Raw genomic sequence first — 288,358 nt, 5'->3', positions numbered from 1 at the left:
AAAGTGATTGAGATGGAGAAGATGAGGCTTACGACCTCAGACTGTATATAAAGAGATGGACGGAGCCTCCGTGATGCGACCCGTAGGTTTCTGAAGAGCTGAAGTGAAGCTCAGTGGGCGGTTCCTATCATTGCCATCTTGGCAGGGGCATGCGTGTTGCCTCGACCGAAAAATACAAATATGGGCAAAGAGGTGGAGCTAAGAGGGGGGCTGTGAGCGTCATGGTGGATGATTGACATCGAGCAAACTCCAACTTGCCTGCAGCTAAGAAGCTACGAGCTAACTGAGCTAACCTGGAGCTAACACGAGCTACCCAGCTAACAAAAGCAAGCGGGCTAAAGCTAAGTCACGTTGTTAACCGGCTAAAAACCGCGGTTATTCTGTGTGCTTCTTACTTGAACCGGGAGATCGGGTACCCGTCAATCAAAAGGACACACACCTAAATATGCTAAATTTCAAGATTAAATTACTTTTAAACAGGCAAGTTAGAAAATAATTCACAAAAAAAAAAGAAAAAGAAAATAATTCACTCCCCCCACAGTTTTCATGAATTTAAACCTGACCTATTAAACCGAAAATGGATTTTTGTACCAGGCTGTAAATATGTTTATTTCTGCTGTGAAGTTGGCCTTTTTAACATGGGAGTCTATGGGGATTTGCTGTGTTGGAGCCTCTAGCGGATGAGGGGGGAACTGCAGTTTTTTGCATTTCTGCATAGGCTTCACTCTTTACCGCTGGAGGTTGCCGCTTGGTCACGAACCCCGGCAAGTTGGGAAATCTGTTCAATTCTCATTTACAAAGATGCAGGAGCAGCAACAAAGCCGTTTTTACCATCACCACATCACCATGAAAGTGAAAAGGGCAGCAAAAAGGTAACAGGACCAGAGCATCCAAAAAAGTAGGATTATCATCATGGAAGGAGCTCAAAGGTAGAAGGAGTTCCTCTACAAGTCAGTTCGCTGTACTGCCAAAATTTGCCCAATAACTTTCTCAGCTTCTAAAGCATTTTCATGACTACGAAAGCTACTGAAACCACATAAACATACAGTTCCAACAGAGGAGACTAACTGGATTTCACTGTGTGCATAGTGCCATATGTGTTGTTATATGTGTACTTATTGAATAGCAGAGGTTCGAATTGTGTTTTTAACAAATCATGTCTTTGAAATTAATTTGTTTTACTAAAGCAGCTGATTCCAATTAGCACCGTGACTTAACTTGCTTCAGTGGCTGAACAGAACAAAAAAACAGCATGGAGATGACTTGTTGAGGTGTTGTTGAGGCTTTTTGACACACGGAGGCTACAGTTGTTGCAACAGGTGCTAGAATACATTATTCCTCTGAATGCGATACATGATTTTAGCTTTAGATGGGAGTAATTCATACACAATGTGTCGCTAAAGCATGCAACAGATGATGGACTCATAACATGAAGGGAAAAAAAACCTAAATATCATTGTTTAAGCCTGAACTGAAACAGCTGAAAAGGAAAGTAGTAATACAATGAAATCTACTTATGGAACAAGTGGAGCCAAACTTGTCAGCAGGTTGAAACACAAACTGTCTTCAGCAGAAACAGCAACAAATTTCCTGTGCAAACACAGCAGGTTGACGGTTAGCCGCTGCCATGCTGTCCAAGCCCCTCTGAGCGTGGAGACAACTTCTGCAGATGGTCAACTAATTTGCAATGATGCAAGACATTCTTTATTTGATTCAACAGTGAAGGCGGTATTCTTATCCTTGTGTGCTCAGATTATGCTCATGCAAACACAGATACACACGTGTACTGTACAAAAACTGTTGCATTTCACATGCGATGCCAAGTCCCACACTGCTATATCGTATATGGTGAAGTTAATTTATAGAGGCGGATCATCTTATGGATCAACTAATGAAATAGGCTAGAAGTTCTAAAGATAACATTATGTTTCCAAGATAATTTATTGTCACAACAGCAGGAGGAAGATATAACTGCTTGTTTGCTGGATTTTTTCCTGAATTATCATCTGTCATAGACCAAATGTGCAAACTTCAGGAGGCCAGTCAAACTTTTGATTCCAGTATATTTGGACCTCAAATAAAAGGCTGTTGGGTTACTTTATTAGTTCCCAAAGGTATCTTAATTCATAAATATACCTTATGTAAAAATGTAATTTACCCCTGGTATTGATAAAATATAATTTCATTTTATTATTTTGCAGCCAAACATAATATTTAATGGCACTGTAACAAAACGTTTTCGTCCTGTTTCAATCTGATTTTGATTTTTTGGGTGCCGATTTGATTTAAATTGTGATTTTCACGATTCCCCAACATTGCTGATTTTTGTAGCCAAAAAACAACAAAAAAAATGTACAAATTTTTTTTTTTTACTTGTCTTGATTTAAATTAGAAAAAAACAACACAGTAACCAGACCATTCTGCTGCTATAATTACCAAGAAGACCAGTAAAAAGATCAATAAAAATGACAAAAATTTCATGATGGATTATTTTTATTTATTAAAAAAAGTCAATTTTTTTTAACAAAAAAAAAAAATCGATTTTAAAATTGTGAAGCAAAAAATCCAGATATTAGATTTTTTTTTATTTTTTTATTAGATTTCCCCAACCCTCGTATTTATTATCTATCATGGTAACAGTCTACATAAAACAACTGCTGTTTAGACAAAAATAAATTGATAAAATGAAAAAAAAAGCTATAAAAAATCTGCCAATAATGTCAATGAAGCTTTCAATGTATGCTTTATCATTAAACTAGCATAAACCAGAACTAGGGAAATAAAATCATGAATAAAATACAAAGAGATGGCCGCTCCTCTTGACCTGCCACCCACTTTCCTCACACACCCTGATCTGCTGCATAAAAATGTGATTTTCTGGTGTTTTGGCAGATTCCTGCCATGTTTGCTCCTAATGAGTAAGATTTCTCACAGACAGAACCCAAGCAATAAATACTGCTTAAATATTTATTTGTGCTGAATCCCTCACAACGTTAAATAATTTCATGATGAAGCCTGCATCTGCCATGTCAAAAAGTAGGAGAAAGTTATGGAGAGGAAGCCGCCCCCCAAGCCTATTTAGCTATTTCTGTTATTTTTGTATCATATTCAATTTTTCAGTTACAATGAACCAACTACATTTAGTGGAGTAGAAAGGATAAAAAGAATTCATTCCGCAGTCTAATGTGAAGTGACTCACAATGTTTATTTACTAAGCTCCAGCTGTCATTAATGCCAGGATACAGGCCTGTGATTTTTATTCGTGGTGGGGAACGAGGAGACAAACAGCTTTGCGGTTTTCAGGCTTAATTTAATTGACACATATGCACAGTTATAGTTAATCTACTGCCTTTAAAAGGAAGCAGGAGCGGAAACAGGAAGAGCTGGAATCTGTCAGCCTTTAATTATAAATGGAGAAGTTTGTTTATGTCTGGGAGGAAAAGTTTCGGTAAAACCAGAACAAACTATCACCTGATAGTCTGAAAATCCCACATTGTCTAAAAGCTGAAACCACAGCATGTCTGTATAATGACAACAGCTGGCTGATGGAGAATAAAGGTAAAATATTTACAGAGAGGAGTCAGAATATTTATTTATTTATTTATTTGCTGCACGTTGTTGTTTTCTTCAGCAAATCCTCTTTCTTTTACACGTCAAAATGTTGAAGCCAGATTCTAATTAGGCTGTTTGTGGCCTTGCCCTGCCTCTGATGCTTGTGTAACTGTAAGCTGTAGATGGCAGAGAATATACCACACCGGGCTTAATGAACAAAATGAGATGTCTCTGTAGAATAAAACTACAGCAGTCAGGGTCAGAGTTCAGCTGCAGCCTTTCAGCTGCTAATTGGCTGAGCTTGTGATCTCTCCCAGAAGGTCTCGTCATCAGAGCCTTCCACGTCTTCTTGCTTTTAGCCCTTTCCTCGTGACAGCCCAGAGCCAGCAACTGACCCACATCTACAGTAATGTACTGCTGGTAACAGAAGGAATCTGCTATGTTGTGTATTTCTGTTAAAGCCTTACATCTGGAGTCACAGCGAGAACCTCGAAGAGGAGCAATTACAAGTGGACATTTACCGTCTAGAAGAATGTTCTGTATCATCCAGAGTAAAGTTTCCTCCCACTTTCTGGCTGTGTAAAAGTAACTGGTTCAACTTAACAGGATTTTTCTTTCCAAAAATCCCCACAGCTCCAGAAACGCAGAGAAAACGCTCCTATAGCACCATAGTAGAAAATCAATCTTATTTTGGGTTTTTTCTGTCTTCACCAAAAGAAAAATCAGGAGTGACGAGGTGAGGAGCTAATCTTTCTACAGTCAGGTTGCAGGGACAAGTTGAAGATAAGACGGGGCTGCGGATAAGGTTGGAGAACCCTGCAGCACAACAAGGAGCTTTATGGGGCAAGATCATTGGACCTGATATGACAGGAAAGGAAGAAGCTCACAGAAAATGAATTATACTGCTGCCCTTATGCAACCACATGATGACACTGTGCTCTCCTTCGCTCAGCACTTTGGTAGAAGACCGCAACACGCCCAGGTGAAAGTTTGTGTGTAGACAGGATGGAAACTTAGTGTGACTGCACATCGGTGAGTTTCTGTCATGTTTGTCTCCTACAGATGGGAGATTGAGTTGGACTCAACTCAATCTGTTGGTTTCCTTATATGGGCTATTATGAATTGGCCTTCATTATGTTTTCCCCTCTGTCTGTAAAGCGTCTTGAGATGGCATTGCCGTGATTTGACGCTATATAAATAAAGTTGAATTGAATTGAATTGAATACAGATGTCAGAACACCTTCAGTTCCCTTATTGTTTGACACCGACACGTCTTTCATTGACATTTCTTCAAAGGAAAATATATTAGTTGCATCCTAAACTAAATGTTTTTACTATTTTGCAGCTCAGGAGCACGACAAGATTCAGATGTTGATATAAACTCTGAAAAAGCATCTTTTTCTACCAAGAAAATGAATAACCTTTGCACAAAAAGGGTACACCCTGGACAGCTCGCCAGTCCATCGCAGGGCAATTTGAAATTAATTATTTCAAATTAAATAATTCCAAATGAAAGTATTCTTCTTTGAATTTACTTGGAAATAGTAATTCTAAATTGAGGTTTACATGAAAAACACGTTTATTCGTCTTTACTTAATTCCTCTTTAGATCTGAGGGTTGAAAAGGGCTCTGATTGGACAGATTTCAGGCTGGACATACTTACTGGACATACTGGAAATAAAGAAACTCCACTTCTTGGTTTTCATCTTTTTAGCTACAACCTGGAAAGCAACATAATAAGTAATGTTTTCACTTAAATTTTGATTATATTTTGGAAGTACCAGCTCAAAGCGAGTATACTATACTTTTTTCAGCAGCCGAGGAGGAAAAGGAAGATAAATTACCAGAGACGGGAGGCAGACAACTGCACATGTGGGTCGTCGGTCACGAGCACACGAAGAATGACGAGAAGGAACCTTTGCATGATAAAGGAATTATAAACTAGCCACTTACTAGCAAATTAAATTTAGTTCCGAATTATCATTCTCATTAGGAAATAGGTGTTTACATGGACGTTTGTTTTTTTTTAAAAATCTCTTTAAGGTGGATTTAACTTTTATTCGGAAACAAGGAGGAATTAAAACTCATGTAAACGTGGCCAATTTCACTCCAATATGTCTGTTGGTCAAATGCCAATCAGGTGCCAGCTGTGACCCTCACACACCTGGTAGGAATTTAATCTCTAAAGTGTGAATACCAACAGGACACTACTGCATGGGACTTTGGCACTGCATGGCACATTTTAAGGGGGATCACTGGCGACGGTTGCACAATGTTTTTTAATTCAGAATTAATAATTCAGAATCAATTAATTTCAAATTAGCAGTGTTCTCATACGAGTTCACATGAAAATAATAATTCTGAATGGAGGTTTACGTGGATAAACGTCCTTACTTATTTTCTCTTTAGATTGGCGGGTCAGGAAGGGTTGTGATTGGACAGGGGGCGGACGTGACGTACTGATGTTTACAAGAAGAAAACAAAGTTCGCTTCCTGCTTCTCGTCTTTCGGTCGTAACATGGAAAACTATATAAAAAAAGTACCAGTTTTGCTGCTATTTTTATTATAATTTTGAAGTACCAGCTTGTACCATACTATAATTTTTCCAGCAACTGAGAAAGAGAAGGAAGATAGATACTGAAGATGGACAAAACGAAGGCAAAACAACGCGTGGAATATGCGCGTCAATGAGACGGGACAAGGTAACGAGCATGCACGGAAAGATCGGAATTAACTTAGAGCAGAGTTAACATTTACATGACAGAGGAATAAAACAACTCAGATTTAAAATGTGAAGAAATAATCTTTTTTTGGAATTAAGATTATTTCTGAATTGACTTTTTCATTTGGAATTAGGTGATTGATGGTTGTTTTTCACCAGTTTTAAGTGGAATTAACTTTCATTCGGAATCAAAACTCCCATGTAAAAGTGGCCATTGTGTTGTTAATTCCACAGAAGTCGTTACAAGTCATCGCTAAATCAGGTATTCCCCCGATGACTGGTCTTAAAGGAAGAAATGATCAACTTAACAGAAATTTCCTTACTTTTTGGGCTTCATTGTGTTCTGTTCATTGTGACATCTTTATACCTACATGTCAACCTGGTTTCATCCAACATCACTTTTTCTGTGCCTACATTTAAACCTTGTTAATTTGCTTCTTATCCATCTTGTGAAATGTAACCTAAAGCGTAACATGTAAAAATGACATTTGAAATATGGCTGCAGTGGTGTGCTATATATACACATTGCCATAAGATCACATTATGTTGAATTAAAACCTATGTAGTCCAACTTTCCTGCAGAAAAAAAAATGCTGCTCTGACTGCTGAACCATCATTGAATCTGACATCTTACTGTAACCCCACTGTGTTTGCCGATAACCTGTCGCAGAGCAGAGCGCTATATTAGGTCATTATTCCATAACTGTGAATGTTCATACTTCCCTCGCTAAGCGTCCTCCACCCCCTTAAAAGTAGCTGCTGTTCTCACTTCTCAGACGGCTTGCATGTAGTTGCAGCTGTGCTCATGTAGGTCCCACAGGGGCTTATTAGAGAGAAGGGCTTCACAAAACCTCCGCACACGCTTGCTGCTTCTCCTCACTGCAGCCATCCGAAAGGGGGGAGAAAGGTTCACAATTACCAGGCTCACATCACCCCAGACTTCAGATATATTCTTACTGCAGTAGCTCTGTAGCACTGAGCAGAAGGGTCATCGGGATGTTTGAAATTCTGTTTTCTTAACATCTTTATAATGAAGTGGGCAGTGTAATTCACATTTGTGGTTTCCATATACTGCCTGTGCAAGGCCAAATGAAAAGAACCTGTTAGCCTCTTACCGGCTACGTATTACATTAACTGCAAAAATGTGTGGATGTTTGTCACTGCTGACAGAATAAGTCAATGAAACAACAAATTATGAAACAAGATTTCAATGAATTGTTACATAAAAAACAGAAAAAGATTGCCAGGAAAGGATTAAATTCAGGTGAAAAGGTGGAAATACAACATGATGTAGGAGATTGTATGGTTTACACTGTATATAGCAGGCATGTGCAGAGTTCTAGGGTTTGATAGGCAGACAGTCACAAACTGGACACACAAATCATCATTTAAATGTATCGGCAGGTAAATTCCTGCTTAATCTGACGCAATCAAGATCAGAAGACAACATTAAAATCTTGCAAAGCTAGCGGTCCCCAGACTATTTAACTTTGTTTGCCATAACAAGTAGCATATGTTGACGTTTTACCTAAAAATAAAGACATTAAAACATGCTTTAGCCTGTCTAGCAGGGTCATCCCTCCAATGAGAAGGTCAAAGAACTTTAAGAGCGAACCGTCAGTTCACTAATTCTCTGTGAACGTCCGTAAACCATTAGCATAGTGCAGTAACAAAAAAAGGCAGCGTAACGATTTTCCTTTTTACGTTTATGATTTTATATAACGGACTGTGCATGTATGAACATAACGTTGTGACAATATGAGAGGAAAAGGCAGCGCAGAACCAACGGCCTCAACTGTACAGCGCAAGGGTGAGTTGTGCAGCTTATCTGACTGGCCAGCAGGAGGTGCTGTTATGTCATTTTTATTCAGCCATTAAATTGTCATCAGTTTCAAAATTATACAGAAAAATTATCATATTCATCATCATCATCATATTATATTACAATAACAATTATAAAAGAAAGTGAAAATGCATTAACTAATTATTAAAATGGAAAGATTCCATATATTTCTTTCTGTCTTGGATAGGCACTGCCTTCCCTGACTAAGTGCACATCACTGGTATATACTGTCGAGCAGTGGTACATTAAAAAAAAAAAAAGGCTTTCTATTTTCTTTATCTACAACTAATGCAATAACTACACCTGAAACCAGCTAACTGTGTTCCTCACATACTACAACTTTCTCTTCCACGTAAACTGTGAATAAATTAGGTAATATCATTTGAATATTTTTGATAGACTGGCTTGTACCTTGTCTGTTCATTAAAAAAAAAAAAAAAGGGATAAGATACTGTGCAGCCAGAATTGATGATTGGTACTATTTATGCAAATATGACTGCTAGCAATATTTTGCCTCCTCACCATTGTCCCTCCCTTATCTCTACTTTATGTCTGGAAATAGCTGGCTTCATTGGAGATGCAGATCATGGGCATTTTGACAGAAAACTCTGAGGTAGCTGTGAGCGTTTTCCTTGTCTGGATAATGGGGTTTAAACGGGATACTCAGCTGTGTGCATTCTGGTTAATTGGACATCAAACACTGCGTGTACGTGAGAGATTAGACTTCTGAGGATATGTCAGAATAGAGGAGACAAGGTATTTGCTCTCTATCAGATACTTTTGTTCTAAATCTGTATTATTGGACAAGAAAAGCTTCTTATTCAATTTCTCACTTTAATTTACTAGAGGGAGGGGATTAAAAGAGCTTCTGAAAGATGTTGCAGGATTATGTTATGGCACTTCCTGCTGGTGGGTTTTTACTTGATAATGGACCATGTTCATGGAGCTTATAGATGGACGAAGGTGTAGACAAGACATGGAATATTAACATTTATGCTGTAGAATTTCAAAAAGAATTTAATCAAACAAGCAATGCTTTTCATTAGAAATTAGAACTTTGCATGATCCAGATAATTCATGCTTCACACATACAGCTACAATGATGTTGCATTCAATGTTCCATTATGTGCAGCTGGTTTGCAAGTTACCAAGAGGAAGACATAGACCAGGAATGTATAAATCCAGTTTTCTACTGTACAAGCCCAGTGGGACCAGTCTGTGGTCTGGGTTTGTGGCTATTGGTCAGGTCTAGGTTTAGCAACTGTATGTGTCCAAAAAAATTAGGTCAGCTGACTAAATGTACTGAATGAGCTGGTCGTTCCAGGATATTTTCTTCCCTGATGGCACAGATGTATTCCAAGATGACAATGATGGGATTCATGGGGCTCAGATTGTGAAAGAGAGGTTCAGGGAGCATGAGGCATTATTGTCACTCATGGAGGGGCCACCACAGAGTCCAGACCGGAACCCCATTGAGAATCTTTGTGCTGGAGAAGAATTTGCACAGCGGTCGGACTCTCCTGTCATCAATACCAGACCTTGTGACATTGCAGAAGCTTATTGAGACAATGCCACAGCGAGTTCTACTGTAATGAAAGCTAGAAGTGGACCAACGAAATATTTAAGTGTTTCTTGTCAAAACTTTTATTTTGGCCAGGAAGTGAAGATGTGTTTGAAGAACCAGACTGGGAGCGCTCATGAAGACAGCTGCCAACAAAGAAAAAGAAGTAAGTCAATAATTAAACAACCATCTGAAAAGCTGATCATTCATTTTTCATATCAGCTGTCTTCAGAGACTGGAGCACATCGCAGATGCTATCAGGCGATGGGTACACACTGGACAAGTTGCTCGTCCAATGCAAGGCCAAAACATTAACATACATGACAAACAACCATGCACACTCACTCCTTAAGTCAATTTACAATCAACCAGACATGTACGCTCTTCGAGTGTGAGGAGATGCTGGAGAACCTGGAGAGAACCCAAGCATGCATGAAGAAAACACGCAAACTCCATTTGGAAAGATGGAAGATGAGATTTGGACTCGAAAACCCTTTTCGCTGTGAGACAGTTGCGAAACATTACATCTCTGTGTAGACACATATTATCACACACACATATAATATGTATACCCATTCACAGAGCAAGAAACAGATGGTTAATGCAACATAAATGACACCATCTTAAAACTCTTACAGCTAATTCGGCGTCTTTCAATGCTCAAGTCTGCCAAATCTACATTTGAAAATGAACAAAATCATAAAAACAAGGTTTTTGAAAAGCTGTTGTCTGAGTTAAACAATATAAAACTTCATATTAATCTTTCTTTTTAAAGAAGCTTTACTCTAGTGAGGCACATACACATTTCATTACCACCACAATGTGTTGCCATTACAGTTAAACGCAAGAAATGTGTGCACAGACACACACTGATCCTTTCTCCAAAAGTATCTAAACTTTTCCCATTCCCATTTCCACAGGGCCTCAGATCTCTCAGTGGGAAGGGAGGGAAATAAGCAGCAGCGTGCCGTTTCTGCCAGCCGGGTGGATTTGAACTTTATTAAGTATTTCAAACCAAGGCCGGCCCCCTCAGGGAACATTCGCTATCCAAAGCTCCCCTCACTCTTGCTTGCATCACCATCAAGCTCTCACAAACACTCCACTTAATTTGCAAAGCAGTGCACCAAAGGGGGAGAATAAGAAAATATGAAATGGTTGTCGTTTTCTACAATGTATATGCAGATCATTTGCATCAGAATGAATGCAATGAAAGATGGTAGTTTTGCTGTTGGGGAGAGGTGATGCATGAAGTTATCAAGCATTGCAGGGTTTTACTGTTTATGGAGTAACCAGTAGAACTACTTACTTCTGAATAGTTATACGTTGTGTATTTAAAAATAAAATGCACAATTCATTGTTCAGTTATTCTGTATAACAACTTTACACATATCAGTCTCAGATTAAAATCTGCTCCTATTTGTGCCTCAAAACCAATCTGGCTTGGACCTGTAACTGCTGGGAATGTCCTGTTGTCTCCTGGGGCATCAGCAATACATTACTTGAATTTTGTTGATTTTTAAGTGGTCTTACTTGGATTATGCTTGTTCCAACATATCTCCACTGATGCCTTAAAAAGATTATGATTTTTATGGATGGCATGTGAACACCTCAAACTTCCCACGCTGCTTTAACTTTGTACATTGAAACATGTATTTAATGGTGTTTATGGCGACACATTTGTGGTCATTTTCAGAAATAATTGATTATTTTTAACGTGCAGACTATTAAATGTCCCTGGCTTTGTTAAGATCTTCTTTATAATAAAGTTAAACTAAATGTTTAAGAGCATCACTGAACTTTGGCTAATTTTCTCAGTCAGGTAATTCAACACCCATCTTGGACTCTACCTTTTGTTGGAGCTCTCTCCAATCGGCTAAAGTCAGCTGGATGTCTTATTTTGTTCTTTTGCTTTGTCCCTCTCTCCCATTCTTTTTCTCTCTTCCTCTGATAATGTCTTCTTGCATTTCTTGCATGTTAAAGAAGGCCTATAAATGACACCATAAATTCAGAGACATAGCTTAAGATCAGGGCAATACCACTTATTAAGAGTAGAGGGCTCTCCCATGTCACTAGATGTATATGCATATATTTATCCTTTTCTTTCCATTTTGTTACTTTGTTGATAATGTCATTTCAACAAGACATTGTATTGTTGTTGTGATGACTGTACATATATTACTACAAAATACTCAAGTAAATAAAAACTCAAGTGACAAATAATAAGGGCTATACGCTGAGATCTAGCTGCTGGCAGGAGATGCAGTGCATAGAGAGAAACTCCTCTAAAGAAATGCTGCATCCCAGAAGAAAAAGTTGTGAAGTGTGGTTTCTCAGCCTCTGGATGCTGCTAGACAGTTGCAGCTCCAGGAATGAACATAATGTACCATCAAAACAACTCAAAAACACCTATTTTTAATACATAATACCAGTTTAAAACATTTGTCAACTTTGTGTCACTGCTCAGCCTTATGTCTCCTTTCTCTGAGTTTTGTTCTTTTTTGTTGACTGCCTCCAGCCTTACACTAACTTTTACTCCGTATTCAACCTACTTAACATCATTTTGTAGGGGTTATATCATGTTAGTCATTTGGATAGTAGTACACAAATCCACCTGCATTAGCTTATGTTGGTAGACTATAATTTAAGAGCCCTATAGTTTAACCCTTCCTGTGCAGTGTCCTGCTGAAGCGGGCCTCTGCAGTTGAGGAGTATTATTGTCAACAAAGCACACCCTTCAGTGGTTAAAGACAAAAAATGCTGGAAAAACATTGTTTTGCAACAAGATAAAAAATGTAATTTGCTACACCTGTCAGTGGTTTCATTGTCTTGCCAAATGTGTGTACAGTAATATTTGTTACCAGCACTGCCAAGGGTGGATTTCACTCCTCATACTGCGACATACAGACTTATTGATTTTGAGCAGCTTAAGGTCAACGAAGCAAATACTAGCTGCAAGTGAATCAGTGAATTTTCAGCTGACACTTCCACAGTCACCAGCAGGAGGATCCCCATCATCCTACACACTCACCAGCTGAGTGGCTCTCAACTCAAAAAACCGACGGACCATCCCTGCTCCACACACCCAGACCAGATATGGAATTTATCAGCTGGGAAACATGCAGCAGGGCTAAAGATGGAAGCACCTCCTGTCTGGTCTCTCTACACAAGCCACTGCTCAGTATGCTCTGCCTGGGCTCATTTCACCCTCCAGCAGACAGCAGAGTCTATATGGCCCCCTCGGTAAGAGACCTGTCCTTCCACCTGTGCCCCCGCCTTGCCTGAGGGGGAAATCTGACAGACAGGGCCAACAGGACGTGGAGTTATGATGCACCTGGCTTGTGTGTATGTGCACATGATCCTGTGAGTGTTATTACCACTGTGTGTTCATGTGTTAAAGCGGGATTTGTCCATCATTTTGGGTGCTACAAACACAATGTTCAACCAGAAATATCAGGTCTCAGAGAGGATGTGTTATGGTGAGATGTTGGAACTTAGCAGGAAAAGGGATTACTCCTGCTCCAGAATTAAACTATTCATCGCCACCATTCTTTTTATAGCTACAGACTAATTACATTAGCCACGACGGTTGTGTCATAAGTCTGTCGGGGTGCTTGCATAGTGCGAATGAATGAACTCTCAAGCGAAGGTTTGAGTCACTTCTAAATGGGTTTTGGGAACCTATAAGGCAAATGTGTAAGTCTAAGGAGCATAAGTTATCCTATGGCTTGAGGTTACAGCTCTGACATAATGCAGACTGGTTCCACAATAAAGATATTAGTTACATGAACAAATGAACACCTGACAGGCTCATTTTTGGTGTCTTTTATCAAATGCTAATTCAGCCTTTCTCCCACTTTTCTGCTATGCTCACATTAAGCTATTCTCTTTAGTGAGCTTCACCCACAGATAATCTGTTACAGCCTTCATCTTCAAGAGGCTCTAAAACACAGAACTATTCCTTTCCTCTCTTTTTTTGTTCTTTTGCAGAGCACATGCATGTGCTTTGTGGATAAGCAGCTTGCCATGTACACGCTCCTGACAGTTAAACAATGAAAGCAGTAAGGCAACTACTGTTGAAAATAACACGATCATTCCAAAAATCCTGCCACAGATCTATTGAAAAACTCTGGACTGTCTTAAGAAGTGATTTAAAACTGGACAGTGATGAAGCTTGTCTGACCTGCAAAGGTCCACAGAGCTGGTCCCGCCACAGAAATGTCCCCTCTGAGCTTCCTTCCCATTCTCGGGACCTCCAGGAACAGCTGATCTGCTGACCGGAGTGTCCATGTGTAGCAATAATTATCAGCCTCAATTACCTTTAACTTGGCATAAATGCTAACATTTGTAAAGGCTAAACTAATGTGATCAACATGTCTGGAGGAGTGAGAAAATGCTGCTACTAAAAAGGTGATCAATAATCGTTTTTCATTGTGTTTGATGCTGGATGTCTGTCTCCCACATGTTCATTCTGATGTTAGTGTACAGTCGCCTGTGTGAAAGCTGGAGGACTTGTATGCTAAAGGATGTGTTGTATCTGAGTTTTTTATGGATTGATGATGGGAAAATGACAAAATAACCCCAGACAGAGTATCACATGGCACTGGTTTGGTATAACTGGGCATGTTGTTATTTACAGGGCAGATCCAATCTTGTTGTCAGGAGTTGTTGTCAACTCTCAGGTCGTGTTACCAACCAGATAGGTATATTATTCTCCAGAGCTTATCTCCATTTGCAGATCTGTTGTCATGAGCCACTGGCTATTTGTACTTATACAGACTCTTCATGTTATTCAAAGACAACATTTGGAATATGATGTTTACACAAATCGCAGATGAGATATTTCACTCATTCTGGTAGTTTACTGGTAATGTATAAAACAGAAAGGTTTAGTTAATGAGTCAGACCAAGTCATGTCCTCATTTCTCAACTGCAATATTTACTCTAATTCTATACATATATCACATTTAAATCCGTTGCCTTTCTGTGAGGAGTTTGCATATTCTCCTAATGTACATGTGGGATTTGTCTGGGTACTCCAGCCCCTCCCAACATGCTAAGTTAATTAATCACTCCAGATGTTACTGTGAATGGCTGTTTTTCTGTCTGTGCTGGACTGGTGGCCGATAGTCTCAAGATTCCCCACGACCCTGAATTGGACTAATGCAGTTTAGAAAAATGAATGTACATATGTGTGCATAATACAGGTAAGATCAGCATTATCTACATAAACTAATTAAAGATGTTGCAGACGGTAAAAGGGTGAAATATAACTGGCAGTTACTGGTGTAAATAAAAAGCTTCTGACTAAGTGTGTGTGTGTGTGTGTGTGTGATGATTTTGGAATGATAATGTACTGATATTAATATGTCATGTCAGCATAAATAAGCCATTTAATAAAAAATGGACTCACAAACAAATCCTTCATATCCGAACTAAAGCTTACTCTCCCCAGCGTGAATAAGTCAGTGTTAGCTGGTTTCACCTGGACAGAGTTTCTATTAAGGCAAGAGGGAACCAAGTGGTAGATAACACACTTAGAAATGAATAGGAAAACTTCTGGGATCCTGTAAATAATTCCAACGTCTTTGAACTTTTTCCTTACACCTGCAAAACATGAAATTTCCCACAAAGCTCAAAGTGGCGGTCAGGAGACCAAAAGCAAAGAGATGTAAAAATTCACATTGACACGTCTCTCTTTGATCTCTCAATAACACGAGCGTATTCGCCTTGTCTCACGATGTCAGACCTTTACCCAGGTTGTGTAAAACACACAACAAATTCACTCACACACACACAGAACTTGTCTTAGAGGGAAAAGTGAAATTCTCATAGGTGCAATAAGGAGTAATTGTGCCTTAAAGGTGGAGTATGTAAGATTTTTATTCATTCATTCATTTTCTGAACCGCTTAATCCAATTCAGGGTTGCGGGGAAGCTGGAGCCTATCCCAGCTAGCTTTGGGCGACAGGCAAGGTACACCCTGGACAGCTCGCCAGTCCATCGCAGGGCTGTATTCAATATTTTCAAAATAAATGAACTAATAAAATAACTACAATCATAATTAGATTTTTAACATGTAGGTTCCAGTCTGTCCATATTTGATGCGTTATTAAATTACAATTTTAATTAATGACAAATGACAAAAAGCACTTTTTTTTTTTACTGGTAGGCAAACATTTAAGAAGGGTCTTTGTCACTAATTAAACTTGTAATTTAATAATGCATCAAATATGTAGAGACTGGAACCTACATGTTTAAAAAAAAAACTAATTTTGATTGTAGTTATTTTTTTAGTTAATTTATTTTGAAAATATTGAAAATCTTACATACTCCACCTTTAAGCCACAACCAACTGAAGTGCAAAAAAACTGGAAACCCTTGATTTTATTGGATTTTTCTTTAGTTTCTATTATTTGTAAATAAGTTAAATGAAGCAGCATAATGTGAAAAATCTGTTAATGTATAAAAGCAGCTCTTTGTAAATGCATCGGAACCGAAATAAGGTGGCTTTTCGGTTAGTTTAGCAGGAGCATTTCTTTTTGCTTCAAAAGCATAATTTTGAGGTAATCAGACATGATGTAAACATTGATATGCATGTTATTACTTAAAGCCTGGGTATTGTGAAAGAACAGCAAATTCAGTGTGCACTATGTAGACAAAAGTGACATTAATTATGCATTTCTTATATAATGTGATGTACATGTTGAACACATTTTGAATTCATATATTGACTCTGTTTTAGTTGATCTTCACAGCAACATGAGAGGAGCTGTTTGCACAAGGCAAAATCTGTGCACAGCATTCATGCATACGTAAGTGCAGGCACAGACGATTGCTTTTCTTTTAGTTAGCAACCCAAGGCGAATCAACACCAGCAAGCTTAGGTATGCAGGCGAATACTAATGCCTTTGAATCGAAATTATGCATTGCCTCAAAATGTTAACACCTACAAAATATATGGAGTGCTGCAACATGTGCTGGAGTGTTGATTGTGGAGCCCCATGGTTCAAGGATAGATTTTACAGAGCTGGAGGTGGCGGAGGTTAATTAAGCTCCAGTAAATAACATCCACTTTGACACACTTTTGTTTTTATGTTTCTCACAGCAGTTAAAAATACATGAGTTGCTCATTCATTTACATAAAAAAAGCTGCATATTTCACCAAAGGTCTCACTAACTTAGTAGCAAGTAACATATAATCAGATCATATGATGCATATATGTAGAAATGTGATCACTGCAGCCTATAGGAGCATAAAACTAAACGTTGTTTTTCTACTATTTGACTTACGTTACTCATAAAGCGTAGTTGGTATGTGATTATGTAAGTGATTAAGATTTACAGAGTAAGAATAATGTAATATTATGTAACAAATAAAATATTTCATCTAATTTGGACATTTTTAACAAACAAAATGATGGCAGCAGGTAGAGGTGACAGGAGAGCAATCCTAACAAGATGTCGCTCTTTTCCCAGCATTAAACACGGCATGGCATACTTCCACATTCTCTTTAATCACATTTCCTCAAATGAAGACCTTCATTTAGTTCAACTTATTAATATCCTATGCCTTCATTATCAGCAGGTTCTATTTATAATACTTACTGTTGTTATTATAGTGTGCCAATTGTTCCATGATGTGTTGTTCAAATGTCTCAAAATAAGATCTGAGCAGGATATGTGTCAACACATACATCTTGTTTTCACACATCTGTGGGTTTTTGTAGATAATTTAACTGACAGTTTGTTGCTATGAAGCCCTTTTAATCTTTGATAGGTCTGTAAAATAACAGTGTAGCTTTCCCTGCTGGAACTGGCCGATACGTTGACAAACGGTAACATCTGTGGTAGATATCTGATGGAGATGCACTGCAAGGCAGGATGCTGGCCATTATAAATCTGTTGCTGTAGATTCCCTGTATTTAGAGCTTGAAGTACATGACTCTTAGTTTCTTCTCTGAGAGGATTTTTAAGCTCTTACTAGTTTGTCATTAGGTTAACTAACACCTTTTTAATAACTCAGATGACAGTTAGAGCCATAGACTGTAAAGAGATGGATGGAGCCTCCGTGACGTCACCTGTAAGTTTCAGAAGAGCTGAATTGAAGCTCATTAAGTGGTTTCCACTATCGTGCATGCCATCTTCATGCACGCCATCTCCACCGGAAAATACAAAAATGGACAGTGGTAGAGCTGAGAGGAGGGCTGTGAGCGTGGGGGTGGATGATTGACATCTATAAAACTCCAACCTGCCTGTAGCTAAGAGCTAAGTGAACTAAACCAAATCTAACCAGCTAATGGAGTTAGGTAGGCTAAAGCTAAATCATGCTGTTAGCTGGTTACAAACAGCAGTTGAGCTACACTCTGCCTTCTTGCAGCAGCATATTGTGTACCTGTCAATCAAAAGGACACGTCCCTAATTATGCTGAATTAACCTGACCTATTAAACCTAAAATGTTTTTTGTACCAGGTTGTAAACATGTTTATTTCTGCTGTGAAGTTGGTCTTTTTAACATGGGAGTCTATGGGGATTCGCTCTATTTTGGAGCCCCTAGTGGATGAAGGGGGAACTGCAGTTTTTGGCACTTCCACATAGGGTTCACTTTTAACTCTGCTTTTGGCTGCTGCTTCGTTAGAACTGAAGAAGCTTTTCAGATGAGATGTCAAAGAGTACAATTCACTACTTTGAAGCTCATAAGATGAAAAGTTGAGCGAACAGGACAGTTTGCAGGCGGAGAAACCAGTTCATCATCAAACCCTGGTTTCTATCTGAGGAACTGCCTCGGAAAGAAAGCATAAAATATACTTGTATAACAAAATAACAATAGTGATGTTATGAAATATCACTTTTCAAAGTTTTATCAAAGTTTACAAATACTTGTTCTAGATATTCTTTAATTAAAATATGAATGTTTCTAGAAGGACGAGGAAAGCAGACATACACAGAAGTATGAGCCAATGGAGATCTTTTCTATAATTGAAAATCTATCTCAGGAAATGACTGTCACTTCCGCAAAGATGTGTTAATAAACTGTAGAAAGAGTAGTTTTGGCTTGTACTGATGTCTGTTGGCGTCTTTATCACCCCATCAGATGCTTGTAACCATGAAAATTCTTGACCACTTTTTAGGCAACAGCAACAAAACAGTATCAAGTGGGGAGATGAGACACTTCTCCCCACTGTGTTGTTTAGAGTGACAAGCCGAGCCAGCTGCTTGAAACGGAGGCTTTGCAGTGGCAACATCACCACTAGTATTAATGCACAACCATTGCTCCCTCCTGCATCTAAATGTTTCATTATAGCCAAAGCGCAGACACAATTTCGCGGCCTGTATGGGGCCGCTCACCAGCAAACACGCTCTCTTAAGGGAAAAGTAAAGCATGACAAATTGAAATAAATGAGAGGGGGGAGAGAGGAGAAGAGATGTGGAGGAGGATGACGACAACCACAAGGCCTTTTTTCTCCATATAGCCTCACAGTGAAGATAAGTTCAGTTTTATATCTCTGTGTTTCTGTCCCATTGCTCTCATATTCATTATATTAGTAGTTCCCCAGCAATTAGTTGTTCTGCTACTAATATACTCATAACTGTGACAAAATCAATGGTCTAAAATGAAAAAAACTTAATTATTTGAGTGTATCAGCAACAATGCAATAATCTTTAGGGTTTTTGCACCATTGCATTAGTTTCCAGCTGTTAGTGTGCATTAATCCAATATAGATAAGTCTTTTACATGTGATTTAATCTCTTACATGGTCCATACAAGATGCTATTTTGCCAGGAAATTGAAAAGTTCACTTTGTAAAAGCCAAACTTACATATCACATCCTAATCAGCTATAAACTCTGCTGGATGTACAGTAGGATAAGTTGTTTTATACATCCCTGATCAGTCCTATCTTTGTTTTTAGCTTTCTCTTATCTGCTAAAAGACTATGACCCTTTGGGCATCAAAGAAATGACAACTCAATTCAGATAATAAAACCAATTATTTAGCAGACTCAAGCCTGTGAAAGGGAAATCTGTTATGCCCTCAGGTCAGGGTTTGGAGATGCTTTGATAAAGTTAACCCTTTGAGCATCTGCCGTGTTTCATGATCATTTTCTACATAAAATACTTTCTTAGATTTAGGCATTTATGAGAAGTTAATACAGAGAGAAAAAAAGTCAGAATATACCACGTAATCTAAAACAAGAAGATTGATGAAATTTATTTACCTACAATCTGAAAAATATAATAAAACTCACACACACAATATCCCGCCAGCTCAAACCCCCATGGCCCAAAACCCCGGAGTCCTTATATCAATGAAGCCATACTCATATTTCACCACAGCAGGTGTGTTGCCATGGCAACAGGGGTCTTTTATCTCCTGATTCCTCATTGGGGATGCATATTCTGTTTGGTATTACATGTCTCCCTCCCTATCCCCTACCCAACACATACACACTCCTATCCCAAATCCCCCCCCCCCCCCCCAAACCATTCTCAACAAACCCCCACCATCATCCAGTTCATCTCCTCTTTCTTCCCTGATTGGCTTGTTCCTCTCATGCCCTCCTCCAAAGTATTGACCTTCATACACGGCTGACTGCAGCATGACAATGAGCAGACAATCACCTGTTCTGCTGTCAGTCCATGAGAAAGACGTGGGGAAGAAGCAGAAGGGCGAGCACACCTGTTGCGTGCCTGAGCACCAAATCACGGAGTTGCAGGCGCAGCTCCAAGTCGGCGCATCTTGGAAATAAATCTACGTTTGAAAACTGGAATCTGAGACAGGAAAGAGGCTTGTCGATTCACTCCTTCCCCAAACTGCTCATATGATATTTTATTTTTGCTAATAAGCCTGTTTAAGTGATATACTTCCACAGTCTGACTAATCATGTATGCATGCCTGCACGTGCCCTGGCAGGTTTCTTAATACTGCTTGCTGTTCCTTTGAAAATCTAAGTGCAGTCAAGAATATTGACTTTTTCCTTTCTCTCTTTCCCACCTGTGAGCTTTGTCTGCCTCACTGAGCTCCAAAGACCAGTTGAAGCAGTGTGGGTGGAGAAATGCAGGAAAACTAAGTCTTCATCGTCTGGTCATTTAGCTTCTCCGATCTTCTCACTCACCTCTTCGCTGCGGATGATCTTCTGCCACGTTCTTTGATGGCAACAAATTACTTTGGCAGACTGGAAAATAGTTCCCAGGTAGTTCGGTAGGTAGTGGTAAAATTTGTAGGTGAAAGTTACAGGACAAATATGCAAATTTTCCCCTTAATGATTGCTAATTCAGCATCCATCTTGCACCCTGCCTCTCCTCTGAGCTCTCTCCAACAAGTAAAAGTCATTCTGATGTTGACTCTTGCCTTATATCTTGCTCTGTTCCTTTCTCTAATCTTTTTAGATGACACAGCCACAGTGAAGTATTAAAACAGCCATTGTCATTTTGATAATGCTGGTGCATGAAGCTCTGCTGGAAACTAATATGCTGTTTTCATTATTTATAGGTTATCATGCAGTTATTTTACTGGCCTGAGAACATGGACACTTAAGTTAAAATGAGCTGGAAAATGATTCTGCAGGTTGTATAATGTGGAAAACAGACTGAGAAGCACTGGTTTAAACCATTTAATTAGAATATCAGAGCATTGTGCATGCTTGTTTTTGGTGCTGACCTGTATTCCAGGCTAATCTGCGGGGAATACAGCTGAAGTGTACGCTTGTTCTCAACACTGTCGCTAACTACCCACAATAGGAGTAATAAAATAATTAAAAGCAATGCAGAATAAACACCTCAGCAGGTCTGCAGTGAGCTAAGGAAGATAAGCTATGTTTATCTGCTTCTTCAATTTGTTTGAGTTAATAAAAATATTTAGCGCTTCCACGTGGTGCAGCAACAGTTTCATTGTATATCTGAACAACTATTCCCATTAATAAAACCTCATGAAGATATAAAAGTGTGTGTTGTGTAAGAACAGAGTGAAAAACCTTTGAACTAATGCAGCCAACAGCTACTCAAACCAGAAAAGTTCAATTTTATGAACTTGTAGAACTTTATGTGAACATTATAAAGTGGATTTTTATTTGATTTTTATTTTTTATTTTTAACTTAACAAGTATTTTCAGTGGCACTAATAAACATTCATTGTACACCTGTATTGCACAGCCTTTGTTTCAGCAATCTTTCAGCACGTTCACATGAAAGTAAATGTATAGGAAAGAAAATAAAAAGATCAAAAGTTGAATTTCAGAGGAAATTTGAACTTCAAACATCCACGAACAAGAGAAAAGACATTTTACATTTCTGTCTGCCCAGGAGGTTGTGGAACGATTGGGTGATGACCTGAAGAAATGCCAAAGCTTGGCCAAGTTCAATGAATTTGAAAAAACTCTATTAAAAAAAAAAAAACAAAAGAAAAAGATCCTCTAAATGGGTGATCACACTAAGTTACCATAGTTCTTTTTTTCTTTTAATTTCTTATTGTTAGCTTCTGGTTTGCACATAGATACCCCACCGTCTATGTCTGGGGTGTCCAGCTCCGGTCTTCGAGGACCACAATCCTGCAGAGTATCGATGTATCCCTCGTCCAACACACCTGAGTCAATTGTGCAGAACTTAATTGGCTACTTGATCCTTTTAATGCGAGTCAGGTGCGTTAAAACAGGGATACATGGAAAACCTGCAGGTTATCAGCCCTCAAGGACCAACTTTGGACACCCCTGGTCTACATGGATATATAGTATCTGTATGTTTGTATTTATGAATATATGTATACAATGTGATTGTAAATGGCACTGGGGATAGATGGTGACTGATTGATAAACTGCCTGTTGAGAAGGAACTAAACAAGCTTCTCGTGCCTTTCCAACATGACTTGTGCGGTTAAATTAGCTTAATTAAACATTTTCAAACAATTATGAATATAAATGAATAAAAGTAGAAGATCAGAAATGTGTTTTAAGAAAAACAAAAACCGGAAATGCATGTGAACATGTCAGTCTGATGGAAATAGTTGAAAACCAGACTCACACTCAGAAAATGTGGCTGCAGCACAAACAACATGTTTACGTAAAAGCTTGGTTTGTCCAGTTTTAGTCATAAAATTCTATTTGTTTGGTGGATGAAGACAAGAAATGATGAAAATAAGGCCACATCTCGGCCTGGTAAACATTGCATCACTGGTGCTTTTTCTACTGAAACAACAAACTCCAACATTACCTGCTTCATGCTTTTTTTTTTTTTTGAATAAACGGCGAAGTGAATGCAGATAAAGAACTAGACTTTGTACGACCGCATAAAGCTGTCCTCCAGATGAAATATAAATAAATTGGGACCTTACTTCATGTGGCTGACTGCGGCTTATGTGCTAAACATCCTTCAAAGAAAACATCAGCAAATTACATGTGTTATTTGTCAAAACTTACAAATATTGCTTTAATTTTGAGGAAAAACTGTTATGGAAACGCAGCGACACACGTGTAGCTGGTTTTGTCCCCCATTCCTGTTTGCACTGATAGGATTAGAATTAACTCTTGACAAAAATAACTAAAGTTTCTGCTAGATGAGAATAATTTCCATAAAATGTAATTTGCTGCAATATTTCTGGGTAGTAACAACATCTGCATACAGTACTTTGTGTTTTATGTTCTTACATGAGAACTTGTCCTGTTACAACGTGATCAGGTCCGGTGACAGATCTACGCTTTCGTAACTTTCCCTGTCAAACATCAACATGAACCAGTGAATAAAAGTCTGCAGAAAAGACAGTAGAAGAGAAACATCTCTGTATTTACACATCATAGAGGCAGCATTTCTGAAAATATATCACCAAAGAGGCTGGAAAATGTAAAAAAACCTTCGTTCCACTCATGATGCACAGCCTACTTCACAAAGTAGGAAACTATGTAAAACACCAGGTGGTCTCAAATTAATTTGAAACCCACCGGGGCTCTGTCAAAAAATACATGTATGTTTATTGAGACTGTGGCTAATTAAACAACAACCCCCATCACCGCGCGATGAAGAGGTTTTAGAGATTACCAAAAGGCTTGAGGCAGTGTCACAGCAAGCAACTCCACCTAAATCACAGAACATATTTATTCTAACAAGAAAGAAAAAGTATAATTAGGGTTATAAAAGACATTGGTTTCAGACTAAAGAAATCATGATATTATGTTTAAATCTTGTCTCATTGTTATTTCATATAATACTTTGCTTAAATTAGAAGCAAATCCCCAAACATCACTTCATGAAATGTTATTTTGTGTATGTGTTTATTGTGTTTATGGATATTTATCCCCCCAAAATAATGAACTGAATAGTTTAATTGAATAATTTCCTTTTTTCTGGGTTATAATATGTTTTTTGCAAGCTTACCACATTTCAACAGAATTCAATTAGTGGGGAAATATTAATCTGGATGCTTGGCTTTCCTTTGATACAGTCGGATCGACTTTGTATTTACATTATGAGTCAACATGCTTTCATTGCTGATGTTTGACTATTTGAATCCTGAATTTTCTCACATCTGTCTTCATAAGCGTTAAAACCAATGCTGTTATCTCGGTCCCCATTCCCTTCATCGTCACCCAATCCATTACTAGAAGAGACTGGAGCCTCATGCACTTCTGCTTCTATCCAGTCCTCCTCTGACTGATCTGTCCACAGATGTGTCTGGGCTGGATCACAAAGGGAAAAAAATGGATTTGTTGGCACATTGGCTCTGGCATTTTGAGACAACAACAGACAAGGATACAACAGAGACAGGAACAAGGGCTTTGTTCCATCTGTCTCTGGTCTGACTAATCTGATCAGAGTGCAAAACACAAATGGAGCCTGTTGGTTCGTTCTCAGATGAGCTAAATTTGAATCATGGCAGGGTTTCTGAGAATTAAAAAAAAAAAAAGACGGATCATTTTGTTGGACTTTTCAGTTGTAGGCATGTAAAAATGACATTTTTAAAGAATTAAATATGTAAATTATTAACATAAGTTCTTCTAAATCCAATTTTTTCCCCATTTTTTTGGTTTCACCTAAAAAAATTCACATTTTGTTGCCTTGTTGTCTTTTGGGTCTTCACCTCACAAATAAATGCAATGGAGGCGCAGGGGTGACCCATTTAAGATGGCGGTGGGATGAGACATCAGCTCATATAGGCAGTGTGATACTATGTGATACTTTTATATGTCTATGGTCACAACGATCTGCAGACTAATTAGAAATAATAGACTTGCTTATCTTTATCCAAATCACTTGTCGTCAAGATCAAAAGGTGTTTGCTGTCATATGTGATCGGCACCAACAAGTAAAATCTCCAGAATTTTTCATCTTGGTTTAAAGGTTTAAAGGAAATTTATTTCCGGGGCCTTGAATTGTGTTTGAATGTAGGCAGAAGGAACAGAGGAAAAACTGTGTACAGGACTTAAAGTAAAATGGAAATAATTAATCCATACATGATACCAAGGCTAGTATTCATATTGATCGATACCAATGAGATGATGTATTATTCTTGCAGAGGGCTTTGCTGTTAAAAAAAAGCCAAATAACACACGTTAGTTCTGGGGTATTTAGAATGATAGACATCACATTTCAGTAACACCATATGAGATTCTGTCAATACGTTCAAATATGGCCCAAAATCATTCATATTATTTATAGCTAAATATATGACCATACATTTAAAGATCAATTCAAGATCAAGACTTCAATCCTATTTGCTTTAAAAGTAAAAAAAACAAACAAAAAAAAAAAAACTTGCTTTTGTCCTTTCTATTTCTGACACCATTTCTTTCCTTTTTTGCTGCAATTATTGGGAGAGTTATAAAAAGCCTCTAAAAGATAAAGAGAGAAAAAACATTTGCTCATACTGGGTACCATGGTAACAGTTCTGATATAATTAAATGCATCTTTGTTGTTTAGTTGCTGAAAAAAAAAAAAAAAAAGATCACACCCGTGAAACGCTGCTCATTGCATCGTTGGATGAATTCTAATAATCTGTGGTCTTATTATTCTCTATTCTTCATTCTGTATCCCTCACAGCCTCACGCACTTGGCTCCCCCTCGTTCCCGCAGCTTTGTAAAAAAAAAAGGGTCAAAGAGCAGCTTCATCAAAGAGTCATTTGTGAGTCTCGATGGGGAAGCAGGTCGGCTCTTTTCCATAATGGGGTTTGCTGCAACAGAAGTATTTTTGAAGTACTATAGAAATGTTTTGTTCCTAAATGAAGCTTTATGAACTATGAACTATGAAATCAGGGAACTTTGTTTCCTATTGGTTTGCACGATTGTGCATGTAGATGTCACCACAAGAGTGTGCTAAGAGACACTTGGGGGGGGGGGACGGGGGACGTATGTGTAAACAAAGGAAAAACAACAGGGAGGCTTGATTTCACAAGTAGTTTTTGCTACAAATATTTGCAACATATGAAAAATACCATCTGAAAAGCACATTCTGTGGTACTAAAAGCTGGTCGCTTTCAGACAGCGGCGCATGAATAAAAGATAAAATCAGCTACTACACTGACATAGTTTTTGTCTTTATATCATCAGTATAAAGTCATTGACTCATTTCTAAACACAAACGCATACAGACACATCTGCACACGGCAGCAACTCCTCAGGCAACAATAATCAATTAGAAGTTTCTGGCAAACGCTGGTTGCACCATGTAAATGATTTGATACAAATGAGCTTTTCCTAATTAAATGGTCTAATTTGCTAAAAGGGGCGTAAGAGGGAGGCTTGTGCTGGAGCCAGCCGAAATGTGCGACAACAAATTAACACACTGGGTGCTGCTGAAGATGAAATATGTACGGAAGCCGATAGTGGTCGTTTTCCCCTAATTTCTTTTAAAAAAATTTTTCAGTGGTTACCTCGAGATTACGAAGAGTGTTTTATTGTGATCATGGGAGGATTATCTTGTTATCACGGCATAACTAACTTTGTTTTCTTGAGATTGCAGGATAATCTTGTTATTACGGCATAACAAACTTTGTTTTCTCAAGATTACGGGACGGTTATCTCGTTATCACGGCAAAACAAAGTTGGTTATTAAGTGATAACGAGATTTTATTCTATTCATTCTATTCTACAGTCATTTAGCAGACGCTTTTATCCAAAGCGGCTTCCATTTGAGTGAGAACAACACAAGCAGGAAATCAAACAGTAGAGGTAGGAAGATGCTAGTGGACTGTCCAGTTGGAAGCAGGTCCTTCTGGACAGTCCACTAGCACCTTCCTACGATGTCCTCCAAAAGCAAGAGGCAAAAAAGAAGAACTACACATAAATAATCTAAAATGTAAAAATGTTGATCAGTTTATAAAACAAACAATTCATAAAAGCTTTATTAAAATCTACACACCTGCTGAATCACAAAGACAAACTCGGAAAGACACATAAAAACAATTGTTTGGGAACTACTTCTCCAGTTTTACTGCTTGATGATCCGTTTTAAACACTGTTACGGTGTGTTCAGACCAAGCGCGTTTTGAGTGTCAAGAGTGTCAGGTTTACATGTTAAGTCTATGTGGAGGCGCGTCCAGGAGGCGCAAAGCTTTCTCGCAGCGCCTACGATGCGGCTCGTTATGCAGCCACTGGCTTTCTGAAAGTCATAATGATCCTCAACGGTGCAGTTCTCTCCACAAACAAGAGCTGCAGGCTGCTTGCAGAAACTTTGCTGTCCTAACGGCCCTAACTGACCCTGTCAGAGTTGCCAGTTTTGGCTGATTTCAGCTGAACCAAACTCTGCCAAAGAGCTGCTCTGTCGGTAGCTCCGTATATATTGAAAAAGAAACACCCACATTCCGGAGGCATTATTGTATTTTCACCATATACTGTTGCATAAGAATGCCATTACTCGTAACAAGTAATGGCAGGTAACCATTATTTAGGATAACGGTTACTTGCTAAAAAACTGAATGTTTTTGATTTGGCAACGTAGCAGGATACGTAGCATGAGAACGCTTTTTTGGGAGGTGGCGGCTCTCTGCTGAGTGGGGCTCTTGTTGCATTAGCAGTGACTATCACTGCCCTACGACAATGTTCTCTAGTTTTATTTATTAAAAAAAAGCCACGCTGCTGTCTCTACTACATCCCGCCATCATTCAAACTGATGAAAGGAAATCTCCACCCCTCTCTTTTCCGCCGCGTTTGCCGCTTGCTTCCGAAAAGCAGCAAACATGGCAGGAGTGTTAGGAGCGTTTTGGGCGTTGGACACAAAAGTGACAGCTTAATGACCAGCGTCGAGCATTCAGCGTTTTGACGCTCAAAACATGTTTGGTCTGAACACACTGTCAGGTTGATGTTTATTTCTTATTCAGCTGTTAGTCAGACTTAGAGGCCTTCAAGAAATCTTATTTCAAATAATAAATCCATGTGAAATGTCAACAGAAGATGTTAAGCCATTCTTGTACTCTCATTTGGATTTGATGGAAAATAAAGGCCAATATAGACCCTTCTTAAATGTTTACCTACCAGTAAAAAAAAGAAGTGCTTTTTGTCATTTGTCATTAATTAAACTTGTAATTTAATAACGCATCAAATATGGACAGACTGGAACCTACATGTTCAAAAAACTATCTAATTATGATTGTAGTTATTTTATTAGTTAATTTATTTTGAAAATATTGAAAATCTTACATACTCTACCTTTAAAGTGATGAAAAATTACCATGTAAACACTTAATTCCTGATGCAAAAGTCTATTTGGAAATAAACTTAATTCCGATATAAGTGGCTGGTTTATTCGCATTTTAATTCCGAACTATTTAATTTCTCTGTCATGTAAACCTTCATTCCGCTCCAAGTTAATTCTGGTCGTTCTGAGCATGCCCGTTACCTTGTCCTGTCCCGATGACGCGCGTTGTTTTGCCTCCCGTGTTCGGTGGTCTACTTTTCTTCTCCTTCTCAGTCGCTGCAAAAAGTGAAGTAGTATGCTCGTGCCAAGCTGGTCTTTCAAAATTATAATGAAAATAGCGGTGAAACTGGTACCTAATATGCAATTTTTACAAGTTACAACTGACAGGCGAGAAGCAGGGAGCCAACTTTGTTTATTTCCGGTATACGTCATACGACGTGTGGACCCTCTGTCCAATCAGCACCCTTCCCACCTCGCTGATCTAAAGAGGAATTAAGTAAGGACGTGTTTCATGTAAACCTCTATGTGGAATTATTATTTCCATGTAAACTCATAGGATATACGTTATTTCACAATTTTTTAATTCCAAAATATTAATTTGGAATTAAAAAAAATTCTTTTAATTCCAAATTATTATATTATTCATTTGGAATTAAAAAAACATCCTGTAACTGTACCCACTGTGATTTTCAGATATTTTCTTGTGTTTTTAGTCTGACCTGCATGATGGCAGTAATTCTAATTTTTTTTTTTTTTTTTAATGAAATAACAGTTATGTTGTGAGCAATGTTTTTCCATTTTTATCCTATTAAATGACTGTACATGCATATACGGCACATTAATCTTGGTAACATGACAAGATAAATGGATGATGACTCATGTAAATGAACATGAAGTGTGGCAGTAAATAATTCTGAGTCTGTGACCAGAATTCTCTCCTGCATATCTTAGACAATCCTTCACCTCTTTATGTCTTTCCAAATTGCAGCTCAAAAGGGAGGTTTTTAAGTTTTCATCTACGACAGAATACTTATAGAGCAAATTTGGTAATTTCCTATGCTATAAAACATATTTCTGCCTATTCAAGCGTTTGTTGTTCCAGGCCCACATGGCAGCTATGAACAATAACTCATCATGTGTTAAAGTTAATCTGATTTAGAGTATTTAAGTGCAGCTAAATGTGATACACTAAATGCTTAAATGGTGTACTCTTAACAGTCAATCGGCTGAGTATAGATTTTCAAACTCAAAGAGGAGGATAATGTGTTGCTGATGATAGCTAGTTCACTAACAGGAAGATTTTCATCAGGCACTGCTGAAACATTTTATATGAAATTGTTCATGTTTAACTGTTAGATTTACTTCTTTCCCGATGAAGCATTTAGTATTAAGATGTTTGGAAGTTTGACTGATGCTGCAAAGTGAAAGTCTGATAGAAGGTGAGACGATGCGACAGCAGGGTGATGCAAAGCGCTTTCAGACATTAAAACACTAAAAAAACAAGAAGCATAACTTAAAATGAAGAACGAGAGAAAAGAAAAGAGGATTAAAAGAAACAGAAGCAGATTTAGACTTTTACATAAAAACAGGAGAGTCTTCAACCTGGATGTTCCAGCTGATCTGAGGCTTACTGGGAGATTGTTCCAGACATGCGGAGCATAGAAGCTGAATGCAGCTTCTCCATGTCTGCTTCTGACTCTGGGAACTGATAAAAAACCAGATCCAGATGACCTGAGGTGTCTGGTAGCTTCATACTGGGACAGGAGTTGGTCCAGAACCATTCAGAGCTTTATAAACCAGTAACAGAACTTTAAAGTCTATGCTCAGTCCTAAAAAGTATTTTAAAATATTTTTCATTAATTAATAAATTTCATCATTAATTGCCGTATAAATTTGTGTATTTAGCCGATGCATATTTCCAAATTCCTTTTTTTTTTTTTTTTTTTTACTTACTTCTGGGTGACATAATGACTATTTTGGTGTCATCTCTAAAACTGCAGCAAAGGAAAACATGTTTTCTCTTCCCTATATTGTCATAGTAAATATAAAACTTTCCGAATGAACTTATCTGGTGAGATGTCAGCAGTTCAGGGACTCCACTTGCCTCTGATGAATGAGTTTAAAAGCATTTAAAATCTGCATTCTTGGATAATCTTGCTGTGCATCTTGAAAAAGTCAACTTCTCTCTGAACTGAACAGTCTTTCTACTGGAGCAGATATCTCACATCCCACTTGTCACAGAATTTCTGTCTGAAGTGCTATAAAAGCTTGTCACCAGCTCAACACAATAAGGTCACACTTCAGGGTGGCAGGATGATGCCCTGAGAGGTATATGCTCCTGTTGCCTCACTCATCCTCCCACTTCTGCTCCCTTCACCCTGGAAAGCGCACTGACTGATGGGAAACGTATTAGCAGGGAGAACTCATGACAGATCTGGGTTGACTTTTTCTTTTCACCTCCTCAGGAGGTCCCATGTCTCCTGCTGCAAATAGAACAACAAGCAGCCTTAATTATTATACAAGAAGAATACGCAGTATTACATACTTGTAGTATAACATTCAGCTACACACACACTGGTATAGCTGTTTTATAAATCTCCATCCTTAAGTTTCTCAGACATACCTGCTTCCTTCAAACTCTGCATCGTCTACGTCACACTTTCTAACGCAATCCCCAAAGCTTCCCTCAGTGTCAATAAATCATTCTTGGGCAGCTCCGGCAGACTAAATCAGCCACTATGTAAACATGGCTGCTAATCCATGGGCAGTCAGCCTGACTCCCACTCTGTTATATCCTCCTCTTCACTTTATCTGGCGGCACCCACCTGGGAATATCTGATCAGTTGAGCTGCGAGGAGAGCAATCCCTGTGTTTTCAGTGTGTGCAGACTTCAGTAACCTGCTGCCCAGAGAGAGACACGCGAAACACACAGGCAAACACTCAAGATGGATGCTTGTCTCTCAGAGTTACCTCGCATGTGTGAGGACATCTCCGTCTCGGCTTATTAAGGAATAACTTACCTTAATGAAGCAAATACACAACATTAAACTGACACGTGTCTGAAAAGTTACTGATGAAGGTCATTTATGAGACACATATGCAGAAATGTTAAAATAACCTGGAAGATTTATGAGTTTTATGTTTGTTACGTGGCAGCGGCGCTGTCTCTGCACCAGCGCGCTGAGCTGTTGGGATAACAGTGAGCGCTTCATTAGAGGGACTTATTGTGTTTGCGTTAGCTTTCAGCACACATAGTTGGCATTTTCTGACATCACGGAGGAAGATTTCCTGCCTGAGAACATTGTGTACACGTGAAAATGCACAACTTCCCTGATGCATCTGAGTGTGGTTGTGTGTGTGTGGGGCTAATTTTCAAGAGGACTATGTGCAGACAGATCTGATAGAGTTCCAGATATCTTATTTCTGATAAAACATTCACACCAACATCACTGCAAAATGCAGGGTCACTTTATATCAGACACCATGTAAAATCTGTTTTAATGGGTTTGTTTTGTCGTGTTTAATGTTCCAGCATTAAAAGACCACCTCCGTACTTCTTCTGATACATGATGGCAGACTTCCAAACTTCTCACTTATGTGAATGCAGTGTGGAATTTGGCAACAATGCGACATTTCTTCGCTTCACCACAAATGAATTTCTCTCTGATCGCCTGTTTAAATGAACTTTTTAGGTCATCAACCAATGTGGCTGGCAGATTTCTAAAGTTACTAAGCCATCAGAATTACCACATGCTAAATGTATTTAGGGGGAAATAAGTCATTAGTTGTTTTTCCATTACATATTTTGGCAAAATAAAATCGATATTTGTACGTTTCGACAAACAACAATTGCGATTTGTAGGTGTTTCTGTTGAACAATGTTTAGCGCATTAGCCTCAAGTCTCGTAAAATCTCGTTACTCTTGCAATATTTTACGAAAATAATGGTTTTTGCAAAGTAGGCACGTAGCCCTAGTTTGGGGTTTTCCTCTTGACGCGAAGCATTTCCTACGGATTTTTGAAGCTTTTCTCCCACATTTTCTTTTCTAAAACTGTGAAATTTGCTGTTTGTTCTGCATTGCGCCATCTGCACCTGAAATGAAGTGGTCATGACGCCACCACGTCACGTCCGGGGACATGGAAATGCAAAAAGTGTTTCTATTATACTTTTGCGATATAATTCCATATAAAAACGTCTAAAAAAAAAAAAAACCACCTCATGAGAGCGTAAAAACTTTTAAACGATACTTTTTTTTTTTTTTTTTAAATGTAGGTGTTTCCACGAGCGTATTTTTATTGCGATATTTAGTTTTTGTGCAATTCCAGGTGTCATGGAAACGCACATAATTTCTAAGTATATAATCATGAAAATACTAAACAGCTATATTCTTTCAACATATTTTCAAAAATAGTTTAGCAGCTTTTTTAAAAATCTTTTTTCCAACACTACTTATTATTTAATTGACAGTCATAATTTTGGCTGCACAAAATTTTTGAAAAATTATTCAAATTAAAAAAATAAATAATATATAAATAAATAAAAAATAAAAAATATATCAAATTAAATTACCACATAACTAATGAACTAAATAAATCAATCATGGATACAACCATCTTAAGTGAATAGTGCACCCCAAACCCACATGCATTGATAAAAATGAATTGCTGACATTACAGAACGGATGGTTTGAACTGAAATAGATTTCAATATTTGGTTTAACTGGACATCAGTGAGGCATATTTTTTTTTGCCACAAAAGTGTCCACATGAGGCATCTGAATTACTAATATAATTAAATCAGGTTTGCAGCTAATCTTTGACATATCAGAGACTCTAATGTCCCACTAATTACTGTTAAAAATAATTATTTTTTGTGTTTTCTTGTTATTAACTTGAATTATTTAAAAACTTAAACTGGTATTTAAAGGGTTAAACTCCTTAGAATGATTCCATGTTTGGTAGTTTTAGGCAGACCTGATGTTGTTAAAATGATTTATGAAAAAATCAAATATTAATGTATGATGATTTAATAGTAATTTGTATGCATGTGTGTAATGTAGTTTCACACAAATGATCCATCTCCAAGGATCAAGTACTTGATATTTTTAAGAGTTTGGTGAAAAAAAAAAAAAAGAAAAAGATAAATGTTTACAGCTGCTTGGCAGAATTGGTAGGTTAAAGTATGCAAACTGTTCCAATCACATGATGAAAAGTAAGAGAAAAACCTCAGTGCACCTGGTTCATGTTAATACATGCAGTTCTTTTATTTTAAAGTAAATAAAATACATTTCTCTTACATACCACCTAATCCACTTCTGAGATATACTGATTAGCAGGACAAAGTGCAGGCATTGAACAGTTAATATGAAGTTAGTGGTGTACTATAGTCAGTGAGCTTTGTGTAAACACACACCGACCTATCAAATAATTCCTCAGTCTCTCTCTATAATATCCCAAAATGGCGATGCTGTCCCTGTAGGGCTTCCCAAGGCGTGTATTGATTTCTGCAGGCTGCAGCCTTAACCAGGTCCACTGGACAATACCAGAGAACATGACATTAATTTTGAAATGGATGATCTCACAGAAACTGTGCTAACAAGACACTGTGGATTTATCTTAGCTGCACAACTTTCTCCATATCCACAGACGCATCCACATCCACACTAAGCCCATAATGTCACGGTGAATCAAACCTATTAAACTGCATTAGTTACAGTGTGGAAAGGGCAGAATAAAGAGGGGAAAAAGGACATCACTTCTATTCTTTTTACCTCCATTCCACTATGTAATAAGAATGTAAGCACCCAAATTAAAACGAGAGGAGCTGGAAATTGTTAGCAAAAAAAAAAAGAAAAAGAAAAAACCCCCAGAAAATTAAAATACAGCAGCCTAATTTTCAGGAGTTTCATCTTCAACAGCAGCCTTCTCCGGAAACATGTTTTCCTCCAAAGAGAAGTAACATTTGCACAATCTGATTGCACAGTGGGTTCAGCAGAGGGAGATAAAGCGAAAGAACAAAAACGAGAGGGGAGATACATGCTGGGAAACAAAACGGAATTCTATCCACATGACAGCATCCTCCTCTGAAAGATGCAGCACCTTGCAAATGTGGGAACGATACTGTAATATCTTCTGCTCCACCTGCTGTATTCGGTCTTCCATCAGGGTTTGAAATAATATGAGATTGATTTTTTACAATTTTTCATACGACTCAGTTTCACCCCACCTGCAGTTTGTCTGTAATAACTCACTAATAAAGGTAACAGTCACATCATCCATTGCCTGAGAGTGCTTTTGAGTCCTATAGGTGGGTCATTCTTTAGGAGAGGTACATATCTGTCCTCCCTTCATCAAAACCACAAAGCCAACGCAGCGTGAAGGCAGACCTAAAGACAGGCATGTTCCAAATATCTAACAGTACGGAGCCTGTGGAGCCGAGAGGCGGCGATCTAATACTGATACTAAGTGGAAAAAGCCCAAGCCATGACCAACAACAGTGTGTTTCATAAAAGTAGCCCTAAAAGCATGGCCTGATGCTGGTCCATGCTTGCAAGTGATGATCTGTTTGAACACAGCTGATGAACTGCATCAAAGTCTTGCAAACACTGTTTTCATATTTTGCTTCATTGTGCCAAGAGTCACATGACCACACAAACCGAAGCCTTGCTACATCAGACATGTGTCAGACACGTGTTGAGCTGCGTCACAGGGATTCTGAAGCGTTCAGTCTTCTCACTGCCTCACTGCTTTAAAAGGAGTTTTAGTCCCTTACATCACAACTTTATAAATACAGTCACGCCTTTTCCTCTAATGTTTCCTGTTTAGAAACACTTTTAGCTTGAGAAATAAACCTCAGTTACTTTCATTAATGTTATAATGTTTAATCAAACTCATGATCTTTGCAGCCCCAAGTCTCACTACCTGCAGATTTCTGGGATGAAATTAAATGGGTTTAATTTAGCGTAATCCAGCCCTGTAAGGACACAATTCATGAACAAACACAGAGTATTTGTAATATATGGTATTAAAAGGCTCCTGGTTTGAAGCGCATTCCAGAGGCTGATATTTTTTGCGCTGGAAATGACATCATAAAGTTAAATTCAAACAGTTTATTTACAGAAATGCATTTCCCAAGAGGATCCGACATTAAAGTTCTAGCGGCAATAAAACAGAAGTCTGGCTGGAAGGCAAACGCTCGCTGTGTGTGTGTTTGTGTGTGTGTGTGTGTGTGTGTGTGTGAGGAAGAAAGGCAGAAAAGGGTGTTTTTGCTTTATGAAATTCTAACAAGAGGGCATCGGAATATGTTTCCTTTTCATTAACTGTTTTAATGCTCTCACATCTTCTGGATCTGTGCCAGTCCAGGCTCTCCCTCCATCTGCAACTCTAAATAACTAAATGCATTATTCAGTAAGTCCTCGCTGCCTGCTCTTCTCCTGAATATTGAACTTTTAAATATCAAAATGCATCCCAATCTCAAACGTCACTCCTGTGAAAACACCTGATTTCTTAACTGGCTGAATGGGACTCAGGAGAGAAGAGGGGGGTTGAGTCAGGGCATTTCTAAGAACTAAACATTAGATTAGATTAGATTCAACTTTTTTGTTATTACACATGTACAAGTACAATGCAGCAAAACGCAGTTGGCATCTAACCAGAGTGCAATAAGCAACAAGTGCAAAGTATATATTATCTGCAGTATGTACAAGTATTTTACAGCTGTGGCATAAAGTGATTGTCACAGTATACTGACTTGAGTACTATGAGCATTAAATATAGATGGGTATGGGCTTTTTAATACGGAGACCACATTTCAGTGGATGAAAGGTGACAGGTGTCTGAGAAAGAGTCATTGCTGGAGAGGGAACTGAAAATTCTGCATCAGCCCTTCACAATGTGACCGTTCACCGTCACTCCTGCATTACTTCATCATTTCTGCATCACACTGCACCAATAAGGAGGTTGTGCTTTGCACTTTTGCTCAGTAGGTGAACAATTTTACTGCTCCTCCATGTTAGTGATGGCTTCTTTTATCCAGCTGAGGAACATCATGAAACTCAAACCCTCTCTTTCCAAGCTACTACTGGACTGTTACCACTGTAACTACTGGCAGGACTCTGCTCCAAAACCCTCCAGAGGAGTCCTTACAAACACCCTGATATCTCACCACGTCACCCTAGTCCTCCACTTCCTCCACTTCCCAGTTAACCAGCAAATAGGCTTAAAGTTCCTCTTTGCTGGTCTGTAAAGTCATGAACCATTCTGCCACAACCCACCTTCCAGACTCCCCTGCAGTCCACACCACGGCCACTCAGGCATGGCGGCCAGAACTTTCTCATCGTTGCCCACACCAGACTGTGGACCGTGGGTGACCGTGGCTTCTCCTGCCTGGAGCCTCGGCTGTGGAGTCAGCTGCCTGAATCGATCAGGACGTCCGACTCCCTTGCTGTCTACATTATTTTAGGAATTTCTTTCTAGAACTATGGTGTTTAAGTTGTATAAATTAAGTAAAAACAGATACTAATAGTTCTCAGTCATGCATTTTAATGCCGATATTGATATCTATGATATCAGTAGGCTGATAATATCAGACATTTCGAGTTTCAGTCAGTTTCCGGTAACAGCTGCTTCATTTGCTGCAAGTAAAATCTTAGTGTGACAAAAGTTCTTTCTGTCCTGGTGACATCTGTTAAAATGTCTCTGCAGGTGTTGGATAACTCATATCCTAAGATAGTTTCAGTGGTGCAGACATTTGACTTGGTGACACTTAAAGAATTAAAACTGCGTGGCCAAACTGTCAGCAACGATTTCTCACATAACCAGGATGTGTGCTCTCAGCTGCATGGCTGAAACCCCAATAAGAATAATAAAACTTTAAACTGTTTTTAACATCATAAACTTGGATAATCAGATGAATTTGTATTTACATCAGCATGTAGCTCAGTGGATTTCTCCTCTTCATATCCAACATGTAGCAGATAGTCTGTTTTCCTTCTTGTAGTCATGCTAATGACGCAAAGCATAAATCATTTAGAAATGTGTTTTATTCATGTTCTTGGTTTTATTAATTAAAACTATTCATTTTTCTAACATCATTGGTAACGTCCTCTCATCTGTCTGTTGCATAATAACCAGACATCAGTCTTTGTTTAAACCATTTTAAACAAAATGTCCCGAGAGGGCGACTGCCTGTTGGGTGGGCGAGGAAATCATAAAGCGGACTGTCTAATATCTGAGAAAATATTTCTATAAAAGCTGCACAAGCATGTGTGTACTAATTACATAATTTCATAAGTTCAGTCAAGTCAGGGTAAATTTAGAGTAATTTGGACTGTTGAGAGTCTGTGACAACTGCAAATGATCAGTTTTGGTGTAAAGGCTCATTAGATGGATATTCAGATGGACGGACAGTTTCATCATTTGTCTCCGGTGTTCCTTACTTGTGTAATTTGGTCTGTTTTCAAGGAGCTTGATGCAAAAAACGGAGCAATACTGCTGGAAATCGGGGGTTATTGTTGAGTTTTATAGATGACACACCGGCAAAAATTACAAACCAGAGAAGAAGAACAGGAAGAAGCCAATGCACTTCCAAATAAAAAGTACATGAGGACACAGAAGCTGAAAACAGCAAAAAAAAAAAAAAATAAATAAAAAATGGTGGTTTTATTCTTCTACCTATTTGGGTGTTTTTGGACGATTATAAAAGACTTTAAGGTGGTGTATTACCACTACAAGGCCGTGTACAAACATGATACCAAACTCAACACTGCCTACTAGTGGATGAACTGACTTTAAAACTATGGCAAAATAAAAGACGGGAGGAAGTATGAAGGCAGTGGCACATGACAGCCCATTTACGTACGTAAAAAATGTACGTTTCCATTACACCTGGAATTGCACAAAAACTAAATATCGCAACAAAAAAAATGCCAATGGAAACACCTGCAAGCTTCAAATATTGCTAAAAAGTTTTTACACTCTCATAAGGTGTTTTTTCAGACATTTAAAAAATAGAACTAAATCACAAAAGTGTAATGGAAAAACTTTTTTCCCATTTATGTGTCCCCGGATGTGACATTGGGGCAGCGATCCTCACTGTTAATTCAACCAGAGTCACGTCGCACTCAATATATTAAGGCAAGAGGAGAGCCACTTTAAAAAAAAAAAAAAAAAAAAAGTGTTCCCATGCTTCGTATCCTGCTACGTTGCCAAATCAGTAACATCCAGCTTTTTAGCAAGGAATCGTTATCCTAAATATTGCATGGAGTAATGGCATTCTTATGCAACAATATATGGTGAAATTACAATAATGTGGGTGTTTCTTTTTCAACATATATACGGAGCTACCGACGGATCTTTGGCGGAGTTCGGTGCAGCTGAAATCAGCCAAAACTGGCAACTCTGACAGGGTCAGTTAGGGCCGTTAGGACAGCAAAGTTTCTGCAAGCAGCCTGCAGCTCTTGTTTGTGGAGAGAACTGCACCGTTGAAGATCATTATGACTTGTTTAGATCGCATTTTTAGAAAGTTAGTGGCTGCTTTACGAGTTGCAAGAGTCAGTGAGCCGCATGAGGCTCGCGAGCTACGCAATGAGTAACGCTGCATTGGGGGGTCATGACCAGTTCATTTCTGGTAAAGATGGCATGGTGCAGAACAAACAACAGCAAATTTCAGAGTTTTAGAAAAGAAAAGGGAGAGAAACTTCAAAAATTTGTAGCAAATTCTCACCAAGTATAAAACCCCAAAATAACGCTATATAGCTACTTTGCATAAGCCGCAATTTGAGTAAAATCTTGCAAAAGGAACAAGATTTTATGAGAATTTAGGCTTATTTGCTAAACACCGTTCAATGGAAACACATGCAAGTGATCAGTTTTGGTGTAAAGGCTCATTTATGCCCGATGCAGTAGATGGATATTCAGATGGACGGACAGTTTCATCATTTGTCTCCTGTGTTCCTTACTTGTGTAATTTGGTCTGTTTTCAAGGAGCTTCATGCAAAAAATTTGTAGCAAATTCTCACCAAGTATAAAACCCCAAAATAACGCTATATAACTAACATAAGCCGCAATTTTAGTAAAATCTTGCAAAAGGAACAAGATTTTATGAAAATTGAGGCTTATTCGCTAAACACTGTTCAATGGAAACACACGCAAGTCGCAATTGTTTGTCAAAGCGTACAAATATCTGTGTTATGTTGTCAAAAAATGTAATGGAAACGCAGCTAATGACACACAATTATCATGGTGACATTAACTCTAATTATATGGGAGCAAAGAGTATGTTTTTCTGTATTTCTGGTATTTTTCTCATTTATTTGACAATATCAGCAGTTACCTATTTCTATCCCTTTTTTCTGAAATCTGATGGAACAAGTTTTTCATTTCAAATCAGATCATGAAAACTGAGAGCAGACATAAGATATCACCTTACTAAATGAATACAGTCTCGCTAACCAAGCTGCGTTATCAGAATTTGATGAATTAGATGAGACTTCACAAGAAAACAGAGAATCGTAGATCTGAAGTCATTGTCTTGCTATCATCTCCCATTCACAAACTGGAAATGACTGTCATCTCCCAACAGAGACGTAATCATCGCCTCTTGAAAAATTCAGATTCAAATTTTCTTTTGGATTCTCATAAAAGCTGTTTAACTAGAAAAAAATTAAAGTAACACATTTGTTGAGTTTGGTATGAGTTAACAGAAACTGCAGTAATAATGGCCAGAGGCGGTTAATCAGATACTTCATGACTTCATGACTCCTAAAAGCAGCTCTGGTGTTTTTGGTCAAATATTAGATTTTCGGTCCAGCTCAGATAATACTTCTGCTACCTCAGAGAAAAACACAAGATACAGCTAATATGAATATGAAGATTTTACAGACGATATACTGCATTAATTCCATTATCTCCACAGTGAAAGCCACAGCGCTGGGAGAGCATTATGTCTGACATGACAGAGCACAAACAGAAAATGCTGTATTATCTATGACCACTCTACCATGGCAGCATTCATCCCTCTTTATTTGGTCATGGTGTAAATAAAAGCCAAAATACCCACAGTCCTCTTTCTTCATTTCCTCTGTCTGTCTTGCTCTTTTTTTTTCCCCTTTTTATATGATTCAATGCGTTGATGATGATAGCGAGATTAGCTTTTCCTATGTCTGCTTCCTCCCGCAGATAAATGTGCTCATCAGCTTAGACCTTGAGGTCAGGTTCTGTAAGCTGCTATTTATTAAGCACATTGATTCCAGAGCAGCTGATATTAAGAATACTTGATCAAAATGAGAGATTCGCATCCATATTTCTAATGAAATACTTAGTATGAGCTCATCTGTTTGTGTCTTCAGGGGTAAAAGCTGTATGTGTTAGTGAACTTAAGTCAGACTGCAGTCAATACTAACCCCCCTCCCTCCCCTCAGGTAATAACAATGCTGTAATGTAAACCTCAGATGGAGATAGAAGATCTTCACACAACTTTTTAGGAAAAAATTGACAACTGTGTTGTTCATTTTGGAGTTCAACAGCTCAGTTGCAGTTGGCGTGAAATATTTTTCAAGCTTTTGTAGCCCATAAGGACAATGTTAATGATTAAATAGAACCCTTACCAACAAATCTTTTTGTAGAACTTCTCGGGAGTATTTCAGCTCATTATTTTGTTTTACAGCTGCTAGATTCTCTCTTTAGGTTTATTCCAAGCGGCAACCTCCAGCGGTTAAAAGTGAAGCCTATGCGAAAGATCATAAGACTGCAGTTCCCCCTTCATCCACTAGGGGCTGCAAAACAGGGCAAATCCCCATAGACTCCCATGTTAAAAAGGCCAATTTCACAGCAGAAATAAACACGTTTACAGCCTGGTACAAAAATCCGTTTTCGGTTTAATAGATCAGGTTTACCTTCATGACAACTGTAGGGGGGAGTGAATTTTTTTCTAACTCGCCCGTTTTAAAGTAATTTAATCTCGAAGTTCGGCATATTTAGGGGCGTTTCCTTTTGATTGACAGGTACCTGATCTCCGGCTTCAAGCCAGAAGAACGTAAAACACCCGCGATTTTTAGTCGGTTAACAACATCACTTAGCTTTAGCCTGCTTACCTCCGTTAGCTGGGTAGCTCCCGTTAGCTCGGTTAGCTTTTAGCTACAGAAAGCTTGGAGTTTGCTCAATGTCAATCATCCACCATGACGCTCCCAACCCCCCTCTCAGCTCCACTTCTTTGCCCATATTTGTATTTTCCGGGCGGCTGTAGCTCAGGAGGAAGAGCAGTTGTCCTTCAACTGGTAAGTTGGGGGATTGATTCCAGGCTTCCCCTGAAATGCCGAAGTGTCCTAGGGCAAGACACTAAACCCCAAACTGCCCCCCCCGATGTGCCTATCGGGGTATGAGTGTGTTGAATGAGTGTGTGTGTGAATGGGTGAATGTGACAAGTAGTGTAAAGCGCTTTGAGTGGTCTGTATGACTAGAAAAGCACGATAGAAGTACAAATCCATTTACCATTTACCATTTGCAATGATGCTGCCAAGATGGCGACGGTAGGAACCGCCCACCGAGCTTCAATTCAGCTCTTCAGAAACCTACGGGTAATGTCACAAATTCTCCGTCCATCTCTTTATATACAGTCTATGGTTTATTCTTATTGCTCGTGTAATTTGAATTTGCGGTTTGACAAACTTACTCTAAACAATTAGCACATTGCAAAGTAGCAAACAAGCTAGCAGCAGCAGCATGTATCTGTCATCATTCGGTTATTAAACGAGTAAAACTATGACCATTAAGCTTGTATTTGTCACATGAAATGAACACGACTGCTAATGTGGCTAAATGTGTGATCAGTGCATATAGAAACATGCAACTATGTTTGTCTTGTTAACTTTTACACATGAACTCAGGATTTTTACAGAACTTTGTTTATGTTGCTGCAAAGTTAATGATATGAGGTCACAAACGCAGGACACTGACGTGCTGACCACCTGGTTTTAGTTCTGCCTTGGCATGGAGAGGCCCCACGCTGCAATGAAAATGGAGCTATTTTAGCAGTGATGTGGACAGGAGCTCAGGTCAGAAAACAAACGGTAGGTCCTGCAGTAATGTCCTTGACATAGTAACTATCTTAAACCACAGTGCTGTATTCAACACATGAAGCTGACAGGAAGATTGAGCAGGGCGTTCCAGTGGAAATGTGGAGCAAGGTGAAAGTCTGGTTGCTCAAAACCCTTTCGTTGTCCTACATTTTTATTGTTTCTTCTTTTTATGTGTTAATGGGTTGGTTTGTAAATATGTCTTAAGTTAATTTTTTAGTATTTTAGCCTGGATTTACTTTTATTCCTTCAGTCCTCCTTACTGCTTCATCAGTTTGTTTTATTTTTGGCTGTTGATTTCTAGTTGAGGTTTCATGCACAGGTATAAGCAGACATAATCATGTCAGTGGAAACAGTTATGTACCTCACTCTATTACTGCTAAATTTTGTTGCTATAAATAGATGTATACTTGTTGGATGAGTCAGATTAAAGTGCTGTGTTGGGATTTCAAACTTGGTGGGATGGGAAGGCAGTAATGGTCAGAATCCAAAGGAGGCAGGATTAAGGAAACATTAAATGGATTTTTTTTCCTGATAAACCCTTTTTATTAGTTGATGGTGAAAACCACACAGAACAGAAAGAACTTTGTGCTCATCTGACCAAAGTCAAACAAAAGCGCAATGTCTCAAATTTAGAATCTATATCTTTATCTCTCTCTCTTTCTCTCTGTACTAGATGTTTTCGCTGTTTTTTTTCTTATTTTTTTAAGGTCCTCTCTTTGTCCCTTTCTATCCTCTCCAGTCTGGTCCAGCAGTACAAACTCTGTGATATAAACAATTATGCAAAATAAATATAAAAATAAAATAAAAACCAAGAATATCAAAGGGGAGCCTTATATCTATCCAGACCATTATTCTGCTTGCCTAAATGCTGGACAAGACATTTTAAAAAAATTAAATAAAATTTTGGACTATAAGTTTAGATAAAAGTTGTATTACTCCTGCATTTATGGGCTCAGCCAGACTCAATTCAGTCCATATGTTTTGCAACACTATAAAACCAGTAAAAAGCCAGTCTACATAAATACAGCCAAATTCCTACAAAAGCTACTCCAACATATTTGTGTATTTACAAAAAGCGCATAATTTTAAAGTGAAATATCTGTTTTTGTAACTGCACACCAGCTGCAATGCGAAATTGCAAATAATTGATGAAGATTCTAAAACAAACCTGCAAGGTGGTAAAAACAAACATGGATTCCACAACAAGTGACGGCGATATTGTGCTGATGCTGCAAAAGCAAAGAAATAAAGAGGCACTGGGTCCTGTTCTAGAAAAGAGTGGAGAATTTGGGGTGATTGTTTGGTCCAGGAGATGGAGCACGGTTTAGGGCTGGCCGATATGATGAAATATAACGTTTGAACAATTGAAAATGTTTATTGTTTCATATATTGTTTACGCCATGATAAGGTGCTTTACTGCAGTATTTCATGTCAAGATGCACTTTACGGCACGCTGCAATATAAAAACAAACATGGAGGAAGACGGTAGCAGACGTGTTTCTGAGCAGGATAATTCACGAAAAGATGACCAGCCAACCAAAACCAATGAGCTTGTTCATAAAAAAAGGGGAAATTTCTGTTGCATGGATGCAGTTTGGATATAAAAAGGCCGACGTGGAACCGACAACAGACTAGCTCACAGTCCCAACAATGGACTCCGACACTCCGACTAAAGCTTGTTAAGTACTCTATGAGAAGAGAGACCTTTTTTCTTGTTCTCGAGGCTCCGAGAAGAAAATGACATCATTTTGTTTTCGCGGACGCGTCTGAAGACGGTTCTCAACACATCGGGCTGGAAGAACTTTTTCCTTGCGGGGCTTCGAGAAGTACCGTGTGATTGGCCGGACATGTGAGGTGACTCCAAAGGGTACCGAGGATCATCTGGCCATGTTGGCCATCAAATATTACCTGTTAATCTCTCTGTCAAAGTAGACAAAAAAACTTACCTAACTTTGACTTCAGGATGTATCAGAGAAAGTGCTAACACACACACACACACACACACACACACACACACACACACACACACACACACACACACACACACACACACACACACACACACACACACACACACACACACACACACACACACAGGCTGTTTCTGGATCTCTCCAGTAACTCATCTCTCGCAGCACAATTGTATTTTCTCTTTGATAAAAATACCTAAATGATAAATCATACAGCCTTCCAGTTTCTCCCAGTGCCACTCCAACTGACAACACATCAAGCATCCCATCCTGCTTCGTTCCGTCACTGCGCATCTTTTGATTAGCGCACGAAGCCAGACACCTGAGTGCATAAAAGATTTCTACTTTTCCCATGAATTACTCATCAGGGGCTTAGACACCAGTTCACGAGTCACCGTGTCTCTGCAGTGAAGGATTTCAGGTAAAGGTAAATGAGGAATATTTGAAACTACTTTGCGATGCTTTCCATTAGGAAAAGTGTCACAGTCATGCATTCTGGGAAGTGATGCTTATCACAAAAGTCATTAGTGCATTTCAAATCCCTCACCATTCAAGCTGACATGTTTTCATATGAAAGTATGTAATCCTTTAAAAAGTTGGTAACAGAATATGAACCTTATTAAGTTGATTTTTCTTTAGTATTATGATTTATTGTACAGCTTGTTTGTAATATTTTATAAATGCAACATATTGCTGGTCTGAATGATGATCAGACAGATTATCAAAGATATAAAAGTGATCATTTGGTGTGACATGAATTGTAGTGAGTAAGAGCAGCTCTGGTCCTCGAGGGCTATGATCCTGCAGGTTTTCCACGCATACCTGCTCAGTGACCTTCTACAATCTTTGATTAATCTTAGTCTTATTCTTATAATGGAGAATAACATCTTTAATAATAATAATAATGATAATAATAATAATAATAATAATAATACATTTTATTTGTAGAATGTCACAGAACAGATAAAAACATGATAGAAAATAAGTTTAAGAAATAAGCTTATAAACTATACGACTAACAGAAAGATTGTGAAAAGTGAGGGTATCAGGACTGGGTATAAAAGGCACAGTGATTAAATAGTGTGGGGATGGGTTGTGGTTCACCATTTTGTATCAAGCTCAGGCATAGAATAATAGGTTAATAAAGTATTTAAAAAAGATTCACTGTGTTAATCTATTTTGTTTAATCTAAACACCCCTAAACTCTTAAATTGGCCATTTAACACGCTGAAAATCATTTCATTGAAATTGTGTTGTGTAAATTGAGGTTTAAGCTACTTTAATGCATTTTTAAGAACTTTCCAACTTTTCTGGAAGTTATATTTTTTTATAACTAATGGTAGGTATAAAACTTTCTGCAACTTCTTTAATAAAAAAACAAACAACTAACTGTGTGTCCAAACTTAAACATTGATCACAATCATTAAAGACTTCCGGGTCTGTTTTAGGTTTATGTTTCATAACTCAAATATTTCTCAGCATAAAGTGATCCTACGGTCCAGCCTCTTTTTTTATCTGAGTAAAATCCAACTTAAATGAATCGCATGGAGTGTCACTCTGCCAGCATGAAAGACAATAGAAGCTACTGACTTGTATTTGAGTGGACTCTTGCCAGCTTTGGTTTTAGCTACTTTGCTAGCTTACTGAAATGAAAAGAGGTGCTTTGACCCACAAAGTCACAATGAAAGGCCAACCAGCAGGTCTGACCCCAGAAAGCCTCCTCTGATATGCTAAGCACAGCGCCATCATGGTCTTTTAACCTCGCAGCTTTTGAATACTTAGTAGCTTTGCAGTTTTTCACTCATCTCATCTCACACAGGCTTTATATGGAGAACAGACCTCGGTTGCCAAGCTCCTGAGCGTGACAGGACGTTTTCCAGTTGTTGAGCTAAGAAAGATTTCTCACTTAATGTCACTACATATATTGAAATACTGCCACACTAGATAATTTCATTCATTCATTCATTCATTTTCTGAACCGCTTAATCCAATTCAGGGTCGAGGGGAAGCTGGAGCCTATCCCAGCTGGCTTTGGGCGACAGGCAGGGTACACCCTGGACAGCTCGCCAGTCCATCGCAGGACCACACAGAGACGAACAACCACTCACGCACACATTCACTCCTATGGGCAATTTAGAGTGACCAATTAACCTATCATGCATGTCTTTGGATGGTGGGAGGAAGCCGGAGGACCCGGAGAGAACCCACACATACACAGGGAGAACATGCAAACTCCACACAGAAAGACCACTGACCGAACCCCTCCCCAGCCAAGGATTGAACCAGTGACCTACTTGCTGTGAGGCCACTAGATAATTTGTTCACCAAAATAATTATTTATTCAAATTTTCTTTTCATTTTCGATAATTTATTATTATCAGTGTTTGTTTGGATGTAGCCATCATTACGGTACACCAGCAGTGAGCCAATCAATCCCATGTATGTGACATTTGTCATACCATTTATTCCAGTTTTACCCATGTTTTGATTCAGTTGGCTCCTTTTGTCTTTTCTGGAGCAGCAAGCCACAGTGGGCAAACCTGCCTTGTAAAGATGAAGGATCACATGTTGCCTTCATGAAAAACTGAAATCCAGAGAGGGACTTAAATTAAAACCATTAGAAATATCTGATCAAACCTTGTTTGACATCCAACATAAATTTTATTAGCTTCATAGCACAACTGCCTAATTCATATTTTGAGGTTTTACAAATAGCCATGCCAAGTTAATCAGCAATAATAGGAGCTTACAGTTGGACAGATTTCACAATTTAGCCAAAATATGACTTACGCAATTATGCTATCATGATAACAACTTGTCAGAGTGTATGCACACACAGACACACATTAATGCATCACTAACCATGAGGTTTAGCATAGAAAAACAAGCGCAGATTAATTTATTTGCATTTCATCCAACTATACAGTCCACAACATGTTCTGCTGGAGTAAACAGCTGGTATCCTCTATTAACAAAGACATAAATAACAACACAAACATAAATTAATATTAATAGATATCTATTAGCATGAGCTTTATTGTCCAGGTCCCAGTGGGCAGCTCTATTAGTTTAAGCCACACACTGGGATTATGACGCCAGATTGCTCCATGCAGCCGCAGCAGACGCAGGTGAATAACATCTTTTCCTTTGAGAAAACCGCCTTTTCTGTCTGAACAGCTTGGTAGTCTAGGTGGAATAACGTACGTCTGGTTTTGTTTTGTCGTGTATGCGCACTCACTGCCATCTTTAATAAAGACTGCTGATGAGAAAGAACCATCATGAAAGGGATCTTAACTCTTATGTTTATAATTCTGCAGATTGAAAAGAAGATAAAGAACAAAGTTATCGATGTACTGCAGCAAGAACTCCTCTTATATTCCAATACACAAGTTTTCATCAGATAGGATGATAGAGTGCAATCAGGCAGGGGAGACAGAGTTATTGCTTGTTAACTAATCCTGCCAGATTGTTTTGTTTCTATAATTATACCAGCAAAATATTCCTCATAACATCACCAAACCATTCTTCACTCCACTCAATAATTTGTGGTAAGTTTCCTAAATGCCTTGTGATTAATTCAAATCATCATGAGTGCGCTTTATGTACAAAATTTGATTGAAACATGCATTGCATTTGCATAATTACAGCACTGCAGAGTACTGCTTATTGTTACGATCCAATCTGAACCACTCAGACTTGGAGCTTTGTGTATTCAAGGGGGCTAATATGAAATCACACAAATGTATTGTGCACAGTGTTCTCAAATATATACGGTTACAGAATGGCCTTTAACAGACACAAAAGCTTATTTCAGGCCAACATTGTTCAGTGAAAATTGTTTGTGGTTGATTTATGGAGCTAAATGGAAGAATAATGACAACGATACAGAGAACGAAGTGAAACAAATGATTAAAAAAAAGTTTTGCAATATGAAAATATAAGTTTGGTCGACATAATGTTCCTGCATTCTTAAATAATCTTTTAGGAGACTTTTTTTTTTCCAAACCATGACCACAGAGGTTGTTTTCTCATAAGCCCTAAATGACATTTAGTTGTGTTAGAAAATGCAAAACCTGTTTGTTTCTTTCTGCATTTTGATCCACAGGAGAAATAAGGGGTTCCGGTTGTGTTATGTAATTGTTTTATAACACCATTCAAATAAGGTTTCATTTTTAACTCTAGGTAGTGACATAAGCGTTGTCTTACTAGCGGCTTTGAATTCCTGACTGTCCCTAAGCCCGCCATCCGAACCCCATATTCTACAGACGTCCACTTAGAATCTCAAGCACAGGAGCCCAGCTCTGGTGCTGGAGGGCCACAATCCTGCAGGTTTTCCATGTATCCCTGCTCCAACACACCTGACTCAAACTAATCAGACACTATGCAGAACTTCATTGGCTGTTGGATCCATTTTGTGGAAGCCAGGTGTGTTGGAGCAGGGATACATCAAAAACCTGCAGGACAGCAGCCCTCCAGGACCAACTTTGGGCACCCCTGATCTTCAGAATGTGCTGGAGATGAATTTGTACAGCAATCCAACTTTCCCATCATCAATATGAGATTTTTTTTTTCATTCAACTCTGTACAGAAATGAAAGTTGCGATGTTGCATAATCTTATCTGTGCCATGTGAGAGCATGCTGTAGTCAAGTCCAGGAGGGGCTCTAACAAAACCACTGTGTTGGCCCATTGTTCAGGTTTGTGAATCTAGAAAGTTTAGAAATACACAAATTTATTTTTCTGCTTGTGTTTGGCTTCTACACCCTCATCAGTCTGCACCGATCGACAACTGGCAGGTGCAGCGTGTGACGATAACAAGGGTTTGAAGTCCTTATCTAGTTTCCACACCATCAAAGCAGCGTCTGGCTCTTTGTGAGCTGCAGCTCAGGTGAGTCCCAGGTTAGTCAGGGAGCTCCAACCACCCTGCCAAAATACTGCCTATCCCAAACGCTGGAGGGGAGCCCGGTGTTGCGGTCTTGCATGGTAAGATAAAAAAAGCAGGATGTCCAATTTATCATCCACTCTGAGGAAGCATCAGTTCTGCTAGTGTACAACGATTTTTCACCGATGTGGTGAACCAACCCGTTTCCACTCCTGGGTCATAAAATACTGTTGTTTAGTCAACGCTGGCAGCCTATTTAAGATATGCACAGGGATGTCCTTTGGCGTCTTTGCCTTGACATCCCTGCTTTGGTAATATTTGAAGTGAGGAGCAAGGACTCTTGTTTTAATGCAAGTTTTTCAGTTTTGTTCATGCAGTTTGGTTGTTATCCGCCAACAACCGTCGTCTCTGTGAGGACTTAAAGTTTGGGCTGGTTATAGTTTGGCTAAGATTAACTTTAACTCTCCACATTGTACCAATGAAACAGAATAATGTTCCCAATGAGGTGGGAAGTAAAGCCAGTCACAGGGACTGCAGATGGAAACTAGCTAAGGCCAAATCTGGTGTAAGGCATCTTTTGATCACATTTTTACACATGGCCCCTGACAGATATACTCACTCTGACTAAAGTAGAATAAATAGGAGTGTTTATTTTTTATGTGTTTTGTTTAAAAATATTTTATGGTATTTTCCTATTGGTTTTTCCCTGCAATTTAGTAAATAGTTGTTTTCCAAATTATTATGTATGTTCTGTTTTTTTCTTCTACTCTGAGTTATGCTGTGCAATGGCCCAACACGACTGTTATTTAAATGTGTATGTCCATGGATATACTGTACTTTTCTGGTGAATGTATTTTATTTTGCTTGTACCGAGGGTTGGGTTTCTAGGGGCGATTAGAGAGCTTTTGTCAAGTGTGAATGCTGTGGTTATGTCTAAGTAAGGATTGTATTGTTATCTGTATCTGTCTGTCTGTGTTGAGGACCCATCGAAAACGAGATGTATCGTCTGAAGGGGCTATCCTCTCAATAAGTTTCAAATTTCAATTTCTCTTTCTTTCTATAGGAGTGTTGCCGTTATACGACTATTTGGCTTCTACCTCTCCTATGCACATGGTATTCTTATTGAGTTTTCTTTTATTTATATATATATATATATATATATATATATATATATATATATATATATATATATATCCCCCCCCCCCACTTCTACAGTTATTTTGAGTTTCACTGTTATTTATTCATTTTTTCAGTGGAAATATAAAGAATATCAGCTAATAAACATAAACATAAGCTGATTCACTGATCAATGCTAGTGATTGAAAAACAACATAACACAATCTAACAGGAAAAAACAGAGAATGACAATAAATGCCACAGATTCCAAAAGAGTAACTCTACACAAGGTTGCAATTACACATCTGTCGTCTGTCTTTGTCGTTTCTAAGCTCCAAGTAGGAACCAAGATAAGGGCAGCAGGTCTAAAACACAAATTCAATGTTGCCCCCAAGGTAGAGATGCAAAGGTTGATCCAGCAGCAACATTAAATCATCAAGATCAGCATCATGGGAGGATGTCACCCCATCTTATCTTTCATTTAAGACAGGGAGATCAGATGATGCTGAACACACTGTCTTTCCTCATCATACACCCCGTCCCCAGGTCTCTTTTCATGTCTGACATCTATCCTGAGGTCAGAGATAACTACAATCCTCCTGAGACCCATGAAGATTGATAATGGGGTATTTTGTTTGCCTGCAAACTCAAGTAGATGCACATCTAATCCAATCTATTTACCAGACCCTCCAGACCATAAGAAAGATATGCTTTGTATTTTCTGACCGATACTGCTTCCCTTTTATAACTTATTTTGTCCTGGCTTTCCAGTTCACTCTTTGTCTTTGTCTGTCTTGTGCAACTCTTCTGCTCTAATTGGTCGTTCCTTTCTTTTGTTTTTGAAAAGCCAATGGCATCATGTGCCTCCACAGACAGATACTTTCATTATTCTGAAAACAATTTCTAGCATCCAATGTCACGTTAGCATGAGCAGTCTATTCTTTTCCTCCATTTCCTCTGTTATTTCTCATCTGTGTTCCCTCCTCTTTCCCTCTAATGCTGTTGAATAATGGAGAAACTGCATGCAGTACTCGTGCTGTCACTCAGCCAGCGAGAAGCAAGGGGCCTGCGGTGAATACATATGTGCCTGTGTGTGCGTCTGCTGTGTGCTATCCGTCTGCATGCTGAAGATTAGCCTTGAGGGCACAACCCCCAACCCCACAGCCACACATATAGGCATATATAATCCATACACTCACATACATCCACACAAATCACGCAATCAGCTGTAACAAGCGAAACAGTGAATCCTGCCTTTTATATCCTAATTATAAGAATTAGCAAGAGAGACCACTTTATGATGACACCCGTCTCATTTGTTAGCAATATTGCATATGTTATCATTACAAGATATGCGAGTGTCTTCCTATAGTACAAAGATAAAACATCAGGGCCATAGCAGAGGATGGAAAAGAGAGCCCCAAGCAGCAAACAGGATGATGAAATCCAAGGTACTGCAGGGCATGCATGCAATTACTTTGCATCTGATACTCCATCCACCATCCTTGTGGCAAAGCTGCTGGGGCCCCTGCTGCTACAAACAGCTGGTAGGTGGACTTGAGACATCCAATCCCTATCTTTAAATTGACAGACTGGCAGAAATACATGCTGCAATAACCTGTGAAGGCCTCTCCACATGCTCCTCCTATTTAGTTGGCCAGATTGCCTGGTTGTTGATCGTGTCTAGACATCGTTTTTAGCAGAGAGAGCATTTGGGCAAATGCAACATCTGGGGTTGCTACCAGTTGATCCAACAAGAAAAAAAAGTTTTGCATATAGATTAGAGGGAAAGAAAGCAAAGAATACAAAATGGTATTGATCCAACAAGGGTTTATGTAAATGGATACAGGGAAAAAATGATTCTCTGTCTCTTCCTTGCTCTCATCTTTCTTTCTCTGTCTTTCTGTTTTCCCAGTCCACTGGCCGCCACAGCTGGGAAGGGGCTTTTGCTTGCCTTTGGCCCAATTAGCCAGGGCTTAAAGTGCAAAGCATGTTGAGTGGAGGAGGTCCAAGCTTGGTTTAGTCTGGTTCAGCATGGTTTGGTTTGGCTGTGGTCCCTGCTTTGAGCTGCTATGCAATTATAATTAAGGTTGTCCTCCGACACACACACACAAAGGAATTATTCTCTCTTCAAAAAATGTCTGCATCTCACATTTTAGCATAGACCTTCTGCTTCTTGCTTGTATTCCACACACACACACACTTTTTGGGCTCAGTGATCTGGCATTGCTGCACAAAGATACAAAAACTCCCAGAAGGAAAAATGGGAACAATACCATGTCATCCCTCTGTTGAATAGCCCCATCCTCTCTGCTCCCCTAAACCTCCCGGACTCATTTTCTCTCTTTATCTCTCCATTTTTTAATCTCTCCCTCTCTTTTCGTTCCTTCTTCTCTTTCCTTTGCTCTGTAATCTCACTCATCACTTTGTTCTGTGAATTCATTAAGCTCTGTTCTATATCGCCAGAGTCAAGGATCAATGGCTGCCATCGAAAAAGCTCCCAGCATGCACTGCCATGCATGGCCATTTTTAATGAGGCACGCTTCCATCTATTTTGCATAAAGAAAAAGAAAGCAACGTATTCTCGTATCAAAGTCTTGCAGAGGTTCTAATCCTAACCTTAGAAACGCACCGATTTTTATTTAATAGGAAAAAACAAGCGCTTGCTTTAGTTTTACATGACTTTCAGGACCAAACTGCTTGAGGCATATCTATTATCTTTTTATGAAAAGATGGTAAAACCAGAGCTGGTGGACTACTGAAAGAAATAAAGGGGCTGAAAAGATCAGTAAAATCTAAGGGTAACTTTAAGTGCATCACTGTGATAATAAAAAGTATATTTCTGCTTTTAAGTTGACATTGTGGAAGCAGAAGGGCTGCAGCTCAGTCTGGTTTACATCCAGAAGGCAGAAAAATAGAACAATATGTAGAAATGATGATATGACACCTGACAAACCTTTTCTAAACAGGATTTCCACGGTGGGCTCATCACTCCTGACCCAGGAGAGTTGGACAGATTATGGGTCAGTCTGTTGGTGCAATCTATTGTCACCGCTGCACAGCGGGGTCCACATACAGATAGGCCTCTAATGGCTTGTGTAATTTTTGCACACAGGCAGAGATAAACACAGTCTGAGACACACAGAAAGACACATACAGAGACGGATTCAAGCACACGCACCACCAGCAAATAATTGGGCAGGAAACCTTCATCTAGATCAGAAATTCTGTGCCAGCTGAATTCCTGCCTACTACACCAATGAGCCTCCGGATTGTGAACAATGTAGGACAGAAACAAGGAAAAAAGCCACAATGACAAATCACCAATGTTCAGTCCAGAGAGAGAGAGAGATTTCTTGGAGACGCAGCATGATGCATAATGAAAATAGATGCCTGTGCCGAGGCATTCTGGGCACGCTGTTGGTCTCCATTTAAAATCAATCCTGTCAATGCATCATAAGTTATTTTGACAGGGAGCAAGAGGCACTTCAGGAAACACCAGTTTAATGATGTCTTTAACCTGCCGGTAATTGACCCCCGAATTGAAAGGGAGAAACAGTATTAAAAGCCCGGGGCAGGCGATTATAGTTCTCTGCTAGTTCTGCTTGCTATACATCATTTCTGATCAGACCTGGGTCAGCATAAAGCAAAGTGTTTTTTCTTCCCCTTCCAGGACAACAGAGCTACTGAACAACTCTACTGCTGGATGGAGGAGGGGGGTCTGTGTTAGATTGGATTTATGTAGAACACAAACTGCTGCCTCAAGTTTTCACATCAAGGTTGGGTTGTTTTTTTTCCTTTAATACAAAGATAAAAAAAACAAAATAAACATTTCAAACTGTATTTTGTGTTCATTCTTTTAGCATATTTTACAAGTTGCATGAAGAGGAATGAGACACTTGGACGTTTTTAATGTAAAACTGTCTTATTCATTTTGTCAAATGAAAGAACACAGTAAATCAAGCTTACAAGATACCAAGGCAGTAACTTAAACACATACCATCTGGCTGCATTAGGAATCCAAATGACATTTGATTTATGCCTGAGCTCAGGAAGTGAAGCTTTAGCCTGCTGTCAGTTTACTACGAGGTTGTCAAGCCGTTCAAATTTTCACTCTAAATCTAATCATATTCATTCCCATTTGTGTTGTAAATAAGAGCCAGAACTGCGCATACTGTACAGTATTTCATGTTGCCAGTTATCTCAACATCCTGCAGCCCTGCACAGCCGGCATCATGCAGACATCAGCTGCTTGTGTATCCTCACCACAGCCAGCAGCAGCTTGCAGCCACATCAGTGCTAGCTACTGTCCACAGATTACAGAACATGCTCCAATTTAATTAATAGTGGAACAGCCCAACCAGCTATTCTGAGCCACCAACCTCCCTTTCTGGCATCTCCAGTAGCCTTACACCCCACACCCCTGCTCCACTGGCAGCCTGCTTAATGAAAGTAGATCCAGGCGTGTGTGTACATGAGCATGTCGTAGAGAAAGCCAGAGAATGAATGGAGATGTCGGTGTGACTTTGATGCTCAGGCCACAGGGCGATGTGTGACAGAGGAAAGGCCGTGTGCTTGATTGTAATTACAGTCATGCTTAATGCCGTCCTCAGGAGTCAGAGGGTGGCGGGAAGGAATGACGGCGGTTTGATTGAGGATGAAGTAGAATGAGGGATGGCAGAAAAGGTGGAGTGTGAGCATGTGTCCATATGCTGAGGGATGCTGGGAATCTCCAAGAGGAATTTTCACCGGCGCCAAGTCTCCCGAATGCCTCAGAATGAGGTCCAACGTTCAGGAAGGCAACGGAGACACAGAGGAACAGAAGGAGAGGCTTCATAGCTGTCAGTCAGGGAACAAATCAGACATGACGCAGTCCTGAGCAAAAGTGTGAAATCATAATCAACCACCCAAAGATGCAGACAACAGTGGAGTGATGGTGTTAATTCTCATCTCACTTACACAAGGGAAAATGGATTCAATATTTTAATGCATCATCAATCAATAAAGCTAAAATCAATGATGATAGTGGCAGTAATTGTGTAATTACATGTGGATGTCAAGAGTAACAATTTACTCATCCTGACGATGAAAAACACATTTCCTTCATAGTTGCTTTATGTGAACGATCAATACCAAAAGTGGCCAAAAATGATCTTAAAAAGATGGCTAGACGAACACACACAAGTCCAAAAGCCACAGAAACGACTACAGAAGTGTGTGCATAGCACCTAACACACCAGCAAAACAGCCAATTAAAAAAATAGACAATTCCTAAAGCCATGAGACTGTTGCTGTTTTATCACTAATGTCAATGAAACGACATCATTATTACTGTAAAAAGAAGACATATATAATTATACTCATTATGGATGAAAAAAAACCAGCTGGTTCTAAAGTAATCCTGCTTGTTGTCACTGTGACAGCAGCTAAAATAAAATAATGAGTGGATTTGCCATCAGGATGTTTACAAAGACAAACAGAAAAATCAGGTTTTTAAGCACAATGATGGACTTTCTTTCTTTTTTTCTTTCCATTTACTGTCCTTCAAATCACTGATAGCAAACACAAAATCTTTTTGGAACATTTCCTTATAAAAGTAAAACCTTCTTAACTTCTAGTTTAAAAGTTCCTGATTACTGCATTTAGCTTTTTTTGGTTAAATAAAACAGAACTAAGTGACTTTTGTACTTCTCAGTTCTGCTATTTGTTGTATTCCCTCACCAACGTATGTGAAGCTGACATATATATATGTCCCTCCTTATAAAAGGGTCTTACAGGTTGGAACTACAGATGTGACATATCCAGTCCTTATATAACAGCGATAGGAGTCGTGTCCTTCCTAAATGGACAGTAAACACATTCATTCCCAGCTGGTGAGCTTCTATCAGGGTTTGGCTCGCATTCGCGGTTTTCATAGACGAGCTCTTGTAGCCCAGCCAGAAAGCATATTGACTTTATAGATCTTTCAGAGTTGCCGTATTCTTTGTAAATGATGTCATTTTGCTTTTGTAAATGACCTGATTCAGCTGGTCTCAGACTGTGACCTTGCTTGCACCGTGAACGTTCAAAGATGGAAACAGGGGATTTTTATCCTGTCTGTTGGAGCACATTGTTGCCTGAAGTGAAGCACCTATCCTAATACCTAAATCTTGTAAAATGGGGTAAAATGAAGTTCAACATTGACAGTGGAACTGTCATATGCAATATAATGTTGCATATATCCAAGATATAGATACTGGGATCATTTTAGAGATATGAGAAGCTCACTTGTCCCAAAGGAATCAGTTATCTGGTCAAGGAGACTGAGAATTAGCAAGACCAATGGTGTGTCTCTTGTTGTAAGACATGTTGTTTCAAAGGTGTTTAAAAAAAGTAGCTGATATGATATACATACATATACATAATATGAAATTGTTTGTGGCAACAGTGGCAGTGATCTCCTTCCATCTGGGGGAACTATGGCCGTGTGGCGTTCCATAGGTAAATGCCTGTTGCAGCGTTTGCATCTGGAGTTTAATATGAGTGCTTTCGCCTCCATTTGACGCTGCTTTTGCTTGTTGACTCCGTATTCTTTATCCTGATTCTTCTGTGGGTGATAAAACGAGTGGGACTGTGAGCTAGTCTGTTGTCTGTTCCACGTCAGTCTTTACATATCCAAACCGCATCCAGACAGAAATTTCCCCTCTTTTAGGAAGAAGTTCATCAGTTTTGGTTGGCTGATCATCTTTTAGTGAATTATCCTGCTCTGAAACGCGTCTGCTACCGTCTTCCTCCATGTTTGTTTTTATATTGCAGCGTGAAATACTGCAGTAAAGCAGCTAACCGTGCCGTAATAATTAAGCCTAATATTAAATAGACAATTTCAATCGTCCAAAGGATATATATTGTCATGTCGCCCAGCCCTAATTCTGCATCGGAGTTTATCATTTGGGAGCAGGAACAGGATCACTCATCTCTAATGCAACAGGCCAACAGGTTCTTTACTTTGTAAGGATTAAGTTGGACGGAGTCAACATATTGTTTTTCCGCACCTTTCAGAAACTAATTGAGAACCTGGAGTGAAAACACAGCATGCTGACATGTAGATATATCTGAGAGGGCATTTGCATTCTCCACGATAATTAATAGAAGACATTACTGATGACAGGGATATCTGGAAGTACACTCACTCATTCATTCATTCATTCATTCATTCATTCATTTTCTGAACCGCTTAATCCAATTAAGGGTTGCGGGGAAGCTGGAGCCTATCCCAGCTCTGGAAGTACACGTTATGGTTTTTTTTTTTTACAGTGTAAGCTCCAAGTTATACGTTCAATAGACAATGTTGCAGTTGCACATATGTCAAGTGTCCTTATTCTCATTTGTATGACAATTTTTATTTTTCCACAAAAAAAGCTTGTAGCTTAACTCCAGATTTTGTCTCTAAGAACCTCCAGAGAGAGTAAAATGTTTGTTATTGTGAACACGTGTGATGTGCAGATAATCCATTGTTTTTATTTTAAGATCTAATTCTTTTTCCACCAAAAAAGGTTTATAGTTTACAACTTATATCAACTCTAAGAGAGTGAAACAAGAAAGCCGAATAAAGCTACTTTAAGCTGAGTCCAAGTTGTCTATAAGTGTGTGAAATATTGTCTCAGTCTGCGATAAACCAGTGGTCAATTCATGACACTTTCTCATGTCTTATTTATCACAATGTCAATGTTATGTACAGCAATGTTGAAGAATTTTTTTATTTGACGCGGTGATTGGTTATCAGCAATATCAGGATCGGCAGATTTTGCTTTTGGTGATTGGTGATCGGTGATCAGCCCCCAAAATCCTGATTGGTGCATTTCCATCTGGAATTCCTACAAAATGGATGGATGAATAAGAGATAATGGATTATTCTAGTCTATATCCATTAAAGATAGATGTAAAATAGAAAAATATAAAGTCACTACAATTCGGGAGGCGATGTTTCTAAATAAGTGTTGCTTTGGAAGTCTGTGGAAACACGTCAACATCATCTGAGAAGATCCCGAAAAATCCCAGGAGGAGTAAATACAAACAATGTTTTAACGATGGCTGTCCAATCCGTTATTAATTCGTAGCGAAAAGCATTCTAGCCAATACCAACCCAGCTGGCTCGATACTGTACAAACACAGTCATCCTGTCACCAATCCTGAGAGCAACAGAAGGGACAACACAGGACAGGTGGTGCTTACATGTGATTCATTGTTCCTGTAAGAAAGCACAAGTCCCTCTGGTCTCCAAACACTCCTCCCTCTCCTTCGCTCTTCCTCCCTTCTCTCTGCCTCTTCATCAACTCTCATCTGTCCTTCCTCCCTCTCCTTCTCGGATTAGGTGTGAAGAATAATTAGCGGGTACTGAAGAGTCCTTGGTGGACTGGATACTCATGGGAGAATGGTCACTTTCTCCATCACCAAATGTCCCTGGCAACACAGCTGACAGTGGGCCACGCTGCATCGGTAATGAGAAAGCTGGACTGTATGTGTGCGTCTCAGTCACGCGAGTGTTTGTGTGCGGTCACCTCATTGAACAGGTTTTTCAGTCCAGCACAGATCTGTTCATTCCCAGCACTCGCAATCTGCTTTCGTCCGCTTTGCTTCCTCCAACTTTCTGCTGTTTGACTCGATTACTTTTGCTGTGATTGTCATGACAATGTGATGACACACCCATCAGCAGGAAATTGTGATCAGTACAAGAAACTTTACTCAGTTCTAAGCTCAAGGGACTGCTTTTCTTTTATTGATGGGAGCTGCATCTTTGAAACAAACTAAATATAACCTAACAATAATAAAATCTGAGCTAGACACAGCGATACTTCTCTGTTTTCTCTGAAATTACCCAAAGGGAGTTGAAGACCTTCTGGCAGGATTCAGCCCCGTTCCCAAAACACTTTGTTGATTTTTTTTTTTAAAATGCTTTTAGACATTGCAGGGAACAAAATGTTGGTGAATGGGGAGGCCAGTGTCACACAACCTCCTAAAATATGATGTTTTACATGTTGGAATGAAATTTTTAAAAAAGAAAGAAAAGAAGAGGCGTGCCCGTACAAAAATAAGCTGATTAAATACGTCCCTTCTTCCAGACAAAGTATGTTATGAATGCATGCAAATACTGTACAGATACATTTACAAGTCATTCACAGCACAGATGCATGCAGGTGGATTGCAGAGAAGTGAAGGTTCACTGGTGAGCTGCCAGAGTTTCAGGGATGAAATGATTCTTAGTTTGCATCAGTTGTACGCCGACTCTTACCTCTCCAACATCACCAATAACCTATTTCTATTTCTATTTTATGTCCCTTATATAATATATGTGACTTGTACAGAAACTAACTTACTGACATTTCCATAAGTAGTTTTTAGATTACAACTCTATTGTCATTACACATGTACAAGTACAATGCAACGAAACACAGTTGGTATCTAACTAGAGCGACAAGTGCAAGATATATATATTATCTAAGGTATGTAAAAATGTCTATTCTACATCTCTAGCATAAAAGTTATTGTCACAGTACACAGATTTAAGTAGTATGAGCATACAGGACATATGGATATGTGCATTGAATGTACATCCAGGGTTGGCAGAAGCTATGAAGATAATTTACAGATGGGATTTACAAGTCTTACATTGACTTAATCACCAGTGCAATGGAGTGGGAAGCAGTAGCTCGGGTGGTAAAGTCGCTTGTCGTGTCGGTAGTTCGAGTCCTGCTCCCTGCGCTGTAGCAGCCCCAAGGAGGGTTGCGTCACAAAGGACATCCGGTGTTAAACATGTGCCAATTCACCTGAGCGATGATTCGCTGTGGCGACCCCTTCAATAAGGGACAAGCTGAAAGGACGACAACAACAACTAGTGGAATGGACTATGAGTTCTAATACTGAATTAATTTGTTGTAGACAAACATCAGCTGACTATCTAATGCTGCTCGGCTGACAGTGGGACATCAGCTTACCTGCTGGCAGAACAGGTCGAACAAAAAATGGTCCCACAGAATGCAGACATGGATGGACTGTTGTCCCACATGCCATCCTACCCTCCGAAGACTCTTCACCTGTGATCCAATCACACAGAACACGTGATAAAACTGGCAACAACTGAGACTAAACAGGTCTTTTGTCCATTGCTGTCGACTTAGAGTTGCTGTGTGAGACTTTACGGTCCATGAAATAGTTTTGATGAGAAAAAACTTTTCTTTTTCAGTCCTCAGCAGAGGACTAGGGGCATATGCTAATTTTCAGCATGTTCCCCCAAATGTTATGTTCCCAGCAATGCTGACTGGTGGCAAAGATGATAAATACTCAAAATTTTTGCAGAATCACTGGACATTTTACTGAATGCTTTCCTACTACACTCAAACACCACATACTAGTTGGTCTAAGTGGGATTTTGTGTAAAAACAATTAGAATGAGTTATAGGGAAATGCAAGATTTTTTAAAAGGCTATTTTTTTTTAACCCCATTAAGTATTGTCTCAAACACTTATCAGTGTTCATTAGTTTTCCTTATTTGTGTGTCATTTTCTATGATTAGATACATGAGAATTTATTTAGATTTATTGTTTCTCTGCCATGTCTTTACTCTCACCTGCACAAAACTGACAAGCTAAAGGTGTTTCTACCTGTTGAACTGAGGGATCACAGATGTTTTCACTTTTCTCTCCACAAACAACATGGATTTATCTTCAACATTTTATGATAAAAATAACAGGCAGTTGCTGATCAGTCTGGACTGGAAAGACAGGCCTAAATTAATGGTCCTGCATCGCATGAAGACAGTAGTGAAGTCACTTTTTACCACTTAAAGAACATATAGAGGATAAAAGACTGATGACTCAGTAGGATTGAGAAAAACGTCTACAAGAATTTAACTTTAGTAGACTGACCTACTGCAACGCTGTCTTTCCAGGTCTCCCTAAAATATCCTAATTAATTAATTAATTAATGCTTCCTGCACCTTGTTGTAATGCGTTTAATGTTTTATTTAAAGCACTTTAAGTTCTCTTGTACATTAAATGTGCTGTACAAATAAACCTGTTTTGCAGTGTAGATCACTTAAATGATCTGCACTGCATTATCGAGCCCACCTCTGGTGTCCTTTCACAGGGGACCAAACCATTACTATGGTGATCTGTTTAATGATGAATTTGGATTTTCTCGGTGAGGATTAGTCATATTATTACCTCATTTCAGATAATTATCATTTTAGCCTGTCTGTTGAACAAAACACCAACAAACATTGGTTAGCTATGCTAAAGATATGAGGGCAATGACGTCTAATTTCATATCAAGCTGTTGAGAAACACTTGGCCCAGTCTCCAGATGGCAGGGAGAAGCAGAAGAGATGCAGCTTTGCAGTTGCATCCATACAGATGAGTGGAAAGCTGTGAGTCTGTATAATGTTAGTGGGGGGTGTTCCTGACACCCTGGCATGTCCCATAATCGGCTTTCCTCAATGACAGCATGGAGCCCATAGGAGAGTCCTGTCTGTCTCTCTCTCTCACACACACACACACACACACACACAAACAGACAAAGAGACAAACACATATGCACACACACCTGGCTGGGAGTGCAGGGGGTCTTAGACTGCCAGCTGTAGAGCAGAATGCACACTGAGCTGGAGAGGAACTCACACAAACACATGCGCGAGCAGAAATTTGACAGAAGAAGCAGCATCTAATCCGTATGAGAAACAGCAATATTTATGCCAGGCAGGAAACTCAACATCCACAAATACACATACACATGCACAGAAATTCAAAAATCTAACAAAAGAATAATTGGATACACATGTTAGAGAACTAAAGCGATGAAAAACAGTTTCTCTCTGAAAGTCTCATAACTACACCTGCACGCAGATGGCAGCGAGCACCACTCAAAGTTATGAGACAGAAATAACTTGCATTCTTATTCTCCTCACACACTGTCATACACACAGTCATCTGCGCATCACAATGAGGTGATGACTGTTGCAGCAGACAGCAGACCCTGCCATTCAAATTACCAGTGGGAAGAAGACTGGGCAGAGACCTGGAGCCATGTGGGGGAAAGCTATTGAACAAAACAGCATGGTGTGAAAGCTCTCCGACGCCGCCGTAGCCCGTTGACCTTTCGCACCAGCTTACATTGCCAGAGGCTCCCAAACCTGTAATTGCAGGATTAGTTCTACAATGTCAGGATGATATTATTATTATATTAAAACAAACAGAAGTTTTTACTGAGGACTGATGTAAATATATCAAAGTAAGAGAATTTTCTTGTTTTCTCCTTTCTGCTCCGTGAAGACCTTTTCATTTCTCGCGTCAGTGTGTCCGACAGCCCCATGAATAACTGAGTACCGTTATCTGTCCTCACTCACCTGGGGACACAGCAGGAAGGAAACAAATGCGAAGGCTAGTGTGGATCAATAAAGGCCGAAAACGTGAAGGAATTTTGGTGGCAGAGGTGAAAAACTTGTTTCTTTTAACACTTTACTTCAGCATTATAAATTATATTTATAGTCCTCAAAGTAGGACATAGCTTATGATTTTCCATGCTACATTGTGGAAATAATGTGATTATTTAACCCACATTCTGCACAAGCATGCAAGAAAACTCATTTATGCAGTGTTTTTGTATTTTAAGGAAACTGTGAGGTGATTGCATGTTTCCATCTGGTGACTGAGAAGACGATTGTTGCAGCAAAAATGACGGTTTCACACTGAAATGAAAACAATTAACTGATCTGCATTTCTTATTGTGGAGATGGAGACCATGTAGATCCCTGGTACACCGGCGTTTGGTTCTTAAAACATTCAAACATGGATCAATTAGTACAGATTATAATTGATAAATGAAAGAAAATGAGACATTTGTGTCCATAAGGTCACAACAAACAAAGCATCTGGCCTGCTGGAGGGAACACCAACATTTTCAGACCGTCACAGTATGTACAGCAACACTTGAACTGATAAGACACCAAAGACAACCTTTCTAAATGTTCTGGTATCACAGCAGACTAATGAGAATAAATAATAAAATCACATTTCAGATAATGAAAAAAAGGCTTTTTTCCATGTAACTGTTTCTTGAACAAAACTATATTTGCCTATATTTAACCAAACAGCACCTGGAACTCAGAATATATATGTCATGTTTGGCTGTGTAGCTGTTCGGTAAAAATTATTTATTGAGGCTACTAAAAAATGGAAAATGCCCTAAATATTAAAATCATACACCTCCATAAACCAGACATCATTTTGTTGTTGCATTCCCAGAGAGCAAAAAATGTCTGACCCAAATGTGCACTTTTGTTTGGCTAAAATTTAGCCACAGCTTTGACTTAACGTTAGCGTGGCTGCTACACAATCAATACATGTGGCTTAATTGTTATAATCTCTGTCCATGCAGGCTATCATTGTTAGAACCGCTTCTGATCCATGTCCAGGCCAACAACTGACATCTTTAAATATATATATACTTTAAATATACCACACGTTATCATTTCCACACTCTTTCAGTCTTAGAACTCTGATGGTGGAATGAGCAAGATCATTAAGTGTTACTAAGCATACAACCTGCTATTTGCAGCCAAACCAAAGCCTGAACCGACTCAGCAGAAAGATTCAAAGCACTTGTTTTTCATTACAGAATCTCTGTGGACGGGAAGAAAAATTTAAATAAAAAAGCAGCAGTCATGGTGGGTGTGTGAGTTGTCTGTCTGTGTGTAAACAGTGTGAAGTGCGCTCGTGTTAAGCTCATCCATCCTGGATGAGTTCACGCTGACAGGTCTGTATTCTTAATGAACCTGAGGGGGACCGCATGGCAGGCGTTCACTTGCACTCCAGTCACTGCTGTGGAAACGTCCTCTAGCTGCTGCTGTCAATGACTTAAGGCAGAACCGAACCCATACTGACTTGTTCTGCTCTACATGTGTATGTGTCTGTGCATCTGCTAGATGACTGCACAGAAGCAGGAAGAGATGCACGTATACTCTCTCACGCACACAAGAGGTAATTGCCTGCCAGGTGGTGACACTGGTATCCCTCAATCCTGTGGTGATCAATCTTAAAGAAAAAGGTAAACAATGGCGTGTCTTTGTCCTTTAAGCCAGTCTATCTGCCCTTGTTAAGAGACAAATGTTAAAACGGTACGTCTGACAGACAAACAGATTCTTACCGACCAAAAAGAGAGTTTGTCCATGTTTTTATCCACAACGTAATTCTGGATCATACACAAATCCTGTTATGTCAGAGTAAATATTACTGGTTACAGATGTGATGAAGAGTTGCAACATAGCCACATTAATTATGCCCCAATCAGTGACAAACATTGCAGATCTAATCAGACTCTCTGTGTCTGCCTGCCCAATTGCCTATTGGCGCGTATGCATTTGCACACAAGTTATAATATTTAGTCTTGTGTGCATGTCGCAGTCAATATGAGCATTGCATGGACTCATGGCTTTGGTTAACAGTAAATACACCACTGAGGGCTCATTAGAGTAGCTCTTCCCTGTCTACACTGCACTGCTCCAGCTTTTGCTGCCGTCCAGAAACAAGCTAATTAGCGGCTAGCTCTCATTGCAATCAGGCAATCGAGCACATCTTCTTTCCAGCACATCGCCAGTGGACTGTTAGAAGCACAACATGTATGACACATTTACTAACTGACTCATAATGGAAGAGGAAAACATAGTGCTAGCCCATATTTAGTCCTTACATATAGTTTCTATTGTGCTGCATCAAATATTCAATTTGTCTAACAACTTTAGTAGGTCCGGAACTTTCTATATGTTAGTATTATTGTCTGAAAAAACATCAAATTTAGGTTTTATGGTTGCACTAACTTGGAATAGCTATAAGGACACTTTACAGCCACAGTTTGTCTTAATGGGGGAAAATGTTACATCAGTAAAGTTTAGATCAGGTTTTTCACCTGTGGAGAGAGACTGTCCCTTCTAAGATGCAGAGAGCATCTGGAATTTTGTCTATCAGGTGCATAGACTATATATAAAAGATGGGCAGAACCTCCATGACGTCACCAGTAGGTTTCCGAAGAGCTGAATTAAAGCTCGGTGGGCGGTTCCTACCATCACAATCTTACCAGCGTCATGTGTTTCGTTACACTCGGAAAATACAAAAAGGGTTGGGGGTGCTAACAGCAGCTAATTTGCTAACAGAAAGAAGAGGGCTAAAGCTAAGTCATGCTGTTAACCGGCTAAAAACCGCAATTGTTCTACATTACTCTTTCTTCAAGCGAAAGATTGGGTACCTGTAAATCAAAATGATACGCCCCTAAACATGCCGCATTTTGAGATGAAATTATTTTACTCCACCCCACAGTTATAATGAAGGTAAACCTGACCTATTAAATCTAAAATGTTATTTGTACCAGGCTGTAAACATGTTTATTTCCTTTGTGAAGTTGGTCTTTTTAACATGGGAGTCAATGGGGATTTGCACTGTTTTGGAACCCCTAGTGGATAACGGGGGAAACTGCAATGTTTTTGCACTTCCGCATCGGCTTCACTTTTTATCGCCAAAGGCTCCGTTCATATTTCATATACATTTCATATTTCATATTTCACTATACAGTCTATATGACTATATGACTGTATAGTGACATGATGGTGTCAGATGTCCATGATGTCACCCATAGGTTTCTTAAGAGCTGAATTGAAGCTCGGTGGGCAGTTCCCACCATCGCTATCTTGGCAGGGGCATGCGCGACGTCTCGCCCAGAAAACACATATATGGGCAAAGAGGTGGAGCTGAGAGGGGGGCTGTGAGCGTCATTGTGGATGATTGACATCGAGCGAACTCTGGGCTTCCTGTAGCTAACAGCTAACCGAGCTAACCCGGAGATAACGGGAGCTAACCAGCTAACGGAGGTAAGCGTGCTAAAGCTAAGTCATGTTGTTAACCGACTAAAAATCGCGGTTGTTTTACGTTCTCCTGGCTTGAAGCCAGAGATCGGTACCTGTCAATCAAAAGGACACGCCCCTAATTATGCCGAACTTTGAGATTAAATGTCTTTTAAACAGACGAGTTAGAAAAAAGATTCACTCCCCCCACAGTTGTCATGAAGGTAAACCTGACCTATTAAACCGAAAATGGATTTTTGAACCAGGCAGTAAACATGTTTATTTCTGCTGTGAAGTTGGTCTTTTTAACATGAGAGTCTACGGAGATTTGCTCTGTTTTGGAGCCAGCCCCTAGCGGATGATGGGGGAACTGCAGTTTTATCCACTTCCGCATCAGCTTCACTTTTTACCACTGAAGGCTTCATCCAGCTTTAATATACGGTCTATGGTGTGATCCAATTTTTACAGAAAGTTATGTAATAGTTTTCATTCTTTCTCTAACGCTAAAACTAATCTCAAATGATCATTGGTTAGTAGAATTAGGATATTCCCAGATCTCAGCAGGGGGTAAACTGTGTTTCTAGCAAACGATTATGTCTTAGATAAAGTCTCAAGTAAAAATGAGCAATCTCAGCAATATCCAGCGTTAATTTACGTTGTATTTTAATTGTTTAAAATTGCACCAGCTAATGATATTGATGCGTCACCCTTTTCTTTTTTTACTATGAAGTTTACAAGGACTGCTTCAGCAAAATAATAATTTTTCACTGAATAATATCTATTCTGCTTGCATAGTTTATATGCTGTATTTAAAGCTGTGTGTGGATTTTATAGTAGTCTAAAGCCTGGTACATACTCCATGAGAAGATAGTGCTCTTGAGGCCACTAAAACTATTTTCACCATCCAAAGACATGCATGATAGGTTAATTGGTCACTAAATCGCCCATAGGAGTGAGTGTGAGCGTGAGTGGTTGTCTCTGTGTGACCCTGCCTGTCGCCCAAAGCCAGCTGGGATAGGCTCCAGCTTCCCCGCGACCCTGAATTGGATTAAGCGGTTCAGAAAATGAATGAATGAATGAATGAATGGTTCATTCATACTCAATGAGAAGCTTAGTCTGCAGTGGGGAGGGATCACTCTTAACGGCAATGACAGTTTTTATGTAGAATGAACCCGGTTATTTCATATTCAATGAGAATGTTCATCTGCGACAATGCAGGCTTTGCACACGGCTACGTCGGTGTGTTTTAATGCCACATGTTGTAGAAATGTTCAGACTTTCTCACCACCTTAAACAGTTCGTTTTACCTGCATCAGCAAAAATGTGGAAGTGTCAACTGTCTGCCTCATGCTTTTTCACTGTCCTCAATCACGTCCACAGAAACAAAATGATATCATCTTCTTCTCGGGGCCTCGAGGAACAAGAGAAAGTTTTCGCTTCTGGTGGAGGATGTTGAAGGCTTGAGATATTTGTGGTCAAGGAGTGGCCGAGAGCTTGGTTTGTGTTGTTGTGAGTCAGACTAATGTCTGGTACATGTTGGACAACCGAGCTTTTTAATCAATTCTAATAAAGGTCTAATGGACAGAATTTCTAAGCATAGTCAAGCGCTGGAGGGTTTCTATTTTGATACGGCTACGGATTTGATCTTTGCTTTTTGCAGATGACATGGTCCTGTTGGCTTCATTGTGCAGAAATCCCCGAAAGGCTGGTTTCAGTCAAATATGATGAGAACATCCAAGAACCTCCAAGTCCAAGTCTGAGGCTGTGGCTCTCAGTCAGAGAAGCGGTATTCCCAGGACCCATTGGCTTGGGAATGCTTCAGTGTTCCCCTGGAAGAGCTGAAGGAAGTGGCTGGGGAGAGGGAAGTCTCATCCCATTGTTGCTCTGGCCTCAGAAAAGCAGCAGAAAATGAATGAACGGCTCGTTACTCATGTCATTCTGATCAGTCTACTTTGTCTTTTATGATTCCAACAACAAAACACTCGTTTTGTTTGCCTGAACTTACGCTAACAATGCTTGTGTTTCCCATTCATCTTCTGAGACACGTTTAATGAACAGTAATTAATAAAGTTTAACATGCCTTAAAAACAATTAAAATGTGAACAAATATAGTTGAGCTTATGGATAGGAAGACAAACATGAAAAAAACATGTTTGAAGCAGTCTGAGTCACTAAATAATTACCCAACAGGAGAACTCTTGACATCATTACGATGCAGTATAGTTACTGTTTGAAGCTTGAGTGCTGCTGCACACACCAAGCTGTGTCCATATGTTAAACAAAGGAAGCTTGCATCTTTAATCAAAAAGGCTATTCATCACACAGGTTACATCCACCATAATGATGCGCATAGATAAGGAGATAATAAGGTAAATGAGAGGAAGCGTTACGATAATGCCGTAGACAGTATGCTTCATGCACTGCTGCACTGCTGATGAATGATACAGGTCCCAAGTCCCCTTTAACAGATCCTTTCTCTTTCCTTTCTATTCCCTTTTCCCACTGTGGTCCGCTGCCATGTTAGATAATCACAAAATGTGAAACCGGTGCTGTTTAGCAGACTGATCATATAATATATGTAAATAATGATACCAAAGCAGGCAAACTGTTACAGACGAGCATGCGCACCTCAGGACAGATGTAGGCAGATAAACATGAACGTCTTACAACTCACCTGTTGGAGTTGGCAGATGGTTCTGCCCTGGAGAGCTGGTAATAACAGAACAATGGCCAATTAAGGAGTGACAGAGGAGCTGGAGCTGACGAGGACGGTTTACGGAAAGATTCAGTCAATTAGTCAAATTTCCTATTAGGAGAAGGGCCACAGACACCGCTATGATTGTCTTCCATTATCCACATCATAACCGTTGTGATTGCTATCATGTTATTACATGTCAAAAGGTCCAGCAGAATCCATGCTGGAATACTTAAACTGGGAGAAAAACAGTTGTAGACATTTATCTCACATGCAGAAGGTGAAAAGAAGAAGAAATCGTGCGATATCCACAGGGACTTCCGACCTTCTAACCTTGTCTTATTAGACACTGACAGCATGGGTGCATACATACACAAGTCTTCCTGGAGCTTAGAAAAACTCCAGGATGAGCTAGTGTTCCCCCTTTCTCTCTCTCTCTCTCTCTCACACACACACACACACACACACACACACACACAGGAACATAACCCAAAGTTTTTCATGCATTAAACATGCACTAGCATGCATGACAAACCACATAAACACACCCACACACCAGAGCATGCTGACTCTGCCATCTACTGTATCCCATCAACGTACGGCGCACGCAGGTTCATACACACTGCCGCACGTTTGTTGTGTTGAGATCAAAGATACCCTGTCTTCAGATGTGCTCTTCCCTTCTTCATGACCTTAAGCTGTCAGTGTTATCTGCTCCAGACACACAAACACAAAAAGTGCATGCACATAAACGTGCTTTTCCTCAGACACACACACACACACAGATATGAATTCTAACAAATCACATGGAGGCCATTACAGAGCAGAGCCCTTCTTGTAGGTCTGCTATCAAATGCATTCCTCCAGATTGCTCCGTGTTTACAGCGCAACTGATCGAAAGGCACAAACGCAACAATCTGATTGGTTCATTGATGTTGTTGATTAGTGGCTTCAAAGCGATTCTAACAATTTTATACCTGTAAAGTAACCGTAAGTCAGAGTGTTTGATTTATGCATTCATGTGCAGTTGTCTCTCTATCCCTGTCATCCTCATCCCCCTGAAAGCCTCTGAGGAATTGTCTCTTCGGCTCAACACCTTCCAACACTTACACTTTGGCAAAGACAAGAAGTAAGGAAATTTGCCACATTTCGTCACACAACCTGGTAACAGCAGCCATAGCAACCCATCTCAGCCAGCCACTTTGCATACAAATGATTGTGACACAGGAGTATATGCATGTGTGAGCATGCATGACAAGAGATGGTGCCAGTTTGCTGGTGGGTGGCAATACAAATTTAGTGTCAGTGTGTTTGTGTGTGTGTGTGTGTTCTTGCCTGCACACATGCACACACGTATATGTGAAAGAAAAAGAGAAAGGAGCAGAGACAAGAAAAATGTAAGAATGCAGAGACCAATTAAATTTGCACTCACCCTTTGATAACAGTGTGAATACATTGTGAGCACAGGCCAATGCCTGATCTTTGCAACGCAGTTACTTTTGTTTCAGGCTTTCATTTGTGGAACTGCAGAATAAAAGTCTATTCTCTTTGTCCTGTAGTTTTGTTTTTTAGAAACACCTCCTTATCTTGCTTAGCCACATTTAGAAACTCAGGTTGTATACCTAATTTGACCTTCAGCATTTAAAAGGGTGGAAATTTTATTTTCTATGCATCTGTTAATAAGCGCTTTTCAACCAGATGCATCTTTGCTACAAACAGTAGACTCAGAAAACAACATAATCTTGAGCATCTGGATGATTGCAACATAAAGTCTGAATATATTCTGAGAACTTTTCATGATGCCTGAATAATTACACTGTTGGGCAGTTAATGGGGTTTGTAATAGCTCCAAGAAGATAATTCACGGCAGAAAGTGACCCTGAATTGTTGCAGAGCAAAATAGCAAAGGATAATAAAGACACATCTGTGACTCCCTCATCCAGGATGAACCGTGTGAATGCATACGTGCATATACTGCAAGCGTGCGTGTGTGTGTGTGTGTGATTTGCATCTGCCTGTGTGTGTTTGGTTGTGCGTGTAATAGAGCAGGAAGGAGGCAGCATTTGTTAAGCAGTAGGGGAAGATTGTTTGGATCGTCTGTGCCTGGCAGCATGCCCAACATCTGCAGGCCTGTGTTGTAGCTTTACGGTGATATCAGGGTGGCACAGCCCATGATGGATTGCAGTCATTGCACAGGTACCCATGCAAAACTAATGTGTATATAAGCAGGTGTTGACAGCTACAGCACTGTGGATGTTTACATGGGGTGTGTGTGCATTTGGAGGAATTCCCAATTTGCTTACAGGTGGAAGAATGTTGAAAGAATCTGCTAATCGTAAAAATGTACCAAATACAGACATGTGATCTGAGTAAGTGTCGGATCCGGGATGACATTTTCTTTATGATGCAATAATGGAAGTGATTTGTGGATAGTGGATGCATTCTCAACGATAGACAGCAATCTTGTTGTTAAAACACTTCTCTTAATTAGCTGGCAATCATTTGCACATTCTAAACACAAGAAACTGGACATAATGGTCGTCGATATGTGGAAAACACTGAACCTGGTCTGAACTTTTATAATCATTTAATCTTCCAGAAGTGTTTAATTTTACACTCCTGAGTTGCTTGAAAATTTTTTTGGCTTATTAAACGTTTATAAGATACACACACTAAGCCCGTGTCTTCAGACTGGATGAATGGTATTTTACTGCGCAATCCATGTAGCAGACATTATTAGTGTCAAAATGTGTTTATTTGTATATTTTTTAATCTAACTATTGATCATTAACCTACTAGAATTGAGGCTTAACAGACTAGCGTAGCTTCGTTTTGTCCATTGCAGCAGGCCTGAGAATGAAACATCATCACGTGGTAAATCTCTCACAAGTCTGTATGAATGCATGAATACAAATTCTTTTCTAATATGTGAGTTTTAAATAACCAAAATAAAAACAGACTTGTAAAAAAAATCACAATACTTAAATTTTATGTAAAAAGTTACTCAATTAAGCTCACCGGCACAGACGTAATCATAACTTTGTGACACGCCATCATCTGTACTGTATGAGTTAAGTAGCACATTATCTATGACTGCGTGTGGAGAAGCGGGACTTTGCACCAGGTCCAGATGTGGAGGACGAAGGTCAAAGGACCAGAAGTGTACCTGCTTTACGTTTTACAAAAATACTGGTTATGTAATATAATAGATTATCCACTTTAAAACTCTAATCCTGTGGTTTTAAATCTGTTATTGACACAAACATGGAAGTGCTTTTTATCTTTTTTATTTCTCTCTTACTAGTCCAAAATGCAGTTACTATTAGGAGTGTGGCTCTATTAAAAATGAATCTAATTAAATACAGCCTTTGGAATTTTAATTGCAAAACAATATTTTTGAAAGGGTTTTGACTGAATCAATTAATAGTCAGATATTAACATTGCAAAGTCAGGAATAACGCATTTAATATTCTTCATTCATTCATTCATTTTCTGAACCGCTTATTCCAATTCAGGGTCGCGGAGAAGCTGGAGCCTATCCCAGCTGGCTTTGGGCGACAGGCAGGGTACACCCTGGACAGCTCGCCAGTCCATCGCAGGGCCACACAGAGAGACAAACAACCACACTCACGTCACACTCACTCCAAGGGGCAATTTAGAGTAACCAATTAACCTATCATGCATGTCTTTGGATGGTGGGAGGAAGCCGGAGTACCCGGAGAGAACCCACGCATACACGGGGAGAACATGCAAACTCCACACAGAAATGCCACTGACCAAACCAGCCAAGGATCGAACCAGCGACCTTCTTGCTGTGAGGCCACAGTGCTAACCACTGCGCCACCGTGCAGCCCCTCGAAAGCTCCTGGAATGGAACCTGGGCCGCGGCAGTGAGAGTGCCGAATCCTAACCACTAGACCATCAGGGAGGCGCATTTAATATTAAAACAGTAAAAAAGAAAATATTTCTGAACTGAAATATTTTTTCCATTAATTTTTTCCATCTGGGATTATTGAAGTTCTTTTAAAATTTCTTTTCTTATTCATTTTATTTTATGTAATGTATGTGAGTGTATCCATGCATATCTCTAATCCCCATCAGTTGCAACAAACAGCCAAACAGGCCAACTGACAGTTGGAGCTTTTTCTGTCAAATCTCTGCCCATTTGAGTGTTTGGTTTTCCCCTTGGCTCTCCTTTCTCTTGATATCACATGCATTGCCCAACCAGCAATGCCTGTCTATGAAAAATGGATTTTTCCCAGTCCACATTGCCACGGCGATGCACAGCTTACACACCAGTTCTGCTCTTTGAAGGATTTGCATCAAAGTTGCTGCATTGATGGGGAGCTGAAAAGAACTGCATGCAGAGACTGATTTCATCCCATATACTGCATCTATGAAAAAAAAAAAAAAGACCCTTCATTTCATAATTCATAATGATCTGCTTTACTCTAATATTCTGACTGCAGTGAGGTGTGTGTGTGTGTGTGTGTGTGTGTGTGTGTGTGTGTGGGCATGTAAGATCTAATGTGTTTGGAAGAAACAGTGATTACTACATTAAATAATTACCAATGAGCAGTGAAATGAGGCAAAAGAGATTAAGAACAGGTAAACCTGCAGGGATGATTCTGTCCAAAAGAGGGCGCACTCAGCCACCTACAGTCACGCTGTATTTACCTCCAGGTCAAAAGCAGATTTTCCAAAACTGGGGCAACATCAGCCTAAATAATGCAGATTATGGCCCAAGTTTCAAGCCCAAATGGTTCATCTGACATCTATCTCTCAAAAAAGATCTCAGGATTTCTAAATTTGCCACATCCTTGAAAAATGTTGATGTTTGTTGTTCTGCTAGCAAACAAAGAGTGCAATTCTTTGTGGATATCTGTCATTCTATCAGACAAGGCTGTGACATTCATCTTTTTATGAGCGGCACAGGACACGTTGTAAATCACTGTGAAGTGTCTCGCTAGAAGGATTTGGCAAACTCTTATCTTACCTTTGAACACAACTCTGATTAAGACAGAGATTTCAGATGGCTTGGATAAACATCCCGAGATAACGCAGAGTAGGAGCCTCGTAAACAAGCGTATGAACAAAAAAGTGCAAAAACATCAGAAAGTCTGGAATTCTATGGAGAGCTGAGACATCAACTGAGTGTTGAAGATCTCATCAGTGTTTCTGATAATGAAGATGTCACTTTATGAGACTGGAACGGGGCAGGAAAAAAGGAATCCGAAGTTTTTTTGATCAACATTTCAAATGCTTCCAGTCGTGACGGAAATGATTAAGACAGGTGGAAACTATTTTTAGGGTCATGTTTTAATGAGGAGATGGTAAGACGGATGATCAGACGCATTAATTTGCAGCTTTCGGTGATCTTTGAAGTAGAACATCTGCATGTAGCTCCTTAAACTGCAATTTTCCTTGGCGGTGCTGTATCGCTATCTTTTACTGCTAATTGTCTAATCATGCAACCTTCAAAGCTTGTAAGTCAATATGCGGGTAGTCATCTGGAATAACAAGCTGCAACTTAACTAACTTTGAGCTTTACCACAATTTCTGCTTTCATGTGAGAAAGACTTGTAAGGTTTTTCTGCATCAGGACATAACTAGGAGTCTTCCAGCCTTTCCATTGTCTCTAAATGAGGCGAATACAGCTGATAAACAAGAAGGCATGGCTGTGTCATTACTTATTGATCAAAAAATGCTAAAATGCTGAAATTATATGTAAAAAAAAAAAAAAAAAAGAAGAAGAAAAGCGGCATTCCATGATTCAACGCCTTGAGGAACTACTTTTTTTTTTTTTTTTTTTTAAGGCACTTTGAGTTAATCTTTATTTTTTGCAGTGTTGCTTGGATTCAGTGCAGCTTGAGGCCACTTTTTATACTCAGCCCTGTAAGGTCTGGACTTTAAGCCACAGCAGCATCTTGACTTTCTTTCCCATAGATTTGCCGCCGTGGTGGTTATTATGCTGTTGAGTAGCCAAGCTTTATCTGTCAGACAGATGGTCTCACATTATTCGTGAGGAACAGTATTATTTAAGGTAAGGATTAAACAACAAGGAGCCGTGCGTGACACATTTTTAATGCATGACGTGGAGTCTAGACCACCACAATCCACGGTGGAAGTGCATTAAAACCATGTAATGCATGGATCCAAGTGGTCCCACACAGTAAACACTTTGAAACTAATAATTTCTTTTTCTTTTTTTTTTTTTTTTTTTTTTTACAGAACGTGCTAAAATGCTAAAGTATAAGAACTATTTCATGTTGCCCTCGATGTAGTTTTTATGCTAAACAACCGATGTCTATGTACAACGCGTTTCTGTTGTTCACCTGTCCAAAGTCAGTTGATCTGAACCATGCGTTGCTATGGCGATGCCCATAACAGAGTGATATAACAGAGACTTAACTTGCCGAACTTTGTGTGCATATATACAAAAAGAATGCACGCATTAGAATTCTCGCTGAACATAGTAGAAATTAACTAATAGTTTTCAGCATAGTTTTTGTCAACAACTTTGTTTTCCTGACAAATACTACACAATAACTATAAAAACAACTAACAGTCTGGGCACTCGTGCTGAAATCCACGCAAGGCCAAGCGCGCCGACAGTTACATCATGTCGAGAATTATAGGTGCTTTTCAAAAACCTAAAAGATGCCGCAGCTGCCATGTTAACGTGACTGATTTCAGAGATAAATGGACCAATAATCTGTAACACGGAACATTACGGTTTCTGAGCAGAACAGATCAGGTGCTGCCTAAAACAAGTTACGAGATCTTTTATTTGATCTTGAGTTTAATTATTTTTGAAAAATTACAGAATGTTTTACTCGTATATTTTATATTATCGCCGACGATGTCTGATGGCTTTACGCTATAGTTGGTCTTTTTTTTTTAATTTTTTTACTCTGGGTGAAGTGGTTCCTCGTCCTGATAGTAGTCTATACATTTTGTAATCATGAACAATAAAAAATATAGTTAGACCCCTCAGTTTACTGTAAATCTGTGAAAAACTCTGACCGATCTAAACGTTTGGGACTGATTTGAAGTTGTTGATTTCTTATATTTTGTAAGCTTCCTCTCCCTCCTCCCCTCCTGCAGCACATACCTGATAGCCACACCCTGCATATAAACAGGATGAAAATACAAAGTAGTGAAGAAGAAACGCAGAAGGCAAACATGGCTGAGAAAATGCAGGAAGGATTTCCCGACCCGGCTCGGTTTATTTGCCTCCTCCAGCTAAACAGCCGAGAAAGAGAAAATCATTGGTGGAAAAAGCTGCGATTAAAAAAGCCTTGAATCACACAAGGAGCAAAACCAGAGGGGGAAGAGCCAAGACAGGGCACCACTTTCACAATTTGCTCGCTCCCCAACATTACCTACCCCAGCTTTAACTTCAATTTAGTTTGAGCAAAAACTAATTTGCAGTAAAATGTAAAACTGAAGACAAACTTTTAGTAAGTGTACAGCTGTCTCCAGTCCTCGAGGACCAGTACCTGCAGGTTATTGTTGTGTCCATGCAACAAAACACTGGACCAAAAAGGCTGAATAGGTTACCAAGAAGCAGATGGATCCATTTGATTTAAATCAGGTGTGTTTGAAACAAGAAGAACCTGCCGGTTGCTGGCCCTCAAGGACAGAAGTAACCCAATTTCCCAGTTAACACACCTGACTCAAATGGATCATTGGCAGACTTGCAATGTACTTGATAAGCAGTTTAATTAATCTATATCATGTGTGCTGGAGTTGGAAGGACCTAAACCATGCAGGGCAGTGGTCCCTGAGGACAAGGAATGGTAAACTCTGCCCTAAAGCAAAGCCAAACCATCAGCACTCCGCTACTTGCTATGAGGTCACTGTGCAGATATGTCGGTGTTTGATTTTCACCCGATGTGCTGCCGTTCATTCTGACCAAGCATCTTCACTTCTCTTTGTTCTGTGGAACTTTGCAAACCTAAGTTGCTGCATATTTCTTTTCTTTTTGGAAAAAGCCTTTTTGCTGGCAACCGTTCCAAACAAATCATACTTGTTTAGTCTTTTTCCGCTTGTACTTTGTTTAAACCAGAACATTTTACATCGTGAGGTCTGCGGAGTCTGTTGTTTCGATTGGCTTTTCTTTTACTCCTTCATTTTCTCATGAACACTGATGCTCTGAACTTGGGTTGAACTTTCTGGAGCATCCACTCCTGGGGAGATTGCCAACTTTGTTCAATGTTTTCCACGGATGAATAATGTCTCTCAACACAGGATGATGGACTCCTGATGATGGCCTACAAACCCTTCCCAGTTTGATGGGCAGTAAAAACTGCTTCTCTAAGATCATTGCTGATTTCTTTTCTCTTTGACACTGTGTTAAAACACACATGAAAGCTGCTAAAACTTCATAACATACTAACTGGGTGGTCATCAGTTCATCAAACGCATTTGTTTTGCAGCACCATGCACCTGCCCATGAGTAGCTGTTTCTACTCTCTTTCAGCGCTTCACTTTTTGTTAAATAATAAATTGGTGTTATATGTGGTGTTTCATTCTTCTGAGCTTGTGTAAACATCATTTCAAGACATGCCAATTAATATTTATAATGCCACACTAGGTTAAATCTTTATATACGAACAAGAGAAAAGTTTCCCACCGACTGCAACTTTATAAAATAAAGACAGCAGCCTACATCTTACAGACTGATGAGACCGCCAGAGTGCAAACATTCCCCCTCAGCTCAGACCCCTGCAGAACCTCAGGTCTGAGACCATTATTATATTTGGTCTCTTCTCTGAGACCAAATATAAAATATGATCATCATTATGAATGGCTCTTTCCTTCCGCTCCTCCTGCAGATAGTTTCCCCTCTATTATCTGGCTGCTGTGTTTGTCTCTTAATGTAAAGCGTCTTCCTCGCTCCCAACTCTCCCTTCATTTCTCTGTAAGTCTCCGAACGTATTCCTTCTCCCTTCTGCCCCACGTTGCTCTTCCTTTCTGCTGCATCCTCCCTCATCCCGTTCCTTCTTTCTTTCCCCGTTGCATCTGTTTGGTGTATTCCCAGGGGCCTAAGGGGCCAGAAGGGTCCATGAATAAGTCATTAACACTGGCCCCTCAGACTCTGTGATCATCAGCAACCTGTTCAAAAACATGGTTCCCCGCCACCTCTCTTGCTCCCTCTGCACCCTTCTCCCTGCATCTATAAACAATGAAAACATAAATAAATAACGCATTAGGAACTGTGTGTGTTTGTGTGCATTTCTCAGTCAACACAGATTTACACTTCAGTCTTAAATCATTGGACAGTTGATCCTAGCATGGCAATGAAACGAGGAAATAACAGCAGAAATGTTTGATAGTTTAAGTATGAATAGTTGCAGAGTTGTGTTCCTGTAAATAAAACAATTTCTCCATAAATCCACAGCAACGCATATATGACAACAAGGAAAACACTCAGCGAGTGCAGACCTGCACCAAGCAGCTCATTTCCACTCATACTCTGCCGATGTTCTAGTCCAACACTCATGTTATTTGGAAACATATTAAAGTACCTATATTCACTGATAATCAATCTGCTGTGTCTTGGCTATATTGTTGTGTTCAAGAATTTGGTATCAAGAATTTTGCCGGGATTCAGATACAACTTTAATATCTTGTAAAAACCTGTTGGGAACTTCACCTGGATTATTACGACCATTTATTGTGGAGCTATATGCATGTATACTGGAAATGGCCTTATCTCGCAATGATAAAGAATCCTGCAAAATATTCCTGCTGACCTGAATTGCTCCCAACATTTAAAGGAATCAAAGTTACACCAAGACGCCTTCTCATAAAACTAATCTGTTCATTAGCTTTCAAGGTAGGCTCCTCACAAACAGACAGATAAATGCCAGCAAAAACATAACCTCGGTGCACCTCCTTGGTAGGGGTAATTACAGCTCCCTCCTCTTTTGGAAAATAGTTTCAGCATTTTTCTGGCAATGACTTGTTTCTTGCCTTTATACATCACTTGTGAGTGTGAAAAGCAGCCAGATCTGTACATTTCAGTATTTCAGATGTAAAGAAACATGGGCAGAATCAGCGTATCATGCAGGATAGAGACAAGACACACAACATTTGTGTATGCAAGTATAAAAAGAGTAAGAGAGTAAATAGTAAATGAGAAAAGTAAATAAGGTCACACTGTGTACTTAATGCCAAATTTGTTGCCAAATTTAATTTCATTAGACCACCAGCAGAAAAAATCAAAAGATTTATTTCTATCCAGACTTGTCTCAAGTTTTCTTGTCTAATTCAGTAAAAACTAAAGATTCTCAGGAGGGTTCAGGTCTGGACTCCATGGCGGCCAATCCATGCATGAATGCATCCCCTGTTCCCTGAGCCACTCTAACAATCTGAGACCCATAAGCCCTGCCATTGTCATCTTGAAATATTTTAATGTCAATAAGGAAGAAAAAATTTGTTGATAGAATGATCTGCTCGTTGGATACATTCAGGTAGTCAGCTGACATATTGTTGCTGAACAGACCTGAACCTAGACCTGAACAGCAGCATCAACCCCAGATCACAGACTGCACCAGCAGGCTTGTACAGCTGACTCTTTTTACCCTGATGCTCCCATCAAACTGGAACAAAGTAAATCTTCCCTAATCAGACCACATGACCTTCTTCCACTGCACAGAATCGAATCTTTATGCAGCAAACTGAAGGTTATCTATACTGGTTGGTGGTTCCCCACTATCCTTCCAGGTTTTAATAATGCATCTCAACCCAGTCTTATCAGTTTCTGCATCTCCTCCCTCCATCTTTTCCACCACAATGGGATGTCTTTCAACATGTTTGTTTAACAAATGAGAAGCTATTCATTGCATCGGCTGGTTAGCTGATAGGTAATGGGGATAATCCATGTAGTAATTACCTATTTGCTTAGTTAATCTTTTTTTTGTCTAAGCAATGTTTATCTATATTTTGTTCAGCTTGTACCCCGACAGATCATTTTAAAATTGGTTGATATCAAAAAATTCTAAACATAATTAGTTTAAGAACAATGGGCATTGACCAGGTGTGTCCAGCTCTGGTCTCGAGGCGCCACAATCCTGCTGATTTTCTATTTATTCCTGCTCCAACACACTTGACTCAAATTAATCAGTCATTGTGCAGAACATTATTGGCTGTTGGATCCTGTAAGCCAAGCGTGTTGGAGCAGGGATACACCAAAAAGCTGGTGAACACTTGTATAGACCCGTTACAATAGTAAAAATTAGATGCCAAAATTTGAAATATGGTGACATTTCAAACATTTCCTAGGCTCTCTATGCAGTGCCAAAAGACGAAGTGACAGAGGATTTAGAACTGTTAGAACGGTTCCTGTTGCTGTTCCACCACAGAGAATAAACCACATTAGGTTTAAGGATTTTTTTCCACTGATAACTTGCTGTTTCATACTCTGCCTCACTAAAAGAATTACCTGTTATTCATTATAATGCCAAGGAATGTAGTGCTTGAAAAGTATGTAACATCAAACACGTTTCATACACAAAACACCTGCATTCCATATGTATGGGGCAACATACTCATTCAAGCTGGACATAGTGTAAACCTCAACCCTATTTAGGGTCTCAAACTTTATTTTCAGGAGACAGTTGCACACCACACCTTTGGATATCAGCATTTTCCTAATCAAATCAAATTCAGAAATGTTAGTTGTTCGAACAATTCCACGTGTTGCTTTTTAGTTTCCATCACACGTTACACCGCAAATGTTTAGATGCAGCATGTTACTACATGGTTTACACACTTTGTGTTTTCCTTGCCCTCCATAAAGTAACTTGCATTGTTTAAACATTGTAGTAGCTGAGAAAAACAGACTTAAAAACAGAAGGAACTGATTCCTAAAATTACATGTTCATGTAAAGTTGTTGGAAAACGAGTTGCAATCGATTGTTTGGTTTGGCAGGGACGTGTGTATCTCCACCACCCGGACCCCCTGACCTTTATATGTGCTCTTCATCACCCTTTCAGCGTGTTGCAAAAGTTCTTTTATAGGGATTTCATGAAATGTGGAGGCAGTTTTCTTTTTGCAGTGGTTTTCATATCAAGCAAAAAAAAAAAAAACTGCATCTGTGGATGGGAATCAATAGATGAGATTTTTGTAGCTGCGAGACTCTGCTGGCACACACGCCTGACAACCATATGCACGTTCACTCAAATATAGAATTTGTATAAACTTTGTGGGCAGCTGGACACTAAATGAATTTCTATGAGTTTCTCTTACAACAGTTGTGTTTACCAATATTTGATATAGACACATTGCCAAGGTGTAGTACGAAATACTATAAGGAAGGTCAGAAGTAAATGACGCAGTGGAGACTGTTTTTGGACAGTGTGCTTAACCCTTTATAGGGCACTCAATGAAATACCTTGAAATTAGAGATTTTAACCTAATATTGTGGGAATATTAATATTAATATTGTTGGTATGTACCAAGACCTCCATTCTGTTGTTGCATTTTAAAAAAAAAAAACCCAAAAGTTTCATGCTGAATATGAAAGAAAACAAAGTGATCAAAAATAGTCACTTGCCCCATAAAGGGTTAAAGCAAATCTGTGAATCTGATGAATGAAACGGGAAATAAATAAAAGTCGACAGTGTAAGCATAGCAGCGGTGAAGACTAAACATAATTTACAGTTTGAAATTCAATCAAATTTACACTCTACAGTGATTTAGCAGACGCTTTTATCCAAAGCAACTTACATATGAGTGAGAACAACACAAGCACGAAAACAAACAGTCCTTAAACTATTCTACCTGTTCATACCTGTCAAGTTCTGGATTTTAAAATAAGGGAAATCTCTGGCAACCCGCCCAGAGGGTCGTGGTGGGAGTAGGAGAGGTGTCTCGTATCGCTGTATTTTCTCCCTAAATGAAAATACGGGAGAAATAATGGGAAATAAAAATATGGGATGTCGTCGGAAAACAGGGAAAAACACGGTAGTTTCCCGGCCAAAAACGGGATACTTGACGGCTGTGTTGCCGTGTCCTGAGTAGCAAGCGATGTTGCAAACTCCTTAGTAAGAAAAGTAGCTATTGGCCGTCCTAAAAGTTGCTAAATGACGTCATCGCCTAATCTGCATAATCAGACTGGTTCATAGTTGTAACGGATGTTGCCGTGAAGAGGAATAATAAAACCTTATGTCAACATTTTCTTTGCGTAGCATTTTTTTTTTTTATAAGGAGTCTACAACATGTCATATGTTATAGTTGTGTTTTTGTTCACACTCTTCATTAGGAGAGATTAATATCTGACGGTAAGCCTGGACGGGATCAGCCAGTAGCAGCTTTGTGCATTTCTTATTTTTACTCTGGTCATGGAGCAGAGGTGATCGTCTCCTGCTCCGACTGCAGCTGCAGGAGGGCCCAGCCTCAACGGAGTGCTTTTGGATGCATGTGCAGAAATGATGTTTATCGAAAATAAATAAAAGATAGCTGCTTTTTACGTTTCTAGATTTGTCGCTGGTCTCTGTTTGGTGAAAAAGTCACTTGAGTGGTCTGAAAACTGAAAACTCACTAAATATAGCAACAGAGTCACTGTGTTGGCAACACTGAGGATGCAGCAGCTCATACGGCGGTGGAGAACTTTCCCTCCTGCTGGGGTCATGTCAACAGTGAACACCATAAATGATGGATTTCTTATGTATTCGTTGGCCAAATTACTGAACTAAATGAGTATTGTAAGGTAGCAGGACATCACGGGGGGGAGGCAGATGCTGTGGGAATATCCTCATGGGACAGGCTGACATGAAACGGCGGGCTTGTCCTGTCACTTGCCTATAATATGCAGTTAACTGCTTCAGTATCAAGTTCACACCACGGGGATGTTATTCTAAAAGCAAACAAGTATATTTTTAAACAAACTAGTTGTAATTCAAACCCAAAGTGATTTTAGTCTTTTAACCCACCTTCATGCGAGCGCCTCCGCTGCCTTGTGTCACAGCCATAAAGCAGATGGTGAGTCGAGCATCTGACTGGAAGACACTTCGGTATGTGTGTGTGAATAGGATAATGAACTCAGCTCCATGATGGAAGGAACAACCCTGCAAACTACCAGAGGCTCTCCTGCTGTTCCTAGCGGGGTGTTCGTAGCGCGTAAGCCTGCACACAGGAAGTTGCACGAGGTGTATCTCTTCTGCCGACAGAGCTCGACCTGTTTTCATTCACTGCCGCTGCCTTTGTGTCCGCTCATCCATGCATGAAATTGTCCATATTATCAAAGCCTACTTTGTTGTGCATGTTAACAACTTTATCAAAGTGTTCTCATAATCAAAGTGAGATTATGATGACATTGTTGGGTGCACATAACTTGCATTAATAATTCTAATCAAGTCAGGGGACGCGACTATTGAAAAAGCAGAGCTGTTTATTATTGGACATTATACTGCGGTCAGAACACGCCGTCAGGACAGGAGTAAATGTTGGTTTAGCTTTAGCTATTAGTGCACCTGTCAGGCTAACTGAGACGGGAACAAACAGAAAACAAACTCAGTAAATTGAGGTGAGACAACATCAAAAAGGTCTTAAAAATAACTGTGTTCAAAATACAGGACTGGGAACCTTGACACCTGCTGGTGAAACTGTGGCACGGAGATCGGTACCCATACTCATATATTTTGGTCATGTCCCAATATCAAGCTATTTTGGGATGATATTTTTACAGCCATCAACATGGTCTTCCAAGAAACTTTGGACAAGGAACCCTGCTTGGCAATCTTGGGCCTAATCCCTGATGGCTTCAACGGAAAGGACAAAAAATACCTTTTGAGGATATTATTGACTGCTGCGTTAAAATGTATAACTATTAGTGGTTGAAACTGGAGTCACCCACTTATTCCATGTGGATTGAAAAAAGTCAGACAAATATATGTGATGGTAGGCATTACCTTTTCATTAAGAATACAAAGGGAGTTGTTTAAATAAAGGTGAAGTCCTGCAAAAGCCCTGCTATGTCAAAAATAAGTATCATGTATATCTTTTTTTTTGTGTGTGTACTGGCATATATATATATATATATATATATATATATATATATATATATATATATATTTGTGTTTTATTTTCAAGTTTGCCTTGCTTCGCAAACATTTAACTCCAGACATGTGGATGTTGCATATTTGTATTTCTTGAGCATTAAAAAATTTAATAAAAAGTAAGTAAAAAAAAAAAAAGACAGGGTTTTTTTTTTAGTACACGTACGCACGAGAAAAAAAAAAAAAACTGTTGAACCTCGTGCATTAAAAAAACAAAAAACAAATCTTTACTGTTAACGCAGAAAGGAAATGGTGTGGCAGTGCCAAGTATATGCAGACAATGTAGACGGTTGAAGTCTTAGTCTGAAAGTAAAGGAGTCTTGTTTAAATCTTGTGCATTAGCAATAAATCTCAGCAAGATATGAAAAACAAATCTGTGTTGACCTCTTACTCGGAAGTGAAAGAAGTGAGGGAAGCTAATAAAAAAATTGTCCAGCCACTTGGCTTGCCCTTTTTGCATGCAAACTGGAAAAGCCTAATGGTCGCGCTGTTCATGTGAAAACAATGTAAGAGGCAGATCTGAACTAACCAGCCTCTTGGCTGTCCTCTGGACATTGCAGGTAGCAGCCAAATGGCTGGACTGTGGACGTTCTAGTGTTAAAAGGCTCCATTTTGCCAGAAAGGAGTTTTTTGTGAAGCAGCATCAAGACACTTTTGGAAAATGGCGGCGTGTAGTTTTTAGTACAGATAATAATACTTCTGGTTAGTTGTGCACAAGAGGTCCAGATCAAACGTTAGCTGGAAGAGACACCAGCTAACATCTTCTTGGTGACACCACAGCTTATAAAGGAGAAACAGCACACATTTGTGTGACTGTTAAAATGCTGCTTTTTATTTCCACCGTTTTTCATTCCTATATGGCCTCATCTGTTCTGCGCACATGAACTCTTGACTTCTTTGGTGATACTTCTTTTACGTCAGACCTCATTTGACCCACCTTCTGTACTTCCACACTGTCAGGACTCTCCAGTTTTTTTAACGTGTTAAAAAATTTATCTTTGGTGTTGCGCAACAGCAATAAGTAATGTGGCTGCAGAACAACACGCATGCACAGCGGGGAAGATAATTCATGACAGCACTTACTCCTTCGCAACAACTTCCTTAGTGCAGCACTGACAGAGAAGAAAAGGGGTTGAGAAAGTCTCTCTATTGAAGGTGACGTCTGGTATTTAAACAGAAGATCGTCTTACCTTTCTGTTCCCATCAAGGTTGCATATTTCTCTCAGCTGATCTGCATTTACACGCAGCAATCCCATTTAAACCAGAGTCACCACAGCTTCCAGACCAACTCATGCAAGAACTTAGACTGCTGTCAAGCATTTTGCTAGTTTCTGAGCTTATTTCCTTTTAGTTTGTTTTCTCACGTGTAAGTGAATCTCAAGCAGTCATCACTTCTCCAGTCCAGCTTCAGTTTTCTTATCTGAAAACAGCAACCTCTGTATTGAGGGAATTACAGAAACAAAAGCGTGACTTTTGTACATTTTAAGACCCCGCAAGCCTAGTTTGCAATTCTGTAGTCCCAAGTGGCAGCAAGAGATAACAGTTTGGAATTTCTCAAAACTCAGAATAGCTTCATTACTCAGAAAGTATGTAATGTGTTATTGTTAAACTTCCAGACCTAAATTCCTGCGTCTTCAGTGTCTGATAAGGCTGCCTAAGCAATAATCCCCGCGGCAGCATTTCCAGCTGCTCGTAAATCCAGCTCTCTATAGAAAGACTGAAAGGTTTTGTATGTTGCTCTAAAGTCCTGATTATTCACGTCATTGGAACTGAGGCCATTTTTAATCAGTGAGGATCTTTTGTTTTTTTAGAATTACAAGCAGAAAGAAGGCCTAAAAAGATGCCGCTGTGTTACAGACACATTAGAGGAACGTCGTCTCTTTAAAATTACCTGCAGCCAAATGGAAAAAAAAGGCAGGAAGTAAAGAGAAATACTGAAGCTTAAAGTCCTTTAAAATGCATGCCTACTTCTATTAATAGGTTTTCAGTTCTTCACATTGACTTGAATTTTGCAAACTTAGCAAATATGCTGTAAGTTTTAGGACAATATGTTAATTCTGGGTGATAACCAGAGAGAATGAACACCTGACAGCACAGCTTATAAGCTCCACCAGACTTAAAGTTGACTCAGTCTGAATAAATGAGCATCAAATAGACTTCACAGGTGAAATAACTCTTCTCCTGCTTTTAATCTTCCATTGCCTTTTCAGTGTGACTACACCTGCTGTTACTGCATATATCCCATCCAGGGTTAAATGGAACTTTAAAGGAAACTCTAAAGCGAACTCTTCCAGCATCAAGAGTCCACACTTGACATGTTTTTATTTCATAGCTCTCATATTTTGCCATTTCACACTGTGACAAGCTGTGATCTGCTTTTTACTGACATCAACAACTCTGCGTAAAATCCAAATTATTATGCAAATCTCCGTTATACTGTACATGACAAAGATAAGGGCTCTGATGCACTAAAATGGGTTTCAAGAGCCAGCTGTGACAAAAGGACGCCTCGCTTCATCGCAAGCATCGGACAACAAAGCGCAGCTTCTCAACACACCGCCGTGTCCAGCTCTCAGCTAGGACACTTGATGTAAACCTTTATATAAAAAAAATAAATAAATAAGGGAGCATCAGTGGGCTAAACATTGAAAAACTGGAAGACAGTCTTGATAAAATTTTCAGCTAAAGTAACTTTATTAATCATTCAGGTTCTGTTCCAACTCAGGCCTGTTTTAATCTCGTTAGACCAGTCAAAAACCTTTTAAAAAAAAAAAAAAAAAAAAAAAAAAAAATCACTGGATGTGTTTCATTTGTTTGTGTATATTTAAATGATACGGTTAATGACAAAGTTTGACCAATCAGAGTCATCTCTCTCTCACTGATTCCAACATTGTGGGAACCTGAAAGCAGTGAGATACAGTCAAGTAAAGCTGTTAAAACTGCGCAGGACGGTAACGAAGTTATTTGTCGAGGTAGACCAAACGTTGTGACATTGTGGACTGTGTGAGAGAAATCCGAGACGTTTTGTCTGTAGGAGATCAGCAGATGATGGTTATAGTCAGATGATGCTGCAGTCTGACTGGAAAAGCTTCACATGGCTGAACAAACGTCAACATTTCTGTGTTTAGTCCGAGTCAGACTTACACAGTGTTTCTGTTTGTTTGGGTCACACAAACCTTTTCTTGTCTAAATAGTCCAAATTTTTACCGTAACGTTGATACATATAGTTTCTGAGACATAGAGCATCACATCTTGGTGAGATCAATGTTGAAAACCATCTTGTACACAAACTAATGCTTCTTTTCCTGGTGGAGATCTTTTGCATTTTAATTAATTCAGAACACACACAGTAAATAGTTGTTTTGTTTAGTTTACATTTTGTCAAAAGGGATATCTACAGACTTCAAATATAGAAAGTTATGGGGTCATGTGATTGCAGGTCAATCAACTGATAAAATGTTGACTGGATGAGAAAGAACAAGTCCGCCTTCGTTTGCTTTAGCGGCTGTCGGCTTGGTGTGTAAGCGAGCTGTGTGTGTCACCGGGACAACCATCATCACCTCCCATGTTTACATATGCTCCCACCAAGCGGCAACCTCCAGCGATTAAAAGTGAAGCCTATGCGGAAGTGCATAAAACTGCAGTTCCCCCTTCATCCACTAGGGGCTGCACAACAGAGCGAATCCCCTTAGACTCCCATGTTAAAAAGACCAACTTCACAGCAGAAATAAACATGTTTACAGACTGGTTCAAAAATCCATTTTCAGTTTATAGGTCAGGTTTACTTTCATGACAACTGTGGAGGGAGTGAATTTTTTTCCAACTCGCCCGTTTAAAAGTAATTTAATCTCGAAGTTTGGCATATTTAGGGGCGTGTCCTTTTGATTGACAGGTACCAATCTCCGCTTCAAGTAAGAAGAACGCAGAACAACCGCGGTTTTTAGCCAGTTAACAACGTGACTTGGCTTTAGCCCGCTTACCTCCGTTAGCTGGTTAGCTCCTGTTATCTCCAAGTTAGCTCGGTTATCTCTAGGCTACAGAGAGTTCAGAGTTCGCTCAATGTCAATCATCCACTATGACGCTCACAGCATGTCAGCTCCACCTCTTTGCCCATATTTGTATTTTCCGGGTGAGACGACACATGACGCTGCCAACATGGTGATGGTAGGAACCGCCCACCAAGCTTCACTTCAGCTCTTCAGAAACCTACGGGTGACGTCACGGAGACTCCGCCCATCTCTTTATATACAGTCTATGGTTCCCACGAATGTTTCAAAATGTGTCTGTTAGAATTGTTTTATCTGAAAAACATCAAGTGTCTTTACTGCAGGCGATTAAACAAATCCAAAGCAGAGTCAGTTCGCTTCATGCTCAGAATAATCGAAGAGCAATTAAACCCATCGAGTCTCAGAGTAGAGTTACAACATCCACTCCAGTCATTGTTCAGACTTAAACAGCCATGTTGCAGATTTCTGGTGCTCCCTCCCTCTCATCCTACCTGTATACCACCGGCGGACAGACAGACGGATGTAGCTGCACATGGAGAAGAGAGTTCAGCAGATAAGAAGCCAGACATTTCCCTCAGGAGTTTCTGGGGACCAAATAAAGAGCTGAACATCACTCTCTACACATGTCATGAGGACTGAAACATGACACTTTATAATTGCTAATTTATCTGCTGGACATGCACATGGAGGAAACCAACTGTTTGCCAAAGAAATCTGGAAAAGATCCACGTCTTACCAGCGTTTAACGTCCATCTGAATGAAATTAGAGCGAACCGTGTGAATGTGTGGGTCATCACTTCGTTAGGACGGGGGCTGTTGGATCAGCTGCAGCTCCAATTAGTTAGTTAGATTAATAAATTGTGGATTTTCACATGGAGTGCTTTGCCCAGTGCAGTTTTAATTTGCTTTGAGACGAGCGAGTTGCACATTGGCGGACTCTTTGGGGACGTGCTTGTGGCAGATGAGCCTTAATGCGACGGGAGTGGATGTGCAGCTGTGTGGCATGCAGGACAGAAGAGGAGGCTAGCAGGAGGACAGAGGGAGGATAAGGAGGGAAAGCAGGTGGGGCGGACAGGGTGGAGGAGGAGACGTCTGCCAGCAAGGCTGCTTTGGCTCCACATCGGAGGGAACAGAAGGAAGAAAGAAAGTCTCTCAGGCATCCCACACTTCTCTCTACCCGTTTATCAGTCTCTGCCTTTTCCTCTCCCCCTATTTTCACACCGCATCTGGACTCACCATCGCTTTCTCTCCTTTTCAACTCTGTTGGGTTCCTCACATGGCATCGCTTTCTTCTTCCTGACCAGGCTTTAAATGTCCTCTGGCCTTTTCATTATTTCTATTCTTCCACTCTTTTCATAGCTCTCTATCGCTCCTCAGCACCTTCTTTCCCGTCTTTGTGTGCATTTTAACCATCCTCTCATTGCGTTCTCTTTTCACAGGGAAAAGGCTTGGCGTGAGATCTGTGCCAGTGCAGGCAGTGCAGTCTAGATTGTGCCACCCTACCAAGAGAGTGGGTGTTAAAACACAGACATCAGCACAGCTTGCCAGAGAGATGGCACCACACTGAAGCCCGATGGCTGCAGAGAAACATGAATACGTGTCTGCTGCCACCCACTCGCGTGGAACCTGATGTCTTTGCATCACTTTTAACCAGACGAGGAACTTTGGAAGGAAAATTTCAATGCTCTGTCCTGATTTCTGCTGCTGTTTTACAGCTGTTCCTCGACAGCCAAGAACCAAAGGTCTTGCATTAACATCTTTTATAATATACAGAATAAAACAGGAGGGATCACCTTTTAGTAAAGTAGCAGCAAAATTAGATTGTATAAGTGTATGAGTTATGGGGTTTTATGATTTTAAGACTTTTAGACTCATGGTTGGGTTGAGTGTCTCCCACAGACACAATCTGTGCTGAACAACTTATTGTTAACATAAACAATAGTCATAATCATTTACAGTCGTGGCTACTTGGTATATCCATATAAAAGCTTCCAAGCTGCCTAAATTAGGAAAAAAAAAGAGAAAATCAGGCTTAACCCTTTAAGGTCCTGGTCTACCATGTGGTAGAGGTAAATCTGCAGTGACTGATAGATTTCTTTAAAAAAAAAAAAAAAGTTGAACTAAACCTGCCTGAGCATCTCTAGCAACTGGTTTGGATATGTAAGACCTAAACTAAATGTTTGTTATAATCTACTGTTTTAGATTTCATCCATTTCACTGCTGTTACATCATTATTAACTTCTTTTTAAAATCTCAAGCATTTGCTAAAAAAAACCCAAAAACATTTACTCTGTTTATTCTTGTCCAGAACAAACAGAATTCACACAGACAAACATTGTTCTCTTGTCTTTCTGTTGGTGTGAAAGTTAAAGGGTTAATCAGCAGTCGGGCTGCAGGTCTGCGCTGATCAGACTTCACCGCTACGTTTGGTCGTCCAACAGATAACCGGAGAGTTACAGTAGCTCTTACTAATATGGTTTTTTTTGCCATATTGATGTGTGATTATTAAAAACTGATTTAATTATTTCTGTTTAATGCTGGTCAGAAATCTGAATTCAGTTCTTGGGTGGTGTGAGATGATGGAAGCTGTCGTGTCAACGACTGTCTCCTGACTGTTATGTCCGCTGTTGGCTGCTGATATAGATGTATGTACAATACGAGGCGCTGTGTGTGGTCATTTACAGCCACATTAGTATTGGCAAGAGCTTCTGGTGTTGGCTAGCTCGGTTTCCGGCATGTTCTTCCTGTGTCTGCAGACATAATAAAACACCTGCAGGTGCAGCTGCTGGCGCCAAATTAAAGTAGACACAACCACGAAAGGAAGTGATTGAAATTAGCTTCACACTATGAAATTGATTAGCTTCCATAAAAACCTATCTTACGAGATTCACACCAGGCTTTTATGGACCCCATCATCAGCCACTGCTGACATCAGTGCTTATATGTCATGCCTGCTGTAACGCACGTATGTGCCATAAATGTCTCCTAATGCTGCAAATAATTATGATCTTTGCTATTAAACTAAAAAATCTATTTTCTTTCCCTCTACAGTATGTCTCCAATGCAGCTGTACTCAGATATATATATAGTCCTTTTGTACCATTTTTACAAAGTATAACTAATAAAGCCAACAATCAATAAAGACGTGTCCAGCTGCTGCTTTTCTTCAGGGTGTCTGACACAGAGCAGCTGACAGGATGTCACGCTGGGAAGCTGTGAAAGAAAACTGACATCAGAGTATTGCTGTTACAGATGAACCATCCTTGATCCCTTTGTTAAACTTTAATGAAGCTGCGAATGAAAACAACTGTCACAACATATACAGTCCCACTTTGATCAGTTAAAATGATAAACTTGTGTTGACCGCATCGAATCAAACAGCAGTATCAGGCAGACGCGCCCCCACTGCCCGTCTCTGTCCTTTGTTCATCCTGAAAAAGAAAAGTTTTCAACCTTTTCTCTTCTATTATTTATAGTCGGAGCTCGTTTTTAGCTTCTACACTATTTTTATTAATCTAGAATTAAAACATATGCCAAATTATTACTGTATCTTCCCTAAAATAATTTTTCATAGATCTGATTTGATGTGTTGCATTTTCAGCACATCTTTTAGTTAATTTCCATACCATAAGCAGTGTTTCAGAAGTGCAGCAGGCAGAATATCCTTTTATTTGGTCATGTTACTTTATGTGCACTTATATTTTTCCACTGTTTTGATTATAAACATCTATCAGTAAATACTTTTGTGTGCATATCTTATTTTATATAACACGGTGGGACTGAAAGTAAATGTTTGTGTCATTTTGCTGCCCACATTTTCAGCACCATGGACAGTTCTGCAGAGATCTCCTGCATGTTATATTCAAGCCGTCAGTCAGTAGATCCTACCTATAGCAAGCCTCACCGCGTCTGGCAGATTCACATAGTCCACTGAACAAAACTCCACCCCACGAAGGAACGAAGAGGTACGTGCAGGTAAAAATTTGGCATCTCTGCTCAAGTTGCAAATTGTTGATCACTTTGGCTTCATCATTGATACATTATCCAAACCGTTTAGTCTGATTAAGGGTTGCGGGGAAGCTGGAGCCTATCCCAGCAGTCTTTTGGGGGAGAGGTGGGGTACACCCTGGACTCGGGTGGCCAGAAGTCACGCTTTGTGCGGGATTGTCCTGCATTTCTATTACTTTTCACACGTCCCACAAAACGGGGCACTGTCCCGCATTGTTACGACCAGGTTTCACTTTTGTGAAGGAAAAAAACCAAAACAAAACGGGCTTTTAATAATTGTGTGTGGCAAAACATTTGAAGGCTGTCACATCACACTGCCTGTTGATTTGATTGACACTCATGTCAACCAAACTAGGAGATGGGACTTAATGCACATCTAGGAGGCACCAGTGCACCCACTAACGAAAATAAATAAATAGAAACACAACTGATTGATCATGGAGGACAGGGAGACGACCGCAGCGAAGCAGAAAAGAAAGTTTTGTTCAAACAAAGACTGGGAAAACATATATTCCTGGGTTAAACCTGTTTGAGGAGACTGTGAGGGTATTTTGTAATGTTTGTCAGAGTAATTTTTCCGTGTCACATGGCGGAGAATATGACGCGAAACGGCACCAAAAATCCGATAGTCACAAAAAAAAAACCAAAAAGAAAAACCGCGCTACTCAGAGGGAAGCTTCCCAGTCAATGGACATGTTCCTGATAAAGCCTCGACTGCTAATTTTGTTTGATTCTTGATAACATGAAAGGAACAAGGAAATAGTATGCAAGCTTTTACTCTTTCCTTTTGTCAGAGAACTTGAATTTCAATTTTTTTTTTTTTGGTGATAAAATTACTATCCAAACATAACCAAAGAGCAGAATATAAAGGTTGTTTGTTTTTTTTACTTTGTCATGAAAGAGTGTAATCACACATTGTCCCACATTTTCATCATCTTTGTCCCACATTTGGTGAGAGAAGATCTGGTCACCCTACCCTGGACAGCTCGCCGGTCCATTGCAGGGCTCACTTTGGGTTTCACTGCTTTAACTCTGCGAAGTCTAACATGACATATTTGATGCATTTTGCATCACTGTATGGTAAAATTGTTGCTCAAAATCCTGTTGAACTATCCAATAATTGTTTTGTGTCCTCTAATAGATACCAGGAAGCAGCAACACATGATAATAAATGGTAGATACCACCACCATTTTTTTTTTTTTTTTTGTTTTGCTACATTATGTTAAAGGATCAAATGAAGAGCTCCTGTTCAAGACCATTTTCCATTAGTTAGGCTTTAAACTCTCCATGTTGTCACCAGTGTCTTACAACCATGTTCATAACTAACCTTTAATAAAACCAACATGTTTCCTTCCATTGTTTCTGAACCACAAACGAGTTTCCAGCTAATTAAGTGGGTTTTTAATTATTTTGCATGAACAGTTGGTTCATTTTCTCAACCAACACAGCAACACTGTCTTGACAGACTGACTGCTAAATTGAAAGTTCATAAAATTTAATTGAAAAGGAGGCAAGACAGCATGTGAGGCCATTCTACAGGCCAATCACATGGTGCTTATAATACTCCACCTTCTAGAACAACACTAGGCAAGAACAGAAAGAAAAATAAAGTAGATTTACTTCATTATCATTATTCTATCCATTTATTTTATCAAGCAGAAATTGAAACATTGCTTGGCTTTCTGCAGTTATACCAGATGGAGAGTTACATGATACAGGAGAACATTTATCCTGCTTTTACACTTTTTATTTAGCTGTAGGAGATACTGCGTGTGTACATTGTCATAGAATTTTGCAGTTGTTGCCGTGCAAAGCTGGCATCCAAAGCTACTTAGCTCGTGTCCCTAGTTGGGCCTTTCTACACTACAATAAAACATGATAAAGTTATACATTACAAAACCTTTCACCAATATAAGAATCAATACTTAATTCACACACACACACACACACACACACACACACACACACACACACACACACACACACACACACACACACACACTTACAGTGCTATATATTGGGGATGCACCAATACCGATATCAGTATCGGCTCAATACCAAGCGCTCGTACTCGTACTTGGTATTAATAAAAGTGTACCGACACCACACCTGATACCACACTAGTCGAGCCAGCGCAGATGTGTTTGATGACATGCTTCAGACATGTTTTACAAGAAATAAATGTCTTGAATGTTCAAATGAGACATTTTTGTTACACTAAAAACTAGATCTTTGTTTCAAAACCACACATTTATAGTTATAAAATATAATTAGGTAAAATGTGCCAAATCAAAATAAAACTTGTTGACATTGTTAGATCTGTAATATTATATTTGTATTGGTGAGGTAACGTCAGAAAGGATGGGTCATTTATTACAACCTAATGAAATCTTACACAGTTATAACAGCAAAACAACCATAGTCACAATAACGTTCACATAAACAGATTTGGGATCAGCAAATATCGATATCGGCAGATATTAAAGTTTCAGATATCGGATCGGAACTCCCAAAAAGTGGATCAGTGCATCCCATACTACATATAAATGTGTATAGTTTTGGTTTGTCATATGAAAACAAGGGTGCAGATATTGGTAAAGAAAAAAACAAATTAATTATCAATTAAGCTGCATCTTCCTTCTATCTGGGTCGAGGTTGGAACTTCTATCGACTATTCCGTAAAAGAGACAAACAAACTTTTTATAGCAACCTGTTCGAGCTCACAGCATGTAGTTTATAATTGGAAGCCAGATTTAAGTAAAATATTCCTTTAAGACATTTTTACTTCCTCTGCTTGGAGTCTTCCCGCATGCAGCACCGTTGTGAACAGAGGTTTATTATAGCTTCGTCTCTGGTTCCATTTTGAGCCTCAAAGCAACCATGAAGCTGTCTCACACACACACACACACACACACACACACACACACACACACAAACACACACACACAAAGAAAAAAAAACACTTTTTGGTAATTAAAGTCCAAATGTTATAGTTATGTAATTACCAAGCAAAACACACAACATGCCTAAAACAATTAACACATAGGCTGCTTGCCGAGTTTTTACTGTTGTGGTTGAGCAGACGGGGAAGAAATCACGTCTGAAAGGAAGCATAAGAAGAGAGCAGCCGACATGAATGACAAGCAAGATGAGCCAGATTAAGACATAAGATTAGCGAAAAGAGAACAGAGGTAGACACAGACATACGCAGTCAGAAAAACAGCCATGATGGAAGGATGATGCAACACAGACAAAGAAGAAGGTGAAGTTTGAGGTTGTGGTGGATGATGTTCATCATGTGACTGAAGTCACAATAGAGTCCATCAGTACTGGAAGAAGACGTGGTGACTGGAGGTAAAAACAAAAGAATCAACACTATCCCAGCTGAGGCATAAAAGACGTGTAAAGCAAGATATGCTCTTAAAATCCAGGAGGTATTTTTGACAAATAAAACACCTGAATGTGGATTAGGGTTCAAAGACAGATCCCACTGGCTGCAGCTCTTGTATCTTAATTTCCACCTTCAGAGCTTTTCCCCCAGCTCTGAATCAAAGCTCCACAAATTCATGCCACCAACGCACCCTCAGTATGCAACAGATTACACCCCTGCACACCTCCTTACCACTCTCAGCCCGGTGAAAGCACCCTGAGATCGGCAGCATGACCTCGGGGTGGCGAGTGGCCCGGGCCGGCGTGACGACCCCGCTCTGACAGAGTGTCAATACAAAGCAATTTACAAACGCATGAAAAATCGACCCTCGATAACAGGCAATTTCTCTGCTCCGCTGCCTCAAGAGGCATGACCCGCCTCGCAAAAGCGAGCGAGGAGGGAGGAAGAAGAGGAGGAAGGGAAGGAAAAAGGTGATCATGGTTCAGAAGATGTGATTACAGGCTACTGTGCTTTAAAACCGGAACACTGGGAGGCTAAGTTGGGCCGTTATTGGGGTGTGTGTCTGTGTGTGTGTGTGTGTGTGTGTGTGTGTGGGGGGGGGGGGGGGGGGGGGGGGGCTGTTATGAGTTTGATGGTTGGGCACACTTTTTAAGATGATGACTTTGATTCAAAGAGGAAGTTTGAATTCGTCAGGAAATCATCCCACAAGCGATGAGAAAACGAGGTTTGTGGAGGAGCGGGGAGGAGTCTAACAAAGAAAGGAGGTTTGTGGAGGAGCGGGGAGGAGTCTAACAAAGAAAGGAGGTTTGTGGAGGAGCGGGGAGGAGTCTAACAAAGAAAGGAGGTTTGTGGAGGAGCGGGGAGGAGTCTAACAAAGAAAGGAGGTTTGTGGAGGAGCGGGGAGGAGTCTAACAAAGAAAGGAGGTTTGTGGAGGAGCGGGGAGGAGTCTAACAAAGAAAGGAGGTTTGTGGAGGAGCGGGGAGGGGCAGAGGTGCTGCTGTTGTTGATGAAATGTGTGTGTGTCTTTGTGTGTGTGGACTGGAGGCCACAGGTGAGGACAGAGATAATGACCTCATTCCTCTTCTCTTTTGCCAAGACACTTTTCTCCACACAACATCCGTCTCCTCATCCCTCGCTCGGCTCTTCCTTCTGATTCTCTGCCCTCTCTGCTGAAAAGCCAGAGGTCACACCTTCATCTAAACAGACAGGAACACACACAAAGGAACAATAGAGGTGTGTGTCTGTGAAGTGTGTATTTGTTCTTCACAACTACACACAGACACACACACACACACACACAGACACACACACACACACACACACACACACACACACACGAGGGCATGTGGAGGAAGATGTCACAAACTTTTAAAAAAAAAAAAAAAAAAAAAGAAGAAATCCGTCAAGGCTAAATTTCATCACAAGGTTGTCTGGGTTGCTGCGTTCAGAGGATGGAGGCATGCAGCAAGTATCAGCCTCCACACAAGTTATGGACCATCTTTACATTATTGATCTTCCTTAAACACATTCTTTTCTCTTCTGAACGTCAGCTGTTTTATTAACCCTTTAAACACCAAAGTTGCACAACTGCAAAACCACAGGGCCAATTTTATTTCTGTACAAGTCCAGCTTCTGCCATTTTGCACCAGTTGCTCCAACGTGCGACATAGGGCTGGGCGATATGACCAAAAGCTCAAGTCGAGATATAGCTTATTTTATATCCCCATAACAATAGGACGGTTCACAAACTGTTTGTATAATTTTGTGTCAGTCATCAGTTATGTGTCAGATGTTCTTGGCAACGGCAGCAGTGATCTCCTCCGTCTGCACCGCATAGGGTGTTTCATGGATAAATGCCTGTTGCAGCGTTTACGTCTGGAGTTTATTATGAGATTTCGTCTCCACTTGACGCTGCTTTTGCAGCTTTTGCTCGTTGACTTTATTCTTTATTCTGTATTCTTCATCCTGATTCCTGCACAGGTGATAAAATGAGTTTGTTGTGTCGGAGTCCGTTGTCGGGACTGTGAGCTAGTCTGTTGTCGGTTCTACGTCGGTCTTTTTATATCCAAACTGCATCCATGTGACAGAAATTTTTTAGATAAATCAGTGAAAACTCTGACCAATCCGAACGTTCGGACTGAAATGGAGTTGTTCATTTCTTATATTTCAAAAGCTTCTTCTCCCGGCTCCCCTCCTCCCCCTCCAGCAGCACATACCTGAACGCCACACCCTGCATATAAACAGCGTGTTTGGATGAAAATACAAAGTAGAGGAGAAACTCGGAAGGCAAACACGGCTGAGAAATGCAGGAAGGATTTCCCGACCCGGCTCAGTTCATTGCCTCCTCCCGCTAAACAGCCGAGAAAGAGAAAATCATTGGTGGAAAAAGCTGCAAATAAAAAAGTCTTGGATCACGCAAGGAGGCAGAGCAAAACCAGAGGGGGAGGAGCCAAGACAGGGCGCCACTTTCACATCTTGCTAGCGTCCCAACATTACCTACTCCAGCTTTAAGGTAGCTGAAACAAAAAGCCAACAGAGCACAAAAAGAACAGCTTTCAGGCCTTTTACCGCTGACCTCCAGCACATTATATGGGAGTGACATCAACTCCCTACAGGTGCCGTCTTGAGCAGTTTTTGTATCTTGGTGTGTCATGCAGTTTTGCTGAAGCCTTCCCATGCTCTTAAGGAGTGGAGCTGCCATGAGGAGCTATGGGGCTGCTCTACAACACCGTTTAGGTGGACCAAGTTTGTCATAGCAAATCCCACTTAAATCCCAAAACCCAAAAGAAAATGTGGTATCATACCAGGATGATAAATGTTTCTGATGATCTCAGTGGTTTTAATGTTCTGGCTGATAGGTGTAAAAATCAGCCCTGCTTCTCACAGAATGTGGAAACCGAAGCCACCATTTATCTTGACTTCAGAGACGGGTGTGACTGCTGCTCTATGAATTATGTGCAAGCAGAGTACAATCCCTTGTCATTACACAAGGCTATTTTGTTCAATGATTCAAGATGTTCGTGACTCTTGTATATCAAGTGTTGGCTGATCTGACAGCGTGTTCTCTTTCCCTCTTGTCTGCGTCGCCATCCAAAGCATTTTTAGCCCCACATTCCTCATTCAATAGTAATTCTCTTTTTCTGACTCTTCCCCTCCTCCCTACATACTCATCTTTTCACTTGTCACTTTCCCTTTATGTCAATTACCAACTCCCTGCACATTCTCCTCCCCGAGTCTCTTCCTCTGGCACTGCTGGCCCTCTCTTACGCCTTCTCCATTTGTATCCTGCTACCCCTCTTCTGACGGCCTCATCCTTTTCTTTTCATTCTCTGTGCAAAGCTTTGCCTCCTGCAGGACTTGAGACGCTGCTGCCTCCTCAGTCGGTCCCTCTTCTCACTATCCTTCACCTCATCCGGCACAATTTTCTCTCTCCAGTAGGCTGCATCTTCTCCCCTCCTGCTATATTCATCCCAGCAGTGAGTGAGTGACCTGAATCTGTCTCTTTGCATTAGAACTCCTCCCCTCTGCAGTTCAGGAACATCTTGGAAAAAACCAATAGTGTGAATACCACCTTGGCACACATGCCCTCGTTTACATATCTGAGTATGTGTAATTGAACCTTGAACGATAAGGCACCAGTATGGTTTGTGTGGCAGTGCTACAAGGGCTCACTTAGCTTGGCCTCATTTTGTGTTTGTTTATGGAAGCCAGTTTGTGCAGGTGTGTGTGAGTGTGTTCTGTTCTGTGTGTTTATCAGCATGCCAAGCAGAAGGTCTTAAATGGATTTTAGCTGGAATGTATCGGCTTTTCCAAAAAAGAACTCAAGATATCTCACATTGCCAGTGTCTTAAACTGGCATACATATAGTGCTAAGCGTGTGTGTGTGTGTGTGTGTGTCTCTGGTATGTTGTCTGTAATTGCCTGTGCTGTACCATCCATCACAGAGTTGTTTTTCTCACTTATTCTGCCCTCTTCAGTCACAAACTTGTTCACTCTTCTGCCGAAAGAAAAGAAAAAACAACTTTTTTTTTTTCCTGAAATGACTCTGACAAGTGTTCTTTTTAACTTTTCTACTTTTTCCACATTGAATGAAAGCATACATAACAAACTTTCTAGAAAATGATGGCGTGGGGGGCTTGATCTGCCAAACAGGAAAACAATCAAGGCAGATAGCACGGAGCTGTCAAAGTGTGTGACACCGGCAGGTCCCAGCCGGGGAAAATGAAAAACATTGCGCTGACACAGAACACAGCAAACCCAGTTTTCCCCTCATCTTCTCACAATCTGCTTTCATTTGTGCAGCTTTCTCAGACTTCTCTGCTAAATTTCCGTGGCACTTGCAGGCCGTTAATGGCTGCACTTTGCTTGACATTACCATGGCAGGGTTTTACATTCAGATGGTCCAAACGGAGACTTACAACCTACGATCCTGCTTTTAACTCTGAAACGTTCATGTTGGGCTCTAGAAATCCTTAAAAATACTATAAAATAACAGTCACACTGTCAAGTTAAAGAACATGTGTGAGCGTTTTGCTTTCTGAACTCTTTCCTCACAAAGATGAAGCTTAAGTTGTGGTGGACGTGTGGTTCACCAGAGGGTTCAAACTCTGCTTCATTTTAGTCATTCTACTCTTGTGCCTTTTGGTATGACACAACAAAATTTTATTCACTTTAGACAAACCTGAATAAATCTTTGTTGGTGGTCAGTTAGGCCACTGGTTTTATTGGTTTCCATTGGTCTGTGGCAGATGTAGTTTACAACGACCGGTGTGTGAAAATTAATAGAATAAGTGATGGATTCAATGTAAAGCATTATGAAAAGTATCATACAGTTCATCAGTACACTATTATGGATGCCAGCATGTTGACCTTGTATGCATACATACTTGTTCCAACACTAGAGCATTATTCCTCCATATGCATATGAAAGGAAGTGGACTCTAAAGCAGAGGTGCCCAAAGTCGGTCCTCGACTGCAACTTTTTGATGTTTCCTGCTACAGCACGACTGAATCAGACTGATGGGTCAACATGATTGGGCAGAAACTGACAACGGCTATTGAAGCGAGCAATTTAAGTTGAATCAGGTGTGTTGGATCAGACAAACAACTAATACTTTTGGTATTGTGGCCTTTGGGGACCAGAGCTGGACAAACCTGCTCTGAAGTGACAATATGTTTTTGTCCAGATTTGATTCCTATTTTTTGGGTGCCGATTCAATTTTAATTGCAATTCTCATGGTTCCCAGATATTGCTGATTTTTGTAGAGTAAAAACAAACAAACAAAAAAAAAAAAAACTGTACAAAACTTTTTTTACTTGTCATTTTTCTTGATTTAAATTAGGAAAAAACAACACAGTAGCCAGACCATCATTCTGCTCCTATAATGCCCAGGAAGACAAGTAAAAAGACCAATAAAAACAATCAAAATTACAAAAAAAACTTGGATTATTTTTATTTATTTTTAAAAAATTATTTTAATTTAAAAAAAAAAAAAAAAAAAATTTAAAATTGTGAAGCAAAAGATCCTGATTTTGATTTTTCTATTTGAATTTCCCACCCCTACTCTAAAACATAAGACATTTGCTCATCTTTGAATCCTTTCATACCAGACAGAAATACAATCTATCAAACTTTGCCAACAGAAGTAAAGTTTCTTTACTTTGACAGTCACGAATGCAACAATAAAACAATCCATGCAGGTGACCCAAATCCCTCATGTACAGATCAACGTCTCTGAGCCTTTCTGCTAACAGCTAAAGCCGATTTTGACAGAAGAAACTTGGTAAAGATCACAATCCGTTTTTTTCATTTCACCGTCCACCTCATTTTTTTATTGTACATTATGTCACAATTTGTCCTGATTTTTTAACCACAAGAATCAGAGTTAAAAAGTAAAAATATGAGTATGAATCACATGTAAGTGGCAGCAAACCAGATAAATGTAAACCATAGAGGAACGCTTAAAGCCAAAAGAACTGTCCACTGCCAAATACGCCTTTTGAGAGCAATAAAAATATCTCACCTCGATATATAACAGACGACGGTTTAATAAATGTATAAAATAACATCAGCGGGTTGGTTTATTTTGTAAAATAACACACTGACACGCATTGATGTCTTTCTGAGCATGTTGTGTGGGTGTACACCAGTCAAACTATTTTCCTTCCTCTCATCATGAGTGTAGAGCGTTTTATCTATTTTACATTTACCTTTAAGATGTAAACAGTGAACAGCTTGCAGGTCAATTTGCAGGGAGCTTGTTCATATTTCATTTGTAAAGCGCTCAGATGCCATTCTGGAAAAACATCAAGGAAAAAAGACAAACTTAAAAATATCAATTTTAAGTTGGAGGCTTGTGATTATCTGAGGAAGAGAATCCAAAATGCAAGCCTCTTTATTTCAACTGAACTGACAACTACTACAACTGTTACTACTAGTACTACTACTACTACTAGTACTACTACAACGATGACTAATAATAATAATAATAAACCATCCATACATTTTCTAAACCATTTTGTCCAATTCAAGGTTGCAGTAAGCTGGAGTCTTTCCCAGCAATCATTGGACAGGTGACATGGAGGGTTCACCCTGGATAGGTTGCCAGTTTATCACAGGGCAACAAGATAGACAAATATCCATTTACACTCAAACTCACCCCGAGGGGCAATTTAAAGCAACTGATTAACCTCACATGCTCGTCTTTGGACGGTGGGAGGAAAAAAAAAAAAAAAGAGTACCAGAACAAAACCCATGCATATGGGGAGAACATGCAAACTGTACACAGAAAGGTCATGGCCTGAACCCCCCCCCACCCAGCTGAGGATTTAACCAGCAACGTTCTTGTTGTGAGTCCACAGTGCTTACCTACAACTACTACTACTACTACTACCAACAATAATAATATTATTAATTATATTAATGATAATCATCGTCATCACAAAAGTAATAATAATAATACTAATGATACTAACATTAACATAACTTTAGTACTATTTATTACCATTATTACTTTAGAACTACTTCATTTAAAGCTTCAACTGACTGAGTAAACCAGAACAAGGCTGCAGGTCCAGATGATGCCAGCTCGAGGCTCAGAACCACTATGTTGGATTCTTCAGCACATTCTGGTCACCAGTCTGAGTCAGAAAAGAGCTCCAGTAATGAGGAAAATACCCTGCTTGCTCCAGTGCCCATAAAAGCCCAAACCATCTGAACATCTCACATCATGAAAATCCTGCAGACTTGTTTCTTGTCTCACCTCAGTAACCAAGGGAACACCTTTCAGGACCCATTTCAGTTCAGTTCGTATGTTGTAATGGGGTTGATCATCTACCTGCTTCAGAAAGCTCATTCTCACCCGGACATCAGGAAGCACTTTGAGCGTCATATTTCTCTGTGGATGCCCCCACAAGCACCTGGACTTCTTAACAAACTGATCGGTTTGTGAGACTGAAAGGCTGTCCGAGATGGTCGTCAGCTGAACATGAGCTCTACACCGTACACCTCAGACTTCCAGTACAACTCTGAGTCCTGTCATTTGCAGAAATACTCTGATTACTTTGCATTTGTGGGGAGTATGAGTGATGGCAGAAGCTGAGTACAGAGAACTGGTCAGCCGATGAGATGCTGCAGAAACAATCACATCTCCAACACAAACAGAACCAAAGAGATTATTGTTGACTTCAGGAGCAACAGGCATGAACAAAGAGCTGGTAATGTCCTGGGAGAAGAGGTGGAGGAGGAATAAAAGTACTTCAGAGTTCAGCTGGACACACAGATTATTCAGTGTCTGCACAAAGATGTTGCAGATCTTCCATAAGCCTTCTGTGGAAAGTGCAGTCAGCTTTGCAGCATCTGATGGGGCGGCAGCAGCATCAGAGTCAGAAGCCTAAAGCACAACACTTTGACAATGAGCTCTTTTTTTTTTTTTTTTTTAACTTGTCTGATAACCATCTGATTTTGTAGTTATTAGATAAAAGACAAGTTCTGCCTGCTGCCGTCACACCATGAAAAAACTGATTAACAGGAAAAAATTAAACTACAAATGTGCATTTTCTCTCTTAGATAAATAATGTATTCTTTCATTTGCTTTATGGAAAGACTGACTCATAATGCATGTTATAAAAACACCTGACTGATTTTCAAATTGTTGGAAATATTTTTCGTCTGAGCAGTTTTCTCTGCGTTGGGTGATGTGTTAATGTGCATAGTCACACATAACACAGACTGTTTGTGTGTGTGTGTGTGTTTGGCTCCACAGAGGAAATGACCTGGACACGACGGCGGAGTGGGTGCAATTAAATGAACCGTGTCTGAAGCGGTCACTAAATTTTCTCCTTCGGGTAGCAGCATGGAAGCCTCAGCCACATGGATACGCGGAAATCACACAGTCACAGCTCGACATGGCGAATCACGCACACAGCATCGAACGTTGGGATGCGCACCCTGATGAGGAGCACTTCTTTATTACCTGTTTATGGAGAAAAGCATGTCCATCTGCCAATTTGAGACTCCAAATTAATTTCATATATCAGGACACATCAGGTGACGTTACCAGCAGTATTTGAGAAAATAGAAAAACAGCATGTGATCTATCAGACATGCACTCACAGGTCATTTTTTCCATTATTGCTTCAACTTGCACGCAGATATATTTGAATGCTGATATACAACAGACGCATTTAAATATTTATCTGGTAATTTAGTCTGTGTTGAGATTTCTGATGTAGTCTAACCATCACATTTCTTCACGTATATTCAAAGTTCTACTTAATGACACCAATTTATTTCTCACTGTAACATTTGTGGCCAATTATCTTTAAGAAAAATAGGAGCATTTTATTGTGAATAAAAACACAAATATTAACACTGTTTGATGCAAACCTTAAATGGAGCCAACACTGGAATTATTTGTCACACCTGAGGAGCGAAACGATACAGATACAGTAAACCTACAGCAGGATGAACTGGATATACAGGGAATCATATCAAGCGAGGTAATTATCACTAATTCCTCTGAAAACAGCTCGGTGTGGCACTCCGCTGCAGGCTGGAGCTCATCTTTGCTCTGCTGCCGTCTTGTCATCGATCTGGCGGCAGAGCCGGGCTTCAGGTGGAACCCAGGTGGAGGAAAAGATGGAAGTGGAGATGGAGTCAGTGGCTGATAGGATGGCGGCCTCGTCTTGGTGACACTTCCCCAGACTCCTGGATTTGTCACCTACTTCCACCTTACTTTCCTTTTCACTCCCTCTGCCTTCCCCCGTTACGCCCTGTAGCACTCAGTGGAGCGATGTGGGGAAACGGAGCCCCGCCGCCTCCACCTGGTCATTACCAGACACACACCTGCTGCCTCCTGTTCTGCAACTCTCACCTGCTTTAGCTGCTTGTTTTCATTCAATCCTCTCTAATGAGGAAGTCCCTATTTTTCTTACATTTTTTGACTAACAGTGAGCATCCGGACCTGCAAATCCAGATGTGATTGTGTATTTTACATGGTTTGCTTCTGGATGGTGGTCTGTTCACATATAAAAGACCTAACTCAGTTGAAAAAACACAAACAGAGACCAGATGAGTTAAACCAGTTGCTATTGTCACTCTCAACTCTACTATGATGATTTCTGTCAGATGGGTTGCCATGACAACCTGACACAGAGTGCACCGCTTCCCTCCATCTGTGCCGCAGCAGTCCACCTTGCCAAGCGCTAACCTTGCCTCCCAACCATTAATTCAGAGAAGAGAAGATAAGGTTGAGGCTGAAGCTTTTTTGAAAGCACTGGCACCAAAAGAACTGAAGTCAGTTCACAGAGGCAGGAGAGGGAGCGACAAGCAACAGGGGTCATAAATAATTCACTGAAGATAAAAAAAAAGGTCCCCGAGAGGCTTCGATATGCGAACTGTGCACTGAAAACTTTATGTTGTGGCCATTCCACATCGCTGGAAAACTGTTATCCCGAAAAAATATTGCAAAGAAATTCAAGTTTAAAGTCAGACTTATTGACAAATTGGCTTTTAGGATAACAAGTATTACATGTACACATCGTCTTCTTTGTCATCAGGCAAATGCCAAATGCCTTCCGGCTCCCAAGTTCACTCCTTTGTGCTAATTGTGCTGAAGATGAATGACACAGCAAGATATCTTCAGGTCTTTGCAAGTAGATGGAGTCATTTTTATGTGCTCTTAGCACAAGCTGATGTACGAGCTACTGGGAGAGTGCGTGCTGTAATATCCCTGCGACAGCACATAAAAGCATATCTGACCATTTGGCAGCTGGACTTGTTGGTAGAAGAGCAGAAGCAGCAGAATTTTCATATCAGGCTGTAATTCAGGCAGCAGTTTGCAGCAGGCTGAAATGAAGAACATCCCCGTTTGAGGATTTGTGGACTGCTGCGTCATGTGCTTTCACACAAACCTGCAAGAGTCCCTCGCTATCTGTTTAGTTATTCATAAACTAAAATTCAAGGGGGCATTATTGGCAGTTAGCTGTAAATATTGCAAGAGGCAAAATAAGTAAATTCCAGCTGGTGTTCAATTTAAAACCACTTACAGTGTAAAACATGAACATCTTAATTGCCCTGGTGATGAAACCAGAATCCCTCATTAGAACAGGAGGTGATCCATGTTTGACATCTCTTAGCTGAATGAAAAGATGCATTTTGATGACATATGGCTGTGAGTGGTATCGCAGTATTTCCATCTTCAGCGATTCTTTAGAACGATATTACGAGGCTTTGGATTTCAACAGGGAGCATCTTTCCCAAAGTTATTCCTGCATGTGGAGTTTCAGTAGCTGCATTTCCATTACATATTTTTGCAAAATAAAAGCGATATTTGTAAGTTTTGACAAATTTGGGGGCTTTCCATTGTTTTGTTTTCCAGTGTTTAGCGCATTAGTCTCAAGTCTTGTAAAATCTCGCTACGTAGCCATGTGGCGTTATTTTGGGGTTTTCTACTTGCTGTAGAGAATTTTCAACGGTTTTCGAAGCTTTTCTCCCTTCATTTTCTTTTCTTAAACTCTGAAGTTTGCTGTTTGTTTGTTCGGCATTACGCCATCTTCACCACAAATGAAATGGTCATGACCCCTCGCGTCACGTCCAGGGAAACAGAAATGCGAAAAAAGTGTATCCATTCCACTTTTGCGATATGTTTTAACATCAAAACATCTGAGAAACCACCTTGTGAGAGAGTAAAAACTTTTTAGCGATATTTGAGACTTTTTCCAAAATGTAGGTTTTTCCATTAGTGTTTTATTGCAGTATTTAGTTTTTGAGCAATTCTAGTTGTAATGGAAACACATCTATAGAAGCCGTTTATTAGTACACCTCCAAAAATCTTTCATTTGACTAATCTGCACAGAGGAATGCTGGTCCTCAGAAAATGTGCTGGAGCTTCGTAGTAATTCCTTCAGTGCCTTCCTCCGTTTTATAGTGAAGCTCCCACTTCGGATGACATTTCTGCTTTTGTTCCGATGTGCCTGTGATGATCCTGACACAGGGACAGTTCCCACTCTAGACAGGGACAAAAGTTCAACGTGAGGAGGGACTGATGGGTGGCGTTGATGCCCTTTGAGCAAGAGACTGTAGGTTAAAGTCCCGCCCTGCCTTATTTTTTTGGCTTTTCTACTTGATTCCAAGTGGCTGACGGTTAGAAACAGTAGGTAATGTCCATGATTTGGTTTACAGGTTCATAAATACACAATTAAGGGTAGAAAACTATGCACTGACTTATAAAGTTAATGCTTATTGGTCGCAGTTTGTGTCACATAATGCAATCTGACCAAAAACAAGGATCAACCAAAAATCCTCCAGCTCAGATTATGAAACTGTTTTGTCACCAACATTCCCATTTAAGCTACTTCATTGTCAGACTGGGAAACTGTTTGGGTTGATATGTGACATATGATTAACATCATTTACACACACAGAAAACCGTGAAGCTCCTTGGTTGAGACAGCAGTAATGCAACAAGAAAGAACTCTCATGAGGATTGAAACTTATTCCCACACAGCTGAGGTGATCAGTCAGAGCAACAGCACATTGATTTGCAGTGGTGGACACAAACCATACAAGCTACCCCCACAGCAAAGCAGAGCCACATTGTTCCTCGTTACTCGGCAAAACGTTCAGGTTTTTACTTTAAACTGATGAAAATCAACAGGCTTATGTCTTTTTGTTAAAATGTGAGGAACAAAATTCGGGCATCCACATGGAAACGTGTTATTTGTGTTCAAAAAAAGCTGCTTGATGAACGTTTATGTTAACGTGCTTGTAGAGTTGGACTGAAAAAAATAATTTATTTGTTGTTTTTCTCTTCAGGACTTTGAGGTCAGGTTCGAAACCAGAACGCCATGAAGCAGAAAGGAAAGAAAATCCTGCATTTTACACTGGGATTTTTATAAACAGGTATACTGCAACACATCGGCCTCAAACTCCCTAATCATGCCTTCTAGCTCTATTTATGACAGCTAGCTTGCTAACTGACTTTGCAATGATATGTTTCCACTGGATGCTAGAATTTACAGAACTTGGGGTGTCTGCCTACACTGACAAAGACCAATGTTCAAACATGTCTCTGCAGAAGTTTTCTTCTAACAGCTGCGGTCCTGAGATGAGTGCATCTGCACAGACACCTCACAGCATAGCTAGCCAGAAAGTGGTTAGAGATGGAGGCATGATTAAATGAGAAACCTGACTTTATGATGGGTTTAAATTGATTCATCTCTTTGGATATTGAACAGGAAGAAACAAATAGATGAGTAAGTACTTCATCAATGGTAAATGTTTTGTGGTTTCTCTGCAATCTGCTTTGTATCACTGACAGGAGGATTCAACTAAGCAGCTTGGTGCAGTAACGCTGGCACTAAGGGTGCATTCACATCAGGATAGTCCCCTAGACTCGGTCCGGTTGGGGACTCAGATCAGTTGTAGTGTATGGGTGTATCCATGAGGACCAGTGTCGTGTGCACGCTGCACTTTGGTTAAACAAGCCAATATATCCCCATTCCCACCAGAGGGGGCGCTGCACTCGTATTTAGCAAAAGAGAGGACAAGACCCACGTGCAAGTTAAACATGGAGACGAAACTATCGCTGTTCTGGGTTTTTTTTTTTATTTTGTTACATGCAAGCATACTACAGAAGACCTGTAACCAAGGGAACACCTGCGTTTGTTGACAGACCAAGTCAGCTTCTTTGATCCCAATCAGAATTCATTTTGCACATTCACATTTCCAAATGATGTGGACTTTCCAGGCAAACTGACTTGAATTCTAATCAAAAAGACTGATGTGAATGTGCACTTACAGGGTTAAAAAAAAAAAAAAACACATTTGGCATTTGTGGACTAAAAACTAAGATTTTTTCAGATCAATTTATCCTTTTTGAACTTTGTTTGAATTGTTTCTGCAACAGTTGAAAGTTAAATGTCATTAAATATGGTTCACATGTTGACACCTGTGCATCAGCACACCTGTGAAATACTTCCTGGATTACTGGATTTTCTTCAGGAGTTTGGGTGGCTTTGACATCACAGTCGCGTGACTGGAGAGGGAGTCAGAGAGAGTGGGGAATGACGTGCTGGAAAGGGCCACAAACCGGGAATCAAAGCTGGCCCAGCTGTGCCAAGAAGCTGTCATCTCATATGGCGGCTGCTCAACAAGTTAAGATAAAAACAGCCCCGGATCACTCTGCACATACACCTAATCCTTGCCAGAGTACATCTATCACAACACAAGAGTTGTTGATTTAAATTATCCTTCATTCGACTGAATAGGACTATTCTCTTTAATCAAACTTTTCATTGTTTTATGTAGAACCAACAAGAAACAAAGATGTAAAAGCATAAACACAATAAGTTTATGTTAAATGAGCCAATCAAACAGGTGTCTTAGTTGACTATCAGTGTAATTTCATATCAAATGGACTTCTGCAGACGTAGAAAAAAAGAGATGAGGATCAACGCCAACATCTGCCTCATTTTTTAACATGACTTCATGACAAGGTATCCCTAAAAAGACAGCTGAGATTAAAAGATGTACAGCTGCCACACGCGGTCCATGCCATAAATGTACCGACTCCCTTCCGATCCACATGAGACCAGACCTCTGGTGCACTGCAACAGGACATTCCCACAACATGAATGTGTTATCGGTGCCATTTTTTTTAAGCTCTGCTTCAATCGCTGAGTTCTCAGCAGACTCCCACCCCATCTCAGAAAAGAAAGCTCTTCTCATTTTCATGATTTTAAAAACACTGAATATTTTATCTGCATGGATAAATAATTGTTCTGCTATGTGACAACAGATTGAACATTAATTTTTGCTTCACTCTTACACGAGTTAGAACACAAACTTAACTTGACCATAAAACATAAATAATAATAACTGGTAGCTTTTCAAGTGAGATTTTAACCTATAATTTTATTATACTTGTGTAAAAGTTTATTGGCCTCTTTCAAACTTCTTGTTAAGCCAACAGATGTCCGGCTTTAGTATATTACTCAGCACGCTTGAATGATTATAGTTGAAACTGCAGGTATCGATGTGTAATATTTACTGAAACATGTCAAATGTTCATATGATACAACACACACAGGACCTCAAAGTGAATTATTACATCCACAAACCCCCATGGTGTCGTTTATGTGTGGGAGACTGCAATAAAATCACAAGTGGGGTTTGAGGTTTATCCTGACATCATCCCGTGTGGAATCTAAAGTTATTAAACCGAAAGGTCAATAGCAAACCATCATCTGCTGTACACAGAAGGTGATGCTGTGAGATGCTTGCAGCGGCAGGTAACAGTGATGCTGCACACCACTCGCCTCACCGGCTTTAATGAACTTTTTTTCTTCCAATCTTCCTGCCACGCCCTTGTGATTAATTGTGAACACCTCAGTTTCAGCTTAGTTGTCCACCCTGTTTGCACCCACACACACACACACACACACACACACACACACACACACACACACACACACACACACACACACACACACACACACACACACACACACACACACACACACACACACACACACACACACACACACACACACACACACCCCAACCTCACCGCCCGCATCCCCACAGTTAATAAATTGAACTAATTAAGGCTCCTTGTGTTCTTTCCACTGCAGGGAATGTCCATGCCTTATCGCAATCCCACAATGCACTTGATCACAAGCTTCTGAGTTTGAGACATTCCGAAGGACTGATTAATTAATTCATGAGCGGTGCGTCGTTAAGACACACCACGTCCCTCCGATATCAAAGCGGCGGTAGTTAAAGTGCAGGAGGAAGGAGTGAAAAGAAGCATGTTAGGAGTTTCTCCATTGATCACGCCTGTGAGAGCAACAGACACACTGAACGCCAGGGTTAAAGGGCAAAGCTGAAGCTACATCTTCGAGGGCTGTATAAGCATCTGGCCTCCTCTGATACGTCTAATCAGCGTAAATAATTTATTAGAAAATGTAATTTAAGTGAATGCATTACACTCACATGTGTGTCTCCCCTTAATGAAAACATAAAAACATTATTTCCATAACATCTGTTCCATTTTGTTATCTTTGCAGAACATGAAGTACAACTGCATCTCTCCGTGCTGCTCGCGTCGTGCTTAATTACTGAGGGGGAAATTAAAGAAATAGAATTATTCGACTTATTGTCAAAGGAATTGGTCTTTCAAGAGCCATTCATCCTCATAACTGGAGAAAATAGGCAACTGAAAAGTGTATACATATCTATTTGAATTCTTTGTTGTGCCCCCTCAAAGCTTAAAGCCACAACAGACCGAAAAGTGATTCATTCTTCTCTCTGAGGAAAAGCACTGCCTTTTAAGTTTCACTGAAGCTGCAAGACACAGGAAAGAGAAAGGAAAAAAAAACCTGCAGCCAGACGCACATTAGAAAGATGAAATGGGGCTGGATTGTGTGTATGTTTGCATATGAACATGCACGAGGAGACAAAGGATGAGCTGATGTGGACTGAGGCCATTGGAAACCATTCCTTAGCGTTTTATCAATCCGGTGCATGCCGTCAGCTTGTTGAGCCGTGATTAAATGGACTGATGCGGTCTCAAGGGGAAAGTGAGCAGGTAACCTTACTGACCCCCCCCCCGAGACTGCACAGGCAAAAACTCACATAGATGTGCAGGGATGGCTTGATGAAAAGTGCGTGTATGAAAGCGTCTTCGTGCACGTATTTGCTTTTTGAGCGGTGGTTGGGCTAATCGGACATACCCCTTTGGAATCATGAAGAAATCATGCAAACCCCCAACCGTTCATAGCAGGGGCTGGGGGTCTCCTCAGGGATCCAAATATTTTTGAGTGTTTGTGTGCAATTGAGTGTAAGCTCAAAGATGAAGGACGTGACAAGGAAAGCCAAGTTCAGCTCAACGACTTCCAAAAGAAAAATGGTGGAATATATATCAAGCAATTTAAGAGATCTATTAAATCGTAAAGCGCCGTCAGTACCGGGTCATTGGACTGTGTTCAAAAGATTAGGTCCAGAGGATACTATAGACGAGCTCTTTAAGAGGTCTGCACTGCTCTATATAGATTGTTATCCCATGTGTGTTAATCAGACATCAGGAAGCTTTAGGTCAGTGGAGCAGGGAATGGATTTCCACTGGCCCAGACAGGGAGCGACGCTGCATAATGGTTTCTACCTGTGGAGAAATTAACAAGCCAGTCAGAACAGAGAAACATCAGCCAGTGAACCTTCATTCCACCTCCGACACTGATACGAAGAGGGAGTTTAATAAAATGGTCTCGCCGGGGTGGGGTATTGGACATTTGTCAAGTTTTTAATCAAACAACAGAAAGTTTGTAGAGTTTTAACCCTCCAACTGTCTGCTGTGTTTTACACAACTTTGTTTTGTGCACAACTGGTGTGTGTGTGTGTGTAATCAGGAAATCCCCACAGATTCCGGTTGCATAATCTATATGACCAGTATTACCGATCCGATATTTGTGCTATTTTATTAAGAGGTCTATTAAATTTCCAGCTGGACATCTTGGATTTAAAAAGAAACAGAAGGCATCTGTTTTGGGGTTTTTTTTGTTTTGTTTTTTTGTAATTGAAATGATGTAATCCATCCCGTAATGTGAGACAGTCAGCCAGAGACTGAAGTGAACCACCACATTCACATCAACGTCTGTTTTCAACAACAAAAACTTCACAGACTGGAGAAAACATTTGGCCCATATATGGCCCACATCTGGCCTTGACTTTCAGTGTTGACTCCATGTGTGTGGCTGCCAAAACTCAGCCACATGACCAGCACATGTGGTGCACAAGGAAACAGCTGTAATCCATGTCCAGGCTGGCTGCTCACATCTTGCCCATACAGCACCTGCTGTTGCCCACATCCAGACCAACATCTGGACCACATCTGGCCCATACCGCACCTGCGTTTACCCACATCCAGACCAACATCTGGACCACATCTGGCCCATACCGCACCTGCGTTTACCCACATCCAGACCAACATCTGGACCACATCTGGCCCATACCGCACCTGCGTTTACCCACATCCAGACCAACATCTGGACCACATCTGGCCCATACCGCACCTACGTTTACCCACATCCAGACCAACATCTGGACCACATCTGGCCCATACCGCACCTGCGTTTACCCACATCCAGACCAACATCTGGACCACATCTGGCCCATACCGCACCTGCGTTTACCCACATCCAGACCAACATCTGGACCACATCTGGCCCATACCGCACCTGCTGTTACCCACATCCAGACCAACATCTGGACTGCATCTGGCCCATACAGGGCCTGCTGTTACCCACATCCAGACCAACATCTGGACTGCATCTGGCCCATACAGCACCTGCTGTTACCCACATCCAGACCAACATCTGGACCACATCCAGCCCATACAGGGCCTGCTGTTACCCACATCCAGACCAGCAACCAACATCTGGACCACATCTGGCCCATACCGCACTTGCATTTACCCACATCCAGACCTACATCTGGACCACATCTGGCCCATACCGCACCTGCTGTTACCCACATCCAGACCAGCACCCAACATCTGGACCACATCTGGCCCATACAGCACCTGCTGTTGCCCACATCCAGAGCAAGAAACCAACAACTGGACCACATATGGACCACATCTGGGCCACACAGCTCTTACTGTTACACACATTCAGGCCAGCAACTGACATCTGGACCACATCTGGACCACATCTGGCCCACGCAGCACCAGCTGTTACCCACATCCAGGCCAGCAACTGACATCTGGACCACATCCAGCCCACACAACACTGGAAAATGTCGTAACTGAGATGTAAGTGCCAATAGCAGCCCAGATCAGGCCCAAACAGGTCTGCTGTCTGGGTTTCCGTGATGTTGCTGAAGCATGTGAGCCTTAGCTCGCTGAATGTTTCAACAGTTCACTGCTACACCATCCTCACACACGTCAGGAAAAACATTAAACACATTAAAAGCTTGTCTGCAGCAGTGAAGTGATGGTAACTTCTTCAACTATGCAAAGTCAAGGATTACAAACAGAAGTGACATTTTAAAGATGAATCCACGGAGGATGCTGCGGCACCTTGACGGCTCAGGAGTGATACTCACTTTGCCTTTGAGGGATTTAGAAGTCACTGCCACCCAGTACCAACTGGTTTCAGATAACATTTAATATGCCATACCCTCCATTAAGGATGCACCGATCCACTTTTTGAGAGTTCCGATCCGATACAGATATTGGAAATTTGAATATCTGCCGATACCGATATTTGTTGATACCAAATCTGTTTAGGTGAACATTATTGTGCTATTTTTGCTGTTATAACTGTGTAAGATTTCATTACGCTGTAATAAATTACAAATCATTTCTGAAGTTACCTCACAGATATAAATATAATAACATTACAGATTAACAATTTCAACAAGTTTTATTTTGATTTGGCACATTTTACCTAAATACAACTATAAATGTGTTCTAGTTTTTGGTGTAACAAAAAATGTCACATTTTATCACTCAAGGCATTTATTTCTTTTCAAACATGTCCGAAGCATGTCATAAAACACATCTGCGCTAGTTTGATTGACTAGTGTGGTATCGGGTATCGGTACACTTTTACTAATACCAAGTACCAGAACACACGCTTGGTACTGAGCCGATACCAATATTGGTGAATCCCTACCCTCCATGTGAACAGGTGGATGTGGGTAGTTGCGAGAGGGCCTGGACTAATTACACATAGCTACAATAATTTCAGCAGGAATGCAGAATCCACCAAACATCAACATACCTTTCGAGTATGTGAATGTTGCTTTGCTTAAACAGCAACTGCCTTCCTGTTTGCTATTAGGGAGTCACTTTGTGCGTATGGACCCCAAATCCTAAGTTTTGGACATGGCTTCTTCACTAAAACTGTAAGATCTAAACCATTTTTCACTCACTATTAATCAGCAAACTGTATGTAAAAAAAAAAGTAAAACACAAAATAATGAGATTCTCCATGAAAAGATCCACCTAATATTATAATCACATCATTAAATTTACTTAAAACGTGTTTAAATTAAGCAAAAATCATCACTTCCTCAACAGATGTGACTGTTTTAGCCACATAAAACTAGATCTCACCACGCAAGAATACTTGTAAAAAGGAAGTAATGAGAGTTTTTACATGATTGTGCTTCAGTCCCAACATGCAACACATAACAGTTGGAAGGATTGTCTAAGAAAAGGTGGTTGGAGAAACTTAGACGGACTGAAGAAAAGCTGATCTTGCTTCATCCTGTCAGATGAGTGATGATGTAATATCGCGAGAACTCACGAGACTCAGGCATATTCAACATGGCGCACCACTAATCAAACAAACATTTTTTATCCCATTTAAAAAAATATTGTGCCAATATGTTAAATAACTTACTGATTGATTAACAATTTTTACCTTAAAAACATACTGGAGCGAAACAAAGATTTGGATCACCTGAAAGAATATACCAACGAGTGTTTCGAGTGGATTGTCAAGAGGAAGTCCAGAGCAGTGGCATCAGCTCCAAACAAAGCTCCTTTAATGAGGAGATCATGGGAAGAGGACTCACACGGAGCCATTTCGTCATCAAAAGGCAACACCACCGATATCCTTCTGTCCATCGTCAGCGTTTATCCAGCCTTGATGCATGTCTGGCTGTCATTGAGGTCTTACACAAGGAATTCCAAGCGCTGCGAGAGTCTCTGGAATTCAGCCAACACCAGGGGCCTCATTTACGAAGCTGTCGCACGCACAAAACCTGGCGTACGCCAATTATAGTCACTTTTTGGGATTTATCAAAACACGACTTGGCGGTAAAACGCCCCTATCTCCACGCCAACTCTGACCCTGGTGTACGCACAAAATCTGGAGAAACGGCGACACCAAAGGCAGAAAATAAAACCAAAGAAATGGTGTGAAATTTGATACATTTGTACAAAATCAAATATAAACCTTTACGCAGAATGTTGTACATTAACAGCATTTGCAAAAAATAAAAAAACAACAAAAAAAAAAACAACGCACATTTGATATTGTTCCTTCACTGCGTAAAACATCAACCACTAAAATCTGTTCCGAAACGAAGCAGTGCTACGCGTTATAAAAACCATTTCACATGACAAGTCGTACAGAAGCTGCCATAATAGTAAAAGTCTAAATGAATAATTGCATTAAAATGACGTGGTCACCCATCAACCACTAAAATCTGTTCCGAAACGAAGCATCTGCTGGTGTTTTGTATCTGCTGGTGTTTCCCCCACCAGCAGATACAAAACATGAAGTGACGGTTGGATATAAAATGTACCCAAATGCGTAAAGGCACACAGTGGCTTATCTGTCCCTGCAAATTCAATTCAATTCAATTCAACTTTATTTATATAGCGTCAAATCACGGCAATGCCATCTCAAGACGCTTTACAGACAGAGGGGAAAACATAATGAAGGCCAATTCATAATAGCCTATATAAGGAAACCAACAGATTGAGTTGAGTCCAACTCAATCTCCCATCCTGAGCAAGCACACTGGCAACAGTGGGAAGGAAAAAACTCCCTTTTAACAGGAAGGAAACCTCCGGCAGAACCTGGCTCAGGACAGGCAGCCATCTGCCTCTGCTGTGTGGGGGGGAAGAGGACAAAAAGACAACAGACAACAGGAACTGCTACTCCCGGCCAGGGAGACCTGCTGAGACAGGAGACATACATGTTAATGATGCAACACTGTTATGGGGGGGGGGGTAAAAGAAAGAGATAAAGAGAAAAAGAAAGAAGCTCAGTGTATCAGGAAATGTCCCTCAGCAGTCTAAACCTATAGCAGCATAACTAAGGGATGCTAACCATCCCTAGCTATAGGACTTATCAAAAAGATAAGTCTTCAGCCTAGTCTTAAAGGTGGGGAGGGTGTCTGCTTCCCTAACACTAACTGGGAGCTTATTCCATAAGAGAGGGGCCTGATAACCAAAGGCTCTGCCTCCTGCTCGGCTCTTTGAGACTCTAGGAACCACAAGTAAGCCTGCAGTCTGCGAACAAAGTACTCTGCTTGGTATATAAGGAACTATGAGGTCTTTGATATATAGTGGTGCCTGGTTGTGGAGGGCTTTATATGTAAGGAGAAGGATTTTAAATTCTATTCTAGATTCAACAGGCAGCCAATGAAGAGAGGCTAAAACTGGAGAAATATGATCTCTCATGCTGGTTCTGGTCAGGACTCTGGCTGCAGACTTCTGGATCAGCTGAAGGCTTTTCAGGGCATATTTAGGACAGCCCAGTAATAGAGAGTTACAGTAATCTATTCTCGAAGTAACAAAAGCGTGAACCAGTTTTTCTGCATCACTCCGAGACAGAATGTCCCTAATTTTGGCTATATTACGTAAATGAAAGAAGGCTGTTTTAGTAACCTGCTTAATATGTGGGCCAAAGGTCAGGTCAGGGTCAAATATTACTCCAAGGTTTCTCACTGTAGCACTGGAAGCTAAAGTAATGCCATCCAGGTTCATTACAAAACCGGAAAATTTAGCTCTGAGTTTTTCAGATCCAACGAGAATTACTTCAGTCTTATCTGAGTTTAAGAGGAGAAAATTTCTAGACATCCAAGTCTTTATGTCTATGAGACAATTTTGTAGCCTATTGGGCTGATTTGTTTCATCTGGTTTAAAGGATAAGTATAGTTGAGTATCATCTGCATAACAATGAAAGTTTATTCCATGCTGTCTAATAATTTTGCCTAAAGGGAGCATATATAGCGTGAAGAGTATTGGTCCAAGTACAGAACCTTGAGGAACTCCATGACTTACTGTAGTTTGGGAGGAGGACTTGTCATTTACATGAACAAACTGAAGTCTATCAGATAAATATGATTTAAACCAGCTTAACACTGTACCTGTAATTCCAATCACCTGTTCTAATCTTTGTAACAGAATGTTATGATCGACTGTATCAAATGCAGCACTAAGATCAAACAAGATAAGTACGGACACAAGTCCTTTGTCTGAGGCCATAAGAAGGTCATTAGTAACTTTCACCAATGCTGTCTCAGTACTATGATGAGCTCTAAATCCTGACTGAAACTCCTCGCATAAATTATTTCTGCTCAGGTGGGCATGTAGCTGAGCTGAAACTATTTTCTCCAGAATTTTGGACATAAACGGGAGGTTAGATATAGGTCTATAATTTGCTATCACCTCTGGATCCAGAGATTGCTTATTAAGTAAAGGCTTGATTACAGCAGTTTTAAATGATTGTGGTACATATCCTGTCACTAAAGACATATTGATAAGATGTAGTAGTGATGTATTAATTAAAGGGAAAATGTCCTTAAAGAGGCTCGTTGGGAGAGGTTCTAAGATACAGGTGGATGGTTTAGATGAAGCTATTATTTTAGTTAATTCAGAGGGTTGGACAGGACAGAAACTATTTAGACACAAGTCAGATCCTGGTTCTAAGGATGCTTCGGAGACCACAACAGGCTCAACATTATAGGTAGAAGGAAGAGTATTGTGAATTTGATCTCTAATAGTGTCAATTTTATTCCTGAAAAAATACATGAAATCATCACAGCTAAGTGAGAAAGGAATACATGGCTCCACAGCGCTCCGGCTCCTAGTAAGCCTAGCTACAGTGCTGAAAAGAAACCGAGGGTTGTTTTTGTTTTCCTCTATCAATGATGAATAATAAGCTGTTCTTGCCGTACGTAAGGCTTTTTTGTATACAATTAAACTTTCTTTCCAGGTTAAGTGAGACTCCTCTAGTCCTGATGAACGCCATCTGTTTTCCAAACGCCTGTTTTAGAGCTCGAAGCTGGGAATTAAACCAGGGAGCCTTCATAATCTTACCTAATTTCTTCTTCTTTAGGGGAGCAACATTATCCAAGGTTGTACGCATTGAAGCTGTTATAGTATCAGCATGTTGATCAATCTGAGCAGGAGTAAGGCTTAAAGGGGGACTCTCAGTCATGCTAACACATGGTAGATGTGAAAAAATTGATTCAACTGATTGTTTAAATTTTGTAATATTATTGTCTGATAAACATCTACTATAGTAGAATTTATTTTTGGTCAGTGAGTAATCAAATAAAGTGAATTCAAAGGTTAACAAGAAGTGATCGGACAAGACAGGGTTTTGAGGAAATACTTTGAGCTTATCAGTCTCAATACCATATGTTAGAACAAGATCAAGAGTGTGACCATGAGAGTGAGTGGCTCCATTGACATTTTGTGAAAACCCAATTGAGTTTAGAATAGAGCTAAAGGAAATGTTTAAACTATCATTTTCAACGTCAACATGAATATTAAAATCACCTAGTACAATGACCTTATCAGTAGTCAGCACTAACTCAGACAAGAGATCAGAGAATTCGGTCAGAAACTCGGAGTAAGGTCCAGGTGGGCGATACACTAATGCTAAAAGGAGCGGTTTCTCTGAATTCCATTTTGGATGAGATAAATTTAATGTCAGGAATTCAAAGGATTTATAGTTAGTTTTGTGCTTAGGATTAATTAAAAATTCTGACTTAAAAATAGCTGCAACACCTCCTCCTCTGCCTGTAGTTCTAGGAATGTGAAAGTTTAAATAGTTAGCTGGCGTAGCTTCATTAATACTAACATAATCCTCTTGCTGTAACCAGGTTTCCGTAAGACAGAATAAATCAATGTGGTGATCACCTATCAAGTCACTGACTAATAAAGACTTGGAGACTCTGGAGTCAAACCCGGGACCTTCCAAAGGGAAGGGACTGACAGGTGGGGGCAGATCACACCTTTTTCCAACCCAGAGCGCAAAACAGAACTATATGCACCACAGCCAGATGTGGTGTAGCGGCGATCGGGCAGATGGAGGCAGGTGGAGGTGCCTCCATGCCCAGGAGGAAATCTGTTGTACAGCTGCAGATGTGTGCAGATAGTGGAGACGCTACATAACATGGTACTAAATGGCGTCAGCGCTTCAGCTGTGTTCACCTGATCAATCATCAATTTGAATGATTGTGTTGTCAATCATCCTCTCACATTGGAACCAAACGCTGCTGCTTTACGTCTAGAAGTGATGCAACACATCAGAGGTGGAGAATTCTCATTTATTCTCAAATTTATCTTTCTGTCAGGGTGGTGTTTATTTCTCTCCATCTCCTGCACCTCCTCCTTCATGGCAGTTATTGGTTCCTCTACGAGGACACCGCAGCTAGGACACAAGGTGGAACCAAGACATACAACTGATTTTTTGCCATTTTCTCTGCGACGTGCCTTCTACGGATGGCGACTTCAGCATTACACCTCGCATCGTGCCAGATCTCTCCAGCCAGCAAAAGGAGTCTTATCTTGACTCTTGTCTTAGCTCTTGTTCTGTACCATTCCTTCAATGTCTCCTTGCTTTTCTCTAGTGAATCCTCCATGTCGAATTTTTAAAACTGCCATGTTTTTAATGATGTGTAAAGCAAAACTTGGCTGCTACATCACGTGACATCGCGAAAGAAAAAATTGTCTAGTTTGGTTTCTGAGCGTCAAGATGCTACTGGACAGCGACAGCTGCAGAAATAAACTTGATAAATTCCACTGTGCCTTCAAACCAAAACAGAATGAGAAGTTTCATTGTCAGAGTTGTGTACCATGTCATTAAGATACACTACATCCCTTTATTAAAGTCTGTAATGAATAAAGGGAGGGAAAAGTCCCAAGTTGCTCGCGATAACTCCACTGTCCTCATAATTTATCCACATAAATCACGGTTCCACAACTGCATAAAGATGATCAAGCATCGCTTGGGAAGTTGCAGCCACAGGAAATTGTGGGACAGAATTATCTCTTTTCTTTCATAAAGGACAGTCCGGTGTATCCTATGCCATGGAGACAATAAAGGAAAGACTCCTTTTCCTTATATTTGGACAAATCAGAAGCTCTTATCATGGTTGCTGCTTTAATACTTTCTGGTCATTTCACTCTGCTGGGAAGGAACTGGAACTATTAGACTGCAAATCAAATTCAATCTGTCCGACAAATATTTGTGTTGTGCGGTTTAGTTTATGATTCAGATCATGGTTGGTTTGTTTTTTGTTTTTTCTTTTGTTTGATAGTTTGTAAAGTCTTTCCTCTTTGTGAGTTTGGATACTTCCTGTTACCTGCAGCTGGTTCACTGTCACACCTGATTCCTGTTCGTAATTTAGTCCCTCAGCATCTGAGCTCCCGGTTTTGTTTTGCCAGTTCATGATGCGGTCTGAGCCATCTCATGGTATCAGTCTCTGTCCTCACCAGTTCTCTTTTCTCAGGGTTTGCTCTTCTGTTTAGTTACTTTCCCTCTTTGTGCAACAACTTTGTTGATCAACCTTCAGGTCCACCTGCAGACCTCTCACCACATTGAGTCCATCCTCCTCCCTTCCTTGACAGACTGCATAAATCTGAGCTCATTTGCTTTTTGCATGAGAAGCCTAACCCGCAGTCTCTCCATTCAACTTGAATTTACCACTGAGTTTAATTCGGTTAAAATGATCTCAAATACACAACTACACTACTGCTTCATTTAACTATTTGCTGCAGAGATCCAGAAGGCGGATGATCAAAGTCTGATCTTGTTTAAATAATAAAAAATGACCAGAAAGGTTACCAGGGAGCTAAATAAAAGGAGCAAAAAGTGAAATTGTTTCACTGCAAGATTTGTTGTTGAGCATCACTGCCTGTAGACCAGAGGTGTCCAGCTCCGGTCCTCGAGGGCCAGAATCCTGCAGGTTTTCTATGTATCCCTGCTCAGACACACCTGATTCAAATTAATTAGTAGTAGAGCTTAATCAGTTGAGCACGTCATTGGCTGTTTGATCCATTTAGTGGAAGCTAGATGTGTTGGAACAGGAATACATGGGAAACCTGCAGGACAGCGGCCCTCGAGGACCGACTTTGGACACCCCTGCTGTAGACTAAAACAACGTGCGTCACGAGACACACCTCCCACCTGTCTGCAAACACACGTGCAAAATGCAATCATGCTGAGCCAAACAATATTGCCTTACTTTATAGCAAAGTAACTTCCAACGTTTATGCTGTTACTTACAGTGGAAGACGCTCCGTGTCAATCTGCAGCCCCTTCAGCTCTGGCGGGGATCTCCACTTTGGTAAAAACGAGGTGCTAACTTCTTTTGCAGCAGTTTTTCTCTTTCTCTCTCTCTCTCTGGATCCAGGATTCTTCTCCCGAAGTTTCAGAAGATGTGGACACCTATGGCGTTTCTTTAGTCCGAAAAGGAGAGCATTTGCAAATAGAAGAGGTGTCACTCTCTTATTTTAACACTAACCGGTAATTACAAAGATTGTCTATAGAGACAAACATCGCACTCCAACACAAGGCCAATGTTAATCCGGTTCTGTCCCGTTCTTTATCCGACAACTTGTTCGACAACTACAGTTGTTTTAGTGTTAATGTTGGATCCTGATTGTCCTCAGATTTTCTTCCATTTTCTGCCTTTGACAACGCTCAACTTGCTTGAGCGTCTAAGAGAGCGGGAGGTCTGCGAGGAGTGAGGTGTTATGTCAATTTTGGCATACCCATCAGAATAGTACGCAGCAGCTTAATGCGCATGCGTAACACAGAACGCGGTAAAAACTGCTCCTAAAATGTATGACAGTATACCAACAATAGTTTTCTCTTATAATAATGGGGGTTTATAGTTATCGATACAGCTTGGCTTAAGGTTAAATTCTATGCTGTTTTAACAAAGAAGCTGAAACCAACAGTTAAGCCTATAAATGTGAACTTGCAGTATGCTAATGAGGTATGTCCATTTGATGCTGGATCGGCTGGTAAACATGGAGCTCAACACAGAAGATGGTTTTCCATTACCCCCTGAAATGTGCAACCTAAATAATAAAATATAAAGCTGGTGATGGAAACTGTTTAGAAAAACCCCTTTGTGGAAAATCCTCCATAGCAAATTGAAAACCTCAAAACAAATGGCTACAAGACAATAGATGCAATTCTAGTACAATCTCATTGTGTTGTGAAACCTGCAGGACAGTTGTCCTTGAGGACCAGAGTTTAAGATCTCTGATTTACTCCTTTCAGGAAGATGGTCATAAATGTGCACAATGTCATCTGTGGAGTCAGCATTCAGTTTGTCCTGACTGAACTACAGTAGAAATGTGGTGGATGGGTGGATTCCAAGCTGCACCATTTGTAGCTGCAGGCCGGATGTTCAAATATTCCCATTTTCCATGTAATAAAACACCTTCACAAATATAGTCATGGGTATTCCCTTTATGCTACACATTGGCCTTTAAAGAGTCCAGATCATGCTTGATGGTTCAGGTTTTCTTCCATTGGCTCATTGGTGGATTTTCACATCATGACAAATGGGTTAATTCACGCAATATTCATCAAATGGAGAGATTGCAGTTGGCATGTGCACCTCATGAGTTGTGGATTTCAGTTAGCTGTTACAGGCTAACTTTAGCTTGATGCTAACATAACCTGCCTGTGGAAATGAACAGGAAAGCAGCAGTGATATGACCAGATTATATTGGTTGTTTTATATCAGGGTTCTAAAAAGCTGGACTACAAAACAACCCTGCACGTGTTCCTTAGGTTTCAGTTTGCATCTAGATGCATTTTACCATTGAGACATTAGGTTAGCAGCTAACACATTAAGTCCTCAGTGCTTCAGAGGAACCTTGGGGGGTGCTCTCATGTGACTGTTATGTCTGTGGTGGACGCAGGGTTGGAAGCACCTGTATTTAATGCCCACTTCTCCTATCTGATTCAGACATACAGCTCTTTCTGAGCCCCACAAGTTGAGAATGGTGACAGTAATCCAACTCTTAGCATCCCCCAACTAGTCATGGCTGTCACCTTGTCCCTTGCCAAGAGCAACTGAACAGCTCAGAGGATTTAGGCGGGGGGGGGGGCTATAGATACCGCTGCCACTCATGGTGTCCTGGTTCCGCCATGCACTTGATGCAACACACACTGACAATTCACCAACAGACTCCTCAGTTAAAATAGAATTTCAATTTCACCGTGTGATAGAACAGAGTCCTCCGTAATTGTTACTAAAAGAGATTAAAAAGAAAATGGCAAGAGTGGGGGGGCAAATATAGATCATGGCTTTATTAACTATGGCAACCACATTTTGCAAGCGAGAAGAGGTGGTGGTGGGAGGGTAAAGGAATGAGCATCTTGCACTTTGCAAGGAATTTATCATAATGTTAGAGCTGCAAGATCATTTGCCTCTTGACAGGATCATTACGGGATTCAGTGCTCCCACGACCATTACGCAATTTCAGCGTTCTTCCTTGGATGGAATTTTAATTGAATTAGCTTGGCTGGTTACACATGGTGCGAACGATAACATTTTCTGTCTATCTGGGCTTATTGAATCCACTGGGATGAGAGAGGGAAGTGCTGACGGTTCAAGGCAGGCCATTACATGTATAAAAAAAAAAAAACAAACAAAAGGACAAGGTGATGTATTCCAGTGATTTCATCCTGGTGTCTTTCTGCAGCTTCCCATCTCCTTGTTCAGCAGCAATACATGCCATGAAAATCAGTGGTTTAGCCCATTTGAGCTGCTGATGCTCGGCCATGTTCTACACACAGCCACTCTTCCATGCAAGTGCCCATGTAAGCCCAGGGCAGAGTAAGCATGATGTATGGTTAGAAGTGAAATGTTAGTATTAACTCTGCTGGAGAACAAGCCCCCACCAACCACTCAAGTACACTTCTGCAAAAATGATTAATGATGCTGATCATGTTATGAAAGGAAGGGCGACGAGGAGGGAAGCCATCAAGCTGCAGCCCGACAAGAGTTTCCTTTGACTGAACATTTTGAAACTTAATTCTTTGATAGTGAATGACACAGGCCATTAAGCAGCTAGAATTAATGCACAGGCGGACTATCTAGAAGAACATTTCTATACTGCAGCAAATACCTTTTGAACTTCTCAATCAAATCCAAAACTATTGCTTTCATACAGACTTCAGATCTTCAGCACAAAAAAAGCTGAACAGGAAGGAAAAAATAAATGTAGATCAGCAAAAAAATGAATCTATATTCCAAAAAGTAGGTTTTAGTTACCTAGAGTGCCGGCGTTAATCATGAAAATGAGCAACAGATTCAGCTTTTATCAACTAAAACAACATCACTAGACTGGATGGTCATTTTTGGTCTCCCTCTGCAGTAGTCTGACTGAACAGAATCCTAAAATTATTCCAGAAATAAAATTTCCAGATTAAATAAGAGCTTCTAAAGTCTGAGCTGTAGTTAGTTTGCACGGGCAACACGTACTGATCATCACTTTCAACACCACTTCAAAGTTTCCACGTCCATGATCAGCAGGAGAATCTGTCCAAGTTGGTGAAAATAGGAGACTTCAGTGTGGGATTAGAAATCCGCACCAAGCAGGTTGTATATTTATTATCTGGATCGTTCAGTAACACAGATGCTGTTTTACTTCTATACACATAGTGCAAGCTGAACAATGAAAAGCCAGAGACACACACTATTTAGCAAAAAATGTTTAATCTCTCATCGATGCGTGTTTATTTACAAGTAGTAAATCTGCAAAATAGGAAATAACAGAATATTTACATAATGAATGTTAAGCTGCAAACTTGTGAGTCGCTTCAAGTCTGAAACTCTAAAAATGTAATCAGTTATTGTATTAAAATTCTCTTCCTATCTGAAATTCATTAGCTTTGCATCTCCGTGGATCCTATGTAACTTCATTCAGAAAAGAAAGACAAGTTTATTTTTTTCAGGCTGAAAAGGCAGCAGAAAAACAAAAGGAGTGGAAGCAGAGTGACGGCCTCTGAGCCAACGATGGTTTGGAAAGGCAAAAATGTCAGAAGAGGTGAGAATGAAACCTGATTGTGTGCTGAATCCACCCACACTGAAGACAGTGCAGTAAATCTGACGAGCTAATTTGTTTGGATGTGACTCGTACACGGAATAAAAACCCAGCATCACGGACAAACTACGGCCAGCATGTTGTTCATGTGACACATTCTGAGTTAGCAGCTCAGGACTCCAAATGCTTTTAGACAATCAACTTTCTACCACCTCAGTAACAAAGTCTGGAGAAATGCTTCTAATAATGAGTTTGGACTTGCAAAGCAGATTCATCTTAAAGGCAAGAAACCCATGCAAACGGTGAGCGAGCCCGACTCACTCAGCGGTCGTTTCATCTACCAGCATATGATGCAAATGAAGCACAAACCTGAGAATGGATTGAGAATGTTGGAGTGTCTTTAAAAATCCCTCCAGATCACCTGCTGGATGCTGTTTGCTTCAGCAGGGAGCGAGCGGCCGATGTGGACTGCGCTCACACCGAGCCAGAGCAGTCGTCCATCTCCTCTGTGTGATCTGAGCAGTATGAGCACCACGACGTATGAATGCATTAAAAAGTCAGAGGAGGAAATAAAAGGTGTTGTGGGAACACCGTACACTGGTGCAGGTTTTGTTTGGGAATTAATAGTAAACGGATCATTTTCTTTTATTATTGCATGAGCAGAGTGGTCCCTTAAGACTGCTTGTTGGCAAGTACAGGGTGAGCTATCAAGCCCCAACATGTATCCAGCTGAAAAAGGTTCATATGCACAAAGTTGTAAAAGTCATGTCGCTTTGCAGACATGAACGGTAAACAAAGTGATGAGTAGGACAGCGACAGCATTTACGATCAGCACTGAATGACAGCCCTAATGTCTGATAGAAAAACAAGATACAAGAGTTAAAGCAGCAAGTCACATTTCCATCACGACGACACAAATGCTCATCTGATTCCACTATTTCATTCTGAATCTTGAGATCAGGAAAACACAACCTTAAGTTCGGTCAAGTACTTCAACTTCAGGCGAGCTGAAGAGAATTTAGTCTTCTGTGTACCGTTAAATGTACAATTTACATGTTGAAAATAAAAAAAAAGAAAAAAAAAACTAAAAGAAAAGGAAAGAAAAACAGATTACAAAAGTGGCAAACAGCTTAAATTCATCATGAAAAATTGTACAATTTACAAATGAAACATCAACAGAAACATTATACAGACCACAGTTTGGTTTTCGGCAAGCAGAAAAAAAAAAAATCCTATTTCTCAGCACAAGGTCAAAAACCATGACGTCAAGACTTCAAAAGAGAGAAACAAAGAAATCCTCTTAAGAGAGAAGTAATATAAAAAGCTTAAGCCACACATGGCAATAGGCTAGTCTGAAACAAGAGCTGCAGGCTCCTGGAGGATTACTCAGCCTGGTGAAGCTGATGAACAGAGGTGTCTCGCTCTCCTTTCGTCCTCTTCCCTCTGTGTGGATGAGAAGCTAACAGCCACGTCTCCAACATACAGGTCAGATGAGGAGAGGAACTCTGTTTATCTTTGCTTTGCCACTTCATTGGGGTATTAACATTAAGGAAAAAAATGCTAAATAATTGTGGCTTTTGGCTGTAAACGGCTTTTCTGGATTCGTTTCACTTCTACTGGGCTCAGCTTGACGCTACCTCACCTCATTGTAGCTCCTGAAAAAACTCTTAAAAGACTTCGGCTTCGCTCTTGCAGAAGTGTTTAAGAAAAAGAAAGAAATCCTAAAAGGGGAGGCCAACGCAAACAGATGAAATGCGGGGTCTCAGCGGGTACACGTGGAGGCTACGAGGTATCGGGGCAGAAACAGGGAATATCTCAGGTGGTGCAACGTAGCTACTTCATTGTTCAGTCAGCCGTCGCCTCGGCAGCAGCTGTGCAGCCAGACACTCACGTGGCGAATGATAAAGCAACAATCCTGTGATATTTGGCTTCATGAACCAACAGGCTGACTGAGGAACACCAGCATCTTCACGTCTTCACCGTGACACCACGAACTCTCCCTACCTGGAGAAGACGCGGCGCTTCGTCGCGCTCACCGCCGCCGTCCATGAGGATCTCACGGCGGCGGGTCAAACATTTCATTTCAGTCACCAGGCATGTTCATATTAAAAATCAGACTGTAGCACATTCCATCTAACAAAATGTTTTTGCACTAAACAACATTCAAAGAAAACATGGCACAGTACGAATTTTTTGTTTCTTTTTCGTTCATTTTCTGCCGAAATATCAAATTCTATTTTGTTTTATTTTTCCTGTATTTGTTGGTTTAAATGAAATAGAAAACAACAAAAATGTTTTCCGACTAATTTTTCTTTAAAAACGTAGCAGTATTTATATATAATATCTATATAGTCTTGCTTTGTAACGTTTCTGTAAATTGTGCAAATTCAGCAGTAATACAAGTGGAGAGAGATCAGAGAGTGGGCAGTTGATTACATTTATACAAAAAAGAAACAAAAACAAAACAAGAACCTAACATCTTTTAAAAGTGTGACAACTGTTGGGAGTCACATGACCTACAGAGCCTCTCCCCATTGGCTCATGACAGATTGGTCCATTCTGCTAATGACGCCATGTGTGGAGTTCTTTCCAGACCATCATCATCATCACCACCAAAAAAACTCCTTAAATCAAAATCAAGCGAACCACAAACACCAACATCCACGATAATCAAATGCTGTCAGTTGACTTGTTCTCCATGTACTCGTGTGTGAAAATGTCTGGCGTCTCAAGTCTCTCACGCAGACACGCGCCCACACAGCATGGGGCTGCAGACGAACACAAACAGACACATGTAAGCGTACACAGGCGCGCCCATCTCTGCCGAACCCCCCACGTGTTGCACTATACTGCTTCGGTCCTTTTGCAGTCTGTATTGTGGAGGGGGTTGGAGTTTTGTTTGTTGTCTGGGTGAGAAAAGCGAGGGAGAGAGAGACAGATGGAGAGGAGGAGTGAGGAGAAGGAGGAGGTGGATGGTCCTCAGCTGGTCAGGGCCATTGTGTCGATGACCTGCTCAAGCTTGCTCCTCAGTCTCTGTCTCCTTGCCTGCTCGTCTCGCTCCAAAGCCGACAAGATCTGGAAATAAAAAAAGTGCCGGAGGTCAGCTGCGGTTTCAGACACGCTAGCTTTCAAAACAGGGACACATTCTTTGTAAATAAGGCTGAGCAGGAAGAGGAAATCATCTGCCTGGTTGGTGGCGTACGTGATCCGCCAGGTGTCAATAAACCCCTGCTTGAGAAACAACCGGATCATTACAACTAAACATTGTCCAGCATGTTGCAGCATCCAAAAAACCATTAAACCTAAAAGCAAATTAGAAAATCAGCAAAGTTCCAGCATCACCTTGGTGCACCATGCGCCTCAAAAGCAGCAAAGCTGGGGGGGTGGGGGGGTGGGGGGTTCTTCAATATTTCTCAAAGTCAAATTTATGCACTTTTCTAGCATTTAAAAGATTTTCGGAGCCCTGAATAGTTTAAAACCTGTCAAATTAACACCAGCTGCTCGTCCTAAACATACTGTCTGAAAGTCAAGCGTGTTGACTTGAGCTGGTGTTCATGATTTTTGTCAACTTGAAGAGAAAATACAACACAAAATGTACAGAAATGACTTTAGCACCACTTTACTGCAGGTTAATCTCAGGTGAGTGACGTGGACATAACCACAAGCATGACTGCATCAGAGAGCAGATTAATACAAACACAGAGCTGTAATTTCATGAAGTGAATTCCAAAACTAAGGACTGCATTAAAAGTTGGATTTTTAAAGGATTTTCAGCTCCAGCGGTGCTGCATTGTGAAGCATAAATGCAAACTAAACCCAGCGCTGACTGAGTCAGAGCTGGTGGATACGGCGAGGAGCTGATCGGCGATGAGGGGTGTCACAGCAGCACACATTTATTACATTACTTCTGTCAAACTGCAAACAAACAAGCATCAAGAATTCAATTCAGATCTGCTTCATCAGCATGAATGTCACAACACTGCATCGTGGGAATTGCAGTCAGTCGCAGACGCGAGTGCCATTAGCCGAAGCTAGCAATTTCTGTCGACACCTCAACAATTTAATGTAGAAGACGGATGAAGTGGCACCACGGAAGAACTCCAGGGAGAAAACAAAGATGGTTCCAGATAAACTGATCAGTTTTTACTTCGTCAGATCTCTCGGAGCACAGAGAGCTGCTGCATTTGCAGAGTCTCTGCTCCGAGCCGAGCAGATGCAATAAGACGCCCAGTTCAGGGTGAAGCGTGCAAACCTAAGGTCATTTCACTCCACATCACTTCGATAAATCCAGCAGAGAAACCCCAAATCTCACCTCATCCTTGTACTTCACGATGTAGGAGTAGATCTCGTGTAGGGCCGACATGCTGTTGAACTGGTTGGCGTGCAGGCGTGACTGCTCTGCGAGGTAGGCGCTCATGTCCTGGTCGCTGATGGCGGGCATCCTGGAGATGTCGGAGTAGTACCTGCACACACACACACATACTTTCTAAATGCTGAAAAATCATCTCAAAAGCAAAAAGCCAAAAGAATTGTGGATGTTGAGCTACCTTTCTACCCAGTTCTTGTAGTTGGGGATGTCTTTAGCGTACAGCAGCTTGTTGGAAGGAGAGTCCTTCCCCAGTTTATGCTCTGATGTTGAACATGAGTCCATGAAGGTCTGAGCCACCACAGACAAGCAGGCGTCTGTTATGCTGTTCTTGTGAATGTCAAACACAAACTGCGGGTTCTTAATCACGTTCACCCAGAACCTCAGCGGAAGGCTGCGAGAACAGAGGGAGGCAAGGAAGGAAGAGGCAGAGAGTTAGAGTAACCCGGCAAGAATTTCAGAAGCAAAAGCTGCAGTGAGACGCTGGATGAAGAGCAAAGTAGTCTGCTCGGTGCAAAAAATGAAAGCCAGACCGCTGCAACTTCTGCTGCAGGTTCTAATGCAGGTTTTTCAGCTTCAGGTTCTGCTGCAGGTTTTTATGCAGTTTTTTTTGCTGCATGTTCTGCTGCAGGTTTGTATGCAGTTTTTTTTTTTTGCTGCAGGTTCTGCTGCAGGTTTTTATGCAGTTTTTTTTGCTGCATGTTCTGCTGCAGGTTTTTATGCAGTTTTTTTTTTGCTGCAGGTTCTGCTGCAGGTTTGTATGCAGTTTTTTTTTTTGCTGCAGGTTCTGCTGCAGGTTTTTATGCAGTTTTTTTTGCTGCATGTTCTGCTGCAGGTTTGTATGCAGTTTTTTTTTTTTGCTGCAGGTTCTGCTGCAGGTTTTTATGCAGTTTTTTTTGCTGCATGTTCTGCTGCAGGTTTTTATGCAGTTTTTTTTTTGCTGCAGGTTCTGCTGCAGGTTTGTATGCAGTTTTTTTTTTTTGCTGCAGGTTCTGCTGCAGGTTTTTATGCAGTTTTTTTTGCTGCATGTTCTGCTGCAGGTTTGTATGCAGTTTTTTTTTTTGCTGCAGGTTCTGCTGCAGGTTTTTTGCTGCACGGCAATATTTTTTATCCACAGCGAGAAGACACGAAGCATCCACCAAACATTCCCACTGTTCCTCCTTTACATCAGCGTGGACAACTCACCAGTTGCTCTTCCAAGTGTGCCGAACATCAGAGTCTGATATGGAGTGTTTATCCGCCTGCTCATCCAGGAAGTCAAACATGTACTTGATGGCGAGCGGCAGGGCGCTGCCTCTGTGCGCCGTGCTGAAGATGGTCTCGAACAAGTCATCCACAAACTTCTGCAGCGTACCCTGAACATGAGTATCAACAACACATTCGTAGTTGGTGAGAAATATTTATTATCTTGCTGAGTTTGGCTCATTAGTTTACAGAAACAGGGTTGTGTGTGATGCAGTGGTCCGGCTGGAGAGGGTGTGTGTCAGCAGAAGAGAAACGCTGCTTTGCTGTGATGATGCTGCAGAGTGGGAGTTCCGCTTACGGCGGTTCTGCTGTGTTTTTTTCACAGATTCAGAACCGTCACTAAGTCTTCTCAAACCAAAATGATTTGATATTTCCCTTCAAGCACCCAGGCCGCCTCTTCCGAAACTTTATTCAAACCCGCCAGAAGTTGAATCTGCAGTTTTGTACTCGCTCACACATTAGCAAATCAGCTTCCTAAACACACAAAGCTGTGGGGGACGTAATAAGTGGGAGGAAACCGCAGCGCTCCCAGTTCTCCCCATTGTCTTCCTCAGGCGTGCATGTTAATCATTTCCCAATCCAGGCAGCGGCGATGCAGCTAACCTTGCACTTTCCAACCTGGAGCTCAAACAATGAAAATCTGGAGCTAATGAGTGAAGCATCGGGGGAGAGGAAGTGTGAGGGTGTGTGAACCAGAGCACGAGCCGCGTGTTGTTGTTGTTGTTGTTAGCTTGTAAAGCAGGGGGGTGTAAGATGTATTTGTGTGTTTATTTCCTGAAGTGCACGGCTGTGTGGACAGGTGATTTCATGCAGCAGTAAATGGGCAGAAACCAAGAGGGATCCATGCGTGTTTGTCTCATATGAACATGTATGAGCTGCGGTAGAATGATGGAAATAACCAACGAGCTGGTCACTGAGGAGTCTCCCATTTCAACCCCCCCACCCCCCATTTATTTACAATAGTATAGAATCTCTGAACTGTATGAGAAAGTATGAAAAAAATCCGTATAGATGAAAATAACATCATAAAAGGAGTATGTTCCTCATCGGGGTTTGATGCTTTATTGTTGTTTCTTAACAGACGTGTGATGCCAATGCAGAATATTCTGAACATTTTCCTTCTTCTGTCTGTTTGCTTCCTCTCACAAACATAAAATAAATAAAGAAATAATAAAAACTGCTGAAAATGATTCTTCTGAAGATAATTAGCAATATAAGCAGTGATTATTTGTTTTTATTCTAGCTATATGATGACTACAGGCAAATCTAAGGGAAGCAGAACTTTAACTGTTCACAAAAATATGCAAACTGAGCCTTCAGGAAGCTCCCTCAGTTATTCCTGGGAGTCCCAGTAAATCCACCCCTTTCAGCCAGTCTTTCCTTTAAACCAGCTTTTCTTAAAACAATCTGACGGCACTTGTGAGCCGTCCTTGCAGCGCGGTCGGGAGCACATGGAGAAAATGGAGAGTAATGATGGCGGAGCAAAGGCCTGAATCTAAACGCCTGGAGGCCACCAACAGAGGGCCAGTAACAGCAGCCAAACAAGTCAATAGCCAAAGGTCAATCTCCTAATTAAGACTGTGCATATGTGTGTCTTTGTAGAAAAGGTTATGAAAAATGTTAATGAGCCTCCAAACCACCACCAAACAAAGGTCAGCAGAGACTCTGGCTTTAAATGGGCCATGTAACAAGGATGTGGGGGGGTGGAGGGGTTGGCTCAGGTTGTTGTCGGGTGTGTGTGTGTGAATATAGAGTTTCTTGTTACCTTCGTGGCCAGCAGTCTGGTCAGGTAGATCTCAGAGACCATCTTGCTCCCTCGATCCCCTTCCCTCTGGTCCGAGTGGTCGTGATTCTTCACCAGATGCCACAGCTTGGTGCCGCTCTCGAGGTCAGGCGTGATCATGGGTGTTCGGGAGCGCAGGCTGTCTGGACTACTGGCTGTCCTCAGCATGCTCTCTGCACAGACGTGTCGGAGAATTTAGGTGAAACGGCGACACGTGAACTAAGAGTTTAACAAACAATTTGTCATGTTTTCTTTTTTTTAAGCCCTAAAACAAAGATCTATAAAAATCAGACTACTGGTGTTGTAGCGGCTTGTACGTCCTGTGCTCCTTACGGTATATAAAGGAAGCCGTTTTAGGCTGAATAAAGCTTAACCCAGCTGCAGAGAGCACAAAGCTTCGATGAAGTTTTTTTTTTTTTGCTGCAGGTTCTGCTGCAGGTTTTTTGCTGCACGGCAATATTTTTTATCCACAGCGAGAAGACACGAAGCATCCACCAAACATTCCCACTGTTCCTCCTTTACATCAGCGTGGACAACTCACCAGTTGCTCTTCCAAAAGTTAAAAGCTTTTGGAGAGGTGACAACCATGTCACCTTCACTCCAGAATAAATGTGTCTGTCACTCCCACCTGTCCCCCCCACCCCCCCTCTGTTGGACAGTGATCCCATATTTGTGACACGGAGCATTATGCTTCTGGTCTGAATGCTTGTCGCTTGTGTGACAAAGCAGGAAAGGATTGAGAGGTTCAAAATGTCAGGAGCCAGTCTGGCCAGAGGAGTGCGACGGGGAGCATTTTACTACCGCAGCGGGGATTCGTGGTCGTTACTGTACACAGGTAAAGGACTCCAAAGTGCAACACATTTATAAAAAATACTGATAGTCACAATTTTCCTTTGAAAAATACAAATTAAAACGAGCCGGATGGCATCCGGACTCAGCCTGGATCTGATGAAAACAGACGACATTTCCTGGAACATAAAGAACTATTTGATTTCATGTACCAACCTGTGATGCATTTTATAGTCACACATCATCCCCTCATGTTTTCAGAGAGGCACGCCTGTCCTCCAGTCCTACCAGTATACAGATACACTGGTACAGTACGTTTAGCCATTAAAGCACTGACGATAATCCCACCACTATGGGCTACCTACCATTTTAAATATGTTCCCAAAATCAACTACACAATAAAATCAGTAAAATCCAATGCAAAAGAACAGAATCAGAAATAAAGAGCAATAAAATAGATGCTATTAAGGTGAAGCTCAACGATGTTCAAAAGTGTGAAGAGGTGGATCTTCAGCAAGGACAGAAAACCAGAGACACACTGGGCAGCAGACTGGTATTTTAGCTGTAAAAGTGGCGGTAATGTAGTGAAACTGCGTTTATTCTGTTAACCAGAGCAGGGACAGGCTGATATTACTGATATATCAGCTAATGATGCATGATGCTGAAACTTGACCAGTACGCTTCGGCTGAGACTGGAAACCAGTACAATTAAAGCAGAAAAGCAGCAAAACATTCAGATAACTAATAAAAACAAGCAGATGAAACTTCGAACTGGACTTTTTTTTTTTTTTTTTTTGTTAGAAACACTGCAGGCTACGAAAATTAGCATGTGCATACACTTGTACACACAGTCACACACACACACACACACACCTTCTTTCATACCGTATCTGCTGAGGGACTTGCTGAATGTGGAGGAGTTGGAGATGTTGTAGGCTGAGTTCTGTTTAGGCACCAAGGCGATCACTGAGCCGTCTGTCACCTGTAACACCAGTTCCAAGTTGAGTTAAATCACTTCGTCCACCAGCAGGACCATCAAACACGCACATCGCACAGTGATCATGTGGAATTTATTCCACAGTTCTTAGTTTTCAGTTAAAAAGACAGCAGCAGCTGCAGGCGTGGCGAGCTTCATGCTGCACGTTTGCAGCTGCGTACCTGGTAATGTGCCAGGGTGTTGAGCCTCTTCCAGTCATTATCTATCTTTGTGGTGACATCTTCGTCCTGGAGGATGATGCGCGCCATCCTGCCCTGACGCCACTCTGTTGACACACACACACACACACACACACACACGTTTACTGTAAAACAGAAAAACTGGGCATCCGTCTGCATCCAGACTCGCCGTGTCGAAGCTTGGGATTTAGTTTCTGCATTCGGATAATTTTTGAAAAGGAACAGTGGATCATTTCAGCAACTCTGAGACTTCAGAGGAATTTCTTTTCTTGCAGAATCATCTCTCCCGTCTGAAGTGCCCCCTCTAGCTTCTGAGAGCCCTTGAAATGATTCCCTCTTCAGCCCCCTGCTGCAGCACACCTTTGCCTTGTGTGTTTACTTGCCGTGTGTCTGCAGGTTTCCCCCGCTCCTTACCCAGGTCCATATCGGAGGCCTTTGGTCTCTGGGAGTATGGGGTTCCTTTGTACACAGCGTCCAGCAGCTTCTCCTTCACCTGCGTCACCGTGTCACAGTTCAGGCTCTTCACCGTCACCTCCGGAGCGTTTTCATTCTCTGGGTTCACACAGTGCAGCGTCTGCAGATGGCAAGGGGTTAAAACTGGACCAGGAAGTGGAAACAATAACTGTAGCGCTGGGGGAGAACGGCTCTTTTGGTGCTTTTTTGTCCCCTTCATCTGTGATGAAACACTTCATGTGGAAGCTTAGAACCAACATGAGGAACGATGCACATGCAGCTATTTAGGCCTTTATGTGCGACTGAGCCAGCATTCCTTTATGTTTACATACTTGTCATTATTTAGACTCAGATTAGTTTGCTGCTTCTGTAAAGAAAACAGCTAATATAGTAGAATCTGGAGGAAACTGAGCACATCATAAACCTGCAAAGGGTTTTAAGCATTTACATGCATCTGTTTTACATCCGAAAGAGCCTGTCTATGAGCGTGTGTGAGACTCACCAAAGTCTTGTAGTCAATTTGTTGTCTGATGAGTTTATCCTCGCTGAGGGAGTAGCGGGCTTCTCCTGTAATTGCATCTATCGGCCCCTTTTCCATTTGCTGCTTCATGGCACAATACAGCATGAAGAGAGGCTCACCAGCGCATTCCTGGGGAGACGGGGAGAGGTGAAAGGCAGGAGGGGAAGACACAAATGATGGTGAAAGAGACAGAAGGCGTTTGGTTAAAATACAAACTACAACTTAGCAAAATATTGTCCTGCAAAAAAAAAAGTAAACATCAGCAAAAAGTGGCGTTTTTGCTGAGCGACTAATTAACTGTGTGTCTGATCTGTTTCAAAGCAAAGAGCTGGAAAGGACAAGGCCGTGGCCTGTGATGGCAAACAGCACAGAAAAACACACACACACACACACACATTCACACCACCTCTCCCCCGAGTCTCTTCTTCGGGGGGAGAAAAAACTGCCTTGGAAAGTCTCGATTTATGTGTGTGAGCAAGCGAATGAGCAAGAAGGAGAGAAATCAGAGAAAGTGTGAGTGAGTGGCAATTGATGGAGGAGTTAATAGAAGGTTAATGACTGAGGGGTGAAAAACGCTTGGAGAAGCACTTTGGTGTGTGAAACGTGTCAACCAGGCAACAAGCGCTGGGATGTTGGGCTTGCCGTCTATCTTCCCTTCCTCTTCTCTATCTTCCCTTCCTTTCCTCCATCTTCCCTTCCTCTCCTCTATCTTCCCTTCCCTTCCTCCATCTTCCCTTCCTCTCCTCTATCTTCCCTTCCTTTCCTCCATCTTCCCTTCCTCTTCTCTATCTTCCCTTCCTCTTCTCTATCTTCCCTTCCTTTCCTCTATCTTGCCTTCCTTTCCTCTATCTCGCCTTCTTCTTCTCTATCTTCCCTTCCTTTCCTCTATCTTGCCTTCCTTTCCTCTATCTCGCCTTCTTCTTCTCTATCTTCCCTTCCTTTCCTCTATCTTCCCTTCCTCTTCTCTATCTTGCCTTCCTTTCCTCCATCTTCCCTTCCTTTCCTCTATCTTCCCTTCCTCTTCTCTATCTTGCCTTCCTTTCCTCTATCTTCCCTTCCTCTTCTCTATCTTCCCTTCCTTTCCTCTATCGTCCCTTCCTTTCCTCTATCTTCTCTTCCTTTCCTTTATCTTCCCTTCCTCTTCTCTATCTTCCCTTCCTTTCCTTTATCTTCCCTTCCTCTTCTCTATCTTCCCTTCCTCTTCTCTATCTTCCCTTCCTTTCCTCTGTCTTTCCTTCCTTTCCTTTATCTTCCCTTCTTCTTCTCTATCTTCCCTTCCTTTCCTCTATCTTCCCTTCCTCTTCTCTATCTTGCCTTCCTTTCCTCCATCTTCCCTTCCTTTCCTCTATCTTCCCTTCCTCTTCTCTATCTTGCCTTCCTTTCCTCTATCTTCCCTTCCTCTTCTCTATCTTCCCTTCCTTTCCTCTATCGTCCCTTCCTCTTCTCTATCTTCCCTTCCTCTTCTCTATCTTCCCTTCCTTTCCTTTATCTTCCCTTCCTCTTCTCTATCTTCCCTTCCTTTCCTCTGTCTTTCCTTCCTTTCCTTTATCTTCCCTTCCTCTTCTCTATCTTCCCTTCCTTTCCTTTATCTTCCCTTCCTTTCCTCTATCTTGCCTTCCTTTCCTCTATCTTCCCTTCCTCTTCTCTATCTTCCCTTCCTTTCCTCTATCTTCCTTTCCTCTTCTCTATCTTCCCTTCCTTTCCTCTGTCTTTCCTTCCTTTCCTCTATCTTCTCTTCCTTTCCTTTATCTTCCCTTCCTCTTCTCTATCTTCCCTTCCTCTTCTCTATCTTGCCTTCCTTTCCTCTATCTTCCCTTCCTCTTCTCTATCTTCCCTTCCTTTCCTTTATCTTCCCTTCCTCTTCTCTATCTTCCCTTCCTTTCCTCTGTCTTTCCTTCCTTTCCTCTATCGTCCCTTCCTTTCCTCTATCTTCTCTTCCTTTCCTTTATCTTCCCTTCCTCTTCTCTATCTTCCCTTCCTCTTCTCTATCTTGCCTTCCTTTCCTCTATCGTCCCTTCCTTTCCTCTATCTTCTCTTCCTTTCCTTTATCTTCCCTTCCTCTTCTCTATCTTCCCTTCCTTTCCTCCATCTTCCCTTCCTTTCCTCTATCTTCTCTTCCTTTCCTCTATCTTCCCTTCCTCTTCTCTATCTTCCCTTCCTCTTCTCTATCTTGCCTTCCTTTCCTCCATCTTCCCTTCCTTTCCTCTATCTTCCCTTCCTCTTCTCTATCTTGCCTTCCTTTCCTCTATCTTCCCTTCCTTTCCTCTGTCTTTCCTTCCTTTCCTCTGTCTTTCCTTCCTTTCCTCTATCGTCCCTTCCTTTCCTCTATCTTCTCTTCCTTTCCTTTATCTTCCCTTCCTCTTCTCTATCTTCCCTTCCTTTCCTCTATCTTCCCTTCCTCTTCTCTATCTTCCCTTCCTTTCCTCTGTCTTGCCTTCCTTTCCTCTATCTTCTCTTCCTTTCCTCTCGGTTTTCATGCAGTTTCTGGGGCGGACCTCCAGCTAAGCACTGCCTGCTTGTACCAACTTCATGGTTTCCTCTGTTTCTGCAGGGCTGGTCATCCTTCTGACCCTGCTGCTTGCATCCCTTTAGAGTAGAAATGTGGCTGCACACAGGTTTTAACCATAGAACAGACACACCTTCTCCTTCTTTTCCCAGTTATTATTCCTTTCTTTCTTACATACTTCATTTTAGATCTTGAACTTATCAGTGAAGCAGTTACTTCCTGGAGAAGTGGCGCCGGTGGCATGGCCTTGTTGCTTAATTTCAGAGGGTGAGAGGTGAAAAAAGCTGACAATTGCTTGCTTTGATAATTTACCTTAATTCTGTTTTATTAAAACAGATAAAAACAAAACTAAGCTGTTTAAATCTGATACCGCCTTTTTTTTCACCTCCCTGAAGGGGGATCACTTGACTGTTGTATTTATAAAGGTAAATGGTGACATAATTAGTTTGAGATGAATGCTTTTTAACTGGTGATTCCATTACTGACTGTCCGTCAACAAGCAGCTTGGTCCCTTCGGGCGAAGTCCCGCCCTGCGCCCTTCAGCTGGCCGTGTTCATGCATCAACATGAGTCAGTCGTCTTGGTGAGATGTCAGATGAACTCAGTGGGATAATCTTGCACTGCCTGCCTCCTGCGGTGAAGACGCAGCACACGGCCAGACGTCCTCTCTGTCTCGCAGCAGACAAATCTCAGCCCTTCTGTCTCCTTCAGATAACGCCAGAGTGGAAAAGCATCGCAGACGCTGTATGTGTGCGAAGGGATCACATCTGATGTACATGCAGATTTGCTGTACTCTGCCTCTGAGTTCTGTGTCCGACTGGAATTTTTCTTTTCCAAATAATCCACATGTGGTCATTTAATAACAGAAAAAGATCTTAAATTCTCGCAGCAAGCAGGAGAACAGAAAGAGAAAAACTCCAAACAAGCTGCTGCAGAGGAGGACGGGCGAGCACACAGCAGAGGGTAATGGATGAAAGGATTTTTCTTCTTACTTATGTTCCCTTTGGTAGGTAAAAGCTCCATCTCTTCCATCCCTCTGAAACACTACTTGACCTTTACCCATCTCTATTCACACCTGACTGAGTCTTGAAATTGTTCCAGGCCTTTCTATTCTCTGACCCCTGAAAACTCAGGAGAAAGGTGCCGAGCTGCAGAGGTTGGATAAAAGCTACACTTATTCCACCTTTCCCATTCTCCTTCTTTTTCCCATTTTCTAAAACATCTTCTGAACTTTTTCTGCTTTACTTTTTCATTTTTTTTAATGTGTTTAAATGAGAAAGGCACAATAATCAACACATAAACAGAAAAATGGGCAAAATCCTTTTCTTCTATCAGAAATCCATCTCAATCAAGTATTTAAACTAATTTTCAGCTTTTTTTTTTTTTGTCTTTTTCAAGTTCATAAACACAGCTGCTAAAAAGATCCCCAACAGCTTCTCCAGTAACCCAGTCCTCTCTCCCTGAACCCAACTCTGGCTGTCCAGTCTCGTGTGAGGAGCCAAGAAACACATACATGCACACCCAGGAAGCAGCACACTAACATGCACAGATGCTAACTGGGACCCTGAGGGGCTTGGCTGGTTTACTGTCCAGCAGACTGCCTGTCCTGACGGGGGCTTAAAGCCCCGCTGCTAACTGATTAGCTCCAACAGTGTCTGAATGGAGAGTGTGTGAGAGGAAACCGAAATTTAGCACCACTTAAGCATCGGTGATTCTCTCAGAATATGAAAGTTATGAAATCAGAAGGATGAGTTCAAAGAAAAAAGATCAGGAGAACTGAAGCCGACAGACAGAAAGGGATGCGCACGAGGCTGTTTGGTGCGACGGGATCACGACGGCGTGTCCAGCTGAGTCTGAACAGATCCCTCCGTTTGGAGAAAGAGTTTTTTTTACATGAAAGGTGGAGGAAGGTACGGGACGGGCATCCTGCTGCCTTATCTAATGCTGCAGCTGTGAACGTGTGTGCATGTTGGCGTGTTGCTTCGTGCCAGTCTGTGTGTGACAACGTTACCTTGAGGAACTTGTAAAGCAGGAAGGTGAACCAGTTGGTGAGCATCTTCTCAGCGACGGACTCCGTCCTGAGAGAGAGGAGACAAGAAAGTAAAGAACAGACTGAAAAACAGAAACCTCTCCAAGCGACACCCCCGTTAAATCTACAATCTGTGACCTGAAAACAGTTTCATCTGAGGTGGGGGGGTTTAAGTCATACGTAGACGTCGGAGATACTGCAGGACATCATCAGTCTTCATACGGTTAACCTTCATATACCGCTGCCCTCCCCCCAAATGCAAATCAACTTGGCAAAACAAATCCCTGCATTTCTTCCATTGACCCCCCCCCCTCTACACACACACACACACACACACACACACACACACACACACACACACACACTGTTTTAGCTCCAAGCAAACCCACTTATCTTCATTAAAATAAGGAGAAAAAACAGCAATTAGTATAATTCACTAAGTTCTCTCGTTAATCACAAACCTGCCGCGTAATGAGGGAAACCTCCGCTTGTGCACGTCGGCGGCAGACGTGCACAAGCGCATCGTAATTAACAGACTTACTGCATCTAATTTGCTGAACACCTGAGAGAGACACCGGCAGTCAGGAAGACGGGAGGGCGAAAGATTAATCTCCTCATCCGTCCTCCTCACATTACAAACAGGACTCCTTCATAAAGCAGTCTGGTTTTACTGGGTTTCTAACTGGGACGCATCCCTGGACTTTTAATTATCAGTACATTTCCAGTCGTTCCACAGAGAAAGGTCAGGAATCATGTTGTACTGAATAAAGATGGCAGATTGTTACATTTCCTTGTCAACTTTGCACAGAAATGGGGCATTTTTTGTGATCCTGAAAGAGAGGGTGGGGGATCAGTAAACCGGGCCAATGTGGAAGTGAAACCAGTAAAGGCCTGTGGCAGGAACCTTAGTTGGTTCCGTTTTAAAGGGGTGTAACCATGCCAACCGCAGCATCCACACTCATGATGCACACATGGAATGAAACGCATCTGATACAAGACATAATCTCAGGGTGGGAATCCAGACTATAAAGCATGAGAATAAAGACGTAAAAAGAGCTGAAGAGATGGAAACGTGTGGAACAGCTGATTACCAGCAGCTCCCGAGGCTAGCGTAGTTAGCGGGGACGGCGTGTTGTGGCCGTTCGCCCCAACAGGGGATTGGAAAAGGCTTCACATGGGCACGCTGGCTGAGAGTCATTTATTTGATTAGATTTTTAATTAAATATCTCTCCGAGGAGAAGATGGGAAAAAAAATGTGACGTTTTTATCATTAAATGTGTAATTCTAATTTATTTGGAGGGAAGCCGTTTCTCTGCTTGTGTCCTTCCTTAAATATGTGCATCTTTTCCTGCTGGTGTGTCTGCAGCAGCTCACCGAGCTTCTCTCCTCTCCTTTTGCACTGCACAACCTCCCCACATCCTTCTGAGTCTCAGTATCCCCCCCCCCCCTCCCAACATGTTTCTCCCCCATCAATCTCCCTCCAGCCCAACTCTCCCTCTGGACATTTTGCCTTCTCTTTCTGTCAATCACCACTTTCCCTCCTCCCTGGAGTTCCATTCACCTTTCCTCCACTACCTTTTCCTCTTTCACCTCTTGTATTTTTTTCTCCTCCATTGCTCATCTTTTTCTTTCCTGTCGTTTCTTCGCACCCCCCCCCCCCCCCATTCCTCGTACTCCTTCCCATCGCTACCTTTCTCACTGTGAGTGCATGGGAGAGGGAAGAGCGGCCTGTCTCACGGCACCTCCGCTGGGAGTGCCTGTGTGCTCAGGGGTGTAATCCTCTCTGACAGGGACAGGGTTGAGAGATGGAGACAAGGTAAAGTCACATATGCCTCAAAAAGCTAGAGTCCCTGTCCCCCGTCTTCCTCTCTTTAGCATCAGCTGTTGAGATGGAAAAACAAACTGATGGTCCACAGAGAATCATCTATTTTTATAGTTTTGAAGTTTAGTACCATAATAATACCAACCATGCGGATAGCTCGCATGAGCATAATCAATTCAATGACTGCAAATGTGTGGGAAAAATGGGGAATAAACACATTTTGTTTGAAGGGCAATTAGAGCCCACTTCCAGTGAAGGACTTTCTAACAGTCAAGAGTTTGATAAACAAAGGCCTGACCATGTGCACACACCGACGGGCATAAACTGCAGGAACCGCTGGTGCGTGTGACGTGCTTTTCTGCAGAGCCAGAGCCAGTTTTAACCCTCTAATTTCTCCTGCTTTTTTTTCTTTTACCTTCTGAGCAAAAGCTTGGGGTGATTCTTGCTCTCCAGGTTTTTGTCGATGAGGTCAGACAGGAGCTGTTTGAGGACGCCTGTGGCGTACTCCATCTCCCCCTGCAGCGCGGTCATGATGAGGGAGGCCACGTTGCCACGGTCTCGCATGGAGAAGGACCGCTGGGCTTCCAGCGTGCGGATGAAAGTCAGCAGGAAGTGCTTCTTGGTCAGTAGCTGGCCAAACAATGTCAGCGCCTTTTCCACATTTGCAGGAACCTGAAGGGGAAAGGATGGAGATAATGAGGAAGTCGGGGAGGATAAGGAAAAGGTGGGAAGGTTGAATGAAGGAAGGAAAACCGGGAATTTGTTGGAGATGGGTGGAAGAAAATGAAAAGAAGGGAAGAGGAATGAAAAAGGAAAAGGTTAATGGGTGAAAGGAAGAAAAAGACAGGAAAAGAGGAAGAGAAGATTAAAAGCAGGATAAAGAGAGAAGGAGAAAAATTCCAGGTTTAAGACAAGCAGGTAAAGTGAGGAAAAAGAGAGAAGAGGAAGATGAGGAGGAAGGAGTGGAGGAAATGATTGGGAGTTGACGTGAAATGAAGTAATGAGAGTGTGTGAAGGGGAGAACGTCAGATAAAAGACAACGAAGCAGAATCACAGTCACTGAGACGTATCTGTCATGTGTTCATCTAAATAAGTGCAAAATCATGTCAGCATCCTTAAAACAAGCTTCACACACTCAGTCCATTGTTGTCCCTCATGTACGTCCCTCCCTCCCCCCTTTTGTCTCCTCCTCTCAACGCGACGGGAGAGTGAGGCTTGAAGGGAAAATGTGAGCTTCATGCTGTAATAAGAAATTGATCTGCCTGCTCGCAGCGCCGCTGTGGCCTGTGATTGCCTGGACATACAAATGAAAATCCAATGCAGCGCTACACTGTCGCTGATAGCACCAGCAGATAGAGGATGTCTCCAAGGCCTGCTCCCGCTGCCACACTCACACATGCATGTCAGAAACGCACAACTGTGACAGGTGTGTGACGGTGTACGGGGAGAAATAACTGAGGTGCATGTACAGCGTCGGCGCCGCTGGCGATCACGTGCGCATAAGTGTTTTATTGCATGTGTGAAATCTGTACTTTCAGGAAACGGTCTCCGTCCTGCAGAGCAAAACAAGACAAAGTATTTTATTTGTGAATGTTACCGACACCAAACGGTCATGTTTAAGTTTAGCTGTTATTTCCAGTCGTTCCACGTTTTGTGCTTTGAGCGAAAACAGATGACACGAAGAAAGTTGATGTGCTGTTGGCGCAATAAAAGCCACACAAGCAGACGCACCTGGAACTGAACCGGCAGCCATGATGAAGATTTCTGCTACAGCTCTTTGGATGTATGTTAAACACAAATGGTGCGGCTTTCACTCATTCATCCACTGGTTGTGTTGGTGGGTGTGAATGCGTGCAGAGCGCTCTTTACTGACCCGTACCTCCATCTCCTTGAGTACAGGGTGGTCCTCAATCCCAGGAAAGAGGACCCTCATGGCGTAGGTGCGGTAGTCCAGGAAGGGAATTCCTGCTCCGTCCAACTCCTGCGTCAGTTCATGGATGTCCGTCTGCAATTCTGCAAAAGCTGCAGAAAGGACAGAAAAATGCTGAAAATGCATCCCGACACACTTTAAGCAACGTAATTTCACCTTAGTTTATAAAAATGCATTTTGTTGGTGGCAACACAACAGCAGGGACCCATTAACGATGCCAAAAACGTGTTATTTACATTTAAACTCCCAACAAACAAAGTGTAAAGTCAATTCAATTCAAATTTTATCCATATGGCACATTTACCACAACCTCCGCTGACCAAAGTGCTGAGCAGAATGAAAATCAAGTATGCATAGCAAAGACTTAAATAAAAAATATCTTTGGTTTAAAAGAAAATACTACAAGAAAACAGGTAAAACACAATAAAACAGTTATAAACAACAATAAAACCCAAGTAAGAGAAAAAAATGAAGTCAGTAAACATTTAAATAAAAAAATTAGATTAAAAATAAATGTAGCAGGCTGGTGACCCAACTTGTACATTTTTTTTTTCTATGTTTTTTTTGTTCCCCCTCTCATAATTCTGTCATTTTGAACGAGTGTAAAACCTCCTCTCATCAAAAAGAGAAGGAGCTTTCATATCTTTAGGTTCATCAAAGCATCATGATGATTAAACAACCTGCAAAGGGACATTTTCAGCGTGTTAAAGCAGCCATTTATTACACTAAAATCATCATTATCGTCTTCATCTTTTCAGCCTATTGCAACATGTAATAACTAGTGTTCACAGAAGCATCCAAAAAGGTTTGCTACCATTCATCTGATCTATTGTGTCTGCGAGCTGACACGCAGGTGGATGGAAGAGGATGGAGGCGTACGGAGGAGTGGCGGTGAAAAGCAGCATGGTGATGTCTCTCCACGCCAACAGCAGAGAGAAGAAAGAGACGGAGGAGAATGTTCTGGTGCTCAGAGGCTGGAGGGGAGTTCAGGGTACAGCTGTAGTCAGGAACATGAGCCTGTGAGCACACACACATTACCTGCCACCTCGCAAGCTTGTAGTCCTGCAGCCACCCTCCCACCCAACAAACACACACACACCTCCTGCTTTGCCCCACAGCTGAACACACAATCTCGTACCCAGATGATTTATGTGAACGCATGTGTCAGTGTTTGCACACGTTTTCTCATCCCAGGAAGTACTTGTTCTGACCCCATTCTGTAAACTCTAATGGCTTCGTGGGACACATTTTCCGGGAAATCGCTTCTCTCACGCACATCGCAGGTAATAATACACACAAGTTCATATTTCTGAACTGCCTCACGTGTCGTTCATGAATAGAAAACTCCATTGGGAAGACAGCACACACCTTAATGGTTCCGTTAACGCGACAGCACGCACGTGTGGCGTAGCGCCGTCCAAAACACACCAACACATAGATGCACAATCCAAACAAATACGGCGAAGCCCAGACTAACAGATGGCTCGTGTCACCCTGTCCCCCTCTTTCCATCTCTCTTTTCCTCCCTCTGTTCTCCCATCAAAGTGACATCTTAAAGTCATCTCCTCCCCCCTCTTCACATCACATCTCTCCATCTTTCTTTCACATGTCCGATCAGGTCCTCCTTGCCCTCTGGTTTCCTTCATTCCAGCCTCTATTTGCACCAAATCCTTTCTGGAAAGCCAAAGTTTTCACACATTTTCAGCTCTAGAACTTCACTTCTATTCCACACCGTAACTTCCCCGTTTCTTCCAGCCGCGCTGTCCTTCCGTTTGCCGACCCATCTCTCCCTGCAAATAAATATTTGCCAAACGTTATCGTCTTCTATCCTCATCTAATCCTCTTTCTCCATTTTAAATTTGTTCTCTAACACTTCTTCCAATCTGCTAATTTCATGTAATCCTATCCATCTCTTCACGATTTGTCATCTCTCTCTCTCTCTCTCTCTCTCTCTCCGTTTACATCCATCCTCCTGTCATCTTCCTGACAGCGGTGACAGAGGCGGACAGATGGGGTCGGGGCATGTGGACTCACTGCCACACACCCCAGCCAATCACAGTATGACCTGCAGAGTGACTTTATGTGTGTGTGATTGCAGGTTGTTTGAAAAGGGCAGGAAATGAGTTCATATGGGGGGGGGGGGGAGTGGTGCAACGTGGCTGTAAGGAAACAGATCAGCTGAACTCTGCATGCGAGGTGATCAGCAGTTAGAGCTAAACATACAGAGAAGCATAGCTGCAGGTATTTACCCTGCTGAGGATGTCTTCTGTGTTAACCATGCAACAAGGATCCACATCAGCACTGCAGCTGTTATGTTTCCACTCATTCTTCCTCTTTTTCTTCAAAATGTTGCACCAACATTACTCACAATAGCCCCCTACTGCGGACCGCTTGGTCAGAGGTTCAGGTGCGTTCTGCTTGGATCACATCATTTAGTCTCAGGCTGCTTCAGGCTCAACCCACACTTCTAAAATCACTCTCACTCTGCTTCCAAAAGCAGAAACAATCCTTCGCCAGCTCCGCAGCATTACTTCTCTGGTCAAATGGGCAGATTTTCATGTCGGATCACAGCATTAGTCACACGCCAATCTCAGCCGTGCCCCTCAAAGCTTGTGTGCACGACAACAAGCCGGAAATCTGTGACTGCATCAAATATTCCTCATGTGGCTGCGACAGACTGGTGACCTGTCCAGAGTTCAGCCTGCCGCTCGCCTGCTACACTGCAAAAACTGAAATCTAAGATTAAAAGTCTTAAATTGAGTACACATGTGCTTGTTATTTTTTTTAAAGGTAAGATAATTCTTAGTTTTTATGCCAGAGAATTCCTTGTTTTAAGAGTATTTTAACCTGTTTTAGGAAGTCTTGAAACGCCAAATTTTCTTGTTCTGTTGGCAGATAATTTATCTTATTTTAAGCAACATTTACCTAATTTTTGGGGGTTTTTTTCTTGTTTTTTAAGGCTGAGTTTTTGCAGTGTAATCGCTGGGAAAGGCTCCAGCTTCCCAGCAACCCTGAACTGGAGTAAGCGGTATAGAAAATGAATGAATGTTCTTTATTTGTTGGGAAAACTGTCAGCTCCACCAGGCGTACGACGCTGAGTCGACCAGGTATGTCTGGACTCTACTAAGAGTTCAGGTAAATCTGACTAATCTAAATGAAAGGTAGGACTGCTTTGCTCCACTTTGATGCATCTTATATGTTTTCCTGCAGATAATTTCAGCGCAGAGCGGTGCAGCCGGGCTGCTTTTTACCAGATTCAGCTCTACGTTTATCTAAGCCTCTTTAAGACAACACAACAAATGAAGTGATCTCTGGTTGAAATGTGTCGCACTCATCATGTTATCAGTATTCTCCTTCTCATTCTCCCCATCTGCTTCCCTCCCACTTCTGCCAGTAAACCAGTAACAGCATCAGCAGAGTCTCACTGGATCCACGCTCTCTTCTGCCAAATGAATATATGCTAATGTACTGGTGTGTAAGTTTCCCTCCATCTCTCCCCGTGCTCCAGCTGTTGCCAAACCACTCCTTCCTTACAACTCCTCGCTTTCCCACCTCCGCGCACCGTCTCTATCTAACCTCCACCCCCCCCCTCTCTGCGCGGATGGCAGTGAGGCCAGCCAGGCTGCTCTCTCGTGGGGTGGAGAGCCAACATCTGGTGGCTGGCTCGGATCAAAGTACTCGTCTGGAAACACACCAACACCCACACACACGTACACACACCAGTGCCACCGAACAGCAGGGGACAGTTGGCATTGGGCGGGAGGGGGAAATAGAGAGTAGGGCAGAGAAAGTCTAGAGAAATAGATATGACATCGAGTGAGGAGTGTAAACGGTGGAATTAGGTGTAAAACACACATTAAGCTGAGAAATGAGAAGAAGAAGATGAAAAAAGCAAATGAACTGGAAGAAGAGCAGCTTCATAAGAGTTTCTTTTGCTAGTTTGAGACATCAGGATCAGAAACACTCAGCTGATAAGACAACTCACCTTCCTTGCACTCCAGAGCCACCCTGGACTCCAGGTTGTCCATCTGCAGCTGCAGCCGTTTGAGGGTGCGGTCGGCGTCTCGCGACTTCCTCTTGTAGGCGATCAGGACCGCGATGATGACAAGCAGGAGCAGACCACCGCCTCCTCCAATACCGATGATGGCCGGCAGGGTGAGCAGGCTGTCAGAGTAGATCTGCAGAGTCCCTGGAGAGTATTCAAAGCCTCCAACACGCACCTTGTAGACAATCACAGGTCAAAATGTTACACTGCTGTTTAACTTGCAGATGGGCCAAAAGCAGGAAATCATTACTAGGGCTGTGATGATATGCTTTCGTCCCAATTCAATCCGACCTCCATTGTTTTGGGCGCCGATTTCGATGTAAATTGTGATTCTCACGATTCTTCAATATAGCTGATTTATGTAGATTAAAAGAAATAAAAAAACTTTTTATGTTTGTCATTTATCTTGATTTTAATGAGGAAAAAACAACACAGTAGCCAGATCATCTTTCTGCTGCTAGAATGCCCAAGATAATAAGTAAAAAGATTAATAAAAATAATAAAAATGACAAAAATTTTATTATGGATTATTTTTATTTATTTGAAAATAAAATCCATTTTTTAACAAAAAAAATTATTTTAAAACTGTGAAGCAAAAAATACCAATATTTGATTTTTTTTATTAGATTTTTCTACCCCTAATAATTACAGAGAACTAAAGCAGAATCTCTGCAGCAGCATTTTCCCTCATATCTAGTTGGAAATAATACATTTAACTTGCAAAGTGTGAGAAAAATAAATAGATGCACCGTGACGGAAACCTTCAACTGGCCCCAAACGCTACAAATCTAACATAATAATAATAAAAATAATAAAAAGATGCTTTAAAGTCAAATCTCAGATTGAGTTTATGTTGGCAAACAGCTCGATCGGTTGGAGCCGAGCGCGGACCAAAACTCTGCTAATGTCTTTTTATCTGGACTGGAAGAGGTAATATCTGTGTCCTCAGGACATTTTTTAAAAGAAGAAAAACACACATTATAGTTTTCTGCCGTATCACACGGAAACAGCTCTCATTTGCATAATGTTTGATAATGTCTGAATGTTTTAAAAAAAGAAAGACAACAAGGAAGAAAAAAATTTGGAAAATGTTTTCCACTGATCTTTTTTTTTTTTTTTTTTTCTCCCCAGTTTCATACCCTAACTGGCTCACGTCAATGAAGAACCAAACGGAGGTAAAAATAGACGCAGACCTCTCATGCCCAACAGCCATTTTTTTGTCTATTGAATACCAATACTGTTCAAATCCCAGAGAGAATGGCAGCCAAAGCAGACTGATCAAAAGCCTTAAGACATAAATACAGTCGCAAGCGCTGCCAGTCGGGATGGGATGTGCGTGTTCGTGCGCTTGGAGACGTATGAATAGGGTAAAATCTAGAGTAATTGAAGAGATTTGGGTCTGATGGAGAGGAAAGAAAGAATGAAATGACTGAATGAATGAAAAGGCAGGAAGTAGAAAAGCAGAGCTGTAAGATGTGTGAAAGGCAGCTGCTCCGTCGGTGGAACGTCAGAAGAAATCTGGCTGGATGATGAAATATCAGAAGTATGCAACTTGGTGAGAGATGATGGCTGTTAGCAGGTTGGGAATGTTTATCTAAACCAGGGGTGCCCAAGTCCAGTCCTTGAGATCCACCATGCTGCAACCTTTAGATGCAACCCCTGTCCAGCCCAGCCGAGTCAAATAGCTGAATTCCTCTTCTGCATGTCGTTCAGCTCTGCAGAGGCCTGCTAACGAGACACTTATTTGGTTCAGGTGTGTTGGAGAAGGGTTGCACCTAAAAACAGCAGGATGGGGGATCTCCAGGACCAGACCTGGGTACCCCTGATATAAACCCTGAAACCTGGACCTGCGTCCCAGAAGGCTTTGCTTTGGATGGAACGAATCACACAGCGAGCACGCAGCTTTACTCACCGTGACTTTGTGCTCTCCGGTCAGGTTCGGCCACTCGCACAGCAGCTGGCTCTCGGACAGGGTGAGGACACAGGGTGTGTCCCCGATCAGCACCGTGTAGTTCAGTTTAGTGTTTCCAGGAGCTGCAGGAATCAGGTTACGACCCTGGACACAGACACAGTTCGTTTTAAGCTCATCCAAACAATTCTGATGTAGAAAACAAAGAATTTCACAATAATGAGCAAAAAGATTCACTTGGTTTGTTCCAAATCTATGGAAAAAAAAAAAAAAAAAAAAAAAAAAAAAAATCCTATCTGCTGGCTCCAAGGTGTCTGTCAATAGTTCATCCACTCCTCTACTTCAGAATGCGGGGTACTTTAAAATGCAGGTAACCATAGCAACAGCACTTCTGCTTGTTGCTGCTGGAAAATACCTGCCATAAAGTGTCTACAAACAAAAATATGGACCATTACATTGAGTAGGCTTATGCTTGTTTTCCTTTAACAAAAAACGCCAACGGTGTTATTTCAGTAATTTGTCAAAGAGCCGGCGCATCTGAGAGATGCTGTCTCAGAACTCTGCAATGTGTTGCTTGTAGAGACACAAAAGGCTGTTGGGTAAATCTCTTCTCTCCTCTGCCACCTCTTCCTGCCACATCCCAACTAGCTGTGCTTTGCAGAGGAGGACGAATTATCGGCTGGGATGGAGGTTTCACTTCTCTGCAGTTATTTAACAGGATGCTGCTTATTTCTGCAGCTTTTCAGCATCACAGCCTTTTCGTTCTGGTTTTATATTAGAAGTTAGAGAGAAGAGAGTCACGAGCGTTCATTTGAAGAACTCCATCCTGATCTGATGGGAGAAAAAAAGCCTTCAGTTTTCTATGAAATTGCATGAAAATTCTCGTTCTCGCTCCCGAACGGCTTTGAAGTTCAGCGGGGAGAGGTGAAATGACATAAGATGGTGTGGGGGGGGGGGGTGCACTCAGGATTCGACTGCACACTGTCTGCCGGGCTGGGTGTAAACACGGCTATGAACTCTCTCTTCAGACAATCTTAGATGAAAATCTGAGCAGGTGGCATACGTAGCAGCGCACGGGCCCAATTTACAAGCATTACTTCCTTTGCATCGGATTTTAAAAGGAATGTTTTTAAAAACAACTTTTTTCTTCTTAAAGGTCTCCAAACCCTGCCGGAGAAAGCAGGTGGAGAAATAACATCTTTCAAGGCTGAGGGACACCTGAAGGCAGGCTAAAAGAAAAGAGGAAGGAAAGCATCTGGAGGAAAGCACGTCTGACAACCGCCGGCGTCTTATCTGCTGAACTGGGCTGCGTGTTGCGGCCACCTCTCAGTCGCTGAAACGTTTCCTAAAATGACTATTTGTGAGATTAAGCTTTTAGCATTGTTGACAATACCCAACTTCACTGACATTTTCTACCTCCCATCACTGTGTGTCAACTGAGCATTACCACTCAGCTAACCTTCTTTTGTCCTGAAGTCCTGGTGTGTGGAGACATTTATGCTTCAGCTTCAGAGAGTAACCTTCAATAAGAAAGCTTTGATGCTAAACCACCACAAACTAAATCCATACAGCCATGTCACCCCCCCCCCCCCCACCTACTATTAAATTAACCACTGACCTAAAAATCGTTAAAATATTATTAAAAGACTATTTTTCAAAAGTACAGGTTCCTATATAAATCATAATTATAAGGGTTTGGTGATAAAAGTATAATAAATACAAATGTATGAGTAATAGAGTAAATAAACTGATGATATGGATAGAGGTGTTCTAGAGGATTTGTATTATAGATAATCAAATATATAAATTGATATCCAATTATAAGTAAGTGTATTTTTTGTAAATGAATAGTTTACATGATAGGATGTAATATGAATGGACTTTACATGCGTACATTTACTTATGTAAAAATGGATGTAAAGAGATGATTTTGAAGATATAAATAGCTTGTATTCCAGGATTGAACTGAAATATTGATGTGCTTTTTATAAGTTTTTGTTTTGATATTAAAATTGTGCCGGACCCCAGGAAGATAAGCTGCAGCTTGGGGATCTTTAATAAACTAAACTAAACTAAACCTCAAACACACACACACACATTCCAGGTGAGCGGTGTGACAGAAGTTAAATGGAAAAGGATAAAGAAAGATTAAACGGACAGAAAAGAGGACTGTAAAGAGTAAAAGGGAGGAGAGACGTGGAGAGGCAGAAGGAAGACATGGCAGCGGAGGTGGAAAACAGAAAGAAAGAAGCAAAGGACAAAAAGAGATGGGATGTGATGGATGGAAAGCTGAGCCCGGTGGAGACGAGGCTGGAACAGATCGATGCTGAGAGCACAAGGCAGTTTACCTTCAGTATGAGTGGCGAGCTGGGTTTCAGCTCCAGCATGCCGGTGGGGCTCAGAGGTTCAAACACGGGGTCCGGGTGGTAGCTGAAAGTCTCGTTCACCACCAGCACAGAGCGCACGTCATCCATGACAAAGCCAATCTCATCGGGACTGCTGCCCACCTCAGAGAAGCCTTTATCAGATCCAGCCACAGAGGGCGCCAGACACACCATCATGGTGTTGTTGAGAACCGTGCAGTTCTGAAGAGGGAGAGGGAGAAAGAGCGGCGGTCTAATCAGCCAGGAACAAGGACAAGTTCAGCATCCAAAGCAGAAACTGCTTCCACTTTAAAATCATCTCTACCTTGCTTGTAAAACCGAAGAGGAGGAAAATAATGTTAGTTCAAGTGTTGGTTGTATGGAGGCTGAAACAAGGTTACATGATGCCAGTGATTAAATGGCATAATGTGGAGAAGGCGGCTTAATAACATCAGAGCTGTAATCAGTGTTGATATCATCTGGAAATCCCCTGCGGACTTCGACACTTAGAACAAATTAGACTGTAATGACACAGAGAGAAACCGGAGTGGTCAGCCAGTAGCTGTTAACGATAAGTCAGCGTGGCAGAGGAGACCTTTAGTTTCACGCAATGTTAAACATCGCGCTGAGCGTGTCACGCGCTGCAACATAAAGCGTGTGGATATAATCACAAAGACATAGAATAAAACTGTATTTATAGGTCAATAGATACACGTCTCTGTGGTGGTCTTGTGGGACAAAAGAAACAGGTGGGATATTTTTACTTTCAGCTGAAAGTGGGAGAGGGAAAAAGGTTAGCTAAGCCCCGTGGTGCTGGCTGAAGAGAGGGGGATTTGCAAGAGCTGCTTTATTGCTAGTTGACATTTCAAAGGTTAAACTACTAAAAGGAAATTCAACATCAAAAACAAACAGAAAATGGGCTCTTGGCAGGTTGAGCGACAGGGCAGGTGTGTGCGCCGGCGTCCCAGGAGTGTGCACATTGTCTGAAAGTTCATTGTTCCATCGGAAGGGAGAGAAAGGCAGCAGAAAAAAAACACACCTGTGCTGTGTGTCTCATTGTCCCAAGACAAGTCAATGCCTTCTGTGTGTTTGTGGGCAGAAAGCACGTGCATGTGTCCGAGTCGGACCACTCACGTTTTGGGACTGTGCAGCTCCATACTTGGCTCTCATTTTGGGCTCTTTGATGGTGGCCAGGTTGGTTCCAGTAATCGTCAACATGGTTCCTCCACTGAAGGAAAAGATAAAAACAACTGATAAAACGGCATTTCTGGGTTCAGTCATGTGACAAGAGACACATCGGCTGCTTTTCTTCACTGCGAACACGATTCAGCAGGTCTATCAGTGCAGGTAAATGTTAATAAATCTATTCTCAGTGGGAGCCAAGAGGCCCTTCAGATGGCGCTCCACCATTAATGTTCGCTCGTGCTTTAGCCTTTCACCTGCTTTTCTGGTAATAACAGCAACATTACAACCCTTATATGAATGTTAAAAGCATGTTTAACCCCATATGCAGGATGCAGAGAAGAAGTGGTAAAAATGTAGCATTAATCCGGAGAGCTGGAGCCCTCGGCCCTCAGCGCCACTTTACAAAAACCACAGGAGATGTGCTCAGAGTGCTGCTGCAAAGTGATGTGTTTAACATTAGACACACGCAACCTTGGTGTCAGTGATCTGAAATGATGCGCAACCTTTACGTCTCTGACCTATTCAGGTTTATATGATGCTGACCAGCTGAGACATGGGTTATATGGGGGAGAGGCCTCTTTCCCCCATAAAGTGCTTCCTCCGCAGCCTCTGCTGGTCCATCAGCCTGAACTTTATCTGATGTGAGCCTTTCTGACCGCAGCTAAGTGAAAAAATGTAAAACTTATCTAAATCCAGATACTGTGAGTCACCACTGGCATGAAAACAGCAGCATGGTTTCAAACAAGATGAGGATGCACAACAATAAAACCACTTTACATGTTTTAACATCATGTGAGCGCTTTAAATCTACCCCAGCATGGCATCAGTGTCACAAACATATGTACATCTGGGGTGGATGTGGTTTATTTTAGAGGCCGAATAAAGCAGTCTGAGGGAGGAAGGTGATGCCAGTCTGAGTGAAAGTGGCTCTATGAGGGAGCGAGGAACAAGCAGGATGAGAACGCCGCCTCAGGCGAGTAGCGGCTTAAAAGCGCCTGGCTGATGTTGAATGAAGTCTGGGGTGAAAAATGAGCAAACAAAGGAATTTAGTGGCTTTACATGCAGCTATACATTTTGCTAATGGGAGAGGAGCATGCAGAGTGGTGGGCATGTTGGGTAAAAACAAACATTGTTAGGGTATGTAATGTTGTAGTACACAGGAAGTACTACAGTACTATGTAAGAACAGGTCTCAGAAATACAATATCTGTGTTTTGGAGGGATATTCAGTCCAATGTGACGTTGTCCCACCAGCAGGGTCACTAAAAGGGACACGGTGACAGAATCGCTTGGTAAATAAAAGTATGATTGACTGAGAGACCCGTGCACCTCCTCCTCTGGGAACCCTGAGCGAAAAACTCCACACAAGCTGAGCGCCGAGGTTATTTCCCCCCCAAGGCTGGAACTTGTGCTTCCCGCTCTCCTCTCCCCTCTCCAACACTCAATCTTTCATCCAACCCACTCAGAATGGGACTCGTCATCCTTCAACCCCCCTTTCCTCGTGATGACTTTGTTTCCCTGCAGACTTTTAAACACAGATCCTATTTTCACTTCAGTCCCCTCCAACGGCTCAGAAGACACTGAATAGTGTGTGTGTAAAATGGAAGAACCTTACAAAGCCTGTCTAAAGAGAGGCTGCTCTGAAATAATAAAACTGGAAGATTCAAGTAATAAGAAATGATTTAACATCAAATATGTAGTTTTTGTTCAGCAGAGATTCGGTGAAAATACGACGACTTCTCCAGTAAAACATCTGCAGGAAGTGAAGCTGAATCAAAGCATAGATGATTAGAAATAATCTTGACATGTTGCCCAAACTCATCCGTATTTTTAACCAAATTTTAGTTGATATTTTACTGAGAAAAGGGAAAAAAAAAAGTTCCTGGAATCATGCACAACTTCTGAAGTAAGCTGTGTGCATGTAGTGATGTGATTTTATGTTGGGAGTTTGTAGGTCATGATAGCGAACCATCAGCCTGTGGAAGCTCCAAACTTTCCTTTTTTTCCTCCACAGCGCAGCTTGTGTTTGTGGAGGAAATGTTCCCGTGGCAACGTCGTCTCGTTTTTACAGATCTATGCTGCTTCAGGAGCTTCCTTTACTGCTGCTCTCTATGCTTTACTTTCAGTACAGATCTTCACTTTTGGCTTTTTACTGATCACGGTTTTGATTTACTTAAACTTTTCATTTCCAAAACTGACATCAATCGATACTGTTTTTGTGGAGAGAGTCGTGCCAAACAAGCAATATATTTAGAAAACTACACCTTCTCTTATATTTGGTCATGTTGAGTTTGAGGAGACGTAGCTTAAGAGTTTGATAAATAATATGTGCATATTGTGTAAAGCAGGTGTCGGCAACTCCGGTCTTTCAGTGCCACAGTCCTGGAAATGTTAGGAGTTTCCCTGCTGCAACACACCTGGTACACATCAGACCTAATCAGTAGACTTGTGCAGAGCTTGACATTAAACTCTGCACAAGTCTGCTGATTAGCCACTGATTTGAATCAGGTGTGTTGCAGCAGGGAAACATTTACAGGACTGTGGCACTCGAGGACCGGCGTTGCCGACCCCTGGTGTAAAGGTCATGAAAACGTCTAAACCGACACCGATAATTTCCGGTATTGGATTTTAACACAGATATCAGCCAATAATATCAACATATAAAATAATATCTGACAGCTGTGCTTTTTAGATATAACCAGAATATAAGAATGTGTCTTTGAAAATCAAGAAGAGTGTGATAAAGGAGGGGAAAACTGGACGCAGACAGGAAGCATCCTGGCAGAAAACACACTTATCTGCTTTATTATAAGGTTAAAATATCAGGTGAGTTTTTTTTTTTTTTTTAAAGCTACTTAAAAAAAGCATTAAGTGGTGGTAAAACTGCCACTGAGGATTAATAATGTATGAATGCATTTGTACCTGTTCTGCAGACAGACAGCATCATCAAGCAGAATTCCAGATCAAACCCCGTGCTGATGTAAACGGTAGATAATGAAATAATCATGTGACCTGCTGATGTGCTGTATTATACGGTGACTCCTAGTTGTGTCGCATGAACGATCGGTTTATTCTGCAGCAAACCTGAAAGAATTCTGCCCCAGTTTTTAAACATTTTATCAAAGTTCATCACTTCCAGGCGATGCACTTCTGGGTTTGTGACACAGAAAAAAAAACAAAAACAGCCACGTCTGTAGAAAAGTTTCCTCTGCGCTGCACCTGGATGGGGGGGGGGGGGGGCTGCGGTTGCTAAAAGTACCTGGCGATGCTCCAGTCAGGCTCAATCTTTAGGATGGTGGGATCGTCTGTGTAGTTGAACCTGACCTCCGGGTTCCTCAGCTCAGCAGAGTTGATGTCCACCATGACTGGCGTGAGCCCTGGAGCCAGGCCAGCTGGGGTCACACACACAATCTCCGTTCCACTCCGCCTGGAGGGCAAGTGGGTGAGACGAGCATGAAAGAGAAGAAAAACAGAGTTACATGCAGAGTTAAAGGCTGTGATTGAAGTTGACGATGGGACAGACACTGAAAGTCGTGACCGCACAGAAGCAAATAAACCAAAAGGAAGGTCATTTTTAACTCTGTAATGGATGGAGGAGGCACACACACACACACACACACATCTAGAGGCTTCCTCAGCTCAAACCGCAGATCTCTCTCTGTCCGTCTCTCCGTCCCTCCTGGAGCTTTTTGCCGGCTAACCGATCTGAAACGGCTGATCCAGCTGGTCGTCTCTCTGTGTGATGCAACTCCTGCTCTGACAGACACGCAGCCGGCTGGAACCTGCCGCCCTTTTCAAGCCACTGTCTGAAACTTTGTGCTGCTCTGCAGCAGCTCATTCTACCCCCACCTCGCCCCTGCTGGGAGGAGACGCCGCTGATCTAGCTGTGGTAGGGATGATCGGACCATGATATCTGCCTTATCTAGAGGGTTTTGTTAGCAGGTGTATTTGCACTGTGTGGAGTTCTGTATATAAGTGCAGCAGGCAGGTAGGAGATTAATGCTCTCCTACCTCGTATGTGTTTAATGTCACACACTTTCTGTTTATAGCGTTCCTCAGGAGAGGAAATCCTGCAGGTGTGTGGATGCAGGACATTGATATGAATTTATGAGCATGAGAGGAGAAGGTTGACTGGTGCGAAAGTCCTCCCTATCATCTGGTGTGAACGTCAGACCAACAGAAAGACAGAAGACGGAGAAGATGAAAAGGGAAAAGCCTTTTCTGTGGCTCTTTCCTGGCACCTTGCAGGGATGCGGGGTGGGGTTGGGCAGCTGACCAGAAACGGGGATATTTGGCGTCTTTGTTGCACATGTTGCTGCTGGATCCCAGGAGGCAATTTGAACAGAGAGGGGACTAAAGAGGGGCTGAAGACAGACGGTGGAAAAAAAACGAAGGGCAATTTTTTTTTTTTTTTAAAGGAAAAAAAAAAAAAAAAAAAAAAAGATTTTCCACATTCCGCTGGTGCTGCGTTTCCATGGCAACTATTTTCACAACGCGGTAGACGTCAAGGGCGCCTGTGGTGGCATGTACGTATTTTTTGACAAGGTTGCGGTGGCACAAAAGAAGCGGAGAGAGGATCCAGAAAGAGAAGAAGAGGAGGGAAGAAAAGGGGTTGTACGGAGAGATAAGAGGATGAGTGACTCGGGGTAAATAGGCTTTGATTAAAGCGGAGGCCCCGCTGAATACAAAGACGCATTAAAGAGATGGACTCAACCAGTTCATTACTTTGACCATAAAGGTTATTGCTGCTCAGTGAATGAAAGGCCAAGACCATTATATTCACCTTTCTGGAGATGTGCTGCAGAGCTTGAAATTGGCCTCTACTTTTACTTTTGATGTGATATTAAAAATACTGGATAGGTCCGAGCTCATTAGTCTAACCTGTCACTTGTTGCCTCAGAGAGGGAAGACACCAGTACAGAAAAATAAAAAGGAGATTTTCATCCAGAAGGAAAAACAGGACAAACAGAAGGAGGAATATTTTAACCTCCTAGCAATTTCTCAAGGATGCTTCTCCAGCGACATCTGCCAGACGCCATACATGAGTGGATTTAGTCTAGAGCTCAGTTTGCTGTAAGTTTGCCAGGGGGGGACTCAAAGGAACAATGGAGTTCTTGGCTGTGGGAATTAGAGTCATATCTAACTGGATCTATTTCCTCTCGTCCAAAAATCCCAGCACAATCTCTGGCACAATGAAAGGGAAGATAACAGAGAGTGTACATGCTGAAAGCTATAAGAAGGAAGGTGAGCGGAGTGGAACGGGGGTGGCGGCAACGTGGGTTCAGAGAAGAGTTACCAACACCGTTCACCGCCACATCATTCCTTTCAAATTACAGTCACATCTCTGACAAAATGTAGGTGATGCACTTAAGTCGTTCACATCATAACTGAACAATGATATCAGCTTTCTGGGAAACGGCCGCACCATCATCTCACAATTGCTGGGAATTACTGTACTGCAGGTCGTCCTCTTACCGGCTGCATTTCTCTTTGAAATCGTGCAGCAAATCTGCAGCAACCTGGCAGAAATGCTGTTTTTTTAGGCAATAACTGTAATTATTGTACATTGTGAAGTGGGAAAAGATGGAAGTTTGACGGAAAACTAAAAGATGGAGGGGGGGGGGGGGCATGCTGGATTATGACCTGCAATCATCTATACAGTAGCATAAGACAAAAAAAACCAAAACAATTTCAACAGAAATAATCTCGAAACTGCAGCTAGCTTGGACTATAATGTCTTGTAAAGGTAAGACCAAATGCACGTTGTGTGTTTTAATGAACACACACATCCCAACAACACGATGGAAGTTAAGATGCTCATTTTCTCGGTGGGCTTTGGCGGTAGCTGAAGTTAAGCTACACCATGGCTTCATATTGTTTTACTTAACACATCAGAAGTTCTGAATTGTTGCTTCATCTTTAAAAAAAGGATGAATCCCTCTGAACAGTGAAGTGAAACGACAAAACTTGGAGCGGTTGCCATTAACGCACCTCTCAAAGTGGCACAGGTGAAGTCCGATCTTCACAGACACGGCGCTGCCTGCGTTGAGATTGCTGCCTTCAATGGTGATCCTCGTTCCTCCAGACAAAGGTCCAGCGGAGGGGTGGACACGGGTAAAATATGGAGACTAATGAGGGACACAGACGGGGGACAAACAGGTCAGGAAATCCTTATTGTCTGCATCACGGCCGTCACATCCGATTCCTAAACCGTCCATAAAACCTTTGTTCCAGCCGTAGTTTCCATTAGTAATGCTTACCACGAAGGAGAAAGCTTTGGTTGACAGGGTTTTGTAGTCGGGGTGGGAGCAGTCCCTCACACACACTTCCACCTGAGCCTCCTGCACTCTGTAACCCGTCGCATCATTTAACTGGCACACAATCCTGAAAACAAGAGAAAAAGTAGAGAATGTTACACACACACACGGGAGCAGCAGCTGAATTCTTCTGGATGTCGCAGAATCCTGGTTTTCACTGGTTTGTGGTGAAACACGTTCACCAGTTCAACACTCCAGTCAGGCGGGTGGTTCACAGGGGTGTCCAACTCCAGTCCTGGAGGGCCGGTATCCGGCAGGTTTTTGTTGTTTCTCTCCACCAACACACCTGATTCAAGTCAAACGGATCCAGCAGCTTCTTGTCAATCGCTTTATGAATTCTGGTCAGGTCAACAAAAACCAGCAGGATACCGGCCCTCCAGGACTGGAGTTTGACACCTGTGGTTTACAACATGCACGCTGAAGCCAGTGATGCTCTGGTAATTCTTGTGCGTGCAGATCTAGCTGGTTGTTTGTGGGCGTGGCCTACGGGCGTTCTCTGGTCCACCACGTGTTACGCAACTGCAGGACCGCTGCCTTTTTGTCAAAGCGTTGGAGGAGACAGATGAGAGTCGGCTACTGCAACTGGAAAACCAAAAACGTGTCCAAGACGTTTCTGATGGTCGTAACAGTAAATATGTGGGGGTGTTCCTTTGTTTGTTGTTGTTTTTTTTAAAGGATTTTTGAGCTCTTTCAGACTTTGACACATCAGAGAGCGGAGATGAGCAAAGGGCTCCAGGCCAGGATTGAAACCTGAGACTGTCGTACTCCAACATTCATTCATTCACTATCCTAACTGTGTAATCCAATGAGGGGTCGCGGGGAAGCTGGAGCTTATCCCAGCAGTCTTTGGGTGAAAGGCAGGGTGCACCCTGGACAGCTCGCCAGTCCATCGCAGGGCCACGCAGAGACAAACAACCACTCACGCCCACACCAAGGGGAAATTTAGAGAAACCAATCAACCTAACATGCATGTCTTTAGGCGGTGGGAGGAAGCCGGGGTACCCAGAAAGAACCCATGCATACACGGGGAGAACATGCAAACTCCACACAGAAATGCCACTGTCCAAACCCCGCCCCAGCCGAGGATCGAACCAGTAACGGTGCTAACCACTATGCCACCGTACTGCAACATGATATGAGTTCAACTACTAAACAGAGAAGCAGCATTTCGACTGGGAAACATTCTGACATAAAATCTTCCATTTTTAACACTTTTTCTTGGTTTTTTTTTTTTAAGACTTTATTCATAAAAACAAAAGAAAAAAGAACAAATGCTCTTAAAAATCTACATGCAGTGTTTTTGAGTGTGCATGCCTGCATCTGTGCGTACAGTAAGACCATAAGCAGTGCACTTAGCCTTGGGCGCTGGCTAGCCTAATGAAAATCCACTGGAGAAATTATTGAGCGAGGGGAGGAGTGGTGGTGTAGCCCGCAGGGAGGACACGCACACACACACACCAACTTCATGTTTCACCCACTGGAGACACACTTGACTGTTAATTAGCCAGAGCGAAAGAATGAGAAAGAGAAAGGCTGAGAGTGCAAAGGAGAGATGGAGGCAGAGAAGGAAGCAGGGAGAAAGTGAGGAGTGTTAAAAGTGAGGGAAGCTGATTAATTGAACGTGCTCATATCCAACACATCTTCCCCTCCCTGAGATAAGTTATTAACTCCACTGCTTTCCTCCTCCCTGCAGGTGGCCATGGCAACGGCAGCGCTGCTGCGACACTGAATTTCACATTCCACTACCGTGTGTTTCAATTGTTTTTACTTTCCCTTTCATTCATTTCCCGGTCTCCCGCTACGACGGGGGCCGTGATTAAAATGCTGGACAGCTCTCAGAAATACGGCTTCGCTCGCATCATTACTGCACAGATGGCAGGTGGCTACACTGAGCTGTTACTGCTTGCTTAGAGAGACTGCAGGAACATTTGTACGGTTGACAACATTATAAATTATCCTTCACTCATTCAAATAATTGAAGTGGAATGTGAAATAGTAAAAAATTAAATACATGTCAAATGGTGACACACTAACTACTAATATAGCAATAAATAGAGCGACATTAGCTCTGCTTTCAGCCGCTTAGGGCAATGATTTACTTTTCTCAAAGTGAAGTCAAATCTAGCTTGTAAATATTTAATGACGGAGGTGAATGACATAAAAAAAGTCACATTTCCTTGAACTCCACTTCCACCTTAATCAGAAACTGGAAATGTGAGAAGGCTGCATGACGTACCAGTGTTGGCAGAATCATGTATCTATATTTATTGGAGAAACAGGGCACCTCCGTCTCTCCAGCGGCTGACCTTTGACCCGTGCTGTCAGCCCTGAAACCCCATCTTGTCTCCTGCGCTACCGCTCTGATGGGGTCGCGGGGATGATGAGTACAACCAGGCCACTAATGGCACCGTATGGCTAACATCACTTATAATTAGCATGACAGGCTAACTGCCAGCCACACCCTCTCCCCCTTCCTCCTCCTGCGGCTGCCATGGCAACAGATTTGCAACATAGGGGATCTAAAAGGGTTAAAAACCACTTAGTTCACTTAGAAAATGTAGGAACGAAATGTGGAACCACCCGAGTTCCCCCTGAAGCCGCTGATGCTAACATTAAGATGCAGCACGAGTTGTATGTAGATAATAAATCAACACTGACATGTCGGCATCACGTTTGTAGCTCGTTTTGGGGACACCTGTCATCATTAGTAAGAGATGCACAGCATTCTGTTGTCTGATCTGCCAAACAATCACAGTCCCGTTTCCGCTTCCTTCGTGGTGAAGAGAAAAGGAAACCAGCTGAGGCTGAGCTGCAAAACTCAGCGAATGGCGCCGTTTGGTGCGCAGACAGCTACAAAAGCAGGAAGCAGGATACTGAGGACATCTCCAGCAGTGACGATTCTTTCCATCCTACACTGGATCTCCTCTTCTTCCACAATGAATCATCTGAGCTTTTCAAAACACAACTGAACGAGTCAAACTTTACGCCGCTGTTGCAGAGCAGAGCCGTCCTCCTCTGCTGTGAGAGTCATGGATACATCACAGTATTACTTAGATGTAATGTTAATGAAAGTGGAAGTGAAAAGCATAAAACAAAGAGGTCAGTCACGTCCAAACTGACTGAACCACAAAGTAAAAACCGTCTGAAATGCAACTGTGGCACAGAGAAAGATCCAGAATGTCCAGAATGGCGGCGCGTTGAACTTCACCAGCAGCATTCAGATGGAAAACTTCATCACAGCTCACATACAAACTCTTTTAATCATCCATTCATCTAATCATGCATTCATTCATTATCCAAACCGCTTCATCCAGTTCAGGGTCGCGGGGAAGCTGGAGCCTATCCCGGCTGTCTGTGGGCGAAAGGCAGGGTACACCCTGGACAGCTCGCCAGTCCATCGCAGGGACACAAACTGATTTAAATATGACCAAATGCAGGCATAACTTATGAATTTAGTATATCTTCGCTGACTTCCTGACTTTTCTGAGGGATAAAAGGTTTAAATCCCCTCTGACTGTTCAGAGAGCAGTGGCGCACACAGCTGGAGGCTGTTTGTGGAGAACTGCTTCTGTCTGAGAGGGGAAAACAGCCGTTAATCTTTACAGGTTTTATGAAACAGAAGTCTGGGAGGAAGTATCGTACGTAACTTTCTGTGTCACATCAGTGTCGGACACAGACAAGCAAGGAAGGAAAGAGAAGAAGCACCAACGTACTGCTCAGCGCTGATGTACTGGTCCTCCTGAGGGTTGCACAGCACCTTCCCGATGCGGACTCCGCTCTGGATGTCTTTGAATTGCAGACCGAGGTTCTCACCGGTGATGGTCAGCATGGTTCCTCCCTGCCTGGGTCCGGTCTCTGGAAAGAGCTGTTTGGAAGCAGAAACAATGAAGTTAATGTACATAAAGGCACATAGAAGGAACATAAAAACAACATGAAACGTGCGGCCAGCTTTTAACCAGGACACTGATGAATAGGAAGTATCTGTATGTGAGCAGAAGTTATAAATCAGATAAAATACAAGAAAAAAAAAAAATCCTCAAGCCCTTCGACTCCTCCTCAACTCAGTGACTCACAAGCAGCTCACACACACACACACTTCCTGTGGACCCACCCACCCTGCCCTCAGTGCAACCTCTCATTGAACCTCGTGGCGATTAATCTGTATGATTACTGCGCACAGAGACGTCTGCCCCCTTTTCATTCCTCTAGAGGTCTGTGAAAGGTGTAGAGAGGTGCTAATGGCTACCCAAGGCTAGCCTCGCCGCTAATCACATCCTATCCATCCAGGCCTATATGCAGACAATGGTAATCAGTCACTGCGACCATAATTAGGCTTAAAGCTAATTGGATTAGAACATGGCAGGGCAGAGGGGTCGTTTGTCGTGGCACAAAGGAGGGGGGGGGTGAAGGGAGTTGAGACAATGGTGGTTAGATGTGGTGGAGTGGGGGGTTGCCTGAAAGGGAAGGGTAAAATGAACCATCTTTGTCCTTCAGGTACGAAGCTGAAGAAGAAACCAGAGTTCAGGATAAAACATGAGGAAAGAAAAAAAAAAAGCATTTTAACACAAATGATTCTGTCTGATGTCTTTCAGGCCGATCTAAAGCTGAGGATCACACCGGAGAGATGCTCAGCACAGCTGGTGTGTATTCCCTGTGAGGGCAAGCTCAGGTTTAACCTGAAATCTTCTGCCCCCCCGCTTTAGACAGCGGGGGTAAAAACACAATCAGATGCATGTTTATGTCAGAAACGGCTCCAACAGGAAGACATGATTGTTGCATTTGACCACGTTCAGACTGTGATCGTTGCTCCACATGTCCAGTTTCCTCCTCGTCATGAGTATGAAGGGTTTTCTTAAAGCTTCCCAAGTTCTCTGTTTTCCTGTTACACCGTACTTCACGGTGTTGCAGTTTATTTCCTCCCCCGTACGGTTTACTCCTCTCTCCTCTCGCTGACTTTACACCAGTACAGGGTAGACTGTTACTGCAGATCCGTTCTACAACTCCAGGACAAGAACACACGTTTACGCAGCAAGCTTGTTTTTCTTTCTTTATGTTTTGCCAGTAAAATGAAATCAGAAATAAAAGATTCCAGCTTTCATTTACTCATAAACTGAATCTTCCATATCTAATTATTTTCTGACATATTTACTGGTAGCAGAAAGGTTTTTATTCCTGCTTTTATCCCAGCCTCTCTGTGTGTGTGTGTGTGTGTGTGTGTGTGTGTGACAGTCATATGCTCTCAGAGAAAAGCATCTCTTTGTGATCGTACATGTCATGTGGAACAACAGCAGCTTTGTTGTCGCAGCCATACGAAGAGAGTTTAAAGTCATGTGGAAAGTTTACTGGGAAGCAAACTGGGACGAAGTTTCTTTACAAGTTTAAATAAGTTCAGTGGTGTGACCTGCGTTTTGTTTTTGCTCTGGTTTGTTTTTAAAAAAAGGAAAGGGGTCAAACGGAGGCGGGTGCAGCTTCGGGCGACAGTCCATGACTTTAACCCAGGCCTGCTGGTCTGAGGAGCTTCACTCACTGGACCAGTAAAGCCGCCCAGTTTCCTCCCCTGAAAAGCCTGAAACATTTGTGTTCCCAATATATTGCAGAAGATATCTTTTGTTCAGCCAGACGGTGTTTAACCTGCGTTTAAAGCCTTGAAACTTGCAGCAGTGACTGTTTGCCCTTTTTGGTTGCCAACAAGTTAGAAATGAATTGCAGAGAATAAATTTGTCTCATCGTCACACACCGACGACGTCTTACTGAAACCCTCTACTGGGATGTTGGCGTCTTCCTCTGATATCCTCGTTACTCCGTTTCTCCAAAGGTCAGCAAATGTCAGGGAAATTTGCAGCTGCTGAACAGTTTGATGAATTTATCCAACTTGACCGAAGGGAAACGTTTCCTTTCAGTGTTGCGTAACTTTACTTTGCCTCCAAGATAAGATTCGATAAACTTTATTTATATCGCGCTTTTCATCGACACAGGGTCACAAAGTGCTTCACAACAATAAAACATAAAAAACCTGTGGAAAATAAATAGATAAATACAACAAAATAAATATGCAGCAGTGTCAAAGAGTCTTTTTGGAGCTAAAATACCTGAACAAATATGTTTTAAAAAGGTTTTTAAAAGCATTGACTGAATCCAGAGAACGCAGATCCTGGAGAAGCTCCTTCCAGAGACGGGGAGCGACAGCTTTGAAAGAACGATCTCCCCGGGTTTTAAAACGGGGTCGTGGGACCACCGATAGGTGTTTCCCGGTCGACCTTCGACTTCGAGCCGGACTGTAGGGTTTAACTAAGTCCTCCATGTAACTAGGACCCTGTCCACCCGCCAACGATTCCAGTGTAACAGGAGTGAAACATTTCTTCAGCTGATCTGCAGTCTGACATCGTTACACAGAAGTTGGCGAGTTATTAAGAGCTACAAGTGTTTAAAAACTCCACTAACATGAAGCTCAGAGTGGGAACGAAGCCCACACCTGAAACGCCACGGACACACAACTGAGCTGTGTTTTTTCATTTTCATATCTCCAGGACTGTGAGCATCCCTCCTCCCTTCCTCAGCCTCTCCTTCCTCTCCAACTTGTGCCGTTTAATCAGCCGCTTGTGCCAACGTGCCTGAATGTACACATTTTTCACTGGAGGGAGCTGAATGACTGGCAAACAGTGGTGCGCCAGTCACAATCTTCAGATATGGTAATCAGCGCCTCTCTCCATAAGCGCTGGCTTATCAAACACACACAGCCAAGTTGTAACATCAACAACTGAAACAACACAAACAAAAAGCCCTTTTTGATAAAAGCCACCAGCCTAAACACTCGCTCCATTCTCCGCTCGCCATCCTTGCGCTCTACACCCATTCAGACTCCCTTTTTCTCTTTGTGGCTGCCTTGTCCTGTTGTGTTGAAGGCTTTGTGTCAGGCCCATTGTGTCTGGCTAAGCAGCAGAGCACAGATAGCATCTGCTAGTTATCGGAGGGGGAGTATGGGAGAGGGGGAGGCAGGGGGATGATATGAAGATGGTGCAAGACCTCTGAAGTTTATCCGTTATATGAAAGCTTCTACAAAAACAGTCCAACACAAACCGATGGCTGCAAAATGGAGAAAAGAATCCAGGAAATTTTTCCCAGCAACGTTTTTTCTGCATGTTGTCTCAGGGATGAAATAATCAGACTGAAAATGTGCAGCCTGATGAACACAAAGAGGAAAAACATCTGTGTCAGAAGTCAAAATCACTCTGGGGCCAATTATACGAGTCTGGCTCAATGCTGAGCGCGTTGTTAGATGCTAAGATCATTTAAAAAGTAAATGACTGGTATTTCACTGCGATCTTTCAGTCATGAAAAAGAATTGCGAGTGTTTACACCACACAGACAATGTCTCCTTTTATGTCTCAGAGTGTCGCAGCAGAGGGGCTCATTGTTCAGCACTAAAACTCAATCAGCAAATCAAAGAGGGCCGGTCGATGAAGACCTCTAAGAGCTGGCTCTCTCTCTGCGCTGACGGGATGAAGATGTCAGGAGGACAAGAGACGAAGAAAGGAAGAAAGAGGAAACATGTTCAGGAAGGAAAGAAATTGTTTAAATGTCTGGAAAGAAAGTTGCAGAAAAGTCATGAAGGAAAAGCGTGACGAGGAACGGAGAGTCGAGCAGCCGGACAGAACACGAGGGAGACGTCGTTGGCATTTCGTTTGCACACAAACGACACTGATACTTCTCCACACAAACGCACACAAGATCACAAAAACACGAGGAGCTCGCAAGTGTGTCACATGCAGAAATACTAAAAATGCACCATCACCGCCCCCACACTGGCATTGCATGCGGTGTTTTAATTGGTTTCTGAGGGCTGACTGCAATGCTCTCTCTGTCCCACTGGAGCACGCAGGCAGGACATGATGGATGACGGAGAGCCAGGCAGCATCCAAGACCAGAACTGGGGAAATGCACCGCAACAACGTGTGGGTCAACGTCCGTTTCTTCACGTGTGGTCGTGAACGAAGCAGGTTTATGACTCCATCTCAACACGTCTGCATGACTGGGAGCAGTGCAGACTCACCGGCTGCATGCAAACTGCTTTCTGGGTTGACAGAAAAATGCTGTGCTGTAAAAATAGCACTTCGACAGCTTAAGAGGCTGATTCTTAAAATGTCTAAAATCACCAATTAGTGGTTAAAACATTAACTGCTGTGTTTGCAGAACAGCGTTCAGGTGCCAGAGCTGTTAGTGAAACGGTACCCAGCTGCACACTACTGAACCACATCAAACAGGCAATCGCACACTTGGAGGTTCAACGTTTGCTGCCCGACTCTGCAAATGCTTATAGACAGTATAAGTGTGTGTGTGTGTGTTGTGTGTGTGTGCCCCCTGTGGCGTCAACCTTCCCAGCTGAACACACATTCCCTATTCCAAATGAAATTAGCAGCTAATCCGCTGACTGATGGCTACAGCAGCTAGCATGCTGCAAAAATGAACAAAGCAGCCTGAATGAAGCAAAGAGACATAAATAAAAATAAGGATCAAGCAGGAAAATCAAACACGCCGTTTGCGTGGCTGATGAGCAGAGAGACATCGTCTTTGTCTTCTTTTCACGTGAAATGTCATACTGTAAATGTCAAAGGTAGGGGCAGAGGGCTGAGAACGGCGCCAGCTTCCTCCAACGCTTCCATCCTCCTCTGCTCGTCTCCGACCTGCAGAGTGTTTCCTTTCCTGCTGCTTCAGAAGCTCCTCTCTGGCAGCTCTTTCACTGCCACCAACATCTTGCCCCGAGGGCAGGATTTACCCCCACATATGCATGCAAGAGCACATGCTTGTGTGCAACACTCCCCTCCCCTATCCATGCCTCTTCCACACACACAGAACCAAACTGCCTCTGCATGCTTGTTTCAGAAAGATAACTGAAGCGAGCACGAGAAGAGAGGGAGCATTAGCTAACGGATTTATCTATGTGCCACTGCTCCAATTATCCAATATCTCCATTAAGCATTCAAAGCAACGAACCCCCTTCATGCAGGAAGCGCACGAAGGGCACTGCTTGTACAACTCTGCATCGGTGAAACGGGAACGCATTTTAAATTATAAATCTATACTTTATGCCTATTTAAACTGATAGAAGTGCAACACTTCTGGAGGGAGATGAAGCTTTTATCCGTCTGCGATGCGACACACAAACGTTTGAACTGTCTGACAGAAAGATGAGGAAGCAGAAAGACAGACAGCTGATGATAAGCAGGAAGGTTGAACACGAACACACGTCCTGCACACCAGTGTGCTGGTATCACACGTGTGTGTCGGTCTCAGTGGCGAGCTGTGGGTACACTGACCCGGGTTGCACTCAGATGAGGACCACCGCCACGGTTGCTGGTGGCAACAGATGGTTACACTGTGGTGTTTAGATGCCTTAGCTCTCCCAGCCTGTCATATGCACAACTCCACACGCACATACCCGACACCCATAGTGGGACAGAATTAACACACTTCCACATGTTGTGGTTCTTTGTCTTCCTCCCTCAGATTAGCACACACTCCAGACAGACATCATTTCTGCCTCCTCAGGTAAGAGTGTGTGTGTGTGTGTGTGTGTGTGTGAAGCTATCATCTATAATCTTGTCAGTGTGTTCAGTCGTGGTGTGTGTGGACTGCCTCCTCCTGACCAGCCCATCTGTGTTAGGTTGCAGTCACGGCGTTGGCCTCTAGGCCGTCTCTCCTCCCTGCTGCCTCCTCTCCGCTTCACTCGCCGAAGCCAAACAATGACACAGCAGAGGAAGGAATTCCGCCTCGCGTCTCAAATAAAATAACACTTTTACAAATGAGCCAAAATGGATTCATGTAAGGAGGAGTTACAGGCTGCAGGTCTGTTATAAGAACCCAATTTCCATGTGAACTCACTTCAGGTGGATTCTCTTCCAGTCTCTGTATAATTTTACTGCGTCACATTCAGCAAACTGCAGCTCTGATTTAACCCGAGCAGCCAGAAGTGGAGAGTTTTCCCTTCAACTTGGACTTGAGAGCTTTATAGTAGGGCTGGGCGATTAATCGGATTTTGGAAAAATCTGCCGACTTTTTTTGTTAAAAGCGACAAATCTAGCAGCTTTTACTGGAGTTATTAGAGACTTTTCTGGTGTTTTGGCGACTGACTTGAAGACACATATTGTTCTGCAGTTACTGTAAGGAAGGAGCAGCGGGAGCCTCTCCCGTCCTAAAGCACTCCCAGGCGGCCAGTCTCAGTCGGCTCCGGCTGCAGGTCAATGTAGAATAACTGCAGTAGGTTGTGGAAGTTCACCTAAACATAGTTTATACCATTGTCAGTGACAACTGGCTGCGTTATTTTCCTATACTTGGTTCGGCGAGTTAAACACTGTAATATCCCTCCGTTACGGGCGTTACCATAGCAACGCGTCAATCAGCTGGTTCAGATCAGCTGTCTTTTAACAGGTGAATGAGAGAAACGCGCTGCAGCCTGACAGCGGTTGTTTGGCATAAAACGTACATCGAGACCAAATTAAAATAGTTCCTATATAAGCGGTAAAAGTGGATTAAACAACTCAGAACCGTGCATTAGACGGTTATAATGCGCGACACGGAGTCTAGAACACCACGACGCGCAGCGTTGTTTAAAAATACTGGATAGTTGTGTTAAATAATCAAGATCTCAATTTCAGTCAAAATATATAATTTTGTCATAATTGAGCAGCCCTACTTTATAGGGAGTGTCACGGTGAGTGGTATTTCTGTCTTTGTGTTTTGTTGTTTTTTAACTAGTAAATTGAGAGGTTATTAAAGAGGTTATTACAAAAAGAAAACACATTTTAGCTTTTCTTCATTTCATTTTGTGTGATAATGAGAACAGTATTTAGTTGTTTTTAAAAACTCAACATGAAAACAATGGATTGACAGTGGAAGACCAGCTTTATGAGCTGCAGGTTGTTTCACTGAAAGCTGTTTTTTTCATTTATATGTTATCTGTAACTTCAGCTGTACTGCAAAGTTACATGGCATCGTGTGTCAGCACAGACTAGTCCGGGCAAACACCACCAGTAGACCCTCTGCCACCGCTGGGTGGGATTTCTGTGCATGTTGGAGCAGAACAGGGGAGAATCAGACCATTTTCTTAACAAGGTCAACAGAATCTGTGCTTTTCAGAAGGCAGCAGAAAGTTTCACTGTGGAAAAAAGGGACTTTGAAGAATCTGGTTTTACTTTGTTAACATTGTCTGTGCGACACTGAGGGGGGCAGTGGTTGATGCCCACTCATGGTGGTGTGTTTGCATCAGAGATACAAAGAGCAGAGGAGAAAATGACACTGTGGAGGCAGGAAACACTGAATTTCATTCCCAGCAACTAAAACAGTCAGTCTAACTTTAAACTCTGCATATCCACTATAGACTGTATATAAAGAGATGGACGGAGTCTCCGTGACGTCACCCGTAGGTTTCTGAAGAGCTGAATTGAAGCTTGGTGGGCGGTTCCTACCATTGCCATGTTGGCAGCGTCATGTGTCGTCTCGCCCGGAAAATACAAATATGGGCAAAGAGGTGGAGCTGAGAGGGCAGCCGTGAGCGTCATGGCGGATGATTGACATCGAGCGAACTCCGAGCTTTCTGTAGCTAACAGCTAAGTGAGCTAACCCGGATATAACAGGAGCTAACCAGCTAACAGAGGTAAGCGAGCTAAAGATAAGTCATGTTGTTAACTGACTAAAAAAAAACCGCAGTTGTTCTACATTCTTCTTACTTAAAGCGGGATATTGGGTATGTGTCAATAGAAAGGACACGCCCCTAAATATGCCAAAATTCGAGATTAAATTACTTTTAAACGGGCGAGTTAGAAAAAAAATTCACTCCCCCCACAGTTGTCATGAAGGTAAACCTGACCTATAAATGAAAATGGATTTTTGTACCAGGCTGTAAACATGTTTATTTCTGCTGTGAAGTTGGTCTTTTTAACATGGGAGTCTATGGGGATTTGCTCTGTTTTGTAGCCCTAGTGGATGAAGGGGGAACTGCAGTTTTATGCACTTCCACACGGAGAGACAGAATAACATGTTCAGATAAAACACCCAGATCCGTCACTGTAGACCACTGTCTGATGGCGTCAGCTCCGATATGCATGTTGCTGTCATTGTCTGCAGATACGAGGTAATTGGGGCTCCCTGCAAGATGGCGCAACACACAAAGCGGCCGCCGGATTAGTCTATATGTCATGGTTATCAGGGATTACCTTGTAGATCTTGGGATGTGCACAGCGGCTGTTTCCGGTTGTGGCATGCATCCAAGTGCTTTCTGGAGGAGTGCACTCCTGTCTCAGCGAGCACTTCTTCTCCCCTACGCACCAGCCGCATTCGAACCGGGGGTTTGCCTTCAAGCACATCCCACAGCTGTCTCTCAGCGCGTAGCACTTATACAGGTGAGCTGCAGACGAGGAGAAGAAGAAAAACACAGTGAATAAGCATCATTACATTCAGGTTGTGGATGATCCTAGCAAAAGAATGCAATAACCTCATTATCATTACACTGTTTTACATTATTTTAGGGCAGAACTATGAAAACAAACAAGCTCTTTCTTTTAAAATGAACATTTACTCATTTAAAATACACTAAATTCAACAAAAACGTGTTCAGTGTTGCTGATAAAGTTAAATTAAGGTCTCCTTTCACAAAGACCACAGAAATAGCACAGCAAAGCTTTTTTTCCCTCTCTCTCTCTGCTATTTCAACCCCCAATCCAATTGGTCATGGAGCAGCTTTAAAGAAACCCTGTACCAATTACTGGCAGCTAAACAATTCTCCTCTAATTACATTAACCTATAAGCAGTAAATGCGGGTGAGCACGGCTCACACTCCACCAGAAGATAATCAGGAAAGAAATGAGGAGGTGGGAGAGCAATCTTAGGGTTTTAGGTCACCTTTACGTGCACTTCATGAGATCCATGCAATGCAGAGACACTGATTTATGATCCTGATGCTTTCTGTGTTCAGAGAAACACGTATATGTAACAAACACATCCGTATGACATCAGTCATCGCCAGAAATATCTGAAATATGAGACAACGGCAGCTTGATTGGAGGGTGATCAATACATGAATTACTTCCATTAACAGATAAAAGTCGCTGTTTACAGACCTTCTAGATGAAACAACCTTTTCTCTGAGCTCATGGTATGCTAACACGTATGAAAGCTCCGAGCCATGACAGAATAACGACCAGGGCCAGACAAGGCAAAAACACCCCCCTGATGTCATCCACAGGCCTAATGGAACGCAGTCCTTGCTGCCGATGATGATATTTTACCTCACAGCAGGGGAATAATCTTATAGTCCCTGCTGTGATGTACAAGCCACCATAATTATGAAGAACTATAAAGTATGTTTTACCAAGTAATTATATCCAACAGACGTGATCTCATCGTCTTCTCCCACATCGGCGCGTTGGGTATGTATATGTGTTTAATCAATTCCCACATGATTCTTTATTTGCAGGACAAGGTGTGGTTGTGCATTAGAACAGAGATTATGCACATTAATACCAATTAACGCTGTATTATGCAAATAATCTCCGTACTGATATCCAAAATGTTGGTCAATAACGGTGCAATCAATTATTATCACTTCAAAGTGGTGCAAAAGGTTTTTAAAAAAAAGAATGAAATGCATCAAAAATGTAAAAACAAGAGGCGCTTAGTGGGACGACGTTACGGCTGGTAGCTTCTTGCATTAAACCTTGATGAATGAATTGCGTCTTTGTTTTGTTAATCTGGACACGAAGTCCTCATTGTGTCATGGCGACGCATCATCTCCTTGAAAAGGCACAAAGTGCAGAACACGAATGGTGCTTCATGGTTTTAAATGTAAAACTTTCATGCCAGGAAAATTAGTTCTTACGTTTTAAATCAAACTTTCTTTGCTTTCCATCAGCGATGACAAAAAGAGTCGCATGGGGTCAAAACTTCTTCCCATCTACGGGACAACAGACCTGCTCTTTGTGACACGCAGTCAGCTGATAAAACACACCACTAGTGGTGACGATGTCACTGCAGCTGTATTAAGATTTAAAATCCTGCCATTTGGGATCTTAAAGGAGTGACGTCACACTAACTCACCTTTAATGTTATGTGGGTTGTCGATGACGAAATTGCCGTTCCACACAACAGAAAGATCCACCGGCAGGTCGCTGATGTCGTTGCCCTCATAGGTATACTGAAAGACAGAAAAACAAAACCATTTAATCAGTTTCTTACAGCGCTGAAATGATCCTAGACATTAGCAGTCATTCAATAAAATAAAGAAAAAGAGAAAAATCAAAGCAAAGAAGTGAGCGGAGCAGCTGGGAGTAATGTCATTCACCGTGGTGCACACACAGTTAAAGGGCCATAAAAATGAGTGATGAGCGACAGGCTATATTGTGATTTTTACACACGGCACATCCGCTGCTGCCTGGCAGAGCGCAGAGTTGATTAAGAGATTGGGATCCCCATCACTGCATGACTCATTCCATCCCAGTGATGAATGAAAAGCATAATATATCTCCAACAATAATATTCTCATCTAATTTCATTTTTGCATCCTGAACTAATAAGAGTTGAAATGTAATTGACTCGTCGTCGGCATAATCAGTTTTATGGATTTGCTTTAAATGAGACAACAAGCTGCAAAAGCGGTAATGTGACGGCGATGTGTAAACTGAAAGGATGATAGAGGAAAAGCTCCCGTGAGACCCCCCCCCCCGGCAAATAAATGATCAGGACGATTATCAGCACAGAATAAAGCGCTGTTTTAGAAGTTGCACCTACCCCTGTAATAAACTCAGCATCCAAACACTGATGCAAATTCGCTCATCAACAAGCTTATATCCCAATACGCTGCATTATTAACTACTCAGTTCATCAACATAAAACAGACCGCCTGCTTGCTGAGGTACCGCCGGCGCAATGGCTGCCAGTACTTCAGATGTGACCTAATGTCTCCGTCAGTCAAAGGGTGCCCAGTTCCTCTCACCACCACTGGTATGGTCACTATCTCCGACGGCCTCGGGGTGAGAGATAGCAGGACTCTTGTGCTGGCGTGGTGATAAAATCCGACGTGAAAGCCTCATGCCCGCGGCTGCAGAGCCCTCACAGATTGAATCAAGAAACAACTTCACCACTATGTGGTATCAACCACTTCACTGTGATACTGCAAGATTAATCTTGACATCTGTAATAATAGTGATTTTGAATGTATTTGAGGTGGTTGGGGGGGGGGGGGGGGGGGGGGACCAAGAAATGTGCATAGACAAGATAAGAAAATGAGAGGACACAGCAATGTCACAATGTGTGAATGGCTGATTAATTCCTGCTTCACTTCTGTGATTGGATGATTTGCATTTAGTGGGCCCTGAAGGTGGAAAGAAAAAAAGAAAGATGGCTCCGTACACCCCAGAAGAAACTCTACTTTGCTCACAGAAGCCTTGTTACAGATAAATCCTCTCAGAATATGTTTTAAGACATACTTAAGCACTTTTTATTTGACAGATTTGAACCTTTTAGACCATAATGTCATCTGGAGTCTACTGACCTTGTACACATAGCTAACCACCTGGTCTTAGAGAGGACAATTACTAAACTATACATGTGATAGGACAGGTTTACATAGGAGTTCTCAAAGAAGAGTGTGTTCCGATAATTCATATAGAAAAGGGAGGGGCGGGGGGGGGGGGGGTAGGATGTAAATAATGGATAATCTGAAAGATGAAAAGTGACAAATGATTGTTAAAAGGTGGGAAAATGGTTGAAATGAGTGGATGTACGGAGGTGGAGGGAAACCAAAGGAAAGATGGTGAGAAGAAGCATGAGACAGCAAGTTGGGGGGTGGGGGAGCAGATTCTACAGCGAGGGCGAGATGGATAGAGAGAGGTGATTGTGTGTTATTCTGTGGACACCATTCATTTACACATGGAATAAGAGGCCGGGGCTCGGCTGTAAGCGTCTGAGCTGGTGGGGGCTAAAGTGAAATTGGCATTTTCAATTTGTTCTCTGACATGTCTGCCTTGGCTTTTCACACATTCCTCTGCACCTCCTTCTCAACCCCCCCCCTCCTCTTCTTCCTCTCCCTCTCATTATTCCTTCCGTATACCTCTGGAAAGCGTCTTCTATCAATCTCAGCCTGACTTTCTTCCCCTTTCCTCAAAGCCCCCCCCCCCACCACCACCATCACCAAAACGCCCACAGTCAAGCAAGGAAATATGAAGCAGATTCCTTTATCGCATATACCAAACATCTCCAGAGAAACACATGTGCACATGGTGCTATAAATATGCATCCTGGATGTGGGATGCTTTCCAGAGAAGCAAATTCATCACAGACTGATCACACGCTCTACACAGGAAATAAACCTGATAAATAAAAGCACATGGAAAGCCGGGAAGATAAGACACTTAAACAACAACACATTCAGGACATCAGCTTTTATTTCACTCCAGCAGTTCAAGCATGTGGACTTCTTCAGTGTCTCCCGCCCGCCGTCCTTCCCTCATCACTGGGAGACCACCCAGTCTGCCTGGGAACAAGAGCGCTTTCTCTTCTCCGGTGGAGGAGATGGAGCGAGCACGAGTCCCTCTGCATGCATGTGAGTATGGAAGACAATGGAGGAGAAGGCAGAGGCAGGAGAAGCCCAGGGATGCTGCATGGTCAACATGTGACCGAAGAGAAGAAGTTAAACTGAGTTGGAGCGGAAAAGGTGAAGGGATGAAAGCTGACACTGGAAGGCCAGAGAAGCAGGTGGGAGGAAGACGCCGGATGGTGAAAGAAACAGGAAGTACGAGGAGAAGACATGAAGGTACCTGAAACTTCTCCTGACATCCAGTTTTTTTTTTCTCACACATTTGTCTAAAATCTGACATTAAAGCTGAAAACTGAAGTAAAAAAATAAAGTTTAACAAGTTTTTTAGCTGAACTAATTAGTTTTTCTCTTGATAAAGATGAATGAAACACAAGTGGAAAAGGTTTCTGATTAGCCAGATTAACAAAACGGACCCTTGTGAGAAAACAATGCTAATCAAAACTTATTTAAACTAAGAAATAATTAAATATTCATATTTAGGAAGTTAATCTCGAATGGATTTCTGTCAACTAAGTTTTTGCTTTCTTCAGCAAGTCCAAACAAACGGATGCTGTGCTCTACTTAAGTTTGTTCCATCCTCCACGAGAAGCCAGAACTTTTTTCTTGTTCTCGAGGCTCCGAGAAGAAAATGACGTCATTTTGTTCTCGTGGACGCGTTTGAAGACAGTTCTCGAGACATCGGGCTGGCAGAACTTCTTTCTTGCGGGACTGCGAGAAGTATTGTGTGATTGGTCGGACATGTGAGGTGGGCGTGGTTGACATGGAGAAAACAAGAAGCGGAGTTGCTGCTTTTACCTGCTTTAGACTGTTTCCAGATAAAACGGATTGCTTTCATAAAACAGCTGATCGAGGTGGTGAGAAAGTACGAACATTTTTACATGTGGCATTAAAACACTCGGACCCTGCCGCGTGCACGACCCGCCCTGCCGCGTGCACGACCCGCCCTGCCGCGTGCACGACCCGCCCTGCCGCGTGCACGACCCGCCCTGCCACGGACGAAGTTGCTGTTAAATATGAAACTAGAAACTCGGAGAGAAGAAACCTCCGCCAAGCACGATGTTAAAGAATCCTTTTAAAACATTCCTGGATCCAAACGGTGATCCGGATCACCACCAGAATTTAATCAGTTCTTCATTTTCACATTTGCAACAACTCTTGAATTTTTTATAAAAATCCCTCCGTAGGTTATCTTAAGCAAAAAGAGCCGGGGAAAACAACCTCCTCGGTGGAGGTAACAACCGGGTTCATTGCACATAAAGCAGACATCTGCCCCAAGACATTTTTCTTGTTCTTGCTTCTCGAGGAGGATGGAACGAGCTTTAATTTTTGTTGCCATGTTGGACTCAACTTCCGTCCAGGTGACAGAACTTTTTTTCTTTCTGAGCAGGATGGAAGTCAGCTCAGCCTCAGCCGACTCTCAAACGATGAACCTCCAGGATGGACGAGACGGTTTTCCTGCAGTAATCTGCTGCTAAATGCTAAGTGTGCTTACCCCCCCCCCGGGACAGAGGACCAGCTACAGTAAAGAGCAGGAGGTCAAGCCACCTTTTACTCCCACACGGCTGCTTATTTTGCTGACCAGTGACTCAGAACGTGGCCTGATTCCCTCTGAATCACACAGCCAATTCTGCGTGATGAAGTAATAGATGATGGATGTATGTGGACCTCTTAACCCTGCTTTACAGCCTGACAATCACCTCTCTGAAAACCCCAACCCTGCACACACACACAAACAGCTGACAACTAAAACAATAGCACTGCTAGCCCTCTTCTCCCCCCTTCTAACCCATGTTACAGGTATATGTCTGTGTTTGCACATCTCTCCTCAGAGGCGGTCGGGGTCCTGTGCTGAGGGGAGGCTGAGATCTGCTACCTTCACTCAACAAAAGCATTAATATTTAGTTAGGCAGCAGCGTGTATGTGCATGTATGTGTGGTTAATGGGCAGCAAAGAGAGGGGGGGTGGGGAGGAATGGTTAGGTTGTGATCCAACACTCATCTCCTCTCATTGCACCAAAGGCTTATTAAACTTTCATACTCAGCCAGCGCTGTTGCGCAATATTCAGATCAATGAATCCAAACATGCACCTTGCGCAAGACTTAATCAAGTACAGATAGCAACGTAAAAAGAATTATTGCTACCAGCAGCAAAGCTTTGTTGTAGGAAAGGTGGAAATTTGCATGAGAGAATCTGCTTAACGCAGCGTGAGGATGATCGATGCATCCAGCAGCTTCTGAGTGCTCAGTTTCATTTTTCTGATCCAACACGGCACTCAGTCAAACGAATCACATCAAAGTGGTGTTCACACTTTCTAGACCTTTTCTTCTCGTGCTGCAGCTTCTCCAGAGCAGGACGAACCCAGAGCTCCGCGGAGATGCAACACTCGGAACAATAAACCCAGACGCAAAGATGATGTTTGTCTAGAACGGGAAAATCTGCTCATTAATATCGAGTCAAAATATTTAGGTGTTTAGATAAGCTGCTGAAGTCATTAATGCGTATCACATGATGAGAAGGGCGAGAAGTTCATTTCTACAGCAGCAGCTGCCCAAAGAGCTGAACAGTAAAGCAACAAACAACAACACTGCACAATTTAAAATGAAACACTGCACATTAAAAAAACAAATAAAATCTGGACACAAAATAAAAATCTATAATAAACGAAAAAAAATCAAAATACACAAAGAAGAAAACCACAGAAATATGAAGACGAGGAAACAGGAATAGATGGATGAAGGAGAAGTTAAGCATGAACCAACAACAGGTACCTTATGAGAGGGTCACAGGCTGATAATTAGTCATTCTGACGGTGTGCTCAGGCTGGACAGCTAAAAATATCAAACCTGCCCCGGGCAAGTCCTCCCCTTGGGGAGTACTGGATATTCACCTTCTCTTTCTACAACTCCCTGAAGTGATGACAGGACAGCCTGACCTGACACAACGTAGCCTTCAATCTTCATCATTCTGGCTGTCGCATTAGGATACAGCGGAGGGAAGGCAGAAGAACTGCATCGCGCCCAGTCTGATCCCAGTTCTACCAGTCTAGATAAAGTTTGGCACACAACGTAGGTCCAAGTCTGGATGTATATCCCACCATGCACGTTCAATCACACACAACTTCCAGGCAGATATGGCGTCCTAATCAAGGATCATGTGGTAATCCCTCCCACAGCTTAGGGAGTGTGTATGTGTGTGTACTGTATGTGTGAGGTCAGGAAACTTGGAATCAGTCCCCGCTCATAATAGGGGCCTGTTAGCCCGTGCTAATCGCTAATGCTAACAGGATTGGAGCATGGCCGGGCCCAGTTACCCAGCTTATCTCCTGCACAGAGCCGCACACACAAACACACACACACACACACACACACACACACACACGTGCACACAAGCTTTCACAAATACTTTCTTCACTAATGGAAAGGAAAAAAAGAGAGCTAGAGAGAGAGGGGAGCGAGAGAAAAACGCTGGCTTGAGAGAAAAATAATGCTGTCATAGTCAATGTTTCTTATTTTTCAGCCGGCGCATTAAGCTAGTGTAAGCTTACTACACCTCTCCCTGGACAAAAGCTGATTCCTAGCCGTTTGCAGAAATGTCCATATTTTCACTGTCGTCACCCTTTTTCCTCCTCTGTCAACTTCATGCCATTCTTCTGGTGGTTTTTCTTCCACGCCGACTCCCCTGCTCAGCCACAACACACCCATCTGATCACATGTATAAATACAGAACACCATTTACCCATCAAGTAGCCCCCACTTTGCCTTCAACGCTGCAGCAATGTTGATAAAAACGAGCAAAAGATTGGCTAATGTTTGAAGAAGAGATGCAATTTAATGTCTTCTTGCAGGGGGAATTTTCTAACAATTCATGCTTTAATTGCACAGCAGTCTTAAGGCGGCCATTGGAAAAGAACAAATAATCGCTCCCTTCTTCCCAGAGAATATTCTGGTAGATCTATTAAGTTCATTTCATTCTTGCTACAACAATCACTTCTGCAGCTTCACGTTCTCATCTAATAATCATGAAAGAATGGAAAGGGTAGCACTGCCAGCACACAAAGACAGTGTAGAGGAAAGGTTACCAATCGCAGGGGTACACACAGAGGCAGAAATGAGAAATAGATAATTAAAGTGGGGTGGAGAAGTTGGCATATGCTGATGGCTGTGCGGCAATTAATTCTTATTTATCCAGGACAGGAGCGTGGGAGTTCTGCTCTTCACCTGTCAGCGAGGAGGAGGAAGAGAGGCAGCGGGCCAATGACAGGACAGACGTGAAGTGGTAGGTGGAGGTTTTAAAGGAAGACAGACATGAGAGGCAGGAAGAGGAGCAGCGCTGGGCCGTGAAGTTTTCTGCATGATGAAATTCAGAGATGAATCAGCACAAACCAAAACATACAGAATGCAAACATGCAGAAACACCTTTCTGAACTCTTCCTGACAACCCATACGTACTACATCATAGGGCTGTGACGATATGCTTTTGTCCCGATTCCATTTAAATTGTGATTCTCACAATTCTTTAACATTGCTGATTTTTGTAGATTAAAAACCAAAAAAAATGTATAAAATCTTTTTTTGCTCGTCATTTTTCTTGATTTCAATCAAGAAAAACAACACAGTAGCCAGATCATCATTCTGCTGCTATAATGCCCAAGAAGACAATAAAATGATCAATAAAAACATTAAAAATGACAACATTTTTTATAATGGATTTATTAATTAATTAAAAAAAAAAAAATCCCAATTTTTGATTTTTCGATTCGATTTTCCCACCCCTACTACATCACATTCATTTATAATAATAATGAGTATGAGGAGCCTCAACAATCATGCATTCATATCAGAGGATCAATCTGCAGCTTTAAACGGCGTCCCAAACACCGTCTGATCAGCACCATGTGAGCCATCGTACAATGAAAGCAACAGTTTCTCATCTGCAGAAATTCCCAGTAAATTTCCCTTCTTCTCTCTCTGCATCCCCACATAATATACACACACACACACACACACACACACACACACACACAGAGAGAGTCAAGAAGCCAATTAAAACAGACTCAGTGTGTGCTATGGCTGGATGAGGTGGCGGGTCCAGTGTTTATATCTCATTAAGCTGTGCTAGGCCATGCCAGGCCAGGCTGTGCCATGCCCTGCTGCACCCGGTTCCCTCATTAGCCTCGTTCCCGCTGCCTTTAGGAAAGTATATGTGTGAATTTATGTGCCTACTAAAATGTATTGAAAATGAGTTGCCATCAGTTTCTTGTTTTAACAAATCCCACAGAGTCAGAGGACCGAAGCTTCTATCAGCACTGCGCCTCGTCTGCTGTGTGTGTGTGTGTGTGTGTGTGTGGGGTGACACGATTAGAGCAGTGTGGTTTGTGGCAACCGCTCTCCCTGCAGACATGCTTGGCCTCCTCTGTAGACCTCTGTTTGCTCTGTCTATCCATCCATTCATCTGTTAATCCGTCTTCATTGTTTGCCTTCCATCTCTTATTTCCCATCTGAAGTAAGCAGGCTGTTTGTCGCCTCCCTCTCAGTGTCCTCCCCTCTCCCTCCTCCTCCTCATCCATCTCTCACTTTCTTCCTCCTCGCATCTCTGCCTTAAAACTTCTTTGCCTTTTCTTTCTCCCCCGCTCCTTCCTCACCCTCCTCACCCTCTTTTCTTTTCCACAGGGCAATTTTCTCCAAATCTGTCTTGCAGCTTTTCTTCTTCTGCTGCCTCGCTGTAACGTGTATGGAAGTGTGTGCATGCACACACAAGCACACACACACACACCGTAGTGCTGGTCTCTGCTGCCCAACTGCAATTCATCATCATTTTATCTCCCTTAATTGGATGCCATCAGGACCCCTGATACTTCGCATCTCTTCTTTAACAAACAGCTGCTCTCTAACACACACAGAAGGCTCACACACGGACACACACCCTATCCCCAAACTAGATTTTCTCCTCCTGCCCCCATGTCCACTTTTCCCCCCCTCACCGGTGAAAGGGTGGGAGAAAGCAGGAGATGGAGTGGCCGACTGGTTTATCAGATGGAAGGTAATGGTGTACGGCCCGCGCTGATATTGTCTTTCCTCTCATTCTGCCCTCAGAGGAGAAACAACAAAAAAAAAAAGAGGAGGATAAAGAGGGTTGGAAAATGGAGACGTTCAAATGGACAAAAAGGACACGGAGAGATAAAAGGAACAGAGAAGAAGAGTCTTCAACTGTTTGAGCTTCTTGTCTAAACTTCAGCCCAGCTGGTCTCCGGCGTCCTCCCCGACCAAACACTGCCGTCATGTTGTGTGTGTGAAAGCCTTGTGTGTTTGTTCACTCACATGACCTCTTCGGGGCTCCGAGCACAACTCCCCAGCCCACATCTCAGCATCCTACTGGCCTTTGCACCTGAACCAAAGCGCGGGGTTGGACCACCCACACCAGGAAGCGGCTTGTCTTGGGTCAGGAAAGCGGAAGGCTCTGATGTAGACACCAGCTTGTTGTTTTGGGTGGCTGCTGACCGGAGTTAACCGCTACCATAAGGCCTGGCGGATGGCTACGAATGTGTCAGTAGTAATGTGGGCTTGTTTGGCACAAAGAAACAAGAAGAGGACACTTTTTTTTTTTTTTTGCCTTCTTACAAAATGATCAGCACTTTCCTCCAGTTAATTTGCTACTGGACCTTGAATAGACTGCCATTTCATCAGTCTTTTCTGCTTTCAAAAAAAAAAAAAAAAAGGTTGATTTATGTTTGGCAAAGTGCCGGATTTTAAAGGGAGAAAATGCAAAAAGAACTTTAACAATGTAAGCCAAACAAAAGTTCAACACAGCAAAAATGGGAGCTTTGAGCGCTCTTTAAAATCCTTACGCCACCATATGAATCTTCAAAGTCTTAACACCTTAAACATAAAGTGGCTTATTTATGACACGGCTCTGCTTGCAAAAGCAAACTATTTTCCAATACTGCATTCTTTCCCAGGTCTCAGATCCGCCCGCTCCTTCCCCCCTCTGGGATCTGTTGGTATATACAGAAACTTTATACAGAAATATAAAATTCTCCCATGAGCATAGATGGATAGTCAATACGCAGCGAGGTTAGTGCATAGCTGAAGTTACACTATCATATATCATGTGCGCCACATATACAGCGGGATATTGACAGCCTACTGTTAGGGGATACTGAGCAGCCGTATTCAGCTATCATGGTCACTGTAAAAACAGCAAAGTATGTGAAACTAGAGTTTCAACATGATCTGAATGTGGATGTTGTGAATATACTGTGGATATAGTTCTCTTCTGTTGGATGGTGTGAAGATATTGTTTAAAAGAAAGGAGAACGACTCGTGGCCTCGGGAGGAACTTTTGAGCTGATATTTTTCCCTCTCTTTATCTCACGGCTTCTCATCTCAGTTCCTCCTCTTCTGTTCTTTTTTTTTTTATTATATCATTTTGCCTCTCACAGTTCCTGTTCATCTAACCTGAAATTGGCTGGTGCAGTCCAGTTTCCCCAGTTCATCTTACGACCTCTCAGCTTATTTTCTACAGCGTTCTGGTCTTACCTCTCATTCCGTCTCTTTTCTGACCATTTCTTCAACTTATCTGCATTTAACTCTTACCACATGTTCTTTTCTTACACTTTGTTTCCATTTGTGCCGATATTATTCATTACATTTTTGCAATTTCACCGAAAGACTGTCATATATTTTAACACCACATGTTCTTTATGTCCTTGTATAATTCATTCATTCATTCATTTTCCGAACCGCTTATTCCAATTCAGGGTCGCGGGGAAGCTGGAGCCTATCCCAGCTGGCTTTGGGCGACAGGCAGGGTACACCCTGGACAGCTCGCCAGTCCATCGCAGGTCCTTGTATAATGTCTACTTTTAATCCCGAATCCCCCATTTCACTTCTATGTTCTTGTCTTCACTTTTTGCAAGTATACTTCTGAGGCTCTTAAACACGAGACTGAACTGTGGATTAGCAGCCCTGTGTTTATCTTATTGATTAATAACCAGATACCTCCCTAATAAAACAGCTATCATGTGTTGGTATAAGGAAACTGCAGATCTACACACTCATGCACAGCTATCCTGGGATTCACAGCCTAAGGCATACGGAGGGATGCACATGTCCAAGTGCCTGCAGACACCGATTAACCCTTCCCCTCCTCATAGCCGTATGCATACAAACCAAGGCAGCAGTGTGTACACAGCATAAGAGATTAAGTCTATTTCCACTGCAGTGATGCATGATTCATAGAGTTGCTGCTGAACACTGTCAAAGTAAGAACAAACATGGTGGGGGATGTGTGTGAAAAGTAGAGATATGATGGTCTATAAATGGATAAACTAATATTTAAGAGCCCCATTCTTCTGAAATACAGCTCCGGTGCTATAATAAGACTCTCACCCTAATAATTCATGACACATAATTAAACTCATAATCTCAACCCTGTGTGAATTATGCCTTCATGGCAAGTCCATGCAGCTGCCACCTTTTTCATCCACTGAAACTAAACATGAGTGCATCCAGGCTCCTTCAACGCGATGCATCAATATCTGATCATGCATTCAGGTTGCCGCTGCTAATTGCTTTAAAAAAAAAAAAAAAAAAAAAAAAAGGCTAAGTGTTGACAGCCCGAGGCTAATTACTGCTAGCATGTCTACTTTGTGGACATCAAATGGAGAAATTCAGCTTTTGGCTGGGACTTTGCTGTTGATTAACACCGGCCTTGCAGCTGCAATAAACAGTCAATAAACAGACATCTCTGTGGAGAGACAACCCTATTGAAAGATAATTACCCCTGCTTTCACAAACAAGTGCCCAGCATGTGCCAACACCTGTAGACTGCCTATCAATGTGGACAGAATCCTGTCACCGTGGCTACCGATCAACGTATTCAGCTAAACAGACCACTGCTGGTGCTGCATATCCGTGATGGCTAATAGGATGGACGAGTTGTTTCAGACTGACAGGTGGGAAAGTACAAAAGCTTAACACCAAAAAACCTTCTAGATGTTTCCACTCTACCTAAATCTGTCAGATACATTCTTCCATGTGCGACATGTCGCTTCGACAGCTGCAAAGCCCTCATGTTAAACTAAATTAACAGCACCAGCTTCCATCTCATCTTAAATCTAAACATAGAGACGCACGGGGACACGAGCACGGCGCACAGCAAACTTAAGCAAGGCGAGAAAGATGGAGCGAAGAACGACAGAAACAGCAAGCACAGGAAAATATGACAGATGGAGGGAGCAAGGGGAGAGAAGGATGAACTCTACCGGCAGATAGAGGAAAGGAGAGGGAGAGGTATAGAGTGGAGGTGTAAACATGATCAATCCGCTCCCAACTAGGTTCAGAGACAGACTTCCTCTTCACATTTTCAGCCTCAGTGAAGCGCAACGCTAGCTACCTCTTATCTGTCATGCTAGTTTTAAACCTCACAAATGCACACACACACACACACACACAGCCGTATTCCAGCACCGAACAGGCATGGATCAATGTGCACAAATACCACTGTGTACCTGCAAATCCTTTCACACACAGACAGGACAAAAATTCTTGTTAAAAACTTGAGATAGAAAGTAAAAAAAGAATCCTTTCATGTGAAAACTTTAATCAGCACGCTGCTCTGTAACAGCCACAAAGACTGCAGATGTCCTGAACGTAACGATGCCTGACCCCTCTCACATCACGTTTGATCAATAATCTAAATGATGTTTCATGCAAACCACGACAATCTGTTATGATTTGCACCGCTATGATGACTGAAAAAAAGCCTTATTATACATCTGTGTCCTAATTCAAATGTGAATGCTTTCCGACAATATCTATTGGCCAACTATTAGTTCAACTTGACATACCAGCATTGGGTCATTTATCTAGATTGTCGCAAAGCCAATGTGCGAGTAGTGCATGGTGATCTATCAAGACGATGAGCATATTTGTGTCCAGAATGATCATTAGCTGGAGGAGGCTATTATTTAACCCTGACCGAGTCAATGCCTTCACTGGGTTCATGATTTAGTAACCTAGTTAAATCGATCCGGTCAAAAGTAACGGCGCCAAATGCTTTCATTCTGCAAAATAAGTTTCATTTGTGCTCCAGGTTATACAACAATCAGGCATTTTGTGCCGGAGACGACATATTCTCCATCATTTTCTTCTTTACAAATGTTAAGCATATTTTTTGCAATAATGAGTAAAGTACAGAGCACCACCAGAAGCAGCTGGGTTCCTCACCATTAACACCGTTAACAGCACTCCAACAGCAAACCCTGAATTCCAACTAACATCCTTTCTTACTTACCGCTGTTTTCTGGCACTGGATGGAGGTGCTGTTGAAGCGCAGTGCAGGAACGTTGTGGGTCTCCCCCTGGATGTGGAAGACGCACTCATAGTTCCTCTGTCCAGACTGCGGCTGGGGCAGGTTCTTGGCTGCTAAGGTGATCGGCTTGGTCACACCGACTGGGATGTAAATCTGTGTTGAAGGCAGAATCTGAGGGCAATCCTGCAGAGTCGGGAAGAGAAAACAGAAACGCTTAACTGGTATCCCCAAAAGGAGACAGTAATGGAGAGGAAGAGTGTTCAGCGCAGTTCAGAGGAGCAAACAAACAAGGCGAAAATAGCAGCGAGATAAGAGCGAAGATGATGAAACAAAACGTTTGTTGCCAACAGCTGAAAAGCGAGAAGGCCTTGGGCTACACACTGTATCTGACTTTATGCCAGACTTGCTTTGAGACAATAAGGAGTTTGCTGCATGATGCATTGGTCACATAGGTTGCAGGCTTGTGCATCGTTCCCACTCTGCTTGAACCAGATTGATATTATGCATTACATTTGAACAAGAAAGATTTTTATGCATATTTCATAGGAAAACATCCACCCAATAAAACTACTGACATCACAACAGGCAGAAAGACAGACTCCGGGTATTACATCCATGTGTGGGCGACATTAATGAGCTCCATGTTTTTCTGCATGTTTGTGTGCGTGCAGATTCGTCAGCGATTTTGGCCAGATTTCTGAGTCTTGTTTAGATCATGTGGAAGCACCTCATCAACTGAGGAACACAACCCTGGAGGGGGTGTGTCCTTGCATGGATGTGTGAGACAAACAGCTTTGTCAATGTGCAGCCAGACTAATTAAGTATGTGCATATCTGGTTATTGGACAAGAATACGACAGGACAGTCCGCTCAGTATATAATCTCTCCTGGATGTGCACTTGTGCATGTGTTGGAAGAAATGAAGTCATTACAATGTTCTTACAAGGATCTGGCAGCGATGCAGATCTTGTAGAGAGCGAGGGAAACAGTGAGGGGGTGTTGGTGACAGATCTTACACATCATGAGTTAAAGCTTGGGAGGAACTAAACCACCCTGTACTAGGCCAGCGCCGAAACAGCAACACACTAGATCACTGCCGACAAATCATCTATTTTACAAGCTTGCAGAGAAGTGGGACACGTAATAAGAAACATGTGGAGGTTTCAAACACACAACAGTGGGATTCAGATCGAGCATTCACCTAAAATACTGCAATTCCCGTTTCAGCCAGGTGTAGCGAATTCATCATAACTGCTTCACGTTTACAAGGAGCAGGAACACAGAAGAACCTGCAAATCCCAGCTGCACAGGGCAACACACTCCCCTCCACACGTCAAAAAGGCAGAACGAAGAATATCCAGAGGAAGGACAGGAAAATGTTCACTAGATCCTTATTAAATATTCACTGCACACATGTCACCTCGCCTCCGCTTCTTCTTGTTGCTTCTTTTCAGCACAAAGCTGGCTCCATTTTGCCTTTCCCCTCCTGTAGCTGAAGCTGTTGTACATTAGAAGTTACAGCATGTCCCCAGGGCCTGAACACAATGCTGGAGTTTGTTCATTAGCCTGCTTAGCCCTGGCCTTGTGTGTCTGATCACACACAAACACATGCACATCACATAATGAGAGATGGGAATACCATCGGTGGAAGAAGCCAGCTACACAGGACCTGGTGTAGAATCAAGAGAAAAATGGATGGTTGAAGGGGAGGATAAGGTGGAAGTGGGGAGAAAAGCAGAAGGAAGTAAAAGGAGGAATAAATAAAGGAGGCTTGGGGAGAAAATGAGGAAATGTATGGAACAGAGAGAACATGAGACAGGAAGTGAAAAGGAGTATTTAAAGGTGGTTTATGTAAGATTTTCAAAATTAAAAAAAAAAAAATTAATGAAAATTAATGACAAAGACCCTTCTTAAATGTTTGCCTACCAGTAAAAAAAGTGCTTTTTGTCATTTGTCATTAATTAAACTTGTAATTTAATAAATATCAATATCATCAAATATGGACAGACTGGAACCTACATGTTTTAAAAACATATTTAATTATAATTGTAGTTATTTTATTAGTTCTTTTTTTTTTTTAAATATTGAAAATCTTACATACTCCACCTTTAAGGTGTTACAAGCATAAAGAAATGGGTTGATGAAAATAAGCAGAAAGGAATTGGAAAACTAAAAAAGGAAGGATTAAAAGGAAGAGAGATGACCGATGAGTACAAGGAAGCTGAAACTGTGAAGAAGAGACGTCTGCATCACTCTACATCTTTTCTATTTATCTATCTATCTATCTATCCATCCTCAGCCACATCATGTACCGAGCCCCCGACAATGTCCTACTTAATTAACTGCCTGGAGTCTCAGACAGCTCTAGAAAATTGGTGGAGGGGACCAGACATAGAGGGAGAGGCGCGAGATGGAAACAGCCAAGAACGTAGAGATTGATTTGAACTTGTGGCATCTGAAGTCCTGTCTCCCAGATAGGTGGCGTGCACTCCCGTCAAAACCTGTGGGCTTGCATCGTGCAAGGTGCCACAAGAGAGTCTGCAGCAAAAGAATACAAAGGTTTGAGGTTGAAGCTAACTTGTGAAAGCAGTCCATAAAAAGCTAGCATGGCCTGTAGCACAAGCAGCAGCAGCTAACCCATGTTTTATTCATCTGCCTATCGACTTTATGTCAGCCTGGCTGTCTGCTTGTCGTTTTCTTGGGCAGCCATATTTCCTTATGGCAGCCTTTCATTTCAGCCAGTCGTCTGTATTATTATATACATGACTAAAAGAAATCAAAGAGAAATGAGTTACATGACTGTAACGTAGCATGATGGAGGGATGTTGTAGCAAGTATCCAGGACTCTAACAGTCGGCACACAGAAGCCAAAAGACAACAAAAACAAGGTTTTCTACCTTCACAAAGGTAACAGTTTTAGGGAGGAGGTAAAAAATAAAAAGGTTAGTGTGTGTGTGTGTGTGTGTGTGTGTGTGTGTGTGTGTTGGGGGGGGAGAGGTAATGTGAAAGAGGGATAAAAGTGTTCTGCAGGGAAAAACTATTTCATCAGTATTTGTGACAGGTGCTAAAACACTTCAAAGCCTGCATTAGAGCTACAAAGTGCAGAAAACACTGAAACAATATTTCACAGAGGGGATTCGTTTGAAGCTGGAGGATATATTTTTTTGCTCTCTTTATTTCCTCCCTTTTTTTTTTTCCTGAATTCTCAGCTTTCAATTCATCTGTGAAGACGGATGCTGTGGTTTTCTTGGCCAGATGTGACACCCCATCCGGCTGATTTCAGGAAGGCCAATGGGGAAGAAGAGCATGGTGTGTGTGTGTGTGTGTGTGTGTGCCTGCCATACCCAGACAGGATGTGCACCATAAATACCTTTGGAGCATCTGAAGGTGTTGCATTCGGTCAGATCCTTCAAAGCCAATCAATAAAAGATCAAATAGCAATTTAAAGCTTTACTTGACCCAAATCTGCAGAGCATGAGCTGTTTACATGCAGTCAGAACTTGCTCCATAAAGGTCACTCCTTCTTAAAATACTATGATTAGTAGGCACTTTGTTTGTTTAATGGTAAAGTCTGTCAGTGAAGTGTAAAAGACGCTTGCAGGAATGCATGACACAGATGGTTTCTTTGCAAGAGAACACAGCATGAAAACATCTGCTCAACTCGGACATTCTGATGACTGTCTGACATCCTCATAAGTATTTTACCATCAACAGACGGAAATGCTCAACCAGAAAGCTGCTTTTGCCAAAGCTGGGATTCCTCCGTTCTAAGGAACGTCCACCATTCCCCACTAATCACTTTCTTCTCTAATCCTCACACTCTGATGGGAGAATATGCAGAGTGTGTAAGCATACTGGTCCTTTTAAACATGTGAATGACTGAATATTTTACATGAGGGGTGTTTGTGATGGCTGGTGTCCAAAAAGCCGGAGGGCTCTCCTAACCCCTCCGTATTTGTTATCCCTCAAAGGCTGCTGTTAGCTTGGCTGCCTGAGGCAACAGCAGCAGTTCCTACTCTAATGGCATATATAATTATAGAGATTAGAAAGATCTATTGTATACATTACTTCACTTAGTGCTACACTTATAATTTCCTGTATGTACAGACTGTTTTACCACTGAATGATCCTACAGCTGAAGCACGTTGTAGACGCTGCTTTATATTAAAATGCACATATTACAGACAAAAATTAGCCAAAACGTACAAACATTAGGGCTGTGACGATATGCTTTTGTCCCGATTCGATTCAGATTTTTTGGGTGCCGATTCGATTTAAATTGCGATTCTCAAAATTCTTCAATATTGCTGATTTTTGTAATAAAAAATTTTTTTTTTTTTTTATAAAACTTCTTTTTGCTAGTAATTTTTCTTGATTTGTTAGGAAAAACACACAGTAGCCAGATCATCATTCTGCTGCTATAATGCCCAAGAAGACAAGTAAAAAGATCAATAAAACCAATGAAAATGACAAAAAATTTTATAGTGGATTATTTTTATTTGAAAAAAAAAAAATCGATTTTTTAACAAAAAAAATTATTTTAAAATTGTGAACAAAAAAAATCTGATTCCCGATTTTTCGATTCCATTTTCCTACCCCTAATAAACATGTTCCTGCAAATACACGTGTGACAGTAACTGAACATCACTGTGAACAGTAAAACTTTATCTCTCCTTCTTTCATTTTTAATGCGCTGTGATATTTACCACACCGCGTTTATCATAGTAAATTAAACAAGTACATAAAAAAAACTTATTCAACTTGTGTTTGGCTTTGGAAGGAGATAATCTTCCTCTTGCAGGTGGGCAAAACACCTTTTAACATCCTCCAAGAGCAGATAATGAGACAGTCATCAGGAAAGTGTGTGTGTGTGTGTGTGTGTGTGTGTGTGTGTGCTCATGCAGATATGCAGAAGGTGAGAGATTAAAATCAAGACATAGATGAGATGGGGGGGGGGGGGCACATGAGTGGAGGAACAGAAGGATGGGGGGGTTGCTATATAAATAAATAAATGTATTACAAAGAGCCAAAAGAGTTCTGAAGTCTTTGGTGAAGCCTGACAAGATATAAATTAATAAAGCTCCAAAAACACTGCGCATTTGTAATGAGGTGGATGTCTGGTTGGGTTTTTTTTTCTTCTTTTTTTTATATCCCCCCCTCATCTCTCTGATTCTCCCCCCTTTCTAAAGTCCATCCATAATTAATTAGCCGCCTCTCTGATGTGGGGGACTATAGATCAGGGAGGAGAAAAAATAACACGCTAAATAATGAAGTAAAGCGATATGGTGAGCCCGGGGGAGAGATGAGATGGCATAGATGGCCACAGAGGAGCAAGGGGGGGCACGCTGGTACAAATAAGAGAAACAGTGTGTGCATGTGTGTGTGTGTGTGTGTGTCACACACGGCTGAGATATTTAAAGACTCCCTCCAGTCTTTATAGACAAAGCCCCCCAGCTTTCTGACAAAGGTTTTATGAGAACCCAACGGGGATTCTTCTACCTTGAACTTCAGAATCCGATCCTCACTGAGTGAGAGCCCCCCCAGTCAGGTAACACACTTTTTCTAATCCAAAGTAACGTTTCATCCTGTATTCTGTGTGAAGTTCTTATGAAATCAGAAAATATATGAACTTAGTAGCGGCTACCACTCTCACCGAGTCAACAAATGATCGTCTGTCACAAAGGCAAAGCAAAAGCGTGGGAGGGAGGGGCCAGACTTTTCTTCCACCAGCCAGATATCAATGCCGACGAAGAAGAGGATCAGGTAAACAGTAAACAGGAGGCCAGGTAGGAACGCTGGGGCTGAAATGAGAAGGTGGCTCGTGGCTGAACGGAGAGACGGGATGAAGAGTAAATCAGGTTTATAAGCTGCTACAAAGCAAACAAACAGCTCCTATAAAATATTCAAAGTATGCAAAGGTGTTTATAATAGCAGTGAAAAGAATTTGTGTGAAACCGCGACCGCTTGGTTGGATCTTAGCCGTCGCTTTTGTAAAAATCTCTCCAGTTCCATCACATCGGCAGCTTTAACACAGGTGTGTGTGTGTGTACTGAATAGTGGTATGATGCAACTAAAAGTGAATTTCTACAGAAGCTACAAAGTGCAGCTCATACCTGAGAGATGCACGTGCACATATGTGCATATGAACACGGAGCAGGCTCATTAGCAAGCAAAAGCCAGAAATATGTTCTGTGACCGACCAGACACTTACTGAGGGGGAGGTAGGGAGCAACAGAGTGTGAGGAACAACTTAATAAGGCAGCAACATGTAGAACAGCGCAGGAGTGAAGGAAGCAGAGGAAGAAAAGGGACTTTGAACCTTGAAAGGGACTGAGATTTTCTGCCCACGCCCTTCTTTCTTAGCAGAGTAGTGATGCAGGGAGGAAGAGGTGTAGGGAGGGAGGGAGGAGGAGGGAAGAGAGAGAGATAAGGTGATCAGTGAGTGCAGAGGAATGAAGGAAAATACCACCAAGGTGAATTAAAGATGTTATTCAGGACAGATTATTAGTCTCATGGAGCCTGACAAACATACGTGTACTGATTCTGTACATACAAAGATACACCCTCAGACCTGCTTTGATGCACTAACCGGGCAAACATACATTTTGATTTAATCTCATAATCCTTCATCCTAGACTTACAACCGAGCTACCAAACCTACACAGTTTATCCCCTTGACACACACGCCGCTGTGTGCCTCAAAACAATAAAACATGAATGTGTGAATATCTTTAAGAAAGCCTCTTTTCTGTGTCTTTTCCGTATGGATTTTCATCGCATGGAGGGGGGGGGGGGGGGGGGGGGGAGCATGGCACCCTGTTATCATTCTAACCCAGATATGTCAGCAGCAATCAAACCTTGTGCTTTTCAGCTTTTCAAAGACAAGCCTTGATTTCTGAGGTAGATACGCTCTCCTCTCTGCTGCTGCTGCTGCAGCCGGTGGCTCTTCTCTGCACGCAGCACCGCGCTGCAGCAGGAAGGGAAGAAAACTGCAGATTGTGTCATCAAAAAAAAGATTCAGGTGGGTCTAAATGACCTTAATTCGCATTCAGTGTGTGGTTTTATCTTTGTCCTCTGCACTTTCTGCCAGAAGTCAACACGCAGGCTTCTCCGGTCCTTGTTGATGAAGAGACGGATCGTAAGGAATCCAAAGTTTAAAGTTCACTGATGGACGTTGGCAACAACCTGGAAGGCTTTAAAACGTTGCCAAATCATTGTCGGGATCATTCCCACGTCTCTGCAGCTTATCTGCAGCGGATCACTGGCCATCTTAGGTTTTCGTGCGAGAGCAATGGTGTCAGTAAAATGGAGACTGGGAGAAAAATCAGTGACGGCCACTTTACAATAAACAGCATGGTGAAAAGCCCAACATGACAGACACATTTAGCTGGTCTTGTGAGATTGGCTGTCGCAGCACGCCGCTCTTTCTCTATGCCTCTCGGTCCCAGCAGGCAGCTGCTGTTTCTCAATCACAGTCTCTGCTTCTCTGATCTGCCGGCGCTTCTCAGTTTGTTTTTCCTTCGCCGTACTTTGCTGCATTATTCTCTAACTGCTTCTCTTTCTCTCAGTGACTTAGCAGTTATTTCTCCCCCTTCTTACACACAGGAGGGCTTGATGGTGAAAATGCAATATTCATCTGTGTTCACCATTAGGCAGGCTGGCTGTGAGGGCTGCGGAAATGAAGATTTAATACAGCTTGAATAATTAAACCGCTGGGACCTGTGACTGACACGCAGACACAAGCTCACACACACACGCAAAAAATAAAACCACACACGTGCATGGCCTGCAGACATGGCCCGTTTGTCCATTTTTGCTTCACATTAGATCTTCATTAAGCTTCTGCTCATGTTGCATTCAGGGTTCAGGCAGTTGGGCGAAACCTGCTGCATCACTGGGGCTTGTCAGGTGGGAGAGGATTACACCTAGACTGTCTGCAGACAACTCCACTGGCTAACACACTTTTAGCTTCATAATATCCAATCAGGAACTTGCTAAACTCCACCCTTTTCCATAAATATCCCCCTGCTGTCCTTGTATGGTGTCTGCTGAGCATACTTCTTATGGCATGCCTCTCACAGCCAAGGTGACCCAGCCTGACTGCCTTGTGTGGCCTGGTGTGAGATTTTAGAGTTTTAAGCAGAGATGTTTGGAAAAACATGAGGAGAAGCTGGAAGAAAGGATGAAAAACGACAAGCTTTCCGATGGAGAATCTAAAAATAGCTGCAAGGAGGGAGAGAGGAAACCTGCATGCATACATGCAAAGGGCTGTTTTTGTTCATCTGAATCAGATGCGAGTGTCACAACAACAGCGTCCACGGACAGGATTAGAATCTTTCGCCATTTTCTGTCCCTGACACAAACACTGTGGGAAACTGGATGCAACGTTAACTAAGAGCTGAATTACATTACTGCCGCGCTTCTATTCACCAGACTGCTAATGTTAACATATGAGGGAAATATCTGATAGAATTTGCTAAAACACCTGATGCATTCTCTAGATAAGTGCATGAAAAGTTTCCCTTCACTGAAACAAGGGGAGGGATGGAGGATCTGCAGTATTATTATTATTATTTTTTTTTTGTCTTGTCCCGCATTTAAGCAGGCAAAATGGATTTTCTGGATGCTGTGTTCTGCTGGGCAAATTTACTTTACCAATGGAAGCATCATAGATATAATGCCCCCCTTGATATTCTGGATTTTAATTTTATTTGTCTATTTATTGTGCATGATTGTTTGTATTACAAAGTTTGTACTGCTGGACTGGACCGGAGAGGACAGAAGAGAGACAGAAAGAGAATCAAAAAGAAGAGAAAACAGAAAATAACTTGTAGAGAGAAAAAGAGAGGAGAGGAAGGAAAAAAAGGAAAGATTGAAAAAGAGAACAACCTACATATATGCAGTCATTTTTAAAAAGAAGCTAAAGAAGGTGTAGTTCGATCAAACTAAGAGTTAAACTGTCTTTGGTCACGGTCTGACTTGGATCCATCTGGCAGAGAAGGTATGTAGTTACTTCACCCCGTCGCCTCTGCTTCCTCTCCATGTTTTTCCTTTCTCTCTCCCTCCAACTGTGGAGCATTTGGAAAATAAATTGCATCACTCTGAATGTAATCTGCAGCTTGTTACTGCCAGAGTTTTGCGACTCACCTCCCTGCCCTTGTCTTTAGTTCTTTTCTTCTCTTTTTTTTTTTTAACTTTTCTTGTCTTTTCGTTTACATCTGCTCTCAGTTACACTGCTTCTCAGTCTGTCTTTGGTTTGTATCCGCTGTGATATATAGACTACTAGATGAAAGAATTAATTGTTTTGACTAACTAAATGTGGGATATTACGTCCCACCTCCAATCATTGTCTTGTTTTTTTGTGCCCTCTTTACAACACAGCTTATATTAAAAATGAGGCTCGTGCACATCTCTGCAACATGTGTAGGTGTGTGTTAATGTAAGTTCAGTAATGAGCAGTGCACCTAAACCTACTAATAAAAAAAAGGGAACATAGTGGGAAAGAGATAAGGAATAAAATGGTGTGCATGGCGACATTAGGCAAAGTGAGAGAGGTCTAAGAGGGAGGAAAGGAAGAAGCAGAAGGAAGGCAGTCTGCACCATCACAGCTGGTAGGAAAAGAAGCAGCAAACAGAAGAAGGGAATGATGAGGAGGTGGAGACAGATATTACCAGCAGATACAGACGCCACATGGAAGGCAAAAAGCATACAGTGGATTTTATTCAACCACCCGCCCACTCCTCCCTCCCACTCACCCGTTTGCCCCCTGCAGCCTTGTGCTGCTGGTTGTGCTTTGTCCTGATAAGAACCAGTGACAGTCACACAAACACACACTAAAGCAGCGTAGTCAAACACAAACGTATATCCATGCACAAAGGAAGGCCCCTGAAGCAGCCTTGGCCTACAGTCTGTGGGACGTCCTTTTTTTTTTTTTTTTTTTTTTACAGACAGTCTGTGTGTGTGTGTGTGTGTGTGTGTGTGTGTGTGTGTGTGTGTGTGTATGCATGCTCTGCTCAGTGTCTGAGCACCAGCCAGGGTAAACACTGCATGCCAGAATGTCACGGGTCCTTCACACCTCCATCACAAATAACCCAGTCGGCCACAGTGTGTGTGTGTGTGTGTGTGTGTGTGTGTGTGTGTGTGTGTGTGTGAAGGGAGCAGGTAAAAGAAACACTGACCATGTGCTTGTGTGACTGGGAATATGTAGGTAGGTTGTACACAGTAAGTGTGTCCGCATGGTAACAGTGTGTGAGAGGAACGTTGTGCTGGAGAAAATCTCCCAGTGTTTTCAGACACTTCGTCCAAAATGGAGCCTCTGTTGGTCATGTGGCGTTATGGGACAGTGTGTGGAAGCGTCTGCTGGTGGAGCTGCAGAGACACACAGTCTTATTGGTCCTGGTTACTTCCAGTCAATATGTACCTTATAGCCGAGTCAAAGAAACACACACACACACCACAGGTACATAGGATAATAAGAACACCCAGCTCAGGAGTACTACAGGAAGTACATATCAGGTAAATGAGATCATGTTAACCAGTGTGCGTTTTAAAAACAGGCCCCAACAGTAAATTGTCGTGCAAAATTTCCCTCAGTTCCAGCCTGGTAATGTCCCAGTCTCCCTGGGAAGACTTTTCACAGCGCAGCATCCAGCTGTACACACACAAAGTGCCAGAAATAGTCGTGTAACAAAAGAAAAAGGAGAAGTGCAACCCTCTACTTCTAACATCTGCAGATTAGTGCCTCTACTGGGAGCAAATGTTGGATTGTTGGTTTTGGAAACTTTCACAAACTGGTAGACATGGCTGACCCAGTTCGGGTTTTGGATGAGGGGGTTTCCAAGGATACTGTTCAACAAGCGCCTCTGATGGAGCAGATTCTTACAAGACGGATGGCTCCGTCTCCATATTTCGTGTGTACATCTGAGAATTGCATTGCTTTGTAAATTGACCTTCACATAGAAAGCAAATAAGAATCTTTCCCAAAACGTAAAAACTATTAAAGAAGGCAAATGAGAGCCGGAGTGAAGGAGGCTGACACATTCTTTACAAGTACCTGCACCCATGGACGAGGGTGGGAGACAACAAACAGAATGAGTAGGAAGTGTTGAATTCATAAGAGTGTAAAATTCATCACTTCAGTCAGACATTCCATGCAAGGAAGACTTCCCACTGGGAACGCTGGCGTCAGCGTCGCCGATCTGAGAAGTCCTGCTCGTTTGTTATTCACGCCAACAAACTTTCTACCACATGCAAACATGCACTTTCCTCTGCTAATGTCCAGAAATGCAGAGTTTATGTAATCTGTGTGGTACGGTTATTCTTTTCATCGTTTCTATGAACAGAATTTCTAGGTGCAGCCGAGGTGTTGAGGGGATCCGGTTTGGTCATCTACAGATTGGATCTATGTTTTCTTTGCAGACGATGTGGTTCTGTTGGCTTCATCTGGCTGCAATCTCCAACTAATATGGTTTCATTCCTGACTCAGAAAGTGTCTTCTCTGAGCCAGAAATGATATTCTGCTCCAGGTGGAGGAGTCTAAGTCTTGATCACAAGTCAGGGAAGGTTCTGGATTTAAGGATCGGTCTACATTCCTACCCTCCCCTACACTCAGGAGCTGTGGGTAGCGACTGAAAGAGCAACATTGCGAAGACAAGCAGCCAAATTTAGTTTCTTTAGGATGGCTGGGTCTGAGGTGATTTGGTGAGAAGCTTGCTTATCTGGAAGGAGCTCAAAGAAGAGTTGCTGCTCCACCACATCAGGAAGAGCCAGACGAGGTGGCAAAGGCATCTGGTCAGGATGCCTCCTGGATGTCTTCCTAATGAAGGCTTCCAGGCACATCCCACTGGGAGGAGGCCCCAAGGAAAACCAGGACATGCTAAGGGGGCTACAATTCTGTTAGGATGCTAATTAATGTCTTCTTTATATAAACTGGATAAAAAATAAAAAGGAAAAGTTGATATTTGTATCACAGAGCTGGTGAGCATGTTCTCTTCTAATAACCTGGGAGTTAAAATGAAAACCATCACATTCTGCAAATGCCACACTGCTGGAGTAAAGCTAGTGGTGACGACGTGGAGGACACGTAGAAATTACATATAGAGGACGGTGAAGGTGGCTGAATGGGCATGACCACTGCCATAACATCTGAAATAATTCCTGCTACACAGTACAATATTCACCCTGGCAACAACCTGACAGACTGTAGAGCTTTACCACATTTGGGAAAGGAAAAGGAATGTAAAAGTCCCGTCAGACTTTCCCACAGTCTGGCCCCAAACCCAGAATAAACAATACCAGCTCTGTTCAAAAGTGAGGCCTAAAAAACCAGCAAGAAACTGTTGTGTGAGAGTTGAAGCTCTAATGATAAAAAGAAAGAGTGTGGGAGGAAAACGGTAGAAAAGAAAAAGCAGCGGTGTACCACAAATCTCAATCAAGTTATCCTGAGCCTTGATTGCTCGAGTGCGACTGAGCCTTGCTTTGCAGCAAAACAAACACGTAAGCATGTCTTAACATAGCTGAGCGCAGCCACTCTGAACCTCGCCTGGCGCTCATCAAGGCTTTGGCACAGAAATCACGTCAGAGAAAACGGTTTTTCCCCGGCATTGTACAGGACAGACGAGGAAGAGGAGGGGAAAACTGGAGGAAGAGATGGTGACGAAGCTCTTTAGAAGAAGGAAAGAAAAAGTCCCTTGCATGACAGACGAGATAAATCTCCCTTTTATTATCGATCCACCCTTTTTCCTTTTGATGAATTTTGTTTATATTTTATAATAAACTACTTCCTATTCCTCTCCTGCAATTTTCCACCTAGTTGCTCCTTAATTTGCTTGTTGCATCGGAGACATTGGTGATTCATGCATACTTGATTCGGAAATGTCACTCATTATCCTTAATTTCTTCTACTGTCAAATCATTTATTTACCTTTATTTCCTCTCTTTTTATTCAATGTCTAATCTAAAAGTAAATAAATAAATCATCCCTGATTTTTATTATTACACTGAGCTTTTATTCTTTTAAATTCACCATTTTTAGCTCAATAATCCCAAAAATTGGCCCCATGCAGCATTATTTTGATGTTTGGTGGGAATGTATGAGAGCACACTCAAACTCTGATAAAGGATTCAGATTATGTCTGATAAAGGGACAAAAGGAAATAAAGAGGAAATGGAAAAAAAGTTTAAGTTTGGAAAAATATGCTGGATGTCTTTGTCTGAGCTAATCTTACATTTAGAATAGTAACACTTTTTATTAAAGCGCTGTGCTGCAGGTAAATAAATAAATGAATAAAAGTAAAGCAGAAGAAAAGATCACGATGGGATGAAGAAGAAAACATCTCACATTCATATTTCATCTGTTAGCTGTGATCTTTTGACCGACTTTGCCCAACTTCCTTCTCAACTCTAGAGTTTGGTCAGTACGAGACAAGCAGAGCACGGAGTCAGGCTGGAAGAACATGCACCTCTCAACTCCATGTGAACACTGCACTTGGCCTTTGATCAGTGTGTGAGAATGAGACTTATCCATCCTGTTTACATCTGCAGGAGAGAGCGCTGAAGCTCTGAGATTTCATCTGGATGCAAAACACTGCTATTTGTTTTCAATAAAAAGCTAAAGCGTAGGAAAGAAAGGACTGTTTGTCTAAATTAAGGATCTGAACAAATATGAACACAAATATAAGCAAACTATTCCTACTTTACCAGATACTACAGAGGAAAAAACACAAAATACCAAGGAAGTGAAGTGCATTTGTTGCCTTTGTCCTTTCTTTAGCAATATATATCTTTTACCAAAGGAGCACGGCGGTGAAGAAGAAGAATGAGAAAAAGATGGGGTGACTGAGCATCAAAGTGTTGAGGGATGAGGTGGAGAGAGATGGGCGCTGCCCTGGGAGGGAGGAAGGATAAGCCTAGCCTACAGGAAAAGCAGTTCTTGTTGGGGCATTGAGAGCGCAACTAATGGATATGGCAGCTAAGAGAAGGATGATGAATGACTCTGTGCATACGTGTGTGTGTGTGTGTGTGTGTGTGTGTGTGTGTGTGTGAGACATGGAGATGATGGATTCTCTACTGGAGCATGTGGTCGGTGGTTTCTTGGACAGACGAGGTGACAGGAGAGGTCTCTGTGTCCACATGCTACTGTCAGCCGGTCTGTCTATCCCTTCTCCCCTCCTGCTGCCTCCTTCGCTCCTCTAATACCTCATTCTCCACTTCTCCTTCTCTATTAGTCTCCCTCCTTTGTTCTTACTCGTCATATAAACACATCTTACAATCATCAACATACTAAGTTTTGTTTGGATTTCTGCTTCTATTCCTTTCATCCCTGCAGTCCCTTCCTGTTTACCCATCCCTTGCTCCTCCGGCCTCCCTCAGCTCAGACTGTGCTAGCCAGCGCTCTCCTCCACGCCTTGCAGATGGGAGCGCTAATCCGCTAACTTTAGCTCCCTGAGCCGTGAAGGCAGGGCTCGTGTCTCGTTTTGGATGGGCCCAAAGGCTGCAGTTTAGCGAGCTCGTGTTGGAGATTCAGCACAGCTCCGGTTGAAAGAGGAGATAAAGAGGAAAGTAATTGGATAAAGGTTGACCAATTAATAAAGGCCAGTGATTGAGGCTGGCCAACAAGTGCGGGGCTTTCATCTACATGGAGATAGCAGGGTGAGTCAGGACACAACCATAAAGCCATAGGGCCAAATTATATTTTCGCCTGTGTGTACATGCATGTGAGGCTTTAGTCAGATAAAGCACCAGCATAGCTGTCAGTCACTTGGGAGCCGGAGGGTTTACATCCACAAGTCAATCGAGAAGATATTAATTTCCGAGCATCTTCTGTGTGCAGAGTGTATAAAGAAGGAAAAAGGAGCTTTATGGAAACATCCTCCATGTCAATGCCCAGCTTTGTATATACTGCAGCAGTTGACAAACACTTGTTATGCCTTGCATGATGCCTGCTGTAGCTGCCACTCGGCACGATTAATATTAGCTTTTATGCTAATGCAGCATTTGGCTATGTAAGAACAAGGCAGTATTTCCATAGACAGTCATTCATCCCAGCTTGTTTATGGCCTTATGGGCCACGACAGAATTATTGCTGCACAGTACACAAGCTGTTGTCGCTGTGCCAAAAACCAATATTACACATAGAGAGAGCAGACACACAGCAAGAGGATGCGAGGAAAGCCAGAGGCAAAAGCCACAGAGGGTGTGGGGGTGAACGTACTGCACGCGTACTGCAGCTGAACGGCATTGGCGCCATTTTTTTGGTATAATGTGAGTTTGCATGTGGAGAAACAGTTGCTACAGCAACTTTATGACCGTCTTAGATTTATCATGTCTTGCTAATAACCCTGCAAGAAAACATGCCTGTTTTTATTTATTCTACATTCATTTGCAGAAAAATACGAAAGAGGAAGATGCCAGAAACAGCAATGCCGTCTGTGTCCGTCTTTCGAGTTCACCTTACCTCAGAATTGTTGACGCGTCCCTCCTGGAAAGAGCAGTCGTTGGCATTCTGAGTGCACATGTGGCGGTACTTGCACCAGTGGCATGGGAAGGAGCCGTTTACACAGGAGAGGCAGCTGGAATAGACAGAGATAAGAAGGAAAACATTCAGGGAGTTAGCAAAGCCATTTGCTTTTTGACACCTCATCCCTCAGTTTTGTCACCTTGTACAGTTTCGTCACCAGGATTTGCAGTCGTCGTGGTCAAACACTGGGTCTGAACACCGTGTCGAGTAAGGTGGTGGGAAAATGCAGCAGAAACACAGGGTGGAATAATGATTCAGAGTAAAACTTATTAACCGATACAACACTGTAATAACGTAAAAAAAAACATTAAAGATTTCAACCAAATTTTGATTTTCTTTGTCCAAGCTTGAATTTTCCTCCTCATTCTCACTTTTATCCCCCATCTTCAATCCTATAGACCATCTTAACCTCTACCCCACCTCATATCCCTCCTAACTTCCTCGTAACTCCTCACTGCTTGCAGCTTCTCTACGTTCAATGACCTCTGTAAGCACCGGCCTGCTCTCTACATTAATTCCCCCTCCTTCTTTACCTCTGTTGTTTCATTCTCTCAATCCACTCGGTTGTAAACCTCTCTTTGTGTCTCTCCATCCCTGCTTCTCACTCGTTCCATCCCTTTCATTTGCTTTCTCCCTGTTCTTTGTCTAAAGCTCTCTTTCATCCATGAGGCTACGAGCGCTCCACCATTTTAAATTCGGCTGCTTTAGCTGAGGCGAGGTGCCGACAGACAGGCTGAAAGAGAAAGACGCGAAACAGAGGAGAGGCAAGGAGGGAGAGGGAGATCAAAAGCAGGTGGATTTCCTGACAGAGGTGCAGACGCCAGGTATCGTGAGAGAGAGGGGGGCAGAGAAAGGGACGGTGCGCCTCTCGGGGGAGATGGAGGGAACATCGGGTTGGACTCTGAGGTGTTTATGAATTGATATTCGTGCATTTACTGCGAAAAGGAAAAACATGGAGGAGAGCTTGACGGTCTAAGTGTGCAGTTTATCAACAAAGCTTCATGTTATTGGTGCTCTTTGAGCCCTAGAGAGATGCAAAGTCACTTTGTCCCTCACTAATATAATCTCTATGTGTAAATAAATAAAAATAGCTTCATCTTGTTACGAAATCACAGTTCACATAGTTCACTTTCAGAATTTCATCTCCGTGACTCATTTAAGCTCTCGGGCCTTTGCACGAGCATGTGCTTTATTGAAAGAACAATAAAATGGTATATTCATTAAAGTCAATGCAAGAAAGTCAGGAGAATGATTTGTATTCAACCACATCTGCCAGGTGTAAATTTACACACATCTGTCTGAGCTGGAAGCAGCTCGATGCCAACAGTGCGTTTTAACCCCGTGTAAAATTCCAGCTTCATTTCTCTTGGTTCACATGAAAACTGAGGGCTTTAACTCTTGAGCTCTGAGATGGAGCCTACATATGAATCCATCAAACCTTGACGTGGATTCATTTGGATCAATTAGGGCCGCTCGTTTGTTAGGTGCACACTTTAAGCGATCATTTCCAGCCCAGACCTCTCCTTTTGAGTGAGATTGGAGGCTGGAGCTTAATTCAATCCCACTGCGGCTTTAATTGACCAATTTAACATTGTGCTGACAGAAGCTGTCCATTTAGAATGAAAGATATGCAGCTAAAGAAATAACAGGCTGCTTAATACCACACAAGAGCAAAGAGGAGATTTGTCAGTGTTGCCGACAAATGGAGGGAAAGCGATTAGGCTACGCTAAGTTAGCATCCAGAGCAGAACCGGCATTTTAGTTTCGACCCCAAAGCACCTGAAATCAAACACAAAGGACTGTTGATTCTGATCAAAAGACAAGTTGACATTACCGAGGCTTGTTGTGCAGCTCCATTAGGTCTGTTCGCACTGTAACCATCACTAGTTCGATTGTCAGAGGGTTTAGCTCTTTGCCCAGGGGCCACCAGTGGACTGGTCTTCATCAACATACACTACAACATCAACTGAACGCAGCAGGTCGCCCAACCCAAACGGCGAATAGTACGATGTAGAGTGATCAATTTGCAATCTGTCACATCTGTCGCTGAGCTTCGATATTAACCATTTTATCCAACTTGCATCTTTTATTCATGTCAAATCAAGCTTGTTAGTGTACCAGTGACATGGAAATAATGAGGAAAATACCAGCAGGTAACCGCTGCCTACTTTCTTTCACTTTTATGCCCATGGCCTTTGAAATAAAAGGCGGCGCCATTATGTATGCCACCAAAGGCCAACGGTAGGCCCAATCTAACAACCCCCTACTGCTCACTTGCCAGTCCTCCAAGTAACCAGGCCCGCTGTCATGAGCTGCCACCGGATCTCAGAGACTCTATTATAGCCTAGTAGCACACTTTACAAAAAAAGCCCACCCAGGGCCATTTGAGCACATTCGATTCTCTTGATCAAGGGCAGGCTCCATTTTTCAGACCCCCCAGTATGGTCTTATTGCTCTTTCCTGTCCTTCCTCAGAGCCTGCAGCCACTCGGTGGCTCTGAGCAGCTGGAGACACGCTCCCTGTATGCCCACGCTCATAATGCAAATTTAAATCTGTTCATATTCAGATGCTAATGGAGATACGTTACCTTTGGAACAGCAGTGTTTCTCCTCGACCAAACACAATAGGCTGTGATTTCCTCCCCTCTTCTTTGCTTGGTCACTTCAGAGTGCTGAATACAATCTGCTTTCCAAGTGAGGTGCATTTGACACTTCTGCACTTGGCAAAATGAGTTATTTATTGGCTACTATTCATTTCAAAGGAGGCGAATAATTTAGCTTTTCCATAGAATGGTCCAACACATCATTAAAGGACCTCTTTAAAATTACAGAAGGGTTAATAAAAAAAAGCCCGGGGACTATTATTCATGCACATAATTCTATTAATGCATGTCTGAGTTTAGAGGTAAATATGTCAATATGCACGCAGTGCTCATTGTATCATTCTTCCAAACGTTAAACTGGACTCTCAGTTCACCACCTTGGTAATTTCTTCATCTTAAAGCTTCTCTTTCCTTCTGTGACACTTAATACATTTACTGCACGTACACCCCAAATCACACACCAAATGACCTGTGTCACTATCCAAACCAAATTGACCGTAGCAAGGAGAGGTGCTTCATGTGACCTTATGCACGCAGTTAAATCATTTCCAGACTATCCATCTTTATTAAATGCAGGGTTGTGAAACGGGGAAAAAAAAAAATCGTATGGAAATATTTAATTAAGGAGCAATCATGGCCGTGGGTGAATTTCTATTTCAATATCAGCAACCCTTAAACTGAATCATTGGGAATTCTAATTAGATTAATACAACTATGCAAATTTATGGCATTTTTTAAAGGCAAGGGCCACGACGTAATCAGCTGAGTAAATAAGCAGGAGGGGCGTGTGTTTTGGGGGATCAGAGGTTGGGTGTGTGAGAGTAAGCCATAAAGAAAACTGCAGGAACAAGTCGAGCTCTGTTTTTGCATTTTTTTTTTAAAGGCAGCATTTAAAGTACGACATACAGAAGAAATAAGTAATAATCTTATTAGAAAGCACAGGAATTCACTGACAGCTCATGAAAATTGTTTGCGATATAAGCTGTATTACAGGGTCTTTCAGGAACGCCCACCGTCTTCGCAGTGCAAAAGCTCCAAGTATTTTCAGTCTAAACCCATTAGAGGAAAATGTAGCTCTGTCAAGAATGACCAGGCATTCTGGAAACAGAACCTTCCATGTGACTGTGCAGCCATTATGCCAACGACATTACCGGTCTGATCTCATCAGACGCCACACACTGAGGCCCGGGGGGCACAGCATGCACGCAGGACGGAGTGCCAGCTCCAAATGGGGTTCTTATCTCAGCATCTCCTCGCCATCAGAGTCATTGGAGAAGATGCAACGTGCCCCGTCTGTAACTTCATTAAACATGTCCATTACATCACTCAGAGGATGTATTAGATCAGCACAGGGAGTGGATTTAATCAGAGTTCATTGGGGTAATATTTTCAAATGGGCGACTCTCTTGCCTGCATCACTTGTCGGACATTTCTCATGCTTCATTTTTTGATGGGACATCATGACTTATTGCACTCATTAGGAAAATATGTTTAGCTTCTATTTAATTATGTTTTTTTCCATGTTAACATGAAGCCATTTGTACTTGCAGGTTTTATATCTCATGCAAGACACAGCCTGGTTGGTAAAAAAGCACCAAGACGTAGAGCGTGCATCTAAAGGTCCTTGTGGGAGATGAATTAACCACAATTTGACACTGTAAACCACCACACCCTTAACCAGCTGAGCTAATCATCTTTATTATGGCGAGGGATTTGTGTACAAGAGCTGGGAAGTTTCAGGGGGGGGGGGCTGGGTTAAAGGTCACAATAACGGATTAGGTGTCCAAGACATTCAAGGCTTCAATGAGCTCTAAGTGACTCAGTGGGGAAAAGGTGTGGCTGTGCATGCATTTGTGTATGTGTGTGTTTGTGGACGATCCTCGACGGAGGGAAGCCAGGATGGAGCCCTGCGGTACCCCAGGGGCCTCCGAGCCATCTGCTGCCCCAAGGCTAATACCCCAGCAGACGTTCAAGCTTCTCCGGGATGAGCCACGGATTGACGGGGGGAGATATTATGCAGGGAGGGGTCAAGGAGTTAGAGGATTCTTTTACCCTGGAAGGGTGCATTGTGTGTGTGGGTACAACTGACCCCAGGGTGGGGCTCTGTGGGTGGTAGAGCTTCAGCAGAAGCTGGATTAAGAGGCAGATATGATTGGACAGAGAGCTCAGGGTATCCGGACTGTCATGGAGACTAACTTTCTGCAGTTTTATCACCAAACTGAAATGTTATCATACTTTCTGAAGTCTTTATATGAACAAAGCCCAGACTGCAAATCCAAGTTGGCAAAAGATCTGCAGCCATTTGTTTTATCAGGCGAGAACAACAAATGCCTGAAGTTAGTTTGTGATTGGGAGGAATTACAGCAGACCGCCGTGTAATGAGTCAATCATTACAGAAGCAGTGTGTGCTGTGGTTATGATTCAGTTACCATCTCATAACCTAATCGTTTCTCATTTGATTTTTCACTCCAACTGAAACATTAACCTCCCGCGTAGGTCGGGGGGGGGGGTATGGTAGAGATGTGCATGAGAGTGTATGTGTGTCCTTTGTGGAAAGTAACGTGAGACAGCCCATGGGGAGACTGGACAAAAAGCCAATCTCTCTGAAGACAAAAACATTTTTAAAGAGAAAAACTGAGGACTCAATAACCATAGAGCTAGAAGTGAAAAAAATCTCGTAACTTACGACTGGTGGACGCTGCAGTTGTAGAAGACAAAGTTGACGCTTGCGAACTTCTTGCCCGTCTCCTTGGACTTGAGGTAGAGCTTCACCACACGCTTGTCCCCTACATGAGACAGCAAAGTGAAGACATGCAGGGTTAGACTGCTCCCCACTTCACCGTCTTTAAAAGTAAGAATTTATTAAGTGATTTCATCCTGCTGTAGCACTTAATGCGACAATTTTCACTTTCCACTTGTTTGACCTCAACAGATTACACACACACACTGAGACGCACTGTAACTTAGCAACACACTTCTCATGTCACACCCTCGGTGGGGTGGCATTAAAAATAGCAGCACCAATCAGCGCTTGAATGCCAGAGATGATGAGAACACATAATGGGGCATAATGGGCCGAGCTGACGAACTTCTGAGTTGTCTCTTTGGGAAAACTTGAAGGAGACAACCTGACACATCTGCCGTTCTTTGAATGTGGATAACACGCCGGTTTCTTCTTTGTGGCGTGTCGGAAGTGGGCATGAAACCGGTGCGTAATCTTTGTGAAAGAAATAATAAATCTGTAAAGATGTGGATATTTTTAAATGTGACGGTAAAATGCATTGAAGTTTCTGCTTTGAAAAGGAGTTAAGAGCACAAGCAGTCATTTAGACGCAGGAAAACAAATAAAACGAAACTGACAACAGCGCATAATGCATGATAATGGGAATTCAAAAACGCTTCTATTTTCAGCATGTAAATCTGGACCACTGTGTGGGCCTGTGAGAGGGAACGTCGGCCATTATTGGTAGTGACAAGGAATTCTGAATATAGACACACGAAGCAAATCAGCTGCAACATTAAAATTCTGTCTGGACGTCTCCAGCAGCAACGCACAATAAAACCCCTCAGGAGGAGTCACCTCGGACGCTGGCGATTAATGTACAGCACGCCATGGCAGCGGCGGGGGGCAAACGGAGATGGAGAGAAAATAAAAGAAAAACCTAAACATGAATGTAGAATAACAAGCACAAGCCCCCTAACGACACCCTCCCTCTTCACCGTGACGTCGCCACCCTTTTATCTTCCTGACCTTTGTTTCTAGTGATCGGGGCGATGTCCCTGGCAGACGGAGACAGGCAAAAGATGTGTCCACCCTGGATCCGTCCCTCTGTCTCCACATAGTCCTCAAAGGAGCAGTTGACCCCCGCTGACAGATCGGGCACATTACGAGCCTGAAGGACCAGCTACGGAGAAAGAGAGTTAGACAATCAGTGCAAGATCAATGGAAGGACATGGTGTACATGGATTGTTATAAGATATGACATGAGGGTTAATGGGAGCTGGGAGGGAAGGGGCGCGAGGCGTGGATGTGTGACAGAACCAGGAATAAAATTTTTTTTTTTTAAAAATAGCCAGCGTTTGCCTGTATGTGAGTGTGTGTGACCCTGCAGGAGCGACAGTGAGGTTTATGTGCATGTGTTAATGTGCACGCTGACAGCATGGGAGCTCTCACACAAACAGACATATTTACAGCTAACTTAATATAAAGAATAAAAAGCAAATCAAATCCACACCCAGACATTAAAAAGCTTCATCGTTTTTGGAAAAATTTGGCAAATATTTATGAAGTTTCATCACTTCGGTGTTCACGGCAGTGACGTGAAAGAATGCTGCAGGATAAATGCGAACACCGCATCAAGCTGCCGGGCTGTTAGTGCTTGTTCAGCGATGTGTGTTTTAGAGCTTTTATCACTTTTCTATTGTCTCAGTTTCTAACACTAAAAAAAAATAAAAAAAGTTTATTTCACATAAACTGCTCTTTCTGTTTTGGCATATTGGATCAAGGGTGAAGAAAACACCTGGTAAACAAAAATATTCTGGTAAATAAGAATAGTCGCTTCTATTTTACTATTAAATAAATCATCAGAGACATGTCCTGCTTTATGAAACCAGTCTTCACCAGCCCACAGTGTGACATTTTGGGAAAATGCCACCCTGCTTCTTTCCAGTAACTAAGTACCTAAATCCTCCTACGACCACCTCTAAAGCCCGCTAATTAATCCATCATACGTTTGGCCTATAAACAGCAATGGATGTTTAAAGGCTGATTTTATGCCAGACTATTCTCAGTACGGACCAACCAGCAACTCCTTGATATCTCAGCTGGTGATGGAGACATTTAACAACAAACAATAAGAGATTTAACTTTGTGCAAACCTAAATCTCATTACATGAAAAGGTGACTTTCAGGAAGCAGATCCGTGGCAACGGCTTCATCCTGCTTGCAGATTTTTGCTGGTGACTCGAGTGTTTATCAAACAAAAAGTATCCAAGAGTGATATTGATCTTATCATGCAACTTTCTGCCCCCCCCCAAAAAAAAAAAAAATCATCCGCTGATCTCATAGCTGTCGCTTCAGTCAACAGATTCTTCATTAGCAAACTGCATTTCTAGTCCTACACCTGTTTTCTTCTAATGTCGTTTTAAACTTCTGTTTTTTATAGTTCACAAGCTAACAACAGGATACGTACCTGAACTTCAGACATGGTGACGGAGATGTTTCTGGGCTGAACAGTCAGCTCCACACACTGCTTCTGGTCGGAGGCAAACCTCTGAGGCTCCCCTGCTCGTTCACAGCGGTCCTTCCGAGAACATCTGGGAGAGTAAGGGGAAAAAAAAAAAAAACAGAAGTCACGAGGAGAAACAACAGAAAAGAACTGCTGACATAATCCAAAGATCGTATTAACATGTCGGACCGTCATCGCCATCATCAATAATACAATAAGCCCAATGCTTCCTGTAACTGATACTTCACATCATTACCTTACATTTCCTTTATTTAATTATTAAAATTATATTATTTTCACTGCGATACAACAACACAGTCACCCCTCATATTTTCTGTTCACAGGCCCACCCTCTGCAAACCTCTTGGAGATGTACGAGTAATCATTAAGGTTTCCTTCAACCGGTAAAGTGATGCAGTTTAACCGGCTGCATATCAGTGCTGTCAGAAATCCCCCTCCACCTCATTACAGGCAAACTGATTGTGCTAAAAATCATCATACAGCCCCGTTTTGTAGCACTTTTACTATTAGCTATTCATAATGCATTTGCTTCACCTTCGCACTAACAACAACTGGTCCCAGTGGTGAGAGGGAAGTGCTGATGTGGCACTCTGCAAGGCCTTAACAACATGAGGGAGGCAGAAAAAAAAAACCTAACTGCCTGTTCCATATAGCTGCTCCCTCATTCCCTCATTTAGTTAGCCTTCACTCACGCTCAGGAAGAAAACACTGTCGCCAACCACTCCCGAGACTCTCTGATGTGCACACACAAATACACACACACAAAGGCAGCAACAGAGCGATATAAAGGCACGAACATCTCGTTATAAAACTCCTCTTTTTCCAGCTCCTGTGGTGTGTGACTCTGTAAGTGTGTGTGAATGAGGTGTGTTCTTTTATCTAGGTGTCTAGAAACACCTCCACGTGTGTTAATGCTCGACTGTTTCTCGTTGGAAAGTAATGTGAGTCTTCATGAGAGGTGACGGAGAAGACCAGAGGGCTGAAACAAAAGCTTATAAATAATTTGCCTATTAATACGAAACGATAACGTCGACAAGAACCCTGGCCAGATTTAGCCCTGCTCGGTCGGAAATGAGCGAGATGTGTTCGAGGCACAAGGTCAACGTGCGCCCAAACGGCAGGTTATCATCAATTCAAGTGCTTAATGACTATGTGTGTAATTTCAAAGATGTTTCTCCTGAAATGGAGAAGAAAAAGCTGTGTGTGTGTGTGTGTGTGTGTGTGTGTATACCTAGAGGAAACATGGTTGATATGTACTTTAAGTTTAATTAATGCCAAAGTCCCGAAGCCTCCAAATATGTTTTCATATTGTGTCCACCTTCAATAACACACAGCTCTCATCACGCAATCCCCGTGGTCAAACGGGGGGTACGCAGAGCCCACAGTGTTCATCGCCATGGCAACACGTCATCGCTTTGATTCAACAAATCCAAACTACAATTTGCTACTCACTGTTGTATATTCTGCTGAACAGAACTTTAATGAAAAGTCCAGATGTACTAAAACATGTTGGTCCCTACAAGAATAAATGCCTGCATCGACTCAGCCGTGGCGGGCTGTTAGCACCACACCTGGACCTGCATTGGCGCCTCTGGCCGTGGCAGGCCGCTCTGCTGTCAGACATCTGCTCTGCACATGAACGCAGCATGCAAGGAGCAGCGACAGGAAGAGAGGCGGAGCCTAATGAAACCTGAGTCATTAGCCCCACAGGCGAGATAAACTTCAAGAGTGTCCGACAAGTTTATGATGTGCAGAGTCCAGAGAGAGGAAAGGCGGCAACTGATAAGTTGTTTCAGATTTTACAAGTTTAATAAACATTCCAGTAAAGATACTGATGACGAACAGCAAACGTGATGCGTTGTAACGTTAAGAACCGGCGCTGAGGCTACTGGAGGCTAACGAAGCGGATACAGCTGAGCTTAAAGTGTCTCTATGATTCACATTTCAGTCTAATTTATTTTAATATGCAAGTCTAGAAGGGCAAGAAATAATCAAGCATTTTTCACAAAGTCATTCGTTCATTTTGGATCGATCGTCTCAGATCAGCCTCTGGCAGAAACCAGCCGACAGAGGAAGCTCCGCCCTCTGCCTGCGGGATGCGTCTGATTGGTCAACTGCTAGGAGTAGTTATACTGAGCAGTGAAGGTGGGCGTGGCTTTCTTCTCATGAACATGCACAACCTAGAAAAGATGACCAATCACTGAGAAGTCACTAAAGTTTCAAATTAGAAAAAAACTCTCTAAAACAAATCTTTTCCATTCCCACGGAAACTGAACGTAGAGAGTGCTGGAAAGCTCAAACTGGTGTTTAGGTGATAAAAAACGGCATCAGTCATATGTCTGATGAGTATTCAACACTGTCACACTGTAGAAAATTCAGAAAAGTAGAAATAGCATCATAGAGCCGCTTTAAACAATGTGGGTGATGATCTATGCAGAGTAATGCGTTAACCACTGGTTGACATTTCAGATGAGCCTGAAAGTATTGTTAAAAAAAACCCAAAAGGCAACGGAGGAAGATTTTAACACTTAAACAATCAAATAAAGTTACAGGGAGAGGCTGACGGCTCCCTGAGCCGTCACCTTATCGTGGTGGAGGGGTTTGTGCGTCCCGAAGATCCTAGCAGCTATGTTGTCGGGGGCTTTATGCCCCTGGTAGGGTCACCCATGGCAAACAGGTGTCTAGGGGAGGGACCAGACCAAGCACGGCTCATAGACCCCTATGATGACGACTAACCTGGGCATGAATGTTCCCTTGCCCGGACGCGGGTTACCGGGACCCCCCTCTGGAGCCAGGCCTGGAGGCGGGGTACAAGAGCGAGCGTCTGGTGGCCGGGCCTTCGCCCATGGGGCCCGGTCGGGCTCAGCCCGAAAGGGTTACATGGGCCCCACCTCCCGTGGGCTCACCATCTGCGGGAGGAGCCGTAGGGGTCGGGTGCAATGTGAGCTGGGCGGCAGCAAGGGGCGGGGACCCTGGCGGTCCGATCCCCGGCTGCAGAAGCTGGCTCTAGGGACGTGGAACGTCACCTCTCTGGTGGGGAAGGAGCCTGAGCTTGTGCGCGAGGTTGAGCGGTTCCGACTAGATATAGTTGGACTCATCTCGACGCATGGCTTGGGCTCTGGAACCAGTACCCTCGAGAGGGGCTGGACCTTCTTCCACTCTGGAGTTGCTCATGGTGAGAGGCGCCGAGCAGGTGTGGGCATTCTCATCAGCCCCCAGCTTGGTGCCTGCACGTTGGGGTTTACCCCGGTGGATGAAAGGGTAGTTTCCCTCCGCCTCCGGGTGGGGGGACGGGTCCTGACTGTTGTCTGTGCTTATGCACCGAACAGCAGTTCAGAGTACCCACCCTTTCTGGAGTCCTTGGAGGGAGTGCTGGAGGGTGCTCCTTCTGGGGACTCCATTGTTCTGCTGGGGGACTTCAATGCTCACGTGGGCAATGACAGTGAGACCTGGAGGGGAGTGATTGGGAGGCATGGTCCCCCCCCTCTGAACCCAAATGGTGTTTTGTTGTTGGACTTCTGTGCTCGTCATGGATTGTCTATAACGAACACCATGTTCCAGCATAAGAGTGTCCATATGTACACCTGGCATCAGGATTCCCTGGGCCGCAGTTCAACGATCGACTTTGTAGTCGTATCGTCGGACCTGCGGCCACATGCCTTGGACACTCGGGTGAAGAGGGGGGCGGAGCTGTCAACTGATCACCACCTGGTGGTGAGTTGGCTCAGATGGTGGGGGAGGAAGCCGGTCAGAGCTGGCAGGCCCAAACGTGTTGTGAGGGTCTGCTGGGAACGTCTGGCTGAGTCCCCTGTCAGAGCGAGCTTCAACTCCCACCTTCAGCAGAGCTTCGAACATGTCCCGAGTGAGGCGGGGGACATTGAGTCCGAATGGGCTGTGTTCCGTGCCTCTATTGCTGAGGCGGCCAGCCGGAGCTGTGGCTGTAAGGTAGTTGGTGCCTGTCGTGGCGGTAATCCCAGGACTCGTTGGTGGACACCAGCAGTGAGGGATGCTGTCAAGCTGAAGAAGGAGTCCTATCGGGCCTTCTTGGCCTGTGGGACTCTGGAGGCAGCTGATGGGTACCGGCGGGCTAAGCGGCATGCGGCTTCGGCTGTTGCCGAGGCAAAAATTCGGGCATGGGAGGAGTTCGGCGAGGCCATGGAGAAAGACTTCCGGATGGCTTCGAGGAGATTCTGGTCCACCATCCGGCGGCTCAGGAGGGGGAAGCAGTGCTCCATCAATACTGTGTACAGTGGAGGTGGGGAGCTGCTGACCTCAACTCGGGACGTTGTGGGTCGGTGGAGGGAATACTTCGAAGACCTCCTCAATCCTACCAACACGTCTTCCCATGAGGGAGCAGAGCTGGTGGACTCAGGGGTGGACTCTCCTATCTCTGGGGCTGAAGTCGCTGAGGTGGTCAAAAAGCTCCTTGGCGGCAAGGCCCCGGGGGTGGATGAGATCCGCCCGGAGTTCCTTAAGGCTCTGGATGCTGTGGGGCTGTCCTGGCTGACACGCCTCTGCAGCATCGCGTGGACATCGGGGGCAGTACCGCTGGATTGGCAGACTGGGGTGGTGGTCCCCCTTTTTAAGAAGGGGGACCGGAGGGTGTGTTCCAATTACAGGGGAATCACACTCCTCAGCCTCCCTGGTAAGGTCTATTCAGGGGTCCTGGAGAGGAGGGTCCGCCGGATAGTCGAATCCCGGATTGAGGAGGAGCAGTGTGGTTTTCGTCCTGGTCGCGGAACAGTGGACCAGCTCTATACCCTCTCTGGGGTCCTGGAGGGGGCATGGGAGTTTGCCCAACCAGTCTACATGTGCTTTGTGGACCTGGAGAAGGCGTTCGACCGTGTCCCCCGGGGGCTCCTGTGGGGGGTACTCCGGGAGTATGGGGTACCGGACCCCCTTGTACGAGCTGTCCGGTCCCTGTACAACAGGTGTCAGAGCTTGGTCCGCATTGCCGGTAGTAAGTCGGATCCGTTTCCGGTGAGGGTTGGACTCCGCCAAGGCTGCCCTTTATCACCGATTCTGTTCATAACTTATATGGACAGAATTTCTAGGCGCAGCCGAGGTGTTGAGGGGATCCGACTTGGTGGCCTCAGGATTGGGTCCCTGCTTTTTGCGGATGACGTGGTCCTGTTGGCTTCATCTGGTCGTGATCTCCAGCTCTCGCTTGAGCGATTCGCGGCCGAGTGTGAAGCGGCTGGGATGAGAATCAGCACCTCAAAATCTGAGACCATGGTCCTCAGCCGGAATAGGGTGGATTGTCCTCTCCGGGTCGGGGGTCAGGTCCTGCCCCAAGTGGAGGAGTTTAAATATCTCGGGGTCTTGTTCACGAGTGAGGGAAGGATGGAGCGCGAGATCGACAGACGGATCGGTGCGGCGTCTGCAGTAATGCGGACTCTGCGCCGGTCTGTCGTGGTGAAGAAGGAGCTGAGCCAGAAGGCGAAGCTCTCGATTTACCAGTCGATCTACGTTCCTACCCTCACCTATGGTCATGAGCTGTGGGTCGTGACCGAAAGAACGAGATCTCGTATACAGGCGGCTGAAATGAGTTTCCTCCGCAGGGTGGCCGGGCTCTCCCTTAGAGATAGGGTGAGGAGCTCGGTCATCCGGGAGGGGCTCAGAGTAGAGCCGCTGCTCCTCCGCATCGAGAGGAACCAGTTGAGGTGGCTCGGGCATCTGGTCAGGATGCCTCCTGGACGCCTCCCTGGTGAGGTGTTCCAGGCATGTCCCTCTGGGAGGAGACCCCGGGGAAGACCCAGGACACGCTGGAGGGATTATATCTCTCGGCTGGCCTGGGAACGCCTCGGGATCCCCCCCGCAGAGTTGGCAAATGTGGCTGGGGAGAGGGAAGTCTGGGCTTCCCTGCTTAGGCTGCTGCCCCCGCGACCCGACCCCGGATAAGCGGCAGAAGATGGATGGATGGATGGATAAAGTTACAGTTGTGTGAAGAAATATAATTCAGCATTTTAGTTTAAATCCATTCTGATGATCAGCATCTCAGTAAAAATGTTTCTCTGTGTTTTCAAAATCCTCTTGCTCTTAAATCAGGACTCTGATCCTGCAGGCCTCAAGCCCCGCCGTCCTGCTGGTTCTAGCTGCACCTGACTCACATTACGGGTGAGTGTGCAGAAACCTGATAGCAAGCTGTTGGATCCTTTTTATTTGTATCCGGTTTGTTTGTTTGTTTGTTTGTATTTGTCAGGAACTTTGAACACAACACGTTATTCTCAGAGGAGAAAAGATGCATTGTAGCAGATTCAGCCAGCTGGTCATTTCCAGCTGCGCTCCCAGGACACGGTTCACACATAAATACAGTAAATTACAACAGTACAAATAAACAGCACCCACCACAATAAAACTACATACAATACAAATAAACAACATCCCACCACAATAAAACTACATAAACACATCTCCTAGTTAATTTCCTGTTGTACAGATTTAATAGGAGCTATTCAGATGAAGTATTAACAATCCTCTTTATATTCCATGAGAAGTTCTCGGTAAATCATTCTGTGTTGGAGAAAGGGGAAATATCCAAAACCTGCAGGGCTGTGGGCCTCCAGGACCCCTGTTTAAGACCCCGTCTTGAGCTTCAATGGATAAGTAATGACTGTGTCTGCAGGGGGTCCTCGTCATGTAAAGTATGTCTGTAAGGGTCTGCAGTGACCCTTCCTGATGTGTTTAGGAAACCCTAACATAACGTCTGCATGGACTGTACTACTGACTAAAGGAAAGCAGTTGTTAGATGCCAAATCTACTGAAATGAAAAGTTTGCTGCATTTAGAATATTTCTAAGTTCTACAACGACAAAAGAATCATTTAATGATTTCTTTTTGCTCAGTTGATGTCTTCTTGTTCCACCACTGGCTCTGCTCTTTGACGGCATCAAGTTGTCGCATTCCTCGTCAATGATCCTGTGATGAAGGCATCAGCGCGGCAGACCCGCGTGTGAAATTTGTTACGAATGAACCAGAGTAATACCTGCAAAGTCCCAATCTGTCTGCACACATGGACGTCAGATGATAAGCTGCTCTCGGCCACTCAGGGGAGAGCTCCCACTATGAAATGATTCGCTGAGCACTTCTCTGAGAATAATTTACCACCAAATGAAGCAGGGTACCAGGGTGCAGCGGGTTAATGTGTGCATGAGTGTATGGAGTACTTACACATTGTGGAGGACACACCAACCACAGTGAGGGTCTCTGGAGCCCAAACACTCCCCACAAGTAGTGTACTGTTCGCAGCTCTCCACTGGAACCCTTACAACCTGCAGAGGCAGAGAAATCAGAGACGAATGATCAGTATCCTTGTAATCACACCAGAATTAAACTGCTAGGTTTACGCTAAATTTGACATTTATTCACTTTCAGACACGCTCGACAAACACTCCGTGTGTGTTTGTGTCTGTGTGTGTTCCTGAGAGACAAACAGGGAGCTAGTTGGAGGAAAATGCGTATATTTGCGGATGTGTGTGTTCCGGTGACTGATTCCAGGTTCAGCGGTGTGTGACAGCCTCCAGTCAAGCATGTTACATGAAAGGCCTTGCAATGCATGCTGGGATGCCTGACAGGTGGCGGTGGCAACAATACTTTGATTGACAGGTGACCTCAAAAAGCCAACAGGGGCAGAGGAGCAAAAGGATGGAGCCCAGTGTATCAGTATATGTGCGTTACAAGAACTAAAAAGCCTTGTAGCATCAATACAAGTCGACTCAGTGTGTGTGTGTGTGTGTGTGTGTGTGTGTGTGTGTGTGTGTGTGAGCATCACCTAAGCCATACTGGATGCAGAAGCGTGTTGATTGGCTACAGATGTTTCTGATGAAACAAGATCAAGTGTGCAAGTTTAGCCCTGCGCTCCAGTTAAAGGTGATGACAGATGGTTCACAACACAGCCCCAGTGGGTCTTCAAGTGTGTGTGTGTGTGTGTGTGTGTGTGTGTGTATTTCAAGATATTCACAAGAGATCAAATGTGTTTCAACAGGCAGTGTGACTGGCAGTAATGTGGCATATGTGCACCGAAGTAGCAACATGTGCTGAAACGGTGAATGTCGACGCCACGTGCAACTTTTCTTCCCAGACGGAATTAAAGCTGATGAGGCGCCTGATCCCTGCTTTGTTATGATGCTGTGTGTGTGTGTCTTTACATGAAAACGTTACAGTAGGCGCCTTTTAAAAGCTGACCAGTGAAAACCACACCATGTAAAAAAGACTTTTACATGGTGGACACACACAGATGTAAAGCTTTGTGGAGGTCGGGACTATTTTTTTACAAAGAGGGAGACAAAGTGATGTGTGGAAGGACAAGAGAAGAGGAAACATTTAGAGGGAAAGGAGGCGTCGTTTCCCGTGAGACAGAAAGCAGGTGGTCAAAGGAATGCAGCTGTGAGGGCGGGGGTCCGCCGTGAAGTCCAACACTGAACAGAGGTCGAGCTGACACGATGAAAGTCATTCAGATTCGGAGCTACTTTGTAATCAGCCGCCTTTCAGGCTTCTTGATGCTCAAGCAGAGAGGCGACAATAAGGAAACTTGACATTGTATGCCGCCACACTTTTCTCCATTTCTGCCTTTTCTTCTGTAAATCGACTCTTCTCTTGGCTTTCTTTGTTCCGTCTGCTTGCCTACAATCACCATCCTTCTTTGATCATCTCGTTTCATTGCTTTTATAGACAGAAACAAGCAGTTGCTCCTCTGCTCTAAAGTCGATGGAGAACTTGGTACAGTAGCTTTCTGGCTGGCGTCGCGCCAAGAGACAAAGACAGATGAAATGATGCAAATGAGCAGTAGGAGAGGGCTGGAGGGGAAAGAGAGGGAGGAGGTCATCTACTGGAAGTGTGGGCTGGATGGATGAATAGAGGAAAAGTGTAATTGAAGACACACACGGGGCAAATTGGCAAGGACGTTGAGCTGAGTGGATGGGATCTGGTGGCAGATGCCTGCCGTGTGTTGCCGTCAAAGCCAACACAAGTCTCACTCTCGTCTGAAAGAGGTGCCAAAAGAAGGATGGAGTAAGGTATGGTGGGGGGGGGGTGTTTGCACAAGGAGGACAGAGAAGAAAGCAGCATGATGGCTGATGGATATATGGATGATGTGAGTGGATATCTTTCATTTTAATTATGATTCAGTCTCAGAAAAAAACGGGCTGGAATGCATGTTTCTTTTCTCATCGCTGATGCCAAGCCATTACTGCTCTCCTCACCATAAATCATTAAGACTGTGATTAAGGACAATGATCCACATAAATCATGTTAAAATTATAAGTCCTTGGTGGGCTGGCATAATCTTATCACTGCCCAGTGTAATGATAGATGTGAGCCATTGTTCGCGATTGTTGCTGAGCTCATGGTGCTGCAGACACTGTGTGAGCCGTTTAGTGGCGGTGTCACAAAGCTGTTAATGTGGCGACGGGGCCTATCATGGTTGCTTTTCCCAGTGGGGATATAAAATACAAGGAGCTGGGAAAGTACTAACTGCAAGTAGATCCAAAAAATGAGTGCTGGTGTGTGTGTGTGTGTGTGCCTGGAATAATGCCTAACCACAGACACACACACTTCCTCACACCCTCCTCTTCCTTTCTTTCTGGATGGCTCTTTTAATGAAAGCCAATTCCAGACAGTGCGCCACATTACTCCTTTAAATGACCTTATAAACCAAGCCCACCATCTCCTGCGTCTTGCCTCTCTCCTTATTTACAACTGCATCTGCTGCTGTAACTCACTTCTCCTCCTTGCTGCTCCTCCCCACGCTGTCAGCCTTCTACCTTGACCACAACGCAGAGCCATGACATCTCCTTTCTGTTATAAACTTTCCACCTTTCCTCTCCAATCTGTTTTTACAGAGCGCTATCACCTGCCTTTAAACGTCCAGCTAACAGGCTTTGCAACGGTCACCCCCAAAACCCAGAGGAACCGTAAAGCTTTCAACGCAGCTTTTCATTGGTTGTAAAATCTAAAGACATAAAAGGATTGGCCTTGTTGCGGCTTTTTTTTCTTCTTCTCAACATTTCAAAACATAATAGAAGAAGAAATAAAGAAGGAGGGGACTTGTGGAAGAACCTCCTGGTTGTTATGAAGAAGAAATCACCATTTAGGTTCAATTATTTTTGCATAATTGCTCAAAATCTGGGCTAATAAAACAACTATGCATACTACAGCTTATTTACACTTTGTGATTTGTGGCTGTAGTTAAGACTAAAAGAAATGTAAAACTGAGTTTAATTAAACTAAAAATGAAATGTAGAAGCATTTCCCTGCAGGCTTGTTGTATTTAATCATCAACAGCTTAGAGAAAAGATGGCAAAGAGGAAAAAGAGAAGGGTGGTCACCTGTCTTCGTTGTTCCGTGACCTCTCTGTGAAGTGGCATCAACCACGCCTGTATTATTTCAGTAACCATCAATCAGTCTGCAACCTCTCCTGATTTCATCTGGAGTGGCAGTGAAGAGCCATGTGCACGGATAAAAATAAATAAAAATCGATAAGCGACCGACACAGCCACTAAATGCCCAAACATGCCTGAGAAACTGGCATGGCGGCAAACCCAACTGGGCTCCGTTTGAGCTCCAAATGGAGCCACAAAACATTTAGCCGCTGTCACTGATGTCGGCTTTTTGCTGTTGTTTCAGCTTTAACAGAGTTGTTCCCTGCCAAAAAAAAGCTCCCTTAGAAATGGAAGGGCTACCTACCCAGAGTTAACCCTCAGGTGTCGTGTAAAAACATGGCTGTGCAGAGAATATCCCTTCCAGCTCCTCCAGCGCTGCCGTACCTGCTCAGAGCCAGCGTGCATGTGTGAGCAAGCGGGGGGTCGTATCAAAGGCTGGGTTAGCATGTGTGCATTGACTGGATTGTAAGGGGCTTAAGAGATCAATGGCAGGCTATGCTAGGTTTGATGTGTTGACTGATTGCAGATAAGCATGGAAGCAAACAACACTGGCAGAGTTTGGCACCGACAAGAAAGGAGCGAAGCTGAGGGAAGGGGGAGGAGACGGAGTGCATGTAAAAGCTGTTGCTACTATAATCCAGAGATTACAATGGCACGTACCTCAAGCAGGCCTGTTTTTACCAAATTAGGCCTTTCAGTGACAAGAATACCTTCCTAACTGATGAGTTTTATCTGCCGTTTCCATTCATGTAACTCCATTCCAGAAATGTGTGGAAATGTTGGTGTAATGCTGTCCTCACGCTGCCGTACGCCTGCAGCTTCTTCCACCTGATCAGTTCTGCCGTTTCTCTCCTCTATGATTCATCTTTTAATCTTCTTCCTCAATTTCTCGTTTGCTTCGTTGTTTTCTCTACTCTGAGATATTGTTTTGATCTTTTCATCTGTACACGATCCCGACATAAACAAGACGCAGATCAAACAACCTATTTATTTGTCCTTTTTTTTTTATGCATGCATATTGTGAGTTCAAGGGCAATAAAGATGACAACTGTGATTTCCATTCCCTACAGAAACAGCGACGCGGTAACACACACAGACTACATGAATGCACACTGCCCAGGAAAACCAGCCAATATAGGAGCACATTCACATGAAAAGAGGTAAACAAATCTTTTTACTGTGAAGCTGCAGATATGAAATCCGACAGCATCAAACTACTAAACACATTTCCTTGTCCTTTTTCATGCTGACCGACAGTGTTGTTAAAAGGAAAAGTTTTGTTAACAAACAGGAAAAGAAGCTGACTATAAAAGTGCAGCAATAAATCTGCAAAGTGGCTCCAGACACAAAACAAAGAGGGTAAAAAAGTAAGAAAAAGTAAACTTTGAAAAATAAAGGTGTGTAACCCATCCCTCTTCATCACCGCCCTCATCACACAGACATTCCTATTAACTCTTAACTCCCAGTCTGTGTGCAGCCATTTGTTCGTTTTACTCTGGTCCTAGAAGCGGAATGAGAGCAGAAAGAAAACTGAGACAGAGACAAAAGATGAGACAGAGATTGAAAAACTGCAGAAAACAAAGAAGTGGAACACAAAGACTGTAGCCAGAGAAAAGGAGTGAGAAAGAGGTAAATGTGGCCGGCGAAGGTAGACAGGCCTAGGGGTCTTCTAATTAAGTGAGGATAGGAGAGGCCGTCTGCCTGGTAAATGACTCTGTCACTTTAGTAAATGGACTTTGTGAGGAGTGAGGAGCCACACAGCTGGCATTTCCATTAGCACTGCCAAGCGAAGCCCCACCATATACACAAGCAGAAGAGAGCAGAAAGAAGAAAATAGGGTGAAAAAAGGAGGACAAATGCTGCTTTTCTTGATTTGCTCTCAGAGCAGATGATGTGCGAGTTGCACCTGATAGATGTTTGGATGGATGCTGTATGCGCAGAGCTAGCAATGACCTGAGGAAAACAGACCGTCTGATTAGCTTTGCGCTGATAGATAGATATATACACATGATTCCAGGAGCCGAAGGAAAGAGAGACGTGTGGAAAACAGCCTCAGTCAAAATATTTAAGTTAACTTTTCTATAATTGAACAGGATGACTGTGATTTATGTGTAAAACTGAAAAATGCAGGAAGGTTTGTGGCATTGCTTCAAAAATACTGCATGAAACGTTCTTTTTCCTGTAAAGCAACTCAAAGTGATCTTTGTAGCTTTTATAGAAGTTTCTCCAGAAGATGATGGAAATCTGTGAAGGTTGCCATAGCGAGCGGATCATCTTCATGCATCACGATGGTTTGAAAAGGGAAGTCTATGAACCTGAGATTTCTTTCTTTTTCATATTTAATAGTTCAGATGAATACTTCCACACGGAGTTTTTACAGTTAGAAGTATCATGTTGTTGCTTTTGTAAAGTCTGGCAAGTAGACGCCGGTGGAAAACCTGCCATTCCACTTCTCAGCTCGGCTTTTCCCCATTCGCTGCTTCATAACGGGGTCTGACGAAGCCTGCTGAGCGGGAATCTGAAAAGAAATTTGATTCAATTTCAAAACAATCCCCTGTGCTGTCATGCATGAGCAACACTTCATTGTTCTACTCAGCGTGGCGTCTGGTTAAGGCGCAGGAGTTGGTTCAGTGTGTCACTCGGAGCAGCTATGCGGGCCACGCCAGCTTTTGATTGGCCTCATTCCATGACCATCCGTCAGAGCTGCATCCTTCCGCCACAATCAGCGTCAAGCAACAGGAGGACCGACTGTATGGCCAATTGATAGAGACTCAGAGTAAAAGGGAGTAGGGGGAGAGAGAAACCATTAACCTCCCTATCCATCTCACCCCCTTCTCTAACTGTATCAGTCTGCTCTATCACACCATCCGCTGGGAAAAGATGGCAGAGTAAAACAGAGAAAGATGAGAGAAAGACAGCTATCTAGTGGCAGCTAGGCTTCCATTAAGACTGATAACATCTTGCACAAGACAAGTGTCTAAACACACTTTTCTCATGATGTGCACACACACGCACACACACACACACACACACATTCAAAATAATGTGAAAAACCACAGGAGAATGATACGAGCGGAGAGGAAAGTGAGAGGAAAGATGAGAAACACAATTAAGAGAAAGAGATGATGGGATAAGTGAGATTTGAGACTGAAATCGTCCCTCTCCGGGTTATGAGAGCAACTTGTTCAATTTTCTTTCATCTCTTAAGGAATTACTATTATTTCTGTTGTTTTTCCTCCGTCATGTCAGAGGAAAGAACGTCTCAGGCTGGAATGACTTGTTCCTTGTTGTCATCTCATCTGATGATTATTTTCTTGATAAAAGTGATAAAGAGTAAGCCAACAGTCCAGCTTAACGGTGGACAATTAGAATAGAATCGAAAGCAAACATGGCGACCGCTTTGAAAAGCTGCACTGCAGTAAGGTTTCACTCTTTTACGCCACACCTGACTCTTTCCAGCTCGAATAACAGATGATCTGTCCTGGAAGAGATTTGTGTATCTGTAAAGTGGATCTGATTTATTGGAGATGTTGTGCTTAGAAACGTGTTTATTAAGACGTGGATGTGTGTTTGACATTCTCTCTGCCTGTTTTAGGGAACTTGCACCTTCTTATGAATAATGAATACACTAAAGCACATGCATGACCTGTCCAACACTTCTAACTAAAAGTCCTCAAATGCAGACACCCACATGCATGTCGGTGTGTGCAGCAGTGTGTGACGAGCCATATTGTTAATAATGCACCGTAAGCGCTCAGTTCTTTGCAGAGGAGGTGCTGTGATGGCTTGAACTCTTGTAATTGAGTGCCATACACCTACATGGCTGCACCCCAACCAACGCCAGCACCCCTCCCTCGTAGTTACTGTACTCTTGTCTTCGCCTCACTGGATAAGGTCTATTAACATTTACATAACAATGACCATCTCCACGCTCAATGTCTGTGTGTGTGGAGTATAAGGACTCACTGAAGCTTTACACACTGTCCAGCCAGGTGGTGGAGAAAATGAAATTGGAGAGCTCGTAAATCTAAATGAAGAGGTTGGGGGGGGCTTAGTGTGTCTGCTTGGTGAACAAAAGCAAAGAAAGGAGGAAGGAAACCCAGGAGATGCTAGCTGGACATGTCATGTGCTTCTTAGTCTGCCGGTGTCTGATTAATGGTGAAAAATAAATCTGAGCTACTTCGAAGTGGCTTGATGTAGTTCGGGGAAACATCAGTCGCAACTGCTTATAATGCATGTTGATGTCAGTCGCTGCTAATGTGTTTGCTAACGGGCAGCGAAGCAGCAATATGTGAAAGTAAACAGATCAACACATAAACAGAGGATAGATTTCTAATGAAACCCTATGGGTAAGATATTAGTTGATGAGTCCGTGTTCTGAGACCCACCCACACAAAGCAGAAGATTGTTTCCTTTTGTTGGGACTCAAACCAGCAGCTTGTGAACGGCTTAGGAATTGTGTGTGTGCACGCAAATCCATGTCCATGTTTCGAGAATCTTTAGAGGGATGAGAGTCTTGGTAAAATGTGGAGAGGGACATTTCTTTCAGATGCTGAATGGAAAGACAGACAATAGTCTAAGTGCTCTGATTGGACAGTCCCATCAACGTATGCAGGGTAAAGCAACATGGAAGAACATGAGATACATCAGGTGTGGGAGATATAAGCTCATGCAACAGCAGCATCTTTATCTCATGATACAGAAAAACCTCAATGTTGGACTTTTTCTATTCCCAAGATGCTCAAACTCCTTCAAATCTGAGCTGCCATCCAACACTGGAGATAAGAATCCATACTTCCAGCAATTAGCCAGTGCTGCTCACTGCAGCGCTCTCATATGTGACGGCTGTCATCAAAATGCAAGGTTTTTATTTATTTATTTATTTATTTTTAATTGCTTTATTTATTTATTATGTTTATTAAAAATTTGTGAAGTCATATGTGTACGATACTGAGGCACACAAACGGAAAGAACAGCTGCAGCATCCAATGCAGTCGCCGTTTTGCTCCTTTTGGATATAAAACTTGAAGAAATGATCTGATGAGACGTCTGGACTGAGCCAAGACACAGCCAGAGTTTTCTGCAGGAGAAGGCTGGTTTGGTGTGATAATCCTCTACGTGAAGCTTCACACATTCTCATGCAGACAACTTCAGAAACGTTTCTAACCTGGACAAAATCTGTTCTCATTTCTGTTAACTCCAACAAAGTGAGGGGATCTGCAGGAAGTGTGTGTGAGCAAAGTTTCAGAGGGTGCAGATCTACGCCGCCACATCTGCAGATGCGTTTTAGAGAAGGACATACAGTGACGGCAGAAAAAAAAAACAAAAAAAACCACACAAACTGCTCTAAATTTTCTGTAATAACATTGTGTCATCAAACACACACACACACACACACACACACACACACACACACACACGTGCAGCAAGCCCTCCTCTCCTGCTGTCATATCCTCCATTGATAATAATGACAATGATGAATCTAGCTGGAACGGAGCGAGTCATAAATCACCAGGCTTTGCCCCCCAACTCTGACTCGCTGCCTGGGCGAGTGTGTGTGGGTGTGGGCAAGGATAGCAGGGTGGGGGGACTTGTTGTAGGCTACGCATCAGTGGATATGTCCACTGACACCTTAATGTGCTCGGCACAGCCAGTGCTGCTCACTCCCGCAGGCAACCAGCTACACACACACACACACACACACACACACACACACACACACACACACACACACGGCTATGCCCAGCAGAAAGGCAAAGTGCGTTTCCGTTTCATGAGAATATTACAGGAAAAGGCGAGCATGCAGCAGCCCTCATGTAAAATAACTATATTGTTTGTGTGTGTGTGTATATGTGTGTGTGTGTGTGTATGTGTGTGTGTATGTGTGTGTGTGTGTGTTACTGTATCATCATCTCTTAACTCAAAGCCAGCACCCTACCCCTGCTCCTCATTTCCTCCCCCTTCCACTCATCCACCCATCGTTCTCTCAGCTCTACAATTTTCTACCTCTGCCTCCCTTCAAGAAAGAGATGTGTGTGTGTGTGTGTGTGTGTGTGTGTGTGTGTGTGTGTGCGTGCGGGTGGGCACCACAGCGATAGTGGGAGATCATTAAAAATATGGGAATGGGATCAGTAGAAGGCATTTGAGAGGGGAGGGCTCAATTTAGGCTTAGATAGAAACATGGGAGTGTGTGTGTGTGTGTGTGTGTGTATGTGTGTGTGTGTGGGGGTGTGTGTGTAACAGCTGAAATGAGAATTTTAAAATTGGGGATGGGGGTGCAGGGGTGCATAGTGGGATAGATGGAGAGCAGAGGATCAAGATGAGGGTAGGATGGAGGGTGAGAGAAGGGAATTGCACCCTCTAGTCATTAGCGCTGGAAAGGGGGTTTAACTTGAATGTCTGGCAACTGTAGCACCCACATTCTGCTTAACCCAAGCCTGCTAACCATTAATGGGGATCAAACACACAGAGAGATGAAGGGGTATGTATATGTGTGTGTGTGTGTGTGTGATGGGGGGAATGAAATAAAAGGCCATGCTGGGTGGATGGAGACAGAGTGTCCATGAGTGTGAAGGGCTGTGTGGGTGTGTGTGAATTAAGTTTTGTACTTGGGTCTGAAAGTGACAATACGTGTAGGTGTGTGTGTGTGTGTGTGTGTGTGTGTGTCCCTCATGCTCCTAGCTGCGTCACTTGCACGCCTGTACAGTCCTAGAACAACTCTCCTGCTCCGGGCTTGTAGTTTTCTCCAATCACACATCACACACCTGCTAGAAATGAGCCACACTGAAAGATGTCACGCTGCCGTCGCCCTGGCGATACACACACACACACACACACAGGTGTACATTCTGTATTAAAGTGTGCTGCTGGTATCTCGCGCCTTGCTACAAACTTTTTAAGGTGCAGTTTGTGCGAAAGTGAACAGGGAGCTACTTGGAACCCCCCCCCCCCCCCCCCCCCCCCCCCCCCCCCCACCCCCCCACGTTCTCCTCCTGGAATGAGAAACTAACTAATAACATTTATTTAGTAAACAACTCCGCTGGCACTTAGAAAAATGTTTAGAAAACCAGAAGCAAGGAAACACACTCGGATATACACCTCTCTCGTACATCAGCTGAACTGCGAGACGTGGCTGGACTCGTATGGAGTCCACAGACTGATTCGTATCGTTATGTAAAACCATAAAAAGTTCCTCAGAGGAAGCTGTCTGCAACTAAAGTGACTCCCCTCCAAGCATTAGTAGTAAAATTCCTTGAATACAAGGCTGAACAACAGTGTTTAACAGCAGTTGTATACCCAGCAGCTCCACATGGGACTGAGGGTCAGCCCATGGCTCGATCCCTCTTCATGCACTGCATCTTACGGAGATCAAGAGCTTGTGCTGCTCTCTTTAGCTCACACAATTCAACAGCTTTATACAGTGTATAAGGAGGTGCATTTTTTCTTATTCGTGATGTGCATGTGACTGGCCACTATCATCGAAAAGATATACATAAAATTCCTCTGATGCTATGAGCACAGGAGTGGTACCTGAATCCAGCTGACTAGTCCCAACGATTGAGTAGTAAACATTGCAGCTTATTCAGGTTTAAGTTTAGCAAAACTCATAGACCGTATATGAAAGATGGACGGAGCCTCCGGCGGTTAAAAGTGAAGCCTGTGCGGAAGTGTATAAAACTGCAGTTCCCCCTTCATCCACTAGGGGCTTCAAAACAGAGCAAATCCCCATAGACAACCATGTTAAAAAGACCAACTTCACGGCAGAAATAAACATGTTTACAGCCTGGTTCAAAAATCCATTTTAGGTTTAATAGGTCAGGTTTACCTTCATGACAACTGTGGGGGGAGTGGTTTTTCTAACTCGCCCGTTTAAAAGTTATTTAATCTCGAAGCTCTGCATATTTAGGGGCGTGTCCTTTTGATTGACAGGTACCAATCTCTGGCTTCAAGTCAGAGGAACGTAGAACAACCGCGGTTTTCAGCCAGTTAACAACGTGACTTAGCTTTAGCCCGCTTACCTCCGTTAGCTGGTTAGCTCCTGTTATCTCTGGGTTAGCTCGGTTAGCTCTTAGCTACAGAAATCTTGGAGTTCGCTCGATGTCAATCATCCACCATGACGCTCACAGCTCCCCCTCAGCTCCACCTCTTTGCCCGTATTTGTATTTTCCGGGCGAGACGACGCGCATGCCCCTGCCAAGATGGCGACGGTAGGAACCGCCCACCGAGTGTCAATTCAGCTCTTCAGAAACCTACGGGTAACGTCACAGAGGCTCCGCCCATCTCTTTATATACAGTCAAGTCAAAACCCTTTCAAGGAACAGACCTCAGAGAGTCCTCTCATGCGTTTTTAATGTAGCAGCCAGCTTTAGATCGGGTATATGCAGTCAAATTCACATCATGTTCAACCCACTTTCTGCCCCCTCCCCTTCCTGAACCGCCGCTGCCTTCACTCACCGCACTAATGAGACAGAAAAACGAGGGGAGCAGCTGGGCCTGGGGAGCGACAGAGACTCAACATGCTCTCCTCCACCTTCACACCTCCGCACCCCCTTTCCCTTCCTCCCTGCATCTCACCATCAAAGTAGAACAGCCTTCACCAGCGGTGAGGCTGGTAATGACCAGATGAACGTGTGTGTGTGTGTGTGTGTGTGCGCACACACCACATGTGACCTACAACACTCCACGTATGTCTGCATGCAAAGCGCCACGGTGACGTGCAGCTGCAGAGGATCCAGTAGAGACGTGTTCAGCAGGGATTGTACAGTGAGCAGGAAGGTTAAGATACACACAACTACCAGCTAATGGGGTGGCGTTTACTCTGGGTGGTCGGTACGATGACTGCTGTGGCGGGGAATCACGTGTGTTAGAATATTCATGGGCATGCTCTGACATCTATCTCCAGATTGCCGCTTGACGGGAGGACTTGCTGCATTCACTGTCACATGTGTAACGCAGGAGATTAAGAGGCAATGTGTGTGTTTTAATTAGTGCCTCGCAAACAGTGAACTCACCTGTCTGTCAGTCAGGGTGTAGATGTACTGCTGGTCCGGGCTGAACAGCATGTCTCTCAGCAGGGGACTTCCTGCCTCGCTTACAGTCACCTTCTCATACAGCACTGCTGGACGGCTGGAGCCCACAGAGTTCACCAGGATCTGCAGGGAAACACAGGAAGTGTTACGTTTACATGTGCACCGCAATAAAGCAAAGAGAGGAAATTATACTGACGCATTCATTTTTTAATCCACACAACTCACAAACCCTCAGAGTAACACGACACCGACGCCAAAACCAGCAACGCTGCGGCTTCCATGGATGTTTGTTTATTTTAACTGTTTTACTTGTAGGCTGCATGAAGCAAAAAAACAAAAAGTGTTGAACGAGGTTGAAAGCACTTGCATTCCAGAGCCGTGTAAATGACTTAATGAATGGTTGTGTTAACAGCTGTATTGAAAATAGTATAATTATTGCGAGCACAGACATGATTATAGAGGTAGATGCTTAGAAAGTAACATCACTGGCAGGAAAATGGTGTCAGCTCGACTTGAACGTTGAGCTCTCCGGTTTGCACATGGGGGGGATGAATAAAACTTGTGAGGAAACCATGTGACACACACACAAAAAAGCTTTGTAAGAATACAGTGTGGTCGGGTATGGTTGGGATGATGAAAAAAAACAACTGTATACAGATTTTAAGTGACAGAACTCGTACTGACACGTGTGCCAATGCCAAAATTTATTTTATTTTATTTTTTTTGTGAGTGTCCGCAAATAATTTGTGAAGATATGGAACGAAATGGTGCCGATACAAGATAGGAGATTGGCTGGCTGGGATGGCTGCGAGCCAAAGTCGGCAAATGGAAAGCGCAGAGCGACGGGGATGGGGGAGGGGAGGGGAGGGGAGGGGGGGTAAAGTAGCGGCTCTCCATTACTGAGCTTTGTAGACTCGCACTGCTATCAGCCAACAGTGACAGAGGAAGGACAGCAGGCAATGACTAGCTGGAAAATGATCCTGGACACACACACACACACACACACACACACACACACACACACACACACACACACAAAAAGGTTGACATCCAGAAAGATGAAAAATTATCAAATGAAAAGACACAAACAGACAAGAGATGGATATGTCTGATTATGCTGTATGTACTTTGATATGTACACCAAGAGAGACGCATGGCTGAATGCTGAGAATACACACTTTGTAATGGAAGAATTTATGTACAATCTCACCAAAAGAACCAGGGGCAACAATCCTATTATCTCTCACTGCTCGTGTGTGTGTGTGTGTGTGTGTGTGTGTGTGAGAGAGTGTGTGTGTGTGTGTGAGGGAGAGAGAGATGCAGAGATAGTGAAAGAGCTCATAAGGCTGTGATAAAGCATTGAAGATGAGAGGAAATATGGATGTTATTATCTAGATAATGGGCCCGTAAACAAAGGATACATTTCATTCACGGATGGCTCACATCTAGATGTGAAATGCTCAATACCAACACACATCGCCACGGTTTCAAGTCCAGACAACAATGCTATGAAAAATTGCGGCTGACACACACACACACACACACACAGATGTAGAAGAATAGCTTTTGTCCTGTGAACTCCCAGCATCATGTTCTTTCATTTCCAGTCTACTGACCAGTCCAAGCCCGGACTTGTTTTGCACATGCAAACAGATGAGACAGAAACCAGCTTCCTAACTTCTGTCTGCATCCATCTGTTTGTCAGGCTGGGTTCCTTTTGTCTGCAAAACACCCCAGTTACAAACCAGTCTCTTCTTGTTTCATTTCATATTTGCTGTGTTTCACATTTCAATATAATTCTAATATAAATTCACTTTTCTCTTATTTTCAGCCCATGCCTTTGTCTCACTCCATCACTGAGGATCAGGAAAAACATGCAAAAATGTTGAAAAAGAGCAAAATGTGACAGCGTACAGTGAGAGTGAGTAACCTGTAAAAATGCCAGGTAATACATCGTTAATAAATTCATTAGTCGTCGAAGCCGAGACTGACGTGAGAAAGGAGGGAGATAAAAGAAGAGAAGAGGATGGAATATATAGAGAGGACACAGATGGAAGCATGAGACACTTAAAGATCGTCTAATCAAATCAAAGTGAGCGACTGTGTCTGGGAATTACTGGTACAATCTCATAACAAGGTTAACTTACGCCGGCTTTATGTTTAAAAGCATTAAAAGCAAGTTGAAGAATTAAGTGTGTGTATAAATATATGCTTGCATGTAGACTTGCATAGCAGTGAGCTGCTATCTACTCCTATAGCATCTTAATGTGCCTAAGTGTGTTTGCTTTGTAAAAAAAAAAAGGCCGCTTTATGCCTCCATCTATGTGCACGTATATCGCTGTGAATGCAAGAAATCAATGCAATAGCCTGTAATGACAAGAGAAGCTGCTGCGGTTTTATTGTTTCCCTTTGTACTGCTTAGCTTTTCACTAAGTGCTTGATGGATGGATTCACAGAACGATGCAGCGCTTGTGTTTGCTGGAGAATTGCCATCTCTCTTGTCAACATGTAAAATGTAACATTAACAGACTTTAAGCACATTAGAGGCTCTGACATAAGTTAAGAGGCAGAACAGGATGGAGAAGTTGCATCAATGAGATTAACTAAGAAGAAGAACAAGGAGCAAAAGCTGCTGGGAGATAAACAGCAGGGGGAAAAAAATCTTCTGCTCCCCTGATGGAAAATTTGAAGATGGTAGTTTGATGTTTCAGGTGGTGTTTCTGCTACAGCGGCTGACTGCTGATGCAGAAAACAAGAGAAATTTTATAGGAATAACTGACAGAACTTCAGCTGGAGTCCAAACCTAACTTTCCCCAACATCCCCAAAGCATGCCGTTACCATCCGCATCTTGTTACTGACATGGAAAACCCATACATATGGCCTGCATGAGAAAATATCACTGCTACCACACAATGGAACACCATGCCATCCCACTGTGAGGCATTTCCCACCACCACCCATCATCATCATCATCATCCTAAAACATCCAGAATTTATTTCTCAGTTGTATTTTGAGCATTAACATCTCCCTCAGCCTGCCGATTCACCAAAAAGCCCCCAGTGCTGGGTTTTTATCTGTGCCAGGCAGGCCTGGTCCGCTCTGATAGAACCACCGGATAGCCAGCTGGTGGTGGTGGGGCGGCTGGAGGGGGGTGAGGATGAGAAAGTTGCGCGATAAGACAGTGGCACGTCAATGAAAATGATGCCTGTCACAGCCGCGAGTTACAGCTGAGGTGAGATGTGTACATGTCAGAGATTTTATGGTATGGATGTATTACGGGATGAAAGGAGAAAAAGAACGAAGAGAGAAAAGAAAAAGGCTGGAAGGCAGGAAGACATGAAATGTCAGGAAGAGCGGGAGCAAAAAACTTTCTTCAGAGAAGCGCTACCTGCAGGAAACTGTTGCTTGAAGCTGTAAAATGCTGTAAATGCAGAAGAGAGAAATGATGATAAGAGGAAATAAGAAGGGAATGATATGCTCCATGACTAGGAATTACAAGCACAAGGAATGGAGCAGAATGCTTCAGGTGTTCCCAGGTCCGTCTGAGAGCCGGAACACTCCTGCAAAAGCAGAACTTCGGTAATGGCTCTGACATTTCAAAGCGGTGGGTGGACATAAAGCACACTTGCTTCACTAATAGCATGTCGGAACAGACACATAGATCGCCTGGAAAAAGGGGTAAACCTGACTAACTATGTGCAACCATGCATGTTCGCAGCAGGCCCCGCATTCCTGCCTTTGATGTGACGGGAGCCCCCCAAGTGAATGTGCATGTGCATGTTTAGGGGGCCCAGTTGAAGTGGAGAATTCAGCTTTGCTCTTTCCAGAACAAAAGGAAATAAAAGAAAATCAAGAGGGTGATGACCTGGAGGGAAAAAAAGAGGCGCTGGGATCCGTCAGTCAGTGGACGTCACACACTGAACCGACTTGTCTTCCTCAGAACCCTTCCAGTCTTCCTGCCACACTGTTGTCGTGCAATCACACAACATGATGGAAAGCTCCAGAAGAGCGATGACCTTCACCTTAAATTCAGACTTTTCTAAAAGCAGAGATGCAACTGAACTCATCGGCTGCCAGCCTTTTGTTATAGCAGAGATCCGCATACAGCGAGCGTCATGGCTCACCTTTCAGAACCCGCAGAAGGCAGAGTTCTGCGACTACAGATATGAAGGGCCGGTCTGGTCATGTGCACTCGGAGCGCGTTCACTCAACTCAACTCAATTTATAAAGCCCTTTAAAACAACCAGAGTTGAAACAAAGTGCTGTACACAATCGGCCAAAATAAAAACAGAATAAAACAGTTCAAGTGCAATTAAATAACACAATAAAACAACAGGTCATACAAGGAATACGGAAATAAAACACTAAAACAAACTGAATAAATCGTAAGTAAAAACCAATAATAAAACTAAACTATAGCACACTGACCGGAAACTGTCTGACTTTGGGTTAAAGGCCAAGGAATAAAAATGGGTTTTAAGATGAGTTTTAAAAATGGACCAAGCACGTTAGGTTTTGACGCTCGTACCCGGCCAAATCAGCTTCTCATATCCAGAAATTGTCTTTTGGTGTCTTTGGCAGTGAAACTTTCAGATTAAAAAAAGACAACGTCTTTGGTAGCAAATGAGTTAAGAAGAACTTATCAAGTGATCCGTAAAGGAAGACAACAGATAAGCATCATCTGACAACAGGGTACACCTACCTGTGTTGTTTTACCTCATGCTAGAGTCTGATTCCACTATGGTGGTTTTCTGCCACTTGTAGCTACTGGAGGTGCTTTTAAAAATCCCTCCTTCAGCAGAGCTTTTATTTTTATTTTTACCTCCACCTCCGGCATCCAGGGCAGGAATGACTCTTCCAGTCTCAGGTTAACACTATGCAGCTTAAAATGAGATACAAATTTGTCAGCAGCTCCTAAAAAAGGAGCACCTGCTGTAAGAAACTTTACAAAACACACATTTTTCTCTTGCTGGGTGTGTAAGAAGGTGTGTTTTTGGTTTTTAACAGTTACAACAAAGGACAAGATCACTGAAACTACGCTCAAGCACACCAACATGTATTGCTTGTGAGTGGAGACCACTGCCTAAATGTAAGAGAACATGTTCTGATGGAATAGATTGTTTGGGGACGGGGGGGGGGGGGGGGGGGGGGGGGGGGGTCTACCACAGTGGTGTGTGCGCACATGTATGTTTGGCTGTGCAGTCAGAGGAGCAGATGGACCATCACACATGAGTGACTGATTGCCCCAGTGCACATATGAGGCAAATCCCCCTCTACCACCACACACATATGAATGAACACACACACACACACACACACACACACACACACACACACACACACACACACACACACACACTATATCCAGCCGACACATAGAAGAGCTTAGAGTAAACCTTAACCATATGTGGGTCAAGCAGTCAGATACCAAACCGCTTCTCCTTCAACAGAACCATGACAGACAAAGAGCTATGGCGACAATGATGGAGGAGGCATGCCCTCAGACACATACGCATCCACACACACACACACACACACACACACACACACACACACAGTGGAATGTGAGCCAGTCAAAGCGGCTGGTTTATTTTAAGGCCTGGACAGAACAACGAATGCAAACATGGACAAACAAGTTTTATTTGAAAACAGCTGAAGTTTATTGGTACAACATTCAAGTAATTGTAAGCAGCAGTCCCCGCTTACCTGTTGATCTGAAGTATTCATGAACACCTCGTCCTCCTGGTAGCCTTCCCAACCCTGGTCCTGGAGGACTGGTGTCCTGCACGTTTTCCAAGTGTTCCTGCTGGAACACACCTGACTCAGACTCAGACAAGCTCTGCACATGTCTGCTAAATACACGTAGATTTGAATCAGGTGTGGTGCAGCAGGGACACTTGGAAACCCTGCAGGACGTTGGTCCTTGAGGACCAGTATGGAGGATCTTTGGTCTATATTATGGAAGATGAGTAAAGAGACGGTATGATGGGAAAAAGCCATAACAAGCTGGAGCTTTAGGATATAAGACTCCAACCAAAGCCTTCAGTCTTCCACGCCACATGGGGTGTGTAGTTACTCATCTATTACTGTCACCAGTCCGAAAATAAACCCACCACTGAAAATATGTTTTATTTCACCTTTTTCCAATTTTCTAAAGACACAATCAAGTCATGATAAAGGCCCAAAACTTGTTCATGGTCAATCTGAAAGAATAACAGTGTAAACAGTGGTTTCCAGGATCCTGTTGCACCTGACACGTTCAATCACGGACGCTGTCACGAAGCCCTCATCAATGACTCTGAAATCTGCTCTTCCCTTTAATATCACATTACTTGCAATGCCAACTCTTATTGACTGCCTTTAGGCCTCATCCGCATGTCTACACCACAGTTATTCATGTGTGAGTTTGTGGCCTTTCACCAGCAGTGCTCACCAAAGGTCGCACACCCATGCGTGCACGGCCACAGCTGCAGAAACATGGAGCCGGCTGCGGAGGAAGACGATGGGTGGAAAATACAGAGAACAGGGGGAAAAAGGCCGGAGCTGCACGTGGTATCATTCTCCCAGTGCACATGCAAGCATACAACGGTGTAAACATGCTGGAAGAAAGTGAGCAGCTTTAACAGCAAATTAAACCTATTCATCACTGTTAAGGCTTTTTAATCCTCATGCTCGCTGAAATTAAAAGACCTTGTCATTGCGCTCTTCCTCTATCTCTTCCTGTGCATCCTCTCCCTCTCTCACACCCATCCCTGCTTCAGCTGCATCCTCCCACCTCTACCTTTCCCTCCCTCCTTCCCCTCTCCCTCAGAATTAAATGCCTTTAGCAAGCAGTCGTCAGATAAGTATGTGTAGCGAGTTGCTAGACACGGCAAGGCGGCAGCATTTCATCTTCCAACCATCACTAAATCACACTAACTCAATCATCAGCATGGAGTTACGCACACACACACACACACACACGCTCGGCTGGGAGTGTGAAAAGTGCTGCTTCTAGAGAGGTGCTTTACTATGACTGATTTTATCAGCTGTCTTGCGAACGGGGGAAGAAATTGCACCACAACATTATCATATACAATAAGATGAGACTCCGAGATAGAGCTTTCCAATTGAATACCTTTTTAGTGTCGCCATTCAAATGAGAAAAGACCTCCTCTTACAAATCCCTTATGGGGTATCTCAGCCGAAACAATATTACACATTTACATCAAAGGCTGCTGAGAAGATATTCATGTTAAAGACATAACACACACACATTAAGACTAGATTCAACATGTGTATGGTTATTGGTTTGTGCATATAAGAAGAGCCATCTGTCAAATGACTTGTACAGTAACCATAGACGGCTGCAGAGAGAGAGAAAAGTCTGGTAAGAAGCCGCTCAGAAGGAGCCTTATCAGACACAGAAAGCTGGGAAACTAAACAAAGATTTGGAAGAGAGCTTAATGCAGCGAAGGGGTGACCCATGCAATCACACACCGAGTGTGTGTGCAGCTTTGTACAGAGAAGTGGAGCACACACAAACACAGGAAGAGATGGGTTTGGGAGTAGTGTTTGCATTGTGGCAGGGGAGGCTGTGTTAGTATGAAACAAGTGTGTGTGTGTGTGTGTGTGTGTGTTGGGTTTGCACACAAAGTGTGTGAGACAGTTGAGCCGATTTGCATGGAAAGCAAAGAGATTGTGTGCAAAACAAACAAAAGCAATGCAGTTGTGCACACTTACTCAACATCAGCCACAATTTCGAGGCATCGATTAAACGCTGGAGGACACAAACATGGAACACACACACACACACACACACACACATTCCTATTCTTTATGTGAAACTATGCGGCGCCGCTTGACCCGCCATTTACCGACTAGATCAGCCATTCACTGGCATTACAGCGAATGGGACCTCATCTTCAACCGTAATTACCAAGCCAGGTGTGTGCGCGAGCATGTGTGTGTGTGTGTTGCCTTCCTGTGGGAGAGCCAAAGTGATTACATGGCCACTGGTGCCTCTAATAACATCTTTTAGGGGGGAGTGAGAGAGAGAAAGGGTGGGCTGTGGGGCAGATGAGTGATTTCCATCTTTGGTGGGGGCGACCACGGTTACGGCGCAGAAATTCTATGCTGGTTTAGATGTGGGCTTGTTTTGACTTCGCTTTCATTGAAAAGTGTGTGCTTGCGAGCGTGTGTGTGTGCAGATGTTTGTAATAGCTGTAACACAAGAGGCTAATGGGAGCCCATCCAAAACCACACCTCAGAGTAATGTGTACCAGACCATTCCTGGCCACAAATGCCAGCCTGTCCTCGGCCCCCTTTTATTTCTCCGTGCGTTTTACTTCACCCTCTGCCTCACAGCACTTCTGGGAAAACTACTTTCCTGACTTTAATCTTCTTTCCCCTCCTCTTTATTTTTGTTTTGACACTTTTCTTTCCCCTTAATCCGCTTCTTTTTCCGTAAGTGCTCTCTCCTCTCTTACCAAAATACAAACAAAAGAGCTGAAGTAAAACTCCTTTCGGGCTCGCACGTCCCGCAAAACAACTGCGACGGAGTGAGAGTGAAAGAGAGGAAGGAGAAAGAGAGAAAAAGTTGATAGAAAGTAACAAACGGCAGAAAGCAGTGAAAGTGCAGCAGCTTTCAGTGTCGGCTGGTGGCGGTGAAGATGTTTTAAATTAAGAGGGAAGTTGCTGGGAACAATGGGAAGTTTGGTGGCTTAAATGAGAGATATTGAGTGTAGTAACAAACACACACACACACACACACACACACACACACACACACACACACACACACACACACAAAAACTTCTGGCATTTATAATGACTGAGGAATGCAGAGTTTAAAATGAGCTTTTATAGTGCGGTTTGCAATGATTTACAGCTGCGGTCGACATCGTCTGCACACGGAGTGGCAGAGGGCAGTTGGACACCTTTCTTGCTGCATTTTGTTTTTCTTTTCGTCTCGTCTGTGATACAAGCTGCTTATAAAGTTTCCTTACAATTTAAAAAAAATCATTTAAAAAAGTGAGTGAATATATAATTCTCTGGAAAGTATTAAAAAAGAAGGAGCAGAGACATTTCACACACCTGTAAATCTGTTTTCTCCGATATTTTCCCTTCATCCAACACTGTTCAGGTCTCCATGAACTTCTTGTGCACAAACTGAGGGACGTGATATTCCCATAGTTCTGTTGACTGTGTGTATCCAAGATGCACAAAACACTTTGTGTGTTTTCTTGACAATAAGCCATTTTTTAGGGTTTTATTAAAACAGAGGCTTTTTCTTTAAGAGGATTCCAGAAATACACCAATGAATTGTTATTTAAAACTTTGATAATCCTTTTGTACATGGAAGAAATATGATTAATATTTGTCATCACTTGTCTTGGTAATACGGTTATTAAACTGTAAAGAGACTTTGTGAAGACAAACACGGTGAAGTGAACCATAAAGCTGGAATTCCAGGTAAAGGTTTGTATTTCAGTCTACAGGTGGTGGGTTATGAAGACACACTGCAGAACTTTTCCTCGTAACGTTCCTCGTATCGACGGCTGATCCATCTCGCATCCTACCTGACCTGTTAGCTTTCTCCAGCCAGCAAAAGACAATCTTACAATGACTCTTTGTTTTATCTCTTTTTGCGTTCCTTTGCTGAATCAGCGACGTTCAAAACAGTCAGTGAAGCGAAACTCTGCGGCCACATCATGCAACGACTCGGATGTAAAACTTGTTTAGTGTTGGTTTCTCAGCCGCAGGACGCTGCCGGGTAGCAGCAGATCCACAAATACACATGATAGATGTCACTGTGTCATTAAATAAGTCCAGAATGGGGAGTTTTAAGGTCAGAAAGTTACTTAATGCGTCTTTAAAGCTAAAAAATAACTTTTTTTATTATTTTTTTTAAAGTATAACTTCCGCTCTCCAGTTGATTCACACTGATGCGTGATAGTTATTATCAAACTTAGTCTCACTGCACCACAGGGTCAAATGTGCAAAAGATGCTGGGATTCACATGCAGCACGATGCCCGTGTGTCTGTGTGTGTGTGTGTGGTTTCTACAGAGGACAACAGGGAACACATTCTTGACATCACTGCTCTAATTCTGCTCTTTCATACAATCACCTACCGCCTCACCAGATACTTTTCTGGGTCTGGCTCTTCTGTGTGTTCTAGTGGCTTGAAAAATGCTGAAAGACCTCTGTGAGCGTGTGCACACTCACACCAGTTGTGTTTTGTCCACCAACACACTTCATGTGTCAGGGAGGCGCTGGAAAGACATTGGCATAGCAACCTGAAAACAATGACAGCAGTCTGCCGCGGAGGAGGGAGGGGGGGGCAGGAGGGCGTTACAGGGCAGTGTCAGGGAGGGGGCATTGGGAAAGATGAACTTTGGGTTTGAGTCAAAAGCACAAAGAATAAGTCTTGCTTTTGATTTTAATGGCGATGTGGAATGTGACATGCAGGTCTGGGGAGGGTTCTGCTGTTAGCTTAACACGGCTGGACCGTGTTTGTCTTTGTCTGTGAGGCAGAACTCTGTTTTTCTTGGCATGAGGCTAAATGTGATGTCTTCTGCTGGGAGCTGGAGAAAGATGTCCTGATGGATGAGGCTGAAGTTGTTTATGTACTTTATCTAGATAGGAGCGGGGCGCTAAGCGTTTCAAACTACAGACACGCTCAAGCACCTACTTGGCTGTGAGAGAACTAAGTAAACATATTTTAGTGCAACCACATGTTTGCAGGAAATCAATAAGAAGTTGCTTTCAGATTCTGAACTGCATGGGAGACTTTTGCATTCCTTTGTGTGTGTGTGTGTGTGTGTGTATAAACACATGCACCAAATAAAAAATCCTGTGTGGTTCTGCTGTATGCAGTAAAATAACTAATTCTGCGTCTCCACCCAAGCAAAGACAACATGCGTGTCCGTCTGACACCAGAAGACGGCCTGACCCGCACGCAAGACAAAACATGGCTGTTTTCCTTCTCCAGGCTTGCAAGTCGTCACCTCCTCTCCAGGTGAGGCCACCCACTTTCATGACCAGACTGTAAAGTCCCTGGCTTGGTTTCAGGCCTGCTGCTGGGAATCCACCACTGGAACTGTAGGAGGAGCAGACAAGGAGAACTGGGAGGACTGCCACTGTCAGAACAAGCCAGTAATGTGGAGGAATGTGACTTTCGTGTTTCTCCGACGCTCTTTCTTCCATCACTTCATCGCTGTTGTTCATTCAGCGTCCATAGTCTCATTAGATTTTTATATCTCGCTCCCTCTTTTCGCACAGTTCCGATCCTGTCCCTCCCTCTCCTCTCGTTCGGCTCGCTCAGCGTGCCGTAATGCCCCGCAGGGAAGGCCCTGGCCGCTGCCCACCAAACACTCAGATCATGACTGATTCAAGAGCCGAAAAACAAGTCGGAGAAAAATGTCCCTCTACGTCTGTCATGTGAGAGACGGAGACAGTGGATGAGTCAGCAGAGGCGGTTAGGTCAGGTCCGAAATTAAAACAAAACTATGTCACAACTGAGGGATGAGAAAGGCTCAGCTGTGAAGTCAGCACAGAAAAACACAGCCAGCAGGTCTGACTCGACCTTGTTTCAACCCGACACCATTCCTGTCTCTAAATCCGTGTGTGAGACAGATGACCGGTGTCGATGCAAGAAAATACATCGTAACATTTACCAGATGTGATGCTGCGATTAAGAGCTTTCTAGTCTCCTTTTTTACTCATCAAATGAAAAGGAATAAGGACCTGCTTTTTGCTTTTGTCACCCCGCCTCCTGTACAAGTTGTGAAATGATCAACCTGTTCTGCTGCTAAACAGCTAAAAAGCTTCTCCTGAGGTCATTCTCAGAGCAAAGTTCAAGCTGAACTAAAGTGTGTATCAGTATCTCACTGCTACACGCCTGTACAGAGTGAGATCGTGTGTGTGATAAGAAGAAGCATATGTGCAGATAACACACTGGCAGACGCATTTCAGGGCATGTCGCCGATGCCGGGTGTGCCACTGTGACTCAAGACAAAGTTTGGCGTGCACAAAGATTTTATTGGTCTTTGTTTGAGTGATTACTAAGAACTTGATGTTGATTTTGATCTGGTAGCACCGAACACGTACCGGCAAAGGAAATGCGAGGAATGTGGCGAGTTCACACACCTGTACACACACTGGCTTCTCCTGATGGGCTGGTCGGTTTTCACAAAGATTTTCCTGCCTTTAAAAAGGGCGTCATGAATAATTTTCTAAAACCTTCAATAAGAAGAAATAAATAATCATAAGTCACTGGTGAGTGTGATAAAAACCAGGAAATATTGACATCTGACCTTGAATTTTATTGTTATTAACCAGTGTAATTTGTTATCGACTTTGCCTGCTCACGTATTGACTTTGTCGTCATACATACATAAACTTTTAGATTGATAATTACAATGATAAAATATCATAAAAATAATATTTCATGACAAAACCAATGTTGCCAAATCAGCTGTATGAGAATCTAAAAGAGCTTCAGTTGATGCTAATCTGTTTCCACTCGCTGCGATTTGATCAGAAATCTGATCAAACTGGAAAGATTTTTTTCTCTTTTAGCTCTTCATCCAGAAGCTTCAATCAGAGCAAGGCAACGTTTGTACCGCCTTCCGTTGAGCGGATGTTGTGATGCTGCCAAGGAGCGGAGCTGAGGGGTAATAAATCATTCACCCACCACATTTTAGTTGATGAAAAGCAGTGACTGGTACCCTGAACCAGGAAGTGGGTACAGCTCCGCTGCATGTGGACTTCACTGACTAGACTCATTGTAAGCTTCTATATGTAGCTGCACTCAAATAACATCTATTAATACTTCCACGGCTCAACTAGAGACACTTTAGACTACCTTGTGTAACCACCAGTTCACGGGGGTCACAGATAGGGGTTTGGCTGCAGCTGAGGAAGTTTGTAGTTTGCACAAACAAACAAGCAGAGATACTCTCCACTCGGCCTCCACCGGAGCTGGAATGCAAACAGACACAAGCAGGTGTGCACGTACCCCCACACGGACACGCACGCACTCCAGGCATGCCATCACTGCAGAGTCGGAGCAGCTGGGGCGACCAGGTGGAAGACGGAGGCCCCACCTCAGTTTTGGCCTGTAGCCATGGCAACAAAATGGGGCCTGACCAATAATGGCTGCTGTGTCTCAACATATGGGGGTGGCTTTTTTTTTTTTTTTCTCCTTGACACTCAAAACTGTCCAGATGATGCAGCCGACCCACGGTCAACCACATTCCTGCCAAACGATGACAATTAGAGGCCATAAGCGATGTGGATGTTTCTGTCTGCGCGTGATGTCATTCAGGGCTGGGTCGCCGTCACACAATTAGCATCAGCATATTCGGTAACACCCAAACACTCAGGGACAGGACCAACCGCAAAGTGATTGTTTAGGAACTTTGTCGAAGCTTAAGAGTCTGATTTCAACTTGTTTGTTTCCCACACTGAGTGTTTGTGTGATTTACATGCCCCAGAAGCCAACAGTAAAAATACGATGGCGTAATGTGCTGAAATGGTTCCGTCTCATGAGGTCAGGAAAACAAACAGAGAAAAAGAAGGAGGAGGAGTGATGGGGACGAAACGAAGCCGAAGGAAAGCAGAGTCATAATGAAACCTTTGGAAGGGACAAGCGGCAGGCTGCCTGTAAGACACTGATCAGGGATCAGCGAGCGTTTGCTGTTCGCTTCAACTGTCTGTAAAAAATTAAGTATGATGTAATAATAAAAGTATCATCATGGGTTTATGTTTGACATCCTGCAGCTTTGACCTGAAACTATTATTGTGTCTTTTCATACGACAGCATCAGGGCTCAACGTGCAAGTTTGTGCACGTAAAATTGGAGCAGTGCGCCTAAATTTTGACACCAGGCGACTCTGCTGCAACATGGAGCAATTTTTCAGACTCTTTTTTTAAGTGAAGACATATCTGGTAAGTTTTTTCTGGCTGTCCTTTCCAGCTGCTGCAGATGTTCACCTCTGCACCCAGACTAAACAAGAAACGTGCGTTTGCACGTGAAGCTGCCGCCGGCTGATCCGCTCCAGCTTACAGTCACATATTAACATGCAACGCTTCACTGTCACATGCTGGAGGAAAATACAGCTTCAGCACATTAAATTATCAATGCTAACATTTACTTCAACACACGTGAACAGTTTTATTTCTGCTTTTTTTTTTTGTTTGTTTGTGTTGTTTTCTCCTTTCTGCTGGCTGCTGCTGCAGGGATAACCTGAACAGGCGTCTGTCAACGTCTCCACATGAGCAAAACTTGCTCCTGACGCTCATTTCATAGAAAAACTGCTGTGAAATCTTTTCTTTTTCAGATATTAAGTTTTATATGTCGCTAAGTGATTTTTGTGTGTTAAAAGTGTCACTTCATCTCCTGCTGCTTATGTCACAATGAGCATTTTAAGAGGAAATGTAAAAATACAGAATGCTTTTTTCTCTTTAACATCACTTTTTCCGTCACATTATAAAAGAGGAGTCTGTAATCCTGCTTTCTGTCGTTTCCAGCAGGGAAACAGACCTGAAGGCTGAAATTCACCATCAGACTGTTTATCCCAGCTGCACACCACCTGAATGAAACTTCTCCTGACCTGTTACCTTTTAACCAATAACGCCTGAAATTTTCATTCTTCGTTGTAAACAAGTATTTTAAAGCTAAAATTTACTGTAATTTTGTTCATTAAAGCAGGAATCTGCATTATGGACTAATAATCATTTTTACCACCTTCCTCATCGCATAAAGATATTTTAGAGCCACAAAACCTGTTTGACTCTTAAATAAACTTACAAAAAAGACTAAATTGTTCAGATTTCCATGCTTTATATATGTCATAACATGAGAAAAAGCCAAACCTGTGCGCTATCATAGTTAAAAAACAACCGTATCTGCTCAGTATCATCAACACTGCTCGACTCCTGAATTACTGAACCTGCTGGAGCTGAATCAGGTTGCTGAATACAGATGTTTGTCGTCATTTTGACATAAATGAGATGCTTCAATATTACAATAAATGACTCTTTAATGTGTTTTCCATCTGTAACTGCCTCCTGAACTGCAATAAAACCTGGACATGAGCCACTTCTCCAGCATCATTCAGCTTCCTGCTTCAGCAGGTATTTTCCAGCAACTCTTCTGTTTTTTCTGAAAATGTCTTTCAATATTATTTTTTTTTTGTTCTTTGCCAACTTCTTTGTACAAATCAGACATATAGTTGAGGCAGCATTGTTGGTAATGAACGCAGAGTTACTCTGTTTTCCTCTGGAACCAGCGAGGAACGTCTGATGAGACCCAGGCTGCAGATCCCCGACGTAGCTGTACTTTAATAGAAATCTACAATAACCCAGTTATCAATCATCAATAAGTTTAGAATGTAACAGTTATTAATCATGATAAATTAAAAAGAGAAAAACACTTTTGTATGTGTGTTTTAGTTTGTTGCAAGACTCGTATAACATTTGATCATTTTCAATTGACTATTAATTGACTATTAACACTTATTTGGGACTCAGTTGCACCAAAACTGTTTTTGTTGCAAGTTATTTTGTTGTATTGTGCAAGAATGCACCTTTACTCAAACCCTGTAAATACATACAGTCCTTTTATTCCTGCTTCACACACGGACTCAGTCATTACTCAGCTGCTCAGCTTTACGTTCCAACAAACACAAACACACCCTGTGCAACAACAGCAGGAATATAACCATCAACTGATGGAAACTTACAGAGGCTGTAGGATATTATATGCAACCATCGGCATCTACAGGAGGATCCTGGTAGGTGTGTTTGTTCTCATGTTCACCTCCTCTTCCTCAACCTCTCTCTCCAATCTAATCTGTAATCTTTGCGTCTTTCTGCAGGATTCCAATGCGGGAGAAAATAAAGCCAAAGCAGAGTGGAAGGGACTGAAAATTGCATTCAAATGTGTGTGTGTGTTGATAAATATAGGGGGGGAAATGCCGAACAAGTGAGAGGGCTTGCCCTGGACCGAAATAAGTCCGAAGAGAAGAAAAGCACGGCAAGGTTTGCAGACAGTCAGCTGAGCGCACTGGACTGTCACAAGACTTCTTTTTATAGAAGTGCTCTTTATTGTGTCTCTTTCAGTCTCTCTTACTTTCTCCCTCTTACACACACACACACACACACACACTGCTAGCTTATCTTGCCCTGCAACTTCCTCCTGCTCCACACACAGAGACAGGAAGCTGGTATGAGCAGAGGAAGCTGTCCGTATAGAAAAGAGGAAATTCTTCATCCTCGATTGCTTTCTTTCACACATGTAAAAGCAGAAAAACACACAGACAATCAGAGATAAATGCTGATTGGATGTGCTGGTAATTAGGACACAGACATGTATTGATAACTCTGCTCCTGGTGTGCTGACTTGACAGGAAGCCAGAGAAATTAAAAACGCTGTTGATGTTGAAGATGTACTAATGTGGAATTCATGTGATCAGATTAGCTCCGAATCAAAGTGAATTACGCAGGAAATGAACTCGCATTGCTTTACACACCATTCTGCAGACACAAAGTGGCTGAGAAAGAACCTGGAGGATTCATTAAAGCTAGCTGGGATGCTTTTTATTTAATCTCACACACACACACACACACACACACACACACACACACACACACACACACACACACACACACACACACACACACACACACACACACACACACACACTTAACAAAACTACAAATACATAAGGCACTCGAACAACTGCCTCAAAGCAGAACTGCACGTTACACACAGGAGCTTGTATGCTTACTTTCACACTCGTTCAACTCAAAAGCAGAAACATTCACATCCCAACAGATCTGGACGCAGACTGGACACTCAAACACACACAAACACAAACACACACACATACACAGAAAGACAAAAAGCAGAACATTAAGCAGCAGCATGGGCACACAGCAGGACTTAGAGGACAATTAAAAAGCTCAATTGGACTTATTTTCTTATTTCCACAAATGAGCGTGTTACAGATGGTGTGTCATGCTTTCTGCATTCAGAAAACACACTTTGGTGGTTTCCTCTTGGGAGACACAACACAGGGGAGATGCAGAGAGAGGGATGGGATGTAAATACGCCTACTGGTGTTGCGTTGAGATAAGTGCCCGATGAAAATGTAACCCACATCCTTACAATGCAATAATGCTGATGCTAATACAGCGCAGCGTGTTTTCAGCGGGTAATTCCCTTCTAGGACTTAAAATCCCTTCGGTAATGTTTGTGCACTCAGTGATTGCTGTCAGTGGAAAAGTGTGTTTGTGACTTCCCATAAACACATTCACAAGCATGTTTTGTTCCTTTTATTTGTCATTTCCTTTCTCTGCTCTTTAACAGCGCACGTCTGTCATCTTAAAATGCCCATTCTCCTTCCCTCAGAGTCCCCTCCTTGCCTTTATTTTCACCCACATTTCCAGTAAAACTAAACATCCCAGTCCTGTTGTTTTCTTCTCCTGCTTCCTGTAAGTTTCCTGATGCCAAGACGGCTGAGTCAGCCGCTGCATGCATCTGTAGTTTGTGTGTAAACTGCTCTTTACTCAACTATGGTCACATATGTTGATTAAAAAATACCTATAAAATTTTTACAAAAGTCTCTGGACACACTCAGAGTCAGGTGAAGAAGGCAGATGGTGCAACCTGGAGGTTTTTCACAGCCTGTTTATGGGTTTGCAATGCTTTAATATGCTGTCTAACTTGGGACGCACACAAAAAGAAAAACTCAGACATACATGTGGAGAGGGCAATAAATTGAAAGCAGCATAATGCAGCCCCCACAAAATGCATGGTGGGAGCAGCGGCAAATGCCAAAAACAACACACAGTGAAACCCCGAGTTCATCTGGAGGTTAAACATGATTCATTGTCACACAAGGGCAAGCAGCGCAGTTCATCAGAGGAGCATGGCCGTATGAAGAAAATATTTCACAACATGTTCTTTGGCTATATTATATATATATATATATATATACAAACACACACACACACACACAATGTTACAATAAGTTTATTAGCGATATTACTCGATAATGAATTGAAGTGAGATCATATGAATCGGTTCATTGTTGTAACTGGACAGTTTTAGACTCTTAACCCTTTAAAGCGGCTCTATGGTGGTATTTCTAGTTTTCTGAGCTTTCTACTGTGTTATAGAGTTGAATACTCATCAGACACATGAGCGGCGCCAATTTTTTATCACCTAAACGCATGTTTGGGTTTTCCAGCACACTCTACGTTCAGTTTCCATGGCGACGGAAACTACTTGGAAACTTTAGTGACGTCCCAGGGACAGGACTCAGTGATTGGTCATCTTCTCTGGGTTGTGCACGTTCATGAGAACGTGTTTGTTAGTGTGAAAGTTAAAGTGTTAATGGTCATCTTTAGCCTTTAACCATTTGAAAGGCTAAAGGCACACTACAGAACTGCCCCCCCTCCCATCGAGGGCTAATTCAGAATCCATCTTGCGTCCTACCTGTAAGCTCTCCAGCCAGCAGAAGATGATCTTAGCAGCGGTGTGATTTCAATTCTGTATAAAAATACTAAAATGTTTTGTCCAACACTAAGAGTCTGAACGTGAGTCCATAGTCTGTGGAAATGATTGAGTGTAACACGTGCCAATCATTTTCCAGTCTGATCAGTACAGCAGGGAAGTCCCTGTTAGTCCTAGATGGCCAGTTTCCTGCAGGTTTTAGATGTTTGCTGCTCCAGAACACCTGTTTCAAAGCAAAAGGATCCCGTGAACAGCTTACATTGAAGGTCTGCCAAAGTTTCCTAGTGACTAATTAGTCCATGTCCGGTGTGAAGAAAGCGTGCAGGTCAGCAGCCAGAACTGGACGTCCCTGTTGTACAGTGGTTGTAAGCCTGAAGGCAAAACGGCTTTGAAATGAAACAATGACCATCTTCTGGATGCAAAATCATGCTTTTCCAGTGAATATAAAGAATGTTATGAGCTGGTGATTTCTGTCTGATGTATCAGATGATATTCTGCAAACGGGCCAATATTTTCCCTCGCCAATCCTTTCTGTTCTTTCAGCTGTCTTTTCTCTCTGTACCCACGGTCAAATTAACAGCTAACCAAGCTTTTCCTGCAGCTAATCGGTTAAGTCGGACAGAGATGCACCCTCAATTTCCATCAACGCTTCGTTTCATACACATTTCTTTCTCTGTCTCTAGCCAGCCTAAAAAAAATCACAAGACAGACGGGGGGGGGTAGCGAGGCTGTACACACATGCATATCCATGTTAACACTTTAATGCACATGCTGCGTAATTTGCATTCAAACACCCGCAAAATGCTAGAGCAAGAACCGTGACAGACACACATGCACGCACACACAAGCAAGCAAATAGTGTTAACTCAGAGCTGGAGTTGAGAAGTCCCCGTGGGAAAAGCCACTTTCTGGAACATTTTACACAATTTGCATTGCTCCTGGCTCCATGGCGCTCTCCGAGGAGCGGAGATGGGAAAGAAGAACAAGTTGCTACCACCATTGAATGTGTGTCTATGTATCTGCAAATGGTGTCATAGCTTTGGGGAAGGAGAAAACATAGAAGTCAGTCAAGTCAGTGTTGAGAAAAATGCAACTGTGAGAAGAAAAAGAATTTGTGCATTTTACAAACTGAACACTGGTTTGTGTAGATAGCCATCAGTCCAGGCATCAGTCGGCATGCAGGTCAGCTGTGAGCGGTGTGTATAAGTGTGCTCAGATTATTCCTTCCATTGTTAATGTAAAAGTCACATCAGCAGTTACAGGATGAACTAGAAGAAAATAAATGGAAGGCTTGTTAACAAGCGTACAAAATGTTATTTCTGTATTTTGTGAACAACTAACGTTTCATTACATCTGGTCATGCCCCTTTTGGCTTTTACCAGTCTTATGAGGACCCACCCTGGAGAGGATGATGCAGGACCAATTCATTAGAGATATGATGCAATGAGAAGAGACGGAGCCACACGCAATCAGCCTGATTAAGTGTGTGTGTGTGTGTGTGTGTGTGTGTTGTTTCTCTCCACCTCTGCTCCTGCTCGCCACTGTGACTCCTGACTTGCTGCCTCCTCAGAGGAAATAGGTTGTCTTTTTAAGAGGTTTGACATGAAGTAATCTGCTTCTCAAGCTACACAGGACAGTATGTGACAAAAAAACCTGTTAATGAAACTTATGAGATTAAAAACGAGTCACGATATAAGAAAAGTCCGTCACATTACCGGGCGCCACTGGAGGGGAATAAAAGGCGAACTGGAGCAAATCTCATGAGTTGACAGAAAACTTTCAACAAATAAGCAGCATTTTTTAAATCAATCCACATTAGTGCAGACAACACACTTCACCTGGTCGCTGCTTGTTGGTCTGAAAGGTCAATTACAATGCAAGCTCTTTATCAGAGGACCTAATCGAAAGCTAATTTCCCTTAAAGCCTGTCTCTTAACTCTAATCACCTAGAGGGACAAACAATAGCCGGGGGCTCCTGGGTGCAACCTCAACCCGGATAAACCCACCTCAGGTCCTTTTCAATAACTCTAAGTGGCTTTGTGTCTTTAAAGCACTCCCTGACTGCGTGCAAAAAAATAAATATGTGATTGGTGGTGGCCACCGGGGGCTCCATGCCTTCTGACGACACTGCATGAGAGAGACGTAAAGTCGGGTGCTAAGCTAGCAATATAACATTAATAATGCAGCCTGACTGGATAAAATAAAAAAAAAATAAAAAAAGATGGGTATGTTACACAGAAACACCCATTTAATTTGCTTCCAAGCATGGTAGGAAATTAACTTTAGGATATGAACATCCACCAATCATTCAGAACAGAAGGATCTTTTTGTCTGAAATCCACCAGACGCTTCCACAAATGGCACGATGTTGTGACCCACATTACTGTTTACAAATCATACACACACACAATCAGAACACGGTGTGTCGGAAATCAGTTACTGCACATTAACTTCATCTGGCTTCTCTTGGTCTTTTTTATTCCCAGTGGCAGCATTGACCCTCTTGCCTCCACTTCAGTCCACTGCATCACTAAATGAAGCCATTTTGGCTCCCGCAGGGCCCATGATGGAGCCCTGGTCGCCTCCTGGACACATTCATAGTGCTGAGACTGTAATGAAACTACATCGCTGAGCTGACACTAACTGCCTGTTTGCTGTGCTTCCCGTCCCTACTGAGCTTTTCTCTACAGTATGTGCAGAAGAGATACCCCCCCACCTCCCAACAAGAGCTTTTCTCTTGAAATGGTTTTTCAACTTCATAGCATTATCTAAATTCTACGTGCTGATTCACAATCAACTGGGGACAAGACGGGCTTTTGACTGATGTTAGAGGAAGTTGAAAGCCCAGGAAATACCAGCTTGAGTGCAAGATTTAATTTTCTCTGCTCCCTTTTTATTAACTTAGGTTATTAAGTTAGAAAAATTGGGAACATTGTAGTTGTAAATAAGCAGATGTACTATCAAAGCGACTGAGTGTTGGATGGATGCTGTCCGTGGAGGAACACGTCGACACAGAGCTCCTCTTCCAGAACGCCAACGTAAAGAAACACTGAACACGTGTCCAGACCAAATGAATGTGTGCTGCGTCTGCAGTTTCATTCTCCTTCACACGTTTCTGTGTGCGTCTGTCTCACACACACACATGACCTACAAGCCCACTTATTTCCAGCCCAGTTTAAACTGCATTCCCAGCACTGTGATGCAGCACGACTGCAGCAACCCAGTTTCAGTGTTGTGACTGTGTTCAAATCCCACGGCGGCATCACAAACATCAATGCTCCCTGTGACTCTCCTTCGTTCTCTCTCATCCTTTACTCTTTCTCACTATCACCAGCAGCGGCTGCCCTGACTACAGTTGCCATGGCAACCAAGGAGCAGGCCCGTCGCAGGGGGATTTGGAGACAAGTTGGAGTAAAGACCCCTATGTTATTGGAGCCTCATTATTGGGTGTGTGCTTGTGCGTGCTCGGGTTCGAGGGTGTTTATTGCCATATGCTCAAAATGCTGTGATATATTTTCCACCTTAATACAACAAGTTTCTCATGGGATTGTCAGCCAGTCAAAAGCTAAACCCACCAAGCATGGCAGGGGAGGACAAATACAATTTGGAAGCAACACGGGGAGCGAACTGCAGACATATTTAACGCCATTCTATCACTTATTTAACGGCATGTGAATACGATGACTGAGAGGAAGAATGAGAAAACTGAAAAGGGAAAAAAAAAGAAAAGAGCAAACTAAGGTGGAACCAGTGCTTCCAACCCCATCTCCCCTCCACGACTTACACACCCTCTGTGTCGGCCATATCCATTCCAAGGTTATCAGTAATCCAATAGGTTTCCCTGGAAGCAGGCGGTTTTCTAGATGCACAGCCGATATCCTGAGAGGAGAAACATCCGGAAGAAATTCCAACCAAGGGACACAGCGTTCCATCTCTTCCTTTCTTCTTCAGTGACGAGACAAAGTGTCTCAAAAGTTCCTACACTGGCTGGTCTTCATGTCCAAAAGCATCCTTCCCTCCCCAGCTGCAGAAACTGCCCACCATTCCCTCTCAGATCATGCACACAGACCCCTAAAACATGCTCAAACAAAGGTTAAAGTCAGACAGTCCTGTGTTATTTCAGGGCCAGCAGTTTTCTGCTACTGACCCATAAACACGCAGCACAAGACTCTTACGGCTGATAACACATGGCTGGGGTTCCCTGGGCTGAAGCCTGGAGCTAACTGAGATCTCCATACAGGCTGGGGTTTCTTAGCCTTAAGCTCATTTCCTCTTAGAAGTCAAATAAATCTAACGGTCACAGAAGGATATGCAGCTTCTTTAAGTAAAGTCTGGGGAAGTAAACCATGGAACATTTAAATCAGGCTTTGCCAATAAAAACAATGACCGTCATTGTAACATAATGTGTCCTTAGAAACAGCACATCTACGAGGTCTTAGTGTGACGCATGTCTGCTTGTTTTTGTGTTTCTTTCCTGTTTTCTTCATTGTATACGCCTGTGTACTTGCCTCATTAATGAATGCATGTGTTTAATAATGTGCATGTATGTGTGTTTGTGTGCAGTCTCTCTCTGCGGACGCCGTTTGCGGTGCTTTAATTAGCCTAATCCACCAGTAACACATGGATGGAAGAGAAGGAGATGAAGAGGGGCGTGAGGATGGCTGAAGTGTGGGAGGAGGCGGGGAAGGAAGGGTAGACAGAGGGGAATCTCTCTCTCTCTCTCTCTTCCTACCATTTGTTACTCCCCCCTTCCACAAACACACCATGAACACGCCTCCATCTTGGCTCTTGACAGTGTCAGTAGCTGGCCAAAGCGCTGTAAAACCCACAGGGAGGCGGAAACGTCTTTGAAATGGCCACATGGGTAGTTGGTGGCCAGCGAAACCTTTTCCAGGGAGAGTGTATTCAAACTGCAGCCGACCTAAACGGCTAATTTAATAGAAAGCTAACAGTTAAATTGTTGTTAGTCAATTTAAAGTTAAATTCTCGAATGAATGTTTTAGTGATGATACAGTTGGGAGTGCAATTCAGCGACCCAAAGGCCAGCACAGGTTTTGTAAGAATGGACAGAAGCATGGAAGAGAGGTGCAGAAAAGGTATTTATTGGGGGAAAATGGGTGGGGAGGGAGACTGGGAGTGAAAATGAAGAACAGGCGATGGAGAGAAAGAAAGAAGACATAAAAACAAATGCAAGCTTTGGGAATAAATGCAATCAGCTCAGTCAGTCGGCTAATGACTAACCCCATGGAGGGGGAGGGAATAAAAGCGTACCGATGGTGTGAGTAAATCTAGGAAAGAAAAAACAACAGGAACTGACTGAAAGAAAGAAGAAGTAAAGGAAGAACAAGAGACAAACAGAGGGAGGAGAGATAGATGCAAACTAATGGATCAGTTTAAAACACTTAAAACAAGCAGATAATATTTTACCAAGCAGAGAAAAAACTGGTGAGTAGTGAAAACAGATGTGCAGATGAAAATGATACAACCGTCTTCTGCACTCAGATATCCGATGTAGATGGAAACCATGAAGTCAAAAGGTTAGCTTTATCAATCTGTGCTACATTTTTGCTAGCAGCGCTATAGTCAAAAACAAAAGGTCTTCATCCTGCTAATTTTCTTAATTAACACCAAATCTAAAGTCCTTAATTGGAGCCAAATCGCTGCAATTCACAAACAAATGAGCCAAAGAAAGTGAAATAAGTTCACTTCAGTCCAATGTTCTGCTGAAAGACAAGCCAGGGGGTGCAAGATAGGCACTGTGGGGAGGTTGGCTGCATTTTAATTTGTTATCGCAGACTGTTGTGCTAACAGGATTAGCCACAGGCCGAGTGCTACGAGGCTAGCAGTGGTCAGGAGGTGAATGTGCTTGGGGTAAGTTAGCAAGTCAGCTAATACTGTGACAAGACTTCAGGGTAAAACTGTGCACTCTGGAAGACAGAGGATTGGGGGGGGGGGTAATTAGTCTGACAGCGGGAGATGCTGTGCGAAGATGAGCACAAAGCATTGTTGCATTTCTTGTTTTGGAATTTATCTTAATACTGTTTCTGTGTGCGTCTTTCAGAGAGATGCACAATTCAAACCAAACGCTCACATTTTAACGAGCGCCACTTAAAAGTATCTGCAAACACACTTCAAGGAAAGACGTGCAGGTGTGAGCACATTTCTTTCTGTACACATAAACCATAATCATCTTAACGTCTCTAAATCAGAGGAACTAATCAAAAACAATCTATTAAGAATCTATTAGCTTGGTAATGTGTAATCTGATAAGCCTGCTGCAGCTGCTTCCCATAGGAGAGTCTGAGAGCCTCCGTGTTTGAACTGCGGCGTCGTCTGCGTTCTTCACAGCAGATTAGCTCATTTGATAGGAGCTCACATATTCACACTCATCATTTGATGGAATGGAGATGAAGAAGTTTCTCACATCCAGCTTTGTAATGAGATTCGAGGGGAAACATCAAAGTGACGCGTCTTGTTTCATTTTACGGTTTATGTCTACGTGTGTTTTTCCTTCTTTAAAAAGTTGATGACTCCTTGCAGTTAACAGGTTAACAGGTTAAGTGGTCTTAACATAAGGTGGTTAGGGAGCTTTTGGAGATGGTCTCCTCCAAACCAAAGCTTATAGTGAGCTCTGCAGGGTCTAACTGCACGGAAATGTGTGTGCATGTGCGAGACATATCTCACACGGGGGCTTGCATACACAAATGTGAGAATGTGTGAAAGCTAATCTATGCCTGCTGTGTCCATCATGATGACAAACCCTCTGGACAATGATGCCCCGGTGTTTGTATACACAACATTAATGCACTCATTTTGACTTGTTAGTTTGATATATGGCATCCTCTCTTCTCTCTTTATGTTTGATTGTGCGTCTTTTGAAAAATGGGGGCGCCCACTGAGCCCTGGCACTCGGCCATCCACCTCGTGTGCTCTTGGCTGTATCGTTGGTGAAGACAGAGACAAACCAGGACAACACATTCTCCTCCCAACATTAAAGTTCTTTATCTAAAGGCTAAAATACGCCGACTGTTTTATAAAACCTTTAAAAAAAAACAAAACCATTAAAATCCACGCGTTTTAAAATGCCGACACCTTAATGGTGAACATTAAAATGTAATAAAGATATTATTACAGATCTGTTTATGAAATACACGTCTTTTACGATAAAAAGCTGCAGAATTGTAATCTAAAGAAAAGCATGCAGCATTGTACATACATACGATATGAAAAACTGGAATACTTTGATGTTCTTTCCGGAGATGCCTAATAGAGATGACCTAGAAACAGGCTGGCCTCGTCCTCACTTGGATCATGTGAGCGTCCCAGCTTGCATCCAGACTCCTCTAATCTTCCCTTAAAAAATGGATTCAAGCGTGGTACATTTATTATTCATCTCCCTTGCTCTTTTTCAACTGTCTCCCTTTCTCCCGGCTTTCTTTCCCACTCTGATCTCCTTCTCACTTTGGCTCATTAACCCCTGGTAGCAGTGAATTAGGAGGGGAACGACGAGGTACTGAACGAGCGCTGTGCACTGCAGTCACACGCTGTTGGACCGAGCTAAAGTGCATTAGCACTGAGATTATCAAGGACTGAACTGTTCTCATCTGTGGTATTAGCTAACGCGGGAGCTCACTGTAACTTATCCTGCTTTTTAAAGGTGATTAGCTTTGAAAATTTATTGCAGCGTTGGTTATATTACTGCATAATAGTTGGCGGTGAGATTAAAAGATATACATTAAGATTAACAAAAAGGACCATCGCCTCATATCACCCCTTAGTGTCAGCATTGCTTGTTAGAAAGGTGGGAAATATGGGTTATGATGGCAGATGGGGCTTTGTAGGACAAAGGTGCAGAGTTAGCTTAGACACAGCTTTAATGAGACTGTGTGGGTGGATTCCCGAACAAGAGTGTGAAGAAATGTGATGGCATAAAATCTTCTAAGGAGCCCCCTCATTACTGTCTACCCTCACAACTTAAGTGCTACTATCCATGTCTTAAAATGTGAATGAATGAATGTGTGTGTGTAATGCTACAACGCTTGCTTTTTTTTTACAACTTTTTGTGCATGTGTGTGCGTGCTCTTCTCTTTAATGGAAGAAAATGAGAGAAAAATAGCGATGACTACATCTCAACACACAGAAAAGCTCAAGTATTATCAGGGAGAGGAATCTTTGATCACAGAAAGAGACAGAAGGGGAGCGGAAAGAGAAGATGTGAGGAGCACATGAAACAGAAAAAGAGGGAAAACAGAGGCAGAGGAGCAAAGAGAAGAAGCGCTAGATGATTCCTTTTTACTAATTCATACAACTGTGGTTGTGCAGCAGCCATTTTAGTTACAGTGAGACGGCTGGGTGCATTCTGGGGCGTTGTTGGAACTTACATCTAACACTATGTCACCGCTAACATCCTGAGCTAAAACAAAGATGACAGCATCAAAGCCCTAAAGTGACACGTGCACTGGATTTACACTGTGTGAAATTCTGCAAAGACATCCTCGAGGCTTGACCGCGTCTCCGCGGATAAACGAGAGAGCGTGCATTCACATGGAGACGTTGTGCGTCGCTCAAGGTTGAATATAGCCACATGTGAGGATGTGCTGGCAGATGGGAGGAAGACTCAGGCTGGCAATGATGAGAGATAATTGATATGCACATGCTTCAGTGGGACGCACATATGCATGCACATATGGAGATGCATTCATTCTATAGATGAATAATATATCAATTTACTTCAACTACATTAATATTTGTGTTACAGCACAATATGAAGTGAGGAAATGTGCTCCCCTGGCTGTCTTTCACACGACAACAGCTACTAAAACTACTTCAAGGTAGGAAAGTGAGCTGAGTAAAGCTTTGCTAGTAGAATGCATAAAAGTTAGGAGTGTCCAAGGCTGAAGAAGTTTAGACGTAGACAGAATCAGCAGTCCTGGAATTTCCTTAAAGATGAACATTTTATTTTACAAAAGTTGTCCATCATACAGTTTCAAAGATCAGGGGGCAATCAGTCACCCGTTTCACATCCTTTTCCTCACTCTCTCTCCTCGCGAGCTCCCAAAACTGATTACTTATACACCCCATTAGACACACAACTGATTTGATTTAGTTTAAACCATTTCCCCATATCACTGTTCCCAGCAACCTTATTCTACACCGACATTAATAAACAAACCAAATTCCTAAACAAACAAAAATACACAAAGGAATACCAGTTATAATACATGATTTCAAATAAGCCCACACTTAAAGAAACTACGGAAGAGGAAATACTCCACTTGATTTCTCCCAATCAACTAATCTAGGAAGTCACGCACACCTGCAATGAGGACGTGCTGGGTTGGTCATTCCCCAACACCGATCCTGCAAAATGGCAACACAATGCAAACGCTAACAACCCGGGATAGTAAGTGCAGCATGGTTGCCTGGCAACAGAAATAACAGAATAAAGTTAAAAGGACAAATATGAGAAAAGGTAAATGTTAGGGACAAGTGGTGAACAATCACAGTCTCACCCACTAACCATCACAGCTAACAGCTGAACGAACAGGGAGACTTATCAGCAAATTCTACTTGTGTTTAATGTTTTTTTTTTCTGGTACAAAATCTTCTTACATCAGTTTTTAGACACTTCACAGTTCAGCCCCACCAGCTTTTTAAAAAAAAAAATTAGCATTATTAAAAGGATAAGAACCCGTCGTGTCGCACTTTTTGTTAAAGTTGTGTCTAAAATATCCACTTGTTCACTATATAATCCACTATTCATCACAGCAGACATCTTGTAGTGCTATTTGAATTCTACACTAAGTTTTATACTTTATATAGTGTCCTACTTAATCATCTGAAGGCATGCTGAACGTAGTGTAAAGAAGCTGTACGCTCCATAAATCAACTGGGAACACATTGCATTGCAGTCTGCATCTGTGCTGCTGCTTACACAACGTGTTAGGATGCGGCATTTTGCAGCTTCCAGCTTTACTTTTCTTAGTTTTAAAGTGCTTGGAGAACATAACGCCCTGCAAGCTTCTCAAACAAGCAAGAGCTCATCTCTGTTTCTGTCTGAGCTGCATAGTCTGCGTTGTAACTATGGACTTACTGCTGCATTAAGAAAAAGAAAACACTTACCTGACTTTGCTGGACTGATCTGTGTTAAAATAAAAATGTGAAGTTTCGTAAAAAAAAAGCAAAAAAAAAAAAAAAAGCACAGCAATTACTGGATCAATTACAGCCCAAATATAATGTAAATAAAGTTATATTATCATGGATTATGTGTTATTAAGTTTTATGTCGGCAGTCATGCAGTCTTTTACAATATTTGCCTATCCAGCTACAGCAGCATGAGGACGTCCAAGCACTCAAATGTGGTGCAGATGTTCCAGTATTAGTTTACACGACAGAGATAATTGCAAATATCCGGGGCATAATTGTGTAACAGCGTCAGATCCAAGAAGTGTTGCAATGTATTGACAGCTGTCTGCTCCTAACTCACAGAGTCTTTACGCAGCAAACGAAACAGAGCTAAAGCTACGCATAAAAACCTTTCTGTAAAACGGCCGTCTTGTCACTGAGTGTTGGGTTTTAAAACAATGATATAAACTTTTAATAGTGTTAAATACTGTATTTAATTCTTTTACTTATATTGCTTGATTCACAATTAAACGCTGATGAGAACTTCTCCAACCCCGTCATCACACAGTTCAGCTGCTGCAGCTTCCACTATAAAAACACAAAGAAAGGCCAAACAGTGTCCACATAACTATCATAAGCCAGCTGATTGGTTGATCTGATTTCATGCTAAGACAAGGTTCTGTGCAGGCGGGATGGAGAAGAAAGCGCAGCAGAAAAATGACACATTTTGCTGTTAATTTGGGAACATCCTGCTCAGACCGGATGACTGATGGCACTCCGGAAAAGAATTAAATGAAGTGGAAAAACTGTGTTTAATGCAAAGTATGAATTATCTTGACTGAAAGCTTTGGTGTTAACCTCAACGGCACGTACTGAAGCGGATCTCTTCCATCATTTTCTATTCTCACAACATTTTCATCCTCTGTGTGTGTGTGTGTGTGTGTGTGTATGTGTGTGTGTGTGTGTGTATGTGTGTGTTTGCATGACCCCATGCAGTTGTGTGAACTACTGACACCAAGCGCCTGCACAAAGCCAGTCTCTGTACTCATGTCCGGCCAAAAAACTCGTGGCTCGGGCGACTGAGCCAAACGATGACACACACACACACACACACACACACACACACACACACACACACACACACACACACACACACACACACACACACACACACACACACACACACACACACACACACACACACACACACACACAATCAGGAACAAAGTCTGTAGTTGGTGTGTTCTCATTACCAAAAGACATTATAAATAGACAACCCTTCACAGAGCAGCGCTGGTGTGTATCAGTTAGTTCACACAAACCCATGTGGGTGGAATGGTCCTGTCAACAAAGGGGAAGTGGTAACGGACATTTAAATGCAAACCACAAGCACACGCCTGCACACACAAACACAAACACACGGGGGAGTTTGACAGGGCAGCATTATGCACCCGAAGAATAAGAATCATCAGTCAATTAGGGCATGACATGGTCTCTTAATGGTGACACCGGCATTCCCAGTGGACGACATCGGGTGACTTCACACAGCAACATACACACACAAACGACAAACTGTCGCTTGTTATTAACCTCCAGAAAAGCACATAACCTCCACAATAACCAGTCTGACAAAAATTCACAGGAAATATTACCAGCGCCACAGTAATTCATGCATTTCTATCAATTTACAGCCTCTCAGTGTTAATAAAAGTCATGCATGGGTTCAGACTGACTGCATTTACTTTATTTCTTTAGGGCAAAATCTGATTAATAAAAGAAGAAGAATTGCCTTTGCTGGTTCAGAGTGATAAATGAACATTTTTAACACTCGTAGACTCTACATCTGACACTCAAACCCACCAGGAGCTTCACGAGGCCTGCTGCGTGTGCAGCGGTACAACACATCCGATTCCATCTGGCACTTAACGTTTAGATGTTAGGATGCCGTCATCCTCTCGTTCTCTGTGATAACTCAGCTGATAGAGGTGTGTGTTCCTGCACAGCAGAACTGATGCTAAACGCTTAATGGAAACCCCTTCACTGGGCCTGGGGGTCAATCGTGTTATCTTTGACATTCACCAGTCGCTCTGCTGCTCTCAACATGAAGCGTTTCACTCGTTCATTATGTGCAATTTATAAAAGTTAGAACGGATCCTTTCTTTGTCTCCGATTAAAATTCGCCGTCTTTTTGTATCCTAGCAGCCTGTTCCTGCTGTCGTCGGGGTCTGTGGGTCGGCCTCATTGATGCGCTGATGAATGAGAGTTGGGCAGCACCTTTGCATCCAGCCACCTGAGCCTGGCACAGCCACAATGGACACACAGTGGGCACTGGGGGCTCCGACCACCTGGCACTCGGACTGCATACACTTAACAGATGGCTCACGTTGCCCCCTGATGGAGGACGCAGCTGAGGAATCTTCACTCGTGTCTGTGTGTAATCGTGTGCACGGTGTTCAAAAGGGGGAAGAGAAAAAAAAGCATCTACATTTACGTATTGGATTATCGACTGCCTTCCCATCTCCTGCTTGCATCTCCTCAGACCTCCTACTGAGGCTTTGTATTTGTGTGCAAGCGCGTGCAACGTGGCGAATACCCTTTTATCGGAATTGCTCAACAATGCCTGAAAAAACTGAAGCTTGATTTTGTGTGCACCTGATTCCCTGGTAAAAATGTCTTCTACTCAGGCAGGTATGAGATTTACAGTGTGCACATGGTAAATGTACTAATATCATTCACGGATACAGCCATCATGCAGTGACGGGTACATCAGAGGCAACTTCAGGGCTCAGTATCTTGCTTAAGTGTACTAGATCGGTACACTTGAGCTCACCGCTCTTCTTCTCAAACCACAGCCAATCTGCTGAAAGATAAACACTGACAGGCGGTGACGAATGATTAGCAGAAGATCATAAAGCAGTTAAAGGGGAGCAGAAGCTTTTAATCCTAAATGTTAAGTGCGGCACAGCAACGTCCTTGACCACAGCAGCATCCAGATGACCGCCAGGATTGGTTAATCACAACCGCAGACATCACCTTTCCTCATCACTTCCTTCTGTCCACCTCCTGTTGCTTTCTGCTCTATCTGCTTCATCTTTCCATCTCTCTTCCTGTATCTCCTCTATCTGAGTCCCATTAAACCACTGCTCATTAGTAAAAGCTTCCCCTGTGAGTGTGTGCACGAGAGGGAGTGTGTGTGTGTGTGTGTGTGTGTGTGTGTGTGTGTGTGTGTGTGTGTGTGGCAAAGCAGAGCACAAAGGGACTTCATTAGTGCTTGCTTTTTAACATGTTTATGCCACTGTCTTGTTGCTCTGGACAACCTTGAACATCATCGGCAGTTAAAAACAAGCTGAAAGGAGACGAAGCAGGACATCAAAGCGCTTCAGGTTTTTCCGAATGACGAAGAAGGAAATGTTTCAAGGGGGAAAGTTGTTTTAAAGTCTTGTTGGTACTATTGCAAAAGCCTTTATTTCTCCCTCACTTCATGTGTTTTAAAATGCATGAAAAGAGATAGAAACAGATAAAAACCTTCCAGAGTTTTACTGTAGGATACCTGTCGGCCTGTAGAGTAGGCAGGAATCAAAAACACTTCCTATGTGACATGATTTCTTTTATTTGAAGCATTCACGAACAACCAGAACGCGACTCTGTAAGAACAGATCAGGAAGTCAGGTTGAAACTACCCTTCATCTCATGACGTCTGTGGACCAGTTGTAGAAATCGTCCCAAAGGCACTGATTCCCATGGCAACCGTTGTGTTTCGGAAGAAGTCGTGCATGTGCAGCATTGAATCTCTCATTGTTTGGCAATAAGCAGTGTCTTTTCCAAGTTGTTCTGTGTTGAAAAATGATCTTTTAAAAAATAACACAGAACACAGCTGATTGGTGGCAGTGGCTCAGGGGGTGGAGCCACCAGTCTTCTGACCTGACGGTCTGCGGTTCGAGTATTACTCCCACTACGCTGAGAAGAGCACCAGGCATAAATGTGATGGTCGGCTGTGGCGACCTCATCAGAGGGCCGAAGGGGAAAGCTGCTTACTCCCCTACTGATTTTATTTGGAGCTTTCTGCAGCGAACATAAAGACATTAAACGTATGGGATACTTTTGAAGGCTGGGCGTGGAGGAAACCACCAGACTCTTTCCAAGATGAGGGGGGAGGAAGGCAAGAGCCTTAAGGAAAACGGAGAGATGCCCACCTCTCCGTCCAGCACAGACATAAACAGCTCTGACAGTTTAGAAACAACTCAGAATAAGCTCAACGTAGTTTTGAAGACCGCATACTGCTGCGGATCTATTTTCTGACCCAGATCGCAGTCGTGACTGGTTCTGAATGAGCTGCTCTCCCATCTTCCAGGTACCGCCACTGGATCTTTCAGTGGCATTAAGTACCTGTCAGTTTCACTCCATTAAAATGCAAGATTATTGTTACAGGATCCAGTGAACCAGCATGTTCATCCATCCTTCCAACATACTGTCTCTGTACAGCCTTAAGGCGACCACATAAAAAGAAACCATTTCATATGAATGCTTTCTTGTTGCAGGTCTGCTGTCATAACCAAAAACATGCTTGGACACAAGCAAAGCACCAACACAACCCTGAAACACTGACCAAACACATTATCACACTAATATTCCACTTTCCCCCCCTTTTCATTTTAACCTAATGTGCCTCTTTAAAATGCCTCCAAATCTTAGTGTGTGTGTGTGTGTGTGTGTGTGTGTGTGTGTGTGTGTGTGTGTGTGTGTGTGTGTGTGCCTGCATATCAAGTTTTATAGATTGGACCAGATTTTTTTATTTATTATTTCTTGGTTATCTGCAGCAGCCAAAAGAACTGCAGGCTCTTTGGCTCTGTTGTTCACAAACAAACACACACACAACAACAGCACTGCAGAACAAACGACAGTAGCGATGCTCTCCCAGGTGAGGTTGCACACACATATACCTCAACCAGAGTGCACAACAGTGCAGAAGAAAACACATGTGAGAGCAGCTGAATAAATAAAGGAGCTGTTGCCAAGCTAAGTGAATGTGTGTCGCGCTGACAAATGCACAGCACTGAATCTTAGTCGACGTTGTATTGTTTGTCGTCTCTTGCTTTCACATAAACATGAATATACACATGCACACACAAACCCATGCCATCGCAGGAGCACACATTATTATACATACTGTGAGTGACAAACACGCAAACACTGCGTGCATACACAAACACACATTGAAAGCGCACAGTCACACAGGCTGATTATACATTCATAATATTGAATGGATGACAGGTCTTGAGCAGTGAGGAGAGAAATGGGCTGAATTCTAATAAGCTAGCATTTACCCTGAGAGCTCTGGCCTCCATAGACTGGATACACACACAAAGTAACAAATATGCGGGCTTAAAAACCCAAACAACACAAGAAGAATCATAATGATGCCATATTGAATGTGTAACCAACAAACAATCCCAGAAAGTAAACTTGCAGTTAACTTATGCAGTCCTTTTCTTCTTCTTTACAAAAACAGGACAAAGCTGCATAAGTATGAAAAATTCCTCCCTAAGGAGAGAAAACTGCTCACAAAAAATTACTTTTACAAAAGATTCTGACTTAAAACTCTTTCATGGGAAAGAAAAAGATGTGTTAAGACTCCATCAGCTCCCTCATTCCTCTCTGCTCCATCCATACATGTGAACTGACAGAGGTGCACAGCTGCTGCTGCTAGTCACAGCTGCTGGACTGACTGAGGGCGAGCTGCATGCCACGTCGGGGTGCAGAAGGCACCTGGCAACAAGGGAGAAACCACAGACGGCTTTTACAGACATCAAACACCTCATACGGATGTAAAATATCCACGTTAATCCACTCGGATTAGTCTGCAAATATATATTTCAGTGATTATTGACTGTCAGACTTATCAATCTGACTTCCCAAAGAAAAAAACCTCCTTATTTCCATGTTTTTTGTTTCAGAAAGCATACCAACTCTTCAATAATTAAGTAAATAATACTTGAAACACGTAAAGACGTCCGATATTATCTGCATACCTATGTTATCAGCATTAAAATGTAATATCGGAAATATTGGTGTTGGTTTTTACTTTTTTTAATGACTGTTTTTAAAACATGTATATATTTTATTTCAAACTCTCCAGCTACGTCTGCGACTCAAAATGACAAAATATAAGAGATATGTAATGTTTTCCAGATATTGTTGTTTGTGGCACAACTCGCTTCAAAGATTTTGGTATTAGAAATGAAGAGTTGGACAAAATCAGGATGTCAAATATTGGTAAGAAAAGCTAATATTAAATATCCCTAGCACCATGGTGATAAAAACTTATTTTACAAATATGCTGACAAATAAAACCAACATTAACAGAAGCTTTATTGTAATATTAGCTACGGTAAAATGTCAGCGGATTCCGACAAGAGAAAGTTGTCCACTGTGTGCAGTTCATTGTTGTGTGGTCAGAGAGGGACACATGCAGGGCTGTTCTCTTGTGAAAGCAGTAGCTATGATTTGTCCAAAAATATACTTTATTTAGAGCTTTTTGGTTTAAATCCCAAATGCAGGGAGAGGAGATGAAGGTAGCTGGTAACAAGAGAGGAGGCATATAAACGTAGGCAAACACAGGGTGGGGAATCAGATCGAAAAAGTCAAATATCGGGACTTTTTTGCTTCATAATTTCAAAATTAATATTTTTGTTTTTAAAGAATTCTTTTCTTTTTCAAATAAATAAAAATAATGATAATTTTTTTGTCATTTTTATTGTTTTTATTGATCTTTTTACTTGTTTTCTTGGGCATTCTAACAGCAAAATGACGGTTTGGCTACTGTGTTGTTTTTGCCTAATTGAAATTAAGAAATACGACGAGCAAAAAAAAAAAGTTTTGTGCATTTTTTTTGTTGTTTTTCGTCGCTACAAAAAAACAGCAGCATCAAAGAATCGCAAGAGTTGCCGTTAAAATCGAATCGGCACCCTATTCCGAATCTAATCGAATCAGGATGATTGCGTATCATTACAACCCGAATACACAGTCGTGTCATCTTATATCTCGGAAGGAATATTAATTAAAAAGTGCAGGACTGGTGACTTTTCCAGGGTGTCGCCTGTCTCACGCCTGCTGGGAGCAACTCCAGCCTTCATGTGACCCTGAATTAGAATAAGCAGTACAAAAAGTGTATTGATGGATAACATCCAACCCAAACAGCTGCAACACTTCAAAAACAACAACAAACAGAAGATTTTTTATTCTGTTCATATAAACAAAAGGAAAAATGCCACACAGACACTTAACAGCCAGAATAAAAACATAAACATCCCTACCTTCTTCAGTTTTCCATTGCGCGTGCCGACAAACGCCACAGTGTTGCCACGGTAGTCGTACGCCGCCACCGAAGTCATGCCATCCTCCTTGTCTATGAAGAGGGGGGTGCCCTCAATGGTGCTGGTTCCCCCCAAAGGCTGGTTGAAGTCCTGGCCACAGAAGTTGTCATCTATCTGCAGCGGCTGGAGGAAGAAGAGAAGGCAACAATGAGCTGCAGGAAATGTCTTTTCGGTGGATTTTCTGCAGAAATGTGAAGGTTGGGGGATATTTACAGTCACTGTTTTTATCTCCCATGAGCTCTGAAGTGTTTATTGTGCATAAAGATGTTTACACATTAGCTGCGTTTTTAAATTTAAAAGTACAAAGAGAGTGTAGTGATAAAAAACAAAAAACAGAAAAGATGCCGTTTTTTCCCTGATCAGCCAGAAGACCCTTAAACGCCACAATGTAGGTTTGATTTAGTGGGAAAATGTTCACGTCATCAACAGGATCACTGCAGAACTATACAATGTCCTTCTCATTATGTTCCGACACCTCACAAAAAGAAAGAAAGCCAATGAGACACAACAAAAGTGGGCTTTAGCTCAGGATGTAAAGCACTTCGGCTCCAGTTCGCCTCGTAAAGAACAACCTGAAAGCACCCAAGCTGTGTTCAAGTCCACGCCGCTTGTTTCCATCTCGCAGTAGGGCTCCAGGGAAGCCTGCTGGGGCATCGTCTGACTTTAATGCTTTGATTCCATTTCCCAACATGTTAAGTAGCCTAGTCAAATAAAGGCCCACTCACACACACACACACACACGTAGCAGGATCCCACCATGCAAAGCCTTTTCACTGTGGAGTGTTGGGTCGCGGTAGTGACACGGCGGTAATGCTGGGGACCATGTGACAATATCAGGAGCATTCCAGAGTCACAAGGGTCACATCACCCGAGGCAATTCACTGAACCATATGATCCCTTAACCAGTCACCACACACACACACACACACACACACACACACACACACACACACACACACACACACACACACACACACACACACACACACACACACACACACACACACACACACACACACACACACACACACACACACACACTCAGGGTATAATCAATAAAGAACGGTTCAAGTGCCACAATGAATGAATGAATGAATGCTTTGCTAAACTAACATTTTATACGATTTCATGGGCATCAATCTGTTATTACTGTGATGTGATTAGACATAAATGACTTTTCGGTTAAACCCCGATAGATTTCCGACTTTCATAGGATGGTGCCTTCTTATACGACCTTTTTTAAATCTCGCTTTTTAATCCTGCTAATGGAAAACCGCTGACTTGACACCACGAGCTGACATCTATCTGAGCGCTGAGAAATTGCAAATGGAAAGTTTTTTTGACATCTTAGAGATGAAATGATTAAGTACATTAAAAATTATGCTATCTATAAAACACGATGAAAGTAATATCCTTCTAGCCCACAATTTGATTTTAGAATCCATTTTTGACGCTGCTTTGCCAAATTGCTGCTGACAGGGAATAAAAGTATGTGACAGCACAGAGGTGTGTGTCAGTCATTAAGTTTCGGACGTACTGCTGAAGTGCAGAACTGAGCAGCCACAGCTGTGTTAACGAGAGCTAGAAGACACATGTGTGAGTGGATACACACTCTCTTACACTTGGCGAGTGTGTAAATATCAGTGTAATCCAAAGACTTATCACTACATCATCTGATTGATCCACACAGGGGCAGAGATAACACCTCCCTCTGTACACACATCTACACACACACACACACACACACTCCTAAACCGCCTGCAGAGCCGCACACGTCAATAAAACGTAGTGCTTTTCGATGTTCTCACTCCTTTTCTTAGTCTGCTTCCAGCTTCAGCGGTATGTGAGGAGACTTCAACATCCTCTCCATCTTTCTCCACGTCTGCCATCAACAAGGCTCGCTCTGCTTCCGCATCGCACTCGACGACATCGCCGTCCTAACGCCCCTGCTCCATGTTCTCCAATGAGACATAGGGTTATCAACTGCTGTTGACAAGGTGCCGTTTGTTTCAGTCATGGCGCGTGGTGAAAGAAAAGAGAAAAAAAGACGAGGATGTTTTAATGTGTGTTTTCACAAAACTGGCAGAAACAAACACAGCTACTACCTGAAACAACTTTCTTTTGTTACCTCAAATGGCTGGGGGGGCAATTCCTTCTCAGCAGAACAGAGAAAACACACACACACACACGCACGCACATGATTTGGCTGATAAACCCACACACACATAATCCAAAACAGTATTTTTTCTGTAAACAAAGATTTAGCAATAACAGAAAAATAACCCATCATCTTCATGTGACATACAACTTTAAACCATATAGTCACAAAAAAAAAAATCCATTAGCCTGGATTACTCAACCACTTTCGCTCCTTCTCACACACACACACACACACGTGCACGCACACACACGTGACGTCAGACCCAAAGCGAATCGAGTTAAAAGGGTTAATCCATCATCTGTGGATGAGAGTAATTGTTGGAGATGCTGTATACAGTTGCCATAAGAGCGCAAATGGGTCAACACCCACAACATCAATACCCACACTAACAGCCACACGCAGAGGCCTGCACTGGCCTCTCTGGTGCACAGGACCGGAAAGGTGCTCCATGTTGGGGTTTTTTTTTTTTTGCAAGTCTGGAGGGTTTAAACAGCAGAGATCAGCATGGAATAAAAGGCGTTTCCCTTGAGGTTGGAAACGTTTTACAGTGGCAACATTCTGGTGCGTATTATGCAATTCAAAGCTGTAAAATCTTCCCAGGAGACCTGGAGCTGATATTCAGCGTGGAAGGGAATACTCCTCTCTGTGGTCTCTGCCGGGTTATTGGCTGGAGACTGTGTTTACTACTCGGCAGCGTTTTCACAGAGGCGGGGAGGAAAGGGTTAAGCCCACAACCTTCCAGTGACTTTGGCAGCAAAGTCTCAGAAATGCAGAATAGGAAGTTGCTTGCTTTGGTTTTCGGGGAGTTCCTGCGTTGCACATTGAATGAATTTGCAGTTTGTTGGAAATGAACCAAATTGGCTCTTTGTGTTTTTTCCTGACAACCACCCCCACCCGCCCCAACCCCCACCCAACACGTGTGTCACGCTTCAGGCAGTGTGTGAAAACACCAACTGATGATTTTACCAATAATTCAACTTCCAAGCCCTCATTTAATGGCAGGGTAGGTCTTTATACAGTAATGCGATGTCCAGGAGGTGCTGATCAGTTTAGTCATTTACGAGTTTACCAGTTCTATCGATTCGTTCATTTATCACTTTGTCTTTACTGTCCTGTGTAAAAGTCTTCAGCATTCACTCCTTCCTTTACTTGGCAGAATTCAGACAATCTAAATCTTTTCACACAGTTGTTCTCCAGGATTTCTGAAGGTCTTTTAAAGGGGTGCTATTATGATATTTGGAGTTTTCTGAGCTTTCTACAGTGTTGAATCCTCATCAGACGTGTGAACGGCACTGTTTTTTATCACCTAAACGCATGTTTGAGTTTGAGTTCCAGCACTCTCTCCGTTCGGTTTCCATGGCGACAAAAAACGCGACGCGTCGTTTTAGAGAGTTTTTTCTACTTGGAAATCCTTGTGACGTCCCGGGGGATAAGGTTCGGTGATTGGTTACCTTCTACTGGTTAACAAGGGCATGTACAAATACATCAGGCGGGTGGAAAACGTGGGATAAAGTTATTTCCAACGATGGCTGGTGAGTTTACCAAAGAGAGACATCCTGCTGCATTCGTTGCTGTGGGTTGCTGTTTTCCACTTCGTTTTCAGGCTCTGATTCAGGTTCCAACATGTAGGGCTGTATGCTATGTGTTGACATTGTCTTTGGGTTTTTTTTTTTTGTTGAGTTCATATTAGCCTAATCCTTCTGTTTATGAGACGTTACAATGACAGCGAAAGCAGGTGCGGTGCGCGCTCCCGATGTAGTGCAGTGGCGGGAGGCGGGGCTTATTACGGAAGAGTCTCAATCCACTCGTTTTGCCCGCAGGCTGATCTGACAGCCTACGGAGAGGGTTGGTCTGAAGTAAATAAAGCCATTTGTGACAATAACTCCATCAATCCCAGCCCTTCTGGTCTCAGAAATAAAATTAAATTAGCCCGAAATGCACATAATAGTTCCACTTTAAAGTTTTTTTTCCCTAAAGTGTTGTTGTTTAGAGACTTTGGTCTCTGAACATTCTCTTAGAAGTGAGTTTGTTGTTACAATGATCTACAAACCATTCAAGTGTTCACAAAAGTGCCTTATTAATGATGCAAACCAGCATTAAGCCTAACAACTTGGCAAAATGAATGTTTTTCTAGACATATATAAAGAAATCAAAAACTAAATTCCAAATGTTGATTATTTTCCTTTTTTTTAAAATCTGCTTTGTATTTAAATCAACAAGTCATTCACGGTTTTTACACACCCAAACTGTCAACTTTGTAACTTTCACTTGTTTTAAAGGGTTAACATGCAAGCTGAGAGTGAATCATTACATTTCCAGAATGTGAGCCATCAGCTTATCTTCAGGGTCACAGAGAAACACGCGACCCAAATACTGCTGATACACTATGTGAGGATTTCCCACACACACACACACACACAAATCCAGAGTGTTTTCTAGAAAAAAAACACTTTAAAGTCACGTGTGATGATGATGAGCAACCATTACTGTGATGGCTTCTCCTGGCTGGAGCTGCTTCACCCGCTTCATGCAAAGCTCTGAAATACAGTCGTTCATATGGCACCAAACACGCGTGAACACACTCAGACCACAATAGTTGACTGATTGCAGATGTAGGCTGGCTGGCCTGTGCTGAAGGAAAAGGTTAAATAATCATTTCCCTATGACTGCTGTTTATTCAACATATCGCATGAGGAAAATATGTCTGTTTGTTACACCAAGCACCAGCGGGATTTGCTAAAAGTCACGTCCACGCAGAAACAGCAAACAACACAGGCGTCTGTACAGGAACATACGTGGTGCTGTTGGAGACGCTGCTCTGAATTACACACATTTAGGTGGGAGGAAAACATGTGGCAACCACAAAACGCTCATTCATTCACCAGTATGCAGATTAACTGGGCAACAACCAGTTTGGGAGGGTAAAAAATAATATCTCAGAGATATTTAAAGACGAAGAGACGGGATTTGAGAAAGCTGGTATCAGTTCCAACGGTCTGATTTCAACACTACATGTCTGTGTGTGCTTCTGTCCGTGCATGTGTGTGAAGCCAGAGATGCCTCTCTCCTCGCCAGTCACCAGCTGTCTCCTCATACAGGTGAGAAAAAAAAAACACACAGCCCGCACTCTGAGAAAAAGCAGAGAAGTGAAAGAAGTTACAGAGAAGTAGAGGCTGGAAATGGAAACATACTAAAGGCGCTGCTCCTCTGCAGCCTCGGTTTCAAACCAGATGACACACACACACACACACACACCCACGAAGAGCACTATGCAGGCTGATGCAGGTGCCTTTCACCTGATCTGTGTTTGTGTGTGTGTGTGTGTGTGTGTGTGTGTGTGTGTGTGTGTGTGTGTGTGTGTGTGTGAGACTGGCTCCAAGCAGAGTGAAGGATTCTGTGAGAGGGCAGCTTATAAATAACCCATCAGTGGGAGCTTTGAACTCATGAAGACATCGCTGGAGTTTCTTCAAGTTGAACAAACACAAGGAACGCTGCTGAAAGTGTGTGCGCATGTGTGTGTGTGCTTGCAAGCCCATCCGAATGCGTCCTTGTGCTGATGTAAAAGGCAGAGGAGCGACCTGACAACCTAGCATCTGATGTTAACCGTAGCAAAGCACATACGTTTGTGTTGTTATACTGCAGCAACTGCAGGCAAAATCCGCTGACCTGAATGCAACGCAGGAAAAAATGTCCCTTCCTTATTAACCATGTGTAGGAAGAGGGAACACGGCTTTGAGTGGTTGCATCTTAAACATGTGACTCGAGATAAGAGCAAAGATCTCCCGCTTGGTGGTTTATCGTTCCTGTCTAAGAAAAACTACCAATGAACTGTTTCTCTTTGAATCACTAAAGCTTTTTTTTTTTTAAGAATATGTTATACGATCCTCACTGATCAATAATTTAGAAAAAGAGATGACTGCACCCATTTTATATTCATAGGGTGCAGGGTGGTAATTTCAATGTTGAGTGCACTCCAAGCAGACAGTGAAACCTCACAGAGTTGGCATTTATTCAGAGAAGTGCTTCCACAAGCTGCTGCCACATGTTCAGACCTCAGCTCGCTGGGAGAGACAGAGAAGTGTTACACAGTGCACGGAGTACGGACAGGAAACACCCCGAAATGCACACAAACACGTATGCAGTTACTTTAAAATGAACCAAAAGCAAGTGAGAAACTAGAGGCCTGCAAGGTGTCCTAAAGCAAAGTACTCCGCCTCTGAGTGATCCTGAGAGCTGCTCACTGACCAGTAGAGGGATAATGATGTAGTTTGTTTAAGGCTAAAACAGCTAAAGGTATTTTTAAAAATGTCATATTCCAGCTAGCTCCTTGTCGTCGACCATTTTACTCCTGAAATGGAATAAAATATGCAGAAAGGTTCCTTTAGCATCACTCTGGAGTTTGAAGACTTTCCATCCAACTGGATGCACTTTCCTCAAAGTTCCTCATGTATTAAATCTGCAGTAGTAAGAGGCAGAGGACATGATGTGCATGGAGAAATTGCACATGACATAAGAAATGGGGTAAAAAAAAATAAAAAATTGTAATTTTTTATTTTCATTTAAAAAAGATGATTTATCAGTGTATTTCTGAGCAATATGCAACTTTAGAAATTATTTTTCTTTATAAAAGTCACATATTGTGTATGTAGTGCATTTATTTTGTATAATTTAAAGGTAACTACTTGTAAGTGTACATTATTAGGCATACAAGCTTCTGCCTACTTTGTTTTTGTTGCTTTATTGTTTATTTCTGGAAATGGACAAACTGATTGTGACTGATAAAAAACGAAACAAACTAACAGCATAAGATCGGTGTGAAAGACAGCTGCTTAAACACATCTGCAAACTGCACAACTTAAAACAGATGTCAGCACTCAGAGAAACTTTGAGCAAAACAAACACTTCAAGACTATCTGCATGCGCAGTCCAGACACAACTCCTTCGTCACATTTCCTGATTATGCCTAATAATGATGTATGCAGCACAACACCCACACACACTACCAATCAATACATAATTACACTGGCAATTAGTATCATTAAAGTGCTGCTATAGCTGCTGATTTGTGGAGCTAAACACTCCTCAGAGTAGAAGAAAGGTCAGAAAAAGGAAATTAAGCAGCTCACGCACAGTCTCTATGGGGTCTTTTTCACAGTGGTCTATTGTTCTGCAACAGAATGAGAACACACAGTGGTTGACACCGTTCCTTCATAAGGATGCAAATCAAAGCTCATTTTTTCATTATATCAAATACAAACCAAGTCCTCAAATATTAAACCGACATAAACTCATTAGTACCAATAACTTTAAAAACATGGCGTCCAACTACTGTCGCCTCATTTAGTCTGTCAATTAACTCTGTTCATCAACTGTGGCTCAATTAATCACGTTTAATTACTTAAACACATTTGCCGCCACATCCTTTTAGATTAGGTCCGCAAACTTAGATGGTGTTTCACAGAGACCACGAGTGTGTTACATTCACTACATGATATTCTTAATGATGGATTTAATCAGGTCAGGATTTGGCCTCGCAGTCAAATCCACTTTATCTTGTCTGGAACACATTGATGAAAGTCTGCTCTGTTGTCTTGATGTGGGCTGAAGAGGCGCTGTACATTTTCTGTTATGTTTATTTTCTGCTCTAAAGGCAGCAAAACGCTTCCAACATCATTTAAAGTCTAATAAGTCCACAAATTAAAAAAAAGTGACGGGTTTGCAGAACCTAAATAAACAAGAACGCAGTCTGTGAGAAAAAGGAGAGGTCACGGGTGCGCCATGTTTTATCACTCTGTCGTGGCTTTGTATCAGCTGTGGGAAAACATCCTAAACAACATCTGCATCTCCTGCGCAGCTTTAGACTGTTGCTGGAGTGCAGCTCCATCAGGAATCAGAGCAAACAGTCAGCTGGTTGATACGGACCTGAAGATTACAGATGCTCTTAGTACGATTATTCTCGCAGTGCGATTTATGAAAAAACCAGAGAGGGGGACATTTTAAAAAATCTTTTTATTATAAAATAATTGGCAACATGTTATCTTTCATGCTGGTTTCCTCATTCCAAACTGGATGAAAAATCTAGAAAATAAAAATGAAAGTCAGTATAATGTTCCCAAAATTCTGGCCTATTTAAAAGATTCTTATTATTTTTTAATGCCCTTATCTATAAACTTAGCATAACAGTCTGGTATAGGGAGGGATCACAGCTTTGTTTGACCTTTTTCCCATGTTTATAGGGAGGTCCTCCTCATCCCCACCAACAAATCGCACCCTGATTATTCTCAACGAAATAATCATGATTTTATGATTATCCCGATTATCATTTGTTAATTAATTCCCCAACCTTATAAATCTGTAAAATCACACAAACACACCTTTTGCATCTGTAAGTTTCAATTAGGAAAGTCATCAATAACACATTAATAACTTTAATGCTTTATTTAAAAAAAAGAAAAATGTTATGCACGAATAAAGTTATTTCTCATTCTATATTAAAAATCATAATTGGGCATTACCATGGCGAGAGGAGCTTGTAGGCGTCTTGTCACAACAGAACCGAATCAAAAACCATTTTACGCTCCTCATTTCTGAAGATTATGGACGTTTTTAAAGCCTTATGCGAAGACGGTGGCTGCAGATTACACATTTGTTTTCATTCCACGCGGAGTCGCGCTGATCTGTAAATCTTCAGACATACGACACCATGGAAGATAAACGCAGAGAAAACATGTAAAACCTGTTGCCTGGAGTGGGTGACCACCGTTCTTTACAACATCTGCAACGCTGCAGGCGTAACAAAAAGGTGACCAGTGGACTATTGATTCAGGTTCAGCTCAGAATCCCAACCTTGTCGGCATGACAACAGCTGGCGAATGCGCTCCTAAAGATGACGACTGGAGAGCAACTCTCAATATGATTGACTGCCTGACTGATGCATTGGCTTGTGACAAAGTTCAAAACTTCCCCATCCATCTTCTCATCAAGAGAAAGCAGCGCATGTGTCATTCTCTGTAGTCTTTTGTATCAAACAGAAAAGATCCATAGCTGCTTCCCGTGAGAACAAGGCCTGCACCAGCTGAAGGACGGACTATTTATTAACACAATGTCGTCGCACAAAATGCTAAATGAGCAAGAAGTGAACTCATAATTATGAGAGAGTTTTGTGGCTCTGGGTTATGAACTTCTTTTAGTAAACTCACTTCTCATTTCCATGTAAAAAGCCACGTCCACTGTAGGCGTGGGAATTGATCAGATGTAATTGATAACAATACCATTATCAATTCTGCTTATCAACTTGATACTTTAATGATTCCATTAACAATTCCTGACTTAATATTTAATGAAAAAACAAGTATACAACATGAATTTGGCGAGCTGAGATTCTACACAGACAATGTAAAGAAAATCATTCCTGTCAATAATATCTCTAAACCAAAATGGATACCAGAACTACAGATCTGGTCAGAAAAGGGGAAAATAATACATCACTGAGTAAAGAAAACTAAATCTTTAGATGAAGTCAACCAAGAAGGCAATAAAACAAATCCTGACCACTGAATTGTGATTATTATTAATACTTTAAGACACTTGAACCAGAAACAACTTCTTATTACAGTCTTTCCCTTTTATTTACAATTACATGCTTTCCTTTAGCACAAGGACCCCAGCTCTGGTCCTCGAGGGCCACAATCCTACAGGTTTTCCATGTATCCCTGCTCCAACTAGGGGTGGGAAAAATCTAATAAAAAAATCAAATATTGGGATATTTTGCTTCACAATTTTAAAATTGATTTTTTTTTTAATTAAATATTCAAATTTTTAAAATAAAATAAAAATAATCCATGTCATTTTTATTGTTTTTATTGATTTTTTTTACTTGTCTTTTTGAGCATTATAGCAGCAGAATGATGATCTGGCTACTTTGTTGTTTTTTCTTCATTGAAATCAAGAAAAATCACAAGCAGAAAGAGTTTTGTACATTTTTTTTGTTTTGTTTTAAGTCTACAAAAATCAGCACTATCGAGGAATTGTGAGAATCACAACTTAAATCGAATTGGCACTTTATAAATCCGAACTGAATCGGAACAAAAGCATATCGTCACAGCCCTAGATCCAACACACCTGACACAAACTAATCAGTCATTGTGCAAAACTTTATAAGCTGATGGATCCATTTAATGGAAGCCAGGTGTGCTGGAGCAGGGAAACATGGAAAACCTGCAGCGGCCCTTAAGAACCAACTTTAGGCACCCCTGTTTTAGCAGATTTTTACTTTAGTGTTCTATTAAACAACTAACAATGTGATGTTAGTTGTCTTTTTTTTTTTTTTTTTAACATGACTGCATGTCATTTCTCCTCTCCCCTCTGTTGTCGGTGCTCCAATGCAAACAGAAAGCAAACCCCCGCTGTTTCAACACTTCATGCTCAGAATGTGTCTGACTGAAGGCAAATAAAGTCTCCATGAAGCACATCCTCGCACCTGCGGCTACGGGTGTGCTAACTGCTAATTAGCCAACAGATCAAGATAGTGGAAGGAAAACTCATCGTTTTGGCATTCAGAGAAACCAGGAAGTCATTCTATTATTCTGACTAGGCAAACCTCCAACGAGTACTCTTCCCGCGACATGGAGCACAGAGCTGTAAGGAGAAACAGGTCTGTCCAATACAGACATTGGACTTTGTAGAATTCTCCTGTTTCTTAATAAAATGTAGCCGTGCTCTGGATTGCAGAGACCTGACTTGGATGTCCAACATTATTTGTCGTGACACACGATTCAAAATTCTTTGGAAAATCAGAATCTGGGTCTTAGAAACTGGTTTTTGATTCCCATCCCTGGTCTGCTGCAGCCTACAGCTTCAAATGTAGCTCGAAGTAAAAAGAAAATCTTACAATGATTTACTTACAGTATTCAGACACAGAGATGTACCCTGAGGATTTACGTGTAACTATTGTTAGTTACATTTGCTGCTTGAACATTGGGTTCCATCATTTTTCAATGTCCGCTTCCTCACAGAAAAGGGTTGTTGTTGTTTACTGTGACAAAAAAACTGGATATTAACAAGGAGGTGTAAGGAAATGTTGGTATATGGAAATATTGCAATATTTTGCGTGACATTATTATACGGATATTTAAAAGCCAAACAACCAATATTTACTGACGAGGCAGATTTACTTTTCTTTTTCCATCTTCTACATAAAGATCAGTGTTTTCATTTATTCTGTAGTGAAATGTAGATCCTCTGTTTTTATTCAGTAAGTTCATGTCCAGCATGCAGCAGCGTTTAGTGCTTACTACTAATAAAGAAAAATCACAATATATCGTCTTGCTTATAGTATAGTATAGCAAAATATTGTATCGTATTGTGATGTATATTGTATCGCCAGACTCAAGCTAATACACACCCCTAATATCAGCATGTAAGAGGATAAATTTAGTAGTATTTTATACCCTGCAAAGAGACCCCACAGTAAAAAGACTTTATGTCTGGAGTCCAGCCTTTTAAACACCGGAATAATTCCGACACATCAAAGGCATCTTGTGCTCCTGAGTCTCATCACTATGGCAGCTACAGTCATGACGCACAGTCCCCAAGCTGACGTGACAGAGAGACATAGTGCTGAAGAGGACAGCGCGGTGACCAGGTGACGGACACCGATATTATTTGTGCGGCAGTCAGTGTTCAATCACGCTCCCCCCCCCCCCCCCCCCCCCCCCCCACGGTCTCCTCCCCCCCTTCTTTCTGTCATCCACCCTTTTCTCAAGCTGTTGTTGGCAGAGAAAAGATTTCTGAGGCTATCACTCTTCCTCTCTGCTCTCCTCTCAGTCGGTGAATCACCGCCTCTCCTTCCAGCACACGTTGGCTGTAAAAGGTGCGCTCGCTCCCTTCTTGGCTGTTTTTCGTTTTTGCTTCCCGCCCCTGCATACCATTTCTTATCTGTTTCGTCTATTGACTCCATTCTCATGTCACTCTCTGTCTTCCCCACTCAGGTTACAGTTGGGCTGTCAACAGTTGTTATTATCTGCAGACTGAAGTGTGACGGCTTTGTCAAATCACAGAAAAACTAACTTTAAAGCAGGTTTAAATGAATAAAACCTCATTTACGAAAAAGATAATGTTGATATAGCAGCAGGAAACATAGCTCCAGTGGAATGTTAACATAAAAAATGGAAACTAAAACTTGAAAATTTAGGCAAAGTGCGTTGCTGTTTTTCTGTGTTTGGTGTCCTGTGTTTTTTTTTTTTTTTAAATCATCCCTTCTCTTCCAGCCTTCAGGCATTTCCTTTGGCTTCACTCTTATTTTTGCTCTCATCCCGTCTTCCTCGTCTCTTCAACACCATCCTTCAAATTCCTGAACTCTCCTGCATGTTGCTTTGGCATCCAACTCTTCTTTTGGTTCTAAAGCCCTCTTTTGGTTCTTTTTGTTTTCATATCCACCCACATGCAGCACCTTTCCCTCCATCCTTCTCGTCTCCTTCTCTGGTTCTGGCTGCTTCTCTCTTGCTTACTTCCTGAAACTCGTTCAACCCTTCACGCTCTCACCTTTACACACAATCTCTCTCTTGTTTCTCCTCTCTTTCCACAGCACTCTTCTGTTTCCAGTCATCTGCCTCTCTCTCTCTCTCTCAACCCTAACTTAGAAACCCTCTTCCACCCTCTCACTCTCCTCCTGTGGAAATGGTTTGTATTGATCCACTCTCAAACTGGGAGGAAGGTCAGGGGTTCACTAATAAAGCTCAGGGACAAAACAGACACACAAGCAGCTGAGTATCACGCACAAACAGCAGACAAATATAGTCTGGTAGCAGAGCAGAGGTGCTAAATGTGATGTATGCTTCTGCTTGGTTGAGGAAAAAAACATCTTGGTTTAAATAAAAACTCCCACCGTGTCACTGAACCCGTAAACGCACCATCCTAACAACTGCCACAGGCGACAAATTAAAGTCCAGAACAAACTAAACTTCACACACAGAGCTGACATGACTCCTGGTCATCCATCATGGCTGTGTGGCTAACAGCTGTCCAGGCCTGCCCGGCCCACCACCACCCAGTCCGTCCTGCCCTCTCCACTGCACCACAGTTGGGTCACCCCAAGCAGATTCACGTCCACCCAGACATTCCTGAGTGTGTTTCCCACACTGCTCAGACTGCCTCTGAATTCCTGACGTAGCGGAGAAACTCTGGGTGGGGCTCAGGACCAAACACTAGCAGCTCAGAGTGTCAGACACAGGCGACAAATGGAGAAATGACGATGGGGGGGTTGGCGTGTTTGGTTGATCTTTATTGTGCAGCTTTTTACAAACACATCTAAACACAACTTTGTGAGGTTTTTCTCTGAGAGCCGTTGTCTCCGACGCATTTCAACTATTTTACTTGTTAATAATATTCCAGCTGCTAAATGCGCACTGCAGCTGTGTTTAATGCTAAAGCTACGAATATTACATGTGAGATGAATTACATCTGAAAGTCATGTCATACAGTAAACATCTTTTTTAATATCAAAGCTAAATACTACGTGCTACAACTGAGAAAGAAACCGAGCAGTTACTAACTGATGTGAAGATGAGCAGAGCCGTCGTCCTTGAGCTTAATAGTAACCAGAATGTGCATAAATGCTAATTTTGTTATTGTTGCAACTTAAACCGCTTTAACAAGCAACAAACATGAAGTCCTCCCTTTACCGCGCTGCAGTATGCAGTGTTATAGTTTCAGTTTTACACATTCGCACAGCAGCTGAAATGTCAAGTTTCATATCCTGCTAATAACATGCACAAATTATTTTGTGATTGCATGAAGTTCAGCTCAATGTAAGAGCATCAACCTTAACTCTAAACCATGATTTTTTTTATATATACAAGCAATATCAGGATTGTTATTTGGCCTTTCATCCAAATCAAGTACCTTTTTTTTTTTTTTTTTTTTTTTACTGATGTGGACCTGTTAATAGTATTTCTAAAGTAGAGAAAGTATCAAATACATAACATTTTGCTATATTTAATTAAAACCTTGACTGTTATCAGACAACAGGCAAACAATAAATCAATTAGAAGGTGCATCCACACATGATAGTCATGTTAGACATTGTAAAATTGGGGATTTGGTTCTACTGGGTTTCATTATTCTCCCAGTCAGAGTTTGCTCTCACGCTGCACTTAGTCAAACGGATCGGACCTGAATAACGCCTCCCTGTCCTTGCCAGAGGCGGCGCAAGACAAACAACAAACAAGAAAATCCACTTATCTGTTAGTTAATGCTGGGAATTTTCTGTTTTAGCTCTCATCTTCTTGCATTTGATTCACTCGAAGATCTACTTTTTCAGGCGGAGCAGAGTTTGCTTCTTTGCTCTCCATCAGAGCTCATTTGCATATTTCTGATTGCACTGATTGGCGTAGATGCATCAGCACTACGCTGTAAGGATATATGATGAGTAATTGCGCCTGCAGAGCTGACATGTGGTCGTTCTTGTCGTGTTTAGTTATTCTGCACAGCTCCAGCTCAGACACTGAAAAATGATATCAGATTGGAGATCTCTTGGGTCACTCAGAGAGGTTGAGGTCAGAGTTGAGCAGCTGACATTAGGTCAGTTTTAGGGGCAGTGGAGCAGACGCCATTAACCTGAAGGTGGCCTCTCAGGCCTCGCTGCTGTCATGGGGTCAGCCAATCAGCTTATAACTGAAGTTATTACATCACCAAGGATGACAGCTTAAATAGGCCAACCATTCTCGACATAAACATATAAGTGATGGTGAATTATCAGTGGACATCATCCTCACCAAAAGAGTGGTAACTATAGCAACAAAACTTGCAAAATAGGACGAGAAGCAGAAAGGAGGGACAAAGGGAGGCTTGTTAGTGAATGCATGTGTAAATGAATCACTGATGTAAAGAAAAACCTGAAGGTCATAGGAGAAAGTCTTTTGTGCCTCATGGTTAAAAGAATTACTGCTCTGAAGGTACAAATCACACATGACAACAGCACTGTTGTGTCAACATGGCAGGATGTGCATAGGTGCAGGTGAATAAGCTTTAACTGAAGGCCTGCTACTGCAGATGCTGCCTGCTGCTTTGTTTTACTGAGATACTTTAAAACAGCAACGGTTAATATTACTGATTAAAGCAAAATGGTTATGAGAAGATATGCAACCCACTGAAAATGGTTTGTAAACACAGCCAACACAATGCATTTCAGCTTCTACACCACTAAAGAGGAGCCTTCCAGTTATCAGGACTTTATTAAGACAATCTGCAGGATAAAATTCATCTACTTTACAACCAAAGTGCTTTACAAATAAAAACAATATCAGAACGCAACAAAAAGAATCGATAAAGTTTTAAAAAAGTGGAAACATTTAGTAGTTTACGGCAAGCCAGAGAGGAGATTATCACATAGAAGGTGGAGTAAAACTCAGCAGTAATCTGCAGCGATAGCTTCGGCTGCAGCAGAGCAAAGGTCTAATTGAAATAAATGAGACGGTCTACCTTCTGGTCTTAAAGCTATTGTGAGGGTGATGGGCACTAATGGAGATGAAACAGTGAACGAAGACAACCACCAAAAACAAAGAGACTACATCTACAGAAGGTGGCAGAAGAAGAGCAACTGACACCACTTTTCACATGAAACATGTGTGCAGTCAAGCTAATGACGGCCAACAAAGAGACTGCATTAACTGCATCACAGGGCGGGTGCTCTGCATTCATATGTGTGTGTGTGTGTGTGTGTGTGTGTGTGTAGGATGAAGACGTGTGTTCACTGACATTTACAGAAAAAGCTCTTAAACGGGTCTTTAATTGCAGCTATGTGAAGATGCATAGAGATGGAGGGGGTGGGGGGTGGGGGGGGGGGGGGGGGGGGGGGGGGGGGGGGGTTAAAAGCTAACAATATGAACGTTGTGGTTTCTAAGGCTGGTGGTCATCTGAAAAGTGCAGCACACTAAAGTGATGTCAGCTGAGCAGAGCAACAGAATGAGGGATGAAGGTCAGTGGAAATTAAAGATGTAAGCAGGTGTGTGTGTGTGTGTGTGGAAGAGACTAATGGAACTTTGGTGTGTGCTTTTCTTTTGTCTAAGGTGTGAGCGCATGTGAGTGTGTCGGAGAAAGCAAGTCCTCTGTAATGCATGCAGGGCCATGCACTGTGGATCAGTTAGTAAAAACCAAGTCTAACTCACGCTATCCCTCAGGATCTCACACTGCAGCGCACTGAAGCATGCTGTGTCCACAAGTGTGTTTGTGTGTGTGTGTGCCGCTGATCCTCCGAGTGACATTTCACAAATCCCGGGGACTGGGCTAATGATGTCCCCTGTCTGGCTAAATCAAAGCTCCAAGAGGTTGTGGACAGGGGAATGTGCATCAAAAAAGAGGAAGAAAGATAGCAGAAGTAAGATGTATGATACTACTGAACACCAGAGGCCTGGGTTTTATCGTTAAATAGAGAATAGGCCGAGGTTTAGATGGTAGGAATGCCATAATGAAACACTGAAAAACAGTAGCAGCGACAGGAATAAAAAATTATCCAAGTTGGCAGTGCGTATCTGCAAAGAGCAGCGGTGCCTAAGATGATAAAGCATTCTCAGGAAAATGTTTAGGGAGTGTAGTAAATAGAAACAAAAAGGTTTTAGCTTACCGAGTTGATGCAGGCGAGCTCCTTGTTAAGCAGCCAGGGTAAGGAGAGTTTCCCATCTCCCCTGTAGCACGACTGAATCCTTTCTTTGATCTTCTCCTTTATCCTCCTCAGGGTGAACAGACACAATGCTGACTCTCTGGGTGGTTTTGCCCGGTTCTTCTGACCTTGAGAGAATACCGTGAAGAGGATATCTTCATTCTCGGAAATCCCTAGAGAGCTGGCCAGCTGGCGGCCCGGCCGAGCCAAGAAGGCATCCTGCACCAGACGGTACTCTATACCATCTTTAGTGCAGCCGATGGGGAACTCAACGTAGGAGTAAAACTTTGGGTCATCCACGCAGAGACGGACTATTTTGGAGGTGAAGAACTGCTCTCCGCTGGCGTCGGGCGAGGTCAGCTGAGTGTCAAGCTGCATTGTCAGATAATAGACAAACTGCTCGCTGCTGAAGCTGTAAACATAATAAATATCGAAAGCGGGAAATTTTGAAAGAGTGTCCGACGGGATCTTTAGCTGAGACGAGACAAACTCGTCCTGGTAGACGAAGCTAAACATGTCTGCATTTTCTTCATTCTCCATCAGTTTGCGGCTGGACAGTGTGGGGAAGTATTCAGACTTGCCATCGATGGGGGTTCCAATGAAAAGCTTGCTGGTCAGACTGTGTGGGGAGCTTATGATCACTCCTGACATGGTGCCTGACTCTGCCACACTGGAGAGGTAGTGCTCCTTACGGTGATGAGGCTCACCAAGCTTAAAGAGGTCATCCAAACGCAGGAACTGGCAGATTCCCTGTGAGGTGCTACCACAGGCAATGAGGCGGTTCTGTGCGTAGTCTATAAGAAGAAGCTTGTTCACATTGGGGGTCTGGGCCAGGTCATAAGGGCAGGACTGGACACTCGGCGGAGGGTAGCATTTCTCATTGTCCACCACTGGACCGGTCATGTGGTTTCGCAGTTTAGTCAGGTTGCTAGACAGCTTGAAAATCCAGTTGACAGCTCCCACATAGACTTCTCCGGTCTTGTTGTGGATAGCCAGATGTGTGAGCAAACACTCAGTAGGGGCAAACCGTTTGAAGGGTGGGGGTTGGCCGTCAGAGAGTGATGAGCTCATGATGAGCAAAAACCCCAAGAGGAGTAAGTTCCTCTGGCCAGGGGAAGCCAGTGACCGGGCGAGGGGACACATATCTGGCCTGTCTAGAGGCAAGGCTTTGGGGGATGGGGAAGGAGAGGCACAAGCTCCAGTACCTACTTCCAAGTCAGGATTTTTCTATGTTGCTCTAATATCAGGAATTAAGGAAGGACAGCTTGAGAGAGAGAAGGATTGGGGAAGGGGAAAAAAAAAACTCCTATTGATCCGCTGTCCTGTTTTCAGCGTGGCGAGCAGTCATCAGGAACATCATCCACAGAGGCACAAGGTGGGAGCCCTGGAAGGTAGGAAAAAAAACATGTTAGGAACATTTCCTATTGATTATGCATCAAGGAGGCAGGGAGGCCTAAAAGGCCTGAAAATTACACAGCCAAAGTGAGAAAAAAATTCAGGCTGACATTTGCCACGGTAAAATACAAGCAATATCAAACCAAGCCCGGAAGGCAAATGTGTGTCCACACTGAATTATAAGCAAAGAAGCAGGGGAGGCATGGGCTTAACATTAGAGGCTCGGTGCACACAAGTCAAGTCTGGGAAGAGTTATAGACCCACAGCACTGAACCTGTTGATATTTCACGACTTTCAATGCAACTGCAGTGGTTTTGAAGAAGATACGCACTCGAAAAACGACTAGTGGGTGCTGTTGCATAAACAGTTTATAGCCAGGCCTGCTCAGAGGCTTTCCTGTCATGGTTGGAGGAGTATAAAATCCAACACACTAACCAGTTACCCCTCAGAGAAACTACAGTTTTAACAGCTAGTAATGGTTACTAGACTTACGTGGCAGCACAGCATGAACCATGGTAATGCTTCCCGTAATGCAACATCCTCTAGCCTATTGGCAAAGGCAAAATGAATCCATTTAAACATAGGTGGACCAATTTTAATGTTTAAAAAGGCAGAAAGTGACTGTTGCTGTGGATGTTTTATTTATCAAACATGTCAGCTTCATAAATTCTCTAACTTGTACCTACTAATTTATTCATTGTATCACCGCTGCCTGCCAATGAGCCTATACAAACGTAGTCCAAGTTATGGTTTTGCTTTTTAAACAAATATACACGGGGGGGGGGGGGGGGGGGGGTTTCTATTTGAGCAGTGTCCACATTTCAATGTAGATGCCTCTCTTTTCTTTTTCGGCTATGATAACAGTCACCTCACAGTTCATTTTAAAACACATAAACTGCAGATATTTGTCACCTGGACATTTATTTTGATCACTTTTATTTGACCTTATTACAAATACACAAATATGTGTGCCACAATAAATAATATGCCTAACGGCCAGAGTTCCTTACAGATGTTGGAGGCGGTATGTTAAAGGACAGATGAAAGATTTTATAGGGATGGAACATGGATAAGGAGAAGACTACAAAATGGAAGCATATCTTCAGATACGACGACGATGAAGAGCACAGTTTGGAAATGATGTGCTGCTACTTCACAGGCTAATCATGCCCCTGCAATACCAGGATATTAGTGCAACTGTAAATGCTGATTATGCAAAACAGGATTAAAAAAAAAAATTTTTTTTAAAAAACCTTCCTCAGACCCAATTCCAATTTCAACTTGACAATCAAAGTGTTTATGACCATAGAAAATCAGGAAAGATAGATGTTACAGCGAGACGAGGAGGGTAAGGAGGATACAGATGGAAACAAAAATGGCAAACAAAGAAAGAACCATTCAGAATCATTTCAGAGCAAAATTATCCATCGCTGAGCACACAGGTCAACAAGTACAGCCAAACGCATAGGAACAACTGCGAGTTTGTTTTAAGACTTCTTTCACAGCGACCCTCCATAAAGGAAGGTTTGCTTGTGCACAACTGTCTAAAATTTAATATAGGAAATGTTCTTTTGCAAGTATTAAAATAATAAAACATCTTAGTAGGAGTTGTTATTGCATTTCCCATCAATTTTAGACACTACTACTAAAAACTATAATGAAAAGTAGAGACTGTAAGCAGGAGAGAGGAGCAATGTTGGAAGTGATAGTTTGTGGAAAACAAACCATTGCTCAACTGACACGAAGCTAGCCAGGTTCAGGTAGAGGTTTCAGCCAGGAAAAGACAAATTCATACCAAAGGGGAGAATTTGAAAGAAAAAAAAAAAAAGGAACAAAAACATAAAACAAAAAGTGAGAAAAAGCTAGAAGCAAATACTGCATGGACACAAAGGGTGTGTAAAGACCAGCAGGAGCCAACAAAAAAAAGCTCTTTTGATGCATTTTAAATCAACTCTCTATCATCGCTTGAATCAAACACCAGGGGAGCCCTGTGGATCCAGGCACTTCAGCAACAAAACAGAGGAGTCTGAGCTGAGAGTATCAGATATACCCCTACTCTCCACTCTGTGAGATTAAAATGACTTGATGCGGATCGTGGCCTCTTTGGCACAAGCAGCTCCAATAAAGTGACGAGCTGGCCTATAAAAAAACTAATTTCTTGCTCAACGGTACAGTCAGGCTGCGAGATGAGAGCAGATGTCAATTTAAAGCGTGGTAGCACATAGGGAAGCTGGCTGCCTCAATTTTCTTTTGTCATTTCTAAGTGAACAAAAGCCTGATAAAGAAAGAGAACCTGAAGAAAAAAAGAGAAGAGAAGGAATCTCCCTGCTGTAATTTCTACTCATTTAAGGCCAGTCACAGCTTGATGTAAGAAGATGTGAACTCCACGAAAAATAGCATCTGGTGTCTGTGGTTGCTTGTTATCTAATGGGCAATAAGGAATAATGAAACAGTCTTTAAGACTTATAGGGGTGACAACAGAACAGATAAAAGAATCACACTAATCGTGTCTTTACGATTGCGGCTCTCTAAACCTCAGTCGCCCCTTGCAAGACGAACCCGACGGCTGATGATCGTTTCTGTCCCTGTCTTTTGCTCACATTCCTTTTTTTTTTTCTCTCAAACTTCCCCATTTGCTCTCTCCAAGCTTATCCCCCCCAAACTCTCTTCCATTTCAATTTCCTCCAGAGCTTAAATGAAATGGTGGCAAGAGCATTGAAAGAAGGTTGCTTGTCATATCTGGCACCATCAAGGAGAAACATGTCAATCATTTTGGACCAGAGCGTGTCTGCCGCTTTGGGAATAGGCAATCAACGAATCTAGGAAGCCGAGGCCTCCATCGCTTAAGGGGAAAGCATTAGAGACAGCAGGCTGTAAGAGGGCAAGTTGATTGGATTTGATATTGGCACATCCTATCAATTGACAGGATTGCATGGAATCCCTATGGGCACTGGGAATTGGAATAAGGTCCAAAGACATGAGGGGGTCCTTCCACAGCTTGAATTCAATCTTCTTCTTATTTTTTCCTTCATTTTAAGACAGCCAGAAAAGTAGGTGGGATGTTTTGGTGAAGTGGTGAGCTGCTGGTGAAGCTGAGCTGGATAACTCCTCTCAGTCTCTTCTCCAAAGAGGCTAAACCTGTCCGTTCAGATATCGGTCGCTGCTCAGAGCGTAAAGCTCTGCTGATTTATTGCCGTTGGCATATCAATTACCGCACTCCACACTAGAGGGGAGAAAGAGGAGGAGAAGGTGTCGAGAGAGGGATGATGATGAGAAAGGAAGAAGAGTGACACTGAGACAAATTCTCCGCCATTTGTCCTGCTTCATAACATGTGGGTCACATCTGAGACAAAAGGAAAATAATAGAGGGTAAACTAAGGATTTAAATGAAGAAGCTTTAAATAATGAGAAATCAGAGCAAAACCTGCTATAGTGACACAAATCACCCAATTACTGTAGGTGTAGTGTAAAAGCTCAGCCCTTACGATGTGCAAAACAGACCCCAAATATGCAAAAACTAAATGCTCTCCTTGTTAATCGGCCCTCCACCTCTTCGTTCAACAACTACTTCACTCCTGGGAATGGATGTGTGCCCAAATGAGGAAGAGGAGATGGGTGAAGGGTGATAGATTGGCCTGAAAACCCAAAAGGAGGTGGTAGGAAGCAGGTGGAGGGGTGGTGGCAAAGGGGGCTAGATGGTTAGAGAGGATGCAAGATAGAGGGGGAGCCAAACCCTGCAGCCTTAATCCTCTCGCAGGGTCTGCCTAATCTCACCGTCACTATCTGCATATGGGAAGAATGGATTACCATCCCCCGACACACTGAGGGGTGGATTGACGGGGGAGTGGGTGGCAATCCCTGGACAGACAACAGACAGAAATGAATGCACAGAAAGTCTGACTGAAGTTGTTATAAAGGAGAGGATGTCTGTTATTCTTAGGCTTGTGTTTCACTTTATGTACACAACCTGCACCAAACACACACACACACACACACACACACACATGCAGGTAAGCAAGGCGAAGACTAGTAGTTTGCAATCTGTTTATCTTACAAGTCTGTCATATGCCCCAATCCAAGGCTGCTTCCAAAAGCGAGAGATAGTAGGGGGTAAGACGACCAATCTAAAACACAATAGCTTAGAAAATCCCCATAACTCGTCACAACAAATCAATCACTCTGCTGAGGATTACTGGAATATCATCAAAAACACTGAAGCCCATCTGTCACCATACATGGTATTTGTTTTTGAAGAGTCCTTTTCTCCAGTTGGATGGCAGCAGAATATATTACCAAGATTTCTAGAGGGAGCAAAAGTTCAGCACATCTGGGTCCAGTAG

The 288,358-nt window shown here is 42.3% G+C and overlaps 1 protein-coding gene across 1 annotated transcript; it reads right to left on the bottom strand.

The window, feature by feature from the left end:
* Nucleotides 1–128,532: 128,532 nt before the first annotated feature.
* Nucleotides 128,533–283,766, bottom strand: plxna1b (plexin A1b; the record flags this gene model as incomplete). The annotated part of the gene is made up of 31 exons (XM_079242272.1): nt 128,533–128,768; nt 130,006–130,156; nt 130,241–130,453; nt 131,245–131,414; nt 133,070–133,260; nt 134,750–134,858; nt 135,035–135,138; nt 135,467–135,626; nt 136,008–136,154; nt 140,542–140,608; nt 142,797–143,053; nt 144,255–144,403; nt 148,297–148,531; nt 150,269–150,412; nt 152,614–152,850; nt 153,763–153,856; nt 157,072–157,239; nt 159,804–159,940; nt 160,073–160,196; nt 163,843–163,994; nt 172,339–172,529; nt 174,218–174,314; nt 187,008–187,208; nt 202,479–202,593; nt 207,830–207,929; nt 208,895–209,048; nt 210,336–210,459; nt 217,562–217,662; nt 229,782–229,922; nt 265,747–265,929; nt 282,588–283,766. 31 exons carry the CDS (start codon nt 283,764–283,766, stop codon nt 128,673–128,675), a joined length of 5,691 nt encoding a protein of 1,896 aa, XP_079098398.1. The 3' UTR covers nt 128,533–128,672.
* Nucleotides 283,767–288,358: the final 4,592 nt, after the last annotated feature.

The sequence above is a fragment of the Telmatherina bonti genome (assembly GCF_933228915.1).
Source record: "Telmatherina bonti genome assembly, chromosome: 6".
NCBI lineage: Eukaryota > Metazoa > Chordata > Actinopteri > Atheriniformes > Telmatherinidae > Telmatherina > Telmatherina bonti.
The sequence above is the reverse complement of the archived record's forward strand: the minus strand, read 5'-3'. Positions and strand labels throughout refer to the sequence as shown.